Here is a 280440-nt window from a genome sequence, read left to right on the forward strand (position 1 = left end):
GAGATGGGATTTAAGGTCCCTTCCCACCCAAACCATCCCAGGATTCTGTGACTTTTGGAGATTCCCCTTTCTCCATGCAACCAGGAGAAGCAAACTCCAACCTATTCCCAACCTCTGGCTGCTCAAGAAAAGGCTCTCAGAGCCCAGGAGCCCCATCACTGACCCTCCCTCCTTCATCCATGAGGATTCCCATGGCCTGGCAGGGAGGAGGAGGAGGAGATGAGCCACAAACACACCTGGGGGCTGGCAGAGCCAGTGGAGCTGGTCTGGAAACAGGGATCTGTGGAAGAGCTCCTGGTGCTCTCAGGGGCTCCCTGGGGCTGTGCCGAGGGCAGGAGCCCCATCCCAGCTGGGAGAGCCCCAGTTCCCAAAATGTGACCTGCAGGGAGCTGAGGGATGGGACAGGACAGGAGAAAACAGCCTCAGGCTGCAGCAGGGGAGTTTAGATTGGATATTGGGAAATTCCTTCCTGGAAAGGGCTGTGCAGCCCAGGGCAGTGCTGCAGTGCCCATCCCTGCAGGGATTCAGAGCCCTGTGGATGTGGCACTTGGGGACAATGGTCAGAGTGGCCTGGGCAGGGCTGGGGAAAGGTTGGAGTCGATCTCAGAGGGATTTTCCAGCCTAAAGGATTCCATGATTCCATGGTGGGGTACCTGCCAGCCATGCCCAAGGACCCAGGGAAGAAATGCCCAAGCACAGCATGGCTTGGATTCATTGAACCCACAGCAGCAGGAATTCCCCCATGGAAAGGGGGCTCAGGCACTGCCCAGGGAGGGTTGCAGTGCCCATCCCTGCAGGTGTCCCAGGAATTCCTGGAGGTGGCACTGAGAGCTCTGGGCTGGGGACAGGGTGGGCATCACTCACAGCTTGGACTCCATGGGCTGGGAGGGCTTTGCCAGCCCCAGGGATCCTGGGGTTCTGTGAGTGACCCTCGGGCAGGGGTTTGGGGGTGCAGGGGTCACGGGGGCTGGAGCAGCCTGTGCCTGTCCTTGTGCCACCCAACGGTGACATCCAGTGGGATCCATCAGTGCCATCCAGCCTGATCCCACAGTGACATCCATTGGGATCCAGCAGTGACATCCATCAGTGACACCCAGCACGGTCCCACAGTGCCATCCATCAGTGACACCCAGCACGGTCCCACAGTGACATCCAGCGCCCGCCCGGCCCCGCTGCAGCCCCGCCGCCGCCGCCGCTCCGCCCCCAAGGCAATTCCAAGGAAAAAGCGGGTTTTCCTTTTCCTTTTCCTTTTCCTCTTCCTCTTCCTTTTTCTTTCCCTTTCCCTTTCCTTTCCCTTTTTTCCCTTTTCCCGGCACAGCGGCTCCCCGGGAGCGCCGCCGGCTCCGCTCCGCCCGAGCTCCCGGCACTGACGCGGACCAGGCGCGGACGGGCGGCTCGGAGGAGCCTCAGCCCAGCCCGGTGCTGCGGGGCCGGGACACCGGTACCGCCCGGTTCATCCCCGGTACCGCCCGGATCATCCTCGGTACCACCCGGTTCACCCCCGGTACCACCCGGATCATCCTCGGTACCACCCGGTTCACCCCCGGTACCTTCCGGATCATCCCCGGTACCACCCGGTTCATCCCCGGTACCGCCCGGATCATCCTCGGTACCACCCGGATCATCCCCAGTACCACCCGGATCACCCCCGGTACCGCCCGGATCATCCCCGGTACCGGCACCGCCCGCATCCCTCCCGTACGGCCCGGGCCCGGCTCCCGGCCCTGCCCCGTTTTCTTCCCTGGGGACGGAGGGGCTGAAATCCCATCTCTGTTGGGAAAGGCCGGGAGAGCTGGGAATGTTCCCCTGGAGAGGAGAAGGCTCCAGGGAGAGCTCAGAGCCCCTGGCAGGGCCTGAAGGGGCTCCAGGAGAGCTGGAGAGGGACTGGGGACAAGGGATGGAGGGACAGGAGCCAGGGAATGGCTCCCAGTGCCAGAGGGCAGGGATGGGTGGGAGATTGGGAATTGGGAATTCCTGGCTGGGCTGGGATTGCCAGAGCAGCTGTGGCTGCCCCTGGATCCCTGGCAGTGCCCAAGGCCAGGCTGGACACTGGGGCACCCTGGGACAGTGGGAGGTTCCCTCTGAGGTCCTCCTGGAACTTTCTCTTCTCCAAGCTGAGCAATCCCAGTTCCCCCAGCCTTTCCATGGACATGATCCATTCCCCAGAGCAATAATAAGAGTTACAATCCCAGTGCTCTGATCCTGTGTGTGCTGGAGCTTGTCCACGTGCATTAACAATAAATTAAAGCAGTGTGGGGGTAAAAACCAGGATTTGATCCTAAACAACCTGGAAAAGTGGGGGAGCAGGGGCAGCAGCCATGGAACGAGGACATTCCATGAGAATGGGAGCAGCTCCAGAGGCTCCAGCACTGAGCACCAGACAAACCAGGATTTCCCAGGTTTATTTCATTAAACAGCTTGGAATCCAATGGAATCATCACAACGATGCCTGGAGAGCACAAGAACAACACCCCGGGAGCTGCCAGAGAATCCCCACACAGCTCAGCTCTCATCCTGGGGAACTCAAAGGCCATTTCTGCAGACAAAACAAAATCAGGGTGTTGCTGCTAAAAAAAAAGATAAATATTTACAGGTAAAACCAAAAATCTACAGGGATCAGTTTTTACCCCCAACCAAAGCACTCTGGCAAAGCCCAAGTACAAAATTCCCTGTATAATTATTAAATCCTGCTAAAAATCTGAGTTTTCCTTGGGTTTAAAACACAGCATTCCACATAAGGCAAAAAAAAAAGGGGGGGAAAAAGAAGAAAAAATAGGAATTATTATGCAGTTCTTTGTGTTTCAGGTCAATGGAAAGAATTGAAGGCAATTTGGGATGTTTTGCATTGTTTCCTCCAGTGAATTTATGGACGGGAAGTTCAGTGAAGCAATGTTATCTCCCAGAAACAATATTTGTAACATGGACAATAATTCCATCAGTTTCTGGAAGGAGAGCATTGCTAGGAGGAGCTTGTAGATTATTATCTTTTAAAAAGCAGAAATTCTGAGCTGTAAGGACACAAATAAACTCATTTAACCCGTTGTAAAGTGCAATTTGAGAGATAAGGAACTGGAGCTGGATGAAAACTGGGAATTGTCACATGTTAGCTGCAGGTCCTTGGTTTTGCAGCTCCCAGCCAGGCATTGCCATGGGATTGCTGAGTTTCCACTCAGCTTTGCCCTGATTGCTGTGTCCCTCTGCCCAGGCACTGAAGGGCCAGGGCAGAAATGGGGATGGGGTGAATTTAAGGGACACAGTCCCTGAGCTGATCCATCCCCAGGTAAGGAGTTCAGCAATGACAGCAGGAAAAACCTTCAGGCATTTCTGATCCATCCCCAGGTAAGGAGTTCAGCAATAACAGCAGGAAAATTCTTCAGGCATTTCTGATCCATCCCCAGGTAAGGAGTTCAGCAACAACAGCAGGAAAAACCTTCAGGCATTTCTCCTGCAGAATTAAAAACAGTTTCTGCTGCTCCCTCCAGTGAGGCAATGTCATATCCACAGCACTGGGCCAACCTGGGACATCATTGACCTCCTGTGACCTCATTCCAGTGGAAGGATTCCCCATGGAAAGGGGTGGAACAGGGTGGTCTTTAAAGCCCCTTTCACCCCAAACCATTGTGGGGTTAATCATTCCCGCTGCCTGGAGAAAGGGAATGAAACATTTTACAATTTTCAGTGCTTTGACTTCTAAAAATGCTAGATGTTGATATAAATATTCACCATGATGTGGATTTTTTTGTTGTTGTTGTTCTGATTTAAGGGGTTTTTTAATGATGTTTTTGGTGTTTATGGATTTTTTTGTTCTGATCCATCCCAGGTTGGACATTAGGGCTTGGAGCATCCTGGGACAGTGGGAGGTGTCCCTGCCATGGCAGGGCTGGCACTGGGTGGGTTTTAGGTCCCTTCCAACCCAAACCATCCTGGGATTTCACGATTCCCTCTCCTCCCACACACAAACATGCAAATTCAGCCTTGGAGCCCCTCCTGTCCTGCCAAGAAATGCCCTGGAATAATGAAATCAGCTTTTATTGCTGTCACTGGAATCCCTGTGGGCCAAATTAACAATTCCAGCGGTTTCAATGCAGTTTCTCTTTTATTTACATTTGAAGTCTTGCTCAGTTCCACCAAATCTGAAGGAGACCTGCAGGATTTTATGGTCTGTGCAATCACCTGGGACATCTAAATGATGTTTTATGGTGACAACACCCTCCTGGACTGGTGAAATCCCAGTGATTGGAATGGACAAACTGGAGGAGCCTGGCTGCAACCAGCTCTGCAGGAGTTTAGGATAAATCCAGAGCACTCAACCCTCCCCATTTAGCAAAATCATAAAGAAATGGCTTTTAAAGCAGCTATTTCAAATATTATTGCACCTTTCAAAATAACACTGAGTGGGCTTGGAAAACAAAAACCAAACATGTTAAAATAAAGAGAAAGGAAACTCTGGAGGCAAAAAAATCCTTAATACCTGGAAGGCCTGGGAATGGGCAGCCACCACAGAAATGTAAGGTAATTGAGATCAGAAGACAACCCAAAATGTGCTGGATTAGTTGAGTTCCATTTAAATGATGGTTATAGCCCACAGCATCACTTTCCCTCTCTCTGACCCAGTTTTCACCGAGCTCAGGGCTGTGTGATTAAGCCAGTGGCACTGGGGTTAGCCCCAGGAGCTGCCCCTCAGCAGCACACACGTTTGGGGTGAGCCCTGTCTCAACTCCCTGCACTGCTGTGAAGGCAGAACTGCCTGAAGAACCCGAGCTGGGATGTCCCTGTTTGTGAGAATGGGAACAATAAATCTGAAATCCCCCACGAATTCCACAGGGCGTGGGACTGCAGAGCTGCAGGGGCACAGGGGGGATGGAGCAAAGAAGAAACCAAACCAGTGGAACAATCCAAACATGCTTTATGCACCGAAATCAGCAACAGCCTCGGGGGTACCCCTACATTTAGCACCATTGTGAGATGGGAGCACTCAGAGGAAGCAATCATACAGTCCTTGAAGAAAGGGGAACACGGACATGAGCGAGGATGGGAAGGGCTGGGATGGAGGTTTTATTGGGTATCATGCTAGGAATGCTGCTGCTCTGATTTCTCCTCGCATTCCAACGGAAAGCACACAGCAGGATGAAGTCAGTTCATCTAGCACTCGTTTCTCCACGAGCAGAACACAGAAGGGAAAAGTTAAAAATGCAAATTCTCTTCGTCAGATCCAAAAAACGTCCCGAGGAGGCAATAAATTTGCCTTGTAAACGTCTCCAAGGATCATCCCAGCCCTCCTACCAGGAAGCAGGTGACAAAGGAAGAGTACAGGCAACATCCTATGGCATTTATTATGTACAAACCTTGAGATACAGAAACAAGGCAGCCCTTGAGTTACCGGTCGTGAAAAGCCCCGTGAAGCACTGGTGCTTTCCCGGTGTGCAGCCCAGGCGGGGCTCAGCCCCGCTGCGCTCACCCCCCGCGCTCACCCCGCCTCCCCAGCACGGGAATCCGCGTTCCACAGGAGGAAGAGACACAAGCTCTAGAAAGGGTGGGATGGACACGTTCCCAACTGGATGGACACGCTCCCAAAACCGCATGGACACGTTCCCAACTGGATGCCAGCTCTCTCCCGAACCCCCAGCCGCGAGCAGGGTGCCAAAGGCAGCCGGACACGGAGCTCTCACCCTGTGCTCCCGCAGTACCGGAGGATGCCCGGGCCCCAGGAGCGGCTCCCTGGCGGCCCCGGGCCGCGGGCTCAGCTCCGGCCGCCCCCGTGCGAGGGGCAGCGGCCTCAGAGGGCCGTGAGGCCGAAGTTGCAGCGGCAGTACATCATCCCCGCCGAGTCCAGCCACGAGTCCGAGATGGGCTCGTACCTCTGCACCGTGTTCAGGTAGGAGGAGCCCGAGTGCCCGCCCACCACGTACAGGTGGTTATCGATCACCGCCGCGCCCACGCCTGCGGAGAGAGGAGAGCATCAAACCCTGCGGGAAGCACCGGCTGTGTCCGCACCCGGAGCCACCCCCGGAGCCCCCTCTGGCTAAAGAAAAGGGCTGCGAACGAGGGAGCCCTCTCTGTCCGGGTCTGACACCCCTTTTGCGCTGTTCTCATCCCCTTCCCTACAATGAAACAACCTCCCTCTGTGCCAGCGCCCCGTCAGGGACCGTGGGACAGAACCACGCAATGTCCCGAGCTGGAGGGACCCACAGGGATCATCCCAACCCCATCCCTGCCCAGACCCCCAGCAATTCCACCCTGGGCATCCCTGGCAGCCTCGGGGCCGTGCCCATTCCCTGGGGAGCCTGGGCAGTGCCAGCACCCTCTGGAATAGTGGAACCTCTCCCTGATCTCCAGCCTGACCCTCCCTGGCCCAGCTCCAGCTCTCCCTGAGTCCTGTCCCTGTCCCAGGGAGCTGCACCACAACCCTGCACCCCTGAGTCTCCACACCCAACAGTGAGCAGAGAACTGCTGCAACTCATCGCAGCTGAAATCACTGAAAAAACAGGAGGTAGAGTAGAATTACTACTTCCTTACAATTTTTCTAACAGCTCAGCATTAATAAACTGAACTCGGAGAAATTCAGATCCTTTCCCAGAGTGCTGAAGTGACCCTCACCCACAGATGGAGTCCCTGGCACTCTCCCTGCAGGTGTCCCCAGCTCAGAGGTTCATCTCTGCCATGTCCCACCTGTCCTGGGCTCCTTCATGGGCCGGCACACCGTCCACTGGTTCTGGTGGGGGTCGTACCTCTCGATGCTGGACAGGTGGGACACCCCATTGTGTCCCCCCACCACGAAGATGAAGCCCAGCATGACCCCCACCCCAAAGTTTATCCGTTTGTCAGCCATGGAGGCCACGGTCTCCCAGGAGTTCTTGCTCGGATCGTAACGTTCCATGCTGCAAGGCAAACACAGCCATGAGCCAGGGATCTGGGAAATTCACTGCTGGAGTGGCACAGACACAGCTGTGAGCCAGGGATCTGGGGAATTCACTGCTGGAGTGGCACAGACACAGCTGTGAGCCAGGCATCTGGGAAATTCACTGCTGGAGTGGCACAGACACAGCTGTGAGCTTGGGATCTGGGGAATTCACTGCTGGAGTGGCACAGACACAGCTGTGAGCTCAGGATCTGGGAAATTCACTGCTGGAGTGGCACAGACACAGCTGTGAGCCTGGGATCTCAGGAATTCACTGCTGGAGTGGCACAGACACAGCTGTGAGCCAGGGATCTGGGGAATTCACTGCTGGAAGGGCACAGACACAGCTGTGAGACAGGGATCTGGGGAATTCACTGCTGGAAGGGCACAGACACAGCTGTGAGACAGGGATCTGAGGAATTCACTGCTGGAGTGGCACAGACACAGCTGTGAGCCAGGGATCTGGGGATGGGATTCACTCCTGGAGTGACACAGACACAGCTGTGAGCCTGGGATCTGGGGATGGGATTCACTCCTGGAGTGACACAGACACAGCTGTGAGCCTGGGATCTGGGGATGGGATTCACTCCTGGATTGACACAGACACAGCTGTGAGCCAGGGATCTGGGGATGGGATTCACTCCTGGAGTGACACAAGTAGAGCTGGCTCTGCCCAGGATCTGGGGAATTCACTCCTGGAGTGGCACAGACACAGCCATGAACCTGGGATCTCAGGAATTCACTCCTGGAGTGGCACACACACAGCCATGAGCCCGGGATCTCAGGGAGAGGATTCACTCCTGGAGTGGCACAGACACAGCTGGGATCTCAGGAATTCACTCCTGGAGTGGCACAGCTCCAGCTGGCTCTGCCAGAATTACCACACAGGAATAATGGAATACAGAGAAAAGGGCTGGAGCTGATGGAAAATTCAGTGGTGCAGTTGTTTGGTACAACCCAACAGCAGCACCCAGAGGTTGTGTTATCACCTGGGAAGCCTCAATCACACCCCAGGGCACTTCCACAACAAAAGCAGCCCAACAGTGTTGCCAAAATTCAGTTTTAACCTATTTTTATAATATATTTAGTCAAAGTTTGGGCACAATGATCTTAAAAGACTTTTCCATCCCAAACAGCTCTGTGATATTTCCCCCTGGCACAGCAGCTGGTTCAGCCTCTCCCATGTCCTCCCTGTCCCACTGTCCTGGATCTTCAGGTCACACCCTAAAACCAAGAGGTTCCTCAGAGCTGAAAGCTCCTTCAGGATGTCTGGTGTGATTTTTTTTTAAATAAGATTTTAAAATGCATATCTCACAAATAACAATCTATTAAAATAATATCATAATATATTAAAGTAATATAATGATCTAGTAAAATAATCTAATAATCTATTAAAATAATCTAATAATCTATTAAAATAAAAATGCTGTGGGAAAGTGAACACAATGCAGAGCTGAAGTGTATTTCTGTGGCTACACAGCAAATCCAAAATTACCTTGAGGCTGGCCTGAAAATAACAGTCAGAGGGAAAAAGCATGTGGAGAGTGTATTTATATTCCTCAGGAAAAGCTCAAAAGAAGCTGCTGATCAAACCAGTGAGGGCAGGAGAGGTTTCAGGATCAAAGGGAAATGAATTCTCATCGTTATTAACATTTCTGATCACTGTACAGATGGTCAGTCATTAACACACTCATGGCTCAGGGCTGTTCCTGCCCAAGTGCTACTGCAGGAGCACAGAGGGCAGGAAAAAGGGAAGAGGAGATCAGCAGCAGCACAGAGTTTGGAAAGGGGGTTCATTACCCAGTGTGAGCTTGATTTAATGCCAGAGCTTGGAGAAGCCTGGTGCTGCATGGCATGGCTCAGTACTCACCCCTCCAAGCACAAATACAACCAAATTATTCACAGAATATGGAACACCCTGAGTTAAAAGGATCAAGGAGTCCAAGGATCCTTTTTCTAATAGAAAGAAGAACATTTTCCTAAAAGAAGAACCTAAAGGAAGAGCCTTTTCCTAATATCCAACCTAAAACCTCCCTGACTCAGCCTGAAGTATAAAAAGTCAGTGCAATTCATCATTACAACACCTGGTGCCACCCTGCTGAACAATCACTGTGTCCCTCCCTAGGAACAAGAGTTTCATTCTTTATTCAGCTCTTACACTTGCAGTTTATTATTCTGCTTCCTGGAGGGCCATTCAGCTGATTTGTTCCGATTTTAATGATGGAAAATGATTCCTTTGGGTAACTGGATGTCCCTGGACATCCACAGGGAACAGAGGAGTTAAGGAGCATGGTGGGACCAGGAAAACTCCTTGGGAATGCAAGGTCTGAAACAACCCCTGGAGTCAGAGCAGAAATGCCCATCCTCAATCCTGCTTTGAGCAGTAACACTAATTCAAGATCCCATCAGAGTTTTGTATTTATTTTGTTGTACTCAGCATGGGAAAAGTCCAATTCACCTCAAATCAGGGCTTTTGTGGTAAAACTCAGCACCCTCCCTCACATTTTGCAGCCTTGATCTCCAAGGCTCAGTAATGTGCAGGCATGTCTTTGTTTTTACCTTTTAGGTGATCTAAAAAAAGAGTCCAAACAAGGCGGAACACACAAAGTGGAATAAAAATAAAGATTTCCCTTTTGACTGATGGGACTGGTGTGACAGTACAGGGATTAATGAGGCCCAGGATCTATTGGAGATGATTTAATTGGCTGCCCAGGGGTTTGCTGGTGCCCAGGTGGGCACAGTCATCCCAGCATGTAGGGGGGCAGGACAAGGATTAATGAGGCTGCCCATGGGGTTTGGTGGTGCCCTGGTGGGTCCCCCCCAGCACACACCTGTTCATGTGGGCAGGGGAAGCATTAAAAAAGCTGCCCATGGGGTTTGGTGGTGCCCAGGTGGGCACAGGGTCCCCCCCAGCACATCTCTGTTCATGTGGGCAGGACAAGGATTAATGAGCCTGCCTGTGGGGTTTGCTGGTGCTAGGTGGGCACAGAGTCACCCCATCATGTACCTGTTCATGTGGGCAGTGTGGGTCCCCCCAGCCTGTACCTGTTCATGTGGGCAGGACAAAGGTTAAAAGGGCTGCCCAGGGTGTTTGCTGGTGCCCAGGTGCCCCCAGCACCTACCTCTTCATGTGGGCAGGGGAAGGATTAAAAAGGCTGCTCAGGGGGTTTGGTGATGCCCAGGTGGCCACAGGTCACCCCCAGCCTGTACCTGCTCATGTGGGCAGGGGAAGGTTTAAAAAGCCTGCTCAGGGGGTTTGATGGTGCCCAGGTGCCCCCATCATGTACCTGTTCATGTGGGCAGGACAAGGATTAAAAATGCTGTCTAGGGTGTTTGGTGGTGCCCAGGTGCCCCCATCACATATCTGTTCATGTGGGCAGGATAAGGATTAATGAACCTGCCCAACGTGTTTTGGTGGTGCCAGGTGGGCACAGGTGCCCCCAGCCTGTACCTGTTCATGTGGGCAGGGGAAAGATTAATAAACCTGCCCAGGGTATTTTGGTGGTGCCAGGTGGGCACAGGGTCACCCCAGCCCATACCTGTTCATGTGGGCAGGGAAAGAATTAAAAAGGCTCTCTAGGGTGTTTTGGTGGTGCCCAGGTGCCCCCAGCCCGTACCTGTTCATGTGGGCAGGACAAGGATTAATGAACCTGCCCAGGGTGTTCTGGTGGTGCCCAGTGTGCCCAGGTGCCCCCATAGCTGTTCATGTGGGCAGGACAAGGATTAATGAACCTGCCCAGGGTGTTTTGCTGGTGCCCAGGTGGGCAGAGGGTCACCCCAGCCTGTACCTGTTCATGTGGGCAGGACAAGGATTAATGAACCTGCCCAGGGTGTTTGGTGGTGCCCAGGTGCCCCCGTACCTGTTCATGTGGGCAGGCCCGTAGCCCCCGATGGCATAGATCATGCCGTCCAGCACGGCAGCAGCGAAGCAGCTCCGTGTCCTGCTCATGGGTGCCACCAGCTGCCACTCCTTGCCCTTGGGCACGTACTTCTCCACGCTCCGCAGGTAGGACTGGCCGTCGTAGCCGCCCAGGGCGTAGAGCTCGCCGGCCAGCACGGCCACGCCCAGCGTGCTGCGGCTCTCGAACATCCTCTCCAGGGAGCTCCAGGTGTTGGTGTCGGGGTCCCAGCACTCCACGGAGCTCTCGTGCTTCCTGTAGCTGATGCCCTGGCACACGTGCGTGGCGATGCCCCCCACCACGTACATCTTCTGCTCCAGCACGCACACCCCGAACTCGTAGCGGGGGATGCTCAGAGGGGCCAGCCCGATCCACGAGTCGTTCTGGGGGAAATACATCTCCATGCTGCGGGGGAAACACACAGCCAGTCAGCAAAGGAAGAACTGCAAGGCCTGAAAACGTGCCCCAAAGGGAGGGGAAAACGCACCAAAACCAAACCAAACCAGCCACAGAAACGGGAGAGAGAAAAGCAAATTACAGAGAGGGAAGCACACATCTGCATTTACAAGTGTACATTTAGAAACTACAGCTTGCAGTTTATAAATGTGTATTTTATGTGCACTCTGTAATTTAAACAAAGTGTCCACGTAGCACAAACTACCCTGAAAAATACATCTTTAAAACAGCTTATTTCTTTTAAACAGCATTCTAAACCTTAAGTCTAAACCTTAAGTCTAAACCTTAAGTCTAAACCTTAAGTCTAAACCTTAAGTCTAAACCTTAAGTCTAAACCTTAAGTCTAAACCTTAAGTCTAAACCTTAAGTCTAAACCTTAAGTCTAAACCTTAAGTCTAAACTTTAAGTCTAAACCTTAAGTCTAAACCTTAAGTCTAAACCTTAAGTCTAAACCCTAAAATACCATTTTCTTTTAATTATACTCAGTGTGAGAACACGGTGGGTCTAGCTTGCCCCATATAAAGCCTAGCCAATCTACCTGAATAGTTTAATTAATAAAATAGCTAAATAATTAAGAGGTTATCTGGTACAGAGGAAACATGATCTGTTCAAAAACCATACAGGAGAGCATGAGGCCCCTGGAGAGCTGACAGGCACTAAGAGCCAGAAACAGGAGCTGCTGAGACACCAGAGAATAGAGATTAAATAGATCCTAAGTAATTTTGTTATTATGAAGCAACAAAAAATCGAAAATAATCCAAATTATACTGGAAGGCTGCATTTTTATAATCACTGAAGAAGGTGGGAAAGAAGCAGAGCTGAAGAATATCAGAGAATGACTTTATTCACTCAAACCTTTTTTTTAATGAAGCACAAAACTCCCTTTATTTTTTAAGTCTATAAACCCAACAATTCCCAGCCTTGACATCTGATTTAGTATCAGTGACTATCACTGGGAAAATTAACTTGAAATGACTTTGACACCTCTGAAGCCAGGGAAAGGAACACCCAGCTCTGGCCAGGTTTTCACAAGTGTTCCTCTCTGCAAGCACAGAACTGTCCCAGCAAAGGAGATGCCAGAATGTGCTCCAGAATGCAGCTGTGGAACCAGTCCAGGCAGCCTGCCTGGGCACAGGGAACACCAAAGCTCTGTCAGTGGAAGTGCAAATGGATAAATGGATATTTGGATACGAACAGCCCACACACACTTTAACCAGCAGCTCTGGGAATGTTAATCCCATGTTCCCAGCACACCCAGCCACACCAGCTTGGGACATTAAGTTGTTTTTCTCTCTCTTTTGCTCCCTGGAAGGGCCTCAGGGACTCTCCAGGAACTGAGGAGGTTCATTCTGGAAGGCAGTGAGGGAGGAGGGGCACCCACCTGTTCCTGCCTGCACAGACACCTGCCCACAGCTGGGATTAAAGCCAGGATCACAGCATGATCCAGAACCCCTTCATGGAATCCCAGGATCCCTGAGGCTGGAAAAGAGCTCCAGGATCAGAGTCCCAGCTGTGCCCACCCTGAGCCCAGAGCTCTCAGCGCCACCTCCAGGAATTCCTTGGGCACCTCCAGGGCTGGGCACTCCAAACCTCCCTGGGCAGCCACTTCCATTTTCTCCTTGGAACAATTCCTCCTGCAAATATCCTGTAATCCCTCAGTACAGAGAGAGGCAGAGCTCAGATCTACCCCTCTCTTCTGGATGGAAAAATCCAACAATTCATTCCCAAAATTTAGGAATGACAGCCAATAAATAACACAGGACAGCTGCTGGGGAGACAATTCCTGCTTCCAGAGAGGAACTTCTGTCCTAAATCACATCCCAGGATCAACAATGTAACGGAAAACCTGGAGTGAAACCCTACCTGGCATTATTGAAATATATTCAGATTAGATGGGATATTTCATCAAAATCAGCCCAAAAATCTTATCAAAGTCTTATCAAAATGAGCCCCAAGCTGGAACTCCCAGGTACAATTTTCCATGGGGAAATTCCTGCTGTGCCCACCCTGGGGCCGTTCCCTCTGCTCCTGTCCCTGTTCCCTGGAGCAGAGCCTGACACCCCTGGCTGTGCCCTCCTGGCAGGAGCTGTAGGGAAAAGTCCCCCTGAGCCTCCTTTCTTCTCCTTCACTCTGCTCTGATTAAGTCTATTTTAATTCCAAGGAATTTTGAATTATCAGGAAGCACATTTGTCAGACAGCAAGTTAATTTTTACGATTTGTTTGTAATAATAACAAATCAGGGGGAAAATTAAGTAAAATGAAAATACCTGGAAGGAAAAATGAGAACTGTACAGACTTAATTAACCACCTTATTAACTCAATCAACAGAATGAAAATTATTCCAGAGCTTTTTTGTTTGCACAAACAAATGTCTGGCACAAACAAAACCCCCTAACACTGCAAATTATTCATGAAATAAAAGAGGATTTTGAACTTGGGGCTCATCCTGGTTAAAAAAAAGAAAACCTGCTGGAGAGTTTTTATGGAAGAAGTTGGGGCTTATCCTGGTAAAAAAAAAAAAAAGAAATCCTGATGGAGTTTTTATGGAGAAACTTGGGGCTCATCCTGGTTTAAAAAAAAAGAAAACCTGCTGCACAGTTTTTATGGAGAAATTTTGGGTTCATCCTTGTTAAAAAAACCCTGCTGAAGAGTTTTATGGAGAAACTTGGGGCTCATGCTGTTAAAAAACCCTGCTGGAGAGTTTTTATGGAAGAACTTGGGGCTCATCCCTGTTAAAAAAAAAGAAAAACTGCTGGAGAGTTTTTATAGAGAAATTTTGGGTTCATCCTTGTTAAGAAAACCCTGCTGAAGAGTTTTTGTGGAGAAACTTAGGGCTCATCCTTGTTAAAAAAAAACTGATGGAGAGTTTCTATGGAGGAACTTGGGGCTCATCCCTGTTAAAGAAAACCTGCTGAAGAGTTTTTGTGAAGAAACTTAGGGCTCATCCTTGTTAAAAAACACTGCTGAAGAGTTTTATGGAGAAACTTAGGGCTCATCCTTGTTAAAAAGCACTGCTGGAGAGTTTCTATGGAGGAACTTGGGGCTCATCCCTGTTAAAGAAAACCTGCTGAAGAGTTTTCATGGAGGAAAAGAACAACCCCACCCTGCAAACCCTGGTGGGACTCCCAGATCTCGTCCAAGCCCAGAGACCAGGGGGATCCCAGCTCCCGGTGTGCCCTGCCAGGGGTGCCAGGCAGCGCCCAGGCCGCTCCTCACCTCTCCAGGCAGGCGAAGAGCCCGGCCTTGCCCCCCACGGCACAGAGCACCTTGGGCGCGCAGCGGGGCCGCGTCAGCAGCATGGTCTGGTGGGACAGTCTGTGCTCGGGCATGAAGTGGTACTTGAGGGCCTCGTTGAGCAGGTGCTTGCAGGTGTGGTCGTCCCGGATCAGGTGGTTGGCCTCGTAGAGGCGCGTGAGGAACTTGACGCTGAGCAGGGGCAGGCGCACGCAGTGCAGCAGCTGCGCCAGGTACTTCTGGCGCTCCTGCACGTCGTACTTGATCCAGGCCTCCAGGGCGTAGAACACCGTCTCCTCCGTCAGCACGTTCAGGCAGTCGTTGGACACGATCTCGTCCAGCTCCGAGTGCGTCAGCTCCAGGAACTCCTCGGTCTGGCACACGTCCTCGAAGTTCTGGCAGATGAACTTGCTGGCGGCCAGGTAGAGCTCGCGGCAGCCGTAGGTCTCGGCGAAGCGCGAGATGCCGATGCAGTTGCCGGGGTCCAGCTGGCTCTCCAGGAAGGCGCAGCACTCCTTGACCACCAGCTTGACCTGTATTGGAATTAAATACCAATAGTGCCTGATGGAATGTGCCTGGCCTGGCCTTGCAGCTGGACCAAAGGCGGCAGCTGTGGTGGTTTCACCCCAGAGACACCTTTGGCTGGCTGGATGCTGCAGCTGGGCGCTTGGGACAAGTCCAGGCATGCAGGAGCTCAGGTTTACCCCTGGGGGAGAAGCTTTAAGGCAAGCTGAAGGAAAAAGGAGTCGGGTTCAGTTGGAGGGTTTTGATCCAGAGCTTTATTCCTGGCACACAGGAATCCAGCAACTCTGAATCCAGCAACAGCTCCAACAGAACTGCATGGTTGCAGTGTCTTTTAACCCCAGGGAGAGGGAGAGGGAAGGGGTAGGGATCCCACCAACCAGGTAAGGGGTGGGGGGAGAAGTTGTCACCCTGGTTTTTTAAGATTTTCTAAGCCTTCTGATGTTGACATTCTTGTAGTGAACTTTCTCACACACTTTCTGTAAATAACTCATTCTTTTGCATTCCCTTATGGAGGAAGAGAGAGTTGATGGACTGTTGGTTTGACCAGTGGCATTGGAGAAGTGCCACTGTCATCCTCCAATCCACTGTCACTTTTGGAAATCTATAAATGTTAGAGTCAGGAAATAAACTTCCCCTTTTTTCCTTTACCTTGAGAATGGTGGTGAGCTTGTGTTGTGTCCTATAGGGACAGGAAGTCTCAGGGGACAAATGACACCTGGATGGCCCAATGTCCCCAGGGTTGAAAGGCATCTTTTGAACTCTGCCAATCACTCCACAATGCCCTTGCTGGAATGCCAAGATTGACGAACAGCTCTCAGCAAGGGGGAAAGGGAGGGGAAGGGAGAGGCTGCTGGCACGCCTGGGGAAGGAAGTGGGACAGCTGAAGCAGGCTATTCCATGGCACCACACAGACCTGCAGCAGGTTGGCGGCGGGCAGCAGCGACTCCACGGTGTCCTGCGAGATGAAGACGGTGCCGGTGTAGGCGTACTCCACGATGGCCTGCAGCGCCGCCTCGTCCACGCACTGGAACTCCACCTCGGCGTTCTCCTTCTCCGACAGGTTCCCGGTGAACATGGCCTTGAAGTAGGGGCTGATGCTGGCCAGCACGGCCTTGTGCGCGTGGATCTTGGCCTCGCCGGCGCGCAGCACCACGTCACAGAGCTCCTGGTGCTGCCGCAGCAGGTTCAGGCCCTGCAGCAGCTGCTCCGAGTGCAGCGGGGTCAGCTTGGCCAGCAGGAACGGCGGGGACGACCCGTCCATCTGGGACAAACACAGTTCAGAGCTGTCACCTCACGGTTTGGCACAGAGAACGGGTAAAAGGTGGTTTTCTGTCTGATAAGGTTTGTTACTCCCCAGTTCCCTTTTCCATCCTTACCTGCTGCACTTTTTCGTACAAGTTAAATCCAGGACTTCAAATGTTCATTAATAGTCTGTGCTAGATTCAAGTCTGAATTAAAAAAACCACAACCATCACTTTTTTGTTGTTCTGCAGTAAAATAAGATCTGATGGTTGGGGTGCCTGTGCAGGGCCAGGAGCTGGATTGAAGATCCCTGTGGATCCCTTCCCACTCAGGATACTCTGTGACTCTACATCAAGGGTTTGAGAGAACTGAACAGTGGCTGAAATAGAAACAAACACAGATAACTGAAGAATGCAACTGGCTTATTTGAGATGAAGTTTTAAAAGTTCTTAAGCTCCTTTTGTGCAGTTCAGTTCCTGCACTAAACTCCTTTTGTTCAGCTCCCTGCCTGCTTAGTGCTCCTGGGGAGCAGCCCAGTCCTGCTGTGCCTGTCTCTGGCAGGGAGCAGCTCCCCATTCCCATTCCCTCTGCCAGCCACCCCCACAGAGCCAGTGGGGCTGGAGCAGAATCCTGGGCTGTGGATGCACAGAGGAGCACAGGAGAAAGGGGAGATCCTCACCTCACCCTGTGGCTCCCACTGTGCCAGGAGATCCCTGCTGGGACGGGCTCAGCCTCTGGAGAGCTCAGAGCTGCCCAGGTGAGCAGGGGACAGGCTGAGCACCCGGAATGCTCAGCACTTCCCAGCACTGGCAGCTGCCCACGCTCCCCAGGAGCTGCAGGAGAGCAGAATCCTCACTCCCCCACACAGCTCCTCTCCCCCACGTCCCGTGCACATCGTGACACCAGAGCCCCCGGGATCCTGCCCTAATTAGAGGCACCTGCTCTAATTCCAGCTCCCTGAGCACTACCAGGGTGCAGCAGCTCTTTGTTCAGCCCCCAGCCCTGCACTGCTGAGAGGTGGAGGGTAGGGATGTGTCAGGATCCTGGGCCACGGGGAAAGAATCCCATTGTTCTCCAGGGAACAACCCCCCCCACTCCTGAGCAGAGCAGCTTTTGATTTGCTAAATGATCTCTGCAAGATCTCGCTTCTTTTATCTTCATAATAAGTGCATCATTTGCACAGCTCCTTAAATGACACCTCACTTGCAGGTGAGCCCACTTAAAAGTGCTTCATTGGAAATAATCAAATGGGTTGCCAACGTTTAAATGCAAAATACAATAGCAGTGACAGGGAAGGGAAGGGGCTGAAAAAGCTCTTACCCATGAAGAGATAAATAAGCTTTCCTATTATCACTCTTCACTGGAAAAAAATAACTGAAAGAAACTAATTTAAGTGCATCTGCAAAAGGCAAGATCAGAGACAATCTTTTCCTTGTCACAATTTTGCAGCACAAATTATCTATGGAAGAATTGAAAAATTTAAAATAATAAAAAAAAGCTGCCCAGAAGCTAAAACAATGTGTTCCCCTTTTGTGTTTGTGTTCAGTTCCTGGTTTGATCATACAAACACACAAAAATCAGGAAACACAAGGCACCACCACATGGAAAAAGGAGTGGTCCCAGTTCAGCTGCAAAACCTGCCAAAACACCTATAAATAACCACATGTAAGGGATTCTGCACCAACAGAGCTTCGTGTACCACCCTGGTAGAACCTCTCCCCCCCCCTGCAGGGCCAGGCTCACCCATACCAGGGATTTGCTGTTATTTATTTTACTTTTTAGCAAGAAGTCAGCAGCTGGAACATGAAGCAGCCCTGGAATTGCATCCCAGCCCAGCGATCCGTGCTCAGGACACCAAACGGCTCCGGGCTGTCAGATCCTCCCAGCCTGTGGCTAAAGCTTATCTCCAACCGCAGCAGGGACTGGAAACAAGAGGTTATCCTAGGGAACACCTGAGCTGGGGATGTGGGCGTGCACAGGGACTGGAAACAAAGAGGTTAACCCAGGGAACACCTGAGCCTGGGGATGTGGGCGTGCTGGGGAGCAGCACAGGAGCTGCGGGCTCTGCTCTGCCCTGCCCCAAGCGCGGGTTTGGGACCGGCAGGGACGGGGCCGGGCTGGACCTGCGACTGTTGGGGAGCTCCAGCCCCGAGGCGGGCCGAGCGCGGCTCCAACACCCGGGGAAAGAAAGGCAAGCACAGCAGAGGCTGCCCCGCTTCTGGAACTGCTGCTCTGCCCGGGGCTGTGCTCACCCCGTGCCCCGGCTCCGCTCTCGGCCGGGGCTCGGAGCGCGCTGGGCTCCCGGTGTCCCTGCCCAGGGTCCTTCCAGCCCAAAACCACTCCGGGTCCCGGTGTCCCTGCCCAGGGTCCCTCCCAGCCCACACCGCTCCCGGTCCCCGCGGCTCCGCCACTCTCCCCGTGCCGGGCGGGCCCCCCGCGCAGCCGCTCCCGCCACACTCGCACCCCGCCCGGGGACGCGTGGCCCCCCGCACGGCCACCCCGCAGCAGTGTCCCGGCTGTATCACGGCGGGTCCCGGCCCTGCGGCGCCGTCCCCGCTCTCACCTGTGCCGGGGTGCCCCAGGCCCGGCCCGGCCGCGCCGCAGCCTCGTTCCGCCGCTCCGCCACCGCCCGCTCCGTCACTTCCGGCCGCCCCGCCCCGCGCGCCCCGCCAATCAACGGCCGCGCCGCCGCACACACCCACACCCGCCCGTCCCCGGGCGCTACCACAGCGCGCGCCGCGCGGGGGGCACGCCGCGATTTCGCTTCTCGGCCGGTTTTGCTTCACTCCATCCCCGCCTCTCGAGTGACGCTGCTCTCCGCTTCTCCGCCACCGCATCCGCGCCCCGTTCCGCCCATAGCGGCCTGAGGAGAAGGAGCGGAGGTACGCGTGACCCCCCCGCTCGCCGCGGCGTGGTCGGCCCCGCGCCGGCGCGGCACGCGGCGCCCCCTGGCGACGGCGGCGTTGCTGGGCGGGGCCTGAGGGCCGCCCATGGCCGCGGCCTCGGGCCATGGTGGAGCCGCCGCCCGGAGCCGCCGCTCCGCGGGGCCGCGGCCGGGCCTGGGAGCGCGGCGGCTCCGCGCAGCACCGTGAGGACGGCACGGAGCTCTCCGGCCCCGCTCACAACGGTCCGGACACGGAGCCCTCCGGCCCCGCTCACAACGGTTCGGACACGGATCCCCCTGGCCCCGCTTTGAACGGTCCGGGCACGGATGCCCCCGGCCCCATTCAGGACGGTTCGGACACGGAGCCCCCCGGTCCCGGTGAGGACGGGCCGGGCACGGAGCCCCCCAGCCATGCTCACAACGGTTCGGGCACGGAGCCCCCCAGCCTCGCTGAGGACGGGCCGGGCGCGGAGCCCCCCGGCCCGCAGGAGGACGCGGCCGCCCTGCTGGGGCCGGAGCTGCCGCTGGTGCCGCCGGAGCTCCGCGCGCGGCTGCTGGACCGGCGGGACTACCGGGGCCGGGCCCAGGCCGTGGAGCAGCTGCGGCGGGCGGTGGAGGGCTGCAGCCCGGCCGCGCTGGGCGCCGCGCCCGCCGCCGCGCTACTGGGGCTGATCGCGCTGCTGGACGCGCTGCTGCACGACCCCAACTTCGCGGTGGCGCGGGGCGCGCTGGAGGTGACCCGGCTGCTGGCGCTGCGCCTCGGCCGCCGCGTCCCCGCCGTGCTGGCCCCGCTGGTGTGCGCGGCCGCCCGGGCGCTGGGGGACGCGCAGCCGGCCATGCGGCGGGACAGCGCCCGCCTGCTGCTGCGGCTGATGGCGGCGGCCGGGCCGCGGCCCGTGCTGCGGCTGCTGCTGCAGGAGCGGCTGCTGCGGCACCGCAGCGCCCGGCTCCGCGAGGAGCTGCTCCACACGTGCATCGCCGCGCTGCTCGCCTTCCCCGCCGCCGAGCTGGACCTGCCCCAGCTGGCGGCCGCGCTGGCGCCGGCGCTGCTGGACGCCAAGCGCAGGGTCCGGCACGCTGCCATGGAGGCGATCGCCGCGCTGGCCTCGGCGCTGGGCCCCGGCAACGCCGGCGCGCTGCTCCGCGCCCTGGACGCGGTGGAGCTGCGGGCCGGCGGCGCGGGGGTGGCGCTCGCCGTGCGGGCCCGGCTGGCCCGGAACGTGCTGCCCCGGCTGGGCCAGCAGGGACTCGTGGAGTACGGAGTGCCCCTGCCCTGCTCCGGCCGCTGCCGCGGGCCCTGCCCGCCGCCCGGCGCCGACACCGAGTGGCTGCTGATGGGCAGCAGGAGCCGGAGCGCGCACGGGCACTGCGGGCACCCCGCCTGCCGCGATGCCCTGCACGGCCCCGCCTGTGCCCGGCGGGGACTGAGCCCCAGGAGAGTCCTGAGCGCCGGCAGAGGCAAAAACAAGCTGCCCTGGGAGAACGAGCCGGCTGCGGACGGGGAAGGTGGCTCGGGGCTGAGGATGCCCGTCGCGAAGGGCGTGGAGCAGGTATGGAGCTCCCCGGGTGCCTTTATGCTTAAGGCGTTTCCAAAGGGAGGATGAAGAGTTGTCAGGGGTTTGTTAGGTGAGAGGTGTTTGGGAGGTATGGCTGCTGTTTCATGTTTCATGGGTCTCTGCATTCAGATAGCTCTGGGAAGGTAAATTTGGGAATTTGCTTTGGCAGGTTCAACCAAGCAATTTACCAGACTACTTACAAAGAAATAGATGAATCTTATTTTGAGACCTGAGACACTCCTTAGGTCTGACAGTCACTAGACATGACTCTGACATGTCAGCAATGACAGGTGAACCGCTGGGAATGAGCACAAAAGTGGGGAAAACAGCCTTTATTTGTATGTTAGTGTTTGAAGGCGTGGGGCTGACTGCAGAGTTTCCTGTTTGGGGGAAAACAGAGCAACTCCTTCAGCTCAGGCTCTGAAGGCAGAGCTGTGGGATGGGGCTGAGCCAGGGCTCTTTGGGATAAACCTGGTGGCTGCCAAGTGCCTGTGTGGCTCTTGCTCCTTGGGCTGATCCAAGCAGGAAAAATGTAGGTCAGGCTGGAATAAAGGTTCAGGCTGAGTTTGGCTGTAATCACCTCCTGACCACGTCGGCAGCTGGAAAGGGGAGGAACCTCTGGAAAATTGTCCAGGTTCTTTTTCCTTTGCCGGTGGTTCTGTGATGTGTTTTGGATCCCACACATGGGGGGTGTATCTCTGTGTGGTGGTTTTTCTGTTATGTTTTGAGGGTTTATTTTAAAGTGGACACATTTGATTGATCAGAACTTGATGCCCTGTGAGGGAGCTGAAGCAAACAGAGCTCCTCAGGAAATGGGAGGCTGTGTAGAGCAGATTCCTCAGTGCCACATTTACGTACTCAGATTTTCATTCTCAGTTGCCTGGTAACTTGTTGCTGGGCTGGATGATGAGGTCATGGACAGTGAGTGCTCCTCTGCAGCCTGGCTGTGGGGCAGGCCCTTAACCAAATAAACTCAGGTCATGTTTCTGTACTGTCAGACCTTGAAGTTCATGCCTAGACTTGAATGCTCATCTCCTTCCTTGGTGCCTGTGTTACCTCTCCTGAGGCTCCTAAAGACATCTGTGCCTTCCTGAGCTGCTGAATCAGTTCCCTTGGGATATCTGCAAACAGGGTTGGGACAACAAGATGTGTAGGAAACACCTCTGGAGCAAGAAGGGTTTCCTTTCTGGAACAGTTTTTCAGTATTAACTAATACAGCTTGTAAAAACATCAACAAAAAAACAGTGCCAGTGTTCTCCTGGGAGGTTGGGCCGAGCCCTGCTGGTTTTCTGCAGCTGTGAACAAAAAAGCAAGTTAATACAGGCACCAACACCTGGCTGGGGTTTGGAAAGGAGGAGCATTCCCTGTCTGGGACAGCCCCTGTGCAAGGAAGTCAGGGAGGGGCTCTGGGAATGGTCCTTTCCTGAGAGGAATGAGCCCTTTGTACATGTGGTTGTGTTTATCTCTGTCATGTGGGAGGAGTTTTCAGCCCTGCAGAGGGAGAGAAAGCAAGGAGCTTATGGGCTCTGTGTGGTTCCTGTGTAAAGTGCATTTGGAGGTGGGGTAAATCATCAATTCCTGGAATGGTTTGGCTGGGAAGGGACCTTAAATCTCATCCAGTGCCACCCCTGCCATGGCAGGGACACCTCCCACTGTCCCAGGGTGCCCCAGTGTCCAGCCTGGCCTTGGGCACTGCCAGGGATCCAGGGGCAGCCACAGCTGCTCTGGCAATTCCAGCCCAGCCAGGAATTCCCAATTCCCAATCTCCCACCCATCCCTGCCCTCTGGGAACCTGACTGGGCACAGGATGAATTGGAGTCCTGCTGGCCAGACCCCAGTTACTGTAAAGGAAACTTAAAACACGGGGGTGGTTTAATAGTGGAGTATTTACCTGACTGCTGTAGTTGACACCTTTGCTGCTGCTTCTTCACATCCTGATCCTTAAACTCATCACATCTGTCTGAAGCTCTCTGGGGCAGGGACACTGTCCAGCAATGCTGGTGACCCAAGGGCATGGCTGGGGCTGGGCCAGGAGGGATTTAGGTTGGATTTTGGGAAAGGTTCTTCCCCAGAGGTGCTGGCACTGCCCAGGCTGCCCAGGGAATGGGCACGGCCCCGAGGCTGCCAGAGCTCCAGGGGGGTTTGGGCAGCGCTGCCAGGGATGCCCAGGGTGGGATTGTTGGGGTCTGGGCAGGGATGGGGCTGGGATGATCCCTGTGGGTCCCTCCAGCTCGGGACATCCCGTGGATCTGTCTTGGGTGCAGGAAGGTGAATTGTGTTTTCAGTCTGGGAATGTGAACCTGGCTGGTGTTCCCTGGGCTGAGGACATTCCTGGAGCTGTGTGCCAAGCTCCTGTCCCTGGGCCATCCAGGAATCTGCATCTGTGTGGGGAGTTAGCCCTGCATCTGCCCTTAGCTCCCTCAGTAAGGAAAATGCATTTATCATCCATAAATCTCAGGCAGCCGACTGGTTTCTGGACATGTCAAATATTAATTATTAATTCAGACATTCCTTTGAAATGAATTTGCTTAAAAATTAACTTTTGGAGTCATTCTGTAGCTGAAGGGATGCATGGAAGTAGCTTAATGTTTAAAGCTGTTTCCCTGCCAGTGTTTTTAGGGTCATGTTACAGGGTGGTTGTCCAAGGCTGTGTCTAGACTTTCCTGATCAGATAAGGTGTGAGTAAAACATGTGTAAGTTAATGTGTACTAAAAATAAAAGGTAGATAAGGCACATGGACTCAGGGGTTTGCCTGGCAGCCTCTCTGCAGAGCTGTGGGATCTCCATCCCTGGAGGTGTTCAGGGGTTCAAGTGCAGCTTGGGATATGGAATATTGCAGGGTGAACGTTTCCCCTGGCACACACAGACCCTTCCCTGCTGCTGAAGGTACATTTGAGTGCCCAGAGGGTCCTTTTTGGGGAAACAAGAGCAATTGAACATTTCACTGGACATTTAAGGCCTTTCTCAAAGTTCATTTGAACTGTGGGATCTCCCCTCACTCTGTGTGGAAATTTTCTCATTTCCATATTGATCTGATAACTGGAGAAATTGATGGCTGGGCTTTGTGGAGAGTTCAAATGACCTGGGAAATCTCATTTATGGAACAACACCTCTTTGTTTTCCAAGGGTCAGAGGGACACAGAGGGTGAGCAGTGTGTGGGATAAAGGTGTCCCTCCCTTGGGTGTCCCTCTGGGATCTGAGCCCTGCTGTGTCTGGAGCTGGGAGAGGATTTTGGGGAGGTGTTGCTCTGTCTTTGTGTGCTGTTGGTCTCTTTCTGGGAGAACATTGCAATGCTGCTGGTGATAGATCAGGGGCACCTTTGGTGTCTCCCAGTGGCCGAGCTCCACAGGGAAGGGATGCAGGGAGGGAATGTTTGCTGTGATTCCAGCTTGGACTCTGGGGCTTGGAGCAGCCTGGGGCAGTGGGTGGGATGGGATCCATGGGATGGGTTGGGATGGGATGAGATCCATGGGATGGGATGAGATCCATGGGATGGGTTGAGATCCATGGGATGGGATGGGATGGGATGAGATCCATAGGATGGGATGGGATGAGATCCATAGGATGGGATCCGTGGGATGGGATGGGATCCATGGGATGGGTTGAGATGGGATGGGATGGGATGGGATGGGATCCATGGGATTGAATGGGTTGGGATCCATGGGATGGGATCCATGGGATTGAATGGGATGACATCCATGGGATGGGATGGGATCCATGGGATAGGATGGGATGGGATCCATGGGATGGGATGGGATCCATGGGATAGGATGGGATGGGATGGGATCCATGGGATGGGATGGGATCCATGGGATAGGATAGGATGGGATCCATGGGATAGGATAGGATGGGATCCATGGGATAGGATAGGATGGGATCCATGGGATGGGATGGGATGGGATGGGATCCATGGGATGGGATGGGATGGGATCCATGGGATGGGATGGGATGGGATCCATGGGATGAGATGGGATCCATGGGATGGGATGGGATTTAAGGTCCCTTTCCACCCAAACCATTCCAGGATTCCATCATGGGTCACTCTCAAGGGCTGTGCTTTGATAACCAAGTTACCAATTCCTGTGGTGGATGGATTCAGGTGTTTTCCAGCATTTGTGGAATTTAAAGGAATCTGAACCCTTTTGAGGAATCCCTTTTCTAGGATCTGTTATCCCAGGGAAACATCTGTCAGCTTTGGGTTTGCTGTATTTCCCACCTCCAAGGCTGTGTTTAGTGAATTTGCAATGCTGCAATTATAATTTGGGTACAAGGAAGCAGAGTTTTCACTCCTGGAGCTGGGATGGGAACAGCTGAGGGAAGCTGTGCAGTCATGGCAGCGTTGGAATTTACTCCTTCTGCACATGTTGCTTTATCTGTATGGGAAAATGGGAGGGAAGTTTATCCTGTACCAGCTCCTGAGCAGAAAATTCCCTCTCTCCCAGCTGAAACCAGGCTGTGGTGGTTTGTACAAGGAATATTTCATTATGGACTGAAGGATCTGTGGGTGGAATGGTGTTTGGTGATTGCAGGAGTGGGAATGCCAAGGTCTCACAGTTTTTATCCCAACTTGTAATAACTTGGAATAAAGCTGGAATAAACCACCTCACCATTTTCCTGCTCTTCTTTTCCTCTTGTATCTCTCAGAAGGAAGAGCAGCCTGGGAATGACCTAAATCACTGATTTTACTGATTAAATCAGAAATTGACTTAATGCATGACCTTTTCTTTGTTAAATATTGGTATTATTGAGATTTTCTCCTTACCTGTAGCCCATTCTCAGTAAAAGCTGCTGGTGTTGCCAGGCACAGTTTTAGACTGGAGTGTGTGGTTTGCAAGAACCTGGAGTGTGTGGTTGCTCCATTCTGGGATTTTGGGGTTCTCTTGTCTATTTAAACACTTCCCCATCTAAAGCACATCATTCAAAAGGTCGATGTTTAATTTTTAAAATTTAATTTTAAAAAATAGTTCAGTTCTTTACCAGTTTATTTTGTTGGGTTTTTATTCCCCTTTCAGTGTGAGTAGCTTTAACCTGTATTTTAGTAAGACCTGCTAAAAAACAGCTAAAATGCTTTCTAATGCTTAAACTATTTGAATATTGGGTAGGTGGGAAAGTAAAGCTTGTGTGGAAATGCTTGTAGCTGTGCTGTTTGCCCAGAGCAGGGCTGTGCTCCCATTTCCCACAGTTTATTTTGTTTTCCCTGCAGTTGGCTGCAGCCAATGATTCCCTGCACTCCCCGAAGCCCCGGCCCCCGCAGGGGATCCCAGGCAGTGCTGAGCTGCTGTTCAGCAGGAGCAGAACTTCCAGGACTTCACTGACCTCTGAGCACCCTGCCCTTGCTGCTGGTGAGTGGGGGCACAGGGATGTGCTGCAGCTGCCAAGGCAGGGCAGATTTTTGGTGTGGGAAATGAATTTGTAGAGAAGAAGCCCACCAGAGTATGGGGGAGAGATGTGTTGTCCCAGTGGGGAGCGAAGGCAGAAGTGGGTTTTTGGTGGAAGCCACAACTCCTGCCACTCTGAAGTTATCCTAGAAAACCCATTTAGATAGATCAATGGCTTCTTGAACAGAAAAAATGCTGCAGAAAAAATACTAATTTTTTTTTTTAATGCTCTCAAAAAAATAGTAAGTGAACAACTACAAAAAGGCCACATCAAACCTACAAAGAGTCCATAGAATTCCCCAGCTTTTGTCATTCACCAGAAGACTTCTGATTCCTAGAGATTACCCCACGACCTAGAGAAGATCACTGAAATCATAGAGGACATGGGGCATTTGCCACCAGGGCTTGCTTCTCTCTGAGCGGTTCCAAGAGCCTGGCCTCTTGTTGTCCTGCATATTTCAGTAGCCAGAAGGATCTGGAAAGCCTGGGCAAGACCAGACCTGAGGGATTGTGGCCCCATGGCCCTGGGCCCTGTCCTTGTCCCCTCTGGGGAGCCCTGCCCTTGCCAAGTGTGCTCCCTTGGGTTTTGAGGTGTTTGCTGCCTTCATTGTCACACTCTCAAGGAGGGGATTGTTCCAGGGGGTTCCTTTGCCCCCCTGCACTCCCAGCTGGAGCAGTGCCCTGGAAGAGCAGCCAGTCCTTTCCCCTTTTCCCCCTGAGCTGCTTTCTGAGGTTGCTTAGAGACTCTGGAATGAAGTACTTGGAGTGTGAGTTTCCCACTCAGAGCTACACAGAGTCTGCATTCCCCATGAAATATTATTGGATATTCTTGGAATATTATTGGATATTCTGTGTTGGACAGCATGTGTGAGCATTGATTTGGTTCTTTGTGTTCTCTTTTGGAAGGTGCTCTGGGCTCTCATCAGCCCCAGATTTCAGGGAAGTGTGGGACCCTTGGATACTCACGTGGGAAGAGTGGCAGTGTGGGCTCTGATTTGCAGTTTTTGGGACTGAATAACTGCCAGCAGGACAAAGGTAGGTGGCTTCTGCCAGGGCCTAGAGCAGGGCCTGTCACTTTGGAGTTGTCCCTTTGTTCCTTTGCTTCCCCAAGAAATGGGAATTGTTGCTGAGAGGTTGTTCAGGCCCTGTCCAGATGGCTCCTCCTTCCCGTGTGAGTTAATTAGTGGTTGTTAATTCACAGCCCCCCTTTGATCTCTGCCTGTGTCAGGGTGTTAGAGAAAAGGAGCTGCTGGGGAAGGATCACAGCAGTGTTTGATCTGCTTGCATCACTCTGTTTTTTAAATACAGTTCTCCAAAACATGCCTGAGAAATCATTTTAAGTCTTAAACTCACATTTGGAGGGGAATACAATTTGTAGAATGAAATTGGTTGATTTGTCTGCTTGTTTGGCCAAACCTTCAGGCTCTGAGTGCCTAATGGTGCATTATTTCATGGGAAATTATTCTTATGATAGATGATTTCATTGGAAATCATTTTTATGGTGCATTATTTCTCTGGAAATCATTCTTATGGTGTATTATTTCATGATAAATTCTTATTACAAGACCCAGTTACCACAAGCACTGTTCTCTTTTCCTTTGCTCAGTTTGTTCCAGCCTCAGTTTTTCCAGCAAGACCCAGAGAAGTTTCTGCACTCAGGCAGAGCCCACCATGTCCTTCCAAGGTCCCAGTGCCAGCCAGGGCACCTTCATCCTGCCCTCCTTCCCCCTGTCATCCCCCAGGAACAGCCCCAAGCACCTCTCTGCTCCTGCTGCCCTTGCAGGGAAGTCCCAGGAGGATCCCAGGAGCCTCTCCAGCTCCTGGCCTCTCAAAAGCTTCCAGGGGCTGCCTAAGCCTGGTTGCCAGAAGCAGCTGCTCAGCCAAAAGCCAGGAGACAACACAGGTGGGAATGGTCTCAATGTGATAAAAAGGGGTTGGGGGGTTGTATTTTGAGGGATTTTTCAGTGGACAGAAATTCCACAGTGGCAGGTGAGAGGGAATTGGGCAGTGGCTCAGGTGCAGTTAGGAATGGGAGGGATTTATTGATTTATTTACTCATGGCTTCACTGCTCACATCCCTGCAGGCTTCTCTTCAAAAGTGGAGCCTTTGGATTTGTCATAAAGTAAAATATCTACAGATCTGCTTTTTGTAATGTCTCAGGGCAGGCTCTGTCTTCCAACTCAAATAAACCCAAAATGGAGCACTTCAGGGAAAATCAGCACAGAAATACCTGGGACTGTTCAAACCCTGATTAATCCATGTGCAAGAAAAGGGTTACTCAGTGCATTTTGCCTTTTTGTCTCTTCATTTGAATCATGGAATCCCAGGATGGTTTGGGTTGGAAGAGACCTTAAAACTCATCCAGTTCCAACCCCCTGGGTAAAAACACCTTTATTCTCTGTTTAGCTTAAACTGCTTCCTAATCACTCAGGAGGTTTCTGAAACAAAGTAACAATTTCCACACAATTTTGCACTGATTAAAGAAATCTGTTTGAAATTTCTTCTTCACTGAGACCCATATTTTTGTGCATATATAGAAAATTTCCAAATGAATGCTTTGGGAATTTCCTGCCCCTGGAATGGGACTCTGCCTTGTAGATGTATTTATCACTTGCTTTATTATTGCATTTATTATTTGTTATTGTATTTATCACTTACTATATGTATTTTTTCACTTGCCATACGCAGTTTTCCATATGCATTTTGATTTTTTCTGGTTCTTTGGAAAAAGAACCTTTTGTTGTTACAGCATCTTCCATGGAAGTTTGGGGATGAGTGTTTTTCTCTTAATGCAGAAAGTTAATCACTTTTTAAAGGGAAACACTGCTGTGTTTTATATATGATTGCCTTGCTTAATAGCCTGATTTTTCTATGTGAATTATGTTAAAGGGACTGAGGGCACGATCATGGGCTTTGGTGATCCTTGTGTGTCCCTTCCAGCTGAGGATATTTTGATTCTATGTTAGTGTGCACATGCATTAAACACTCATTTCTATTTTCCTAAAGGAAGGAGACACTAAAATTGGAATAAACTGATACCTGAGCCTGCACAAGTGTGTTTTTAACACTCATTCCATGGCAGGAGGAGTTTTGTAGACACAGAAGTGAGAGGTGAAGTTTGTCCTGGCACCATCCCTGACAATCCCTGTGTGTTCCAGGGGACAGCCCACTGGAGAAGCCTTCCCTGCAGCTGGAGAAGCATTCCCTGCAGCTGGAGAAGCCCCCCCTGCAGCTGGAGAAGCATTCCCTGCAGCTGGAGAAGCCCCCCCTGCAGCTGGAGAAGCCCCCCCTGCAGCTGGAGAAGCCCCCCCTGCAGCTGGAGAAGCCTTCCCTGCAGCTGGAGAAGCCTTCCCTGCAGCTGGAGAAGCCCCCCCTGCAGCTGGAGAAGCCTTCCCTGCAGCTGGAGAAGCCCCCCCTGCAGCTGGAGAAGCATTCCCTGCAGCTGGAGAAGCATTCCCTGCAGCTGGAGAAGCCCCCCCTGCAGCTGGAGAAGCATTCCCTGCAGCTGGAGAAGCATTCCCTGCAGCTGGAGAAGCATTCCCTGCAGCTGGAGAAGCCCTCCCTGCAGCTGAGGAGCGCCCTGGGCCGAGGGCAGGCCCTGAGGGGTGCCCGGCCCGTGCCCCCCATCCCGCGGCTGCCCAGCCCCCGGGAGCCCCCTGGCAGCAGGGAGGGCACGGAGCTGGCAGCAGGGCTGGCAGAGCTGCACCTGCAGCCTGAGCAGGTGGACCAAGAGGAGGTGGGTGAAACGGGATAAATGGATTTTTAGCAGTGTTCCACGTCCCTGGAAGCGTTCAGGGCTTTGGAGCAGCCTAGGGTGGTGGAAGGTGTCCCCACCTGTGGGACAAGGTGAGCTTCAAGGTGCCTCCATCCCAAACCAGTCCAGGGTCCTGTGACTTCCTGGCTTTGCCCTTCTGTCTGTACATTCCTTTTCTGTCTTCTTCTGTACCTGCCATCTTCTGGTTCCCACTGAAAGGAGCCTGAGGTGTTAAACAGAGGAGGAATTTCTAACGTGAAAAGTAGTTGGCAAACAGAGGGGGAAATGCTGCAGCATGAAACTCTAATAATTATAGTTAATATAGTAAAATAATAACAGTTATTATTATTATTAATAATTACTATAATAATGATTATATTAATATTATTAATACTTATTATAAGTAATTTTAAAAAATTATTATTATTTATCACTGCTCATTTCAATAGGATCTCTGCTTGCTGGGCACTCATTGTATGATTTAGAGGAGGTTTTGATGAAATATTGGGAAGAAATTCCTGGCTGGGAGGGTCTGGGATGAGTTCCCAGAGCAGCTGTGGCTGCCCCTGGATCCCTGGAAGTGCCCAAGGTTGGACACTGGGGCTGGGACACCCTGGGACAGTGGGAGGTGTCCCTGCCATGGCAGGGGTGAATGGGATGATCCTTAAGGTCCTTTCCAAGCTGTTCCATGGTTCTGTTTTTAGGATGTGCAGATTTGCTGGGAGGAGCCTGAGTCCCACTGTGTTTTGGCAGCCATCAAACCCCTCCTTTAGCCCCCTGAAAAGCACAGAGCAGTTGCTGTGTTCCAGCAGGAGTCTGTCCCTGGACTCTGGAGAGGGGAGCTGGGGTACAGCACTGCTGTGAGGCTGTGTTTGCTCACAGGATGATTGATACTAGCAAAAAGTTCTTTATGGAAAAAGTGATCAAGTTCTGGAATGGCCTGGTTTTAAACCATCTCTGGATGTATTTAAAAACGGCCTGGATGTGGCACTGGGTGCCAGGGTTTAGTTGAGGGGTTGGGGCTGGGTTGGACTGAATGATCTTGTAGGTCTTCCAACCCAGTGATTCTGTGTGAAACCAGGAGGAGGGATCATTATAATCCCCCAAAACCCATTAAAATCCCCCAAAAAAGTGTGTGTGCTGATCACACTGCCCAACGGGGCCTTCAGCACCCCATGGAGTGGGCTGAACTCTCAGAAATAGTCTTTATTTAGCTGAAAACCCTTTTCCCTCTGCAATGAGCACCCCCTGTCCTTTTCCCCCTGTCCAGATGCAGAATTCCCTGAGGTTTTTATTTAGCTGCAAACCCTTTTCCCAGTGCAGTGAGCACCCCCTGTCCTTTCCCCCGTCCAGATGCAGAATTCCCTGAGGTTTTTATTTAGCTGCAAACCCTTTTCCCATTGCAGTGAGCACCCCCTGTCCTTTTCCCCTTTCCCCCTGTCCAGATGCAGAATTCCCTGAGGTTGTTTTTATTTAGCTGCAAACCCTTTTCCCAGTGCAGTGAGCACCCCCTGTCCTTTCCCCCCCTATCCAGATGCAGAATTCCCTGAGGTTGTTTTTATTTAGCTGCAAACCCTTTTCCCATTGCAGTGAGCACCCCCTGTCCTTTCCCCCTGTGCAGATGCAGAATTCCCTGAGGTAGTTTTTATTTAGCTGCAAACCCTTTTCCCAGTGCAGTGAGCACCCCCTGTCCTTTCCCCCTGTGCAGATGCAGAATTCCCTGCGGTCCCTGCGCAGCAGTGCAGCCAAGAAGAGAGCCAAGCTGAGCAGCAGCATGGCCGAGCTGGAGAGCCCCGACTCGGCGGTGAAACTGGAATTTGCCGGGGACTGCCCGTCCCTGGGCTCCTCCCCCGGCACCACCTCCACCGGCGAGAGCGGAATTTCCAGCCAGGAGTCCCTGGGCTCGCCCGTGGCCACGCTGCCCCGCAGGAGGAGAGTGATGTGAGTGTCACTTGGTGTCACCTCAGCCTGGGAGCCCCACACAGCCTTGGTTAATTCATTATATTGACTGCTTCGTGTTTTATATAGCCTTGCCTTGCTAATAGCCTGATTTTTCTTTGTGGATTATGTTCCTCTCTAAAATGACAAGAGCTGCTTAATGACATTATTCTATTTTTTTTCTGGCTTCCAACATGAAGCTGCAGTAGACCAGGGCAGGGGGCAGTGCCAGGGGCAGTAAATATTTGATAAAGACATTCCCTGGCACTGCAGGAACATGGCCAAAGCTGAACAGGGGAGTGAGAAGGACAAGAGTGAAGAGGAAGGGTAAGGTTGGGTTATTATAGCCTGGAAATTGAATTGGGTTTGTTGAAAAGAGGAAAACAATGCAGATGTTTCTTATTGTGGATCAAGAGCTGGTTCCATTTATTCTTGAGAGATCATTGTGAATTTAAAATGCCTTCCCTGAGCTCTTCTAAATAGAAATTGGGTGGTGACAAATGCTGCTCTGATTGTAAAGGACAATAACCCAGTTGGTTATGAGCAGTATAAACTATTGTTTAATGTAATTAAAAGAGTTTTGATGAATTTTGCTAATTTTCCAGTCCAAGAATCTCCTCCCCTGCTCTCAGAGTCCATGATGAAGCTCTTTGTAGCTCTGCTCTGAAGATATTTTTGTGTGTACTAAAAGCATCTTTTATAGACTCACAGACTCCCAGAGTGGTTTGGGTTGGAAGGGACCTGAAAAATCCCCTAATTCCAGCCCTACATGAGCAGGGAACCTCCCATGTAACTGACACTGAACTGCATTAGGGGACCTGAAAAATCCCCTAATTCCAGCCCTGCATGAGCAGGGAACCTCCCATGTAACTGACACTGAAATGCATTAACAACAGAAAGCAAAATGGGGAACATAAAAAGCAAAGGGGTTTGAGGCAGAGGGAGCCTGCAGTGATTCACAAACAGAAGGATTTCAGTTGTGCAGCCCAGAGCTAATTTATATTCACATCCGTTCCCCATGTGCATTACTGCTGAGTCACATTTTTAAAAATAACCTTTAAAATGCCACGTTGAGATGTGTAATCCTTCAGAAGCCAAGGCTGTGGAGGCCTGGCTGTGCTGCTTTGGCCTGAGGCAGGCTCTGTACAGCATGGCCATGGCCACTGTCCAGTGCTTGGTGCTTCCCTGCATCCTCAGCCAGAGGAGTTGTGCAGCAGCCAGGAGGAGAGGGGACACCTGGCAGTGCCCATGAGCTGGGGAAGGGACAGAGTCCATCCCAGGTGACACTGAAAGCCTTGCAGTGCTCAGAAAAAGGCCAGGGAGTTCAGCTCAGCTCAGGGGGTTTGTGAGCACTGGCACAAAGTGGCACTGGCTGTTCCCACAGTCTGTGGCTGGGCACCAGGAGTGGGAGCTTTGGGGGTTTGTTTGGGAAGGGCTTGGTTTCTCTGCTGATAAACTGCCATGGGTGGTGGGACACAGGAACTGGGGACATTCCTGGAGCATGGGCACACCTTGGAGCTTCAAAGAGTCTTTAGTTGTGGGTATTGCACTGGCTCTGGGTTCCATCATCTTTCATTCCAGAGAATCATTTGAAATTTAAAATCATTTCAAATTGTTGCAGTAGATAAGAGCATTTTCCTGGTGAATGTCTCTGCTGGCTGCTGAGCTGGGAACAGCCCATCCCTGTTGAGGCAGGAGGATTTGGTCACTCTCCCTGGCCAGGTTGGAACCAGCATCCTCAATCCCCAGGCCAAACAATCCCTTACTTTATGGGTGTATCCTAAATTTGGTCCTGGTGTAAGGTTTCCTCATAAGGGTTTTCTTTAGGGTGTTCTTCATAATGGACCTGCTCATCCAATAATTCCCACTGAATTCTGTTCCTGCTTAGTGTGAACATTTGTGGGAATACTGGGAATAGTTTTGCCATGGAGAAACTGAAATCTGTTGTTGTTTCTGGCTGAGCTTTGACCATTGTGCAGAATTGCACCTACAAAGTGTGTTTCTCTGCACAGGTCAGACACTTTTCCAGCACCTGGCAGCAAATCCCACCTTGCAGAAGCATCTCCAGCAAGGCCCAGAGCCCCAGAGGGGGCAGAGCACCCCCCCAGCACAGGTATGTTCCTGTCAGTGCTCACCTGAGGGACCAGAGTGTCCCTGGGCACTGAGCCCACATCCCTCAGCTCCTGCCAAAGGGAATTTCCAGCTGCCCTGGGCCAAACTGGGATTTCAGGGTGCTCAGGTGAGCAGTTGCAGCTGCTTTCCTGTGGGAATTGAGGTGAAGTGCTGCTGGTGTGCTTCACCCTCCCAGGTCACTGCAGGTGATTATTAACTGTGGGGGATCATTAGTGTTCAGGAACACATAATTACAGAATGATTCTGTGCTTTTATTGCTTTCATTGAAGAGCTCTGGGTGTTAGGGGTACAGACCCAAAGCTGACTTGGACATGGGTTCAGGATGAACACGTTCTTATACCCTTATCATTATATAACTACATATTAATTATTAAACTTATCTTGTTCTATTGTATACATTGATTTCATCCAAGCATGAATTTTGTAATTTCCATCAAACCCCACAAACATCATTTCTCATGATTCTTATTACAATTAAACAATAATTATATCCAATTACCAAACAATCATCACATTTAATAATCATTTATCATAGTCATTAAATGATTATACAGGTGCAATTTCACATAATCCAGTAAAGCCTAACATTTTCTCAGGGCCTACCAGGCCCAACCTTTCTTGCCACCTCCCCTGAATATCCCTTGATTTTAGAAACATTTTATCTCTATACTATCAGGATGATTTGTGTTTAATCAGTTCTGGTTCTACTGGATGGAGGAAAGGCACTGAGGGAGCTGTGTCCACTGGCTGTCCCTCCATCCTTGTCCCCAGTCCCTCTCCAGCTCTCCTGGAGCCCCTTCAGGCCCTGCCAGGGGCTCTGAGCTCTGCCTGGAGCCTTCTCCTCTCCAGAGGAACATTCCCAGCTCTCCCTGGAGCCTTCTCCTCTCCAGGGGAACATTCCCAGCTCTCCCTGGAGCCTTCTCCTCTCCAGGGGAACATTCCCAGCTCTCCCTGGAGCCTTCTCCCCTCCAGGGGAACATTCCCAGCTCTCCCTGGAGCCTTCTCCTCTCCAGGGGAACATTCCCAGCTCTCCCTGGAGCCTTCTCCTCTCCAGGGGAACATCCCCAGCCTGGCTCCAGGCTGGTGGCAGTGGGATGTGAACATCCCTCATCTGGGTGTTGAACAGATCCTGCTGGCTTCAGTAACCTTGCAATGCCCTGGTTCAGGAAAGGGATCAATCCAGATGTGGGGTGACATTTTAGGAGGATGAAACACATCCCAAAGCATAAGCACCATGCTGGGCAGTGAGTGAGTGCTCTTTGTGCTTTCAGGCCCTGCAGAGTCAGTGCCTGGTTTTGCACCAAAGGATGATCTGGGTTTCACATCTGGAGACGTTGCTGTTGTTGGCAAAGGTACTATAGACCCCAAATCATCCCCTGTGTCTCTTTGAGTTAGGAAATGAGGGCAAATGTGCCTTTGTAGAGTGGGAAAAGAACAAAAAGATCTGTGCAATGTTTTAGGTCACTGACAATCCCCAGTTCCATGGGAGCACAAAGAATGATGTTTGAAAGTGGTGCAGTTCCTGGATAGACAATTCCAGTCTGGAATGAGATGGTTTGATGTCCCTGCCATCCCACAGCAGTCTGTGACCCCGTGTTCTGCCCTCCAGGTGTTTTTGGGAGCCCTCCTGGCCCAGATGCCAGCCTGCCCATGCCCTGTGTGGCCAATGGGGATGCCCAGGGTGCCAGGGAGGGAGCAGAGGCAGCCCCAGGGAGAAGCCTCCAGCAGAACAGCCCTTCCCATTCCTGTTGCCATGCAGGGAAGGAAGGAGAGGTAAGACCTGCCCAGCCTGGTGGGTGTGGGGTGAAGCCAGCCCTGCTCACTCACAGTCTGTGCTGGGGCAGCAGGAGTGGGACTGGAACAGCCAAAGGCTTCAAGCTGCTGCTCCTGATTCTCTTTTGGTGCCACCTGGATGTGCCAGGAGCTTCCCACCATGCTCAGATCCCTGGAGAGAGGCTGCAGGAAGGAGTGGAGCTGGGAAATGCCCTCCCTGACTCCCACAGCACAAGCAGATGTGGAAGGAAGGATTGGCTGGGTGGGATCAGGTCTGGTTTTCCTCAGGATGAACAAATCCAGCTCCAATCAGTTTTTCTTAAAAGCCTTCCTGAATATTTGGCCATAATCTGGTCTCTGAGGAGTGGTGCTGTTTGTTAAAAACTATTTACAAATGTAAATGGAGCAAGATTTATCTGAATGAAATGTGATAGAAAGTCAAAAAACATTGAAATGGAACTCTTTCTGCAAGCCTTTAAAATAACATTTGAAGAATACTGAAACTGGAAGTTAATGATTTACAGTGTCTTAATTTTCTAATTTCCTCTGAATATATAAACCCTTGGCAGGATCAGATTCAAATGAGTAAATGGATTAAATTTATTAAACTGAACTTAAATTTAACTGGATTAAATTTATTTGCTGAGTTTTCCTGAGGCACAAAAAGTGTCATAAACACAGGAGAGAGAAGGATCAGATCAGAGAAGATCCTGATTTTCCATGCTGACCTTGGCCAGCATCAGGAACTGGGGATTCAGTTCTATGGTAATTTATGTTTGATTTTATTTTTTTTTTTTCAGATAAAAATGACCTTGTCAAAATCTGCTCAGGAGAAGCTGAGGAGGAGGAGGAAAGAAGACAAAGAGCACAACCATAAAGAGCAGCAGGAAGGCAAAGACTTGGAAGGGAAGGAAGAATTCCCTTGGGAAAGGATTAGACTGAGCATGAGTGAACCAGAGAAACTCACAGCAGAAAGTGAGGATGAGGGTTTGTCTTAAATGAATATTCCCTGTTCAATGCTGCTGAAATGGAAATTAGGGCTGGTAATGCTCAGTTTTAACTTGCTTCTGATTGGTTTTATTGTATTTTGGCCATTTTCTTCTTTCCTAGGGTTTAGTCTCTGTGGGGATTTACTGACATCACCAAAAAATGGATCTTTGTCCTTAGAAAATGTGGCCTTGAACCCTTCCCTGAAAAGAACATCCAGTTTGAAGAGGTCCAAGTGTTCATCCTTGCTAGATTCTGGTAAGCTGGGGCAGTAAACTCTTAAAATATTTGGGTAGGTGGAGTGGGACAGTTTCAAAATGCAATTTATTTGTGCAGGGGACAGTCCTGAGGTGCTCTGGAAGATCAGTACTGTGGGGCTGGAGGGGATTTAATTCCTCAGGGGGGATTCAGGTGATCACTGTTAGGGAGTTTCATAAAACATCAGAGGCTTTTAGTTGGATCAGGATCTGAAATTCAGGATCTGAAATGATACAGTGCATTACCAGCACACTGACTCCCTCCTGTCCCCAAAACCCTTTTCTGGGTACATTTTGGCACTGAATTGCCTTTAAAATAACCAATAGGAAAATGTTGAGAGTAGAAGCTCCTACTGATGGTGCTCAAAGGTGGCCAGAATTTGTCTAGTGTCTCTTCAAGATTTATGATGATGTTAGCACACTGTGCATCTGTTTTTACATGAAACAACCACTACCTTTGTGTTGGTGACTCTTAAAAGTGAAGGTTGTGTGCAAAATTGAATTTACATGAATGAAAGTGTGATTGGTTGGGACTGCCCCTGGATCCCTGGAAGTGTCCAAGGCCAGGGCTTGGCCTGGCATGGTGGTGATGCCTAGAACAGAGGCTGGGCAGAGTTAAAGGACAAAGCAGGAATTTATTCAAAGGAAATCATTCCCTCACAGGACACACCTTGGGCAGTGCAAGAGCCCAGCCAGGGCTGCACCCCTGATGGGCCCTGGGTCAGGAGTTCTCACACTTTTATCAGTTCTGGTCCATTTCCATGTTGGGTTCAGTGTCCAATCCCAGCTCCAGGTGATGCAGCCCCACCCTCCCAGGCTGCTCTCCTCCATCCCCTGTTTGCCCTTTTGGGGCTGAAGCTGCAGTGGTGCCCTTGGTTCTGGGGCTGGAAAAGGATTGAGAGTGCCTGAGGAGAGGGAAAGGATTGTTCTGAGTGCCTGAGGAGAGGGAAAGGATTGTTCTGAGTGCCTGAGGAGAGGAAAGGATTGTTCTGTGTGAGGAGAGCTGCTGGCACTGTGTGTGGAGTGCAGTCACACCCCAGTGCAGTGCAGAGTCTGGAAAACACAAAAGCTGGAACTGAAGGTGTCAGTGGGAGGTGTCCCTGCCCATGGATGGGGTTTGAGCTCCTCCCAACCCAAACCATTCTGGGGCTGGGTGTCCTTTGCAGTCCCTGTGTCCTGCAGCAGCACTTTGTGCTTCAGTCTGTTCTGTGGCTGCCTGCAGCTGGCACAGCCACTGCTGGCGTGTCCCCTGTCAGTGATGGCGTGTCCCCTGTCAGTGATGGCGTGTCCCCTGTCAGTGATGGCGTGTCCCCTGTCAGTGATGGCATGTCCTGTGCCACTGCTGGTGTGTCCTGTGCCACTGATGGTGTGTCCTGTGCCACTGATGGTGTGTCCCGTGTCAGTGATGGCGTGTCCCCTGTCAGTGATGGCGTGTCCCATGTCACTGCTGGTGTGTCCCATGTCAGTGATGGTGTGTCCCATGTCACTGCTGGTGTGTCCCATGTCAGTGATGGCGTGTCCCATGTCACTGCTGGTGTGTCCTGTGCCACTGATGGCGTGTCCCATGGTGTGTCCCCTGTCCCTGATGATGTCCCCTGTCCCTGATGGTGTGTCCCATGGTGTGTCTCTGTCCCTGATGGCGTGTCCCATGGTGTGTCCCCTCTCCCTGATGGTGTCCCCTGTCCCTGATGGTGTGTCCCATGGTGTGTCCCCTGTCCCTGATGATGTGTCCCATGGTGTGTCCCCTGTCCCTGATGGTGTGTCCCTGTCCCTGATGATGTGTCCCATGGTGTGTCCCTGTCCCTGATGATGTGTCCCATGGTGTGTCCCCGTCCCTGATGGTGTGTCCCTGTCCCTGATGGTGTGTCCCATGGTGTGTCCCTGTCCCTGATGGCGTGTCCCATGGTGTGTCCCTGTCCCTGATGGTGTGTCCCATGGTGTGTCCCCTGTCCCTGATGGTGTGTCCCATGGTGTGTCCCTGTCCCTGATGGTGTGTCCCATGGTGTGTCCCTGTCACTGATGGTGTGTCCCATGGTGTGTCCCTGTCCCTGATGGTGTGTCCCATGGTGTGTCCCTGTCCCTGATGGCGTGTCCCATGGTGTGTCCCTGTCCCTGATGAGGTTCCCTGTCCTCAGAGGAGCCGTGCGCGGGGCGGGGCCGCTGCCGGGAGCCGCCGGTGACGCAGAGCCCCGAGGTGCTGGACCCGGCTGAGCTGCTGCCCTTCCCCCGGCCCGAGCCCGCCCTGGCAGAGGCGCTGGCGCTGCTGGCTGACCACGACTGGTGCGTGCGGGGCTGGGCATGGCGGGCACGGGGCTGGGCACAGGGCTGGGCAGGGAGGGCACGGTGGGCACAGGGCTGGGCACGGGGCTGGGCACGGTGGGCACAGGGCTGGGCACGGGGCTGGGCAGGGAGGGCACGGGGCTGGGCACGGTGGGCACAGGGCTGGGCACGGGGCTGGGCACAGGGCTGGGCAGGGGGCTGGGCACGGGGCTGGGCACGGGGCTGGGCAGGGGGCTGGGCACAGCGGGCACGGGGCTGGGCACAGCGGGCACGGGGCTGGGCACAGGGCTGGGCAGGGGGCTGGGCACAGCGGGCTGGGCAGGTGTGCAACACAGCACAGGGCAGAGACAGCCAGGGCACTGAGTGAGAGAGGAGAGAAACAGGGTGGGAAATGGATTGGTAGGGAATTTTATAGTTTGACAGAAGGTTTACATGGTATGTGTTTGTATGTGAACAAATAGATACTGTGTAAATATAAAAGTTTTTAAAAAAACGAGGTTTTAAAACACCTCTCAGTTACCTCATCTCTGGGTCAGAAAAGGACTGAATCTGACAGGGGGGTTCAGTCAAGTTTGAGATGAAAGGAGCTTTGTAAATTAGGGCTGGGAACTGGGCCTCCAGAGGCTTGGAGAGTTTGAGTAGAAGGGCTGGAGAGGCACCACCAACACCTTCCTGGGGCTCTGTGTGGAACCAGCAGCCCAGCCTTGATTCTCTGTGTAAAATCAGCAGCCCAGCCTTGGGGCTCTGTGTGGAACCAGCAGCCCAGCCTTGATTCTCTGTGTAAAATCAGCAGCCCAACCTTGGAATTCTGTGTAAAATCAGCAAAGCCCAGCCTTGATTCTCTGTGTAAAATCAGCAGCCCAACCTTGGAACTCTGTGTAAAATCAGCAGCCCAGCCTTGGGGCTCTCTGTGAATTACCAGCCTAGCCTTGGGGCTCTATCTGGAATGAGAAGCTCCTTTAGGTGCTCTGTGTGGAATTAGCAGCTCATCCTCGGTGCTTTGTGTGGAATAAAAGCATCTCTTGGGTGCCTCCTGACTTGGGATGTGCTTACAGAGCTGCTCCCTTCAGTCTGGGGAAGGAAACAGATCCTTTAATTGCCACTGGTGCCAGCTGGGAGCAGAGCTGTGGGAGAGGCTGCAGGGCTGGAACAGTCCCATAGGAAAAGGCAGATTTGTTTGGAGAGAGTTTCCTGCTCTATTTCTTGCCTGGCAGGGTGGGCAGGCCCTGGCACAGGTGCCCAGAGCAGCTGGGGCTGCCCCTGGATCCCTGGCAGTGCCCAAGGCCAGGCTGGACACTGGGGTTGGGACACCCTGGGACAGTGGGAGGTGTCCCTGCCATGGCAGGGGTGCCAGTGGGAGGGCTTTGAGGTCCTTTTGAACCCAAACCATTCTGGGATTATTTCTCATTGCTTTATTTTACCATCTGATTTGTTTGCCATTTGATTCCTTAGAATTCCACATTTGAATATTTTAATGAGATTTTTCAAATGGATGGAATTTAAATATTATTTTTTCACACAGGGAGAAGAAAATTGAAGGTCTGAACTTTGTCAGGTGCTTGTCTGCCTACCATGCCCCTATTTTGACTGCAAAGCTCCATGAAACAACTCTGGCTGTGGCTCAAGAGGTTAAATTTTCCTATCAGAATATTCCACTGGCCCTCTGTGTGTATATATGTATTTTACAGCTCTCTGAAATGATTTATGCTCACCTCTGGTGAGTTTTTATCAACTGAGCAGTCTCAAGGATGATTTGAGACTCAGAGGCTGAGAGAATGTAGATTTTAACTTTATAACATTTTTATGAGTGTGCATTTTAATTCTCACACATTGTGAATCAAGTTAGTAATGTGTTTCTCAATTGTTTGTAATGTTACTTAAAAGTTACAAAGGGCAAACATGAATATTTATTTTGAAGTCTCTCTGATCAACATTATTCATTGTTTTTTGGGTTTTTCCTGTGTGCAGGTCAAGAATTTACGCTCAGGTGTTTCTCGAGCTGCTGTGGTCTGTTTAGGGGATTTGTTCACCCACCTGAAAAAGAGCATGGATCAAGAACTAGATAATGCAGTAAAAGTCCTTTTGCACAAAGCTGGGGAATCCAACACTTTTATAAGGGAAGAGGTAGACAAGGCACTGAAGGCCATGGTTAATAATGTGACTCCAGCACGTGCACTTTGTTCTCTTATAAATGGAGGGCAAAGGTAATTCCTATAAAGACTTTATAAAGAATATTGTGAATAGAGTAAATTTATCAAATGTAGGCTTTTTACCATCAAATCAGAGTACAGTAGACAGAAATTTGAAAACCAGTAAATCAGCTGTGCTAAACCTCTACCCAGGGCAATGCTTGTTTGCATAAATTGAATTAAAGCCCCTCTGTTCCTTTCTGTGCATTATGTAAGAGGTTGGCTGTTGATTTTGGTGTATTTTCTGGCTATTTTGCACCACTTCAGTGATTTTATTTGCTGTTACTGTATATTCTTGGGGAGCTGCTGTTTTGCTTTGCCTGGTAAAGCTGACATAATGTTCTTTATTTTCCTCCTTTGCTCTGCAGTCAGTTCCTGCCTTGGCCACTTTTCAGCACCTCTCCTTATTTAGAAAACTGATTTATAACTTCCCTTTCTCTAGCTGCACCTATCTTGCTTGATTCCTCCTCTCTAGGCTGAGCCTTTGTGTCTGCATTTCAATTTCCTTCTCAGTGCCATTCTTCTGTGGAGTTAATTCCCTTCTTTCCCTGTCCCTGATCAGTCTGTTTTCCTTTTCCATCCTCATTCACTGCTCACCACATCCCAGCTGGGTGCACCCCCTGGTGCTTCCTCTCTTCTCTGCCACCCCTTGGTGACATTTCCCAGGCTCCATTTCCCTTCATGACACATTTCAGGTGCTCCATTCAAAATCTCTCCACAGATTTCCTGCACAGCTCCAATCCTCAGAGTTGAAAATGTTCTCTTTTGTTTCCTGGGCAGCTGCCTGCTGGGGGATACATGGATTCTGTCTCCTGACAGCTCTGCTGCAGTTTCCTGCTCTTTAAACTGAAAGACAAAAGTCACCCTTGGGATTTCCATTCTTTCTGAATTATTGGGGTTCAGACTGACCTGGGGTGGATGCCCCACCCCTGGAAGTGTCCAAGGCCAGGCTGGACAGGGCTTGGAGCAGCCTGGGATAGGGGAAGGTGTCCCTGCCCATGGATTTGTGGTCCCTCCCAAGCCAAAGCAGGCTGATTCCATGACTTTGTGGATTCAGGAGCAGCAGGCAGGAGCTGCCCATGGCTTCATTCAGCAGCAAGGGGCAGTGCCCTGTTTGGGTTCTCCCTTCTTGGCCTCAGACCCTTGGCCCTCCTGGGCAGAGCTGTCTCTGCCAGACCTCCTCACCTTCCCTGGGATCCAAACTCACCTGCTCAGGGGTTTTCTGTAGGGATTTGTCCCCTCCCCTTGGTGAGTTTGTACAGGTTTTCTGCTATCTGAGGCATCAGAACTGAGCTAAAGACAGCATTTGGGCACAGATTAATCTGTTCATAGCTCAGACTTTCCTAGTTCATGGAGTACAGGATGTTTTTAATGGATCACACAGCAGGGCATGGCCTAAAGGGGCAGCTTTTCTAGGCCTGGCTTTAGGAAGCTCTGGCCATGTCAGCAGGAAAGCTCCTGGAGCACAGGGCAGCTCCAGCTCCAGAGGCTCTGACAGGAATATGGAATCACCCTTCAGGGGGGAAATCTGTGTCTCAGTAGGAAGTGAAAAGGATCGTTTGAAACAACTGTAATTCCACAAGGGATGTTCTGTCTAAGTTGGGCTGAGTTGCTTAAATTCACCACAACACAATCCTTCAATTATGGTGTCACTTACAATTCATGGCACCTCCTAAAATGCACCTGGTTTCTGCTCAGCTCCTTTCCAGCCCTCTGTGATCATGGCTCTTAGGCTGGCAGCCCTGACTAGACAGAAATGCTGATTCTTCATCAGCTCCAAAGTTGGGTTTGACTTTGCCAACAAGAATAATTCCAGTGGGAGGTGTCCCTGCCCATGGCAGGGCTTGGAACAAGATGAGCTTTAAGGTTCTTTCCCAACCCAGTCTGGGATTCTGTGAGCAGATTCGTGATCCAAGAGCATGATTCCAGGGATAGAGCTGAGAGGGATTTTACTTCAGGAATTTTAAAATCCTGTTTCTTACCTGTATGCACTGTGTTTAACTCTAGGGTGTTGTGTGCACACAAATGTTTTCCAGCTGTTTCCATGAGCAGGGGCTTGTTTGCTTCATGGAGTGAGGTCTCTCAGCCTCTCAATTTTTGTTTTCCCCTTGAAAGTGCAGCAGGAGTTACAAATTGTCCTCAAAGTAGCATTTTTAATCCAAATAGAAAATTGGAGATGTTAGAGTTTGCAGGATTTTGTTCCTGAACACAAGTGGGACCAGCAGGGGCAGCAGGATTTAGATAAAAGGATCATTTGCTGCACGAGTTGGAAAGCTGATTCTGGCTCTTCTCTCCTTTGCATCAGCACAGGTGTTTATTTTGTACAAAGCAGGGTCTACAGGATCTTTAGGAGTCGATTGAACACTGCTTTAGTCAATTTTAAAGTGATCTCAAGTCAATTTGCTTTAGTCAGTTTTAGTCAAGTGCCCAGGATGTGTCTCTGAGCACAGGGGCTGATTTTTGGTAGAGCTCATTGAAAGAACAGCCATATGCTTTGTAAAATGAAATTATCTGAATGAAAACTAGAACTGAAATTCTAAACTCCCCTGGATTAATCCCTGCCTGAGTCCAGGGATTATTGGAAGGTGTCCCTGCCATGGCAGGGCTGGCAGGGGATGGGCCTGGAGGTCCCTTCCAGCCCTTCCCGTGCTCCCGGGGTTTGTTTGGCCGGCAGGGCGGGTGGGGCTGTGAGCAGCCCTGCAGGGCTGTCCCTCAGGCTGTCTCCCTGCCTCCCCAGCCACCTGCACTCGGCCGTGAGGAGATGCACAGCCCAGCACCTGGGGGACATCGTGGAGCGCCTGGGCCCCGAGCGCGTCCTGGCCGGGGGCCGGCCCGTGGCTGAGCGGCTGCTGCCCGCCATGGCCAGGTTTGTGCAGGACAGCTCCCAGCAGACACGGTGAGCAGAGCTGGGGACAGGGAACTGTGCCCTGAGCCCCTGGGGCTGGGGGGTGAGCAGAGCTGGGGACAGGGAACAGCTCCTCTGGCTGGGGGGTGAGCAGAGCTGGGGACAGGGAACTGTGCCCTGAGCCCCTGGGGCTGTGGGCTGAGCAGGGCCTGGGGACGGGGAACAGACTGTGAGGTGTGGGGTGAGCAGGGCCTGAGGCTATGGGGTGAGCAGGGCCTGGGGACAGGGAACAGCCCCTGAGGCTATGGGGTGAGCAGGGCCTGGGGACAGGGAACAGCTCCTCTGGCTGGGGGGTGAGCAGGGCCTGGGGACAGGGAACAGCCCCTGGGGCTGTGGGGTGAGCAGGGCCTGGGGACAGGGAACAGCTCCTCTGGCTGGGGGGTGAGCAGGGCCTGGGGACAGGGAACAGCTCCTCTGGGGCTGTGGGGTGAGCAGGGCCTAGGGACAGGGAACAGCTCCTCTGGGGCTGTGGGGTGAGCACTCCCTGGGGCTGTGGGGTGAGCAGTCCCTGGGGACACAGCCCAGCTGCCTCTGGGGCTGTGCCCTCAGGACAGGATGGGTTAGGAGGGAAAAGACTGAGGGAGCAGTAAGGGTTGGATGGGCCTGGAGCACCCCAGGCTAGTGGGAGGTGTCCCTGCCCATGGGCCCATGGCAGAGGTGGAAGGGGATGGGATTTAAGGTCCCTTCCAAACAAATCTTTGAGTGCAGCTGCTGTGCCAGCACTGGTGGGACTGTTAGGGTGGTGCCTGTGGCAGCAATCACCTGGATACCTCCCACACACCCTGGCTGCAGGAGCAGAGGGGCTCACAGGATGTGCTGTGCTGGGCACAGAGGAGAGGCAGCCACACAGGGAATGCTGGCTCTGGAATCCACACCTGGAGCTGATCCATGTCTCTGGTTGACAAGGCTGGACCACCCTGGTTAAAGCCAGCAGAACTGGAAGGCTGTTCTCATTAATTTGCTCAGTTAATTAAAGTGGTCCTTGAGCACATCCTCTGAGGGAGGATTGGAAAGGGGAGTCAGCAATCTCAGAGTCCTGGAATCACTGAGGTTGGAAAAGAGCTCCAATAACAGTGACTGGGCACTGCAACCCTCCCTGGGCAGTGCCAAGGCCTGAGCCCCCTTTCCATGGGGAAATTCCTGCTGTGCCCACCCTGAGCTGCCCTGCCCCAGCCTGAGGCCGTTCCCTCTGCTCCTGTCCCTGTGCCCTGGAGCAGAGCCCGACCCCCCCGGCTGTGCCCTCCTGGCAGGAGCTGTGCAGAGCCACAAGGGCCCCTGAGCCTCCTTTGCTCCAGGCTGAGCCCCTGCCCAGCTCCCTCAGGGATTCTGCAGCCCCTGCCCGGCTCCCTCAGGGATTCTGCAGCCCCTGCCCAGCTCCCTCAGCCTCTCCTGGGGCCCCATTCCCTTCCCTGGACACAACCTCCCTGCACCTTTCCATTTTGAATCACACACCTGGAATGACAAAGCCAGTCCCTGTTCTGGATGTCCTGGTGCTCTCCTGCAGGTACTATGGGCGGAGGATGCTCTTCAGCATGATGGCTCATCCTGACTTGGATAAAATCCTGGAGAAGTTTGTGCCCCCCAAGGATTTGCCTTACATTAAGGAAACTGTTGGCAGCCTACGAGAGAAGGTGTGTGGGAAAGCTCTTGTGTAGCACCTGGGGCAGCTGGAGGTGTCCTGGGGGCTCTTGGGTGTAGAGAATTGCAGCACTGCAGCCACAGTGATTCCCTGTGGTTCCCCTGCTCCATGAATTCCTGCTGTGCCTTTGTGCAGGGCCTGGGGGAGATGCCCTTGGATACACCCTCAGCCAAAGGAAGGCGTTCCCAGACTGGAAATGTTGGACATTTGAGGTCATCCTCTACTTGCAGAGATGCTCCCATCGTGCCAGACAGGTAATGAGCTCCATTATCCTGTGAGGAACCTGGCTAAGGAGGGAGCACAGAAACAGCCACACAGGGCTGGGAAAGTTAAACATCCCTCAAGGAAAAGCAGAGTACTGATCTGTTCCAGAGAAACTCTTAAACAGAGTGACCAGTTCTATTAAAATGATTATGTGCATTTTGAAGTTAACTTGTGTACTGACCATCTGTGAGATACACAGAGTACACAAACCACCTGGAATGCACAGGATGGAATCACAGAATCATGGAATGGTTGGGGTTAGAAGGACCCTAAACCCCACCCAGCACCACCCCTGCCATGGCAGGGACACCTCCCACTGTCCCAGGCTGCTCCAGGCCCTGTCCAGCCTGGCCTTGGGCACTGCCAGGGACCCAGGGCAGCCCAGCTGCTCTGGCAATGGAGATCCAATGGATCCATGGCAGCATCATCCCAGATGTTGCTGTTCAGACTCATGGAAAAACCATTCCTGGTTGGAGCCACAGCACAAATCACTCATTTCTACACAACTTTGGACACCAAGGACTTACTTAGACCCTGACTGGGAATGCTGGAGGGTTTAGGTCATACTCTGACCATTTTTAGTTTTGTTTTATCTTCTTACAGGTTTTATATTGACCTTTTTTAGGTCTTGGATATACAGTAGCAATTTTTATTCTCAGATAGATATGAACACAGTGACATTATGGATTATCCCAGGACATTCCACCCCTTCTTTCATATCATCTGATTGATGCCCAAACCAGTACATATTTACTTTAAACACACATATCTATACATTATACGTGTATGTGTGTGTATATATATATGTGTGTGTGTGTATATATATGTATATAGATATATATGTGTGTATATATATATGTATATGTGTATTTGTATATATGTATATAGATACATGTATATATATTATATATATGTATATATATATGTATATATATGTATATACATATGTATATGTATATATATATATATATATATATATACACACACAAGTACAATTATTTCAGTGGTCACTGCCCACCCAGCATATCCCAGGTAGTGCTGGTAGGACTGGAGCAGCCCATGGGAGTTAAACCTTGCAGTGGCAGTGACCTAGAGCAGCCAGGGGTGCCCAGGCATTGCAGCATTACAGGCCCTTCTCACCCCCAGTCAATCCCCCTGAGGTACCCAAGACATTTCTGCATCACCCACCAGGTGCAGCCAGGCCCCTGAGCAGAGGCAGCCCCATGGATGGGTTTATCTTTGCTGGAGGCAGAATCCATCCACACAGTATTTCCCACCCTCCTGCATCTGTGTGCACCACAGGGCCTCCCCAGAGTTATCCTGAGACCCCAGACACAGGATTTGTCCCACTTGGTCTTGATGGCAGCTCACATTTCATGGATCCATGTAAGAGCCTGACTGAGGGATGTGGGACTGCAGGGGCTCTCCCAAATGCAGTTCATTGGATCCAAGGTGTCCCAGCAGCCCAGGGCCGTGGGTGACAGAGCTGTGCCCACAGCTGTCAGCTCCAGCTGCAGGCAGCCCTGGGCACCCTTAGTTTAGGGTACAATGCATTGGAGACTTTTCTTTGCTGAGCATCTTCATCCAGTAGAACCAATCTATCCCTTAACTTTTACCTACAGCCCATCATAACTGCTGTAATTCCCATATTCATGGTGCTGTTCTCCAATCACTCAAAGTCAGCACATTACAGTTTCAGCTGGGAGTTGTTTTGCAGTTTTCTTGCACTGGAAAATTCTGAGACCTTTTTTCTCCTTGCCACATTTGCTGCCTTGTTTGCCTGTGCTCTCTTTGTGCTTGGTGAAAACATCTTCTTGTTTGGGGTGGGTTTATCCTTTGCTCTGAGCCATAAAAACCCCTTCTAACTCACAGACCCTTTGCCTCCTTGGTTATCCAGTGAGGCTGGCTCAGCAATTCTTTTCTTCTATATCAAAACTTGCTTCCATCTCTATTCCTTCTTCAGACTCTACATTCAAAAATCTTTCTGCCAAGCACACACACATATCTGTGAGACTTTCTTGTCAAACTTTCATCCTTCCCAACAGATCCAGTCATGGATTACCCAGGATAGTGTCCATGGTAAAGGCCACCCCTTGGTCTCGTGCCCATGTAGAGGTGTCACCTCTTCCCCAGTGACCTGAGGCCCCACCAAGTTGGAAATAACTCTCCCTTGTTTGCAGTCCAGCTCTACCCTTGACACTTCACTCTGCAGCCTGACCCAGCTGTTGCTGTTGTGGTGCTCCTCACCAGCCCAACTCTGAGGCACAGGATGGACTTTCACTGTCAGCCCCTCTACCTGGCCAGGGATGTTCTGCCATTCTCCAGCAGCCAAATCGGTTTCCCTCTGTGCTGCCAATTTTCATTTTTCCACCTTTCCAGCCACTCCCTTAGAGCACCATCCACCAGCCAGTGCAGAGGGAGAGTGTTGGCCCCTTGCCTTGCTCAGGGGTGTCCTGGAGGTTGTCAGCTCTGCAGCCACACAGCTGCTTCCATGTCTTGCTGGTTCCTCCAGTGAGGAGAATGTGTCACCTCCCACCCTCTGCTGGCTGGTGCTGTGCTGGGGCCTCCTCAGCACTGTCACTTTGGCTTGCTTTGAGACAGTTTAGTGAGGTGGACACTGAAATGAGCAATGACCTCCCCTTGATTCCTTGATTCCAATCAATCCATTTCTGCCAATAAGGAATGAGATATGAGTAGATATAAGTGAAAAAAATAGCAGTTTTTTAATGGAATCCCAACAGGCAGGGTGGAAAAATGTAAATAACTGCTGGATAGCAAAGTGCTAAATCTCATTAACTCCCCAGGACAAAGAAGAGACCCAAAATACTGGAAATACACATTGTTATCAGGGATGGCCTTGGGCTTTGGACAAAGGGACAAGCTGGTGTCAGATCCCTCTTGGGAAGCCTGGTGGAGCAGTTCCACAGCAGACAAAGGCCTGGCAGCTCATCCAGCATCAGCTCCTCCCCACAGCAGGGCAGGCAGGGCAGGGGCCACTCAGGGCTGTCTCTCCCTGGTTGGTGCTGCCCACAGTGGTCTGGAGTGGGGCTGCTCTGCTCAGGCTGGGATTCCTCAGCTGTGGACAAGCACTCACAGAATTCATCCTTAAGGCAGCTCAAACATCTGCCTGAGCAAAGAGCAAGGAACTGCAAAGGCAGCACCACACAGAGAAATCCCACAAAGTGCCTGAGTGGGGGGATTTTACAAACCCCCAGGACAGCACCACACACACACACACACACACACAGGGTCCCTGGCTGAGCTGGATCTGGGATACAGGAACACTGAGGAGCACCCCAGGACACATCAGTGTATCCTTTCTGGGAGGGTGAGCAGGCCCTGGCACAGAATTGCCAGAGCAGCTGGGGCTGCCCCTGGATCCCTGAAGTGCCCAAGGCCAGGCTGGACACTGGGGCTGGGACACCCTGGGACAGTGGGAGGTGTCCCTGCCATGGCAGGGGTGGCACTGGGTGGGGTTGAAGGTTCCTTCCAACCCCAGCCATTCCATGGTGTGTGATTCAATGAGTTGAAAAAGAAGCACTCCCAGATTTAAAGGGAGCCAAAAACTGCATCCAAGAACACAGAGTTCAGAGGGCTGTGACTGCAGTGTCTCTTCAGAACCAGAGTTCTTTAACACAACCCTCCACAGTTCAAAACAATAACTGGTTCTTCATTTACTGATCAATTTTGATTGCTATTGCATTCCCCATCCAAGCCTTGTGTTCAGGAATTAGGAGTGAGGTAATGACTGCCTGGATGGTCTGTAAATACCTGGACAGAGAGGTGATTCCACAGGTTTTAGGGTTCTTTCCATGACTCCCTAATGAGATCAGGTGCCACAGGGAATTTGGTTTTAAATATTCTAGGAAGAGCTGTTGGGTTTTCAGCTCAGCATGGAGAGTTGCTGAGGTAACAGCTGCACTGGGGTCAGCCTTTAAAGTACTCTGGAAATAAAGATTTAAACTACAATAAGTTTGGGGCTTTTGGGATAGGGTTGGTTGTGGTAGTGGGGTGGCAATGGGAGGTGTGTTGGGGTTACTAGTGGATGAGGGGACAGTAAATAGTGGGGGTTTGTTGTCAGTCTGATCAGATTTCAGTGGGGTGGCTATGATGTAAGGCAAGTTCCCAGTTGTTCCCAGTCACAAAACCACCTGCATTTGGAGCAGAGTGGACATAAGACTTTGGGAACAATAATTACTATTAGGTGATTTCTTTTAAATTCACCATATTTAAGGTAAAACTTTGTGTTTACTTCTGCTACTGAAGAGAATGTTGCAGCTCGTGGAATGCCATTTCCCTTTCCCACAGGGACAGCACGGAGAGCCAGGAGGCCGCTCGCAGAGCAGCCCCTCGCAGCGCCCTGGAGGGTGAGGAGCACCTCAGGGACCTCGTGGGCTCCCTGAACGCCAGAGATTTCCGGGAGCGCATCCGCGGGGCGCGGCAGCTGCTGCTGGACACGGAGAGCAGCCCCGGCCTGGTGCTGCCCAACATCGTCAGGGTAACTGCCACACCTCCTGGTGCACGCTGACAGGGGGTGACAGTCCCCTCTCGCAGACCCCCAGAATCCCAGCTCCCAGCGGAACAAAAGGGCCACAGCGCAGGCCTGGGGTAGAACTCGGGGTAACTTTGTTAGATGGCAAAACTTCCCCTCGTCCCAGGACCCTGAACTGGGGGCAAACAACAGCTTATAAACTGGGGGAGGTGGGGAATACAAGGTGTATAAACCAATGAAGGATTTCAAGGAAGGACAACAGCTTCAGTGAACTAATGGGGTTTGAAAGAATACAAAACTGACAAGGAAGTTTCTAGGCAAAAGGGCAGGTTCAGGGAGAGACTGGCATTTTGTGAAAGGAGGAGTAAAGAAAGTTCTGGGGCAGGGGTATGGATAGAAAGGGTTTAAAACTTGGCAGAAAATAGATAGGTAACAAACAAAAAACTAACACTTAACTAAACTAAATAACAATAAAGGAACAAGTCTAGTTTTTAAAACATAAAATACAAAATGGGCAACCTGTGCCACTCTAAAGGCAGAGAAAAGGACAGCATAAGGAAATTACAAAATTACAAATTAAACAGCAAGCACATTAATAAAACTAAAAAGCACACTCCAACAGGTAACACTGCCTGCCACAGGCTGGCATTCAGAGGGCTTAGAGCTGGGCTGATGTCTCAGGTTCAGCTTTTGTATTTTCACATTCTGTGCTGCTTTTGTGTGTGGGTCTGAGCTTCATATGAGGAGATGCTGAGCTCTGTGCACAGAGCAGGGAGACAAAACAATTCCTGCTCCAGCTGGGCACCAAGGACAAATGATCCAAACCTCAGGCCCAAGAGTGTCACTCTTGCACCAAGAATAACACAGAAAGAGGCTGGAGGCAGGATTGTAGAAAGAGCAAAGAAGGCTTTATTCAAGAGAACTGTGCAGATTTTATAGAGTGATACGATAGATTCTCTTTGATTGGCTAACTAACAAAAACATCTTCCTCACACACTGTCCTTGAGAAGAACAGAAAGACAAAGTAGAAAAACTTCTAAGTTTTAACTTTCTAGTAGAAAATCACCTGCAGATTGTTTATACTTAACAAGTTCTTACATCCTTCCAACTCCCTAAAAATTCTCACAAGCTACTGTAAGAAATGCTTGCTGTTTCTCTCTTTCTGTCCCATGGCATCCATACAAGAGCACAAACCCCGTGGGCTGGAGAGAGAAAAACAAGCAGGGTGGGACTGCAGGGGCTAAAGCTGGAATGGGACAATGAACTGCAAGGTGCAAATGGAGCAGAACTGATCCCAGGGAGAGACCCCGTGCCCGGCCGTGCATTTTGGGGCCATTTTGGTTGATCTTGGGTGCAGGCCTGGCTGGGCTCTTGTGCTGCCCAAGGTGGATGCATGGAGGAGATGCTTTGAATCAATCCCTGCTTTATTCTGGAACTCCATCCAGCCTCTGCTCCAGGGCAGCCTGCACAAGGCATCAGGGTCACCAAATTTTCTCAGAAAAGTCTTGGATCCTTCTTGGAATAAGGATGATGGACAGAGAGCATTGAGGAGCAGGGGGGTCTGTGTGAGGCACTAAGGGAGGAAAGGAAGGGAACAGGAGGAAAAATGTGGAATTTTTCACTCAGGGCACTTTTGAACCACTGCCCTGAGAAGCTGTGTCTGGCCCATCCCTGGCAGTGTCCAATGCCAGGTTGGATGAGGCTTGGAGCAGCCTGGGATAGTGGAAAGTGTCCCTGATGATGGCAGGGGGTGGAATGGGATGGGCTTTAACATCTCTTCCCATGGAAACCAATCTGTGATTCCATGATTTCTGGAATCTTTGTGGTGTTTTTCACACCACTCTTGGGTAAATATAAAATATGGAATAGTTGTGAAAAAAGCAGAAACGATTAATGAAGAACTGTAAAACTGTCTCTAAGTAGTGTTACAAGTTTTTGTGTGGGAGAAGGTGAGGAAAGTATTATGCCAAATTTACTTTGCTAAAGCTCAGGATGAGGATCCTGTCCAATAGGAAAGGAGGTTCTGTAGGAGAAAGAAACATCCAGCAGCTGTAAATTACAGGCAGATACAATGGAAGGAAACCCAAGCTTGTCCTCCAGCAGTGCCATATCTTTGTGTGGAATGATGGAATTGTGCTGTGGAACCTCCTGGTGTCCAAACTGTGGATGGGTTTGAAACTTTGAGACATTCCCTGTGCTGAACAGAGCCATGTCTCCCTAAAAATACTGGCTGGCAGGAAATGTGGGTCACACTGAGAGTTACTGTGCCTGGAGTCACTGCACTGCAGGGCTTCAGATCAGATCAATGCATGGGGTTAAAATAGCAAATCTGGCTTGACTTGCTTAAAAAATGATCCCAGGTATTTGCATATCCCAGAATCCCAGAATTTGAGTGGTTTGGGTAGGAGGGACCTTACAGAACATCTGTTTCCAACCCCTGGAGATAGCAGAGCCATCACTGGCCAAGGTGGACAATTACAGGGTAGCACTAAAGCAGGTAATGAGCTTTATTGATTCCCAGTTCCACGGGTGCTGCTTGGATGCTTTTCCAGATCTTCGATGCTTTCAAGCCTCGCTTGCACGATTCCAACAGCAAAGTGACCCAGGTGGCTTTGGAGGCCATGCACAAGATGATTCCACTGCTCAAAGACAATTTGTCACCTGTGATCAACATGTTAATTCCTGCCATAGTGGACAACAACCTCAACTCCAAAAACCCAGGGATTTATGCAGCTGCCACAAATGTGATCCAGGCTCTATGTCAACACTTAGGTGAGCAATTTGTTTTCTCTTAATTTGAAGCAGTTTTAATTGTAGTGATTAAGTTGTAAATTGAAAGTGTTACTTTTTCCAAGAGTTGCACAGGGTTGCTACACTATGTAAAAATCATTGGGTTTATTCTCACCACACAAATCACCTTGATATTGCTCAGTAGTGCTTTGGTTATTTTTCCATAGCATTTTCTTATTTACCTTTTCCCATATTGTGTTTATTTCCAGATAATTTAATTTCCATTTAAGAATTTAAGGTGTTTTGCTCTTTGCCTTTAGACTCCTCCCTGCTCCTGCAGCCGTTCTGCACAAAAGCCCAGTTCCTGAGTGGAAAAGCAAAGCAGGACCTGACAGAAAAGCTGGCTGGTAAAGTGCTGCTTTCCTTTGCTTGTTTGGTTGGTTGGGTGCCCTTAATTAGGGAAATTAATTGCAAGGTGAAGGTGGGTCTGTACCTTCCCTTCTGTCTCAGGAGGTTGTACAGCAGTTGTCACATTTCAGCTCTTTAATGGAAATTGGAGCTATTGCTGACAAAACAAAGGATTAGTGTTAGCATTGGTGTTATATAGTCAGATGGAAGATCTATAACTACCTGGAGTTTATAAATATTTATAAATATATTAAGGATTTAATTTAAATGTAAATTCCTCATCTATTTAAATACCTTAGGATTAACATTTATAAATACCTTAGGCATATAATAATTTTAACACAGCATTGTATTCCCTCTGCCAGTGCTCATTCCCTGATGCTCTTGCCAGGAATCCAGACTGGTTTGGGTTGGAAGGGACCTCAAATCCCAGCCAGTGCCACCCCTGCCATGGCAGGAACACCTCCCACTGTCCCAGGGTGCTCCAAGCCCCAGTGTCCATCCTGCAGGGATCCAGGGGCAGCCACAGCTGCTCTGGGAGTTCCAGCCCAGCCCCTCCCCACCCTCCCAGCCAGGAATTCCTCGAGAAAAGCTGAATTTCCATGCTTTAAATGGACAAGGAATGTCTTTATGGGAAATATTCTTGAACCAAACATTTCCTTGGCTCATTTTCAGAGCAGTTCTGTGTGAAATGGAACTCAATAATACAATGGACAGGCTGTTCTTGAAATATCCCTAAATTTGAGGGTGTTAAACAGCCTTTAAACAGTCCCTCTCTTGCTGGGATTTTTGGAGTGTTTGTATTATATATCAGAAGAGGCTGTTCTGGGAGAGAGGGAAACATTTGCTAATGAAACACTGAATTCATTCTTGAGGAAAATATTTCATCCTATAAACATATATATTTATTTTATACATATTTTAAATGTATGTGTGCAGGGCCTGGAGGTGGACTTGTGATCCTTGTGGGTCCCTTCCAGCTCAGTATATTCCATCATTCTATGATTCTATATTTACAGTATAAGGCTGCTTTTTTCTTAAATATCTACTGCTTATTTGTGAGATAGAGGGGGAATTGGAAATACCAGACCTTACACTGTGAAAAATAAAGGTCCTGATGAGAATCCTAACTGAAAAAACCCAATCTAAAATCCCCTTCATTTCTTCGAGGTTTTTTTAGCTTAATGGAAAGTGTAATTATCAGCAGCACTGGTGTTACTGTGTAAACTCCTGGGAGAGGATAATAAAAGGAGTGGTTGTGGGAAAATCTGGTATTTTTTATGGGAGCTGATGATGTTGCAACAGCAAACTTGTGTACAGCAGCAGTTTGAGGAGATGATTTAAGTGCTTTTAAACTCCTCTTAAAGGCAGGGATCCCATCAAAATTGTAATTTAAATGAATATTTTATCCTGACCACTGCTTGCTGCCTTGCAGAGCTGGTGCTGGAGCTGAACCCCTCTCAAAGGCCAGGATCCCATAGAAATTGTAGTTTAAATGAATATTTTATCCTGACTCCTTCTTGCTGCCTTGCAGAGCTGGTGCCGGAGCTGTCCCCTGTCAAAGGCCAGGATCCCATAGAAATTGTAGTTTAAATGAATATTTTCTTGCAGAGCTGGTGCCAGAGCTGTACCCCTCTCACATGTGGGGATAACTGTAACTGAAATGAGTGTTTTCTCCCGGCAGAGCTGGTACCAGATCTGTACCCCTTTCCAAGGCAGGATCCCATTGCAATTGTAACTGAAATGAATGTTTTCTCCCAGCAGAGCTGGTGCCAGAGCTGTACCCCTCTCACACGTGGGGATCCCATTGCAATTGTAACTGAAATGAATGTTTTCTCCCAGCAGAGCTGGTGCCAGAGCTGTACCCCTCTCAGAACTGGGGATCCCATTGCAAGTGTAACTGAAATGAATGTTTTCTCCCGGCAGAGCTGGTGCCAGAGCTGTACCCCTCTCAGAACTGGGGATCCCATTGCAAGTGTAACTGAAATGAATGTTTTCTCCCGGCAGAGCTGGTGCCAGAGCTGTACCCCTCTCACACATGGGGATCCCATTGCAAGTGTAACTGAAATGAGTGTTTTCTCCCGGCAGAGCTGGTGCCAGAGCTGTACCCTCGGAAGCCCTGTGCCGTGGAGCAGAAGGTGCTGCCCGTGCTGTGGCACCTGCTGGGCAGCTCTGCCGGCGGCGGCTCCGTGCCCGGCCCCCGCACAGCCACGGCTGCCTTGGCCCAGGCGCTGTGGGCGCAGATGGGCCCTGGCCTGCTCACCCAGGCCGCGGCCCAGCCCCCGCACATCAGGAAGAACCTGGAGGAGCTTTTGGAGACGGGAACGTAAAATCGTAACATGGCCGTCCCTGCAGGTGAAGCTCCAGCGCCGCCTGAGCCGGGCACACGGACGGACGGCGCTGCCCTGAACTGGGCACGGTGCCTGAGGGAGAGCCCTGGAGCCGGGCTGGGCTGGACTGCACCGGGAGAGACCAAGAGCCAGGCTGGGAGAGCCTGGGAGCTGAACTGGGCTGTGCTGGGAGAGCCTGGGGAGCTGTGCTGGGCTGGCCTGAGGGCCTGGACTGGCTGTGCTGGGCCAGTCTGCAGGCCTGAACTGGGACAGTGTGTGGGGCTGAACTGGGCCATGCTGGGAGAGCTGTGCTGGGCAGTGTGGGGCTGGCTCCCCTCATTGTCACCAGCACGGCCATGGAGGAGCTGCTCCAGCCCATCTGTGCTTCCCTCCAGAGGCTCCAGCCCAGGACCTGTCCCTGGATTGCCCATGAAGAACCACACGGTCACATCATCACTGCACTGTACATGGAGAAGTGGAAGAGAGTCCTGGACACAGTGATGCAGTGCTGTTTGTGAAAAACATGTATTTTTGTACTCCCACAGGCAGTGGTGCAGTATTTGTTGTCTCAGGGCTGGGCAGTGGGGAGAATGAACCCTGACCCTTCTTCAGCTGCAGGCTCTGGACACATTTGACATGGGACACAATGGGATATATAAATAAAGGGATTTATTTCTGTACAGGGATGTATTTCTGCAAAGGGCTGGGGAGGAGGGGCTCAAAGCTGCTCTGCTCGAAGAAACCCGGTGACAGTGGCTGAACGTGAGCGCAGATGTGCTAAGGTGGGCAAGAGGCTAAAGGCACCTGGCCTGGACCAGGAATAGTGTGGCAGCAGGGCCAGGACAGTGGCTGTCCCCCTGTGCTGGCACTGCCGAGGCACCTCCAATCCTGGGATTGGCTCTGGGCCCCTCACTTTAAAAGGGACATGGAGGAGCTGGAGCATGTTTAGGGGAGGGAACGGAGCTGGGCAGGGGCTGCAGAATCCCTGAGGAGCTGGGCAGGGGCTGCAGAATCCCTGAGGGAGCTGGGCAGGGGCTCAGCCTGGAGCAAAGGAGGCTCAGGGGGCCCTTGTGGCTCTGCACAGCTCCTGCCAGGAGGGCACAGCCAGGGGGGTCGGGCTCTGCTCCAGGGCACAGGGACAGGAGCAGAGGGAACGGCCTCAGGCTGGGCCAGGGCAGCTCAGGGTGGGCACAGCAGGAATTTCCCCATGGAAAGGGGGCTCAGGAACTGCCCAGGGAGGGTTGCAGTGCCCATCCCTGCAGGTGTCCCAGGAATTCCTGGCCATGCTGTGGGTGACATGGTTTAGTGGTTTGAGGGCTACAGTGACATTGCTGCGTGGACAGCGGGACTGGGTTATCTTGGAAGTGTCTTCCCATCCAAATGATTTTGGGATGTGTTTCCATTGGGGGCTGTATTTATTCTATTCCCTTTACCGGGTTGTACCTATTCCCGTACCGGGCTCTGTCACAGCCCTGCCCCTCAAGGACCGGCGCCATTTGGCGGGAAGGGGCGGGCGCTGGGGGCGGCCGGTGCGCACGCGCGGGGGCAGGCGGGCTCGCGGGCGGTGCGCGCGCGCGGGGCGCTGTGCGCGTGCGCGGTGCGTGAGGCCCGGGCGAGGCGGCGGCGGCGGCGGCTGTGGCGGCCCCGGCAGGTACCGGCGAGGGGCGAGGGACTGCGGCAGCGAGGGGTCAAGGGGAGGAGAGCGGGGAGCTCCCACAGCGGCCGGGAGCACCCGAGCCGAGGGACAGCCGGGACGGGAGGCCGAGGCGGGCGGAGGCTGGGCCGGGCCGGGCCGGGCCGCGCGCGGGGCGCTCCGAGCGCCGTGTGGGCCCCGCGGCCGCTGCCAGGCCTCGGCTTTGCTCAAGAGGGGAACTCTGCCGTGGGGGTGTATCCCGGTATCCCTGTGGTATCCTTGTATCCCCGTTGTCTGCGTTGAACGGCCGCTGGGCGAGTAACGGGCCCTTGCGAACCGCTCCGCGCCGCGCGGTTTGTGACGTTATTGCTCAGACTGGGCCCCGAGAGGCCCTGATGGAGAGGGAACGGCCTCAGGCTGGGCCGGGCAGGCTCAGGGTGGACATCTTCAGGAATTTCCCCATGGAAAGGGTGCTCGGGCCTTGGCAGGGGCTGCCCAGCGAGGTTTGGAGTGCCCATCCCTGGAGGTGTCCAAGGAATGCCTGGACGTGGCACTCAGAGCTCTGGGCTGGTGGTGAGGTGGGGATCGGGCACAGCTGGGACTCGATGGCCTTGAAGGGCTTTTCCAGTAAATGATTCTGTGATTCAAACCCAATCCCGGCCCGGCCGCGCTGGGCCCGGGCAGCGCCGGCCCTGCCCCGGGTGGATCCAGCAGCGCCTTATCAGGGGTGTGAATGGAGCGTTCTGGGCAGAGCTCAGATAAGGCGCCGCATTCCTGCCCTTCTGCAGTTTCCCTGGTTTTTTCCCATTAGTTCATTCACGTTTATGAGCGGCAGTTTTGTGTACAGCAGTCTTTTGCTGGTAACAGGCTGAGTAATACATGTTGGCATCAATTATTTAATACCAGTGTGTGTAGCTGTCTGATACTCTGATTCAGTTGTTTAGCCTGTGTGATGTCAAATGCTTTGGAATTAACGTGAAAACCCCTGGAGTTAAGGTGGGGGAATAAAGGTTAAGGTGGGAACCCCGGAATGAAGTTTCCCTGGTGTGCCCCACCCCTGGACCTTGGTGACCTGTTGCATTGGCTGGTTTAAGCCATGGATTGCTCTCAGATTTTGGGATATGCCAGGGATCTCAGAGTGGAAGGCGTTTGGCTGGGAGAGCTGTCAGACAGACTTGGTTTCAGTTTGAAGCCGCGTGTGCCAATCCTTGTGAGTTTTCACAAGCCCAGCCCTTGTGTGCCCATCCCTACAGCTTCTCCCTCATCCTTTTTTCCCTCCTCATCTGAATACACCTGGATTTGGAGAGCTGTTTTTTTAAGATGGAATATGTGTTCTGAATCAGCTAGAGAGAGAAAACATCTGTTAAACATCAGAATAAGTTTAGGTTGTGAATTACTGCATTTCTAATGATGACAGAATCCATGGAATTGTTAAGGCTGGTCATTAAGCCCAGCCATTCTCCCGTGCAGCCAAGGCCACCTCGTGTCCCCAAGTGCCACGTGCACAGGGCTTTAAATCCCTCCAGGGATTTAAATAAAATCCTCCCCAGGGATGTGGACTGGGCAGCTGTGCCAGGGCTGGACAGCCTTGTCATGAGGAAATTTCTCCAATATCCAACATGAGCCTCTCCTGGTGCAATTTGAAGCCATTTCCTCTCGTCCCATCACTAGTTACCTCTGTCACTGTTACATTAAATTTTAGAGCTGTAAATAGCCTTGAAACTATTTTTTCTAGTGTTGGGGCTGCGGTTTGTGTCACTCCCTCCCCTTTCCACTCGGTTTTAGAACCTGCATGAGGCACCCTCAGAAGTGCAGCAGCCTTTGAGTGATTCAGATCTCTGCCTGTTGCACTGGGAAAGGCACAGTGATACTCTTTGATACTTAATGTATAACTTCATGTTACAAATGAGGGTTTTTTTCTCAAAATCGAGGGTCACTGAATGGTTTGGGCTGGCAGACACTGCAAAGGCCATGGAGTTCCACCCCCTGCCGTGAGCAGGGACGCCCACCAGTACCCCAGGCTGCTCCCAGCCATGGCTGCCTAACCATGGAGAGCAGAAATACTTTAAAAAGCAGTTATTAGAAAACTTGCAGCGTAGGCCACATGGACTCTTGAACATTGTGCCAAAGTTCCTTGGCTTGGTGAACTCCTGGGAAAACAGGAGCTGTTATCCCAAGAATTGAAGCTGCTGAAGATAAGTGAGAGAAATTTTTCCTTTCTGGCAGGAACTTCACCCCAGTGTGTAGCAGTGTCTTCTCCATGCCCTTGTTGAAGTGAAAGCAGTGCTCTGCGTGTTGTCTCTTCAGGTTTTCAGTGTGAAAGAACTCTGGAGACTTCTGGGCTTGTGCTTTCTTTTTGAAATCCCAACTGTATTTGCCACCTGCTGCAAGGAGAGCACAGGAGGAGCCAGGAGTGCAGTGCAGCATGTGAGGGTGTCAGTCCAGCACTGTCCTTCATGGCAGCTGCACTCAGAGCTGGGAGCTCTTGTGTCCTGCAGGGTGGTGTCCCTGGGGGCACAGAGCCACCCGGGGCACGGAGCAGGCTTGGCTCAGTGTCCCTGCCCCAGCTCTGGGAGGGAAGGCTGGGATCAGCCCAGGCTGGCTGGCACCCAGCCAGGTCAGGCTGGCCTGGTGCTGGCACAGCAGGGCAGGGCCAGGCCGTGGCTCTTGGCAGGGACATCAAAGGAGGAGTGGGAGGAAGCAGGAGTTGTCCCAAGGGCCGGGAGGAAGCACCTGGGACTGAGGGGCTGCAGGTCAGGGGCTGCCAGAGCATTTCTGTGGCTCTCTGGTGCTGCTGGGTGTGTTTGGACATCACTAAATGGGACTGAGTTGGTGCTGACAGGCATTCTTGTCTTTGCTTTAGCCTGGTGTTGTGGGCACCTTTTAACACCTGTTTATTTCACAAAGAATTCACTGACTTGTACTGAGTAGGAAAATTGAATTAATTTAGTGACATGGGTCCGTGGTGGCCCTGGCACTGCTGGAGTGACTTGGACCTGATGGTCTCAGCCAGCTTTTCCAGCCTTAGTGTTTCTATGGAATTTGAACATAATTCTTTATTTAGGATAAACTTCCACTGGACTCTTACAGGAATACTGTAATGTTTCACTTTTATACCTTGTTAGCTCCCGTGATAGGTTTTTAGAAACCCACTGTTGTCATTACATTGCAAGGGTTCCATATTGCCAGAGTTTGGTACCTCCTTGATGTTTCTCATGGGCAGCTCCTCCAGGCACTGACTCTTCCTTGTCCTCACAGCACCCAACTGACTCCAGTTCCCCTCAGCCAACCAATCCACCCTTGTATAACACTCTTCTTACTGGCTACAGCTGTGGCCTGTTAACATCAGGCCTGCTCCTAATCTCTAGTAATTGGTTCAGCTGCAACTCTTTAGGGGGTAAGATTACATTCTATACTTCCTTTATTTACCTATATTCCATCCCCCTACACCCACAATGATTTGTATGTGCAGATGTGAAAATCGATGCCGTTAATATTTTTTCTTGTTGAGCCAGGCTGATGTGTGAGGCAGGTGCCATGGGGGTGGTGGTGACATGCAGGGATGCCTGGATCACCTGAGCTGGGATCTCAGCCCAGCTGTGCCCCAGGAGTACTGAAGGGAGCTGTTCCCCCAGGATCCAGACTCACAGCGGTGCCATGGAGAACACAGAGAGCACGGAGGAGGAGCAGCCAACTGTGGGCAATGAGAGCGCGGAGCCCGAGGCCGAGAGCGCGGCCGAGGAGCAGCACATGGACTTCAGCACCGAGATCATGAGTGTCACCGAGATGGAGCAGTCCCCAGACAGCTCCCCAGACCTCAACGAGGACAACACGCAGGAGAGCGAAATCCCAAACATTGAGAGCTTACAGACCACAGATATCGAGGCTGACTTCCCTCCGGATTTTGACAAGTTTTGGAAAGTAGTAGAGGACAATCCGCAGGATTTCACAGGATGGGTTTATTTACTGCAGTACGTAGAGCAGGAGGTTAGTACCTGCCCCTGTCTTTCAGTTTCCCTGAAATAAATAAACAAAGAAAACTAAAGTTGTGCAATTCCAGTGGCAAATGTAGAATGGGCATCAAGCTGTCACAGACACTGATTTAAGGCAGCCGTCCTTGCCACTGCTGTCATTTAATCATAAAATGCTGGGATGGTTTGGGTTGGAAGTGACCTTAAAAAGCTCATCCAGTTCCACCCCCCTGGCATGTTCAGGGACACCTTCCAGTAGCCTGGGTTGTCAATGTCAAAATAACACCAGGCATTTCTAACACAGTGTTAATAATTGTATTTAAAATAACCTGAAGCTGTTGCTAAGGGAAGCACTGATTGTGCTCACTCTGTTTCCCACAGAACCACTTGCCAGCAGCCAGGAAAGCCTTTGACAGGTTTTTCTCACACTACCCCTACTGCTATGGGTACTGGAAGAAGTACGCGGACCTGGAGAAGCGCCACGACAACGTCAAGCAGTCAGACGAGGTACGTAGGGCCCGGGGCCAGCGCTGCCACCAGTCCCAAAGCCACCAATGACTGTCCCACTGCGAGTCATTGGGCTGCCAGTGCCTGCCCTGCACGGCCAGGGCGCGAGGGACGTGTTTGCACGTGTCACAGCTGTGGCATTTGGAGCTAATGTTCTCTCTCTTTGTTGGCAGGTGCGTTAAACCTCTACAGTTTGTCAAGCTTTGCAGTGCAAGCCTCTGTATTACACTGCAGCTTAACAAGTAGGGCAGGGCTTTTCTGTCACTTCCATTTATTACTCATTTTCAAAACAATAATAGTTGGTTTGCTGGTCACAATTGCTCCATCTTATTGCATTTTTGGTCAGACGCTGTCAATGATGCTCTAATGGGTCTGTGCCCTATGGTCTGTACCCCAAAGCCTGCCCACACAACCTGGTCAGAATGCAGGGACCGCTGCGCTTTGAAGATCAAGACTCCGCACGTGGAGATCAGAACATTGCCATGTTCTATCCAACCTCCACCCGAATGGTAATGGTAGATTATTTAAACAAAATTCCAGTAATTAGTATTTCTAAGGTTCACCGGATAACACAGTGTTGCCTCTCTCTTAGGACCCCATTAAGGATTTGAAGTACAGTTCATGTTCTCTTCATAGGTCTATCGCCGAGGGCTTCAGGCAATTCCTCTTAGTGTTGATCTTTGGATACATTATATTAACTTCCTAAAGGAGACTTTGGACCCTGCTGATCCTGAAACTAACAGTACCATCAGGGGGTGAGTTGGGAGCAGCCTGATACCCATACACACCACTGGGATCAGGTTATTGTGTTTTTAGGACAAGGGGCAGAATTATGACAACCTGGTGTCACTGTAAGGGTTTTTAAATTAAGAGGTGATGGAGCCAATTTCCATAAGAAGGGGGAGACTGTCCAGTGTGGTCAAGGGGAAGAAGCTTGAGAGCTTCAGACTGGATGTCTGAAGACATATTAAGAATTACTTAGTGCAGCATTTGGAATCCTGGAATTTAATTCCTTGGCGTTTCCAGGGTAGGGCTAGCAGTGTGTCTGCTGGCTGTGGCTGGCAGTGGACCCAGTTAAAGGGTTGGGCTAGAGTTTGATCAGAAGAAGGCATAATTGAACTGGAATTGAATCTGAACCAATGTGCAGAATTGCTGCACAGCTTTTGGGTGTCACGCTGCTGCACTCGTGGGTTTGGAGTCTGTACAACACAGAAGTGGTAAAGGTTGTGTATTTTCCTAATATCTTGTGTTCCTGCCAGTGGCTTTTGCTGTTGCCTGTACTTGTTCTGTTGTGGAAGTGCTGGAGGCAAAAAATGAGTGTGAGCTTTTGGAATCTCTAGACACCTTTCTGTAAATATCTGGAAAACACTCTGAAGTATGTAAATAATTAATATAAGTCTAGTTTCAAGGAAATGAGGATGCTCATAACCTTTAATAAGGGCCAGGACTTTCCTTTCCTTCTGGTCCTCGTATCCAGAAACCAGTGTAAAACCTTTCCTTTTCCAGAGCCTATGAACATGCAGTGCTGGCTGCTGGGACAGATTTCCGTTCTGACAGACTCTGGGAAATGTATATAAACTGGGAAAATGACCAGGGAAACCTAAGGGAAGTTACATCCATCTATGACCGCATCCTGGGAATCCCAACGCAGCTCTACAGCCATCACTTCCAGAGGTAAAGGGAGAGCAGGCAGTTCATGCCATGAGCACGAGAACTTGGAACAGGTTCATGTAGTTATTTACTTACATACTCAGGCAGTTGGGGACTGATTGTTTGAAAGTACTGATGCACATTTGAGGAATTTGGTTTTAGGTAAATTCAGAGGTTTTGTTGTGGAATAAGGACAGGCTTTGGAAGTGTGGGGGAGAAGAGAGGATGTCTTTGAGAAATCAGAATGAGCAGTTCTGGACTTTATTGCTTGTGCAATGCCCAAGTGTGGTGAAGCACCAATTTAACTAACTAAAGAGGAATCCTGGTTAAGTTTTAGACAGTGGAATTCTGCATTGGTAGGGAGACTTGAGCAGCAACCTCAGTTAAATTGCACGCAGTCTTTCCCACATCTCTTGGTGTGGGAAATCAATTATTTCCTTTATAACTGATTTTGTCCTTTGCCATCTCTTTTCCATGGCAAGGGTTCTGTCCTTTGGCACACGACACTTGTGAGGGTGATGGGTGCTGGCAGTTGTGGGTGTGAGCTGGCAGCACTCGGTGTCACTCAGGGGCCATGGAGCAAAGCAGAACCCCCTGGGATTCACAGCTGTGCCCTGTTGGGCAGCAGTGCAGCGTGAAACAGCCCCTTTGCAGTGCCTCTTTGTGGCTTTTGCTAGGTTTAAAGAGCACATCCAGAACAACCTGCCCCGAGACTTCCTGACCACAGAGCAGTTTGTGCAGCTGCGCCGGGAGCTGGCGGCCGCCAGCGGCCACAGCGGCGAGGACGGGGACGAGCTGCCCTGCGGCACCGAGGACATCACCGACCCCGCCAAGGTACTGCACACAGCACCACCCTGCCCCTCTGGGCTGGCCAGGCCTTGCACTGCAGCCAGCTCTGTGCCACTGAGGGCACACTGAACCTGCCAAGGTACTGCACACAGCACCACCCTGCCCCTCTGGGCTGGCCAGGCCTTGCACTGCAGCCAGCTCAGTCTGCTGGGGCTGGGCTGTGCCCAGAGAGCTCCTGCACAGCAGTGCCCTGTGGCACTGAGGGCATTACTGACCCACCAAGGTACCTGCACACAGCACCACCCTGCCCTTCTGGGCTGGCCAGGCCTTCCACTGCAGCCAGCTCAGTCTGCTGGGGCTGGGCTGTGCCCAGAGAGCTCCTGCACAGCAGTGCCCTGTGGCACTGAGGGCATCACCTACCCCGCCAAGGCACCTGCACAGGCACCTCTGCCCTTCCCTGGGGCTGGGGCAGGGCTTCCACTGCAGCCACTCAAGCCCAGAGAGCTCCTGCCCAGCAGTGCCCTGTGGCACTGAGGGCATCACTGACCCCATCAAGGCACCTGCATGGGGTGGGCACTGGCACCCTGTCCTTCTCTGGGGCACCTGAGCTGTGCCCAGAGAGCTCCTGCACATCGCTGCCCTGTGGCTTGCATGCTAACTGGACAGCCCCTTCCAGTGCTGAGAAGTGCAGGCGTGTTAAAGAAATGTGTTAGAAAATGAAAGGAGTGGTGTACAAAACCTAAGGAACAAACAGTAATTATTCCAGGTCAGCAGATTGATATCTGTGGTCTAAAAAGCTCCTCATCAGCAGTGGCCTGGGCAGGTTCAGACTGTTACAGGCCTAGGAAAGCCTGGAGCTGTCCAGAGGAATTGCTGCTGGTGAAAACACAGACACACTGAAACCAGGGCTGACTTGGATCCAAATCCATCCTTAATCTCCAGTCAGCTTTAGCACAGGATAAACACCAGTTCAGCTGTGTGTGCTAAGGCCCAGGGCTCCATCAGGCAGAGTGGAGAAGAAGCTCCCAGCCCTCCCCTGGCTGCTCAGGGAGAATCCATGCACGTCCCTGGCACAGGAGGCAGTTACAAAGGTGATAGCATGTCTGCTTGTGTTACATTTTCTGCCATTCTGTTCTAGCTGATCACTGAGATAGAGAACATGAGGCACAGAATCATTGAGATCCATCAGGAGATATTTAACCACAACGAGCATGAAGTCAGTAAGAGGTGGACGTTTGAGGAAGCGGTAAGTGGGGTGGGGTTTGTGTGAGGCAGCACCAGCAGTGGTTTGGGAGCAGGACTGGGAGCTGGGAATTGTGTGAAACAGCCTTAACCTTAACTGCTGGGAGGGGATTGAACAGAGACTCAAAGTTGGAACAGTTTCACTTCTCTGCCGTTTTTCTTGTGAAGAGGCACCTGGTGATGTAAAGATCTCAGAGCAGTGCTTGGAGAGAGGCAAGGTGCTGTAATGTTTGCTAAGCCAGTGAGTCCTGGGAATTAGTGCTGCTCATGCCTTGGGGTGGTGCAAAGGCATGAGGGGATGGAGGGGACTCCCTTTGAAAGGTAAGCCTGGTCTCAGAGGAGAATGAAACTCCTGTGGTTTTGTATTGTAACATTACACACTTAATCAGGTAGCTTTTGTTTTGGACCTCCTCTGTATAATGTATTAAAAGTAATTAATTAAACTAATAATTTGATCACAGCAAATATACAGCTTTTGCTGTAGAGTTAGGTTGGATTCCATTTGAAAAAACAACAGGAGGTTTTCATCTCAGTCTTTATATTTTTCTTCCTGGCAAACATGGTCCTTGTTTTAACTTTACTTCTTATTCTAAAGAGTCCATTGTGTTACCCAGCTGGGACAGATTTTCAGAGACTCTTTACTAGGCTGGGTGTCAGAACTGGTGATTGCCTGCTCTGGGTGGGACTGGCCAGGTGCCTCCACAGCCCAGGAGCTCACAGGCAGAGCCATTGTCTGTAGCTCTGTAGCTGTGACCTGTGGCAGCAGGGAGCAGAGCAGAGTCCCAGATTCCTGCCTTGGGAAGCCTTAAGCTGCCAATCTGTGGGACCTGGGAGAACCCTGGAACTGTGGGCATTGGGCAGGAAAGGTGTGGGAAGCTGAGTGTCCCCTTGCTGCTGGCCACAGAGAGCTCTTGTTAGCAGCACTGTGTGCTCTGGAGCCCCGAGGGGCTGGGGCTGGGGGGAGCTGCACCTGCAGAGCTCAGCCTGTCCATGAAGGACAGCACAGAGCCCACCCAGGGCTGGGGGTTCCCTAGAGCTGTTCCCAGCAGGAATGGGACTGTGAGCTGGGCAAAATGGCCACAGAGTGTTGGGTTCCACACCAGAGATCAGTGAGGAGCATGAAGGGAGGGATTGGCTTTAAATTTCAGGTGGCTTTGAAGAATTGGATTCTCCTTAATTACTCTAAGTTCTTCATCCACTTGTATGGGTTTGGATCTGAGAGGAAATTACAGCACAGGAGAGAGATAATCAAATGCAATAAACATGGTGAGCAAAAGCAGAGGATCTCTGGCAGGATGCCAGACAAAGCAATTGCAATTTAAACAGAGCAATGTTTAATTTTCTGTGCTGAGCTCTGTCCCACCCAGTCCCTCTTGCAGCCACAAGAGGGTTAACATAACAAGACAATGGTGCTGAATTTGTGGTCTCACTATAACCAGATTGATGTAAATATTTGATAGGAAGTCCAGTTCAGTGCTCTGTCTTTCCTTGTCATGATTCTCAACCAAATTCTGAGTTGAATTTGTGGGCTGGGTGTCCCACAGTGAGCACTTCTCCTGTGTGGATGGATGTGGGCAATGTCCAGTGTGTCCATAATGTCACTGCCCCTGGGCTGCCTTGGGTCCTCCTCCAGCATCTCTAAACACTTGCACTCCAAAAGCTCTCTAGGAAAGGAGGTTTCTAGCCTGCAATATCACTGCAGTAAATCCCTTGATCCATACCTGGATAACCCTGGATTGAGTAGATGAGGAGGTGTCCCAGGAGCCCTGGTCACTGAAATGGCAGGAACCGAGTGTTGGTTGTGTGGCTGTTGATTGTTTGACCCCCTTGGTGGTGTGTTTGTAATCACCAGTTGCATCCTGTGACTCTTGCAGATCAAGAGGCCTTACTTTCATGTAAAACCTCTGGAGAAAATTCAGCTGAAAAACTGGAAAGAGTACTTAGAGTTTGAGATAGAGAATGGCACTCACGAGCGAGTCGTGGTCCTCTTTGAGAGATGTGTCATTTCATGTGCCCTCTATGAGGACTTCTGGATCAAGGTAAGGGCGGCAGCTCACGGCTCTGCTGGTGCACACCTTGACCTGGTGACTAACCCTTGTACCCTGTGGAACGTTGTTCATCTATAACTATATCTGTTGCATTAGGAGATGGTCTGCTTGCAACCAGATTTGACTGCTGCATTTGCCAACTGCGTTGCCTCTCTACGTCCTTCCTTACAGAAACTAGTCTAGTGGTTCCATAAAGGTGCTGAATGGGTTTAAACAAAAGAATTTTATCGTTCTGGCATGTTCTTGGAGACAAATACAAGCTTTAACCTGGCTGGTCTCTGCTCTGTTTCCAACCCTAGTATGCCAAATACATGGAGAACCACAGCATCGAGGGCGTGAGGCACGTGTACAGCAGGGCCTGCACCATCCACCTGCCCAAGAAGCCCATGGTGCACATGCTGTGGGCAGCCTTCGAGGAGCAGCAGGGTAAGGGCAGCCCTGCCACAGAGCAGGGGGGCTCTGCTGGGGGAGCTCTGGGGTCTGCCCTGTCCTAAAGCATCTCCCTGCTCTTGCAGGCAACATTGATGAAGCCAGAAGGATCCTGAAGACGTTTGAGGAGTGCATCCTGGGGCTGGCCATGATCCGCCTGCGCAGGGTGAGCCTGGAGCGCCGGCACGGCAACATGGAGGAGGCGGAGCAGCTGCTGGAAGATGCTGTCAGGAATGCCAAGTCCATCAGTGAGGCCTCCTTCTATGCCATCAAACTGGCCCGGCACCTCTTCAAAGTGCAGAAAAACCTGCCAAAGGCAAGAAAAGTGCTGTCAGAAGCCATAGAACTGGACAAAGTATGTGTTCCCTCTCAGCTCTCTTACCAAAACTCAAACCACCCTGGTGTCTTTCTCTGTTTCTGAAGCATTTTGTAAAACGTGGCAACAGTGATGACAGGTGTTGTAACTGGATGTAATGTCCCATTACTGCATGGAGACAACAGTCCCTCTAAACTGATGTTGCCACATCCCACTTTGGGAATCTGGAAGCTTGAACCCTTTTCCCACCAGAAGCACGATGTGCTTTGCACCTTTATTTTAATTTTTAGAATCTTAAACATTCTCAGTGTGTTCAGTGTTATTGGTGTGGGGGCAGTGTTTGGTGGTTTGGTGTCAGTACAGGAATATCTGGCACTGAGATGCTGCCAGCAAAGTGCAGCACCTGGGTTTGTGGTGTTGGTCACTTCTGGTGTGTTTGTGCAACAAACCAGCCCAGGGGGAGGAAAATCCCTTTATTGCCTGTCATTGTGTGTGTTCATGGGGTGAACTGTGGTGTGTAACAGAGTTAAAAACCTGCTGGGAGGGTCAGGTGTGCACCTCCTAATGCCTGTTTTGCACAGGAAAACACCAAACTGTACCTGAACCTGCTGGAGATGGAGTACAGTGGTGACCTCAAGCAGAATGAGGAGAACATCCTGAGCTGCTTTGACAAGGCCATCCATGGGGCCTTGTCCATCAAAATGAGGATCACCTTCTCACAGAGAAAAGTGGAATTCCTGGAAGATTTTGGGTCTGATGTGAACAAGTAAGATGTCCTGTGGGCAATGGCCAAACTGGGGTCACTGGGAGAGTGCTGGGAAAAGGGTGGGGTAGTGGCTTCTGTGAAATTATTTCATTTGTGCCATCAGCTCTTTGTAAGGAGCAGCTGCTTTTCTAAAGCAACCTCCTGGTGTTAAACAGGAATAGATTTGTAAACAGGAATAGATTTTTATACAGGAATTCTTTTCAGACAATTGCCCCTTTTATCTGAAGTGCCCTCACTGAGCAGAGCTCTGCTGCCTGCCAGGTTTTCCTGTGGTTTCCCCTTCCTAAGCCCTATGGAGGGAGGTGCTCCCCAGGGGAATGGGACAGCTCTGTGACACAGGTGTCCTTTGAGACTCTTCCCTGGGAGCTGCTGCTTGTTTCCAAAACTGCACTGGTCAGATTTTTCAGTGTTCAGCACTGTCAACAACTGTGCACTTCTGTGGGAGGATACACCAGAAATGCAAGTTCTAATTCAATGCTACAATGTATTTTTCCTCTTAATTGTCTATTGTTTTTATTTACATTTTTCAGCTAAATAACCCAGAAGGATTAATGACAAGTCAGTTTTTCTGCTTTGTATGTTTTTAACAATAGCTGTCCTTAAATTCTGCTGCCTCTGCATGGCAGCCAGTCAGTGCAAGTTTAGGATCTGAGACAGATCAACACAAAGAATTTTGCAGTTCCCAAATAATCCCAGAGCACAGAATTGAGTACGAGGAATGGTTTTCATCCAGAGCACACTGTCAGAAGCTGCAGGTTTTGTGAGATGCTGCAGATGAGGGGGTGTTTCAATACTTGTGAGAATTATTAGCCAGGGCTCTCCTGTGCTGCATTAACCACACTTGTTCTTCCCTGCTCAATGGGGAAAGGCTGCAATAATTTCCAGTGTTTAAATGCTGGTTCCCACATCTCTGTGCTGCTGTGGGTGGCATCACCAGCAGGCTCTAAAGGAGCAGCTGAATCACAACTCACTTCTAGAAAACTTCTTCATAAAGGAGCTTGATAAAAACTGCATAAAGTGTGAGGGAAGTTGAGCCGGTTGGGAACTGGAGCTGTTGTGAACAGAACCAAGTTGGCTTTCCCTGTTTGTTGGTGGTCACTCATTAGAATGTGTTACATTGCAGTTTGCTGTACTGTTAGAGCTCCCAGTAGGCTTTGCTCAGGTGTTGCAGGTACTGGCAGGGCCTGACTGGCTGTGCTCTCCCCAGGCTCCTGGACGCCTACGACGAGCACCAGGCGCTGCTGAAGGAGCAGGAGACGCTGAAGCGGCGGGCGGAGAACGGGTACGGACTGAGCCCAGCTGCCCTGGGCAGGGCAGGGAGCAGCCTCACCCTGGGGGGTTCCTTAGGCTGTCAGTGGAGGTGTTTGTCAGCTTTGAACCCCCTGATGTGAGAATAGAATCACGTTATTTTAGTCCTTTGAAGTGTGTGCTAAATAGAGCTGTGCTGCCTTAAATATTGACAGAATTGTTTGCATTGGAAGGGACCTTAAAGCCCTAAAACTTGCCATGGACAGGGACACCTTCCATAGGCTGCTCAGAGCTCCATCCGTACTGGTCTTGGACACTTCCAGGGATGGAAATAATTTTGGAAAATAAGTTTTTGAGTTACTGAGTTTTTGAGTTGAGTTGAGCCTAACAGTGCTGGTAAAGTAACTCAATCTCTAAGCATGACCGTGCCTTTGCTGTCTCAGTTTGGGCACCAGCTTTAAAGCCAGCCTGTTCTGCAGCACAGCCCAAAGTGTCCATCCCTCACCCCTGTGGCCCAGGGCACCCAGCTGAGCAGAGTTTAGGCTGCCCAGCTCTGCTCTGAGGTGCCAGAACACGCTGTGTTCGTTCCCTGCAGCTCCGAGGAGCCGGACGAGAAGAAGCTGCTGACGGAGGAGGCGGGGCTGGCGTCGGCACAGCTCATGGACGGGGACATGCAGGTCAACCAGGCTGCCTACAACTACAACGCCTGGTACCAGGTATGGGGCTGCCTGCAAACTTGCAGCTCCTGGGAAACAAAACTCAGCTCCTTGGGGTGCTGGCACCTCCTGGGTGTGCTCCACAAGTGCTCAGTGTTCCTGCGTGGAGCGAGGAGCAGTTTGGTGATTGTCCTGTCACACAGGGAGGGCACAGGGGGAGGTGTGTGGAACTGTTCTGCCCAGACTGACCATGGGGTGCCCCTTTCCTGTGTGCCTGGATAGTGACTGTCTCCAGGCAGTGATTCCTGTAGTGCCTTGGAATGGGTTCTGCTGGTACGTGGCACCAGCAAAATCAGCTTGTCCTCTGGGGCTCTTTCTCCAGGACGTTTTAGCTTGGAATAGAATTGTTGGGGTTGGAAAAGCCCTCTAATACCATCCAGTCCAGCACTGGCAAGGCCCTCACTGACCCATGTCCCTGCTGCCACAGCCATGTGTTTTTTAAATCCGTGGCAGATTTGAGGTGGTGTTGTGAAAAGTGTTGTTCAGACTGCAGAGCTCCCGGAGCTGGGGGAGCAGTGGTACAGCTGGGGCACAAGCCCTGGGTAGCCCTGCTGTGGCATTGTCTGCAGCCAGGTCAGGAATTCGTGCCAAAGTCAGGCAGTGGGAGCAGTCTCATCCAGCACAGACTGTCCAGTGCTAGGCCAGGAAAAATGCCCTGAGCTTCATGCAGAACACTGCAGGAATGGCAGCCTTGAAGCTAGGCCAGGGGAACTCAGGCTGGAGATCAGGGAAGGGCTCTTTCCCCAGAGGGTGGAACAAGCACTGGAAAAGCTCCCCAGGGAATGGGCACGGCCCCGAGGCTGGCAGAGCCCCAGGAGCACAGGGGTGCCAGGCTGGGATTGTTGGGGTGTCTGCAGGGACGGGGCTGCACTGGGTGATCCCTGTGGATCCCTCCCAGCTCGGGACATGTGGATTGTGTTGTGATGGGGATCTGTCCTGAGGGAATGGCACCGCTGTCCTGCATCCCCAGGGCTGCTGTGCTGGCACAGAGGGGCTGGGGGGGCTGTGCTGCCCCAGGGGCTCCCAGCAGGCACTGACGTGGTGGCTGCTGCTGTGTTTGCTTCCAGTACAACTACCAGAACGCCTGGAATTACGGACAGTATTACCACACAACCTGATCCCCGAGGGAGCCGAGTTCACTGTGCTGCAGTTTCAACAAAGATGGAATAAAAAAAATTATATTTTTCTAATTTTGGGCTGTGACGGAACTGTTGTGCCACCTGCTTTTGGTCTTCTGCATGTGAACCGAGCCGCTGCTCACAGGGTATGTGTGAAGCAAGATTCGTGTGCTGGTAACTGATAAATGGTCTCTGTACAATTCTCATTTACCATAAATGATTTTTTTAATTCCCTGCACTAATTTATGGAGTATCAGAAGAATTCTCGTCGGTCTCATGATTCCATAATTGAGTGGGTGAAGCTGTGGGGGTTTGGGTTGGTTTTGCCCCAGAGCTGCCCTGGCCCAGGGCTGGAGCCAAGGCTTGTCCCGCTCCCAGCCCAATGCCAGGGAGCTGTGCCAGGGCCGGGCTGTGCTGGGATTGGGGCCTTGGCAGAGCTGCCAGCACGGGTTCTGTAGCATGGGAGGGGGCAGGGATTAAACCACCTTCATTCTTTTTTAAAAGCACAAACTGTGTTTGGGATGAGTTTTGTATTTAGAGTTTTTCATGTACACGGTGTGAGCAAAACTTTTTTCATTTTGATCAAAGTGATCATTCCCATTTTTGTAATAAAAGCGAGGAATTCAGTAGTGCTCTGAACTTTCTTGGCCTGCCTCATTCGAGCCAGAAGGAAGAACAGAATGCCTGAGTTGGGCTCTGGTGGTGTTCACAGGAGGGCTGTGGCACAGGGACACCTGGGGACACCTGTGGAACACCTGGATCTCTGCCAGCAGAGCTGCTGTCAAATAAATGGAGTGGGATTGTGGGATGGGAATGCTGTGGGGTTGGGCTCCACAGGGGCAAAGGAGCCCTGGCTTGGATGTGGGGCCATGGGATTGTGAAGCAGGAACACTGTGGGACTGTGGGATGTGAATGCTGTGGGAATGTGGAGTGGGAATGCTGTGGGGCGGGAATGCTGTGGGGCTGTGGAGCACCAATGCTGTGGGATCATGGAGTGGCAGTGCTGTGGGATGGGAATGCTGTGGGGCTGTGGAGCACCCATGCTGTGGGATGGGGAATGTTGTGGAGCACCCATGCTGTGGGACTGTGGGATGGGAATGCTGTGGGATGGGAATGCTGTGGGATGGGAATGCTGTGGGGCTGTGGAGCACCAATGCTGTGGGGTGGGAATGCTGTGGGGCTGTGGAGCACCCATGCTGTTGGATGGGGAATGCTGTGGGGTTGTGGAGCACCCATGCTGTGGGACTGTGGGATGGGAATGCTGTGGGATCATGGAGCACCCATGCTGTGGGATGGGAATGCTGTGGGGCTGTGGAGCACCCATGCTGTGGGACTGTGGGATGGGAATGCTGTGGGGCTGTGGAGCACCCATGCTGTGGGATGGGAATGCTGTGGGATCATGGAGCACCCATGCTGTGGGACTGTGGGATGGGAATGCTGTGGGATCATGGAGCACCCATGCTGTGGGATGGGAATGCTGTGGGGCTGTGGAGCACCCATGCTGTGGGATGGGAATGCTGTGGGGCTGGGCTCCCCAGGAGGGAAGGAGCCCTGGCTGGGTGTGGGCCCTGCTGCTCCAGGGGCTCTGCAGTGCCCGGCAGAGGAGCGGGGGAGCACAGACACAAAGAAGGGAGGCACTGGCAGGTACAAACTCTGCTTTAGTGGTGGGGCTGTCACTACAGCAGCGGGGCAGGGACAACACTCAGCACTCATCCCCACAAAGGCACCGCTGTAACCGGAGCCAGGAGTTACAGCAACGCCAGCAGGAAGCTCTCTCTGGCAGAAATGGATTCCCAGCAGCACAGGGAATTCTTCACTCAATATCCACCAGCTCCACTTCAAAGAAGAGTTTTGCATTTGGTGGGATCCTGTTGGCAAACGTTAAGGAAACAGAAAGGAAACAGCCCGTGCAGTGACCCCTCCCTGGGCAGGGAGTGCCCAGCTGCTCCCCAGCCTCTCCCCTGTCCCTGGGATGGCCCTGACCTGGTGGGACACCCCAGATGCAGCCACAGCTGTGCCCAGCAGGAGCTGTCAGGACACAGGGACAGCCCCACAGACACACCTTCATCAGCACACCCTGCTCTGAGCTGCCCCAGCCTTGCCTGCAGCTGTGGGGCAGGGCCTGGGGAGGTCACACTGTCCCACTGTGTCCAGGCAGCCCTTCAGATCACGAGATTCCAGCACAGGAGAACCATCCCTTCTCCTCCAGGAGGGTTGGGAAAAGAAACAGGTCTGCATGAAACACTGTGGGATCACTCCTGCACCCCCTACTGCAGCTGTATCCCAGAACCAAGTGTAACTCTGCCCCTGCCCCTACACTGGTGAGGATCCCCATCAGGCAGAAGCATTTGCAAGCAGCTGGAATAAAAATGCAGGTGGAAAACAGCAGCAGGCTCCCCCTGCATGAGTTTTACTCCAATTGCACCCCCAGGAAGTGCCCAGAACTCCCTGAGTGGGAAGATCCTGAGCCTGCTGTAACAAGTGAACCCCTCTCCTGTATCCCTGTCCATAAAGCACCTCCTTGTCCCCAGCATTCCCAGGCTCCCTGAGGAGTCAGAGGCCATGGAAGGATACTTGGCATCGGGCTGCCCCTTCTTGCCATAGCCCCACTCGGGCTCGATCTCCAGCTGGGCCTTCTCTCCTTTGCTCATGGTCAGCAGGGCCTCGTCCCACTGCAACGACAGAGCAGCTCCAGCCAGGATGGGACAGCGGCCACTGCCCTTCCCAGCTTCTCCTGGGGCTCCAGGAATGCCCCAGGTGCCCTCCCCAGCTCTGTGCAGCACTCCAGGAGGGTGTTCCAGGCCCCCCACCAGCCCACAGAGCAACCTGTGCCCCCGTGCTGGGATGACACTGGGGAGCAATGGGAACACATCCCATTAGCATTCCCAGCTGCAGGATTCCCTTCCCAGGGAGCGCCCAGGGATTGATTGCTGCTGTTCCCACTGAGGGAAGGCTCTGGCACCCACAAACCCAGCATAAACACAGGGATAAACCTGGGCCACTGCTGCTCCTGCAGTGCTGCCCATGGACACAGCCCCTCCCCAGCTCCAGCCCTTCCCACATCAGGACACCTGGAGCAAAGGAGGCTCAGGGGGCCCTTGTGGCTCTGCACAGCTCCTGCCAGGAGGGCACAGCTGGGAGGGCTCCCAGGGACAGGGACAGGAGGAGCAGGAACGGCCTCAGGGTGGCCACAGCAGGAATTTCCCCATGGAAAGGGTGCTCAGGCCTGGCACAGAGTACAGCCCAGGGAATGCACACAGGGGTGGATGGATGGATGGATGATGGATGGATGATGGATGGATGGATGATGGATGATGGATGGATGGATGATGGATGGATGGATGGATGGATGGATGAAGCCCTGGGATGCCATCGGTCTCAGCTGCTGTGAGACACTGACAGGAGACTGACAGGGCTGACCCCAGGGAACAGAGCTCACGTTCCAAGCTCAGCCTGACGAGGGAATGACTGAGGATGAATGTTCCATCCCCCAGTGCAATCCCTTGCAATCTGCCCCCACAAGAAACAGAACCCACAAACTGCACCCCAGTCACAAACCACAGACTGGAACTGCCCAGGGACTGGGAGGGAGCCCTGAATGCTCTACTTACACCTCGGATCACTTTTCCTACACCAACTTTGAAACTCAAGGGCTTGGCTGCTTTTTTCTTCTTGGAACCTGGAAAAGAGTTTTATGTTCATTTGCCTCAACATCACACCAGCACACCCCACACCTCTGTAGAAAACTGCCATTGCAATCATGCTTTATATAAATCGCTGTTCTCCTGATATGATTTTTAGCCCAATATCAGATTTTCAAGGGGAATATTAAAGCTGTGCACTAAAAACATCATTAAATGTTCAAGCTGCACCAAAGCATCTTTCAAACCCCAAAAGCTCATTCCTGACTTACTCAAGTTGACTGTACAAGTTATGGACTTATTAAGGAACCAAGAAAACTCAACAGGGAACATACAAGTATGAGGAATTACAGACAGTATTCCAGTGACTTTGGAATACTGTTCCTGAGTGTGGGACATCCCTGCTGGGAAAGCCCTTCCATTGCACCATTTCATACCCCTAAACCCTCTGATCTGTCACAAAAATTCCATCAGGGAATACTGCACACCAGAGTATTGAAATCCCTCTCATTCTAGTGCCTCCATATGCAAAGATTTACCACAGAATGGCCCCAAGATGTGTTTATTTAGAGAAAGTCAGCACACTGCTGGTGCTGGAGCTCCCTGGGCACCATCTCCCCTGCAGACTGACTCCCTGCATTCCACATTCCCGGGCCTGGAATGCCAGAAGCCAGGGCTGGCAGGATGAAGCCGTGTCACTTGACACCAGCCAGTCCTAAAATACTGCCCTTGCTAGCTCATGGAAAATCAGGGTCGGGAGCTGCAGGGCAGCTCAGCAGCACCATGATAAAGCTGTTTGTCAGGAATGCTCCCAGACACACCTTCCAGGGGCAAACCCTGCCCACATCTGCTGGAGGAGCCCAGGTAATTCCCTCTAGGAGCATTTGCAACCAGCCCCAGGAGTTTATCTGCACATCTGTATGTCCATAACCTTACTTGATTGAATATTGGTATCGAAGACTGTCCCATCCTGCAGCTTTCCTGTGTACCAGCAGTGGACAGTGTCTCCCTTCTTTGGGAAGTTGGTTTTATCTCCCTTCTTTAAAATGGATTTTGTGTACTTTGGTGGCCCCTAAGGTTAGAAAAAGAGAATATGACTGGTGGGTTAAACCATCTCAGATATCCAAGACTGAACAACCACTGAGTTTAAGGCACCAAAGAAGACACTGTTAGTGAATGATGTGTTCATGTTACTGCAGGGCTGCAACATTTGGGGAAAATGCAGCTTAAGGTTAAGGCGGGGTATGAACACCAGATTTCTTATTGTAACCATGTTTTTGAAGACTTAGGATCACACAACCTCCTGAGCTGCAAGTGACCCACAAGGACCATCCTGTCCCTGCCCAGACCCCCAACAATCCCACCCTGGGCATCCCTGGCAGTGCTGTCCAAAGGCTCCTGGGGCTCTGGCAGCCTCGGGGCCGTGCCCATTCCCTGGGCAGCCTGGGCAGTGCCAGCACCCTCTGGGGGAAGATCCTTTCCCCGATATCCCCCTAACCCTCACCCCGAGACAAGCCACCCGCATAATTTGATTTTCCGGGCGAAAAACGCGAGTCGAGGGCATCACACCAACCTCCTCCACAGCCTCCTCAGCCTTCACCGCCTTCCCCTTGGCCTCCTCCGCCTTGGCCGGCTTCGCCTTCTCCGCCGCCTTCTCGGCGCCGTCCGTGCCCTTGAAGCGCTGCGGGGGGAAGGATGAGGAGCCGCACGCCCGGCCCCGGCCCTGCCCGAGCCCAGCTCCATCCCCACGGCCTCACCTGCGTGTGGAAGAGCTGCGTGTAAGCCGCGATCAGCTGCTCCTTGTTCGCCGTCTTCGCCACGTTCTTCACCTGCCCCAGCAGCTTGTGTTCCGCCAGGAACTGCGGGACACGCGCGCCAGGCGTGAGGGGAATCAAACCACCAAAAAAACCCAAACCTCCCCCACATGACTCCAAATTATGGATTATCCCCCGCCATTACCGCCTGCGCCGCGTTCTCCTGCAGGAATTTGATGATCTCCTTCTTGGCCAGCGCCTCGCTCCGCAGCTCCTCGGCGCTCCAGGGCTGCGCCGGGCCCGCGGCCGCCGCCATCTTCCCACCCACCTCCCGCTCCTCCTCCGGAGAGGAGGGCTGGGAGCCGCCCGACAGGGAGAGGGGCGGGCCGGGAGCAGGCCGGGGGAGAAGGGGAGGCTCCGGAGGCGCTTCCCGACCGTCCCCTCAGCCGAGCTCGCAGCGGGAATTCGGGGAGGGGCGCCGAGGGAGGGACAAAATGGCGCCGCCTCGGGGCTGGCGGGGCACGCCCTGAGCGAGGGCAGCGGCGGCAGCAGCGGGACCTGCCCCGGGCTTGGCGGGCGCCTCACGGCGAGGGGAGGGCCGGGAGAGAAGGGAGGAGGGCCGGGAGGCGGCTCCCGTCCCTCTCGGCGGCGGTTTCAAGCGGCGGCGGTGGTGAGGCAGGGCTAAGATGGCGGCAGGATGAGCGGCGGCCGGCAGCGCACTTTGCCGCAGGTGTGGCGGGCGCCTGAGGGCAGAGCGGAGCGGGGGGAGCCGGCCGGGGACAGCGATGACGAGCTGCTGCTGGCGGCCGCGGCCGCGGCCGACCCCGGGCCGCTGCAGGGCTTCAGCGAGGCGGCGGGCTCCATCTGGATCTACCCCACCAACCTGCCCGTGCGCCCCTACCAGGAGCGCATGGCCGGCGCCGCGCTGCTGGCCAACACCCTGGTGTGCCTGCCCACCGGGCTGGGCAAGACCTTCGTGGCCGCCGTGGTCATGTACAACTTCTACCGCTGGTTCCCCTCGGGCAAGGTGCTGTTCCTGGCCCCCACCAAGCCGCTGGTGGCTCAGCAGATGGAGGCGTGTGGCCGCGTCATGGGCATCCCGAGCCGGGACATGGCGGAGATGACAGGTACGGCCGCTGCCCGCGGGCTGCCAGGCGTGAAAAGCCGCAGTGTGAGGGAAAAAATAAAATATGAGAGGTGTTTGAAGGGCTGACTGCTGGTTTGGCCGTAGTTAAAAGCACAGGTCGCCTGTATAAAGGGTGAAGCGCTGCGGTGCAGCCCTGGGGTCACAGCGTGCACGTCTCTGCACACGCAGAGCGCTCTCTGGGATGCTGAAGCCAAAGAATAATGGCTCTTTAAACCCACTTCAGAGCTGGTTCTGCCCCTCCTTCTCATCCCCTTGTCACTTTCCGTGTCACTTTTATTGTCGCTTTCCTTGTCACTTTCCATTCACCTTTTTTTTTTGCAGCCCCCCTGAGCTGCAGTTTATTCCTCACTGCGGTAACAACCTTGATGACTGAACCCATAACCTGGTTTGAGACCCAGACCTTCCCCACAGGTGTCTTAAGTGATGTTCTGAGCAATTGGCATTTTGAGCTTCCCAGACTTGATTTCCATGGTTCTGGATTTAATTTTTTAATGCAAAAAACTCTTCCTAGTCATTGTACTGCATCAAGAGAAATACAGGTTGGATAGTAGGAAAAGGTTTTTCATGGAAAGAGTGATAAAGTTCTGGAATGGCTGCCCATGAGGTGGTGGAATCATCATCCCTGGGTGTGTTTAACAAAGCCTGGATGTGGCACTGGGTGCCAGGGTTGAGTTGAGCTGTTTGGGATGGGTTGGACTCGATGGTCTTGAAGGTCTCTTCCAGCCTGGTCATTCTGTGAATATTCTGTGTCCAGTGAGGGTGGGCAGGCCCTGGCACAGGTGCCCAGAGCAGCTGGGGCTGCCCCTGGATCCCTGGCAGTGCCCAAGGCCAGGTTGGACACTGGGACACCCTGGGACAGTGGGAGGTGTCCCTGCCATGGCAGGAGTGCCACTGGGTGGGATTTAAGGTCCCTTTCCAACCTGACCCATTCCATGATTTTATGTGTCTGCCAGCTCTGTCACTGTCAGATCTTGGGCCATACTTTGTTCTGAGTTCGCTGATGTTGTTTCTTTGATTTGCAGGAGGAACCCAGGCTCTGGGCCGGCAGGAGCTGTGGAACACCAAGAGAGTCTTTTTCCTCACTCCTCAGATAATGGTCAATGACCTCTCTCGTGGGACCTGTCCTGCTACGGAGATCAAATGTCTGGTTATTGATGAAGCCCATAAAGCCCTTGGCAATCATGCCTACTGCCAGGTAGGGCTGGAACCACTTCACTCTTCTCTCCCAGTCGCAAAAACCTTCCCCAGAATTGCTTCCAGCATCTCCATAAAGCATCAGGGTCATTGCTGTGGGGAGATTGTCCTTGAGGTCCTTAACTTTGTTTGAAAGACATCCAACATTCCTGTGTGTTGTCATTGCCTTGTTTATTAATAATACCTGTAAGGTATCTTTTCAGTGCCTCCATTAAATTGTAATTTTGGTTTAAAGATAGTTTTGGCTGGGCAATGTTAAAAAAACCCCAGTGTTTTTATAAGGTTCTTTAGCAGAGATAAATCAGTTCAAGATTTCTTCTTAAATTTGGTGTTTGTGTTGATTAGCTAAGGGTTTGTTGAAAAAATTGTAGTTCCATGTAGTATCATGAGTTAATCTCCTGAGAGCAATAGGTGACCTAAAAGTTACTTTGATACACTGGAGAAATTTATTGGATATTTGTGGATTTCAGATAACATAGGATTAATCATCTGTGAATTACATTTTTTAGAGTTTTTCTTCAGACTCAATTTTTGGCAGCTCACCCAAGTTAGTGGGCTGTCAATACTTTTGTTAAATCAAGTGAGAAATCATTTCATAATTTCTCCAGGTTGTTCTTGGTACGTTTCCAGGATGCCCCTGGATCCCTGGCAGTGCCCAAGGCCAGGCTGGACACTGGGGCACCCTGGGACAGTGGGAGGTGTCCCTGCCATGGCAGGGCTGGCACTGGGTGGGATTTGAGGTCCCTTTAACCCAAACCATTCTGGGATTCAGCATTTTTGGAGTGTTTTGTTAAGCCTTTCCTGCTTAGTGTGCATTTTCACTGCTGTAGTTTGTACAAGGAAATCATCTCCTCTCAGGGCACTAATGAAGCTTTCCTGCTCTCAGGTTGTGAGGGAGCTGAGCAAATTCACAAATCAATTCCGGGTCCTGGCCCTGAGTGCCACCCCAGGCAGTGACACCAAGGTGAGCCACAGCTCCTTGTATGCTTTAAACAATCAAGGGTGAGGGGCAGCTCTGCTCTGTGCCTGAAGCCTCTGCAGGGTCCTGAGGAATTCCACATCAGGACTGAATCCATTTACAGTCCATTGCTTGGTGAGGTTTGGTGTTTCTCATGCTATAAACAACATTTTATTGATTTGTGAGGGTGGGCAGGCCCTGGCACAGGTGCCCAGAGCAGCTGGGGCTGTCCCTGGATCCCTGGCAGTGCCCAAGGCCAGGCTGGACACTGGGGCTGGGAGCACCTGGGACAGTGGGAGGTGTCCCTGCCATGGCAGGGGTGGCACTGGGTGGGATTTAAGGGTCCTTTCCAATCCCCAAGCCTGGAATTCTATTTCCTGTCCTTTCTTTATTCATTGTAGGCAGTGGATGCCTTTTCCTTACAATTTTGTGTAACCCTTGCTAAAATACAGAAATAGTTACTTTGTTTTTGTGGCTTTACCAGGCTGTGCAACAAGTTATCTCCAACTTGCTGATTGCTCAGATAGAGGTGTGTGCTGAAGATTCTCCAGAAATTCAGCCTTATTCTCACGAGAGACAAGTGGAAAAAATTGTAGTTCCACTTGGGGAAGAACTGGTAGAATTTCAGAACATTTACATCAAGGTGAGTGACTGCATTTCCTTTTTGGTCAGTGGCCAGTGACTGGGAATGTTTTATCACCTCTGTCTAGCCTTGCAGTGTTTATAAAGGCAACACTTTCTTGTGTAATTAACTTTGATTATAGGGTAAATTAAGCACCGTGGGTTCAACTCCAGCAGCTGCAGTTTCATTTTGCACCAATGCTTGCAGTAACTTGGAAAGCTTGGGTGGAAAACTTGGAATTGAATTTTCCTCACTCTCTGTCTGCAAAGTTGACACCAGATCTAAACTGAGGTTTCTGCATTTGGCTGAACTCAGTATTAAGATGTTGGGAATGCCTTGAGGAATCTGTGTGTGGGCTGGAACATTTTCTCTGATTAAAAATAATATTCTTTAGCATAAGTTTTAAGTCATCTGTGAGTGTAATTAGTTCTTTTGGAGTTTTTTTAAATTGATTTATCTGGTTTATTAATTTATTTATTGGCCTATTTCTATTATGATGATGACATCTTTTTCTTTTCTACCAATCTTCAATGCTGAAATATGAGATTCTGGGGACCAGAGCTGTTTGTCAGTCAGTTGTAACTTAGTGATCTGTGCCTTCCCCTTGTTGGCAAATGATGTTACATAAAACACCACTCTGGAAAGTGTAAAATATCTGCTCTTTTTTTGTTTAGAGGCATAAAAAGTTAGGATTGAGTTGTGTATCAGACTGTTGGCCTCAGAGCACGTGTGTTTAACAAAGCCTGGGTCTGGCTGGGTTGAGTTGAGCTGTTGGGGCTGGGTTGGACTCCATGATCCCGAAGGTCTCTCCCAGCCTGGTGATTCTGGGAATTCTGGGAATTTGGTTAAAATTGATGGATTTTGGTGTAGCTGTGTGAAGAGAACTGGAAGGCAAACTTGTGAGTGCATCAGGTATTTGCAACCCAGGGACCTGAGAGTGTTTAAATGAGGAACCTCCAGTGATAAAGAGAAACTTTACAGTAGTTTTGCATCACTGCAGGTGCCTCTGAGGCCTCTTTGGAGTGCAGGGCTTTGTTTTGGGGTTTCAGCTGTGGTGAGCACCTTGGTTTGGCACCACCAGCCTTGCCTGTGGCTGCAGGGCTTTGTTTCCTTCCTGTGCTCTGGATTTGCATTTCAAGTGCTGCTGCTTTCCTGGAGAACACAACTTCTAGTAACAGCCAGGGCTGCAGGGAGGGTTTGCCTCACTCCTGGAGGCCTCAGCACTTGGGGAAGTGGGGCTTGAGGTGACCATTTCACATCTGGCTTTTGTAAAATCAGAGCAGCATCCTAAGGCAGGAGAGCAAAAGCACCTCTGTGTGCTGCAAGAATGAGAGCCAGGTGTCTGTGCACAGTAAAATCATTCTTTATTTGTGCCAAACAGTAAACAAGACAACATTTCAGTGTGAGCAAAGGACAGTGTCAGACAGCACAGCACAACAATGCCAGAGGAACTCTGTGGAGATGTCTTTACATACAATAAGCAAGGCCCTGAGTATCACAATAGCTGGAATCAACGTTTTAGGCACTAACTCTGGTTTGGAAAATACACAGTATGCAGGACAACACTTATCTGTTAAGGCTACATCATTTAATCTTCCAAAAATAGGGGTGAATGCTGATTTATTATCTCCTTTCATGAGTGGAAAGCTAATAACTTCACATTAAAACTGAAAATCCAGGGGTGGCTCCCAAAGCAGAGCCACGGATGGATAACAAAATACCTGTTCTAGGCAGTCATGCCTGACCTGGTGTAGTCAGATCTGAGTAGCAGTGATGTTTGCTTGCCATTCAGTGGTGTAACAACTGAATAAACTGCATTTTGTGTCAGCTAAACACTGGAGCTCTTGGTGCCTGTGCTCCTGAGGCCAGTGGCAACTCTTGGTACCAAGCCATAAAGTGTATCTCCAAACTGGAGCTGAAGTAGGGTTTTTTTTTGGGTTTTTTTTGTTTTTTTCTCAGCAGCAGAAGCCATCTAACAGAAGTGAAAATAAATAAATACTATCTTGGGATTCACAGTTTGCCATAAAGAGCAGGCAGTGCTGGGCTGCAGGTGGGATGTCAGCACACTCAGATAGATCTGCTCGTGCTCCAGGGGTGTTTCTGGAACATCACCCACGGGGAGCTGAGCCACAGGAGGGGCTGGCAGGGACATCAGACACAGCAGATGCTTTTGCAGGAGAGGCTTAAAATGTGAATTATGTACAAACTGGTGCTCTGTGGTGAGAGGATTTCACTGCTCCCAGGAGCTATGCAACATCTGTTGTGCCAAAGCATAATGAGAATTTCCCTCGCTGGCAAAAGAATTCAGATGGCAGAAATTTTTTTTAATTTGCCATAAAATCTTGTCGGAGGTGAAAATTACTTTTATGTACTCTTATAAAAATCTGAGGGAGGATATGAGAAAAAAACCTTTTATTTAATGCCTCCCTGGGCCATCTATTCAACTCAGTTTTAAAAATACTTTCACTGTTTTTCTTTAATTAAGAGCTTTTACTTTAATACTGGTTGGCATTTTTAATTTTCCTTCTCCCAGGCTGGGACACTGTATTGCATTTTAGTTTGTTTGGGTTTTCTTCCCCTCTCCATAAAAACTCTTGGGTTTTTTGTGTTAAAACTAAGGCTTTTGTGTCTCTTTATTTTGTGTTTCCTTTTCCCCCTCTCCTTGCTGCTTCCCAAGGAATCTCTGTGCCCAGCAGGCACCAGAGGGCACCTTGGTCCTGCTTAAACCAGGGCCACTCTGATCCTGCTGCTCAGGGAGAGGTTTTGGGCTGAGCACAGAGCCCTCCCTCCCTCCCTGTGGGACCAGGAGGCTTTTTGGGTTCATTCAGAAATCCTCCACAAATCCATTTTTGGAGTTGTTTTTTCACCCTGCTGTGAGTTAGCAGCCCCTGGCTCTGGTTGCTGCTCTGTGTGTTGGAATTCAAGGGCACAGAAGCTCTGCTGGAACCCTAAATCCTGTAACCAATAAATAATGCTGGTGATGTACTCAGTGAATTTTATATAAAAAAATATTTACGTCTATTAGGAATAAACTCTACCATCACATCAGTAAGGGGAGACATTAGGGAGGGATTTTGGAGAGCAGAATTCTTTGCTACCCTGACTCTAAAGTGCAGTAGGTGCTCTTGGGCTGTGTGGAACAGTGGCAATGCTGCTCCCACACCTTCTGGGGGCTCTGGAACGTGGGAGCTCAGCCTCTGCACAGAGCCAGGCTGCCAGCTGAGGGCTTAGGACAGGGCTGAGGGGCAAAACAACCAACAAATTGATACTGGGGAGAAAAAACTCTCACAGTGAGGGTGGTCAGATGCTGGGACAGGCCCAGAGGGGTCCCTGGGGATGCTCAAACCCAGCTGTGCTGCCTGGAGCAGCAGCCCTGCTCTCAGCAGAGGTGTCTGCCCCAGGTCACTCCCAGCTGAGGTGTTCTCTGTGGATATTTGTGTCATTTATGCCATTTACAGCCAGAAGTGCTGAACAATTTACTCCAGCTGCAGTGCTTTAACACCCAGCAAAGCTGTAAGAATGAACTGTTCAGAAAACTGCAGTTCAAAGGAACCAGTGTCTGCTTAGGAATGCCAGAGCCAGTCATGGGATTCCTGGGGGGTGTGATGAGGATAACCTCAGTAATTTTGCTGTCAACACTTGAGTGAGCAATAGGAGTTTTTGGTCTCTCTCCAGACTGGGGGAGCTTTGGTTGGGAGCTTTCTGAGGTAAGCTTTGGGGATGGATCTCTGTGCCACAGCTGTCAGCATTGGCCTGTTCTTACTCCATGCTCCAATCCCACTGGGCTAAGCCTGGTTCTCCTCAGGAACTGAGACCTGGACATTCTTTCTGTGCCTGTGTGAGGTGGGTTTGCTGTGTCACACTGAGAGCCCCAGCGGGGTCTTTGTGCAGCACTGGAGCAGGCCAGGGCTCCAGGATGTCCCCAGGGAGCATCCTGAGCCATAGGCAGGCTAGGGATGCCAAAGGGAAGGGGTTTCTGCCTCCCTTACCTGCTCAATAAGATAGAAAAGCTGAACTAACTTTAAAGTGCCAAAACCCTCCATCCAATCTGTGGGAGAGTTGCCGCGGGGATCTGTGGCTGGGGAGCTGAGCTGGGCTGGCTGCTCCTAACCCAGCTGAGATCCCCAGTGCTGACCTGTGACAGGGGACACCTGGGGTCACCTGTGAGAGGGAGGAGACCCCGTGGGCAGCAGCAGGAGGAGCTCAGGGCCGCTGCAGGAACCAGATCTCGTTGTGGCGGTTGGCGGCGGCGGGGTTGGTGTAGCCGGCGATGATGAACGTGTCCCGCAGGCACAGCTCGGGGCTCTCCAGGATGGCTGCCAGCAGGTTGATCTCTCTCATGATGGAGTCCTCGTTGGTGATCCCTCGGAAGCTCCTGCAGGGGTCACCTCAGGTCAGCTCTGGCTGCTTCCACAGCTCCCTGATGCTGCTGGGAGTGGCTCTGCACCCCAGGAACGGCGACAGGACTAAAGGGGACAGCCCTAAGCTGCGCCTGGGGAGGTTTAGGCTGGACTTGAGGAAAAAGCTCCTCACAGAAAAAGTGATTGGGCATTGCAAAGGGCTGCCCAGGGAGGTGGTGGAGTCACCATCCCTGGAGGTGTTTAAGTAAAGCCTGGATGTGGCACTGGTGCCATGGTCTGGGTGACAAGGTGGTGTTAGGGCATAGCTTGGACTCAGTGATCTCAAAGGTCTTTTCCAGCCTAGTTCATTCTGTGATTCATTTTAAACCCACTGTTCTTCCAGAGCCACTGTTTCATTTTTCCAGAGCCACTGTGTTCATTTTAAACCCACTATTTTTCCAGAAATGCCTTCTGAGTGACTTGGTTGTGTTTCACCAATGGTACTGACTGTGATTAATCCCAAACCATTTTTTCTTAAAGTTTTCTGTGCCACATCAGACACTTTGTTCCCAACTATACAGAATAGTCTGAGTGTGTTTTATCATACAATTACAGATGCATCATTTTACCAAGTAATTGATATAAATATAGAATAACCTGAGCTGGAAGGGATTGTGGAGTCCAATCATGGCCCTGCCCAGACCCCCCAGCAATCCCACCCTGGGCATCCCTGGCAGTGCTGCCCAAACCCTCCTGGAGCTCTGGCAGCCTTGGGAATGTGCCCATTCCCTGGGGAGCCTGGGCAGAGCCCAAAACCATTCCCTGTTATAAATTTGTAACCTTTATTTCCTAACCATCCCATTCATAAACCAGGCAGCTTTTACAACTCTTGAAATTAAGTTTTACAAGGTCTAAAAATCCTAATGTGCCCGGACTGAGAGCTGGGTGTTTTCCCTGTGTTTAGCAGAGCAGTTAGTGCATTTCTCACCTGCTGTAGACAATGGTGGCAGGCCACTCCTCGATGATGATGTCAGAGTCGAAGGGGTGTGGGGGCTCGTCCTGCAGCACCTCGGGCAGGTAATAGGCCACTGTCACCGCCTGTGTCATCGCCGACTGCGCCTCGTTGGTGTGCACGATGGTGACAATGGGCACGGTGATGCCCAGGTACAGCCCTGCCCACACACAGGGGGAGGTGAGAGCATTCAGGAGGCTCAGGAGGAGCTCTGCACACTGTCCCTGCCTGCTGAACTTGGGGGTTGAATCTGCATTCGTGTGGGGATAGTTTTTCTGAGTTGGGGGTTATTTGGGCAAGTCAAAAGTTTAGTGCAGTTAAGAGGATGCTTAGGCTTAGGAATAGGGCCAGGATGAATAGGACTATGTCTATTACTCTTCTCTGGCTTTAAACCAGATTCCAAGGATTGGAAGTGGATCATAATTAGTGTCACAGGCATCTTTCATGAAAAATCCTTTCTCAGGATTTTTCCTTGTGAGAAGCTGCAGTTTCAGCAACTAAAAGTAAGCAATGGTTATCTGCTGCTGTGGAATGCAACAGGTAGACTCATGATTAGTTTCTTGTAAATGTTTAGATTTACTAACTACTCATAGCAGAGCTAGTTCTTGCTCTCTGAAACACAAATCTTTGTTATTCATTCTTTTCTATTCTTAGCTTAGCTAGCTTCTGAAAAAACTTTTTCTTTTCTATTTTTTTTAGTATAGTCTTAATGTAACATATATCATAAAATAATAAATCAAGCTTTCTGATCATAAAGTCAACATTTTCTTCTCTTCTTCATCTTGAAAACCCTTGTGACCAGGGTCACAAATTAGTATAGTAGAAGAGTAAGATGCTCATCAGTAGATAGAAATGTAGAGGAATAATCATACAGCATCTACAAAGTATCAGCATCAGGCAGCTGCTTCAAACCCAAAGTGTTTGAAGGGATTTCACTGGGATGGTTTAGGTAGTGTGGGTGTGCTCCAAGCTGGGAGGGGCAGTGAGTGCCCAGAGCAGCTCTGGCTGCCCCTGCATCCCCAAAAGTGTTCCAGACCAGTTGGACACTGGGGCTTGGAGCAGCCTGGGACAGTGGGAGGTGTCCCTGCCATGGCAGGGGTGGAACAGGAAGATCTTTAAGGTCCCTTCCCAGCCAAACCATCTGTGACTCCATGATTTCCCTGTGCTTTGTAGTTTGTGTGTGTGTGCAAGGTTTGTGCATCTGTGTCCAAAACACAGCATTTGGTGAGCTCTCCCCTTTTCATGCAGGGCAGGGAGTTTGCCTGAAATCTTTTCCCTCTCCTAAAGGAGTTGTGTTTATCTTCAAACTGACCTTGTATCGTGGTTTAAATATTTGGGAACAAAACTGCAGGCAAGAGAATGGGGTGCTCTGTGAATTCATTGAGGGTTTGCTGGTGTTAAAAATGTTGCAATATTTTTTGGTACTGTTGTGTGTTTGGAGTGCAGGAGGCAGAGGGAACTTCCTTTCTGTACAGTTTGATCACAACCCTGCAGTTCTGGAGCTAAAATTACTTTTAAACCACATAAAAGTGTTAAAAGAATGGGGAAGGTACCCTGGGGAAGGAAAAGCTTTTGTGATCAATGTTTGTGTTTTCTTGGAAAGATACTTAAGGGCTGAGTCAATTACAGCACAGAGCACTGAGCATGGCAAAACTTGATAGTAACTGGAGGATGAAGAATATGAGAGCTGATGTCTAGAAGTGAAAACCAGATTCAATTGGATTGCACACCAGGTGCACATTTTACAGGCAGGCACAAGCTCTCAAGGACATGGTGGATTTGCCATTATTTTGAGCTAAAACTGGATTATCTTGCTGGAAAACACGCTTCAACCACAAATTTGCTGTGTCCGTTGGGACAGGGACAATTTAATATCTTAACTAAAGGGAAGGAGGCAGAAAACTCTGCTCCCTTCTGGTATCACACACTGCCAGGTGATTTCAGTGCTGCTGTGAAAATGAAACTCTGTAAATCCTGTAGCAAATGTCAGATTTACAGCAGAGAGCAGCCTGGGACAGTGGGAGGTGTCCCTGCCATGGCAGGGGTGGCACTGGGTGGGATTTTAGCTCCTTCCAACCCAAACCCTTCCAGGATTTCTATGATTTTTCTGGAAAGGCTGTATCATGGAAAAACATCCCTATAGGGTGTGTATTTGGGAAAAACTGTTCAAAGCATCTCCCTAATTAGGAGAGAGGGCAGAAATGCCATTTTCTAACTGCTGTGGGGCTGGGGTGTCATTACCTGAGGAGTTCTGCTCACAGATGTACCTCATGAGCTTCATGAAGCCGAGGCAGATGCTCTGCTCGTACTGCTTCTCTTTCATTTTGATACAAGCCCACTTGGCTTTCCCATACTGCCTTTTCTCATAGAGTAGATCTCCCAGCTGCAAACACACAGGGAACAATTTGGGATTGTCATTTATTCAGCTAAAAACATCAACCAAACAAATACGAGTGAAGCACAAGAACTGCATCTTTACAGCTCTCAGTGTCGTGACCTCGAAAGAAACATGAATTTTAATCCTTCCTCCTATAAACCAAGGAATACACTGCTGATCTTGCATCAAAACTGACTTCAGCAGATTTTTAGGCAGTTCTCCTTTAAATAAGGAGGTGTCATCTTTTGGACTGGCACTATTAAACATTTAGTTGCAATTAACACTGAATAACCTTGTTTTTTAGCTGCAGTTGTTACAGTAATACTGTAACATTAAAAAATGCTTTCAACATAAACAGTCAGGAGTCCCAAACTTCATTTAAACACACTGCAGTGTTTAAGGGCTGAGTCAATCAATCAAATGATAATATTTATAAGTGTGAATTATTTAAATCTATTTAAAAGAAATGTGGCCAAAAAGTCCTCATAGATGGTCAGTAAAGGTTTTTGTGGTTTTTGATTTAAGGTTAAACATTTGTTTGCACATTTCCTGAGCTGGAAGCAATATGCTGTACATTAATTTCAGTATTTTACTAGAGGATAAGATGGGTTTACAAATTGCTGCTTTGTTTGATAATGATTTGTGATACAGAAGTACATTTTGGTTTTAAATTCAGTTGTTCATTTCTTTCAAGTACTCTTTGCTAATGTTTTATCAACATGACTGTAAAGGAGCAAATGCACCAATTTAAGTGAAGAAAATGGGCATTTTATTTCAAATGGCAAAGAGAGGTTTTTGTTAATTTAATTATGTCTCAAAGGGTGGAATTCCTGGCCATCTTCTGACTTACAAAAACGAAAATTACACATGTCCAAGGGCTGAGATGTTCCAAATGAGGGGCAGTGGCACAGTTACAATGTTTGCACTCATGTTCAGAGTCCCACAGAGTTCGAAGCCCTTTGTGAGGAGCCCCATGCCATTTGTGGAGCCCTGTGTGCAGAGGGGGGGCAGCAGTACCTTCTCCTTGCGCTGGATCAGCGTGAAGGGGATGCTCTGCCTCTCCTGGGGGTTGTTGTTCCTGGTCAGCTGCTGGATGGGCTCTGCCATGTCTGCAACAGAACCACAGTTCCCAGTGAGACTGCAGGAACAGGACTGAAATGTGCTTCATTCCCTTGGGGGTCTTTGTCACTGCTGTTGTTTGCTCGTTTCTAGGCAAGGAAAAAGCTTTTCCTAGGCGAGGTTTGTCACAGACATCTCTTATGAAAAATCCTTTCATTAGGATCTTTTCTCCTGAGAAACTGAGAGGCCTCAGAAATGAAATGTACCCAATGGTTATCTGCTGCTGTGGAATGCAACAGGTGCATCTGGGATTGGGCTCATGTGGTTGTTTCTAATTAATGGCCAATCACAGCCCAGCTGGCTCAGACTGTCTGGTCACTCACAAGATTTTATTGTTTTTTCTTTCCTTTCAAGCCTTCTGATGAAATCCTTTCTTCTATTCTTTAGTATAGTTTTAGCATATAATTTTCTTTTAATATAATTTATATCATAAAATAATAAATCAGCCTTCTGAAACATGGAGTCAAGATTCTCATCTCTTCCATGTTGGGGTTGCCTGCAAATTCAACAGAGGTTACCTGAGTTCTGCCCCTGTGCTCTTAGGAGTGGGTTTCCCTCTCCCATTCCCTACATTTCCTACCCAAGTGTCCATGGAAAGTTCTTGGCTGGGCCCCATTTCTGGCCCTGTGCAGGGGCCATTCCCAGCTCAGCACCTCTTGTGCTGCTAGATTCAGGTGTATCCACACAAAGGACATTAGGGTGGCTGCTCTTGTGGGCAGGTTCAAGGAAATACTGCTGTGGGAATGAATTTCCAAAGGGTGGTTAATGCCTAAAGGTGCAGTTGTAACTGTGGTTATCCTGACATCAATTCTAGCTCAAGGTCGTGAATGAATTCTGCTCAGGAGGTGATCCCTGCCAGACAGGCTTGGAAACTGTGGGTACAAGGTCAGTCTTGGGCATGGAACACCTCTCTGCCACAAGGGTTGGTCCCCTGCCTCCCAGAGCTGGGCTGATTGAGGGCATTTGTGCACTTAGAGGATTAGAAACTCGATTTTATGTGCAGTGCTTGACAGTCTGGATGTGAACCCCTGCCCTGCTGCCCCACAGTGTGTGCTGCACATGCAGGAAAAAGAGGAGTTTCAGCTCCCAGAGCCCTTTTTTGGGGAGCTGGAGGTGCCTCAGGTGGAAGAGGCAGGATAATGGGGGAAGAGAGTATTTATTATCCATGTTTGAGAGGAGGGGAGAGTTAAGATGCAGGAGAATTAACTTGGCCGAGGTCACTCAGTAAATCTGTAGCTGAGCTGGGAATCAAACCTCCATCTCCTGGCATCCAGTCCAGGGCTTTAGCCTTAAGACTGTTTGGAATAGTAAAGATCCTTAAACAAAGGGGAGGGGAAAAAATAAAGGTAAAAAAGCTACATTGTAGTTAAGTGTAAACATTTTCTCTTTGCAATATGTCACTGGGAAACATTTAAAATGTAACTAATAACTGACATGTGAATGGATCTCTTTGAAGGCTGAGGGAAAAATAAAAGTAGAGTTCACCACTGTATTTTCCAAGAATTAGGAAAGCTTTCAGGACTCTAGAATTAACTCTATTTTTAGATTACTTTATCAATTAGTGGGGATGGGTTATGTTTTTTGCATTCCATATTAATGCAGAGGGTAGGGATTACAACTGATTAAAGTCCTTTGGGGGGTTTTATCCTTCAGTTTATGAATCTGTGCTTTGCATTGTCCCAGTCTGCAGAGCTCCACCTGTGCAGGGCCAGGCAGGCAGCAGCAGGACAAGGACAGTTGTGTTTTCTGCAGTCATGGCTCCAGTGATGCACAGGGATCATCCCAGACCCCCAGCAATCCCACCCTGGCCATCCCTGAGGGTGTTCACCAAACCCTCCTGGGGCTCTGGCAGCCTCAGGCCGTGCCCATTCCCTGGGGGGCTGTTCCAGTGCTGATTCCACCCTCTGAGGAAGAACCTTTCCCAAAATCCACCCTAAACATTCCCTGGGTCCTCTCCCTGGCCCAGACAGGCAGGGACATGGGCTGCTCCTTGTCACAGGGGGATTCCTCCTTCTGGAAAATCCCCTCCTCCTCCAGCCCTGGACAGGACCTTGTATTTACTCTGTCTTGACTTTAGTAACATGTGCTGAGTGCCACAGAGCAGACCTGTAATACTGTGTAACTAAAGAATATGTATAACTGTAACTAAATGATATGTATAACTGTAACTAAAACATGCCCACACCCTGCTTTTGACATATTCCTTGGACTTTGTATTCTTCCTGATGGAATTTAGGAATTCCAGGCACCAGAACAGCAGGTAATTCTGTGGGAAGCGCTCTGGTTTTCTGCTGCACTCAGGGGTGTTAAATAGAGACCCTCTGAGCCCTGGGGATCCTGGAAATGTCAGATTGCAGCATTCCAGACACAGAGCCATGGCTGCTGGAGTGACTGCTGGCACTCTGGGGTGGCCCTGGGCATCCAGAGACCCTCCAGGGGCAGGGAGAGCAAGGCAAGGCAGGGAGTCCTGCTCAGGCTGATCTTACCCTTCTTTTAGCATGTTAATTGTCATTAAAGCTTTCCAGAGTTAAGATGAGAGACTTCAAACTTGAGACTTCGAACACTTGCTGTGTTGGAATATAGAAAGAGTTTTTAAAGAGCAGTAATTTAACACAGGTAGTGTCCAGTGCAGCCTGGGCCAGGTTTGGCTCTCCCCACCTCAGGAAGGTGAGTTACCTGCCCAGCAGAGATGCTGCAGATCTCTGCTCCTCTGGCCAGGACAGGGCAGAGTTAAATCTGACCGAGCTGAGCCTGTGGTGACTCTCTGCTGCTTGTTAGGAGTTCTCTGACTCATCACTCTTTCAGATTCTCCAGACTTTCTTAAAATTGAAAACAACCGATTCTGACCAAGATGAGCCCGGGAGCCTTGCTGTGGAAAGCAAATCAATCCTTTACTTGTTTACTCTGGGCCGTTTTTAAACACAGCCCTCTTTCCTTAAAGAGCTGTACTGGGGTGGAGGGGATACTTTTAGGAAGAACGCTTTTGCAGGTCATCAGTTTAATATTTAATTAGCTCTGAAAACTCACATTGGCTGGTTTTAGGTCTGAAAACTCGCAGTGGTTGTTTTCAGTGCCAATAGATCACTGAATTAGGTCTGAAAACTCGCAGTGGTTGTTTTCAGTGCTAATCGGTCACTGAATTAGATCTGAAAACTCGCACTGATTGTTTTTAGTGCGAATGGGTCACTGAATTAGATCTGAAAACTCGCACTGCTTGTTTTCAGTGCGAATAGATCACTCCAGCGCCGCTGCAGCCGCCTCCCTGCCTTACGGGAAGCTTTGCATCGCCCCGGGTGCAGCTTTAGCCGCTCCAGAGCCAGACTCCGGTGGCTCAGACTCGCGCAGGGCTTTGCTGGCTGTTCATTGCCGTGTCCCGCAGCCCCAGTCCCGCGTCCCGGCCTTACCTCGGGGCACGTCCACCTGGTGCCCCCGTCCCACGCTCTGCCAGTAGCTCAGCAGCCGCTCCTGCTCCTCGTCGTCCATGCGCTCGGCCGCCTCCTCCTCCAGGCTGCTGCCGTGGCTGTGGTACGCCGAGTCGGGGCTCTCCTCGGCCAGCCCGTCCAGATCCTCCAGCGTGATCGCGGCGGGGCCGCCGGGCCCCGCGCCGCCCATGCGGCACCCGCCCGTCTCCATCCCCGCTCCGCGCCCCCAACGCCGCCGCCGCCGGCCTTATCTAGGGACCGGCACCGGGGCGGGGGCACCGCGGGCACCGCCTCTGCCCGCCCAGCGCCGGAGGGATGGAGAGAGCCGGGCACGGAGGGATGGGGCACCGCGGGCACCGCCTCTGCCCGCCCAGCGCCCGAGGGATGGAGAGAGCCGGGCACGGAGGGATGGGGCACCGCGGGCACCGCCTCTGCCCGCCCAGCGCCCGAGGGATGGAGAGAGCCGGGGATGCAGGGATGGGGCACCGCGGGCACCGCCTCTGCCCGCCCAGCGCCGGGCAGGGATGGAGAGAGCCGGGCATGGAGGGATGGGGCACCGCGGGCACCGCCTCTGCCCGCCCAGCGCCGGGCAGGGATGGAGAGAGCCGGGCACGGAGGGATGGAGAGAGCCGGGCATGGAGGGATGGGGCACCGCAGGCACCGCCTCTGCCCGCCCAGCGCCCGAGGGATGGAGAGAGCCGGGGATGCAGGGATGGGGCACCGCGGGCACCACCTCTGCCCGCCCAGTGCCGGCAGGGCACCCGGGCATGCAGGGATGCATGGATGGATGAATGGATGGAGCTGGGGATGGAGGGATGGGGGACCATGGGCACCACCTCTGCCCATCCAGCACCAGGCAGGGCACCTGGGGATGGATGGATGGATGATGGATGGATGGATGGATGGATGGATGGATGGATGGATGGAGCTGGGGATGGAGGGATGAGGACCCAGGCAGGGATGGGTAGAGCTGGGGATGGATGGATCCAGGGATGGATGGATCCAGGGATGGGTAGAGTCAGGGATGGATGGCTCCAGGGATGGGTAGAGCTGGGGATGGATGGATCCAGGGATGGGTAGAGCTGGGGATGGATGGATCCAGGGATGGGTAGAGCTGGGGATGGATGGATCCAGGGATGGATGGCTCCAGGGATGGGTAGAGCTGGGGATGGATGGCTCCAGGGATGGATGGCTCCAGGGATGGGTAGAGCTGGGGATGGATGGATCCAGGGATGGATGGCTCCAGGGATGGGTAGAGCTGGGGATGGATGGATCCAGGGATGGATGCCTGCTCCTGGTACCTTCACCCTGTGCTGCAGAGACTGAGCAGAGCAGAATTTACACAAGTTTGTGTTCTGGCTGTTTTCCCACTCATTCCCTCTCTCCCAGCTGTTCTCTTTGTGGTGTTTTCCCCACTGCTTTTCATGTCCTGTTAGTCATTCTTTATTGGGATTTTATTTTACTGCTTTAACCACACTTTAAAGACAAACCTTCCATTTTGTTTAGGAGATCTCTGAGGTCTTTCCAAAATATTAGGAGTGCAGAAACTCTGGGATGTTTTGTTACTGAAGTCCAGCTTTGGAAGTTCTCAGCTGTGTAATTTTGCAGTTGCTGAGACAAGCCTTTGAATGAGGGAGATGAGCAGCCCCGTTATGGGGTGGATATGGCAAATTAAAGCAGGAGCTGGATTTGAATCAGGAGTCTGTGTGGACTCTGTTGTTTTTTATTCCAAATTTAACATGGAATGGCTGTTGTGGCCCTTTTTGTGCAGGCAGGAAAGGGAATCCTCGGGCATTTAGGGGTTTAGAATAATAGGAAAAAAGTCCTTTCCTGTGCACTGTTGATGCTTCCAGGGAAAGCTGGAGCTTGGGGATGTGGCTGTTGTGATGCTTAATCTGCCCCCTCGTTTTTCCCTTTTTCTGGGCTGTCCCTTCTCCAGGCTCAGCTTTGGCTCCCCAGCCCCAGGGGCTGAGCTGGCTGTGCAAATGAACCCTGAATTGCCCCAGAAGCTGAGATGTGCCTGTCCTGATGTGCTCCTGGCAGGGCAGACCCAATTCCTGCTGTCCTTGGAAGTGCTCCTGGGGGAATTCATAACCAGAGGCACAGCTGGGAATATCCTGAGAGGGATTTTGGGCTGCAGGGAGTGAAGCACAGGTCACTGAGGGGGTCTGGGCTCTGCCTGCAGGCAGTGAAGCAGCACCAGAGGCTCTGGAATTCACTGGGAAGGCAAATCCTGGAGCAGGGCTGGAGCTGGTGCTTGTTTAATGTCTGGGTGGGTGCTGATCTGATTTCACAGGCAGCTGCCCCAGAGCAGCACCAGGGGCTCCCTCCCTGCAGGGAGAGACCTGGCAGTGGCCAGAGACCTGGCTGAACCTCAGCCCTAAGGGGAGGCACAGTGGGAACCCATCCCTGCCCAGGTAAATCCCACACCCCACACTCCAGGGCTGGGGCTGAGGAATTTTCCACTGAACATTCCTGGTTATCAGTACCAAGGGGGGGCATCCTGGCTCTTGGAGATTTCTCCCAGGAACTGGCATTCCTGTTTGAGGCAGCATGTGGATGTTCTTTTTCTGCCCATCCTGCATAAATAATTCATGGAAAACAATCCCAACTCTTTTGCCTACACGTTAATTATGAGAATTAATAGTTGCTTAAATGAAATTATTTCTAAGTATGAAGTGTCTTTGCTGGAGGTGAGAGGAAAGACAAAGAAAAACCAACCAGCAGAAAAAGAGTTTAAAATCACAGCTAAATTTCTCTATATGTGCCAAATGCCACAGAATATTGACCAAGAGAAAGAGGCTGGGAGGAGTTTAAAATGCTGTTTTAAAAATCCATCTGTACAAATGACTTTGTGTGTATTTGGTTTGTCCTTGATTCCTGATGAGCTTGGTAATTAGTGCATTTGATGGAGTACTGGAGATGTGATGGGCTGTGTCTGGATGGATAACAGAGGAGCTCCTTGTTACTGCAGGTGAAAAAAGCTGATTTTTTGTTGTATTTGTTGTGGTTTTGTCCCCAAACTTGCTATTTTTGTGTATCACTGCTGGCTAATAAACAGCCACTCTTTGAAAAAACACAGTTTTGGTAGTGCTGTGTTCTCTGTGCATTCCTGGCAGGTTCTGTCTCTGAATAGAACAGAAAAACTGATATTCAGCCTTAAAAATTTCAGATCCAAACCATCCTTAGTGGATGCTCCTTTCTGTCTGACAGTCACTTACTGAGTGGTGAGTTGATACAGAAAAGCCACTTCTTTTTTAACATCTCTCAGTAAAAAGGAAAATTGTTCTTGGTGAAATTAGTTGAAAAGTGAAAACTGGAGGTCTTGTTTTATAACCTCTATGAAAGGAAAAATGCTGTAACAGGAGAAAACTCAGCTGGTAGGAAAAGACAAAGTATTGGATTTTTTTTGCTTCCAGGGAAGAACAGTGAATTTTCAGTGTGTCTCATGTCCCTGGAAGATTGGGAAGGGTGTGAATGAGTTAATAGAAACTTAAACAAAATTTTGGTGCCAAGATCATTACTGGGCTGAGCAGTATTGGGTTTGGAGAGGGACAGGATCAGCTAAAATCCACCCTGCCCTGCTGTGTCCCTGCTGCTCTCCTTCCTTTATTGGCCAGGTGAGAAAACATCAGGAAGGAATTGCACAAAATTCATTTTTCTGCCTGGTTCAGAGTTTGTTTGTCACAACTCTGAAGTTTTACAGGAGAATAACTAAAGCTCAGTGCCAGTCAGAGCTCCAGAGCCTCCCCAGCAGGCAGACACTGGACAGGGTTTGCTCCTGGAAGTTACTTTTGGGAATATTGGCTGTTCCATGGACTCTCCTCAAGTTATCACCCTGGGGGAACCCAAAGCTCCCTGGTTTCAGTGCTGGAACAGAGCAGGGAATGCTCTGGATGCTCCTGTGCCCTTCCCTGGAGCAGGGGGAGGCTCTGGCTGTGTTCACACTCCCTGCAGGGTCTCTGCCCTGGCACAGCCCCGCTGTGGGTCTGAGGGGTGAAGCCCCTCCTGAGCCCCTGTGCAGCAGGGCCTGGTGGGCACAGCCTCCTCTTGCCCTGCCCTGCCTTCCTTGGCTCTGTTCTTGGAGAATGGGAGGATCTGGAGCAGCTCAGGGCCAGCACAGCTCTGGGTTTCTCCTGGAGCTCGTGGGTGCTCCCTGCTCCTGGTTTGGGGGATCCCCTTAGGGCAGAGCAGGGGGTTGGGTTGGGTGCTGCCTCACTGGCACTACCTGGGCTCATTTCCTTCACCAGCTCAGCCCCAGAATGTTGGGAAGGGATCCCTGGATAGCCAAGGCCAGGCTGGACACTGGGGCTTGGAGCAGCCTGGGACAGGGGAAGGTGGCCCTGCCATGGCAGGGCTGGGATGGATGGGATTGAAGCTCCTTCCAACCCAAGCCAGTGTGGGATTCTGACAGTGCTGGAGCCAGGGGGTTTGGAGGAAGGTGCAGCTCTCTTTCAGCCCAGTGTGGCTCTGTAAAACCCAGCCTAAAACCCCTCCCAGGAGAGGCTGGGAGCTCCTGTGGAGGGGATGCACCTTTGGAGTCCCTGTTTGTGGAGGCCCTGTCTGCTTGGCAGCACGTTTCTGCCACCCCTCCTTCTCCCCTGGGAAAGAAAAGGCACTCTAACAGTTATTTATGGGTGTTTTATTTGCTAAAGAACCCCTGCAAATCTGCACTAAAATAATTAGGTCAGGGTGTTAGTTTAGAGCCTTTGTTTTTTATTGTGCCAACAGAAAACAGATTAGGAGCAGTTTTTGGTGAGGTGTAGCTGGCACAGGAACACAAGTCCTTTGCCCTGTGCACAAGTCCTCAGCTCCTGTCAGAGCTCCAAAACCAGGTTCTAAGCTCATCCTGGGCTCCAAGAACTCCTTGTGCTTTGCTGTGGGAGATCCCTCGGAACAGAGCAAGTCTTTGTGCTCCTGGCAGCTCCAGTGCAGGATGGGATAACTCTGCCAATTGTCTTTTATCTGCTGGCTGTAAATCTGTCAGCTCTGAGCTCCAGCCACTGAGCTGCAGAAAGCCACGAGTGCTCCTGAGCAATTAATTGGAATTAATTCCATGGCTGTGTTTGGGTAACACGACACTGAAGTGTTTTGGAAAGGCTGAGGGGACTTTTCCAGAAGTATTATCTTTTTAATTAAAAATGAAGCTATGGAGGCAAGATAAATGTAACCAGGGAGCAGTGCCTGCTGCTGAGGCTCTCCTAAGTAGGTTGTGTTTACTGTTCCCTGGGAGTTTGAAGCTCCAGGTGACTGCATCCTGCTGCCTTTCATAACAGCACCAGGTTGTTTTGCAGAAGGTGATTAAATCAGACAGGGGTGTACATTGAGCAAACAGGGACAATATCATTTTCTTATATGTTAGAAACTAGGTCAAAGGATGAAACAGAAAAGTACAGGTAATGGAAATTGCTTTTTAGATAAAAACGCTCTGCAGCAGCTGTAGGAAATCATAAACAAGTGCTGAAATATCAGATTTAATGGCCATTACTTTTTAATGAAAATATTAATTTCTTTTCAAGAGGAACATTTGTGAAAAGCCTGAATCTGTTTCCACTACTTGAGACATAGTTTAAGCTTCATCTTCAGCATTTCAAGTGTGCTCATGTCCAACTGTTTGGGGTTTGATGGGAGATATACCAGTGTATCCATTCAAATGAAAAGCACTGGGTTCTTCCTTCATGGTCAGCATTTTGGTTTATTTGGAAAATGCCTTTTCCTGTAAGCTGGCACAGAGACATCTCTGTCCTTTTAAAGGGACTCATCAGATACAGCCTGGATTGAAGAACAACAGAACAGTAACAAACTCTGTGACAAAACATCAAGTTCTGAATTTTAAACCCTTGAAACTAAACTGCATTTTTAATTTTGTTCTCACTTATATGAGAAATGAACTCCTTGTGCATTCAGCCTTCTCAGTGGCTTGGTGAATGGTTTTGGCTGTATTTTAAGAAAACAACATTTGATTTCTTCATTTATTTCCTCCCTTTCCTCCTGAAATTCCTGGCACTACTGCAGCCTCCAGTTGGTGTTTGCTTGTTGGTGGTGTTAGAGGTGTTAGTGGTTTATTTGGCTTAATTAATCCCTGAGCCTTAATTAGAAGGAATGCCTGGGGATGGAGTGTCCTGCCTTGCTTTCCCTGGGAGCTGTGAGGCCGTGACCCAGCTCCCCTGGGGATAAAGGAGACCTGGAAGGGCTTGGGAAGGCCTTGGAGTGTCCCAGGTGACACCTTTGGGTGTCCCAGGTGCCCCAGGGGACACAGAGCAGGCAGGGAGGGGCTGCCCCAGCCTGGCTCCCATCCCATGGCCCAGGGTAAAGTCAGGGAATGGTTTGCTTGGAAGGGAATTAAATCCCATCCCTGCCATGGCAGGGACACCTCCCACTGTCCCAGGCTGTGCCCAGTGTCCAGCCTGGCCTTGGGCACTGCCAGGGATCCAGGGGCAGCCACAGCTGCTCTGGCAATTCCAGCCCAGCCCCTCCCAGGGAAGAGGAGCAGCCCAAGATGCCCAGAGCACTGAAAATCCTGGCTCCATGTGTGTGAGTTCCCTTTATCAGCTGGGAGCTGCTTACCCTGCTGCTGCTGCTGCAGCTGCTGCAGTGTGAGTGACCTGGGGCCCTGGGTGGGCAGCGTGGAGATTGCCCAGCACAGCTGAGCTGGGGCTGCCCAACCTTCCCCGAGCCCTTCCAGATTTCCCCTTGCATTTTTGATTCTTTGTGGGATTAATGCTGCTGTCATTGATGGTTACTCCCACTCCATTCCTTAGGACTTTAGATTTGATTTAGATGAGATATTGGGAAGGAATTCCTGGCTGGGAGAGTGGGGAGGGGCTGGGCTGGAATTGCCAGAATTGCCATTCAATAAATATTTATTTATTGAATAAATAGGAATAATCCATTGTTACAATATTTCCGGAGACATTTTAAGTAGATTTCTGGTTTTAGCCATGGAATAAAATAGAATCACAGCACAGTTTGGGATGGAAGGGATCTTTAAGATCATTTATGAAATCCATAAAATATTCCTAATTGTTCAAACTCCAGTGTCCAACCTGGCAGTGCCCAAGGCCAGGTTGGACACTGGAGTTTGAAGCTACCTGGGACAGTGGGAGGTGTCCCTGCCATGGCAGGGCTGGGATGGGATTTAAGGTCCCTTCCAGCCCAAAGCATTCTGTGATTCTGTTTGCACTTTAATGCCACACAGGTTCTACACACAGAAGATAAAAGGAGACCTATAAATAAACAATATCATAAACTAATTTTTAGACTAAACTATAGGAATAATCAAAGCAAGCAGACAGAAGTTGAACTGAGCTGCCCCTGTATGAGCATCAGCAGCATGTGCATGTTGAGGATATTTGTGCATCCTAACAGCATCTGGGAACCCAGATGGAGGAGTGTCTAGAGTAACAGATGAGTGTTGTTACTCAGGGATAAACACACACTGGGCTCTGCACGTGCCTTTCTGTACCTGTCAGGACATTTTCTCCCCACCAACTCCACTGCTGGGATCAGTGTTGGAAGCCTGACTTAGGCCTGGCTTTATTGGTTTAGTTGGATGCTTTTCAGTGGGCTAAAGGGACACTAAAGGGATTAAGCATTTGTTACACTATAGCCCTCTTAGGGCAGGGCAGCTGTGCTGCTGCTGGTGTGCCTGAACACTTGGGAAACACGGGGTGCATGGAAGCAGCACTGGAAAACTGTGAGCTTTGGAGAAGCCTGCTCTTGTGCACTGGGCTTTTCGGGGCCTTTGGCCAAGGAGGCCAACAGGTTGTAAACAGGGTTTGTGGGACAAATCTGATTACTGCAATTATGGCAGAGTTAGTGCTCAGGCCAAACTAAGTCTGTGGAAAAATCCTGACCACCTAAGGCTGGGAAGCAAAGAGGAAAAACAGGATTAAGATGCATTAGTGCAGGTCATTGTCCTTGCTGCAGCGAGGTGGAAAGCAGGTACATGTGATGTTGGAATACAAGCTGTGTTTTGGGGTGGTTCTGCAGGAAATGGGACATGCTGCTGTGCCTGTGCCCGGCCCTCTCTGCTCCTGTCTCCCAGTTCCCATCCCTTCCACACAGATCCTGGACATGCTGGCCAGTCCTTCACCCAGTTTGGTCCCCTCAGAGGTGAATCCAAGTGTTCTGGGATCCAAGTGCCATTGGAGTGAGAGCAGTGAGAGAGACTGCAGCCCCTGTTCCACACCTGGGGGTCCATCCCATTCCTGTCCCTCTCTGCTGGCTCAGCCCTTGTTCCATTCCAGATCCCAGGGGATTTTCCACTCCTCAGTTCCTGGGTGGATCCAGGGTTATCCTGGGGCAGGAGGGTGTGGGAAAGGACCCCCAAGGATCATGGAGTCCAACTCCTGACCCTGCACAGGACACCCCAACAGTCCCACCTGTGCCTGAGAGCCTTGTCCAAGTGCTCTGGCAGGAATTTGAGGAATTAACCTAAAAACATCCTGATTATGGAGAACCTTGCACTGAGGCACAGCACTGGCACAGTAACACAGCACTCAGAATTCAGCACAGCTCCCTTTGGAAAATCCTGTGTCTCAAATAAAACCAATGAGGTGCTCATGTTCTGTTGTGTAGGATCTATAAAAATGAAATCATTTCAAAGGGCTCACCCCCCTTCACCTGTGCTGGGTTTTGGTTGCAGGTGCTGGAAGCATTTGCTGGGCGCCTGATTAAGGTGGGAATTTTATCCAGGAGGGATATTCCCAGCCTGACCAAGTACCAGATCATCCTGGCAAGGGATCAGTACAGGAAGAACCCCTCTGCACAACATGCAGTAAGTTCTTTATTTATTTCATGCTATTAAGTGGGGAATAAATAGGAATAATCCATTGTTACAATATTTCCGGAGACATTTTAAGTAGATTTCTGGTTTTAGCCATGGAATAAAATAGAATCACAGCACAGTTTGGGATGGAAGGGCTCTTTAAGATCATTTATGAAATCTATAAAATATTCCTAATTGTTCCACATTTCTGGATGCCAATATAGAAGAGTTAAGGAAAAGATCAGGCACTCTATTTAAGTGAAATTGCTCTGAGAACTTACATTGTAATCACTGATAGCCAAGTTTTCATTTTCCCCTCAAAGGTATATTCCTGTTCCTGTTTTTTGGTAAATCCTCATGGAATGGTCAAATTTTGTAAACTTAAATTGCCAAAAAAAGGACTGTGTGCCTCAAAAAGAGCAATGGGAAATCTCCTTCAGTGTAAGCAAGGCAATTTTCCTGACTTAACTCCATAGCCTGGGTGGATGTGCCAGAAATCCCTGGCTGCTGATGGTTCAGCTGTCAGAGTCTGAGGGTTGATGAGCTAATTTTGGGAGATAATGGAGGTATTTTGCAGAGCATTTTGGAGGTGGAAGAGGATTGCCTTCACTGAGCATTGTGCAGTCTGTCCCCTGAGGGCTCTGATGGACAGACTGCTCCCTGGGCATCACTTTGGTGTTTGCTCTGCTCCTCAGGTGTCACTCTGGTTTTGGGCAGGAATTGCAGTGGGATTCCTGCTCCTCAGCCACTTCCTAACTCCATCAGAATCTGCTTTTCTCCCCCAGGGAATCCATCAAGGCATCATTGAAGGAGACTTTGCCCTTTGTATCAGTCTGTACCACGGGTACGAGCTGCTGCTGCAGATGGGAATCCGCTCCTTATTCATCTACCTGTGGGGAATCATGGATGGATCCAAAGGTGAGATCTCCTCAGGAGCATCATTCCAGTCAGCTCCCCTTCATTTGCCTTGCTGTATGGCTGGTTTGGCACAAAACACCTTAAGGAATGAGGGGCTGCAGATGGATTTGGTGTTTTATTCCCAATATTCACAGAATCCCTGGGTTGGGAGAGACCTTCAAGATCATGGAGTCCAACCCAGCCCCAACAGCTCAACTGAACCCTGGCACCCAGTGCCACATCCAGGCTGCCATCCATGGTGACTCCACCACCTCCCTGGGCAGCCATTCCAGAACTTTCTCACCCTTTCTGTAAAAGCTTTTCCCTGCTATCCAGCCTGTATTTCCCTTGAGGCTGTGTGCTCTGGTTGTGTCAGTGCTGCTGGAGACAGAGCCCAGCCCCAGCTGAGCACAGGCACCTTTCAGGAGCTGTGAGAGTGATGAGGGCAGCCCTGAGTCTCCTTTTCTCCAGGCTGAGCACCCCCAGCTCCCTCAGGGCTTCCTCACAGGGTTTGTGCTCCCAGCCCCTCTCCAGCCTCGTTGTCTCCTCTGGACATGCTCAAGCCTCTCAAAGGTTGAGAGGCTGGGCACAGTGAGGTTTGCTAAAGGCAGAGTTTGGGAAAGGAAATGGGATCCTGAGATGTTCCAACTCTCTCCAAAGGGTTGTCCCGCACCAAGAGTGAGCTGGGGCGCAACCAGGACTTCATGGAGCTCTACCAGCAGCTTCAGGACATGTTCTCAGACACTGCTGTGACTCCTGAGAGTGGAAGTGCTGGCAAGAGCACAACAGGTGAGGATTCCCCCCTCAGGGACAGAATATTCCTGTTTAAAAGTTGTGCTGCCCTGGCTGCTGCTCTTTATTCCAGATTGAATTCCCAATGTTTTGTCTCTCCCTCCCTCTCACTCTTCCCTCTGTGGTTTTAGCTACTTTCAAGGAAGTTTTCTGTGTTTGAAGTTTTTAATTTGCTCTAAAATGAAGGTTAAAATACAATTGTTTCACTGTAAGTCTTTTCCAGTGTGACTCCAACAAAAGTAACAGCACTTTCTCAAAAATTGGGTTTAACAAATGTTCTTCTGCCAGCATTTTATTGTTTTGTTTAGAACCAATATTTAAATATCAATGTCAGGATTTGGGTCTGACTCAGATAATTACAGTGGGAGGGAATGAATTTTACTGAACCTTCCTGTTTGTTGCAGGCTTATTTACATCTTTCATTACTTTATTTCCTTTCCAGCACTGGAAAAGAAAAAGGAATTTGTCTACAGCCATCCAAAATTGAAGAAATTGGAGGAGATTGTAATAGAACACTTCAGATCGTGGAAACAGGGAGGTTCTGGTGAGTACCAACAGCTCAGGAAAATCTGGGAATGGAAACAAGGAATATCCCTCTGATTGATTTCCTCCCTTGTGCTGCCTTATTGCTTTGATTGTTTGTGCATCTTCCCCTCCAGAAGAACTTCACCACAAGATTTCGTAAGATAAAACTTCCTATAAATTCTCCTTATTGATTTGATATAAACTGCTCTAACAGCTGAGTAAAACAGGGATAGGGAACTTATTTCTACCACCTTTCCTGCTGGTCCTGTCCCAGTCTGTCCTGGCAGCCCCTCTCAGTCCCTGCTGCAGAGTTCCATGAGCTCATTTAAGGACCTCAAGCATGAAAATTCTGATATCCAGCCTGAGGATAAGAATTAACAACTCTGAGCATCAATTTGAAGTTCAGACCCTTCAGTTACATTCACCTCTCTCTCTCTCTCTCTCTTTTCTTTTTTGTCTTGATGAAGACATCACCCGGATCTCCTTGGTTTTGGGATGTTTCAGATTCTTGATTCCAGCCTTTGGAATATTACATGAGTAATAACATTTGTTTTGCATCTTGTTCACTTTTTATCTTGCCTGTTTGGGTCTTTGTGCTCTGTGAAGTTCTGATAATTTCTGACCTGCCCTTCCTCTTTTTTTGTGTGTTTTTTTTTCTCTCTTGGATGCAGTGTTCTGAGCATACCTTTGAAACTACTGATGTTTTCTACCAGGAACTTTGTTTCCCAGTTCTGTGTTTGTAACTTTAGGATATGTCCCAATGTATTTCATGGAGTTCACTCCTTTTGTCCCTTTCCCATTCAGAGTTCTTTCTGTCCTCTCAGCCTCCCTCCTTTTGTTTCCACTATAAAAACCCTACATTTGAGATGAAGAGGGAAGGAATGCATGCCCAAAGTCATCAGCCATACCTGGAACAGCACCAGCCCTTTCTGTTCCATTCATTGTCCCTGGCTCCCTGGCAGTGCCCAAGGCCAGGTTGGACACTGGGGCTTGGAGCAGCCTGGGACAGTGGGAGGTGTCCCTGCCATGGCAGGGGTGGGAATGGGATGGGATTTAAGGTCACTTCCAAACCAAACCAGTCTGGGATTCTGGGATTATGGTTCTGCTGTCCTGAGGGTCCTAAACCAGAGAAATTGAGATAACAGCATCGTGAACTTCATTCCAAAACACTTCCCATCCAACCCCAGCTTTTCAAAGTGACTTTAGTAAGGGTGCCTCAGATAAAGACATTCTCATTCTCCATGAGCATGAGAGCCTGCTTTGATCCAAAGACGAATTTTAAGGACGTGGATCTTGGAGCATTTTCTGCCCATTTGCTCTTCCCATTAAGTGAGACGAGAGCTGTGAAGGTGTAACTTGTGGAGGGTGCCCCATCCTTTTTTACTGATGATTCTATTAAAACCTGCCATTTTCCAATCCAGCAGGTGAGGACAGGAGTGAGGGCTGCCCTGGGGACACGAGGGTGATGATCTTCTCCTCGTTCCGGGACAGCGTGCAGGAGATCGCCGAGATGCTGGCACGGCTCAGCCCGGCCGTGCGCGCCATGACCTTCGTGGGACACTCCTCGGGCAAGAGCACCAAGGGCTTCACCCAGAAGGAGCAGCTGGAGGTGAGGAAAGAGGAGGCTGGGACTAGGAATTAGTGATGATTAGTAATAGACATTAATTGTGTGAATAACTCCAGGAGTATGGGCTGTGTGGCAGTGGCTGGGCTGCAAGTGCCGTTGGTAAATCCCTGTGGAGTCCAGTGGTTTCCAGAGGATCCAAAATTATACTCACTGAGCAAAATAAACCAATAATTTATATATTTATATTATATATAAATAGAATTATTATAATTTATATTACTTATATTATATTAACAACTGCTGAATTAAAATGTCAAAAATCTGGGGAAATACGCGAATATGTGCTGTGGGAATTTTATTTTTCTTTTAGGTATGACAGATAAGATCTAGCATTAAATTCTGACCTAGCAAAGCTAAAAAAAAGACAACACCTAAAATATTTAACTGCTAAGTTGGGAGGATCAGTCTTACAAGAATACCATGGTTGGAGACAGAATAAGGTGTGCTTTTTTTCCCTTTATTTTAAAGAGTTGAAATGCTGATGCTGGTCACACTGGGGTGGTATTTGATCACTAGGTATCAGCTGGAAAATTTAAAAAGACAAAATATGTCCTTTTAGAATTGTCTTGGTTTGAAAAGCCAGGTGTCTGCTAAGGAAGGCAGGAGCCTCCCCTGAAATGGAAAATGTAAACCCTCTCCTTATGAATTAATTATAATTTTGAAATTAAGGGTCTCTCAGGCAAAGATGTGGGAGTAGGAATAACAGTTCTTTACTAGGGAAATTAAAAATACAAATGCAATAGTACAAACCACAAAAAAACACCATTGAAAGAGTCAGAAGAGGAGCTGCCCCCTGTGTGTCAGGGGGTGGCACAGCCCCATCCCATGGGGGCTCAGCCCTCCTGCAGTGCCAGCTGTGGCTCTGCTGGAGCAGGGATCCTGCACAAGGGGGGAGTTTTCCTCTGCAGCTCCAGGGCTGCTGCAGATGGGCCTGGGCTCCCTCTGGCCATGCAGGGCAGCAGAAGCTGCTCCTCTGGCAATGCACTGGGCAAAGGCTGCTGGGCTGTCCCAAAGCTCAGATTGGATCCAGGTAGGAATGCTTGGCTCCTCCCCTGGGCAATGCAGCATCTCCCCATGGGATGCTGGGATTGGATCAGCCCTGCAGGGACACTCAGTGGCCATGGACAGCAGAGATCTCCTGCAGGGAGGATTGGCTGTGGGAGAGATCAAGAACAAACTGCCCCATGAACAGAGGAGAACTGCCCTGTCCCTCACAGATCTTCCAGGCCAGGACAAGGATACAGCTCAGTTTTCCTGGCTGAGCTGCTGCTGCCATTCCCCCTGTCCCTGCAGGTGGTGAGGCGATTCCGGGAGGGCGGCTACAACACCCTGGTGTCCACGTGCGTGGGCGAGGAGGGGCTGGACATCGGCGAGGTGGATCTGATCGTGTGCTTCGACGCGCAGCGCAGCCCCGTGCGCCTGGTGCAGCGCATGGGCCGCACCGGCCGCCGCCGCCACGGCCGCATCGTCGTCATCCTGGCCCAGGGCCGCGAGGAGAGGGTGAGCCAGGGACAGCAGGGACAAAACACCTGGCTGGCCATGTGCACTGCACAGGGTTAGGGAGGGGAGGCATGGGGTGGTGTGACCGTGTTCACAGGGGTCTGAGGATGAGGGAAGAGATGAGGATCTGACTCCATGTTTCAGAAGGCTGATTTATTATTTTATGATATATATTATATTAAAACTATACTAAAAGAATAGAAGAAAGGAGTTCATCCGAAGGCTTTCTAAGAATTGCAAAAGAATGAATGATAACAAAGGCTTGTGGCTCGGACTCTCTGTCCGAGCCAGCTGGGCTGTGATTGGCCATTAATTAGAAACAACCACATGAGCCCAATCCCAGATGCACCTGTTGCATTCCACAGCAGCAGATAACCATTGGTTACATTTTGTTCCTGAGGCCTCTCAGCTTCTCAGGAAGAAAAATCCTAAGGAAAGGATTTTTCATAAAAGATGTCTGTGACAGGGTGGCACAAGGGGCAGGCAAAGGGCACTGCCCTACAGGGAAGATGGGGTCAGCCGCTGGGGATTGCACAACCCATGAGGGAACAGGGAAAGGAGAAACCATGAGAATTTGGGATATAAGGGGAAAGGAACTGGGATGGATCATGGTGTTGTGCAAGATTACATGGGGAAGTTCTTTCTGTCTGCCCAGCTGGGGAAAACTCTCTGGTAGGTCTGTCCAAGGCAGTGCCCTGGGGATTTGCCTGAGGGGGGAAGGATTCAGAGGATTCCACACTCAGGGAGCATCCCAGCACAGACACCCCAAAAACCCCACCCTGAGCATCCCTGGCAGCGCTGTCCAAACCCCCCTGGAGCAGCCTTGGGGCTGTGCCCATTCCCTGGGGAGCCTGGGCAGTGCCAGCACCCTCTGGGGAAGAACCTTTCCCTGAAATCCAGCCTGAGCCTGCCTTGGCACAGCTCCAGCCCTTCCCTGGGTCCTGTCCCTGTCCCAGGGAGCAGAGCTCAGAGCTGTCCCTTGGGACAAAGCTGCAGCCCCCAGGGAGTCTCTGCTCAGTCTCCTCACTCACTGTTACAGGAATCTCCAGCACAGAACCCCCGAGTGGTTTGGGTTGGATGGGACCTGAAAGATCCTCCAGCTCTGCCTCCTGCCATGCCAGGGACACCTCCCACTGTCCCAGGGTGCCCCAGTGTCCAACCTGGCCTTGGGCACTGCCAGGGATCCAGGGCAGCCACAGCTGCTCTGGCAATCCCAGCCCAGCCAGGAATTCCCAGTTCCCAATCTCCCACCCATCCCTGCCCTCTGGCACTGGGAGCCATTCCCTGGCTCCTGTCCCTCCATGCCTTGTCCCCAGTCCCTCTCCAGCTCTCCTGGAGCCCCTTCAGGCCCTGCCAGGGGCTCTGAGCTCTGCCTGGAGCCTTCTCCTCTCCAGGGGAGCATTCCCAGCTCTCCCAGCCTGCCATGTCACCAAGCATTAAACTGCAACTCCGAGATTCCAGGGCTTTCCAAGGGTGCAGAGGAGGGTGTGGGGTGGGGGCTGGAGTTGGGGGGGACACTGGGGGTGCTGCTGGTGACAGTGGCTGTTCAGGCTGGCGCTTACCGGGCTGGTGACGCCACTGGCACCCAGAGCTGGCTTTAGTGGCCGCGCTCTTGCGTGTGAGGATGAGGAGATCGGCTTAGGTGCAAATCCACTTTGGCTGGGCTCCTGCAGCCCAGCACTCAGGCAGAGAGCATAATTAATCATCTGTGAGTACAGACTGTCCCTTGGGACATCCATGTCCTACTGGAGATGTGCTGGGAGCTGGGGGATCCCACCACAGCTGGGGCCTGGATGGGACAAGGCAGGATTGGGGCAGGACAGGCTGGGCACTCCCTGCTGCCATCCCCAGTGAAAGGGAGTGCACACCAATACATCCAACATCTGTGTGAATCAATTCTAAACCCAAAATTTCAGATTCTTGGTATTATTTAATTTATTCCAGTCAGTGCTGTAGCTCTGGTTGGGATTTGTGGATGGCAGGGATTTAATTCTGATTGAGACTGCAAAGAATCCTCCCTGGGGGGAAAAAAGTTTCCCCTTTGAAGGGATGGGAGTTAAAAATGATAAACCAGAGTGGAGCTTGTAAATAGATATTTTCTGGTGCTGCTTACGGAGGCTGGTTGCTATTGAAAGCTCTGCTCTGTAATGGGATATAAAACAGTCCCTTAAATTCCTTGGAGCTTCACTTAAGTACTTGGATTACTGTGCTGTCCAGATTTTCTCAGATATATTTGAAGCAGAATCTCCCCTCAGGTAGAACAGTCATTGTATACTTTTTTTTTTTTTTAATTATTTTGAGGTCAGGAAATAAGTTTAATTGCAAACCAATATTGTCTTGGTGGGTTTGTTTGGTTTTCCTTGAGGGTGTCTTTTGGGGTTGTTGTTGGGATTTTAAATTCAGCAGAACTGGAAGGTGACTTAGTGTGGAGGTTTTTCCCCATCTCTTAATTTGCAGCTAAATCATTCATGTCCATGTATTAATTCATGGGAATTTGTTTGGGGGTTTTTGTGTGGTTTTTTTCCCTTTGTTTTAGTTTTGGGATTTTGCTTGCTTTAATTTTGGAGTTGTTTTTAATCAAACCACTTTAGGTCAATCACAAAGCTTTTGAAAATGTTTTACTGGGTGAAAGGAGTCAGTGCAGGTCTGGCAGCATGATATTGGCAGGAATTTCTGTCAGCTCAGTGTTTATTCCCTGGCTCCCACGTGTTCCCAGGGCAGCCTCTCCACGTGGCAGCTCCCGTGAGCCCCAGGCCCCAGGCTTGGGATGTCCCTGGAGCTGCTGGGATGGCTCTGGGATGTCCCCTGGAGCTGCTGGGATGGCTCTGGGATGTCCCCGGAGTACTGGGATGGCTCTGGGATGTCCCCTGTAACTGCTGGGATGGGTCTGGGATATCCCCTGGAGTACTGGGATGGGTCTGGGATGTCCCCTGGGGCTGCTGGGATGGCTCTGGGATGTCCCCTGGAGTACTGGGATGGCTCTGGGATGTCCCCTGGGGCTGCTGGGATGGCTCTGGGATGTCCCCTGGGGCTGCTGGGATGGGTCTGGGATGTCCTCTGGAGTACTGGGATGGGTCTGGGATGTCCCCTGGAGCTGCTGGGATGGCTCTGGGATGTCCCCTGAGACTGCTGGGATGGCTCTGGGATATCCCCTGGGGCTGCTGGGATGGGTCTGGGATGTCCCCTGGAGCTGCTGGGATGGCTCTGGGATGTCCCCTGAGACTGCTGGGATGGCTCTGGGATGTCCCCTGGAGCTGCTGGGATGGCTCTGGGATGTCCCCTGAGACTGCTGGGATGGCTCTGGGATATCCCCTGGAGCTGTTGGGATGGCTCTGGGATGTCCCCTGAGACTGCTGGGATGGCTCTGGGATGTCCCCTGGGGCTGCTGGGATGGCTCTGGGATGTCCCCTGAGACTGCTGGGATGGCTCTGGGATATCCCCTGGAGTACTGGGATGGGTCTGGGATGTCCCCTGGAGTACTGGGATGGCTCTGGGATGTCCCCTGGAGTACTGGGATGGCTCTGGGATGTCCCCTGAGACTGCTGGGATGGCTCTGGGATATCCCCTGGAGTACTGGGATGGGTCTGGGATGTCCCCTGGGGCTGCTGGGATGGGTCTGGGATGTCCCCTGGGGCTGCTGGGATGGCTCTGGGATGTCCCCTGGGGCTGCTGGGATGGGTCTGGGATGTCCCCTGGAGCTGCTGGGATGGGTCTGGGATGTCCCCTGGGGCTGCTGGGATGGCTCTGGGATGTCCCCTGGGGCTGCTGGGATGGGTCTGGGATGTCCCCTGGAGCTGCTCAGCCCAGGGAAGCACAGGGGAGGGAAAAGCCAGTGAAGTCACAACTCTGTGATGCTGCTAATTTGGGAACATCATGTTTTTCTGCCATAAGAACACTGGGGTTTGACTGTTCTAGGATTAAAAAGTTATTTTTTGGAATGCTTGAGGGGTTTATCAGAGCTGGCTGTGGGCCTCTTCCAGTTTTATCCAGGGAAATTATTTATTTAATGATTTATTTTATTTATTTTTGCTCCCTGAAATGCTCTCTGTCAGGTGGCAGCTGCCCCCTGGGACACTCAGGGTCTCACAGGGGCCCAGGGAGGAGCAGAGCCCAAAACCTCCTTGGGGAGGCACTTCCAGAGGGAGGCCCCAGTTTCTCTCCTCACATTCCCCAGCTTTGCCATGGTTTCTCCATTGCACAATAAAAATGGGGTGTAATTAAAAGGACTCAGAGCACTCATGACATCAACAAATCATCTTAGGCTTTTTTTATTTTTTTTTGCTTGAGCTCCTTTCCCTGTTTCTGATGTAATCTAATTTACATCATCCCTGTATCAGTGACAGCTTGTAACTTCCCCCAGGCAAGGGCTGTGCTCCTTTCTCACTCTCCAGTGCTGTGCCTGCTTCTGGTCCATTAAAAAACCCCAAACCAAACAACTCCTTGCTGAGGGAACAGGAAATAATGAGAACCCCCACAGACACTGAGGTGTTCTTTTAGTTTTGATCAAATGCTGTGAAAAAACCAATCAATCAGCAGATGATTTATCCATTTACCTTCTCTTTCAGACCTACAACCAAAGCCAGTGTAACAAAAGGAGCATCCACAAAGCCATCTCAGGGAACAAAACCCTTCGTTTCTACCAGCACAGCCCACGGATGGTTCCAGAAGGCATCAATCCCAAAGTGCACAAAATGTTTATCACTGCTGAAAAACAGGAGCAGAGCACCTCCAGGGTGCTTTCCAAAGAGAGGAAATCTGCTCTCTCTGCCTGTGTCACTGGTAAGAGGATTATGGTGTTCCCAGCACTTCCAGCCCTCCCTCCTGGGAGCTTGGGGCTCTCAGGGTCACTCTGTGAGCTCAGGCACTGCCCAGGGCTTCTCCTGGGCACCCTCACAGCTCTGCCCTTGCACCTCCACATCCTGAGCCAGGCCTTGGTTCATCCCCCTCCATGGAGTCACTCACACAGGAGGCAAATGTTCATCCCAAAATCCCAGAATCCCAAACTGGATTGGGTTGTGGGGACTTGAAAATCCCATTTAGGGCAGGGACACCTTCCCCTACCCCCAGGCTGCTCCAACCCTGTCCAACCTGGCCTGGGATGCTCCCAGGGATGGGGCAGCCACAGCTGCTCTGGGCATTGTGGCTTTGTAAATGACAATAAACCAGAAATGCTTGAAAACCGAAGGATTTTGCTGTGAGGAAAAGGAGAAATCAAGGGTAGGATATTTATGAATTGTGCAGACTTGCTTGGAGGGAAATTAGGAATATTCTCTTGGAGGCTTTCTAGCTGATGCAGTCCAATGGCATGGGAATGCTCAGGAAACTCAACACAATCCTAAGAGAGGAAAAAAGCTCCTTTTATAAATACTTGTGAATTTTTCTGCTCTATCTCTTTGTTAGTGCTTTCTGTAAAGACCAACAGCAACTCCTTGAAAGAAGGAACTGGAAGCCTTGGGAAAGTTCCTATTTCTGATTGAACAGACACAGCTGCTGGAAAACAATCAGAGCCCAACATGGGATGAAAATAATCATTTTGGAGCATTTGTTGGTCTGTCCTAGAAAAGAGAAACGAGCAGGGAGGGCATAAAGGAAACGCTAATGCTGAGAATGTTCCTGCTATGGGAGCAGCACAGGGGCTGGAATTGCCCTTCTGGGTGAGCCATGTGGGCAGGGCTGGGGCTCTGGGTCCCCACAGGGACCAGGGCTGAGCAGCCTGAGGTAGCCAGGGCTGGGTAGCCAAAGGTGGCCAGGGCAGAATCCCCAAAGGTGGCCAGGGCTGAGTAGGCAAAGGTGGGCAGGGTTGAGTCCCCAGAGTGACCAGGGCTGAATTGCCAGAAGGTGGCCAGGGTGAGTCCCCAGAGTGACCAGGATAGAATCCCCAAAGCTGGCCAGGGTTGAGTCCCCAAAGTGACCAGGATTTGAGTCCCCATAGGTGGCCCGGGTTGATTTGATGAAGGTGGCCAGAGCTCAGTGCCCATGGTGGCCAGGGCTGAGTCCCCAAGGTGGCCAGGGCTCAGTGCCCATGGTGGCCAGGGCTCAGTCCTCTGGGTGGCCAGGGCTCTGTGCCCAAGGTGTCCAGGGCTCTGTGCCCATGGTGGCCAGGGCTGAGTCCTCAGGGTGGCCAGGGCTGAGTCCCCATGGTGTCCAGGGCTCTGTGCCCATGGTGGCCAGGGCTGAGTCCCTAAGGTGTCCAGGGCTGAGTCCCCATGGTGGCCAGGGCTGAGTCCCCATGGTGGCCAGGGCTCAGTGCCCAGGGTGTCCAGGGCTCAGTGCCCAGGGTGTCCAGGGCTCTGTGCCCATGGTGGCCAGGGCTCAGTCCCTAAGGTGTCCAGGGCTCTGTGCCCATGGTGGCCAGGGCTCAGTCCCTAAGGTGTCCAGGGCTTAGTGCCCACGGTGACCAGGGCTCGGTGACCAGGGCTCAGTGCCCATGGTGGCCAGGGCTCAGTCCCTAAGGTGTCCAGGGCTCAGTGCCCATGGTGACCAGGGCTCTGTACCCATGGTGGCCAGGGCTCAGTCCCTAAGGTGTCCAGGGCTTAGTGCCCATGGTGACCAGGGCTCAGTGCCCATGGTGGCCAGGGCTCAGTCCCTAAGGTGTCCAGGGCTTAGTGCCCATGGTGTCCAGGGCTCTGTGCCCATGGTGACCAGGGCTCTGTACCCATGGTGGCCAGGGCTCAGTCCCTAAGGTGTCCAGGGCTCTGTGCCCATGGTGGCCAGGGCTCAGTCCCTAAGGTGACCAGGGCTCAGTCCCTAAGGTGTCCAGGGCTTAGTGCCCACGGTGACCAGGGCTCAGTCCCTAAGGTGACCAGGGCTCAGTCCCTAAGGTGTCCAGGGCTTAGTGCCCACGGTGACCAGGGCTCTGTGCCCATGGTGGCCAGGGCTCAGTGCCCCTCCTGCCAGCCAGGGCTGCCCTGTGCAGGTCACTGAGCACCACCCTTGTGTGGAATCCTCCCCCTTGTTGGGTCAACCAGGGGCTGCTCCTGGTTTTAGTGACCCTCAGGATAAAGCTCCAAAAGGGGACAAAGAAAAGAATGACTTTTTTGCATTTTCTTTTCATTTTAGTGCCTGTTTCCACGATAAAAATGGGTAAAGCTGGCAGCAGTGGGTGAGCTGGGTGTGTTCTTATCTCTGCTCTCACTTTGTTGTTGAGGTCCAGTTCATCCTCAGGTTTCTCCATGGCAGAAACTGAGCTGTCAAGGGCTGAGTTATCACAGGAATGTCAAGCATTCTCCTTGTTTTCTTGTCAAAATAAATACAATCATGGAATCATTTAGGTTGGAAAGCTCTGAGTCCCTTGAGTCTAACCATTCCCCAGCAGTGCCCAGGCCATCACTGCCCCATGTCTCCAAGTGCCACATGCACAGGGCTTTGAATCCCTCCAGGGATGGGGACTCCAGCCCTGTCCTGGCCAGTTCCAAGGCCTGACCACTCTCTCCATGAAGAAATTCTGTCCATGTCCAACCTGGACCTTCCCTGGCACAGCTTCTGGCTGTTTCCTCTTGTCCTGGCACTCATTACCTGAAAAAATAGACATTTCCTGTTCTTCTTAATTTGATCCAGTTTCTATTCATTTCACACCCCTCTTTCACTTCAAAAGCTCTTCCATAACTTTCATCTGTCAGCCCCAGAAGGATCCAATATCTTGTGCTGCCCCATTGTTGACCAAGTGTGTCCTGCAGTTTTCAGAGCTCTCCTTCAAAAAGTGCAGCAAAAAATCCCTTTACTTCATAAGCCTCTTATATAACTTCTTGTATTTTAATATTCTTTTTTCTCTCTGATTTTTGGGTTTTGTTTGTTTGAGGTTTTTTTTAAGAGTTTGCTAAAGTGAGGAGCATTTTAATATTGTTGTTCCTGGGAGCTGAATCTCATTTCAAGCTACCAGTAATTCCTTTTTCTTTTTGCTTTTGTCCAGATGAAACCTCATTTTCTTTATTCTTCTGCTGCTTCTCCACAATTCTTCTACTCCCTCATTTCAGATGGATCAGTTTTGAGTGGTCAATAACCGTGAGCTTTTTTGATTTTACAGTTTCACACTATTTCTATAATTGCTGGTTTTATCCTAATGATAATTGGTTTGGACTCACTTTTTGAGATTACCAACGCCTGCTTTAGGGTTTAAACACCTGCTCTGTGGGGTTTTCATGCCTTTCCAGTTGCCTGTGGCTAATTCTTGCTCTCTTCCCACTTCAAGAACAATGAAAATGCATTAGTTCTGGAGAAAAACAAGGAAAGTAACGTGGATGATTTGAGTGCTGTGTTTGTGTCTGGTAGGGCCTGGCATCCCTAACTCAGAATGTTCTGGAGGATAATTTCCCATGGGACAGCACCAGCTGCTTCCCATGGAGGGGAGAGGCTGTGCTGATTCCCAGCCCTGATCCCTGAGCCTTATCAGCCTCCCTGAGGATGGGAATGTTCTCCCTGTGCTCCCATTCTCTGATGGCAGCACTCGTGTTTGTCCAGGTCCCTTTCTCTGTGTTTGGGAAATGTTCTGGGCAGCCACAATCCTCCCCAGATCTCTGGGAATGCTCTGTTCCCAGGTCCTGGCAGCTGCTGCAGGCTCCTTGCCTGCCAGGGTTGCAGCATGGCTCACCTGGGCTGGTATCAGGGGATCATCTTGTCCCTGTCCCAGGGAGCTGCAACAGCACTGAAGTCATTGCTGTTCCCACGTGCCCTGGTGGGGCTGGGTGGAACAGATCCTCAGGAACAGGGAATGGGCACAGTCTGAGGCTGCCACAGCTCCAGGGGCCTGTGGCCAGCACTGCCAGGGGTGCCCAGGGTGGGATTGTTGGGGGGTCTGGGACAGGGGTTGGGCTGGGTGATCCCTGTGGCTCCCTTCCCACTCAGGATATTCCTGATTCTGTGATCCCTGTGAGTCCCTTCCCACTCAGGATATTCCTGATTCTGTGATCCCTGTGGGTCCCTTGTGCAGGCTGCCCTAGAGCAGAGGCTGGATGGAGTTCCAGAATAAAGCAGGGATTGATTCAAAGCATCTTCTCCGTGCATCCACCTTGGGCAGCACCAGAGCCCAGCCAGGCCTGCACCCAAGATGAACCAAAATGGCCCCAAAATGCACGGCCGGGCACGGGGTCTGTCCCTGGGATCAGTTCTGCTCCATTTGCACCTTGCAGTTCATTGTCCCATTCCAGCTTTAGCCCCTGCAGTCCCACCCTGCTTGTTTTTCTCTCTCCAGCCCACGGGGTTTGTGCTCCTGGGCTGAGGTTTGGATCATTTGTCCTTGGTGCCCAGCTGGAGCAGGAATTGTTTTGTCTCCCTGCTCTGTGCACAGAGCTCAGCATCCCCTGATGTGGAGCCCAGACCCACACACTAAAGCAGCACAGAATGTGAAAATAGAAAAGCTGAACCTGAGGCATCACCTTCCCACTCAACATTCCATGATTCTGTGATCCCTATGGGTCCCTTCCCACTCAACATTCCCTGATTCCAAATTTTTCTTTGAGGATTGTTCTTCATTTCCTTTTCCTTCAGGTCTCTTTTTTCCTCCCCTGCCAGCTCCTTGGACTGGGTGTTATCTCTTCAGGAAAGTGACCTCCACACCTGAGTCAGAAATACTCCACAGCAGTGTTGATCTTCTGGGATGTTTCAGTGATGGCCTTAGGAGCATCAGTGTTGGTTCATTTTTCCAGGTTCTCCTGAACAGGACCTGAGCAGGACTCTGGGTTTGCTCTGTGCAGACACAGCCCTGGCAGCTGGACCTTGACAGGACTGAGAGATCCTGATTCCTCCTCTGTGGCATTAATTCCCAAAAGAGCCTGGGCTGCAGATCCACCCCTGAATCTGGCAAATTACCTTCATTGTTTTTCTCCCAGCTTCACACATCTGGCCTGAACACAATCATTCAACACATTCTCAACTCTGATTCTTTGGAATCACTTCCCAGCCAGGGCTGTTGAAAGGATTTGGCATTATTTGGGATAGTGATTTATATCTGTCTGTATTTTTATGTGATGCCCTGCCCCAAACCAGCTGTTTAATGATATTTATTCATAAAAAACATTAACACTCTTTGGATGCTTGTCCCTGGATTCAGATTCTCTGCATCTGCTCTTGGTTGTGGCTCAGAGAGATTTTATTTTTTGTGCCTGGTACCACAGCAAGTTCTTTTATTCTGTGCATCCCTTTTCCTACAGCAGGTAACATTTTCCTGTTGTTGTTTTTCCCCCCACAGGCCAAAAGAAAACAAACTCCCATGAGAGCTGGTCCTTGTCACCTGAGGAGTTTGAAATATGGGACAGGCTCTACAGGATTAAGGAAAGTGATGAGATAAAGGAACCAGTATTGCCTCGAGTTCAGTTTGAAACCTTGGAAAAGCTGGAGGAAGCACCAGTGAGTTCCATGCAATGCTGCCTTGGACACGAGGCCTGAAGGATGCTGGAAATGCCAGACTTAACTCTGGATTTGAAGGAAGTCTGTTATAAAAATGCCTTTTTGAGTTTTACATGTGGGTTTTTGAGGTCAAGAATTTAAAAATTGGATGTTTGAAATGGGTCTTTGAGGTTGGGTCTGTAAGTAAAAAGTTAGGTCTGTAAATTAAAAGTTGGGTCGATAAATTAAAATTATATTAGGAAGTCTCAGTATCCATTAAGTTCTGCTCCTGTTTTTAAGAATTCCATGCAGGATGCTGTGTTCACAGAGTGCCAGGATGGTTTGGGTTTAGAGGGATCTTCAACCCATCTCATTCCACCCTCTGCCCTGGGCAGAGACACCTGGGCACCTTCCCCTCGCCCAGGTTGCTCCTGATGGTTTTACTTCAGACCAGATGTTTAAATCCTTCTCTGCATTTCTGTATTGTGATGGTGTTCTCAGGGGTTCTTGGATTGGGGAAGAGATGAGGATCTGACTCCATGTTTCACAAGGCTGATTTATTATTTTATGATATATATTACATTAAAACTATACTAAAGGAATAGAAGAAAAGGTTTCATCAGAAGGCTGGCTAAAAATAGAATCTGAAAGAATGATAACAAAGGTTTGTGGCTCGGACTCTCTGTCCGAGCCAGCTGGGCTGTGATTGGCCATTAATTAGAAACAACCACATGGGCCAATCCCAGATGCACCTGTTGCATTCCACAGCAGCAGATAACCATTGGTTACATTTTGTGCCTGAGGCCTCTCAGCTTCTCAGGAGGAAAAATCTTAAGGAAAATATTTTTAATAAAAGTTGTCTGTGACAATTGTCCCTGATGGCAAAGTTTAGCCAAAAAATTCCCTGCTGAAAATCTCCTTTGCCATGCCAGTTTCCCCTGCAGAAGGCCGAGGAGGGGGCAGCTCGGGAGCTCTCCCTGTCTGAGTGGAGCGTTTGGCAGAATCAGCCTCTGCCCACATCCCTGGTGGATCACTCGGATCGTTGTCACCTCTTCATCGGGGCCATGGAGATGATGGAGCTGATGAGGCACCAGCAGGTAAGAAACCTGCCCAAGGGCTGAATGCACAGTTAGAATAGTTCAAAAAGAATGAAATTTTTAAAAAACAGTAATTGTGAAACGAATTATGTGTATTTAATCTTGTTTTAAAATGTCTCTCACTGCTGTGCTGTGATTCCTAATCTTTTCCACAGAAACTGTTTAAAAAAAGGGGAAAAAAACCCCACCCTTAAATCAGTCTTTTCTTAATGGATTCCAGTATCACTTTGTGACAGAATGACATGAAATACAGGAGCTCCAAATGCCAAGGAGCAAGGCCACCACGAGGGATATCAGAGCTATTCCAGGATTTGGGAAGAGTTTGATATCGTGTGTACATCAAAAGCTGACAGAAAAGTCATGCAGGAGCCCATGGCATGTTTATGGGGATTTATTTTAGGCTTTTTGAGCTTGTTTTTATGAACTGAAAAGCCAATTGTTCCTAAGAATTAAGGGATAAGAGGAACTAAGCCAAACAAACATGGATGGGAACAGTTTGGGAGATGGGAATTTTGTTTTCTGGCAGGGATGGATACAGAAATCCTTCTGCAAGGCACAAGGAAGGGGGTGCAGAGGTGGATGGAGGCTTCAGTGGTTCACCACCTTATTTTTCCCTCCAGCTGAGCTCCCCAAACGTTGCCTTTCAGCACGTGGAGGTTTTTTAGGTCATCAGAAGCTGTTGCTAAGCTGCCAGAGTTTCCTGAATAATACCAGGGCTAATCAAGGAGGAGAATGGAGACATTGTGGTTGTGCTCCTGGGGTGTGAAAGGGAGGCTGTGATCAAACCTGGCCAAAGCTTCTCCATCCCACCAGAGACATTCCTGACTCCTCTGATGTTGGATTAGGCCTTTTTCTGGCCCAGAGATGGGGCAACTGAGAGGTGTTTTAAAAACTTTTATTTTATTTTCAGTCTCATGAGAAGGGTGAGACAATACAGATGTTCTAATTCATGCTATCACAATCAGAAGCTAACTATTTCTTAACTACAATACACTATAGGTGTTTCTTGGCCTATCAGCTTTAGCTACACTATGTTGTAAATGCCTTAAAGCTAATTATCTAAAATAACTCTTTGTGTGTCCTATTACAATGCATCTTTCATAGTTCTATTTCTCTAAAGTATTTAGTCCTATTTGTAAGGCCATCCTTTGAAACTTGTTTCTAGTTTAATTTTTTTCAGCAGTTTCTGTCTTATTCTATGGTATTTTTAAGTCAGCATTTCTTATTTCAAGGTTTGTATACAGCTGTACACTGTGTGAGCCTTCTGTCAGGCTTGGAGAATTTTTTACAAATTTGTTTCCCACTCTAACAGTCCCTGTCCCCAGCTGGGCTCAAGGACACACTGCAGGGGAGAGGGCAGGGATGGGACAGAACTCACAGAATCCCTGGGTTGGGAGAGACCTTCAAGATCATGGAGTCCAACCCAGCCCCAACAGCTCAACTCAACCCTGGCACCCAGTGCCACATCCAGGCTTTGTTAAACACACCCAGGGATGGGGACTCCACCACCTCCCTGGGCAGAACATTCCAGAACTTTATCACTCTTTCTGTAAAACACTTTTTCCTGATATCCAACCTGAATTTCCCTTGGTGCAGCTTGAGATGTCAGGAACAGGGAAATAAATAGTTCAAGAATCAGCAGGTGCCCCCTGAGCCTCCTTTTGTGCAGGGTGAGCTCCAGCTGGGTTGGCCTCCAGCCTGCTCCATTTGTGCCAGCAGGCAGAGGTGCAGGTGTGGAGCTTCCTCATTCCTTACCTTCCTCCCAGGGTGTCTCTGGTGTGCCCAGGGTGCCCCAGGAGCACAGGAGGTGACACAAGGTGACACAAGGTGACACTCACCCCTTGGGGAGTCCCAGGGAGAAACAAAGCACTGGCAGGGCTGGACTCAGCACTGACACCAGGGTTTTAAATTAACTCCAGAGCTTCCTGGGCTCTTTCTTACACTGAGCCAGCTGGTGCCAGTCCAGGGACACCAAAAGTGTCCCACAAAAAGGGAAGAGGCAGCATTGTCCTATGGGATCTGATCTGACAGCTCTGACACTGAGCTCTTGTCTGAGGTTCAGTGACATTCCCTGAAGTCATCCTTGCCTTCCTGGGAGGCACTGACAGTGCTCCCAAGGCTGGGGGTTTCCCACTGGAATTCAAAATGCTCCCCTGGAGTAGAGAAAGGTCCTGGGAGAGCTCAGGGCCCCTGGCAGGGCCTGGAGGGGCTCCAGGAGAGCTGGAGAAGGACTGGGGACAAGGGATGGAGGGACAGGAGCCAGGGAATGGCTGCCAGTGCCAGAGGGCAGGGATGGGTGGGAGATTGGGAATTGGGAATTCCTGGCTGGGCTGGAATTGCCAGAGCAGCTGTGGCTGCCCCTGGATCCCTGGCAGTGCCCAAGGCCAGGCTGGACACTGGGACACCCTGGGACAGTGGGAGGTGTCCCTGCCATGGCAGGGGTGGCTCTGGGTGGGGTTTCAGGTCCTTTCCAACCCTTCCATGATCCTCTGGTGGAAGGGTTTGCATGGATGTGCTGTGCATCCAGGTTCCTGCTATAAATATTCCATGGCTAATTACACCCAGCTCATCTGTGACGTTCATTTACGGTGCTTAATTACCAGAGGGGTTTAACACCAACACAGGTCACAGCTCTTTCCTTAAATACCTGAGAGAGGGGACCTCAAACCACAGTTTTATTGATCATTTTCTTACTGGGGGATGAAACGTAAAATCAGGCCAATCATTATTTTACAGTGAATAACCAAATGATCTGGAAATTTCTGCTCAGTTATTTCTTGGGCAGAATTTCATTCAGAGATTTGTCATGACCTAATAGAAACCAGCACAAAAGGCATTTGTGTGGTTTTTTGGGTGTTTTCTGTTAGAGAAGAAATTCACAGATGTGTGGCTTTCCTTTTCTTGTATTCATTCAGTGATTCAAGAAATTTGCATTTTATATTATTATTTATATTTTGTATAATAGCTTAAAAAAGTCAATTTAAAGGCTTTTTTTTTTAATAGATGAAGTGAAAAGGATTGGCAAAAAAAAAAAAAAAAAAACTGGTTTTATATGCTCTTAAAATCTTAGAGAAGAAGTTGGCCCAGTCAAAAGAAAATAAAAAAGTGAAAGAAGGCCCAGATATGACCCCTGTAAAAGGCACATCCAGAAAAGCCTTTAATGCCCCAAGGGCTTTATTGCTACAGCAACGCCTGTGGGGCAGATGGGGGATTTACTCCCAGGGGCATTTTTGGTGCAGGATGGGAACAAATCAAGTTGTCCTTCTGCAAAACTATTCCATCTCTTTTAAGCATTTTTTTGCAAATTCAAGTGTGCTGTTGGACATAAGGCCGGGCAGAGTGATCCTTGGAGGGGGATGATATTTGTCCAGGTTTCTCAGGGAAAAGGGCAAGTGCCAGCGCTTTGTTTTTCCTTAGGAGAGCAGGAATGCTTCATTTTAGTGTCCAGACTGGGAGGGTCACTCTGGAGCTTTCTCATTTCCAAGCTGGCAGTGGGAACTCACAGCTTTTCACAAGAAAAACAAAATAAATCCCAAAATGTTTGGGATTGTCTGGGTTTTTCACCCTCTGACTCCACACACCTTGGGAGGGACACATCTCCTAACCCTGGGATGAGCCTGGAGCTGCTGGCTCTGGAATCAGCTGTCATTCATCATCTGGCTGGGGCTGCCTCAGGGGATCCTCTGCCAGCAGGGAAAAGCTTCCCAGGACACTCTGCAATCCCAGTGAACCTGAAATGCTTCCCAAGCCTTTGGAGTTTTAAGTCAGATGTGTTTTGGGGGAAAATTTGGTGTTTTCAGCCAGCTGGACCTTTTTGCTCAGGAGACCCTGAATGAAAAGTTAAAAATGGTTCAAATAAGGGCAATGAAATGGTTTTATCTGGGTTTTTTAGGCCCTCATTGCCCATAAATTCTCTCTGATTAAAATCCTCTTCTGAGATGTGTCAAAACTTCTGCTTCCAGAGAAGGTGGAAGGCTTTGGGCTGGTTTTGGAGGGTGAGGTGTGCCAGGGAGCCCCAAAATCTCAGCTCTCCAATTCAAGTAGTTCCTTTGAGTTGCCTCTTCTGACCTTGTTGCCAAATTTTCTGAATTCAAGCATTAATTGAGACCAGGGCTGGGTTGTTTATAGAGCTGGAATTGCAGGTGCTTGGTGCTTTTCCTGGGGCTGGGGGTGTGCTTCCAGTGAGAACAGAGGAGTCACAGTGATTTGGGATGGTCCAAGCCCAACCATTCCATGGATCCCTGCCCTCAGCTTCCAGCTCTGCCATGCCAAAGACACAAAGAGAGCAGGGCCAGGGCATGTTCTCACTAAATGGGAATGTTCTTATGGAATCCTGGAATGGTTGGGGTTGGAGGGACCCTAAATCCCATCCAGTGCCATGGCAGGGACACCTTCCACTGTCCCAGGCTGCTCCAACCCTGTCCAGCCTGGCCCTGGACACTTCCACAGCTTTTCTGGGCATCCTCATTTATTTCCTGATGTTCTTGAACATTCATTTCTTCAGCCTCTTTATTGCTCCTGCTCCCATATTTGCCAGGGCACATATCCTGGGGTTTGTAACCATCCTTCTTTTTAGGGATCTTAGGCTGTTTTTATTGGGTAGCAGAAAGCAAAACCCCACAGGATGAGCAGATCCATCACTAATGTGACACCATTAGGGAGGGAATTATCTCAGTTTGGTAGAAGGAAATTGGGGTTTCTGTGTCCCTCAGGCTTCTTCCATGACCCAACTAAATAAATTGTTAAAGATCATCTCATGTAATCCACTTAAACCTCCAAAACCAAGTTTTTGACAGTGCTTCTTGCCCTGAAGTGTGTTCTGGAAAGGGAGCAGTGAGGGAGCAGGGATTGATTCCAGTTCCTGGAAGGGCTGATGAGTAAAGGCAGGTCTGAGCTCAGGGCACCAGAACTTTGGGCAGGGAGCATCAGTGCAGCAAAGCAGCAGTTCTGGGAAAAGATGGGAAGGGTGACCAGAACAAACTCCTGCAATCACAGGGAGTTTGGGCTGGAAAGGGGCCTGAAGCTGTTCCAGGAGGGGATGGGGAGGGCTGGGAGGGTCTGAGTGAGGAGCAGCTTCTGCTTGGCCAGAGCACACAAAGGGGGAATTCTGCAGGGTTTCACTCAGGCTTTAATTGTTAAAAACCCACGTTGTAGCTGTCTATGGGTTTATCCTGAATTTTCAAACAGCAGCAGCACCAGGGTTTCATCAGGCAGAGAAATCTTGTCAGAAAATGTGCATCCAAAGCAGAGCATGAGGAGAGAGGGGGTAATTTCAATTTTGGTACTTGATGCATTAAATTTAAATACTGGGAACCAGAATGGGTATTATTACACATCTATTTACATATCAAAAAAGAATTTTAAAATATATAATATTAATATAATCACATAATATTATAATCTATACTATTATAATTCAATAAATAAATAATTTGATAACTTATATAATATTATAACTATAATATAAAATAATATGATTATTATAATAACTATATAGTTATATAGCTATATAACTATAGTTATAGTTATTATAATAATATTATAGTTAGTTATAATAATATAATGTAATATATATTACATAATACATAAGATATAATATAGATTATATTATATTATATTATATTATATTATATTATATTAATAATATAGTCTATAATATCTCTATAATAATATAATATACTCTATAATAATATAGTATATAATATATACAGTGTTATTATATTAATATATTATCATTTTACATTTAATATTAAAATTTTCATTTTCTCTTCCTATTCTCAATGCTAAGGCATATTTTGTTTTTTAAAGTGAATCAGTTACTCCGGGCAGGCTCATTGATTGAGCACAATAATCCCAGAGCTGTTTTCCTGCTCCTGACCTATTTTCTGAGGAGCTGGTACACCCTGGAGCTCTGGGTTAGAGGGGAGCTGGGCAGGTAATTTAAGGTTCCCCATTTGTGCACGTTCAGGCCAACCCGTGCTAATCCCAAAAGTGCCCTTTCGGTGTCCCAGCACGGGGTGGCCTGGCTGGGACAGGGTGTTTTGTGCAGGTGAAAGTGTTAGGGTGGAAGTGGAGCAGTTACACAAGCCCTGAGCCCAAAGCAGGTCACCCAGCTCTGCCCTCAGTGCTAAATTTGGCTCTGGGCTGTCCCTGGCCCCAGCAGCACTGCCAGGCTCCAGAGGGGCTGAGCTCCTCTCTCAGCACTCAGGGGCTGTGGGGGGACATTCCTGGGAAATTCCCCACTGATCCTGCTGGATCCCACAGCCCCACACAGCTCTGGGTGGGAAGGGACCTTCAATCCCACCCAGAGCCACCTCTGCCATGGCAGGGACACCTCCCACTGTCCCAGGGTGCCCCAAAGTCCAGGGATCCAGGGGCAGCCACAGCTGCTCTGGGAAACTCCATTAGTTTGGGGGTTGTGGGTTTTAGGGGTTGTATTTGAATGGTTTTGAATTTGTAGCTTTTAGGGGTTGTATTTGAGTGGGTTTGAATTTGTAAGTTTTGGGGGTTGTATTTGAGTGGGTTTGAATTTGTAGGGTTTGGGGGTTGTATTTGAGTGGGTTTGAATTTGTAGGGTTTGGAGGCTGTATTTGAGTGGGTTTGAATTTGTAGGGTTTGGAGGCTGTATTTGAGTGGGTTTGAATTTGTAGCTTTTAGGGGTTGTATTTGAGTGGGTTTCAATTTGTAGGCTTTAGGGCTTATATTTTAGTGGGTTTGAATTTATAGCTTTTAGGGCTTATATTTTAGTGGGTTTAAATTTGTAGCTTTTAGGGCTTATATTTTAGTGGGTTTGAATTTGTAGCTTTTAGGGGTTGTATTGGAGTGGGTTTGAATTTGTATGTGTTGGAAGTTCTATTTGAGTGGGTTTGAATTTGTAGGTTTTGGGGGCTGTATTTGAGTGATTTTGAATTTGTAGCTTTTAGCGGTTGCATTTGAGTGATTTTGAATTTGTAGGGTTTGGAGGCTGTATTTGAGTGGGTTTGAATTTGTAGGGTTTGGAGGCTGTATTTGAGAGGGTTTGGGTTTGTAGGTTTTGGAGGTTGTACTTGGATGGGGCTTAGGGGCTGTAGTTTGCGTTTGGGGTTTGGAGGTTTTGGGGGTTGTAGTTTGATTTGGTTTGGGCTTGTAGGGTTTAGGGGTTGTATTTTGATTAGGTTTAGGGGTATGACTTGGAGTTTGGAGGTTTTGAGGCTTGTACTTTGAGTTTTAGGTATGTAAGTTTTGGAGGTTGTAGTTTGGGTTTGTAAGTTTTGAGTGTTGGAGATTGGCTCTGAGTTTGTAGGTTTTGGGGTTGTATTTTGATTGAGTTTGGGGTTGTACTTTGCTTAATTTTGAGTTTATAGGTTTTGGTCGTTATAGTTTGATTGGGTTTGGGTTTGTAGGTTTTGGGGTTGTCTGAGTTTGAGCTTTGTAGGTTTTAGGGTTGTACTTTGATTAATTTTGGGTTTGTAGGTTTTGGGGTTGTTTGAGTTTGACGTTTGTAGGTTTTGGGGTTGTACTTTGGTTGATTTTGGGTTTGTAGGCTTTGGGGTTGCACTTTGGTTGATTTTGGGTTGCAGGGCAGTATTGGACCAAGCCTGATCAGCGCTGCACTCTCAGAACCGTGTGGGGTGAGCAGGGACAGCACCTCCTCCTGTTTCACTCGTGTTCAGTGGTTTGGCAGCTAATTAATCCTTAATCCATTTAATTTCTGTCTTGTTTGTGTAACGAACGCTGAAATGCTTGAATTGAGCCCTTGTGCAGGGGGAGCTGCTCCTGAGATAAACCCAAACAGGCCCTTATCAGACCCTTTATTGTCACTCCATGCTGCTCTGCTCAGGTGACACCTGGGCACTGAACTGGAACCAGGGCTGCTGTTCCTCTTGCATTTCAGACAAAGAATTCCAGGTCTTGAGTCTGTGTTCTGACCAGGCTTGAGGTAAACAAATTATTTACAACCTGCCAGATCAAAATCATCCCAAAGCCCTCTTGTGACAATTCTTTTCCTCACTGTTTTTATTAAGCCTTCTCCTAAGGCAGCTTTAGTTAAAAAATCCAGACTTGGAATTTCTTTGGATATCTTTATGAATGGATGGTTTAAGCATCAGCATCTGTGTGAAATTGGTGTTGAAATGATGGTGATGATGATTAATGACAAAATCTGTTAATAGTGCACAGTTTGCTTTGCCTGCTGCAACCAGAGAGGATCCCCAACCCTGTCAGGGATCAGTCTTCAAATTCCTGGAAGGTGGCTTTGGATCTTGCTTCCAGAAATATCTTCAGACAAGCCAATCTCTAATTATAAAGTCATTTTCCTCACCCTCTATAAAAGCACCTCATGTAATTTCAGTGATGAAGGAATCCAGGGATTCATCTGCCTGAGCTGCCCAAAAATAATTGTTCTGTTCAGATCCTCCATGTCCAGGTCCACTGTGCATGTTTAACAGAGCTGGTTGCCTTTTGAGCAGCAGATTTATATCATGAAAAATTGATCAGAGTCTGTGGGAAGTTCTGCAGGAGAACAAAACCTTCATCCCTGTTTGGAGCAGGCTGTGAGCAGCCCTGGCTGTGCCTCTGGTAACCTGTGCCCTGTGTCCCCAGGGAGACTGCAGCTATGAGCAGGAGCTCCAGCCTCACCTACGGATGGAAGATGTGAACATTGCAGGGGACAAAAGGAATCCCTCCATGGCCAACGCCCCCTGGCATCAGAGAGCTCGCTGCTCCAGGAAAGACCTGGCAAAATCCAAACCAAAACCATTCCCTCCTGATGCAGGTGATGACAGGAGTGAGTTCTTTGCCACCTTTAAAACAACCAAAGCCAAGGCTCCCAGAAGAGCCCCTGGACTCAGTGAGGAGGTGCCTGTGCTGCCTCAGGCTCCCCCTGCCCCTCCCTCAGGAACAAGGCTTGCTGTGCCTGGACCCTCTCACCCAGGCAGCGATAAGGACGAGGGGATGGAGGTGACATTTGACTTAAATGCATTTATTGACCTGTGTGACAACAGTGACAGCTCTGAAAGCCCTGCCAGTCCAGCAGCACAGGAGAACAGCCCTGCAGGTGAAGCCTGTGGAGCCCTGGGGAGGATCCAGGGGGACTCAGGGTATGAGACCTCCCCCGTGGCCTCGGACCTGTTTTATCTCCCCGAATCCTGCAGGGACTCCTTCACACTCCCAGGACCACCCCAGGAGCCCCCAGGGCTGGAACAAACATCTTCCCAGGTGCAAAGGCTTTTGTCACAGTCCCCTCCCTCTGGGGATGAACTGGAGGGTTTGGAGAGCCTGATGAGAGAGGAAGGAACAAGATCTCCTTCCCCAAAAGTTCTCCCCGATGGTCACTCAGAGGCACTGCAGGACAGCGTCTCCCCCATGTCCCCAAAAACTGATCCTTCCCTGGAGAATCCCAAAGTGACAGTGCCCAGGGAACTCTGTGCCTCAAGAAGTCCCCATTTGTCCAAAACTGTGTCATCTCCCACGGCTGCTGCTGTTGAAGAGGAGCAGCTCTGGAATGACAGCTTTGATGGCCTGTTTGACAGTGAGGAATTCCCTGAAATCCCAAACAACGCTCCCAGCAGGGACCAGCCCCTGACAAACGGCCCTTCAAAGGAGCCTTTCCTTCCCAAGGACACAGCAGAGGCTGCCCTTGACGTTCCTGGTGAGGAGCAGAGTCTGCATTTGTTTGAGGATGAGGCTGGTGAGGACACAGGCGAGGGCAGCCCCATGAGCGCTGAGCCTCCAGCCAGGGCAGGTCCAGCTGGGACCATCCCTGGGACACAGGGAGAGCCAGGCAGGGAATTGCCCTGTGTGAGCCCCACCCAGCCCTGCAGGGAACCCATGGGGACATCAGCAATGGCCCTGGAGAAGGACGATCCCTACGACTGCTCCCAGGACCTGTTCTCTGTCACCTTCGACCTGGGCTTCTCCATCGAGGACAGCGGGGATGAGACCCCTGAGGAGAGCAGGAATGCTGGGAACCCCCCACTGAACAGAGCCCTGGGGAGTGCCAAGACATCCCTGAGTGATGGCTCCAGGCTGGAAACCTCCCCAGGGTGGGACTGCAGGGGGCTTGAGAGCAGGAACGTGTCCACACCACTGTCACATCAGAGCAGGGGCAGGAATGGCAGGGAAGGGGCCGAGGGTGCTCCTGCTGCAGGGCCTGTCCTCGAGTCAGGAGGCAGCAGGAGGGGAAGGGAACCCCCTGAACCTCTGCCTTCAGCACTTCTGACCCCAACAAGCAGGAAGGGTGTGAATATCAAAGCTGTCAAAAGAATTTCTATGAAAGTCTTCACAAATGCCAGGGAGCAAATTCCAGAGGAGCCTCCTGTAGATCAAGTCAAAGAGAGCCCATGGAGGCAGAACTTGGGGAGATCAGCCTTGGATTCCCCTCCAGGAAGGACAGAAAGCCTGGAAAACACCAAACTCCATGGATCCCATGCTGCAGGTAGGGAATTTGGTGGGACAGGAGTCAGACCTTTGTGGTTAGGAAACAGGATCCAGGATCTTTTGGATCCTCACTTTGGTTTTATGGCTGAGGTGGGAAGGTTGAAAGGAAGAGGAGTAATGGCTGAGATGCTGGAAGTTGGGGCCATGAGGGGACATTCCCTGGCTCCTGTCCCTCCATCCCTCATCCCCAGTCCCTCTCCAGCTCTCCTGGAGCCTTCTCCTCTCCAGGGGAACATTCCCAGCTCTCCCAGCCTGGCTCCAGCCCTGGGACAGCTCCATGGCCTCTCTGGCAGTGACATTTGCAGCCCCAGTCGCTGCTGTCACAGGGATTTGTGTCACAAAGTGCTGCCACAACTCTGGCTCTTGCTCAACTTTTAATGGCTTCTTCTCTTGGTGTCCTGCTTCTCTTCCCCTTTTCTGCCTCTGCTGCCTGGGGAAATCACTTCCCCCCAGGACTCTCCAGGGAAGCAGGATTTATTGTCCATCCCAGCTGGAGATTATCTCTTTTGATTAACAAGGCTGAAGAGAACAATATTTGCCCTGTAGATCAATAAATAATCTCCTTTGGAGGTGCTTTTCTGAGAGAGGCACGGTTTGATTGCTCAGCTCTAACAAAATTGTGTTGGGAACTGTGCAATTCTGGTGAATGTTGTTTATTCTGTTTTCTGCAGGACCCAGCAGTGACAGCGAGGAAGAGATCGTTTTCCAGAGAAAAAACAGGATAAAAAATAATGTTTTGATGTCTCCTGATGTGAGTCTTAGAGGGGAAAAAATAGACAAGAGAGGCAAAATGGCAATTTAAGCAGCAAAACACAAACTTCTGTGTGTGCTGATGTTCATGTTGTTCCCACAGGGGATGGATGAGAGTGACCTGGAGTCTCCAGCTCGGGTCACCAGGAAGCGCCGGCGCCCTCCCAACGTGGTCAGCAAAGAAATGGGGAGAAATAATCAATAATTGATGGGAACTCACTCCTGCCTCCCTTCTGTTCCCTCCCAGGGTCTCCACACTTCACAGGACCCCACGATGGTTGGGGTTGGAGGGACCTCAAAGTCCCCCCAGTGCCAGCCCTGCCATGGCAGGGACACCTCCCACTGTCCCCGTGTCCAGCCTGGCCTGGGACACTGCCAGGGATCCAGGGCCTTTGGTGACTTTGCAGTTGTTGTTTGGCAGCCAGGAAGGGTGAAATAACCTGCCTGCCACAAAGCTTTCAACCAAAAAAAAAAGCAAATTCATGGCACCTTTGAGCTGATTTTTCATCCAAATCCCATTTTCCTGCCCTGTTATTTGGAGGTGTCCCTGCCCATGGCAGGGTGGCACTGGAGCAGCTTTAAGGTCCCTTCCCACCCACCCAGGCTGGGGTTCTGTGACTTGCTGGGAGGGGCCCTTGCTGCAGCCCTGCTCACTCTGTGTGTTCCCATTGCAGTCAGACACATCCAGTGAGGACAGTGGGGATTTCCAGAGGGGCAGCAGCAGCTCCAGGGCCAGGCCCCGGCCAGGAGGAGCCAAACGTGCCAGGAGCTGCGTGACAGCCAAGGTGGGTGGCACTGTGTCCCCCAGGGACACTGAGCTCAGCTTTGGAGCAGCTGGAATTGCAGCTGGAATTTGGGAATGCTGGGGAAAGGGCCAGGGGGGCAGAGGGGACTGCAGGGCTGGGTGACAGCTGTGACACCAGAGAACAGCTCAGAGGGCAGCTCCAGGGATACCCTAAGAGGAGTCAGGCCCCTGTCCAGAAGGGAAACAAAAAAAGGAATACTATAACAAATTATAGTAAAAATATTATATTATTATATTTATTATATCAATTATATTTATTAAATTTATTACATATTATATATTATATTATAATTCTATTCTATTATATATAATGAATTATAATTTAGCATAGTATATTTATTATAGTAAATTATAATATCCTATATTTATTATGGTATATTCATTATATATATTATTTTTATTCATATTATATTTTATTCTATTTCCTGTGAACCCCTTCCAGGTCAGGGTATTCTGGGATTGTATGTTATATTATAAAAATATATCAAATTTATATATTTTGTTTATATATTTTTAACACAATAAAATAATGAATTATTATTATAGCAATAACTACAATAAAAATTTATTATTATCATCATCATCATGAGGATTGGGCTGCTTGCTCATATGAGCGATCCCCACTGATGGGCTCAGCCCTGATTTAAGGCGGTGCTGGTTAATTAGAGGCAGTGCTAATTGCCCTAATGGTGTGCAGGCTGCAGGCAGGCAGTTCCTGGAGGAGGAGGCCGAGCTGTCCCTGCTGGATGCTGAGGGGATCTCGTCGGACGAGAGCGACAGCGCCGGGGAGGAGCCGAGCCCGTCTCTGGCCCAGTTCCTTGATGATGAAGGGGAACCCACACAGGCCCTCAATGGTGAGTGGGGAACTCCCAGAGCATCCCAGAGCCAGGAGAGCCCTGGGGTGGGAGCCAGGGTCTGTGACCTCCTCACCCAGGCTCAGGAGCTGCTCCTGCCACAGCATCCGGGGCTCTGCCAGCCTGGAAACCTCCTGCATCCTGAGGGAGCAGCTGGGGCTGGGCCAGGCTGGGGATCAGGGAAAGGTTCCATGATCCCAGAGGGTGCTGGCACTGCCCAGGGAATGGGCACGGCCCCAAGGCTGCCAGAGCTGCAGGAGGGTTTGGACAGCACTGCCAGGGATGCCCAGGGTGGGATTGTTGGGGGTCTGGGCAGGGATGGGGCTGGGATGATCCCTGTAGGACCCTACAGCTCAGGATATTCTGGGATAGAATGGCAGCTTTCATGACACAGGCTGGGTACACTTGGAATCCCAAGGTGGTTTGGGTGGAAAAGGACCTTAAATCCCACCCAGTGCCACCCCTGCCATGGCAGGGACACCTCCCACTGTCCCAGGGTGTCCCAGTGTCCAGCCTGGCCTTGGGCACTGCCAGGGATCCAGGGGCAGCCCCAGCTGCTCTGGCAATTCCAGCACAGCCAGGAATTCCCAATATCCCACCCATCCCTGCCCTCCTTCATTCTAAATCCTTAGGCCTGGGCTTTGGGATTTCTGGAGAACTGCAGATTTTTGCTTTGGGAAATGCAGGCCTTTGGGAAACCATGAAGGGACACGGAGAGCACGGTGTAGCAGGTGTGAATTAAAGATTCTCTCTGTACTCAGCCTGAATTCCTTTTCCTCCTGTGCCCTGCAGACAGTGAGATGAGGGCCGTGTACCTGAGCTCCGTGCGCAGCCCCGCCCTCGGCAGCCGCTACAAGATGGTCCACAGGGAGTTCAACCCCTCAGCCATCTTCTCCCAGGTGGGAAGGTCTTGTCTTATATATTACAACAGCTCTAGTATCATTCTATGGTGTCCTGTATGTCAAGAGTTCTCTTATCGTTGCAGTACAAGGATTCCATAGCCTCAGAGTTTCTTACCTCCTCAATGTTTTCTCATAGGCAGCTCCTCTAAGCACTGTCTGTTCTTGGTCCTTGCAGCAGCCATTTAACTTCTCCAACTCCAGTTCCCACCAATCCACTCTTTTATACCACTTGTTCTTATTGCTTACAGGTGTTGCCTGTTATCATCTGACCTGCTCCTAATCTTTAGTAATAGGGTCCAGCTGCAACTCCTCGGGGGATAAGATTACATTCTGCTTTACCCATCCTGTGTCCCCCTGCAGGAAGGCAGGGGCTCCCTCCTTGGGGACTTCCCCTGTGGGACCACAGTGAGGTTCTTGGCCTGCTTTGCAGAGCAGTTGCAGCCTTTTTTTGGTAAATTACAAGTTCTAACACAAGACTTCAGCCTGGAGAAGGGAAGGATCCAAGAAAACCTCAGAGCCCCTGGCAGGGCCTGAAGGGGCTCCAGGAGAGCTGGAGAGGGACTGGGGACAAGGGATGGAGGGACGGGAGCCAGGGAATGGCTCCCAGTGCCAGAGGGCAGGGATGGGTGGGAGATTGGGAATTCCTGGCTGGGCTGGAATTGCCAGAGCAGCTGGGGCTGCCCCTGGATCCCTGGCAGTGCCCAAGGCCAGGCTGGACACTGGGGCACCCGGGGACAGTGGGAGGTGTCCCTGCCATGGCAGGGGTGGTTCTGGGTGGGATTGAAGCCCCTCAGCCCCAGAATTTGCGTGTGGGGAGGGCTGGATAAGCCAAGGGCCCTCCTGCTGAGGAGCAGCAGAACCACTGCAGCTTTCCTGGCTCTGTTTCCCCCCAGATCCCCAAGCAAGACGTGGCCTATGCTGAGGACAGTTTCTGCGTGGGGGATGAGGAGGAGGAGGAGGAGGCTCCCAGTGGCTGCAGTGAGGAGGAAGAGTGTGTGGATTTTGAGCTGCTCACCAGGGAGGGCAGCAGGCAGTGGTACCTGACCCGCAGGAGGAGGAGGCTGAGCCAGGCCCGGCGGGCAGGGAACACTCCTGCCCCCCTGCAGAAGAAGAAACCTTCCAGAATCATTGTCCTGAGTGACTCCAGCGAGGGGGAGATGGGAGCCAGCAGGGAGAGGCCTCTGGAAGCAGGGCAGGGCAAGGGGCAGCTCCCCAAGGCTCTGCCCTCAGCCCCCTCTGCACAGCCCAGGAGCGGGGCTGGGGAAGCCACAGCTCCTCAGGCTGGGGGGCAGGACACAGAGAGGCTGCTGGGCCTGGAAGCTTCCATGGCTGGGATGCTGGATCCACCCCCAGAGCAGCCAGGCAGGAGCACATCCATCCCCCCAGCTGGATCTGGCTGCAGGAACCCGGCTCTGCAGGCTGCTGCTGAGGTCAGTGCTCAGGGAAAGCAGGGAGCTTCCTTGTGGGAGAGAATTCCTGTGCCAGGGCTCTTCTGAGGGCTGGCAGCAGCAGGAGTCAGGAATCATGGAATGCTTTGGGTTGGAAGGGACCTTAAAGCCCATCCCATTGCACCCCTGCCACGGGCAGGGGCACCTTCCATAGACCAGGTTGTTCCAGCCTGGCCTTGGACATTCCCAGGACCATCTCCCTTTCCTTGCTTCTAGAGGCTTTCTACTCCCAGGGTAACCTGGAGTATTTCAGGAGTGAACAAATTAAAACTGGGGTTAGATTCTCCCTTGGTCATGGAGGATGGTGGAACAGCAGTGTGCACTGATTCTTTGGGTTTGTATAGAAAATCCTGGTTTGAATTCAGGGCTTTCAGCACCTCCCTGAGGTTGGGTTCCTGATCTCTCACACTTCCCAGCCTGATCTCTGTCCTTTACAGGATCCAGGTTTTGTTGAACTTCTCAGTGAAAGCTGCTGCTTTTGTCATCCAAACTTTGGGATAATCAGCTCAGCTCAGTGGGGATTTGATACAGGGATTAAAGTGTCAATCTGAAAGTGTTGATACTGCAAAACATCCTTTTATTGATTTGATGTAAAACTCCCACAATCTGTGATTTTCAACATTCACAGGTGTCCACCTTTTTGAAGACCCACGGGAGCAGCTCAGGCTCGGTGTGTCCCACTTTCCCAAACCCTTCCTCAGCCACGGCTCGGATTTCCAGCGTTCCCAGTGAGCACAGCCCCTCCCCGGCTGGGATATCCCGTGTTCCCAGTGAGCACAGCCCCTCCCTGGCTGGGATATCCCGTGTTCCTGGGGAGCACAGCCAGGGAGGGGCTGGGATATCCCGTGTTCCCAGTGAGCACAGCCCCTCCCCGGCTGGGATATCCCGTGTTCCAGGGGAGCACAGCCCCTCCCCGGCTGGGATATCCCGTGTTCCCAGTGAGCACAGCCCCTCCCTGGCTGGGATATCCCGTGTTCCAGGGGAGCACAGCCCCTCCCTGTGCATCCTGGCCGACAGCCGGGAGATCTGCTCGGGGCCGGAGGTGCTGTCGTGCCTGCGGGCGGGGCACGGGCTCCGGGTGCAGGTTTGCTCCCTGGGCAGCAGCGATTACATCGTCAGCAACCGCCTGGCCGTGGACAGGGTGCTCCAGTCGGAGCTGCAGAGCCCCGCGAACAGGAATAAACTCAGCCAGAGGCTGCAGCGCCTGCAGAGCATCTTCGAGAGGATCTGTGTGATTGTGGAGACAGACAGGGTCAGGCCAGGTGGGTGCTGCGGGACAGGGGGAATGGCTTCCACTGCCAGGGGGCAGGGATGGATGGGACATTGGGAATTGGGAATTTCTGGCTGGGAGGCTGGGGAGGGGCTGGCATGCAATTCCCAGAGCAGCTGTGGCTGCCCCTGGATCCCTGGCCAGGTTGGACACTGGGGCTGGGAGCAGCCTGGGACAGTGGAAGGTGTCCCTGCCATGGCAGTGCTGGGATGGGATGGGATGGGATTTAAGGTCCCTCCCAACCCAAACCATTGTGGGATTCCATGTCAGGAGCAAGCACAACTTCATCCACGCACAGACATTTGTTTTAATCCAGAAATCCAAACCCTGCAATGAAATGATTCCACTGGACAATATCAGATCTTGCTTTCCTGTGCTTCCACTCCTCAGGAGAAACATCCCGGTGTTTCCAGAGGACTCAGCACTACGATGGAATGCTCTCAGCCTTGGTCCAGGCTGGAATAAGGATCCTCTTCAGCTCCTGCCAGGAGGAAACTGCAGCTTTGCTGAAGGAGCTGGCTCTGCTGGAGCACAGGAAGGACGCTGCCATCCAGGTGCCAACGGAGCCGGAGGGGCACCGCCGGGACATCCTCAACTTCTACCTGAGCATTCCCAACCTCAGCTATGGAGCTGCCCTCAACCTCTGCCACTCCTTCAGCTCCATCACAGCCGTGGCCAACAGGTAAGGCCAGCACAGGGCCTGGCAGGGGCTCCAGGGCCCAGCCTTGCACTCCTTCTCCTCCCCTGGAGCCAGGGAGAGCCTTCCTGCACCTCCCCTGCCGGGATAGCTGCTCAGGGAATCCCTTCCTGTACCTTTCCTGCCGGGATCACTGCTCAGGGAATCCCTTCCTGCTGGGATCACTGCTCAGGGAATCCCTTCCTGCCGGGATAGCTGCTCAGGAAGAGCCCTTCCCACCCTCTCCCAGGAGCTGTCCTGTCCCATCTCAGCTCTTCACACATTCCTGTCTCTGATGCTGAGCAGCCCGGGGTACGACACGGGCTCTGCTTCCACCCTCCCTCCTGCTGCCCCTCGCTGTGTTTCCCTCTGGCATGCCCTGTTTTCACTGCTCAAGTGTGCTGCCCACGCTGGGCACCTGTGCCGAGGTGATTGCAGCAGCTCCCGGTGCTGCCCCAGCCCGGGCAGTGCATCCCGGGCTCCCGGTGCTGCCCCATCCCGGCCCCGGGGCTCCCGGGGCTGCCCCATCCTGGCTCCGGGGGCTCCCGGTGCTGCCCCATCCCGGCCCCGGGGCTCCTCCCGTTCCCTCTCTTGCAGCTCGGTGCCGGCGCTGGCGGCGGGGGCGCGGCTGAGCCGGCCCCAGGCCGAGGAGCTCCATCGCTTCCTGCGCCACGACTTCGACCCGCAGCTGCTGCCGCAGCCCCTGCCCGCCAAGGGGAAGGGCTGAGCTCGGCACTCCGGGCCCTGCACTGCACTTTACCCAGTCGGGATTGGATGTAAATGATGTAAATAAACACTTGTCAAACCTCAGGGCGTGGGAGCTGCTCTGCCCCGGCTGGCACTGCCCCGTGTGTCCCCAGGGTCCCTGGGCCGGGGGAGAGCACAGCTCTGGGGGTGACCATCCCCAATTCCTGTAAAAACCACAGTAGAGCTTTGGGGAGTGATGCTGAGGAGCCCAGCAGCAGCTCCTCCCAACACTGAGCCCCGCGTTTCCAGGTTAAAACGGGAATTGCCGGTGTTCCATGTTCCCAGGACAGGGGTGGGGTTCTGGGGGGCCCCGGGGCAGCGCCGCCCCCGTCCTTTGGTGCCTCTGCCCGGCCTCAGGTGCCCGATCCTTCCCCAGCCTCTGCTGCCACCGGCTGGAACAGCACGGGATCGATCGCTGTCCCCGGAGCGCCGGGCAGAGGCTGAGCTGGGAGAAATCCAGGCCTGGAGCGGGAGCTGTCCTGGGCAGCCGGGTCAGCCCCTGCTGAGACCCCGCCTGCAGAGCTGCGCAGCCCTGGACAGGGTCCAGAGGAACCCATGGGGCTGCTCCAGGGCTGGAGCCCCTCTGGAGCCAGGCTGGGAGAGCTGGGAATGTTCCCCTGGAGAGGAGAAGGCTCCAGGCAGAGCTCAGAGCCCCTGGCAGGGCCTGAAGGGGCTCCAGGAGAGCTGGAGAGGGACTGGGGACAAGGATGGAGGGACAGGAGCCAGGGAATGGCTCCCAGTGCCAGAGGGCAGGGATGGGTGGGAGATTGGGAATTGGGAATTCCTGGCTGGGCTGGAATTGCCAGAGCAGCTGGGGCTGCCCCTGGATCCCTGGCAGTGCCCAAGGCCAGGTTGGACACTGGGACACCCTGGGACAGTGGGAGGTGTCCCTGCCATGGCAGGGGTGGCACTGGGTGGGATTTAAAAGTTCCCACCCAATGCATTCTGTGATTCCAAACCAAGAGGGTGAGGCCTTGCAGGCACCATTCCAAGCTGGACAGCTCCTGGATTCTGCTGCCCCACAACAACTCTGAGTAATCTCTGAGTAAAAAAAAGCTTCTCTTTATTTATTACATTAAGGAAATGTAAAAATTCAAGCTGGCCCTAGAGTAAATTAAAAAGCAATTTCAGTTCCTTCTGGACTGCTGCTAAATTTATTATACAACCATATCCCAGAAGATATTTTAGCTTAAAATGAATCAAAACTTGGCAGTCATTAGTATCTATGTACATTTCTCCTTCCCAGGAGAAGCAGGACATGGAGGGGAGGAGCCTGGACAAGGAAATGCCACTTGGTACACATGGAAAAGCCAAGCATTGGCAGGAGGGTGGGAATGGAATAAAAACACATAAAACCATAGCAGGGCAGCTTTTCCAAACTAAAATCATTCCAGTATTCCCTCCAGAGGGGCAGCAGAACCCCCATGCTCTGAACAGCAAGTGCTGAACAAGACATCCACAGAGTCCATCACATGGAAAAGTGGGAAATACTGAACAAGACATCCAGAGTCCATCACATGGAAAAGTAGGAATCCTGCTCCTCACTGGATGAGTTTGGAGTCTCAGCCGTGAAGAGCTTCCCCACCACTGGGGCCGGGGTCACTCCTGCAATAAAAACAGGGATCAGCAGGGGATGTGCCAGAGGGAAACGGGGCAGAAAAGGTTCAGAGAGCAAAAGGCTGATGGGACACAGCTCATGGTGATGGAGAAGGAAGGGAAGGAGCTGGAAATGAGGAGGAGGAGCCAGGAATACTCACTCTTGGTTCTGCAGGAAGCCGGTGTCTCGTGCACAGCTCCAGCCTGAGGGAGGGAGGGAAGGGAAGAGGCTCAGCCAGGGCTGACAGCAGCTCAGGGTCCCCATTTCCCAGAATTTCCACAGCTGCTTTCCCTGAACCACAGGCACAAAGTACTCCCAGGATCACAAGGTTTTATGGAAAAGCCAAAGGAGCTGCAGAGCATGGGAGTGGAAGAACTGATAGCTAAATTCAGGGATACAAGGCTGACTTATGGTCACTGTCAGGAGTTGGACTGGTGATCCTTGTGGGGCCCTTATGGGTACCTCAGGATATCCTATGGTTATTGTTCCTTTTCCCACTGTTCAGAGGAATTTAACAAGAACCTAACGACCACAGAATTCCAAACCAATTCCAAATCCTGACTAAAAGCAATGGAGTTAATCCTGACAATGAAGAGCTCCCCTCTGACAAAGGAACTTCCCTCCACAGCAGCAGATACCAAACCCAGGGAGGGTTCCCATTTTCCATCCAGAGCATACAGGGGGCTGTGATCCCAGGATTGTGTCTCCTGTGGCCAAGCTGTGCCTGGCTCAGGTGGCAGTGGCAGAGTCCAAGGAAAGCAGCATTACCGACTTCTTCTTGACCTTGTCCCAGGTGCCTCGGCTGCCCTGGGTGTTCTTCTGCATGCGGAACACGTGCCGGTCGTAGTCATTCCTGGCCACAAGGGAGAGGGCTCAGCAGGGCTGGACCCCTGCCCTGGAACCTCTGCAGGCAGCCAGGGAGCCCCAGAGCTCCAGCTCCCACAGGGAACGAGCAGGGCTGGGTCACAGCCTGCACATCCCAGGGCAGGGATCACAGCGAGCCTCATCCCCTCCCCTGGCTGCACATCCCAGTGCAGGGATCACCCTGAGCCTCATCCCCTCCCAGGGACTGCACATCCCAGTGCAGGCATCACACTGAGCCTCATCCCCTCCTAGGGACTGCACATCCCAGGGCAGGGATCACCCTGAGCCTCATCCCCTGCCATGGCTGCACATCCCAGTGCAGGGATCACACTGAGCCTCATCCCCTCCCCTGGCTGCACATCCCAGGGCAGGGATCACAGAGAGCCTCATCCCCTCCCAGGGACTGCACATCCCAGTGCAGGGATCACAGCGAGCCTCATCCCCTCCCCTGGCTGCACATCCCAGTGCAGGGATCACACTGAGCCTCATCCCCTGCCCTGGCTGCACATCCCAGTGCAGGCATCACACTGAGCCTCATCCCCTCCCCTGGCTGCACATCCCAGTGCAGGGATCACCCTGAGGCCTCATCCCCTCCCCTGGCTGCACATCCCAGTGCAGGGATCACAGAGAGCCTCATCCCCTCCCATGGCTGCACATCCGAGTGCAGGGATCACACTGAGCCTCATCCCCTGCCCTGGCTGCACATCCCAGTACAGGGATCACAGAGAGCCTCATCCCCGCCCCTGGCTGCACATCCCAGTGCAGGGATCACACTGAGCCTCATCCCCTGCCCTGGCTGCACATCCCAGGGCAGGGATCACCCTGAGCCTCATCCCCTCCCCTGGCTGCACATCCCAGTGCAGGGATCACACTGAGCCTCATCCCTTCCCCAGGCCCAGCCCATGTGACAAAACCCCAGTGGCTCCAGGTTCCCAGGTGGTTCTGGTTATCTGAGCAGAGCCTGAAGCCCTGGGTGAACAGGGCAGGACTGAAGGCTCTGCTGAGGCTGAAGGCAAAGCCAGGGCCATTCCCAGGGCTGGGAGCAGGAGCTGCCCACAGGGAGCTGAGCAGCTCCAGCAGCACACAGGGCTGCAGGGAAGAGCTTTTCCCAGGCACAGCAAGGCTGCAGGAGTGGTGGAAGTGAGCTGCTGTCCCAGCCCCAAAGCCACCTTCTCAGGGACAAAAAGGGATCTTGGGCAATGCCCACAGAGAGCTGGTGGAAGAGCTCCTACCTGTTGATGGGGACCAGCATTCCCGGGCTGATGTGCTCACACTGTGGGGTTTTCACAGGGGGAAAGAAGCCTGAGGAGGGCGTGAGCGGGAGCTCGGAGAGGGCGAAATCCTCGGTGTCCCCGTCCTGGCTCCCTCGCAGTGCTGGCAGCTGTGGAGCCACCCCAGAGCTGTCACTCACCTGAGCCTGGAGCGCCTCTCCCCCCTCCCAGCACTCCCTCCATTCCTCCCTGTCCCTGCTGAGGCACAGCCCCAGCCCTGTGCCCAGAACTGGACACGACCCTGCACCTCCACCTTGGTCCGAGTGCCCCTCCAGATCCTGCCCAGCACTTGGCCGAGGGGTTTTGGTGCTGCCACACCCTCAAAAAGTCATTTCTGGTTACAATCCCAATCTCCAAGCTGCCCAGGCCTGCTCAGAAGGACGATGGCTCAGGTGGTGCTGTCACCATGCAGAGGCTCCTCGCAGCCTGTCCAATCTTCTCACTGCTACCAGCCAAGGGCTGCTACAGCACGTGAAGGAAAGCAGCCTCTTCCCACAGATCCCCAGGGCTGTGCTGGTGGAACTGGAGCAGCCCCTTGGCACAGCCAGCAGGAGAGCAGTCCCACAGGAGCTGCTGTCCCACGTTTACCTGGACCCTCCTCTTCTGGAGGGGTGTTGCAGTGAAGACGTCGTCGTGGTTGTCCTTGGGCAGGTGCTCCAGGAACTCCCTCATCTGCTGCTTCCGTTTGAGGGTGCCCACCTTGGCAGTGATCACTGGCTCCCTCTTATCTGCAGGACCTGAACAGGAATTGTCTCAGACAGCAGCCATGGGGTTAAAATCCACTGCCACAGGCAGTGCCACGGCCCAGCCCATGCTCTGGTGAAATCTCTTACAGCTTCTTTAGGATCCTTTTGAGTTCTCACACAGTTTTTGCTTTCCAAAGCAGCTTCCCCACTCCATCTTCAGGGGAGGGTGACTGCAGAGCCTCCCAGAGCTGCTGCAGGGTCACACATCAGGTTCATTGTGACACAAGTGTGCTCACATGTGCCTTGCAGAGAGCACACCCACAGCTGTGTCCCTGTGCCAGGAGGCAGCAAGGCTCAAAGCTCTGCTGCTCAGGGACACTTGCACTGAAGCCAGGCTCAGGAATGCTCAGCTCAGCTTGTGTCCATGGCAAACCTTAATCCAACCCAGCCCCAAATGAAGCTGCAGTGTGGGAATGGCAAACACCCAGAGAAGGGGACCAGACTGCCCTTGGGCATCCAAGGACCCAAATCCCACCAGGACAGAGCTCTACAAGGAGCTCGTGACCTGCTGGGCCTCCAGGAGCCTCTCAGGATGTCGAGAGCTCTTTCTCCAGAGGGGTGAAGGCCAGAGAAAGTCTTCCTCTCATGCCAACAACTGGAAAACTCTACAACAGCAAGGTTCTTTCATTTCTCTTCTTGTCTCCTCAGTCATTCATGATATCCTCCAACCTCCACAGCAAAAGGTGACCCAGCTCACTGCCACACCCTGACGTGCTCTTCTGGATTTATCCCATGGGAGCAGAATTGGTGAGGCTGGAAAAGCCGTCCCAGCCCATCCAGTCCAACCCTTCCTCAGCACTGCCCCATGTCCCCAAGTGCCACATGCACAGGGCCTTGAAATCCCCCCAGGTATGGAATATTAATCCAAATATTTCCGGGCATCACACTGCAACACCCAGGGATGGGCACTGCAACCCTCCCTGGGCAGTGCCAAGGCCTGAGCCCCCTTTCCATGGGGAAATTCCTGCTGTGCCCACCCTGAGCTGCCCTGGCCCAGCCTGAGGCCGTTCCCTCTGCTCCTGTCCCTGTGCCCTGGAGCAGAGCCCGACCCCCCCGGCTGTGCCCTCCTGGCAGGAGCTGTGCAGAGCCACAAGGGCCCCCTGAGCCTCCTTTGCTCCAGGCTGAGCCCCTGCCCAGCTCCCTCAGGGATTCTGCAGCCCCTGCCCGGCTCCCTCAGGGATTCTGCAGCCCCTGCCCAGCTCCCTCAGGGATTCTGCAGCCCCTGCCCGGCTCCCTCAGGGATTCTGCAGCCCCTGCCCAGCTCTGTTCCCTTCCCTGGACACGCTCCAGCCCTCAGTGTCTGGATGAGAATCATTTCCCACCCACCCACCAGGCAGACAGAAGATGCTGGTACCTTTCTTCTCAGGTTTTCCTGACGTGGTTTTCCTGGGCTGCTGTTTGTTTGCTTTCCCCTGCTGCTCCTCCAGGTACTTCCCCTGGCACTCCTGGGCCGAGCGGGACCCCACGGCCATGGCCACCTCCTGCCAGAAGCCGCTCCTGTGCTTGGGGAACGCTGTGATGGCCCTGCGGGGACAGCAGGGACACGGTGTCACCTGTGGGCACAGCCCTGGCACCTGCCTGGGAACCACCTGGGCCACGCCCTGAGGCAAGCTGCCTCTGGCCTCTTGCTGCCCCCCCCCGGATCCCTGGCAGTGCCCAAGGCCAGGTTGGACACTGGGGCACCCTGGGACAGTGGGAGGTGTCCCTGCCATGGCAGGGGTGGCACTGGGTGGGATTTAAGGTTCCTGCAACCCAAACCATTCTGTGATCCTGTGCTGTCTTTTATTCAGAACAGGCAAATTTATTTAAACACCTTCAACTGACAGATGTGTCACAAGATAAATTTCCTGCTCGCTTGTGCAGGTCCCCTCAGGCCTGAGCTCCTGCTCATCTAAAAAAGCTAAACCCAAACTTGGCCATTTTACACTCAGTGTCTATTAAATATTGCCCAGTAGTTTAAGTAATTGGATGATGGATTAATTAAACACTCTTGCAGTTAACCTGCTAACAAACCACATCATGTTTAACCTGTTACTGCAGTCTGGGGAGGGAACCTGCTCCTTCTCCCCTATGGCCTTCACCATATTATACTGATGCTTCACTTGGGAAGAAAAGTAATAGGGAATAATAATTCTAATTACTATTAACAAATAATAGGGAATAAAAACAGGGAATTGAATGGGAATATTTCTAATAGGGAATTAAAACACAAAGGAAACTTGGGAAATCATGAATCTGATGCCCCCCAGTCCAGAACATCCAACCCCTCCTGATGCCTGAGGTAATTTTTCCTCTGAACACAGAATGAGCCCTTACTTGTGAAGCTTCTGTAATTCCTTCTCAGACCAGCCATCTCCCGCCCTTGGAAAGAGTTCCAGAGATTTCTGCCCCCTCGTGTCTCTGGGTTTTGCTGCTGCAGGCCTGGCACTGCTGGGGACTGCATGGTTTGTTTTTATCTGGGGTGCTCTGGCATCGCTGTCCTCGCTGTGCATTTCCTCGGGCTCGGTGTCAGAACGGAGCCTGTACCTGGCAGGGTTGGCTCTGCCCCGAGCCCTCCTGGCCCGGGCAGGCACAAGGGAAGCACTGGACTCAGAGGATGTTTTCCCTTCAGGAGGGGGCTCGGACTCCTCACTGGACTCGGGCCCACTCAGCCTCACCAGCACATTCCGGGAGGGCTTTGCTGTTCTTTGGCCACAGGACTTGTTTGCATCATCCCAGGAAGCTCTGGAGCCAGAGCAAGGTTTCCGGTTTTGAGACTCTGGCTTCAATATAGATTTCTTCTTCCTCCTGATCAGCAGTGGGGTGTCCTCACTGGACTGCTCCTCCTCATCCTCTGAGGGCTGCTGGGTGAGGAGAACCCTCTCCTTTCCGGGGAGGCGCTGCTTGGCTGACCTGAGGGAGTTCCTGTAGCCCTGCTCGTACATGCTCAGCTCTGCAGACCCTGCTGCTCTCTCTGCTGCCCCCGGGGCTCTGCTGCCCTGTCTGTCCGGCACCTTGGGCTTGGAGGAAGCCCCCCTGGCAGGGAGCTGGGATGGTTTGGTTTTTGTGCCCCTGCTTCCAGGATCATTCTCCTCCTCCTCCGAAAGGAGCTGCCTGCCCTTGCTGCTGCTGGCAGACCTGGGCTCCCCTCTGCAAGTGGCTCCTCTCTCGCTGCTCTTCCCTGGAAAAGAGGGAGCCAGAGCCCGTCAGGGGTGCAGGGTGGGTCCTGCTGTGCTGGCAGCACAGGCATCTGCACCCCCTCCAGAGCTTTACCTGCCAAACTACAAACTCAGAGCTGCTCTCAAGGGCTCTCCGAAACTCTACTGACTGAGCAGGCACATCCCCAGAGCTCTGCTCTGCTCCAGAGAGCTTTTCTGCAGGAAACATTGCAGCTGCTTTAAGAGAGAAACTTCTGCTTTATATTGCACATTCTTCTCAGGCTTCTATCACCACCCAGATTCTACTAAACCCAAATTTTTATGAAAAACTCTGTTAATAGATTTTTTTTGCCAACATTTCATTTTTTCCATCCATTAAAAAGCAAAGCCAGGCCTCCAGGTCACTGGATTGGTGAACTCCAAAAAGTCCAAATCCCTTCATTTCAATTTCCAGAACGAAATCCCTGTGTTCCCATTATGTACTTTAAAAAACTGATTTACAAACATAGTTCTTGTTTGGAGCTGTGAAACTCCACATGAATGCTACTCTGATGATTCTTCAGAGAAAAAGCAGTTGATCATTAAAATATTTGAATCCTTTCTTTGCAATAACAGACCCAACCCTACTTCTCCAGCATCCACTCACAAGTCCACTGATTCCATCAGTAACTTGAAAATAGAAAAAAAATTTAGTTTTTACCTTTACTTTGGCTTTTTGGCATTTCCTCTGTTGTCTTCATGCCTTCCTTTGGTTTATTCTTGGAGATGAACCTGGTCTTTCTTTTGGGTTTTTCACTACTAGGCATCTTCAAAATAAAACAATTGACTCTAAAATTAAATTAATCTCCTTTTCTCTAGGCTGAGCCCCTTTCCCAGCTCTGTTCTCTTCCCTGGAAATGCTCCAAACCCTCAGAGTCTCTCTTGCAGTGAAAGGCCCAGAATGGACCCCAGGATTCGAGGTGGGACCTCACCAAATTCCCATCTGATACAATCATCTTTCAAAACACCCCCAATTTTTTCCCTAGAAAGAATTCCCCATTATGTCAGATTTAGAGACCACAATTACCTGATAATGTGGACATAAGACTAGTTTTTGGTGTGTTTTCTAATATTTTGATCGTATTTCCAAGATTTCCTTTCTCTTCAGGTGTGTCTAAGAGCTGCCCCTGTTCTGTTCCCCACCTGGCCAAGTTTAATAATTCTGTTTAAGTCACACTCAAGAGGATCTTACCAGGTTCAGATAATCCACCCATCCATCTTGTATGGTGACATTCAGCTCCTGATCCACAAACTCCCTCTGCCCACACCAGAAGTTCATGGGGGGTTTGACGAGGCGCCCGCTGCGGGTGTAGACCATGCTGGAGTCATTCCTGGAGGTGTGACTTGGTGTTATGACTGCAAGGCAAAAAAAGCCCAAAGAAACAAGAGTTTTGTCCCAAATATTGCATGGACAATTCAGTTTAGCAGATTTCACAAGCAGAGGAACAATGTTGTGTTTAAACTGGACTGCAAGGGAAATATAAAATGTACCCAAAGTTGTTCTTTTCAAAGCATTGTGATAGAAATAACAGGACTGAAGTAAGAAGCTTCCCAAATGATCAAATTTACTGTGGTGAACTTTTTATTTTTACTTTGTTTAGAAGGTTATAAGTACTGTGAAAGTTGTTTGACAAGGGAGAACGACAAAGAAAAGTTGTCACGTGGAACAGCTGCTCATTGAGACAAATGAGAGTGAAAAATAAATGGGAGTGATGAGACAAAAGCATAAAAGCTTTTGCAGTGCTAGCAAGAAAACCTGATTCCAGCAATAACAAACAGCACAGTGGGGTTTGGGAAAGGCCCATTGGACAAAGACCCCAGAAAAAGTTAAAAGTTAAATCTGGGTTAAACCCCAGAGCTGTCAGTGCCTGTGGCAAGGCAGGGACTGCACTCAAAGGCTGAGCCAAACCAGAGGGCTTTTACAGCTTTACAGCCATTTCCTGGAAACACAGCCAGCACAAGGAACCTTTCCACAGCCCACTCCAGCCACCCCCAGGTGTCTTTTCCAAAGGAAAGGATTGTAAAATACTCACAGATGTTCTCATGGTTCTCTGGTGATGCCTCATAGGTGGAGTTCCTCAGTGCAGGTTTCTTGGCTTTGCTCACTGAGCCTCCTGCAGGTTCCAACACATCAGTTCCCCCCACAGAGTCGTTCTCCTCCCCTCCACTCTCTTGAACTCGCTCTTTCCTGATGGTTTGGAGTTTGAGACAAGAAATAACAGCCACTGAGGAAGCTGTTCTTTAACAAACAGGGAAGACCTGAAGCCCTGGTGGGCAGGAGCCTGGTGGGCCAGCCCAGCAGAGTGGCCTCATGCCCACATCTAAAACATTTCACACTCCTCTGGTGTAATACCCTCAAAAAGAAAAGTCTCAATGAGCACTTAGAACACTGCAGGGATAGAGAATCTCCAAAGAAGTTACCTCCTCCTTTCCTCAAGAAACTCCTCCACATACTCCTTCCACCTTCTGGAGAAGCCGAACGTGAATTTCTTGATGAAGCGGTAGGGGAACCCTGGAGGGAGCACAGGGGACATGAAGAGCAGCTCAGCAGGGCTGGCATCCCTCAGGGGACACAAGGACCCCCAGAGAGCAGGGCTGGCATCCCTCAGGGGACACAAGGACCCCCAGAGAGCAGGGCTGGCACCCCTCAGGGGACACAAGGACCCCCAGAGCCTGTTAAACCCAAACAGCAGAGGAACTGACCCACACAGTCCCACCCAGCACACTCCAGTCAGTCACTCAGCTCTAGGAAACCTCTGCAGCACTAGAGCCACTCTGCTCACAAGCCTTATGCTGCTACTTTTCCTTCTCAGAATATTAAAATAGAAATAAATATAAGTTCTTAGCAAAGAAAGTAATAAAATCTTCAAGTCAGAGAGCAGCCAGAACAAGTATTTATCAGCAGGGACCCCAGTGCAGCAAGTGAGAAGGAAACACTGAAGTCACAGACACTTCTTTGGGCCTGAAAGAGCCAACAGTGAAGGTGTGTTGGGTAAAAAATGGTGCAACACACCTGGGGCACACCTGTGCTAGGGGAAATAATGCTGAGGGAATGGCTGGGGCTGGAAGTGGGGTGGGGCTCAGGCTGGAGATCAGGAAAGGTTCTTCCCCAGAGGGTGCTGGCACTGCCCAGGCTCCCCAGGGAATGGGCACAGCCCCGAGGCTGCCAGAGCTCCAGGAGGGTTTGGGCAGCGGTCTCTGGGCAGGGACAGGGGTTGGGATGATGATCCTGGGGGTCCCCCCCAGCTCAGGATATTCCATGATTCCTTCCAGCCATGCCACAGAGTATCTCTGTGTCCTCAGAGCTGCCTGTGAGCACTGACAAGCAGCTCATTCCCAGCCAATGTGCCAGAGGAGCACACAGAGCAAGCAGAGGAGAACAAATCCTATATTTGAATCTGCACGAAAACCCCATTTCCTTACAAAGCCCCCATGCTCCAAACCAAGCTGAGGCAGTTTGTCATTTGTAAGGCATTCAGAACCAGCAGCTCACCTTCCTTCCTCATGGCAGCTGAGTCAATCTTGCCCTGCAGCAGGTACACAGCTCCCGAGGAGGTCTGCACCTGGTTGTGAGTGACGCGCTCCGTGACGGCGCTGCTGTGCCACAGCAGCTGCCTCATGTCCCTGCCGAAAGACACAAGAGAAATCACTCCCAGGAAGGATTCCAGCCTGGAATGCTGGCACTGCATGCAGGGGTGGGGATCCCTGTTTCCTGAGGGATTCAGGTGCTGGCAGGATGTGCTCTGGGCTCAGGTTTCCTCTCTGACACAGCTCTGACACTGGGGCAGGGGACAAACTGAACGTGTCACTGCTGCAGGTGTCACTCATGGGACAGCAGCACAGCTCAGATGGGGCTTGGAGCAGCCTGGGACTGTGGGAGGTGTCCCTGCCCTTGGCAGGGGTGGGGCTGGATGGGCTTTAGGGTCCCTCCCAACCCAAACTGTCCAGAGCTATTTGATATTTGATTGATTTCCCTGAACCTTTCTGATTATCTCAGCACAGGACTCTGACATGAGCTCCCCAGTAGTTCCCTGGATGCTCTCCCTCTCTTGCCCACACAAAGGAATTGTGTCTTCCTTGATAAAGCAGTCTAAGCTCTGCACCATTACCTCATGTTTGGTGTCCATGGTTTACCTTACAGTTAAATAAAAAACTGGTTCTTACTTCCTTTTCCCTTCCACACAGATTGCCGTGTTTCCAGCCAGCACTTTAATCCTCCAGCTGCTCAGGCAGATGGTTTTCTTTTCCAGAAAAAAAAAAGAACATAAATAATTTTGAAGTATTTATTATCCAGCACTCCTGTGTGATCAGATCCAATAACAAAAACAACTCTTTCAACATCTCCTAAGCTACAGATCTGATCTATTAGAGGATATCTGATCCTCAGCTCAATCCTGAAGGTGACTTAGTTTAATTCAGGAAAAACATCAAACACTCTTGGCCACGGTGAGGGAGAACAGAACAAGTCCCCTGCAATCCCAGATTTCCCCAGGGAACAAGGGAAGCCTTGGGCAGGAGTGCTTGTGCCAGGCTCCCAGGGAAGCCCAAGGACTTTCCCAGGATGTCCTCAGAAAGGGAGGGATGCTGCAGGCTGCACACTGCTCTCCTAGGAAAAGATTCTGCTCCAGTTAAATTGCACAGGAGTCTGGGTGTTCCATAGCAAAGCCAAGCCCTTCCCCTCTCCATCAGCAGGGCATGTTCCTGGATGGATTCATGCCCAGCTGGGAAAGGTCTCTCCTCCCTGGAGCTGAGCAGGCAGCCAGGAGCTGGCAGGGCCCATGATCCCACCATGGCTTGTACACACTAAACCAAACATGCTTCTTTTACACAACAAACCCCAAACCCTGAACATCTGTCATCTTGGGGTATGGAAAAAAAGGAACCCTTTGCATGGGAAAATATACTGCTAAAATCTAAAGGAGTAACAGCTTATCCTCCTCTCAGTGTTTCTGGCTTTTGACAAGAAAAAGAATAACTTCAAGCCATCAGCCCAGAGGAATTGCTCATTTGCCCTCAAGGATTATTTTCTCCCACCTCTTTGTGTGCTTTGCCAGCAGGTTGATCAGCAGGAGCTTTATCCAAAGGGACCTTGGGGTCTTCTGCCCGCTTTGGCTTCCTTGGAATGTGGATTGGAGAGGAGAGCAAGATGCTACAGAAGGGCTGGGAGGGGTTTGCAGGATTGGTCTCTGGTGCCTTTTCCACTGCTGGAGCAGCTGGTTTCTTGCTGGGCTGCAGCTCTCTCCTGTCCTCAGGAAGCTCTGGACGTTTTGCTTCTGCCTTTCCCCACCTTCCCTCTGCCTGATCCCCGTTTTCCCAAGGGCTGGATTTCACTTGCAGAGGAGAAGCCACTGTTCTTTGAGACATTTCTCCATCAGCATCGACCTCGACAGACTCCACCAGGAAAACATCCACATCATCCTTATCAGAGTCCAGCTCCCCTGCAGGCCCAGTCCCTGGCTGCTCAGCACAGGCAGCCTGGACTGAAGGATTCTCTGCACTTCTGGAAGGAGGAACATTCTGCTGGCTTTGGGTTGAAGGTGGCGTAGCTGCCCATTTAAAGGGAAAAAAAAAGGAATAACAAAGAAATTAGGGATATTTAAGCATGGCAACAGGCTGCCCAGGGGGTGGGGGAGACCCATGCCAGGAGGGATTTAAAGCCCTGTGGATGTGGCACTTGGGGACAGGGGACAGTGCTGGGGGAACAGCTGGACTTGATGGCCTCAGAGGGTTTCCCAGGCTCAGCAATGCCAAGGTTCTCTGCCTGGAGGGAGTTTGTGCTTCCCAGTACCTTGGTGCTGCTGCTGCAGCTGCCACTTGACCCGCAGGAAGAACTTCTGGGGGGATTCCAGCACTGCAGGCTCTGCTGGGGGCACTTCCAGGGGCTCCATCCTGGGAGCCTGAGGCAAAACTGGCTCTGGAAAATAACCAGACAAACAAACCCCAAACCCCTCTTTTGATTTGGGGAAGAAAAACATTCTCATGGGGGTGGGAAATATGATTTTTAAATAGGCTTTTTATTTAAAAAACCACACAGAATCCCAGAAAGGTTTGGATGGGAAGGGACCTTAAATCCCATCCCATCCCACCCCTGCCATGGCAGGGACACCTCCCACTGTCCCAGGGTGTCCCAATGTCCAACCTGGGCACTGCCAGGGATCCAGGGGCAGCCCCAGCTGCTCTGGGCACCTGTGCCAGGGCCTCACCTCCCTCATTGTAAAAAAAGGGTCACATCCAGCTTGGTGCCAGCTGCAAACCTGCTGAGGCTGCACTGGATCTCACCATGGCATCGATAAAAATACTAAAGATAAAAGCCAGCAGAAAGAGCCCAGGAAAATGCCCCAGTGGGATTTCAAACCCCAAGCAAGGTCCCACGAACCTTTCCCTTCCCTGCACAGACTGTAAGGAATAGTTACAGCAATTTGTTTTGATTTTTTTAGTTACAAGGTGGTTTTGAAGGTGTTGCACGGGTCAAGCCCACTCATGAACACAGCAGAGGGAACAATTAGTGCCAGAGTGAGGCAGAGGAGGAGGAAACCAAAAGGCAGGGAATCCTCTATGATACAGAGCAGGGAAGAGACATCAGCACTGCTACAGACACATTTCAGCACTAAAAACCCCTCACCACCCAACTGTTTTTAATCCCAGCATCTGGAGTGCAACCACTGATGGTGCCAGTGGTTTTTACACCCATCAGTGTTTTTTACATCCACTAAGGGGCTCTGGCTGCTTTTCCCAGATCTTGAAAGAGCCAGGAGTGGGAAACACACAGAGGGAAAATGTTCACACCTGAGACAGCTCTCCTGGAGAAGCTGTGGAACAAGCGTTGCTTCCCAAGAGTGCCCAGGCTCGGGTCTGATGGGTGTTGGTGTCAAGGGGCTTTGTCTCTCCATGGGCCTTCCAAGGAGAAAGGATTATAAAGCAATGAGCAGCAGCATTGAGAGCTTTCCTTTCAAGAGGTGACTCTAGTGTGCTCCAAAATAATAAAAACCATTTGGGAAAAGGAACTATTAATGATTCCTGTCATTTGAGATTGTGGACGGGTGTAAAGAATTAAAAGGTTTAGCCGAATGTGAAAATCAGGGATGCCACTTACTGCAGCACAAGATGCCTGCAAGTTCTATGAACTAAACTCAGGTTTACACCCTTGTGCTTTTTATTCCAGGTGTTCCGAAGGCAAACACACCATTCTCACGGAGTCACCGAGGGCTCGTGGAACTCACCTGGTGCCGGCTGGGCGCTGCCCGCCCCCCGGGCCGTGCCGGGCCACTGCTGCCGGGCCGCGGGGCTCAGGATCACATCGGTGAGGATCCTGCGCCGCTGCTCCGCCCGCGCCTTCATCCGCTGGAAGATCTTGGCCGGCGACTCCTGCCCGGGCGGCTCCGGAGCGCGGCGCTTCGGCGGCCGCTCGGCGACGGGGCCGGCCCGGCAGTCGGGGCCAGCCCGGCAGTCGGGGCCAGCCCGGCGCTCCGTCCCCGCCACCTGCGGGCCTGACACGCGGCTGTCCGCGGCCGCGCCGCTGCCCGGGCCTGGCAGGAGCTGCTTCAGCGGGGTGAGCGTCCCCGCGGGGATGCTGCTGAGGGACACCGAGCGGAGCGGCGGCTCTCCCCGGGCGGAGCGGCGGTTGGGGGTCGCGATGATGTCGCAGACTCGCCCGCGGCGCTCCCGGGCGGGTCCCCGTCCCCTCATGGCTGCGGATCGGCCCCGCCGCTCCCGCAGGGCTCCCGGGCCGGCCCCGCTCCCCTCACGGAACCCCGCGCGCAGATTCGAGCGCAGCCGCCGCGCCCGCCCATTGGCGGAACGGAGCGCAACTGCGGGCCGAGACCATCTCGCGCGGGTGAGGGGGGTGTTGAGAAATAGAGGCATTGCCGGACGGCCTTGAGGCAGGCGGCAGCAGGCCCGGAACTCCCCTCTCCTCGGCGCGGTGGTTCGGTCCGCCCGTGGGCGGGCTCCGCGGCCGTTGGCGCTGACGCGGAGCGGGGCCGGGGCGGGGCTGAGGCGGGGCCAGGCTCCATGGGAATGGCCGGAACTCACGAAAAGCCCCGGGAGCCCCGTGGGCTGTAGCCGAGGTTTGCCGGAGCCTTTCCGGCGTGCGGGAGCTGCCTGAGCCGCAGGAAGGGCGGAGCAGGGCCGGGCGGAGGCACAGCCCGGCTGCCCCAGCCCCGAGCGCGCCCGGACGGGCTCCACGGTGAATAACGAGAGGTGCAAGGGGCCGGAGCGGTGTCCTGGCCCCAGTGAGTGTGCAGGGCTGTCAAAAAAGCCATCAATGCACGCTATTAATTGATAAATACTAGGTATAATTAGCGCACTGGAGGCCTGGCAGGCTCTGGTGTGTCCCGACTGGAAGATTCTGTAGTAGGGGTTCATAGTTCAAGTGGAAAACAGGGGAAGTTACTTGAATAATGCACAAAAAATAGAGGATAAATCATAATCCCAGGTGCACCCAGCAGCCTGGTTCTCCCTGCTAACAAGCAGCCGCAGTGGGATCAGGTGTGTCTGATCCTAAATTAGTCCCAGCAGGTGGGGTAGAAACTCAGCTCTGGGTAAGAAATTGCTTCAGTGTGCGCCTGTTAATAATAAACAGCTCAAAAAACAAGGTGTTATTCTGGGATCTTATTTGCTACTGTGGAGCTTGTTACAGTAATGAAAGACTCGGGTTCGTTACAGGAGGTGCCTGTGCTAATTAGCAGGCTGGGTAATCAAGCGGGCAGGGAGCTCGGAAGGAGCCCCAGGGCTGCAGTGTCGGGACCTGAGGCAGTGATGCCAGGGGAGGGGACCATGGAAACACAGAAGGCATCTCTGATTTCCTCTCCTGCCATTTGCCACTGTGCTGCTCCTGCTGGAGCCTCCCAGGGAAAAACGGGGCTGGGCACATCTGTGCGTGGAATAGGCAAGGAGACCGTGGAAAAGTTACAGCAGGGATAACAAGCTGTGTTTAGGTGTTACATCAGTTAAATGTCTGATTTGGGTTTCTGATGCACTGACTTCATACAGGTGGCATGGCCTCATTTGGTTCATTTGTCCTTAAAAAGCCTAAAAAATCCATTCAATCTATCATTTACTCCTTATATTTAATTATCTCTTAGTTCTCCCATAGTTTCTTAACTCCTTATCTACTCAGCTTTTGCCTAAATGATCAAAAGCAAAGAAAATTCGTTTTGCCCCAGTTACTTGCAGAAGCCACCATTGTGCTTCCTTCCAGGAACAAAAAAGAATCCACAGAAAGTCAAGTGAGGAGAATTTCCTTCTTTCCAGGAGCAAATGTGTGTGTGAGATCTGTGGGTGTAATTTGGGTAGCTGTGCAATTCCTACGAGTTTTGTTAGAATTCCTAAGCTTGGTCAGCATGGCTGAGCAGGTCCCCTCTTGTTTGTGTTACCAGAAGCCAGTGGAGCTTCCCAAATGGAATCTCGGATTGGTTGGGGCTGGAAGGGTCCTTAAATCCCAGCCAGTGCCACCCCTGCCATGGCAGGGACACCTCCCACTGTCCCAGGGTGCCCCAGTGTCCAGCCTGGCCTTGGGCACTGCCAGGGATCCAGGGGCAGCCACAGCTGCTCTGGCAATCCCAGCCCAGCCAGGAATTCCCAATTCCCAACATCCCATCTAAATTTCCTCTCTGGCAGAAATACTCTTTTTTTTTTCCATAAATGACATTTCTTGAATAATTTTTAAGCTTGTTTGCTGTTTGTTCCACAGAGGAAGAGAATCAGTTCCATTATTCAGAGAAGACAGACTAATCCAGACTAAGCAGGAAAAGCTGTTGAGGATAAAAGAGTTCACCTGATTTTTGTTGAGTGTGTGTGGTTCTGGGGCAGAGCAGGTGCACCTGGAGACAATAAATGCAAATTTAGCTCAAGGCCTCTGAGTGACTTCTCAGCCTCATCAGCTGCTTGTGCTGTGGGCTTAAAAGGAGAAAAGTGGATTTTACTGGGGTTTATCCACGTGGAGCTCAGCAGTTCCCAGAAAGGACCTAAAACTGGGAGTGAGTCCTGCTGCTTCTCTTTGGGAAGGTGGCTGATGCCAATCAGAGCCTTCATGGAAAAAAAAAAAAAAAAAGAAAAAAGAATTAATCATGGGGCAAGGATGATGATTGCATTGTGAAGAGTTTTCCAAGCCCCCCTTCCACACTTGTGCCTCTTTAGTTTCCAGTGGAGGTGCAACCTGTGCAGCTGCAGAAATTCAACCCCAAAGGCTGTGGTGAGCATTGTACAGCCCAGGCACCTCAGTGAGATCTGTGGTGTGGGGTTCAACTGGGGAAAAACACCAAACCCCCCTTGCATGCTGTTTTTCTCTATTTTTTCATGGAAATATTTAAGGTTTTTCCCTTTTTTTTGGGAGGTTCCTTTGATAAGTCTTGTCAATTAATCAATCCTGTAAATTATAGATATTAAGTATAGAGGTATAAAAGTTTATTCAGTGTTTTGGGATCTTAAATCAATTAATTGCATGTCTGGAAGCAAAAGCCAAATGTTTCTTTTGTTTGGAGCAGCTGGAAGAAAATACTTATATTTCTTTTTTTTATACATATATAGGTTTGGTTTATTAGTGACTTTAAAATGCAGAAATACAGAATAATCTTCATTAAACCTAAGGAAACCTTGTCCTGCTGGATTTATTGTATCTCAGACTGACAGAGCACCCCACACTGTGCTTAGGGTGTTTTATTTCTTCTTTTCCTCCTCTGGGTTAGGATTATTCATGTTCCCAGCCAGCAGCTCAGGGGGTGGAAGGAGAGAGTGGGAAGGGAGGTTGTGCTTTAGGGATAGCAGAAAAATAATGAATTAAAAAAAAATGAATTATTACGAGCAGCTGTGCCTGGGCTGGGGTTCCCTTTGTGAGGTGTGAAAAACACCAATCACTTGTTTTTGAAACTTTAGGAGTTTAATAGTAATAAAATGGTTTGTCCTGATAATGGAGCAATAAATTCTCTTTCTCTGAAAGATTCAGGTGTCCTGTGGCTGCTGTCTGGTGTGAGTCCTTTCTTTAAAAAAAGTACCTTACACAGCACAGTTTCTATTTTAACATTTTGTTATAGCCTAAAACTATATTTAACACACCACTTAAGAGAATACACAATATCTTTCTAACATAACACATATAATGTTCATTTGCATATTTGTGAAAAGCCAATCATAAAATCTGCATTTTTCACAAGGTGGAATTTGCTGCCTGCAGGAGGTGGGTGCTGGACTGGAGCTCTGCAGGTGTGTGAAAAACACCAATCGCTTGTTTTTTAAAATTTAAAAGTTTAATAGTAATAAAATGGTTATAAAAATAGTAATATAATTAAAGTAATAAGAATTTGGACAATTTGGATTAGGACAATATGAGACAATAAAAACAAAGAGTTATGGACAGTCCAGGTACCTCTTTCTGGGCAAAATAAGCCCGAAAAAGGCCCCACGTTACCAGAGGATTAACCCTTAAAAGCAACAGCCTGTTGCATATTCATACAGCTCATCCATGGTGCATAAATTCCATTCCAACACAGGATTCTGTCTGGGCAGTGCCAGCTGCTTCCTCTGAACCCTGACGGTGTTTCCAGGGCTGAGCAGGCAGGAAGAAGTTCGTTTGTGCTGATAATGGAGCAATGAATTCTCTTTCTCTGAGAGATTCAGGTGTCCTGTGGCTGCTGTCTGGTGTGAGTCCTTTCTTTAGAAAAAGTACCTTACATAGCACAGTTTCTATTTTAACATTTTGTTATAACCTAAAACTATTTAACACGCCACTTAAGAGAATTAACACAGCATCACTTTCTAACACAACACGTATAATATTCATCTGAATATTTGCCAAAAGCCAACCATAAAATCCGCGTTTTTCACATGAGGGAACATTTCTGCATCCCGGGGGAAGCTGGGGCTGCCCGGCTGATCCAGAGGGAGGGAGCAGCGCCGAGGTGCGGTGGGAGAGGAGCGCTGTCCCCACGAGGTGGCAGGAGCTGCCTTCCACATCCCTCCATCCGTTCCATCCGTCTGTCCGTCCGTCCCTGGCGCTGTCCCGCTCCGCCTGGGCTGCTCGGGAGCAGAGCTGGAGCGGCTGCAGGCAAGTGTCGCTATAGGACCCTGTGAAAAACGCACATTACGTGGCTCTGTGCAGATATTTACTGTGTGTACTTTGTTGCATTGATTAGTAGTGCTGTATAAACATTTTAATAGTGTGGTAAATGTAGTTTTGTAGTTAAGTGTCACTGATATATTTTCTGAAAAATCCTTTCGTTAGGATCTTTTCTCCTGAGAAGCTGGGAAACTTCAGCTTCTCCATGTTTTGCTGCTTTGGAATGTGATTTGGAGAATTGTTTACCCAGCATGTGAAATTGTTTTTACTCAATGACAGCCACCTGTGTTGAGGCTGTGAGCACTCACAAGATTTTATCTTTCCTTTCCTTTCCTTTCCTTTCCTTTCCTTTCCTTTCCTTTCCTTTCCTTTCCTTTCCTTTCCTTTCCTTTCCTTTCCTCTCCTCTCCTCTCCTCTCCTCTCCTCTCCTCTCCTCTCCTCTCCTCTCCTTCCCTTCCCTCCCTTTCCCTCTGATGAAATCCTTTCTTCTATTCTTTTAGTGTAGTTTTAATATCTCATTTTCATTTAATATATCATAAAATAATAAATCAGCCTTCTGAAACATGGAATCAAGATTCTCATCTCTCCCCTCACCCTGGGACCCTGTGAACACCACCACAGACCCAGCAGGCCACAAGGCTGGGCAGGCAGAACCCTGGGGAGGATCAAGGTGTGTTTGTATGCAGAAAATGCAAAACCTGTGTGGCTTTGTGCAGAGCTGAGATGAAGCAATGTTACCAAGGAACGTCAGTGTTGTGGGCAGTGCTATTTTCAGCTGTGCTGAGAAGGGATAAATGCTGAGCTTTTGGAATCTCTGAACAGCTTGGTGTGTGCCAGCCATGGAGACCCCATCTCTGCTATCAATTGCTGTCAGCATTCAGGTATGGTTTTTCTGAAATCCAGTCACCATCCTGGTAATTAATCTGCCACCCCAAGCTCCCTCACTGTCATGGTGTTGCCTGGCTGGTCAGTCCCATTAAACATTCTGGAGCTCTTGGGGGCTGCTCACAAGTTCTGTGAAAATTGTCTGTGATAAGCTCAGGTTGTGGTCACTTAAGAATCTTATTTAAACAGTGATTGAATAGAAAATATTTAGTTGCTATCATCAAAAAATGAATATTTCCCTTAGAACCACAAAAGATAAGTATTTGTTTTATGTATTCTCTAAGAGTTACTGTATTGATTCCCAATAACAGATCCAAGCTATTACAATTATTTTACCTGTTAATTCTTTTAAAACATCCTTGTTGTCTTTCCCCTTATTGATAAAGTTTTATTTTTGCTTGTCTCTGTAACTTCCCTTATCTTTTGAACGTTTCTGTTAAGTGATCTCTTTGAGTAATCCCCATTGGTTGCAAGGCTGATTTTTATTTAAAGACAGATGTGTTGTGCCCGTTGTTAATACACAGCACACTGTGGTGATGGAGTGTCCTGGATTGGGCTGGGATAGAGTTCAGTTCCCTCCCAGGAGCTGGGAGTGATTGGAATTCAGAATGAGGATAATGAGCTGGGGTTAAACCACCAGAGGCTGACATTATCTCCCTGCAAGGTGAGATGTTCTCCCAGGGCCATAACCTGCCCCAAGATTTGCCAAGAAGTTATGCAGAAGTAATAAAGGAAATAAAAAATTCTTGTGGCTCATAATTAGGGCTGTTTTGAAGAGGATTTTTCTCTAGTGGTCATTTGGCAGCAGTGAAATTGCAGTGTTTCCGTTCATGGAAGAGAAATCACCTCAGAAATAACAAAAAGATCAAACTTGTGCATCTGAGCAAGCCCTGAGCTGAAATGGTGTAAAATAGGACAGTGCTTAAGGCAGAGCCCTCTGCTTTTCTTGTTTTGTTTTTCTTCACCAAGGTCTAAGCCACTGCTGGCAAGACTCCCTGTGTAATTCCCTGCTAGCTGGAAATGGGGAAAAAAATGTTCCCCTCAGCTCTTTAAACCGAGAGCAGTTGGTAATTTCATTCTCTCCTGGAGTGTTACTCCAGTGGTGATGAGATTTAGCCTAATCTGCATTAATGCTGCCTTTTAGCACTGGTTTAGGAAGGAGCCCAAAACCCCACCTGGAGCTCCACAGGGCTGTTCTGGCACAGGCACAGAGCTGGAGATCCATCCTTTATAGGGAATAAGAAATGTTAATGCACTCCTTAGCATTTCAATGGCACGATTAAAAATTCCAGAGCCTTATTAATTGAATATTTTATATTCCTGCAAATGGCCTGGATCCTCACAATGGCATACTAATTCCAAGGGAAGGGAGAGGGAACATGTTCAGATTCCTGCAAGGAGTCCCTGCAAACAAGGTTTTAAACTGACTGCATTGATGGGTTCTTGGGCAAGGTACTGGGCGTGAACAGGGACGTGGAGGCAGTGTGGGTGTGTTTGCATTTTGGATTTATGGGGTTCCAGAGTCACATTGGTGGGGTTTGCTCTTGGTGCTGCAAGGAGAAGCTCAGTAATGGATTATCCCAGGGGATTAAAACTCTGTAGGTTTCAGTCTCCAACCCATCAAGGACACCAAGGTGGTGATTCTGGGCTGGAGAGCTGACCCTTTCCCCTCTTGTTAGAATTTAAGGAAATTCCAGGCTTCTCCTCCCTTTAAGTCACAAAGAGTGGGAAGGTTGAACAAAAGGGAATTCATGACCCTGTTCAGGAGATGAGGAGGGGCAGATGAGGGAGCTGGGCAGGGGCTGCAGAATCCCTGAGGGAGCCGGGCAGGGGCTGCAGAATCCCTGAGGGAGCTGGGCAGGGGCTGCAGAATCCCTGAGGGAGCTGGGCAGGGGCTGCAGAATCCCTGAGGGAGCCGGGCAGGGGCTGCAGAATCCCTGAGGGAGCTGGGCAGGGGCTGCAGAATCCCTGAGGAGCTGGGCAGGGGCTGCAGAATCCCTGAGGAGCTGGGCAGGGGCTCAGCCTGGAGCAAAGGAGGCTCAGGGGGCCCTTGTGGCTCTGCACAGCTCCTGCCAGGAGGGCACAGCCGGGGGGGTCGGGCTCTGCTCCAGGGCACAGGGACAGGAGCAGAGGGAACGGCCTCAGGCTGGGCCAGGGCAGCTCAGGGTGGGCACAGCAGGAATTTCCCCATGGAAAGGGGGCTCAGGAACTGCCCAGGGAGGGTTGCAGTGCCCATCCCTGCAGGTGTCCCCTGGAGGTGGCACTGAGAGTTCTGGGCTGGGGACAGGGTGGGCATTGGGCACAGCTGGGACTCTGATCTTGGAGCTCTTTTCCAGCCTCAGGGATTCCAATATTCCCAATTCAGTTTTCCCCTGGCAGAACTTCCATGCAGGGTTACAGGGAGTACATGTTGTTATAGATTTCAAACACATTTCTTGCTTTTCTTTCTCATGTTCTGCAAAAATAGTGATTAACAAATAAACAAGCCATTAAAACTGTGGGAGGCAGCCAAATCTGCCCCTTCTTTTGTGGGGCTGAAGTTCATCAGTCCATTTCTGGTGAAATTTAGTGTCAGGTGTGGAGCTTTTACTCCACACTTTTATGGCTATCCCAGCTTTCCATCCACTGAGACTCAGCACTGGTGACATCTTTTTCCTTCCCCTCTCTCCTATTTTGATAAAATCTGATTTTACTGCAGCACTTTCAAGACGAAAAACCTGTGAGAATTATTTTCCAAGAGCATTGGTGTCCCAGCTGGGCCTGGGAATTATCCAGGAGGCTGGAGAGGCAGCAGCTGAGAGGGGAGCGGTGATGCAATGGGAAGGGAAGCAGGGAGCCACTCTGGGTTGCCATGGCTACTCCATCCTGTGGCTCCCGTGTCCCTTTGGATGGCTTCATTCCAGAGCTGGCAGGGCTGGCACTGAGCCCACCAGGTCCAGGCACACTCAGGGGGGGCTGGAGGGAGCAGCCAGGGCACTGGGGGGGTCCAGGAGGGCAGGGTGGGGTTGGAGATGCTCGTGAGGATGAGGAGCAGCTCAGTGGGACGTGGGATGGGTCCCTGAGTCAGGGCTGCTGCCCAGCTCTGGCACATTGCCCTGGGCAAGGAGCAGGGACACCTGGAGCCCTCAGTTTCCAGGGAATGAGGTTCCCTTGAGGCATTCCTGTGCAGGATTTGTACCATCTGTGAGTGCAGTGGTGCTGGCTCTGATCCCCCTTCCCTGGCAGGGCTGGATCCCTGTGCTCCAGAAGAGAATCCTGAGGCCTCCATGAGGGCCTGGTGCTAGAGAAGTTTGGGAAGAGATGCTCCCAGGAGCTGGAGTGATTGGACAAAACAGGAGTTTAGAAATTGGGATATTAGGAATAAATTCCTGGCAGGGAGGGTGATGAGGGGCTGGGCTGGAATTGCCAGAGCAGCTGGGGCTGCCCCTGGATCCCTGGCAGTGCCCAGGGCCAGGCTGGACACTGGGGCTTGTGTGAGAGATGGGGGACATCAGGCAGCTCTTCAACATGCTGTTCATGGTACAGAAGGTGTTACAGCAGCCATGGGTGCTATTGTCAGGGTCCCCCGTGGCAGGAATGAAAATGATGAGTCTGACCCCATGTTCTCAGAAGGATAAGATTTATTATTATATGAATCTATATTTTATTAAAGAATGCTATACTAAACTACACTAAAGAATAGAGAAAGGATACGGCCAGAAGATACTAATTAAACAATTAATTAATTAATTAACAAGATACTAATTAAAAACTTGTGACCTCTTCCAGAGTCCCGACACAACCTGCCCATGATTGGCCATTAAGTAATTCACCTGTTGGATAAACAATGTCCAACCACATTCCAAAGCAGCAAAACACAGGAGAGGCAAATGAGACACTTACTGTTTTCATTTTTCTCTGAGGCTTCTCAGCTTCCCAGGAGAAGAAATCCTGGGCAAGGGATTTTTCAGGAAATGTGATGGTGGCAGCCATGGCTCGTGGGTGACAGAGCTGTGCCTAAAGCTGTAGGCAAACCTGGAGCCCCTTAGTTCTGGTTACAACCATTATATATTTTTCTTTGCTGAGCATCTTAATACATAACAACCAATCAGCCTCATGCACGACACCTTTACTGTTCCCCACAGCCACTGTCATTGCCATCTTATGGTCACTGCTGTCCAGCCACGTGAGTTAATGTGTTACAGTTCAAGCTTAAAGTTGCTTTTCTGTTTTCTTGCAGTGGAAAATTCTTAAACCTTTTTCCTGCTTGCCACATTGGCATGTTCGTTTTCCCGTGGTGTCTTCTGCTTTTCCTAAGACCTATTTCTGCTTGGTAAAAACATCTTTTTTGTCTGTGGTCAACATATCCTTTGCTCTAGTCATAAAACCTCCTTCCAGCTCAACTTAACCTTTGCTTTTTTAGTTGTCCAGTAATGACTGGTGCAGCAATTCTCAATTCATACCTCTGTTATTCTTCTGTATCAAAACTTGCTTCCACCTCTGTTCTGCTCTCAGGTCCTACATTCTGAGAGCTTTCTGCCAAGCACACATATCTGGGAAACTTTCTTGTCAAATTTTCATCTTCCCCAACAGGCTTGGAGCAGCCTGGGACAGGGGAAGGTGTCCCTGTCCATCCAGGGGTGGCACTGGATGGGCTTTACCATCCTTTCCAACCCAAAAGTGGACGGTTGATTGATAATTTGTGATCATATTTATATATAAATATAAATTTGGGGTTGGGTTTTTTTTGGAGGGGGGGCGGGAAAGAAAAGAAAAGAAAGAGGTTGGGTTTAGGGTTAGTTCTGTTAGTAGTTAGTTAGCATTTGTTTTGGGGTGATTGAGGAATGATGATGATTAATTGTTTAGTTTTTAATTCTAGAGAATATAGAGGAAGGTTGAAAAATGGATCAATGATAAATGGTTTGGACAATGTAGGGAGATATGGTTTAATTGTTTAACAAAAAAAGTAAAAAATATCAAAATAAAAATAAAACAAGTGCGTAAAACAAGATTTAAATGTTAGTTCCTAGCAAATATTAAAATACTTAATATGTCTGCTGACCATTACTCTATCTGTTGTGCAGTCTGGGATTTGATGAAAATCAGCTTTGCCAATGAGCAGATAATCAAGAAAAGGGAAGGAGCAGAATTTGGATTTTAGTCTAACTGCAGAGAATTACTGGAATATTGTGTCTCCTTTTTGAAGCATCAGCAACAGGTCTGAAAAGCCACTCTGGCATTTGAGCCTTCCAGAGGCTGCAGAGGGGGAGGTTTCTGTTTAGGAGGTGATGGATGATGCCCCTTGCTAAGAGCTTTTATTCTCTCCAGGTGTCAGGTGCAATGAAGCCAGGCCCTTCCTCCTCACAGACACTTGGACTCCACCTGGTGCTGCCCTCTGAGCTCCTCCTGTGATCTCTGCTGGCCACGAGCTCCTGATGGATACAGATCTGCCAGACCAAACCTCTGCTGCCCTTGCCAGGTCTCTTTCCTCGGGGCTCATGGGTTAAATTGGGCACACAGCTCCTTTCCTCTGGAGCTGTGAAGGATTTCAGAGCATTACAGCTTCATGGTCTGTGCTTTCCACTGGAATTATTGCTCTGTAACCCCCTGGAATGTATTTACCTCAGGTCTGCCTGGCAGTGTTCCTCTGGAGCACAAAGAGCAGCAGGAGCAGAGCTGAGGAAGCAGAAATGTGCCATTTTTTCCACTGCCAGCCCCAAAATGTGGGGTTTGGGCAGTGCTTCACCTGGGCAGTGCTGGCCAGGTGAATTTCTATTTTTATTTCCTGTCACAGGTTTGACACTGGGTGGGTGTTGCTGATGCTCCTGAGGGTAACTTCCATTCCTTACAGTCCTGGAATGCTTTGGGCTGGGAAGGGACCTTAAATCCCACCCAGTGCCATCCCTGCCATGGCAGGGACACCTCCCACTGTCCCAGGCTGCTCCCAGCCCTGGCCTTGGGCACTTCCCTTCCAATCCAAACCATCCCTGTGGTTCTGTGACTGCTCCCAGGGCAGTTGTGGGATCTTGGAGCCCATTCCCCCTTTCTGTGGGAGCGGGCATCTCTTGGGATATGCTCCATGCATCCTGTGAGGCAGGAGCAGGAGCCTGAATCATGAACCCAGGTGGCTTTGGGATGATTCCTGCCTTTCTGTGTCAGTCCTCTCTGGAAAGCAAAGCCAAGAATCCCATTTTTTATTTTAATGTTTTGAGCCTGGCTTTGTTTATGTGTTCCCAGTGCCCCCAGAGCCATCACTGTGTGACAGGAAATGTGCCTTGGGGTGGGATAATGATGCTGGGACAAATCCCTGCCTTTTTGTGTCTCCACTTGGGCTCTGGAGTGGTGCCTTGCTGACCTGTCTGAGCCAGGCCAGCCCTGCACTGCTCCTGAGGGAACTGAGCCTTCTCCAGACCAAACAGACTGGGAATTTCCACAGGATCTCCTGTCAGTCCTTCCAACAGCAGGGAAAACCAACCTTGCCCATGGTGTGTCCCCACTCCTGGCACAGCTGCCCACACCTGGGCTGCATTAATGGCACTTCCAAGCTCCTTGTTCAGGGTGACACCTGGCAGGATAAGGAGCTTGTTTCATCCTTGTGTTCCACTCATCTCAGGGTATTTTCCCTTCCAAAATCATTTGGGATGCCTGGAGGAGATCATTGGAGTGTCACAAGCTGAGTTTAGCACACAGGACTGGGAAGCAGCTGGAAAAGAGTGCTCAGGAAAGAGGAGGCTGTGGTATTGTCAGGGTCCCCTGTGGCAGGAAGGAAATTATGAATATGACTGCATGTTCTTAGAAGGCTAATTTATTGTTTTATATTAAATTACATTACATTATTTTTTTATTTTATTTTTATTTTATTTTTTATTTTATATATTTTGATTTTTATTTAATTTTTATTTATTTTTTATTTTTTATTTTATATTATTTTATATTTTATTTTATGTTTAATTTTATATTATATTTTATATTTGTATTTTATTTTATATTTTATATATTTTATTTTTATTTTATTTTTATTTTACTTTTTATTTTATATTTTTTAATTTTTATTTTATTTTTATTTTATATTATTTTATATTTTATTTTATGTTTAATTTTATATTATATTTTATATTTGTATTTTATTTTATATTTTATATATTTTATTTTCTATTTTTTTATTTTATTTTATATTACTATACTAAAACTATATTAAAGAACAGAGAAAGAATACTTACAGAATGCTTAACAAGATACTAATTAAAAATTAGTGACTCTCCAGAGTCCAACACAGCTGATGGTGATTGGTCATTAAGTAAAAACAATTCACATAAAACCAATCAAAGAATCACCTGTTGGATAAACAATGTCCAAAGCACATTCCATAGCAGCAAAACACAGGAGAAGCAGATGAGATAATTATTGTTTTCCTTTTTCTCTGAGGCTTCTCAGCTTCCCAGGAGAAGAAATCCTGGGCAAGGGGATTTTTCAGAAAATGTGATGGTGACAGAAGGCACAGGTTGGTTTGTGGTGTGGGGAGAGGGAATGGGGAGCTTCACTCAGCTGGAGCCTTTCACAACCTTGGGAAAATATGATAAAAACAAAAGGAAGAAAGAGTGCAGCACTCCCTGTTTGTGATAAGTTACATTATTGAGGGATTTTTCACCACCCCATGCTGTGTATCATGAAATTACAGTGAGATAAGCAAAGTTTTATTTGCCCACTGTCTGGGAGACAAAGTCTTTTACTTGAGATTCAATTTCTACCACCCATGTTTCTGGAATTATAAATGTAATTAACTGACTGTGGTGTGACAATGACAGCTTGGAAGTGCTAAACTGCTGAAGTTTTGTATGGAAAAAAATCCATCCTTGTGCAAGCTGGAGGGGGGCCTTTGCTGGCTGCTCTCCCTGGGAAAATGAAAGCAAAAAGCCGTTTTTTTTGCCATAAAGGAAAAACACTTTTGTTGTTTAAAGGCTCTGGGATGTTTCCAAATTGTTCTGTTAAGAAGCTGGGGAATAAATACATATTGTAAAATGAATTTAATTTGGGCTGGCACTAAAATTCATGATGAAACAAGGATCATAAAAAGCCTGTGAGAGCTCCAGGCTGTGAATGGACATTCCCAGGCATCTCAGTGAGCTCCATATTGCCTGGAAAACAGGAGGGTTTTTGGGAATGGCACAAGGAAATGCCCAGTTTACTGCTGGAAGGGCCCTGGATGCAGGCCCTGGGTGTGTGCAGCACCCAGCACCTGCAGTTCCCACACCTACCCTGCCTTCACCTTCCCTTGATTTCTTCTCTGCAATTGCTTTTAGAAAGAGAATCCCAGAATCCCAGACTGGTTTGGGTTGGAAGGGACATTAAAAACCTTCCAGTGCCACCCCTGCCATGGCAGGGACACCTCCCAGTGTCCCAGGCTGCTCCCAGCCCTGTCCAGCCTGGCCTTGGGCACTGCCAGGGATGGGAATCCTGCAGTAGCCTGCTGATTGTGGGGAGAATGTTCCAGAAGGATCAGCTTGGGACTGACCTGGCACAGAAAATGTAAACCTTCTCCATTTTATAAACATTGAAAACATCCTAGAGTGGGGAACACCAGTTAACTTCCCTAAATCTGATGGAATCCTCCTTTTTTCAGTCATTCTCCCTGCCAGGGAGCCAGGGAGCAGGGGCAGGCCCTGTGTGGGAATGCCCAGGCAGGGATCCCAAATTCCCATTCAAACTCTCTCCCAGGATCCAGCCCTGAGCCCAGGGGTGTGGGGACAGCACTGGAGCACCCCAGGGATGAGCCTGGTGTGAGCCAGACCCGGCTGCTCCTGGCCTCAGCAGGAATCCATCCCACAGGGAAACCTGGGAGACGTGGAATGGAAAATGGTGGAAGTTGATGTGGGAGTGGGTGCCCAGTGAGTTCAGCTGCTGTTTGCACGGGGCCTGGTTTTGTGTTTCGCTCTGAGAACCCAAACCCCACTGATCCAGCAGCACTTCCATTTTCTATAGAAAGAAATATAAACAGTGATTTGTGTGAAACTCAGCTCCCTTCTGCCTTCCCAGAGCTCCCCTCAGGGCTCAGCTGGGCTGGGGTTTGACCTCTCCTATTCCACCCCAGGGGAGCACAACCACCCCTGGGTATTCCCTCCACATCCTCCAGGTCGCTGCCCGCCCCAGAAAATCCAGGATGCAATTTCCCACCATTAAGCACAGGAGCAGCAAATCAGCCCTGGGAGTTTATTTATAGATCCTGGAGATGCACAGTCCTTGCATTCCATTAAGCAGGGCAGGAATGGGGTGAATCCTTGGTCCAGTGCTGTGGATTTCTGCTGGAGTCTCCACTGGTTTAACCTGTGCCGGGTGATATTAATGATTAATGATTAATTGTTCAGCTACCAGAGGGTCTCTGAGGGCTGCTGTAGGGTATGGGGGGAACAGCAAAAAATTCTGCAGAGGTAATAAATGATGTGGACATCCTGACCTCGGTGGGCCAAAAGCCCTGGGAAAAGCAGAGAAAGAAAGGAAGAGAGAGGAAGAGAGAGGAAGAGGAAGGAAGGAAGGAAGGAAGGAAGGAAGGAAGGAAGGAAGGAAGGAAGGAAGGAAGGAAGGAAGGAAGGAAGGAAGGAAGGAAGGAACTTTTTGCTTTGTTTTAAGGAAATCATTCAAGGCTGTGGCTAAGCAATGCTGCTAAGAAACATAAGCAGTGAGAGGATATAAGGTGAGCTGTGGAAATAATAAATTGGCTTCTTGCTTGCACCAGGAGTCCCATCTCTCAATTGTTGTCAGTGGGGCCTGTGTGGAACATGTGTGCTCCACCACCTCCTGCCCCTTCAGTACATTAATTAGGTCTTGTTTATGATAATTAGCCCAAATGTTCAGCATGCCCACATTTGCCAAGAGCTGTGAAGCCAGCCTTGTTCATCTGGAGAACATGTCTGCAGCAGCAGGTCCTGCAAGGGCACGAGGCCAAGGCTTCCTTCTTCTCCTGTGCTCCTCCCATCTCTATTTTGGGCACAGATTTAGGGTGCAGGGCTGGAAGGATCTGCCTGGGCTTCCCTCAGGAGCATCCCTGAGTGATGATCCCTGAGGGTGGGATGGGTTTGGTTCTTACCCCCATGGGCAGCAGGGTTCTGCTGACTGTTCAGCAGAGATTTGAGAACTTTTGGGATGTTCTTCCCACAGTTTGTTCTGCTGTGTCACAGAATCCCAGGATGCCTGGGGTTGGAAAAGCCCATCCCAGCTGTGCCCAATGCCCACCTTGTCCCCAGCCCAGAGCTCTCAGTGCCACCTCCAGGGGACACCTGCAGGGATGGGCACTGCAACCCTCCCTGGGCAGTTCCTGAGCCCCCTTTCCATGGGGAAATTCCTGCTGTGCCCACCCTGAGCTGCCCTGGCCCAGCCTGAGGCCGTTCCCTCTGCTCCTGTCCCTGTGCCCTGGAGCAGAGCCCGACCCCCCCGGCTGTGCCCTCCTGGCAGGAGCTGTGCAGAGCCACAAGGGCCCCCTGAGCCTCCTTTGCTCCAGGCTGAGCCCCTGCCCAGCTCCCTCAGGGATTCTGCAGCCCCTGCCCAGCTCCTCAGGGATTCTGCAGCCCCTGCCCAGCTCCCTCAGGGATTCTGCAGCCCCTGCCCAGCTCCCTCAGGGATTCTGCAGCCCCTGCCCAGCTCCCTCAGGGATTCTGCAGCCCCTGCCCAGCTCCCTCAGGGATTCTGCAGCCCCTGCCCAGCTCTATTCCCCTCCCTGCTCCAGCTCCTCCAGGTCTCTCTTGCCATGAGGAGCCCAGAACTGACAGGGGACTCCGGGTGCCCCAGCAGTGCCAGCTCAGGGGAGCCACTGCAAAGGGCCCAAGGCTCCTTTGTGGTTCTGAGGAGCACCAGGGGCAGGGTGGCAGCAGAGCAGTGACAGTCCCCTGCCAGCGCTGCTGAGGGACACAGGGACATGGAAACACAGCCATGCTCTGAGCAGCGTGCCCACACCCTGCACTCATTCCTGGGGGAGAACAGAGGGAATGGGAATGGCAGAGACAGGGAATGTGGCTCTGGAGCAGAAGGGCAATGGCAGAGCCAGGGAATGTGGCTCTGGAGCAGAAGGAAGGAAAATGGCAGACAGGGAATGTGGCTCTGGAGCAGGACAATGACAGAGACAGGGAAGTGGCTCTGGAGCAGAAGGACAGTGACAGAAACAAGGAATTGGCTCTGGAGCAGAAGGACAATGGCAGAGACAGGGAAGTGGCTCTGGAGCAGAAGGACAATGACAGAGCCAGGGAAGTGGCTCTGGAGCAGCTGCAGGAGCTTTGGGAAGGAGCCTCTCCAGTCACAGCACGTGCAGGGAGACTCGGCCTCCCAAGATCTGAGAGCCATTAATCATGTGGAATTAAGGCAGTTAATCAAGTCTCAGGGACTGACAAAAGATTGTCCCTGAGGCTTTTTTACCTGCAGTCTCTTTGGAAAATGATGGTTCCAGCTTTCCACTCGGCTGCCCCGCGGGCAGAGCCCAAGGTCAGCCCTGATCCAGCTGAGCCAGAGCCCTGCTGGGACTGGCACTGCCATGCTGGGGTCACCCGGGGCCAGAGGGACCCCAGCAGGGGCTGCAGACACCAATTCCCTCTCTGGAAGCTGAAGTATTTCCCAGTGCCCCGAGATGTGCAGGGTGTCTCTGCTTTGGCCCACGCAACTGAAGAGCGAGTCTGGATTCTTCACTGTTCGGTCTTGAGGTTGTTTATTAATTCTTATCTATAGAATTTTCTTTCTGCTCAGCATGGCAGCCACAGGCACTCTGACTGCCCCTGAGGCGGTTTTGTCTTTTTATACTACAAACTACATAGAACATATTGACACTTAATTCCCAATACCCATCACCTGTGTTAGACAGTGCACTTCTACTCTAAACCAATCCCAAAGTGCCAACATCACAGCAGAAAATGGAGAACAAGAAGAAGAAGAAGAAAGGCTGGACACGCCCAAGTTCCTCCATCTTGTCCCCATAACCCCCATACCAAGAATCCTAAAATCTACATTTTTACCCTGTGAATATTTTATTATTACACTATTCAAACCTCTGTGTCTTTCACGTCCTCATACAAAGTTGGCAACTTGCTCCAAGAGTCAAAATCAAATCCCCAGGTGCTCTGGGCTGTGTGCCAGGATCTCTGAGCCCCCCGGCGGGGTCCTGGCAACTCTGGACACCCAGAGGGATGTGCTGAGTTCTGACACCAGTGGATCCACCATGAGCTGTGGGCAGGGATGTGCAGCTCGAGGCTCAGGCTCTGCTCTCGCTCTCCCAGGTCGTGCTGGAGCACTAACTCAGCTCATCTTTCCTCATTACATAATTTATGTAATCAATTTCAAATTGAATTGCTCCAGATGCTGATCCTGCCCTCCTGGCTGGCACCTGCTTTCTTCCTGTCAAAGCCGAGCAGGGGTCGATGGCCCAGCCCAGGGCTGCTCCCTGCGGGGTGAGTGCTCCAGGGGTAGATCCCACATGGACAGAGAGGGACCTGAGGCCACACTGGGCACAGCATTCCCAGCTCCCAGCCCTCTGGGATGTGTGGGACAGGAGCCTGGGGCCGTGTCTCAGCTGTGCAGTCACAGCACATGAAGACATTCCTGGAAAGAGGGACCTGGTGAGCTCCTCGGGATGTCACTGTCAGCCCAGTGCACACAGGGCTGGTGTGGAGAGCTCCCCGTGCAGATCCCTGGGGTTTGTGGGCCCTGTGGGCACTGCAGCTTGGGGACAGGGACACGGGGAAAGGGACATGGGACTCAGGTGGGCATTGGAGACTTGGAGAGGCCATGGACACAGGGAATGGCTCCCAGTGCCAGAGGGCAGGGATGGGTGGGAGATTGGGAACTGGGAATTCCTGGCTGGGCTGGAATTGCCAGAGCAGCTGTGGCTGCCCCTGGATCCCTGCAGTGCCCAAGGCCAGGCTGGACACTGGGGCACCCTGGGACAGTGGGAGGTGTCCCTGCCATTCCCCCCTTCCCAAAGGAGCCAAGAGCAGCTGTTCTGTGTCCTGTCCCAGGATCGGGGTTATTCCCTCCTCATTCCAGTGTGGATCAGGGCTCAGGACCATTTTCCCCGTGCAGCTCTGCTGTGGCAGTGCCAGCAGCCCCGTTCCAGGTGCAGATGCAGGGAGGGCTGATCCCAGGTGAGGCACAGCGGGACATCCCATCCTTGTCTCCTGCCATTGCCAGCAGCAGCAGCAGGTGGCGAGCCCAGCCTGGGTTTCATTGCTGCTCGCAGCCGCAGGAATTCCCCGGGAGCAGCAGCACAGCACGGCAGCCCTGGCGCTGCTCTTGGCATGGTGCGTCTGTCCCTGGCCCGATGGGACAGGAGGGACAGCTCCTCCTGTGCTCCCCATCCAAATCTTCCCTCGGGCTTGTCCCTCTGAACAGGCTGCCCAGCCTTTTCCACCTCGGCAGGGAACATTCCAGAGCTGGTCCTGCCGGGGGCTGGCATTGAAGTCCAATGGAGTCAGCACGGGCAGTGAATGCTCTCACTGAGTGGGGAGGGCCGGGTGGATGCTCTGCTCCAGCTGTTTCTCCTCATGCCCCAGAGTCTGGGGCAGGGCTTGGAATTCACAGAATCCAAGAGTTTGGGTTCAAAGGGACCTCAAATCCCACCCAGTGCCAGCCCTGCCATGGCAGGGACACCTCCCACTGTCCCAGGGTGTCCCAGTGTCCAGCCTGGCCTTGGGCACTGCCAGGGATCCAGGGGCAGCCACAGCTGCTCTGGGAATTCTGTGCCAGGCCTGCCCACCCTGCCAGGGAACAATTCCTTCCCCATATCCCACCTCAGTTTCCCCTGTGTCTGTCTGAACCCATCCCCCCTTGTCCTGTCCCTCCATCCCTTGTCCAAAATCCCTCTCCAGGTTCTCTGCAGGCCCCTTCAGACACTGGAAGGATGAATTGCCAGGGAGCCCTTGGAGTTTGCAGCTGCATTAAACCTCTCCAAGATATGAATTGCTGTTTTTCATATTTCTTTATCAGTCTGTGGAGAATAAATTAGCTCAGGTAGGAGATGTGGCTACAGGAAGATAAAGAGGTCAGGGTCTGTCCCTTCAGGTCTCTGGGACCTGCTCACAGCCCTCCTTGACCTCAGGGAAGAAACAAGTTGGTTAAAATTGGAGTTACTCAGTTTAACTGAGATAAATAACCACACACAGCACAAGGAGCCTCTCTTGGACAAATTAACTTGAATTAAGTTGCAGGAGTAACTTGTATTTTTCTGTGGTTACTTCAGGGGAGAAATTGAAAACATTTTTTTTGCAGAATGTGGCAAGGGATGAGCTCAACGCTTCCTGGGAAAACCTGAACAATGGGGACATTTGGATAAGGCTAGAAGTGCTGCCAGGGAATTAGGTCATGTTTGGCCAACACTCCCAGGGATGCACAGGGGGGTTTGTGGGGTGTCTGTGCAGGACCAGGACTGGGCTGCAGGATCCCTGGGGGTCCCTTCCCCCTCAGGATATTCCAGGGCTAAGAGCAGGATTTGGGTTGGAATTCTCTCCCCTGGTGTTCTGTGCATTGCCCTCGTTGGGATTCCATGGGATCCCTTCCTGTGGGAGGCACTGGCGTGGGCTGGGGATGGAGCACAGGAGGGACGACCTTGGCAGAGATTTGGGAGGCTGTGCCAAGACACCAGAGTGAGATCCATGATGGAATGTGTTCTGGAGGGCTGGATCCGGGCCTTTCCAAGGAGTGCTGTCCCTGACCAGCACTGGGAATGCTTCCCCTGCTCCCAGCAGAACTCTGGAATTCCTGCTCCATGCACCAAACACCCGAGGCCCTCTGGGAGAGCAACTGGTGCTTCCCAAGAGAAACAGAGATGCCCTGACTTTTGTCCAGAGAATCATCCTGAGAGGAGCACAGATCCTGGGAGGAACAGCTGAGGGAGCTGGGCAGGGGCTGCAGAATCCCTGAGGGAGCTGGGCAGGGGCTGCAGAATCCCTGAGGGAGCCGGGCAGGGGCTGCAGAATCCCTGAGGGAGCTGGGCAGGGGCTGCAGAATCCCTGAGGGAGCTGGGCAGGGGCTCAGCCTGGGGCAAAGGAGGCTCAGGGGGCCCTTGTGGCTCTGCACAGCTCCTGCCAGGAGGGACAGGCTCTGCTCCAGGGAACAGGGACAGGACAAAGGAGGTTTAGTTTGGATTTTGGGCAGATTTCTTCCCTGAAAGGTGGTTAAGCAGGGGCAGTGCTGGAGTGCTCATCCCTGTGGGGATTTAAGGCCCTCTGGATGTGGCACTTTGGGGACATGGGGCAGTGCTGGGGAATGGTCAGACTCGATCTCAGAGGGCTTTCCCAGCCTCCAGGATTCTGTGGTGGCAGGAGCAGAGCTCTGATCCCCTGGCAGTGCCCCCCTGAGCACAGCCAGGATGGTGAGAGCCCCCCTGCCCCTCTGAGCACAGCCTGGGCAGTCCCTGGGCCTCCTGGTGGGATGTCCCTGCTGTGGGGACACACAAGGCACTGGGACAAGGGGACAACACCATGGCCCTGCTGCTCTGGGACCCTCTGGGGGTGCTGAGGGGAGCAGGGGGTGCCCACAGAGCAGCAGGGCACATGAGAGCACATGGCTGGTGTGGCTCCACCTGCGTGAAATGCATTTTCTGGCTGCTTGGTACCTCTGAGGGCAGCCTGAGTGAGCCCAGGGTTGGTGGTGGAGTTAAACCTCCCCTTGTTTCCAGCACACAGCGCTGCTTCTCCCTGCTGGGGCTCCGTGGGGAAGGGAGGCGAGGCTGCCCAGCTCCTCAGTGCCACACCTCCCTCTGCCAGCCCAGAGAACGGAGCAGCAGGAGTAATGGGCTGAGGAGCCATTTGGAGGGATTTGAAAGCCCTGTTGCACATCAGTCTGCAGCGTCCCCACTCCATTAATATTCCAGGGAGAGGAATGTAACAGAGCCATCTCGTGATTACTCTGCTGATTACGGGGCATCATTACCCGTCCCTCTCGCAGCTCTCAGCCAGCTCTGGGCTTTGAAGCTGCAGACAAATAATGAAGGTGCAGAGCAGAGAGCACCCTCTCTCTCTCTCCCTCTCCCCAGGTGAAACACCCTCTGTGATTTATTACCTCCCCTTAAGAAGAGCAGGACATAAATTACCAAGCGTTGCCAAATCTTTCAGCTCCCATGGACAAGGCTGTTTGCTAAATAGTCTGTTGGAAGGTCCTTTTTGATGCTGCCAAACATCCTAACAGAATTTACCTGGAAACAGCAGTTCTTGACGAGTTTCATTATTAATCTATAGAAAGGAGTTGCTTTTCTTGCTCAGAGGATGTGTCTGAAATGGAAAACACAGTTCAGAGCTCCCGGCTGCAGCCACCATCCCACCTTCAGTGGGCTGAGAGGGTTCTGCTACAGCCCTGGTTCTTCCTGCCTTGATTTAGGGATCTGAGCACGGGATTTATGGACAGATCTGTGCCTGGGTTCGGTGCCATTCTGCAGGGCAGGCATAGAAAAAGTGAGATAACTGAAAATAAACCTGGGGCAGTGCTGGCAGGGACATCCTCATCCCTCATGTGCACAGAGCCCAGAGATGGACACGGCACTCCAGGAGCTTCCTTGGCATCTCCCAGCTCTCCTGGGCCCCTTCACCCCCCAGGGACATATTGTCATCAGTTAAGCCACAAAAATGCTAAAATTATTTCCTTCTGGAGCCTACAGTTTTATTTCCACTGCTTATCTTGCTCTCTCCTCTAAGGTCTTGAACTCCACGTTTTCCCAGGGTCCTGTATCCAAGGCTGCATCATCCATGAGTTTTCTTCCTGCTCTGAGTACAGGTCGCAGCATCTCCCCTGCTCATTTCAGCAGTCACCTGATCAAGAAATCATCTTCATACACCCTGGAGATCCCCTGGATCACCTGCACCCAGCCTGGCACAGTGTGCCCGGAGTGGCTGCCATCCCTGGCAGTGCCCAAGGCCAGGCTGGACACTGGGACACCCTGGGACAGTGGGAGGTGTCCCTGCCATGGCAGGGTGGCACTGGGTGGGATTTGAGGTCCTTTCAACCCAAACCATCCTGGGATTCTGTTCTATGATGGAGCCCATCTGGCAGGCACCAGGACAGTTAAAGCCACCCAGGGGCACCAGGGCCCATCTGTGGGAGGCATTCCAGGCAGGAATTAACCCCTGGATCCATGGGCACCTGGCTGGGGCTCAGGTGGAACTGATGACCTCCCTTGTTCACCTTCCCCAGAGTGCTGCCTGAACAGCACATCCATATCCACATACACAGGGAGCAGGAGCCGTGCCAGATCCAGCTGATACAGGGAAAGCTCCCCCAGCCTGGTCCCATCCATCATCCATCCATCCATCATCCATCCATCCATCATCCATCCATCATCCATCCATCCATCATCCATCCATCCATCCATCCATCCATCCATCCATCCATCCTCCATCCATCATCCATCCATCCATCCATCCATCATCCATCCATCCATCCATCCATCCATCCATCCATCATCCATCCATCCATCCATCCATCATCCATCCATCCATCCATCCATCCATCATCCATCCATCCATCATCCATCCATCATCCATCCATCATCCATCCATCCATCCATCCATCATCCATCCATCCATCCATCCATCCATCCATCCATCCATCCATCCATCATCCATCCATCATCCATCATCCATCCATCCATCCATCCATCATCCATCCATCCATCCATCATCCATCATCCATCCATCCATCATCCATCCATCCATCATCCATCCATCATCCATCATCCATCCATCATCCATCATCCATCCATCCATCATCCATCCATCCATCATCCATCCATCCATCATCCATCCATCCATCCATCATCCATCCATCATCCATCATCCATCCATCCATCATCCATCCATCATCCATCCATCCATCCATCATCCATCCATCCATCCATCATCCATCCATCATCCATCCATCATCCATCCATCATCCATCCATCCATCCATCCATCCATCCATCATCCATCATCCATCCATCCATCATCCATCCATCCATCATCCATCCATCATCCATCCATCCATCCATCCATCATCCATCCATCCATCCATCATCCATCCATCCATCCATCCATCCATCCATCATCCATCCATCCATCCATCCATCCATCCATCCGTCCATCCGTCCATCCCATCTCCCCCAGCCCACCCCCAGCAGTTTAAGTTGGGCCGAGCTTTGCCAAGCCAGGCCTGGACAATCCCTGAAGCAGGAGGGATGGCAGAGGATGGAGAGGGAGAAGCCCATGATGCCGAGGGGGAGATGAGATGAGCTGAGAGGAGTTGTCAGCTGGGGTTCGGGGGTCACAGCAGTGATTTATTTTTAATTTGGGTGCCTGACAGCTGGGATTTCATTTGTGGCTCCGCAGGCCACACCAAGCAGAAGGTGTCAGCTGATGTGTCACATCCCATCAGAGCAGAGCTGCCTGTGCTGCACTCACAGACACCTTGCAGTGACTCCCTGCAAGCTCCAGCTGGGAGGAGGGAGCCTGGAGCTGCCTGTCCTGCTCTGGGAATGCAGCAGGATGGATCTGCTACCGGGACACACACAGGGCACAGCAGAGCCTGCCAGGCCTCAGCACCTGAGAGAGCCCAAACCCAGCCTGGCTGCAGAGCAGGGACCAGTTACACCCAACCCATGGTCCAGAGGAGCCACTAAATCCATCCAGCAGCCATGGCCTGGATTATCGATGGAATTAATGGCACAGAATGAAATTAATGCTGGAGCTGGGCCAGGGGAGGTTTGGGATGGATTTCAGGAAAGGTTCCTCCCCCAGAGGGTGCTGGCACTGCCCAGGCTGCCCAGGGAATGGGCACAGCCCCGAGGCTGCCAGAGCTCCAGGAGCTGCCAGGGATGCCCAGGGTGGGATTGCTGGGGGTCTGGGCAGGGCCAGGGGTGGCACTGGGTGATCCCTGGGGGTCCCTCCCAGCTCAGAATATTCCATGTTTTTATGACAGCTGCTCTAACCCTGTCCTGCTGCCAGCTGGGGGTGGATCACTCTGGTCACTTGTGGAAGCTCAGTGGGAAGGAGAAGCTCAATTCCTCTGCATGTGTCTTTTCCTGCTGGGCTGCTGTGATGCCTTCAGACCTGTTTGCATCAGTTTTAATCACAGACTCCCAGATGGATTTGGATTGGAAGGACCTTAAATCCCATCCATCCCAGCCCTGCCATGGACAGGGACACCTCCCACTGTCCCAGGCTGCTCCAAGCCCCAGTGTCCAACCTGGCCTTGCACATTCCAGGAATCCAGGGGCAGCCACAACCCCTTTTTGCCTCCTCCATCTCCCCAGGCTGTGCTTGTGCAGCAGGTCCTGCTCTGTGCATTACTTGGCTCTTCCCACTATAAACTGCAATCATTTTTTCCCATCTTTTTTCCACTTGTCAGAAACCCTTTGAATTCTCAGCCTGGCTGCCCCAGCTGCTCAGAGACCAGCCTGGGTCAGTCTGGGCTGTGCCCGTGGTGCTTTTCCTCGCCCAGGCTGCTCAGGGAAAAGCCAGACAGTCCCAGGGCCAGGGAGATGCAGGGGCACACTCAGCTGTCCCCTGGTCATGGGCAGCTGCTCTCTCCCTGGGATGTTCTGGCTTCCTACCTCTGCTTTGTTTTATCCCTGTTGCCCTGGCTCGCTCGGAAATGTCACGCCAAAGAGCCTCAGAAGCATTATTAAAGTCAAAATAAATGACATTTACTGTCTCCTGCTTTCCAAAAGCCTGTTAGGCAGTCACAGGAGGAAATGAGGGGTTTTTAAACCCTGCCTGCCTGATCCTTTCCCTTTTATTACCATGTCTCTTCCAAGGATAAATCCCCTCTGAGTTTTGCTGGGATAAATAACTGCTAAGTCAATGTAATTGTTGTCTGCAGCGCTGGGCACGGGGCCCTGCAGGCAGGGGCTGCTGGGCCCAGGGTGAGCTCTGCTCTCTGACACAAACCCTCCTCACCAAGGGGGACCAGGGCAGCGCTGGTGGGCACTGGGAGCCTCCCCCTGAGTCCTGGAGGGGATCCCTGAGGGCTCAGGGCCAGGCAGAGCCCTGTCCTCATCACCAGCGCCAGCCCCACGAGCCTCTGTGCTCCTGAGGGTCACGGAATCGTTTGGGTTGGAAAAGGCCTGCAAGAATGAGTCCAGCTGCTCCCCAAGGCCACTCTGACCCTGTCCCCAAGTGCCACATCCACAGGGCTTTGAAATCCCTGCAGGGATGGGCACTGCAGCACTGCCCTGGGCAGCTGTGCCAGGGCTGGACAGCCCTTTCCAGGAAGGAATTTTCTCAATATCCAACCTGAGCCTCCCCTGGCACAGCCTGAGGCCATTTCCCCTTGTCCTGTCCCACACCCTGACACCCCTGCAGCTGTCCCCTCCTGGCAGGAGCTGTGCAGAGCCACAAGGTCCCCCCTGAGCCTCCTTTGCTCCAGGCTCAGCCCCTTCCCAACTCCCTCAGCCTCTCCAGACCCTTCCCAGCTCTGTTCTCTTCCCTGGAAAATGGGAATTTCCCCAGGACACACAGGTGACCTGGCCACTGGGTTCTGCCCTTCCAGTGCCACTTCCCACCTGAGCACACAGAATAAATAAAGAGGTTTGGGGTTCCATCACCACCTCCCTTCTGAGCACACAAGAAATAAAGAGGTTTGGGGTTCCAGCACCATTTCCCACCTGAGCAGACACAATAAATAGAGAGGTTTGGGTTTGAAATTCCATCACCACTTCCCACCTGAGCAGACACAAGGAATAAAGAGGTTTGGGGTTCCAGCTCCAGTTCCCACCTGAGCACACACAAGGAATAAAGAGGTTTGGGGTTCCAGCACCATTTCCCACCTGAGCAGACACAATAAATAGAGAGGTTTGGGTTTGAAATTCCAGCTCCAGTTCCCACCTGAGCACACACAAGGAATAAAGAGGTTTGGGTTTGGGGTTCCAGCTCCTTCCCAGCAGTTGCTGCATGTGCTAAGAGCAGCCCAAGGATTGCAGTCCTGGCAGAGTTTCCTTGGATGTGATTTCCCAAAAGCTTTTAGCTCTACCCTGGGAGTTTGTCTCTAATTGCAGAAATAACAAAATGCCTTTGAGCATATTTATTCACTGGAGTTTGATTTTAGTTACTCATTATAACAGTGTTAATAGCAGCCTGAAGGGAAGGAGCAGGATTGCATTTGAGCAAGAGAGAGCCAAAGATGAGTTGGTTTAAATTTTTGCTTAATGGACCGTTCTGTCCTCAGAACAGTTTGTCTTTCCTGCCATTTTTATTTCCCCTTTTGCCACTTGATGTCTCAAACCCAGAAATAAAAGGCAACAGAGTTATCTAATACCACAAGTGTCAGATCTCATAACTTGGTGAAAATCAGTCCTTCAGGGAAATTGAATTTATTGCCAGTTGAAATATGAATGCTTTTATTTGCTCTGGAATGTGAGCCTGCCTTTGTTAGCAAGACTGAACCTGTTCTCACTGAAGCCAAAGGTTGATTTTGGCAGCTCACAAGTTGTTCAGGGATGGAAGGGAGAGAAGAGACTGGTGGGAGACTCAGATTAAGGAAACTGATGCTGGAATTGCTGGTTTTGCCAGAAACAACTCTTGGATCCCCCAGCCCCTGACTCCTGCATGATATTGAGGTTTCAGTTCTGCAGCTCCTGGTCCCAGCCCTCATTCCTGGTCCATGCAGGATGGGGATAAAACCCAGGAGCGTTGCAGTAGGTGCCCTGCTTTTCTTCTTGGGCAAGAAAAACCCAAATCCTTTAGAGCAATTTGTCCTTTCCCACAGCCAAGGGAGGCTGGAGCTGGGGATGGAGGTGTTTGGAGGGGAGGCCGGGGAGCAAAGGCTTTGGCCACTGGTTTTGGGGTGTTTCCAGGAGACAGGAGCAGTTTGCCAACCCCAGAACCCCAGACTCACAGGGATGGTTCAGTCCTTCCTGAACCATCCTGAACCACCATTTTTGGGGTGTTTCCAGGAGACAGGAGCAGTTTCCCAGCTCCAGAACCCCAGACTCACAGGGATGGTTCAGCCCAGGCTGAGCCCTCCCTGGTGGGGCTCTGTCCCTTGAGCTGGGATGCAAACAAAGCTTTGGCATGAGGGGAGCTGCCTGAGGATGTTCCTTCGGGAATTTTTAATGGATCCAGACCTTTCAGAGTCCTGCTGCACCCCCTGCACCCAGCTGAGCCCGGCTTGCTTAGGACAGCACCAACCCAATGCTTCTCCCATTCCTCTGGGCTGGGATTTAAACCCGGGCACCGTTTGCTTGGTGAGTTATGATGGATAGAACAGGGCCATTCATCTTCCTGCAAGGCTTCAGGGGTTATTTATGCCTTCAGAATTTGTCAGAGGGAAATTTCCGAGTCAAACAAACATGTAATTTATTCGTGGCAGCGCAATAGAGAGTCTGAAGAGTTTAATTTCTGTGGAGATGGAAGATGCGAGGAGCCCCATTTGTCAGGGCAGACAGCAGAAGTGATGCCAGGCTGGACTGGAGATCCTTGGAGCATCATCCTCAGCTGGTTCAGGGCTTGTGGCTCCCAGGGAACTGCTGCTGGCTCCTTGTCTCGGTTTGGAGAGCCAGGTGTCTGCTAAGGAAGGCAGGAGCCTCCCCTGAAATGGAGAATGTGAACCCTCCCCACCCCTCCCAATTGCTATAAATTTTAAATTAAGGGGCTCGTAGGCAGCAAAAAACATGGGAGCATGAAATAACAGTTCTTTATTAGGGAAGAAAATCAAAGGATGAAATGAACAATGCAGTGACCAAACCAACAGTGCCAGAGTCAGAGCCCAGCCTGACACCCTGTGGGTCAGGGTGCTGGCAGCAGCCCCATTGGAATTGTGGCTCAGCCCTCCTGCAGTGCCAGGGGTGGCTCTGCTGGAGCAGGGATCCTGGAGAAGGGTGGAGGCTTCCTCTGCAGATCCAGGGGAAGGAGAGGCAGCTGCTGCTCCTCTGGGCAATCCAGTGCAGAAGCCGTGCTGCTGTTCCAGAATCTCCAGATTCTATCCAGATAGGAATGCTTGGCTCCTCCCTCTGGGCTCACATCTCCCAATGGGATGCTGTAGTTCTTATCAGCCATGCAGGGACATTCCATGGCTGTTATCAGCAGGTGTCCCCTCCCCAGGGAGGAGTGGGTGTGGAGGAGATAAGGAAAAACTGCCCAATGAACAGAAGACAGCTGCCATGCAGATGGTGATAGAGCACATCCTGCCCGGCAGTCTGGGACACTCCTGCTGTCCCCAGGCACTCAGAAGGGAATGGTTTTTCCATGGACTGAACTTGGAGCTGCCTTTGGGAATGGACAGCTGGATAAAGATCCTCATTTGGAAGTGTCTCCAGCCCCAAGTGCCTTTCTGCAGTGTATTGCTTTTCCATCTGTGAGGCTGATAAAGCTCCTCCTGCAGTTTAATGCTGGGTTTCGTCCCGGCTGATCAATAATAATTCCCTGCAGGACAAGCATGGAGGGGTGATGGGAATTAATGAGCTGTGCCTCAGCCCACACTGTGTTTACAGACTCTGCAGATCCCTGGCCCTTGGGTGTCTCTTGGCACAGCATCCTCATCAGAATTATTCCCTTTTCAGCTCTCCCTCCACCCAAAAATGCAGCTGCAAGTCCAGCCCTGAGCTGAGAAACCTCCTCCTACTGCTCCAAGAGGCTCTTGGAGCATCACAGCCACAAGAGCTGAACTCAGCACAGCAATCTCCAGCTTTTCATTTTAGCTCTGGGCTTCTTTGAGTTTAAATCTTCAAATTTCGGCTGTAAAACTCAACTTTCTCGGGTGGGAGACCCCACCAGTGTGCTCCTCCACAGGGGTGGGTGACACACCAAAGCTCCTGGTACATAAAAACAGGAATTTCCTCCCAATTCCTGGGAGCTCATCACCCTTGTGTCCTGCTGAGAAGGGCTGGAAGCAGCTCCACTTGATGCCATCACTGCTGCTCCAGGAATGATCCCAAGGAACCTCTGGAGATGGGGATGGGATTGTATTTAACCAAATAATCAACTCCTGTGATCACATCTTGGTGCTTTCTTGATGCTTGAAGCTTTTCTGTGCCCTTCAAAAACAGTCCTGAAGTTGTTCTGGGAGTGGGTGAGTCTTGGCAAAAGTTCTGTGGATCTTCAGGGACCTGACATCGCTCCTAAGAGACTCTGGGACCTCCTCCTCCTCCTCCTCCTCCTCTGCAGGGTCAGGCTGGGATAAATCCTCCTTGCATGGATAAATCATCGAGCCTGAGGATGGCTTCAGACATCATTCCTTGGTTACATGGAGACATGGGGTTCTTACAAAGCAGGGGAACAGACAGCAGGGCAGGATAAAGATGAAGAGCCTGATGATTTTTTGTCTCTCAAGTGGTCATTTTTCACATCAGGTGAGGCAAAGCTCGGCTTGAGTGACATTTCTCTAATGCAATTAATTATTTATGGTTTTCTGCGAGCAGCAATCAAGAGGAGCAGCACTGAAATGGGATTTATATCTCAACTGATTTTTAAAGAGAGGCCTGAAGTGAGTGCAGGGTCTGTGCCAACCCCAGCTGGCTCTAAACAGGGACACACCTGGCCAGGAGCTCCAGCACAGGTGGGAGCTGCTCCTTCCCTGCCTCTGAAGGAAAAAGGCAAAAATTGTCATAAAATCAGACTGGTTTGGGTGGGAAGGGATTCAGAGTTCATCCCATCCCACCCCTGCCATGGCAGGGACACCTCCCACTGTCCCAGGGTGCCCCAGTGTCCAACCTGGCCTTGGGCACTGCCAGGGATCCAGGGGCAGCCACAGCTGCTCTGGCAATTCCAGCCCAGCCAGGAATTCCCAATTCCCAATCTCCCACCCATCCCTGCCCTCTGGCACTGGGAGCCATTCCCTGGCTCCTGTCCCTCCAGCCCTTGGGAATTGTCTCTCTCCCTCTTTCCTGCAGCTCCTTCAGGCCACACTGAGCTCACCCCAAAGCTTCTCCTCTCCAGGGGAACATCCCCAGCTCTCCCAGCAGAGCTGCTCCATCCCTTGGATCACCCTGGTCAGATCCCACCTGGAATTCTGCATCCATCCAGCCTCTTATACCCTTAAGTGTCCCTGGTTTTTGGCCTTCTTGCCCTTGGGAATTGTCTCTCTCCATGTTTCCTGTGGGATCCTTCAGGCGCTGTCACCCCAAAGCTTCTCCTCTCCAGGTGAACATTCCCAGCTCTCCCAGCAGAGCTGTTCCATCCCTTGGATCATCCTGGAGCCTCCTCTGGGCTCTCCCCAGCAGCTCCACATCCTTCCTGTGCTGGGGAACCACAAATTAATTCCAACATAATCAAGGCCTTGCCAGGGTAAAACTTCTATGTCCATAGTTAAGATTGGATGGAGCATTTGTCCTCTTGCATATCTGGAGCTGGGAATAATGAAATTCCTCCTTACAGGTAACATTTGCTGCTCCCTTGGTGGTGTTTTCACCCTGCACTGACTGCAAGGACTGCTCTGCTTGAGGAGCTGCTGCCCGGATTGCAGGAGAACAAAAGGGAGAAAAAACAACTTTTTTTTTTTTTTTTTTTGCCATCTTTTTATTCTTCATGTTCTCCGTTTCTATTTTAATTACAGAGTTTCCAGACACAGGAGGGAATTTGCATTTGATGGTTTGGATGTTAATGATGGTGCTGTGTCTGGTGTAATGAAATGTTTCCCATATGCTGGCTCCAGTGGAAGCGCTCTCCCTGGAGATCCCCAGATGAGCTCAGCTTCCAGGTGCCACAAGGAGTTTGTGTGCTCAGGCTTCACAGGACAAACACAGACTTTTAATTTCATATCCATGCTTGGCAATGCCTCTGATTTCCATGGGATAAAGCCAAGCACAGGGATCTGAATGGATGGAGCAGGTTCTGCTCAGGGGGGACTGAGCCCAGGAATTCCAGGAGGCAGAACTCCTGCCCTGGGCAGTGCCCAGCCCTGAGCAGAGCCCAGACAGGGGCTGGAGTCTCCTCCCTGGGATATTCCAGAGCCAAAGTTCTGGGCCCCTCCGTTTGGGAATTTTTATTGTCATAAAATCCAGACTGGTTTGGGTGGGAAGGGATTCAGAGTTCATCCCATGCACGTCAAGCACGTCCAGAGGAGGCAACGAGGCTGGAGAAGAGGAGGAACACAAACCCCTGCGAGGAACGTTTGAAGGATCTGGGGGTGCCCAGCCTGGAGCAGAGGAGGCTCAGGGGTGCCCCCATTGCTCTCCACACCTTCCTGAAGGGAGGCTGCAGACAGGTGGGGTCGGTCTCTGGCAGAACCAGAGGACGCAGCCTCCAGCTATGGCAGGGAAGGGACAGGTTGGATAGCAGGAAGAAATTGTTCACCAAAAGAATAATAAAGCACTGGAATGCTCTTCCCAGGGAGGAGGTGGAATCACCATCTCTGGGTGTGTTTAAAAAAGCCTGGGCATGGCACTGGGTGCTATAGTCTGGGTGAGGTGTGAGGGCACAGGAGGGACTCGATGGTCTCAGAGGTCTCTTCCAGCCTCATCACTCTGGGATTCTGGGATTCTGTGAGTCTGGGATTCTGGGATTCTGGGATTCTGGGATTTTGGGATTCTGTAAGTCTGGGATTCTGGGATTTTGTGATTCTGGGATTCTGGGATTCTGTGAGTCTGTGATTCTGGGATTCTGTGATTCTGGGATTCTGGGATTCTGTGAAGTTGTGCCAGGGGAGGTTTGGACTGGGTATTAGGGAAAAATCTATTCACTGAAGGGTTTGTGAAGCACTGCCCAGGACAGTGGTGCAGTCACCATCCAGTCCTTGGAGGGATTTCGGAAATGTGGCACGTGGGGACATGGGTCAGTGGTGGCCTTGGCAGTGCTGGCAGAAGGGTTGGACTTGATGATCTTGGAGGCCTTTTCCAACCTCAATATTTCTGTGATTCACACTGCTGTGCCCTGGGCAGGGACTGGCACCAGTGACCCTCTGTGGTTCCTTCCAGCCTGATCCATCCTGGCATTCTGGGATTCTGTGGCAGCTTTGGGGTTGTGCTGGAGGACAGGGAAGGCTTTGGGGAGCGAGGGGACAAATCCTGGCTCTGGGCTCTGCAGTGCCACAGGTGCTGCAGGGGGATTCAGTTTCAAACAAGGAGTCACTAAGGGAAACTTGAGAAATGTGAAAATCTAAAAGCACAGCAAAAAAGTTCAATTATTTTGGAAACAAAAGCCACAGAGGAGGTTGGGTAAAATTATTATAAAATACCTGTAAAATTCCTTTATTTCTCGTGCTTTCCAGTGCCTTGCACTCCTTTGGCTTCTTTATTCTCAGCTGTGAGCAGGTTTAGGTCTGATTCCCCCCCATTCTCTGCTGCCTCCAGGATTTTAGGGATGCAGGAAGAGCCTCCTGCCTGCCAGCCATTCCTGGGAGCAGGAATTCTGCAGTGGAGCCCTTCTGAGCCTTGCTGGCTGCATTGCTGTAAATCAGGGTGAGCTCCTTGTTTAATTGTTGCCTGGAACAGGCCCAGCTTTTCCTGTTCTCCCTGCACACAGTCCCAGCCTCTGCTGCATCAAACCCCACCTGGAGAGCTGTGGATGGGATAATTCCCTTTATTCCCAGAAAACCCCGTGAGTCACAGTCCCAGCACAGATCCCTCTGCTCCCACTGTGCCCTGGGGTTTGGGCTTTTCTTTCCCCTCCGTGCTGCCAGTCACCAAATCCATTCCAATAGAAGATGCTGGGGTTGAGGTTTTTATCTGGAATTGCTGTTGGCAGGATTAGGAGCAGGAGGAATTGCTTCCCTGAATGTCTCTTCTTTACCCACAGCTCGATGCTGGCTGGATGAAACCTGGGGAGGTGCCCATGATCCATGATCCAGGGAATCTCTCTCATTTTGGAAGCCAGCACGTGGCCTTTGGATTCTCTTCTGCTTGTGAGGGCCCAGTTTCTGTGATATTATTTGTAAAAAATAAGGATTTCTTAGGGCCAAGATATTGAGAGGCTGGAGCATGTCCAGGGAAGGAAACAGAGCTGGGAAGGGGCTGCAGAATCCCTGAGGGAGCTGGGCAGGGGCTGCAGAATCCCTGAGGGAGCTGGGCAGGGGCTGCAGAATCCCTGAGGGAGCTGGGCAGGGGCTGCAGAATCCCTGAGGGAGCCGGGCAGGGGCTGCAGAATCCCTGAGGGAGCTGGGCAGGGGCTGCAGAATCCCTGAGGGAGCTGGGCAGGGGCTGCAGAATCCCTGAGGGAGCTGGGCAGGGGCTGCAGAATCCCTGAGGGAGCCGGGCAGGGGCTGCAGAATCCCTGAGGGAGCTGGGCAGGGGCTGCAGAATCCCTGAGGGAGCTGGGCAGGGGCTGCAGAATCCCTGAGGGAGCTGGGCAGGGGCTGCAGAATCCCTGAGGGAGCTGGGCAGGGGCTCAGCCTGGAGCAAAGGAGGCTCAGGGGGCCCTTGTGGCTCTGCACAGCTCCTGCCAGGAGGGCACAGCCGGGGGGGTCGGGCTCTGCTCCAGGGCACAGGGACAGGAGCAGAGGGAACGGCCTCAGGCTGGGCCAGGGCAGCTCAGGGTGGGCACAGCAGGAATTTCCCCATGGAAAGGGGGCTCAGGAACTGCCCAGGGAGGGTTGCAGTGCCCATCCCTGCAGGTGTCCCCTGGAGGTGGCACTGAGAGCTCTGGGCTGGGGACAAGGTGGGCATTGGGCACAGCTGGGACTCTGATCTTGGAGCTCTTTTCCAGCCTCAGGGATTCTGTGAGGTTCAGATTGGATATTTGGGGAAATTTCTTCCCTCAAAGGGTTCCCCAGCCCTGGCACAGGTACAGGTTGGAGTCCCCGTGCCTGGAGGGATTTCAAATCCATGTGGATGTGGCACTTGGGGACATGGGGCAGTGGTGGCCTTGGCAGGGCTGGGGAATGGTTGGATGGGCTTTGAGGTCTTTTCCAGCCTTCATATTCCATGATTCCATGGATATCTGTCCTCTGGTTTGCAGTGCCCATCCCTGGAGGTGTCCCAGCAATTCCTGGATGTGGCACTCAGAGCTCTGGGCTGGGGACAAGGTGGGCATTGGGCACAGTTTGATCCTGGGGCTCTTTTCCAACCTGAATGTTCCTGGGATTCTGGGATTCAGTGAACTTTGGAATACCCAACTCATTCTCCAGTCTGGAGCCTGTTGAAGTTAATGAGAGATGTTCTGCTTGCTTTTATTTATTTTTTTTCCCCTGATTGCTCATTAATTGTGTGTAAACAGCTTGGGGTCAGCACAAGTTTGTTTATTGGGATTTATTTAAAGATTCATTTTGGTGATTCATTTCTCCTTGAGCATTTGGAGGAGATGATTTCAGCCACTCCCATTCGTGTTCCTGGATCCTGACAGGAATGGAGCTGGGAGCTCTCTCATCCCTGGAGGAGTCCCAGGAATTCCTGGAGGTGACACTCAGAGCTCTGGGCTGGGGACAGGGTGGGGATGGGGCACAGACTGAGCTTGGTGACCTTGGAGGGTTTTGTCCCCCCTGGCCTCTCTCTTGGCCAGGAACATGATCCAGTTGTTTTTCCCTCTCCTCCTTCCCTGAGTTTTCCCTTCCCCAGCCACAAGACTCGTGTGCCTCCTTCTGCCTTTAGAGCCCCCCAAAGAGCCCCCCAAAGAGGGTGTGAAATTGGCCAAGGAGAGCTGGTCTCTCCTGGATTTTGGTGCTCAGTGTGCCCCACTGTGGATCACTCTGGAGTGCTGCCTTTGCAGGGTGCAAGGCTCTCTCTGCAGTTTCTCTCATCTGCCCCACGATCCTTGTGAAAGGACAGAAACTGGGACCACCGGAAAGACCCTGGCTGGAATCCTGGCCTTGCTGGAGATGGCTGCTCACCAGTGTCCTGAGAGCCCTGCTGGTGTGCCAAGCTCTTGTCTGCAGCTGTGTTTGCTGCCATGGAACACTGAGCCTGGTAAAGCAGGGGGGGCTTTTTGCTTGCCTGAATGCTTGCCCCTGCTTCATGGCTCCTGCCCCAATAGCCCTGGAATTCCACCACCTCTCGGCCTGGATGGACCTTTCTGGGGTAACCTTTGGTGGTACCCCCATGGGAGACCCCTCATCTGCTTTACAGCCACCGTGACAGACGGACTGAGATGGACAAAGCCCCTCCCAAGGACTGAGACTGAAACCCAGGGAGGTGTGTGGGGGAGCCAACCTGACCAAAATGAGATATTTGCCTGCAGGTGTGGCCATTGGACCAGGAAGACAATGGTTCTCACCCACGGCTGAGAACTTGGCCTGTCTGTTACATCTGTTCTTTACTGGGTCTGGTCCCCTGTCACAGACATCTTTTATGGAAAATCCTTTCCTTAGGGTTTTTCCTCCTGAGAAGCTGAGAGGCCTCAGGAACAAAATGTAACCAATGGTTATCTGCTGCTGTGGAATGCAACAGGTGCACCTGGGATTGGGCTCATGTGGTTGTTTCTAATTAATGGCCAATCACAGTCAGCTGTCTGGACTGTCTCAGTCAGTCACAAGCCTTTGTTATCATTCTTTCTTTTGCTATTCTTAGCCAGCCTTCTGATGAACTCCTTTCTTCTATTCTTTTAGTATAGTTTTAATGTAATATATATCATAAAATAATAAATCAGCCTTCTGAAACATGGAGTCAGATCCTCATCTCTTCCCTCATCCTTGGACCCCTGTGAACACCATCACATTCCCCCTCAATGATTTCAAGATCCGTCCCCCCCCTCAGCAATGGACTAAATTCTTTCTTTTCTTTTCTTTTCTTTTCTTTTCTTTTCTTTTCTTTTCTTTTCTTTTCTTTTCTTTTCTTTTCTTTTCTTTTCTTTCTCTCTTTCTTTCTTTCTCTCTCTCTTTTTTCCCTTTCTTTCCTTCTTTCTTTTTCTTTTTTCCCTTTCTTTCCTTCTTTCTCTCTCTCTCTTTCTCTCTCTTTCTCTTCTTTCTTTCCCTTCCTTCCTTCCTTCCTTCCTTCCTTCCTTCCTTCCTTCCTTCCTTCCTTCCTTCCTTCCTTCCTTCCTTCCTTCCTTCCTTCCTTCCTTCCTTCCTTCCTTCCTTCCTTCCTTTCTCTCTCTCCCTCTCTCTCTCCTTTAACCCCTCTATCACATTTGCTGTGGCCATTCAGTAAATGGCATTTGTTCTGATCGATGCCACAATCCCCTTTGTGTGTTGTGTTTTGCACTCTGAGATCAGCTAATCAACCATCACATTCCATGGATTGTGACACAGGTCCCTGTGCTGATAATCGCTGTTATCACTGCCACAGCCCCCGGAGGATCCCAACAACTGAACTGGGCAATTACTGCATTTTAAACTGAATTAAAAAAGGATCCACACAGGGAGAAAAGTTATGAATGTGATCACAGGATTCATTTCAGGAAAAGCTCCTGGCGCTGTGCTCTGAGGAGGGATTGATGCCTCCAACAGGAGCCAGAGCTGAATTGGTGGGAAGTCAGGGGGGATTCCATGACCTGGAATTCAGGAGGAAAGGCTGGGAGAGCTGGGAATGCTCACCTGGAGAGGAGAAGGCTCCGGGCAGAGCTCAGAGCCTTTTCCAGGATCTGAAAGGGGCTCCAGGAGAGCTGGAGAGGGACTGGGGACAAGGGATGGAGGGACAGGAGCCAGGGAATGGCTTCAAATTAACAGAAAGGAGGTTGAAATTGGATATTGGGAAGGATTCCTGGCCAGGAGGGAGGTGAGGCCCTGGCCCAGGTTCCCAGAGAAGCTGGATCCCTGTGGATGCCACCTGAGGGATCAGCACAGAGTGGCTGTGGCACTGACAAAACCCATCTCAGGCTTTTACAATTATTTTCTTTAAAAGAAATTCTGCTCTCAGGATTTATCCCGTGTCACATGGAGCCACCTAATGCCATGAGACTGGGTTTAATTATCACCCTGCTAAATTGCAGCAAAGCTGGAGTGTCTGCTCCCATGTCCTCTCAGCACTGGCTCTGCCATGGATTTGTGCGAGAGCAGGAGAGGAAAGCTGGGAATTGCTGCTTTTATGTGCACGTAGCTTAAGTGAACCCAAAATTAAGATGATGAGCATATCATGGCTTCCGATTAATGGCCTTAGCAGCTGAAATGACACTTTTGTAAGTGAGTTAAATATCATCTGGGTTCCTTCCTTCTGCCTCTGCCCTCGGCAGCCTGGTATTTTCCATCGTCTCACAGACAGTGATTCCTGCAGCGTTTAATGGGGCTGGAAGCAAAAGCACAATAAAATTCCAGACAGGAGGGAGCTGAGAAGTGAGGAGGGGGATAATGGCAGGGGATAATGGGTGCTTAATGCTGTTAAATACCTCCTGCTTCACGCCGGCAGCTCCCTCGCTTTTGCCAAGGAAAAGTTTCGAGTGGTTGCAGGTCCTGGGTGCTGGAAGCTCTCCCTGGAGATGATCCCCTTGCTGTGCTGGGGTGGGAATCTGGGAGCAGCTGGGAGGGGGTTTAGGGTCCCTTCCCAGCTGCTTTTTTTGTTTAAAATGGGCAAGCGTGGTCTCAGTTTGCTCTGTTCTGCTGGGGCTGCCTTGGGAAGGGGAAAAGGGAGGAGAGTGCTGGACCTTGGGTGTCCCAGGCTGCTGGCAGGGGACAGCCTGGCCTGGGAGAGCCTCACACCTGGCTCTGGGGAGCCTGGACCAGCCCATCCCCAGCATTATTCTCCTCCTTTATGGGATCCCAGGCTGGTTGGGGCTGGAAAGGACCTTCAATCCCATCTTGTTCCAGCCTCCTGCCATGGCCAGGGATTCTCCAGTTCTCAAGGTTATCAGAAGAAGCACCTTGGGCCACAAATTGCCCAAATCCAGCATTTCTCCAATTCTGTGTTCTCAAAAGAAACACCTTGGGCCCAAAGAGTCCAAATCCAGCATTTCTTCAGTTCTCAATGTGATCCAAAGAAACCCCTTGGGCCCAAATTGCCCAAATCCAGCATTTCTCCAACTCTCAATGTGATGAGAAGAAACGCACTGAGCCCAAATTGCCCCAATCCAGCATTTCTCCAGCTCTCAATGTGATCCAAAGAAACATCTTGAGCCCAAATTGCCCCAATCCAGCATTTCTCCAGCTCTCAGTGTGATCCAAAGAAACGCACTGAGTCCAAATTGCCCAAATCGCCCAAATCCAGAATTACTCCAGTTCTCAGAGTGATCAGAAGAAACGCACTGAGCCCAAATTGTCCCAGTCCAGCATTTCTCCACTTCTCAAGGTTATCAGAAGAAACCCCTTGGGCCCAATGTGTCCCAGTCCAGCATTTCTCCAACTCTCAATGGGATCAGAAGAAACCCCTGGATCCCAAACTGCCCCAGCCCAGCCCCAGGCTGTGTTTGCCCCGTGCCACCCGGCCGTGCCCCCCTCCCTGCCATGCCCTGGGACAGGGCACCCAGCTGGGAGGAGCACAAGGACTTTGCCAGCCCAGGGGCATTCTCCAGGTCAGGAACTTTGTCCAGAGCCAGGGGCTGGGGTTGGTCACCACTTCAGAGAGCCAGGGAGCGACTGATCATGGAACACACCCAACCTGGGTGCCCAAAGCTTTCCTGGCTCTCCTGCCCTGGGGAGAGGCAGGAGCTGAGTCCATGCAGGGCTCCAGAGCTCCAGGAGTGGCCCCTGACTGGGATCCCAGCCCTGGGATAAGGAAATTGGGATCCTGCCTGGGGTGGGAAGCACCTGGTTGGTGTCTTTGGCCTCTTCTGGGGCTGCCAAGGGATTTCCAAGGGATGGAGGGACAGGGAATGGCTCCCAGAGCCAGAGGGCAGGGATGGGTGGGAGATTGGGAATTGGGAATTCCTGGCTGGGCTGGAATTGCCAGAGCAGCTGTGGCTGCCCCTGGATCCCTGGCAGTGCCCAAGGCCAGGCTGGACACTGGGACACCCTGGGACAGTGGGAGGTGTCCCTGCCATGGCAGGGGCTGGGAAGGAGGAAAGTTTGACAAGAAAGTCTCACAGATGTGTGTGTGTGCTTGGCAGAAAGATTTTTGAATGTCGAGTCTGAAGAAGGAATAGAGATGGAAGCAAGTTTTGATAGAGAAGAAAAGAATTGCTGAGCCAGCCTCACTGGATAACCAAGGAGGCAAAGGGTCTGTGAGTTAGAAGGGGTTTTTATGGCTTAGAGCAAAGGATAAACCCACCCCAAACAAGAAGATGTTTTTACCAAGCAGAAAGAGAGCACAGGCAAACAAGGCAGCAAATGTGGCAAGGAGAAAAAAGGTCTCAGAATTTTCCAGTGCAAGAAAACTGAGAAACAACTCCCAGCTGAAACTGTAATGTGCTGACTTTGAGTGATTGGAGAACAGCACCATGAATATGGGAATTACAGCAGTTATGATGGGCTGTAGGTAAAAGTTAAGGGATAGATTGGTTCTACTGGATGAAGATGCTCAGCAAAGAAAAGTCTCCAATGCATTGTACCCTAAACTAAGGGTGCCCAGGGCTGCCTGCAGCTGGAGCTGACAGCTGTGGGCACAGCTCTGTCACCCACGGCCCTGGGCTGCTGGGACACCTTGGATCCAATGAACTGCATTTGGGAGAGCCCCTGCAGTCCCACATCCCTCACTCAGGCTCTTACAGCAGGGGTGGCACTGGGTGGTTTTTTAGGGCCTTTCCCACCCAAACCTGTCTGTGATTCTGGGATTAAACCCACTGCAATTCCCGAGGGTACAAATCAGGGAAGCTGGGATTCAGCAGAGCTCCTGGAGCAGTTTGAGCTGGGCTGAGCAGCTGAAGCTTTGCTGAGCTGGGTCTCACAGACCCAGGCTTGTGCAGAATTGCACTGCTCTAATGCTGATTGATAAACACTTAAAATATTTTAGGATCTTTCAGCCGTTGCCATCGGCTCCATATTGTGAAAAATGTGAAGAAATCTGCCAAAGCCTTCTGTGGTTTGGTCAGGTGCTTGCAAGGCAAAGTTAAATAAAAGGGAAAGCAAGGAGCCTTATTTGCAGCTCGTTTGCAAGGAGCAGGATCTAATTAAGCACTTTAAGGGGCGGGACACTGAGGTGTGAATTTTATTGAGTGCTTGGTTAACTATTCAATTAGTCTGGGTGTTTTGTGAGCTCGTATAATTCTAATTCATGGCAGGATCAATGGCTTGATTTAGAAGAAAATATAACATAAAACTCTAATTCCGAGAGCAGTGGAAGGTAAGTAATTACCACAAATTGATTTTGTTACCATAATCATTACCAATATTCTTCTAATCAGGTAAATACTGCTGGAAAGCTCTGAGGAGACTTCAGGATTTGCCATTAAAATCAGCTTTGCTGCCTTAGATTATTGTATTAAGTGGTAACAGATAAGGTTAGTTAAAATTGGCTTAAATATCAAAGGTTGATTCCTTCAGAAACACCAACCTGGGGGCAGCTCCCACCGTCCCAGGGTGCTCCAGCCTGGCCCTGGGCACTTCCAGGGATCAGCAGCTGCTCAGGGCATGGATGAGGAAAAATGTACCTGGGATAAGAGCAGGAAACTCCTTCCTGGGAGTCAGGAATCATTCCCAGGTGCTGGGAGAGCTCATCCGTGTGTTTCCAGCTGGGGAAACTGAGGCACAAGGGATGCCAAGGCCTTGGACCAGGGCTCTGGCCAGGCTGGGATCCAGTGCCTGCTCCCTTTTTCCAGCTGCTCCTCCCTGGCTCTGCCAGACCCCTGTCACCTTCCTGCCCTGCCAGGCAGGAGCCAACCATGCCAGCCTAGAGAGGGGCCTGGGGAAGGAACTGCCAGAGCTGAGGGGTTTCTTTAAGGAAAAAGCCTGAATGATTTTGATGAGGTTTTTTTTTTGGGGGGTTTTTGTGTTGTGGTTTTTTTTTTTTTTTTTTTTCCTCCAGGAGAAGATCGAAATGAAGGGCAGGAGAGATTTGGGAAATAATCCCCTTCTCCACGGCAGCTGCTCTGATGCTTCCCGTGCCGTAACAAATCAGTGAGGATTACAAACCCTGTCGCCTGTGTAAAACATCCTGCCAGCATTGGATTCACCCCTGCAGCTTAGCTGGGCCAGGGGATGAGCCTGATGGACACCCCTGGGCTGCCTGTGCCCTCCCTCAGGCAGGGGTGTCCCCTGGAGCCACCAGCCCTCCCTGGGCACCACGCAGAGCTGGGGCTGTCTGCAGGTGGAGCTCAGCGGGCTCCCAGCCCTGAGTGGCACAAAAAGCTTTGTCCTGGCACAGGGAGCACCAAGGAATAAATGTGGATGCAGGAGATGGGAGATGAGGGAAGGTTCCTCCCTCAGAGGGTGGAATCAGCACTGGAACAGCTCCCAGGGAGTGGGAATGAGCCCTGCCAGAGCTCCAGGGGGGTTTGGGCAGCGCTGCCAGGGATGCCCAGGGTGGAATTGCTGGGGGTCTGGGCAGGGATGGGGCTGGGCTGATCCCTGGGGGTCCCAGCTCAGGACATTCTGGGACTCTGTGATTGCCTCACTCAGGGGAGGAAATCCGAGTGGATTTCCAAAGCATCCGTTGCTGTTGGTTTCTGGAGTTGTAAAATGGTTCCATCAGCTCTGAATCGTCCTTGTTCAACTCCACAAAACCAGAATAATTTATAATTTTCTTTTAGATATCGGGAGCTTCTTAAGAAAATTACCTGCACTGCTGGAGGAGATACTTTCTGGTGCTGTTGAGATGACTTTACTTAAATCAAATCCAAAGCATTTAATAGAGGAGCACACTCGGTGAACTCTGCCTTCTCCAATTCTCTTGGAATTCCTCTGCCAGGCAAATACATTGGGATAAAAAGAAGAAAGGAGTCCTGGATCAGATCCCAAGGAAACATAGTGCATTGTTAAGTAAAAAGTATAAGTATATAAGTACAGTTCAGGCTTCAGCAGCTGATTTTATTTTATTTATTTTATTTGTTGATTTTTTATTTTATTTTCATTTTAATTTTAATTGATTTTTAATTTTTATTTTTTATTTTATATTTAAATTTTATTCATTTTTAAATTTTAATTTTTCCTAGCAGCAGGTGGTCTGGTAGTTCATTTACTGCATCCAAAACCTTTTAGCAAGGCAGGGTCTGTCAGGAAGGTGCAAATCCCAAGGAATGACTCCCAAGGTGGCCGGACACCTCCTGCTTCAGTGGTTTCATGGAATCCAGACTAGTTTGGGTTGGAAGGGACCCTAAATCCCACCCAGTGCCACCCCTGCCATGGCAGGGACACCTCCCACTGTCCCAGGGTGCCCCAAGCCCCAGTGTCCAACCCAGCCTTGGGCACTGCCAGGGATCCAGGGACAGCCTGCCCTGTACATTTCATTTATTTCTGAATAATTTCCCCAAATCGAGGGGAAGTTGTACAAATATGAGCACAACTTTATTAAGGATCAAGAGATCAAGGATCAAAACCCTCTCAGGACCACAGTAGTCTTCCCAAAAAGCTGCATTTTCCACCCCTGGAAAATTTTGACCTCAAGTCCTGCCCTCCCCTCTCATGGAGAATGAACCTGGCTGGAGAGGGCAGAGTGGGAATGACCCCTCAGGAGCCGATTTCCATTCCATGGAGCTCAGCCATGTCTGGAATAGAGGATTTGGTGCTCTGGCAGTGGGATTGGGAATGCTGGGACATGAAGGGAGGCTGTGCTGGTCCTTGGCTTCTCTGTTGAGGTTGGGATAGAAAGTGCCAGAGATGGTATTTTGTGTTCAGACTTAGATTGTGTTTGCAGGGACCCTCGTGGCAGGCAGGAATGATGAATCTGACTCCATGTTCTCAGAAGGATAATTTATTATTTTATAATACTATATTGGATTAAAAAATACTATACTATGCTAAAGAATACAGAAAGGATACTTACACAATGCTAAAAAGATAACAATGAAAACTCCTGACTCTCTCCAGAGCCTTGACACAGCTGGGCCCTGATTGGCCAAAGAGTGAAAATAACTCCCAGCAGAATCCAATGGAACAATCACCTGTGGGTAACCAATCTCCAAACACATTCCACATGAGCACAACGCAGGAGAAGCAAATGAGATCAGAATTGTTTTCCTTTTCTCTGAGGCCTCTCAGCTTCCCAGGAGAAAAACCCTGGGCCAAGGGATTTTTCAGAGAATGTGAATGGCACAGACTTAAATGTTTATGTTTTCTTATCTCTGTTACAGTCTCACAAGTCGTGAGTTCCGCAGTATTTCACGAACAAGTTATAAAATGTTGAACTATTCTGGATATTTGCCAGTAGCAGCTCCTGATTTGTCTCTCTGGTGCCTCCAAATGGGATCTCTCTGGCTGAAACAGGGAAATCCTCATCCCTCAGCCAGGGTGTGTGCAGTGCTCCCCAAGGGAAGCACCCAGGAGCTTCCTGCGACTCCCTCATCCTGTGGCTTCTGGGAATCATGGATCTGGGCACCCTTTCTGTGTCTCACATGGAATTTCACCAATTTACAGAATAGCTGGGGTGGGAATGTGTGGTAATTCACTTGTGTGGAACTTTGGAAGGACTTTGAGACAGGACCCCTGAGTTGTTTTTGATGATGTGGTTTATTTTTGGTTTATTTTCTTATTTTCTACACAGGCAGGCAGGGTGAGTTCAGCTCACATCTTCACTGCATGGCCCAGAAGGTCACAGGACCCTCAGTCACAAGACCTTTTAAGGAGTTATTGACCAATACAACACTGCCAACAAGGATATTTATGGTTTTGACCTAATCCTTAAATATTTCATCTTATGGACCCCTGCTACAGTGTGAGCTTTCTTAGCCACTCACGTTATGGCACACAAACCCACAGTGCTGCATTCTAAACTCCTTGTTCACCTTAAACTCTAAAACTCTAAACTTTCCTTTCCTTAGCTTAACATGTCTCTGCTTTAAACTATAAATCCACATTCTCACTTCTGGCACCGCAGTTTGGGAGCCTTTTCCAAGGTCTCAGATCAAATCCTGGGTTTAATTCTGAGCTTTGGCTCACAGGCCCAAGCTCTGAGTGTTCCCTGCATTTCAGATTCCAGCAGGAAGGAGCCTGGAGCCCTGCTGGAGCAGCTCTGGGTCTCTGGCGTGTGCCCCCTCAGCCCAGGGCAATTCCTGTTATTGCAGCCCACACATCATGCCAGCACTGGTAATTGAGCTAATTTAGCCAGCACTCCTCATTATTGCTCTTTGTCTCTCTGAAGATATTGCCTCACCTTTTCTTAGTGCTGGTCAGCTCAGGGAGGGGCTGGGCTTTGGGGAAGTGAAGATGTGCAGGTTGTGGAACATTTACTTTGTGTGGGTGGCTTTTTGATTTGTTCTATCAGAGAGCAATAAAACTGATCCGTGCTGGCCCAGCCTGGGAAATGTGGAGTTTATTGGGGTTGCTCTGGGTGCAAACTGACCTGGATGTGTCCATCCTTGCAGGTGCTGCTGCAGGAATTGTGTGCCAGAGAAATGCCCTGGACTGAGCTTCCCGATCCCTCACATCCAACAGGTGAGGGGTGCTCCTCTCTAACCAGAACTCAAATACTTTTTCTTCAATTCAATTCAAATCTCAAGAGACTGAAGGTACCTTCTGTGGCATCCTTGGAACTGCAAGGCCCTTCTGGCACCCTTGGCCTGCTGGGTTTGGGGTGGAGGAATCCCAAAGGGTTGTGGAATATCCTAAAACCTGCACAAGGCTCTCCTTCCTCTGGGGGTTTCTCCTTTGTCCAGGAATTTCTAGGGGGGGCACAGGAGTTCAGCTCTTGTGCTCAGTATCTTTATCTGGTTTTTGGTGTCCAAAAATGTTTCCAAAGCCTGAGTAACTTTTCAACTGCTCTTCAGAAGCTTCAAATCATTTAAACGAATCTCCCAAAAGCATTTGGTAGCCCAGACTGTTGGTGCTGATGGATCAAAGTGTGGGATTTGAATGTTTGAGCTCCACAGCTGCTCCTGCAGCAGGCCCTGATGCTCACACCATCCCAAACACGAACAGAGCCACAAGGTTTATTTCCATAATCCAAATGTTAGTGAAATGACCCTCTCCAGCCCCAATTTCCCTATTTTATTAGGGGATTTCTGGGTGGGAAGTTCATTTGTTCCCCATTTCTGTGCCATCCCTCCTTGGGGCAGCGCCTCTGCCCTCCCCAGTTCTTCCTGGCATTTTTGGCTGCATTTTCCTTCTGCAGCAAATCCCTGCCATGGCTTGGTTTGTTCCACCAGCTTTACACTCCTGAGAGCTCTGGGAATGCTCATGAAATCCCACTGGGGGCCAGAGCAGCCTCCAGAGCTGGTGCTGAGGGTGGGCGGCTCTGGGCAGAGCTTCACCCACAGCTCTGGGCTCCTCTTCCTTCCATGGGCCTTCAAAAGCCTTGGAAATAAATCTTTGTGTTTTGGGAGAGGGGAAGGGTTCCCTCCTCCCTGCCCCGTGCTGGGGTGGCTGCCCCTGCTTTCTGCCCCTGCTTTCTGCCCCTGCTTTCTGCCCCCGCTTTCTGCCCCTGGACCCCCTTGGGCTCATCCATGGGAACCTCTCCCTGCTTGGCAGCTCCATGGTGAGATTGGCCCCATGGGACCAGCTGGGCACAAATAATTGGGAATTCCTGGCTGGGCTGGGATTGCCAGAGCAGCTGTGGCTGCCCCTGGATCCCTGGCAGTGCCCAAGGCCAGGTTGGACACTGGGGCACCCTGGGACAGTGGGAGGTGTCCCTGCCATGGCAGGGCTGGCACTGGCTGGGATTTAAGGTCCTTCCAACCCAAACCATTCCAGGATTCTGGGATTTTTGGATCCAGCTTTAGCTCTGTCAGGTGTTTCAGGATGTGGGGCCATCAGGTTCCTTTGGCTGATGAGATGAGGAGCAGCTGGACTCCAAAGAGCAAATCCATGAATCTCTGTGCTGCTGGAAGGAAATATTTTAAAGGGAGGGCAATAACCTGTGAGGGGAAAATCAACCTCCTCTGATCCTGAAAATGCCTCTCTTGTTTTCCTTTGAGCTCCACAAAACCAGAGCAACTGTCACTGCTGCACTTGGCACTCCTTTTTTTGATCTGTGACATGAATTAATGCTGACACATGTGGCTTTGGAATTTTGCTTTTTCCAGTCACAGAACATGTAAACAGTGAGTTGTGGCTTCTGCCTGTGATTTCAATGAGTGATTAAAAAATTCCTTGCAAAGGATTGCCTGGGAAGATGCAGTCCTGACTTCAGAGACATCAAATAGGAAACATTGTTCTCTTTAGTGGAGGAACACTTTATTCTGACCCTTGTGGCTTTGTCACTGTTTTAGGGCTTTTTAATTGAAAAATAAATATATTCTCTCTGCACTCAAAACGTTTCCCTCACTTTCCTGGGAAGTTTTTCTTCTTCCCACATCTTTCTGAGGAATCTGACAGCTGAAGATTTTTTGGAAGCAAATCCAAACCCTTGTGCTCTCTTGCTGGCAATAACCTCCTGAAGTGCTGGGAACAGTAGGAGGTGGAATTAATAATTCCCTTCCATCCTGCCCTCCCGAGGGGAGGCGAGGGAGCTGGGCCACATTGTTTTAGTCCTCGCATTCAGGGCTTCACCATCAAAGCAGAACCTGGGAGAACTTTCCCCACACTGTTCAGCATTAATTGGTTTCTGGTCTGCCATGGGGAGTGGAGGGAGCAGATGAAATCCTGGGAAATGGCTGGCAATGAATCCTGCTCCTCAGAGGGCTGGAGAGCAGGGCTGGTGTGTTCCTCTCCTGTGAGCTCGGTGTTCCTTCCCTCCCCAGGATGGGGATACAATTTCCAGCCTTCTTGGCTTGCCCAGGAGCCCCTCAGCCCATCTAGGTGGTGGCTTCTTGTTTTTGGGAGCTTGGATTCATCTGGGTCAAGGCAAAGTTCCTGGAATGGGCATTCCAGTGTTTCTGTGTTGTTCAGCAGCAGCACTGAGGAGCTGAAGATGTTGGAGTAGCTCAGGCAATGTTGCAGCTTCTCAGATGTTTCCTCCTCCAGCAAGGGGCAGATTCCATGTTTCTTCCAGAGGGTGAGTCCATGAGCCCTTCATCCCAGAAAATCAAGGTTGGAAAAGAGCTCCAGGATCATTTGGTCCAACCATTAAACCAGCACCACCAGAGCCACCCCTGAGCCACGTCCACAGGTGCCACATCCAGGTACCCCTTGAACACTTCTGGAGTTGAACAAGATGGGCTTTAGGGTCCCTTCCCACACCATTCCATGATTTCATGGGGAAATTCCTGCAGTGCCCACCCTGAGCTGCCCTGGCCCAGCCTGAGGCCGTTCCCTCTGCTCCTGTCCCTGTGCCCTGGAGCAGAGCCCGACCCCCCTGGCTGTGCCCTCCTGGCAGGAGCTGTGCAGAGCCACAGGATCTTCATTGGTGGGATGATGGCAACAGTGAGGGACCCCAGCCCCATGCTATAACAAATGCAGGTGGCCCCACCTCTGGGGAGAATCATGGAATCAGTCATGGAATCAATCATGGAATCAGTCATGGAATCACAGACCAGCTTGGGCTGGAGCACCGTGGGACAATGGGAGGTGTCCCTGCCCCTGGCAGGGGGTGGCACTGGATGGGCTGTAAGGTCCCTTCCCACCCCAAACCACTCCAGGATTCTGGGATTCTCTGGGATGGTCCTGCTGTTGAAGGGGCTGCCCAGGGAGGTTTGGAGTGCCCATCCCTGGAGGTGTCCAGGGAATTCCTGGAGGTGGCACTCAGAGCTCTGGGCTGGGAGCAAGGTGGGCTGTCACAGTCATATTTTCTGAAAAATCCCTTGGCCCAGCATTGGTTCTCCTGGGAAGCTGAGAAGCCTCAGAGAAAAGGAAAACAATTCTGATCCCATTTGCTTCTCCTGTGTTGTGCTCATGTGGAATGTGTTTGGAGATTGTTTACCCACAGGTGATTGTTCCATTGGATTCTGCTGGGAGTTGGTTTCACTCTTTGGCCAATCAGGGCCCAGCTGTGTCAGGGCTCTGGAGAGAGTCAGGAGTTTTCATTATTATCTTTTTAGCCTTCTGTAAGTATCCTTTCTGTATTCTTTAGTATAGCTTAGTTTAGCATTCTTTAATATAATATGGTATCATTAAATAATAAATTATCCTTCTGAGAACATGGAGTCAGATTCATCATTCCTGCCTTCATTGGGGCATTCCCTGTGAATGCAATGCTGAGGGCTCCTGTGCACAGCAGCTCCATCAGATCCATGGATGGCTCTCCCTCGGTTTCTATTTCCCACTTTTCTATTGTCTCCAAGTTTCATCTTGTCTGAAGTTTCATCTTGTGTTAATTTTCTGCCCATCTCCACTGCCATGAAATGAACGAGGCAGATTTTGGGAATCATTGCTTCAGCTGCTGTGATTTTTAGGCTCCCAGTTTTGTCCACTGAACAAATTTTCATTATCTCAGGACGATGGAAATGCTCTGCAAACCCTGGTGCTGCAGGGGTTATTCCTGGGCATAATGCACAGCCCTGTCTCATGGGAGGATGTTGAGATTCCCAAAGGTGGCTAAGGCCTCATCTTTCCCACTAAAATCTGAAGATTTATGATTTTTGGAAGCCTTTCAGGATTGGATTCTGGAGCACCAGGAAAGTGCTGCTGCCAAGGAATTGGCTCCTGGCTTCCCTCATGCCCTGCCCTGTGGCTGTGCGAGGGAAAATCATCCAGGTGTGTTGGGAAAATCATGGGACAGATTTCTGTTCCCAGAATTAAACATTGAAGTGCCCAAGGCCAGGTTGGATGGAGCTTGGAGCACCCTGGGACAGTGGGAGGTGTCCCTGTCCATGGCAGGGGTGGCACTGGGTGGGATTTGAGGTCCCTTCCAACCCTGCTGGAATCTGAAATGCAGGGAACTCCCAGAACTTTGGGCCTGTGAGCCAAAGCTCAGAATTAAACCCAGGATTTGGTCTGAGACCTTGGAAAAGGCTCCCAAACTGAGGGGCCAGAAGTGAGAATGTGGATTTATAGTTTAAAGCACAGACACTTTTGGTTAAGAAGAGGAAAGTTTAGATTTTTAGAGTTTAAGATATAGAAAAAATAAAAGTAGTTCCAGAGGCAAAGAAGGAGTTTAGAATGCAGCACTGTGGGTTTGTGTGCCATCACATGACTGGCTAAGGAAGCTCACACTGTAGCAGGGGTCCATAAGAGAAAATATTTAAGATTTGGGTCAGAAACACAAATATCCTTGTTGGCAGTGTTTTATTGGTCAATAAATCCTTAAAAGTTCTGGTAACTGGGGGTCTTGTGACCTTCTGGGCCATGCAGTGAAGATGTGAGCTGAACTCACCCTTGTAGAAGATAAGAGAATAAACCAAAAATAAATCACATAATCTAAAACAGCTCAGAGGTCCCATGTCTAACCCATTCAAAACTCCTTCAAAAACCCCCACCCCCCCCAAACCATTCCAGGATTCCCTCAGAGGTGACTCTTGGGGAATCATGGAATCCTCCCACAATCCCAGTGTGGTTTGGATTAAAGCCCATCCATTCCCAAGCCTTTGCCCAGGCCAGGGCCGCCTCCCTCTGTCCCAGAGCTCCTCAGACATTCCCTGCTCCAGTCCCTGTCTGTCACCGAAGCTGGGATCCCTCAGGCTGCATCCCTGCCTCCCCTGCAGCTTCCACAGAGCAACTCTTTTGTTATTCATTAAACGTCTAAATAAATAATGCACTGCTGTGCTGCTCCACAGCCTTTCTCTCCTGTTAATTTGGCCATGAAAAGTTGGAAAATTAAAAAGTTTTGCACTCTCACTGGATATTTAATCCTCTTCCCAAGCCTGTGTACAGGTTTCATACCTTAAGGCTCTGGTGCATAATTACCATGCCCTGTTCCCATCCTGGGCTTTTGTTGGAGAAGGTTCTGGATTTTATCAGAAAACACCTTCTCTAATTTTAGCATGCAAAATTCTAATTACAGTATGAATTTTTTATTTCTTAATTCTTTACAGTTTTTTTCCCCCCTCTGGGTACCGAAACATAATTAATTCTCCTTTACTTTTTTTTTTCCTAATAGATTTATGTGTATTATCATATATATTAAATTTTCACTCCTGTAACTTCTTTTTTTTTTCTCCATTTTTATTGCTTCTCACACTGACAATGTTCACTTCATTAAAAACGTGTAATCCCTGAGCTGTGATCAAGACATAATTGCACTTTTTTGGGGTATTATAGTAACAGACATATTTTTCTTCTTTTATTACTGAAACTCTTCTTATGCTTCCATGATTTTGAGTAACTCCCTCCAACCTGCAATGGGATCCCGGCTGGAATTCTGACACCAGGGCTCAGTTTCCATGGACTGAAAGGGTTGTACTCCCAGTAAACAATAAAAAATTGCTTTTTGCCCCCTCAGTTCCCTTCCAGCATGCACAGAAGCCCGGAATGGTTTGGGTTGGGTGGGATTTTAGAGATTATCCAGAGGCAGGGACACCTCCCACTGTCCCAGGCTGCTCCAGCTCCATCCTGGCCTTGGGCACTGCCAGGGGTCCAGGGCAGCCACAGCTGCTCTGGGCAAAGAGCAAATCGTGGATGTGAGGATGAGTTTGTTTTAATTTCACATAAATAGATTTAATTGTTGCCTTTTGAGCATCCAGAGTGAGGATGAAATTTACTCCATGGGAATTTTGATACAAAATTAAGAAATCCTACAGTAATCCTACAGAGCTGCTGTCAGCCCCAGTACTAATAACTTGTGGTAGAATTGAAGAAACATGGAAAATGAGTGTGCAGGTAAATTAATTCTTGTTTTTGATCTATAAAACCAACTTCATCATTACCTTGACTTCCAGTGGAGTTCCTGCAGGAAGAGGTGGCCCAGCCAAACATTCCCAGCCATTTTCTTCTGAAACTGAACTGTTGTCTCAAATTAAATCTAATGAAACTATCTGAAATTAATTCTAATTACACTTTGGATGGTGGGGTGGGAGATTCTGCAGCAGCAAACCTTCCCAAATAATTGTTGAGGAGACATCCAGAAGTTTCCAGAGTGCCAGAAGTGCCCACTCCTTTTTCTCCCTCCTTTCCACAGGGATGCTATCCTATTTTGCTGAGTCTTTAAATAAGACCAGAATGTGTCTGGAGAACAATAAAAAAAAAACAAGGAAAAAGAGATGCTGTTCCTGCAGCACGAAGGGGGAGTGATTCCAAGCAGAAACCGTTTCTATTTTGAGGTTTTCCTCTCTTCCCCTTCCCAGTGGTGCCTGTTTGGGGTTGTTGGAGCATGGAAACAATGAAATGGGAGCGTGTTTTGTCCTTGACCTCTCAATCCTGATCCCCGGGGGATCCTGCAGCTCCAGGAGAGGCTGAAACAGCTTTGAGCTGGGCTGGGGAGGGAAACTGAGACCAGAGCTGCAGCTCTCCCTGCTGCTCCAGGGGTGTCACCCCTCTGAACAGGCTCATTAGCTGCTGCAATTAACTGCCCTGGAGGCTGCTCCCCCTGTTTCCCACCTGGAGAAGGACTGGAGAGCCTGTGGCACTGCCCAGTGCACAGCTGGGTTCTGTCTGTGCGTGGCAGGGACACCTCCCACTGTCCCAGGTGGCTCCAACCTGGCCTCGGACACTCCCAGGGACCGAGCAGATTCAGCTCCTTTGGGAATTCCCTCCCAGCCCCTCCCCACCCTCCCAGCCAGGAATTCCTTCCCAATCTCCCACCCAAATCTCCTTTTTTCCAATGTGAAGCCATTCCCTGGCTCCTGTCCCTCTATGCCTTGTCCCCAGTCCCTCTGCAGCTCTCCTGGAGCCCCTTCAGGCCCTGCCAGGGGCTCTGAGCTCTCCCTGGAGCCTTCTCCTCTCCAGGGGAACATTCCCAGCTCTCCCAGCCTGGCTCCAGAGCAGAGACATCTCACCTAAAACATGTCACCTTTGTATTCCAATGTGTCCCTCAGGGTCCCATCCTCTTAAAATCCAACTTTGACCCTCCATGACCTGTCCCCCCCTGTTCCTCCAAACACATCTGGGTTATGAAATTCCCGTTGAGCATCAGCTCAGCAGAAGGTTCAGCCTGACTGGGAGCAGACAGGGATGACAGAGTTGTTCTGTACTTCTGTCGTTTCTCTGTTTGACTGGAATATTCCTGATTATTTCCACTGGCTCTCACCCCTCCCCCTTCTCAGTAAAATGACAGGCAAAAAAAAAAAAAAAAATTCCAACAAACTCTGGCACTTTTCACCCTTCTGGCTGTGCTGAAGTTTCCAGCAGCCTGGCTGGTGTTCTGATCTCATTTCTGTGAAATTCCCATTGTTCCCAGAGCCGCTGCTCCTGTCGGGCTGTGCCCCTTTCGGGAGCCGTCGTCTTCATCTCTCTGTGCCCGTGTTCTGCCTCCTTTCAAAGGAATCTTCCTCTTGAAGTGCAGTTTCCTTCTTCTCCTCAGCTGGGCAAGGAAGTGATAGCTGTGATGGGGAGGGGGAGCCTTTGCAGGCTTTGCAGATTTTCATATTTTCATATTTTCCACGCCGGGCTCTGCCGTGTGCTGCAGCCGCTCCTTGCAAGGCTCAGTCCCTGCAGAGCCCACCCTGCTGCTCCTCCCGGGGCTGGGGAGCCCTTCAAACACTCCTGGAAAGGAGGAGGGGATGGCTGAGGAAGCAGTTCTGTGGTTTTTCTGCTCTCCATTGCTGGGGAAGATGAAACAGGAGAGCCTTATGAATATGATTGCCTGGCAAAAGATGTTGAGGATATGGAAACTATAAGTGAGATTGAAATGAAAGCAAGCTCTGAGATCCCTCAGTCACTGAACAACTGGAAAACAATGGTGTGGCCAGCTGAAGGTGATCCCCTTTTGATGGAACAACACCCTCTGCTTGCAGACAGGCCCAAGGCTCAGAGCAAACCCTGCAGCTTGGCAGAGGGGCCCACAGAGGAGTTTTTAGGGTTTAAAATGTAACACAGTATGGGAATGTAATGATTCTTATAGGCTGTATGCAAATGCTGTAGGCTTTGTATCTTAGGATTTGTACTAGATTGGTGAGTGAGAATGAGAATATTCAGCACAGAAGAAGATTTAGGGTATTGTAATGGGAACCTCGCTCTCTTACTCTCTCACCCTCTCATCCTCTCTCCCCCTCTCTTCTCTCAGGCCTGCTCTGAGCTGTGGCTGGCAGCTCCCAGCAGGGCCCTGCACCCCAGGCCCTTTGCAATGAACCCCAAGCTCCCAGCCCTTCCAGGCTTCAGGGATCTCTGGTCTCTGTCCCAACCATCCTACCCCTGTCACTCCTACATCCATACCAGGATTTAGCAGGGATGAGCATTGCACAGAGGTAACCTGCTAAGCAGGGCCCTTTCTGTGACCCCCCCACCTGCTGCTCCTCCAGGAGCTGTTGGAGTCTTGATTTCATGGAATCCCAGACTGGTTTGGGTGGGAAGAGACATTAAAAATCTTCCAGTGCCAGCCCTTTTCCATGCCAGGGACACCTCCCACTGTCCCAGGGTGCCCCAATGTCCAACCTGGCCTTGGGCACTGCCAGGGATCCAGGGGCAGCCACAGCTGCTCTGGCAATTCCAGCCCAGCCAGGAATTCCCAGTTCCCAATCTCCCACCCATCCCTGCCCTCTGGCACTGGGAGCCATTCCCTGGCTCCTGTCCCTCCATCCCTTGTCCCCAGTCCCTCTCCAGCTCTCCTGGAGCCCCTTCAGGCCCTGCCAGGGGCTCTGAGCTCTGCCTGGAGCCTTCTCCTCTCCAGGGGAGCATTCCCAGCTCTGAGCCTACAGGAAAGATGGACAGAGATGGAAAGAGAGGATTTCCAAGGGCTGGAGGGACAGGACACAGGGAATGGTTCCACTGCCAGAGGCAGGGATGGGTGGGAGATTGGGAATTCCTGGCTGGGAGGGTGGGGATGCACCCCACAGGGGCCCAGAGAAGCTGTGGCTGCAGAAATGGGTGGTGTTGAAGATCAGAGGGATCCAGCCCGAGCTGGTTCTGTAGAGGATAAAGGAATTTTTCCCAGCTGCTGGGGTTGCTGGAGTTGCCAGCAGGTGACAGCAGGGACAGGCTCTGCTGGGAGCTCCTGTGAGCCGTGGATTTCCTGGGCCAGGCAGGCTCTGAGGAACAAACATTAACGGGGAAGGGCTGGAGCTCAGTGTCCTCTCTCCTAAGCTCAGGGCCATAATTCCCATTTCTGAGGGGGGTTTGCTCCTCCTCCCTCGAGGTTTGACCCCAGGGAGCAGAGGGGTGGCAGGAGCCTGCACACACCCAGAGCTTCTGCCAGCCCGGTTCCATCCCAAAGGAAGGTGCTGCTTGTCCCTGTGCCAGGCCACATTTGTCTCTCTGCCCACATCCAACCCCTGAACTGAGCTCTCCCCTGCACCAAAGCACTGAGAAACCTCAGCCTGAAACCTTCAGGAGGGTCTCCCATCTCCTGAAGCTGCTGCTCCTGGTGGAGGCTGCTCTGAAGAACAGAGAGGGGAGTGCAGGAGAAGATAAAAGAGAAAAATTAAACTGTTTATGAAAGTTTCATCAAAGCCCTGTTTGTGATGCTGAAGGGAATCTTGGCTTACCTTGACACAAACTTCATTCATAAACTCAGCTTCATTATTTCTGAAAGACTTTGTCAGCAGCTTGGCAGCTCGGAGAGACAAGCTCATGATTTGCTTTCTTCTGTGACTAATCCAGACACTAAATACTGGCATTTATGTGCCTCTCATCAGCCCAGATCTCTGTGCATGTCATTCCACTTGGCTTGAGTAGGGGGAAAAAAGCAATAAATAGGAATATTAGTGCTGTAATTCCTTCCCTCTTCAGGACCTGGAGCTTCTCAGGCTTTACAGACTCTCTAAAATAGTGCTGAGAAGTTGAACAAGAAGCTTGAGATCAAACAGCTCCAGGAGAAGCTCTTGGAATGACTTGGAAAGCTGAATATGACTGGTAACAAAATGAAACTGAGCCTGGCTTTGATTGATGTCCTGGGAACAGGGATCCACTCTCCAGCCTTCCACACAATCTGAAAACTCTGGGGTTATCTTTGGAATTTTTAAGAAGAAGTGATTTTGTTTACTCACAGGGAATAAAATTGCAGGATCTGATTCCAGTGGGAATAAATTCTGTTTGTCCCTCAGGAATGTCAGTGGGCACAGCAGCACCTTTGATGCCACAGATCCAGGTAAAACTCATCCATTGGATCACAGAATCCTGGAATGGTTTGGGTTGGAGGGACCTCAAATCCCACCCATTGCCATGGACACTTTCCACTGTCCTGGGTGCTCCCAGCCCTTTCCTGAAGAGCCTGACTGAGGGATGTGGGACTGCAGGGGCTCTCCCAAATGCAGTTCATTGGATCCAAGGTGTCCCAGCAGCCCAGGGCCGTGGGTGACAGAGCTGTGCCCACAGCTGTCAGCTCCAGCTGCAGACAGCCCTGGGCACCCTTAGTTTAGGGTACAATGCATCAGAGACTTTTCTTTGCTGAGCATCTTCATCCAGTAGAACCAATCTATCCCTTAACTTTTACCTACAGCCCATCATAACTGCTGTAATTCCCATATTCATGGTGCTGTTCTCCAATCACTCAAAGTCAGCACATTACAGTTTCAGCTGGAAGTTGTTTCTCAGTTTTCTTGCACTGGAAAATTCTGAGACCTTTTTTCTCCTTGCCACATTTGCTGCCTTGTTTGCCTGTGCTCTCTCCTGCTTGGTAAAAACATCTTCTTGTTTGGGGTGGGTTTATCCTTTGCTCTAAGCCATAAAAACCCCTTCTAACTCACAGACCCTTTGCCTCCTTGGTTATCCAGTGAGGCTGGCTCAGCAATTCTTTTCTTCTGTATCAAAACTTGCTTCCATCTCTATTCCTTCATCAGACTCTACATTCAAAAATCTTTCTGCCAAGCACACACACATCTGTGAGACTTTCTTGTCAAACTTTCATCCTTCCCAACACTTTCCAACCTGGCCCAGGACCCTTCCAGGGACGGGAAGCCTCATTATCCTTCATGGAAGATCCCTGGGGGTTTGTCAGGAGCTCTTGGCATGATCTGGTCCCCCCTTCCTGGCTGGAGGGGCTGCCCAGGGCCATATCAGGTTTTACCTGGATTTGCTGCCTGTAATTCTTGCTGCCAGTCCAAGCCTGGATTGGGTAGTGATTCCCAAACTGTGTGCTCTGAACATTTCTTCTTCCCCAAACTTTTTATTTTCTTGCTAAAAAAACCAAACAAAAAAAAACCACCAACAACAAAAAAAGGAGTTGTCAGGCCAGGCTTGTTTTGCTTTCCCAAAGCTGAAGCAAGAAGAACTCTCTCATTCTGTTTGATTAGAGTGATAAATATGGATGTGTTCCAGCCTAAATATTTTATGGGAAAAGAAGTTCTGTTCCCTTAATGCTCCCATTAGTGGCACAGCAGATCCCCAGCCCAGGTGGGGTTTGTGCTCCTGGAATTCCTGACAGCCTTTGCTGGACCCCTGCTCCCATGGGATGGGGAAAACCAATTCCCACAGAGAAACTGGGAGAACTGGAGAGGGATTGTCAGGATGGATCTTTTAGGATCCAAGTAGGTCCCTGAATTGTCATAAGCCAGGAAAGTCTCTCTTTTTCCCAAATAACGAGGGATGTAGAGTGCTCCTGGTGAAAAGCAGGGATGAAACCTCCATTTGCTGTGTTCATTCTACTGGGCAGGGCCTTGGATCAGCTCAGGTGGTTGGCACTGGGTTCCAGGAGAGAGCCAGGTGTCCCAGGGGAGCTCTCTGTGTTATCCCTGAGTGAAGAACAGGGAAATCCTGGATTTCCAGTGAAATCCTGGACCTTGGAAGTGGGAGATGCCCAGGGAAGCCCCTGGGAGCTGGGCTGATCCCTCTGGGCTGGTGGGGAGCAGTGGGCATCTCGGGGGTGCTGTGGTGGCTTTGGGGGTTTTGCTGCTGCCTGGTGTCCTTGGAGAGCCTCCCAAAGCTGCCTGAGAAGATCCCAGGCCTGGGAATTCCCATCTTGTCCTACCCAGCTGTTGGAATTCAGGACATCCCTCTGGCTGTCCTGAGCAGCCCAGACCCTGCCAGGGGGCTCAGAGACCCTGGCACAGAGCCCAGGATACCCCTGTGGGTTTGATTGTGACCCATGGGGCAAGTTACCAACCTTAGATGAGGGTCAGCAAGCCACAACAGTTTAAGTAGAATGAGAGTGAATTTATCACGGGGTGAAAAATAGATTTTTGGGGTTTTTAGAATGGGGGCTCAGGGGGCAAGATGGAGGAATCTGGGCATGTCCTGTCCTTCTCCTTCTTCTTCTTGGCCTCCATCTCCTGCTGTGATGGTGGCACTGCTGGATTGGTTTAGAGTAGAAGCTCACTGTCTAACATAGGTGATAGGGATTGGGAAGTTATTGTAAATATTGTACATGTGGTTTTTAGTATAAAAAGATAACACAGCCCAGGGGCAGGCAGAGTGCCTCTGTCTGTCCTGCTGAGCAGAACTTGGCTGGACAGGAGAAAGAATTTTATAGAAAAGGAACAATAAACAACCTTGAGAATGAGAACTGAAGAGCTCTGACTCCTTCTGTGACTGCCAGGCTGGGAAAAGAGACTTTCTGACACATCTGGGGTCACTGTGAGCAGCAGAGACCCTGAGACCCAGCCTGTGGCTGTGCCCTGGTTTCTGTGTCTGGAGAAGATCCTGGAATTGGGAAGGGCTGGATCCCCCTTTTCCCTGTGGAACTTGGCCTGGTGGCCTGGCTTGCTCCTCGTGGATCAATGGTGTCCCTGGGCTGCTCCCAGGGCAAAACCCACCCTGGGGAGGAGCCATGTGTGTGCTCTGGATGCTGCTGCTCCTGCAGGATGCAGGGACTAGGATCCACATCTTCCCACCACAAAGCGGGAGCGTGGTGGATTCTGTGGACGCTTCCTACTGGAGAAAATGTCTCCACTTCCCTTGGGGACAGAGCCGTGTTTTACTTCCCTCAGAAGCATCTCCAGCAGCTCCACAGGTGGAATTTGCAGCTCCAGGTGCTTCCCATAGAGAGGCCTGACCCCTCCACAGGCTTGGGAGAGCCCTGGTGTCATTCCAAGCTGCAATTCTCAACAATCCAGGGAGGCCTGTGAGGCTCAGAGCTGTGGGAAGCCCACAGAGGTCTCTGCCAGCCCCCTGCTCTCAGCTCCACACACTCTGATCCTTTGTCCCTGCAGATTTCTGCCAAAAAGGCTCATCCCAGCACAAGGAATAACAAAAAGTTGCTCCCTAAAGAAGAGATGATGAAACAAGGTAAAGAGCCTCAAAGAAGCTGCCAGCACTGGGTGTCTGGAAAGGAGCGAGAAACTACGAGGCAGAATCTGCTATTCAAATCTCCAAAGGTTTTCCAGGCAGAACACATTGATCTCCTGGACAATGAGGCTCCATAATTTCCTACTTTGTGCCAGGGAAATATCCAACAAAAGCCCCAGGATTTAACAGCTGGACTTGTTGCTTGATGGTTTCAGATCTCGCTGTGGGTTCAGCAGAAAAAGAGGGCTCATTTTAAAGGATCTAAAACTGAAAGTTTCCTGTCGCCTTAGGAAACTTTTAAAAATACTTTTCACCTTCAAAGGGAACCTGGAAGTTCAATGGAAGGTTTGGGGATGACACATTAAGGATTGGCCTCAAAGTCTTTGCTTCGTCAGTGGTTTTGAAGATTAACACAAAACCTGTAATGAATTAATCTGCGTACATCAGGGCTGGAGTGAATCAGGAAATTAATCTAGGAATGAATCAAAGGCCCCGTGGGTCTCTGCAAGGACACGGATACAAAGGGGTTTGTGTCTCTCTCATCACTCCTTGGGTTCCCCAGAGCAGCTGTGGCTGCCCTGGATCCCTGGCAGTGTCCAAGGACATTGGGGCTGGAGCAGCCTGGAACACTGGGAGGTGTCCCTGCCATGGCAAGGCCGGAATGGATGGGATTTAAGGTCCTTTCCCACCCAAACCAGTCTGGAATTCTGCAATTCTTTCCCTGCCTGCTCAGTTTGCTTCCTGTCACCGACACCAATGCAAATCACGTTAATACTGAGCTGGGGCCGTGAAGGAAAATGAGATTTCCCAAATCTGACCTTGTTTGGATTCAATAAATTGGTGTCTCTTTGGCTGATCCAGCTCCTCAGAACCAGCTCGTGCAGCCAACAGGTGCCCCTGGCCAGAGGCATGGAGCTGAGGGAGCAGCTGGAAAATGGGATGTTGGAATCACCCCTGTGGATACTCCAGGGGAAGCTGCTCTGCTCTGTGCCAGTGGTATCCAACCAGTTCTACCCTTCCTGTAACTGTGAACCTGCTGCTCCTTGCTGGCAGATTTACCCCTCTCCAGAATCACAGTAAAATCCACAATCTTATTATAAAATGCAACGTTTGGAGCACACTAAACAGGTGTCAGGTGCTGGCTGCAGGAGCGAATTTAACAAGCATTTAATAAACCAGCTGGATTTAGAACCAGCAAAACTCGAGGTTTTGATCATAATCAGTCCCACATTTTGTGAGCAGAGCACACAGAGCTGCTCCCAAAACACAATTAACCTGCAGCCTGTGTTGATATCTCAGGGTTTTCATGGAATGGGGGTGGATGGGAATTTGATCAGTGGCCCCAGGTTTCTCAGGAGGGCAGCTCCTTTATTGTGCAGCATTCCTGGGGTTTGCAGGGACAACAGGTGGGAAGTTTGCAGTGATTCAGGAGCAGCCCTGAGTGACCTCTCATTTAAAGCAAGTCCTGGCTGACAGGGATTTGAAATGTCAGGAATGTTGTGCTGAAATGAAGGGAAAAACCGTGGCATTTGGGATGTTTGAGGCCATCAGCAGGTTTCTGCCTGGGGCAAGGCAGGGTGAACTTTCCAGCAGTGGGGCTGGGTCAGGATGAGCCCTGCTGGGAGACCCTGGGGATGTGGGAAGGGCCAGGCTTGGATCCTGGGAAAGCTGGAGCAGATGTGGAGCAGGACAGGGCTTTGGGGCATCCTGCTCCAGGGGGAGGTGGCCTTGGAATGACCCAGGAATTGGGTGGTGGTGGCTGAGATGGACATATGAACATCAGGAGGAGACTCAGCTCCTGCTGCCTCAGCTCCCTCTGGGATTCCATGGTGGGAATCTGCTTTCAGGAAGAGAAGAATTCTAATGGAATCTGAAGGGCAGAGGGAAAGGAGTTTGTTTAATGTTCAAAGCAAACAGCTCCCAGTCCTGCTGGCAGCTCTGCCTGGGGAGCAGGGACATCCCACCCCAGCCATCCCACGGGGTCCTGGTGCTCTCCTGGGAGTTCAGCCTTTGTGAGATGGGATGGAAAGGGAATTGCAAGGGAAGGGTTTCCCACCCCTTCAGTCTTCCCATCCCTGCTGGGGTGGGGGACAGGTCCTGGGGGCTGATGGCTCCACTCCCTGCCTTCCCAGCTGCTCCTGGGGAGAGTTTGGGGCCGGAGCATCCCAAAATCTGGGAATGTCACCCTCCACTGGTGGAGCTGCAAGCTCACCAGGAAGTGGGAATTCTGTCTTTATAAAAGAAGCTTAATTAATCATCCGTCTCCTCCGTTAATGAGAGGTGCTGTTGCCATGGTCTGGACTGCTCCTGGCTATGCCTGAGGAATCATCCAGGTGGACATTCCTGCCTTTCAACCGTAATTAATGGCAGGATTTTTACAGCTGTATCAATAACCCAGCACTTCTCCATTCTTGAGTGGACTTTGAAGCTCTGGCTCTGCTGAGCAACCGAATAAAGGGGCACAGGGAGCTGGAATTCATTAATTAATAATTAGTGATGAGCTCTGCTCAGGGGTTGAAGATCAAGGTCTACAGAAAAGTTGGGAGAAAGAATCCAGGCTGTCGTTTGATTTTAATCAGGAGCTGAGAACAAACCCCACACCATTCCTGTGTGAATGTTCCTGTGGAAAATACATCCTGAGAGAACTGAGGGCTCACCCTCGGGATCCTCCTTGGCATCAAAGCCTGGGTGAGAAGCAGCACAAGAGTCACCAAAACAGCAGGAAAAAAAATCACTCTCCAGCATTTTTCATGTTAGAGAATCAAGGCATTGCTTTATTCTGGCCAGGATGTGCAACAGAAATAATTTCATCCACACATAGCCCGGGTGTGCTATGAGAGAGAAAACCATTCCATGACACTGGAGTTTCACTGGATTTTCCCTAAACTTTTCCAAACCCATAGGAATCCCTTGGTTTAATGTTCATTTGTCCCAAGCTGGGGAGTTCTTAATATTTGGTTTCCTATTGGGTACAGATCTCTTTGCTTCCCATGATAATTAGGTCCTCACTCCTGGATTTCCTTGTCAGCCTTTTCTGGTGTCTCAGGTTGGGAGATTTACCTGGGGGTGTGAATCCTATTTCCCACCTGTCAGAGCTGGGGCAGTTCTCTGCTGTCCATGGGGCAGTTTGTTCTTTATCTCTCCCACAGCCAATCCCCCCTGCAGGAGATCTCTGCTGTCCATGGCCACTGAGTGTCCCTGCAGGGCTGATCCAATCCCAGCATCCCATGGGGAGATGCTGCATTGCCCAGGGGAGGAGCCAAGCATTCCTACCTGGATCCAATCTGAGCTTTGGGACAGCCCAGCAGCCTTTGCCCAGTGCATTGCCAGAGGAGCAGCTTCTGCTGCCCTGCATGGCCAGAGGGAGCCCAGGCCCATCTGCAGCAGCCCTGGAGCTGCAGAGGAAAACTCCCCCCTTGTGCAGGATCCCTGCTCCAGCAGAGCCACAGCTGGCACTGCAGGAGGGCTGAGCCCCCATGGGATGGGGCTGTGCCACCCCCTGACACACAGGGGACAGGGACTGCTCTGACCCTGGCAGGGGTTTTATAGATAGATGGATAGATTATATATATATATAAATAGATAGATAAGATATATATCTATAGATATAGATAAATAAATATAGATATATGTAGATATAAATAAAAAATATATTTTTGTATAAATATACATTTATTTATTTTCATAGTATTAAAATACTACTGCATTTGTATTTTTAATTTTCCTAATAAAGAGCTGTTATTTCTACTCCCATATCTTTGCCTGAGAGCCCCTTAATTTCAGAATTATAACAATTCAGAGGGAGAGGGTTTACATTTTCCATTTCAAGAGAGGTTCCTGCCTTGCATAGCACACACCTGGCTTTTCAAACCAAGCCTGCCAGTGTCTCCAACTGTGCCAGGGGCAGTGTCTGGGGTTGTTGGTTGCTGTTTGCTGATGATCATTGATGTTTTGCTGATAGTTGTTATTGTTTGGGTATCTCTTGGTTGTTATTTTTTGGGTATCTATTCCCAGTCAGCTCATCTCCGTTGAGTGCTAAAACATCCCTTAAAATAAAAACCCTTTAAAATTCCTTTCCCCAGGGCAAAGGCAAACCCAGCTTGACTGGAGAAAATAAAATTTCAGAAAAAATTGAACTTGAACTTGGTGTATTTTCCAACACAGGGAGCTGGGCAGGGGCTGCAGAATCCCTGAGGGAGCTGGGCAGGGGCTGCAGAATCCCTGAGGGAGCCGGGCAGGGGCTGCAGAATCCCTGAGGGAGCCGGGCAGGGGCTGCAGAATCCCTGAGGGAGCTGGGCAGGGGCTGGAGAATCCCTGAGGGAGCTGGGCAGGGGCTCAGCCTGGAGCAAAGGAGGCTCAGGGGGCCCTTGTGGCTCTGCACAGCTCCTGCCAGGAGGGCACAGCTGGGGGGTCAGGACGGGATGAGAGGGAACATTTGGTGTTTTCAGATTATAAACCTGGGTGGAAATGAGGTGAGAGGTGCTGAAAGGAGGGGCAGAAGGTGTGTGCTGGACACTGGGGATGCACTGAGGGTGCTGCTGTGCAGCTCCCAGACTTGGCTTTATCTTTCAGGAGGTTGTTAAAGCCCCACAAAAGCCAAACCAGAATCACACCAGTCCTTGTGTTTCTGATAAGAGAAATCCTTTGAGCAAATTCAATTAGGGAGCTGCAAACTTTGTTTAAATTTAAATTAGCTCCTTGACAGGCAAACTAGAAATTATAAGCAAGTAGATTGCAGCTTATTTTCAAGTAATAATAATTGTTTTCCTCATCACAGGATGGGATGGATGACTTTGTGTGGTCTGGCTAAAATACCTGTGCTGGGTTCCAGGGCTTGGGATCCAGGCACCCAGGGAGAGGGGATTGGGAAGGGATTGAGGGGAGTTTGGGGGGCTTTGAGAGGATCTGGGGGGGCTTTGAGAGGCCATGGATGAGGGAATGGCTTTGAACTAGGTTAAGAGGAGTACTGGGAATTGGGAATTCCTGGCTGGGCTGGAATTACCAGAGCAGCTGTGGCTGCCCCTGGATCCCTGGCAGTGCCCAAGGCCAGGTTGGACACTGGGGCTGGAAGCACCTGGGACAGTGGGAGGTGTCCCTGCCATGGCAGGGGTGGCACTGGGTGGGATTTAGGGTCCCTTTGAACCCAAACCATTCTGGAATTCAATGAAAGCCGGTTTTGACCTCTCTGTGCAGCAGCTGAAAGTTTTGCATTCTTGTAAGCGGTGCCTTAAATTTATGTTTGGACGTTCACCACTGAAGAGCTCACTTTAAAAAGCGTTTGCCTCCCGAATTTGCTCTCCAGTGCCAGCTCTGGCTGGCTCCTGAGTTCAGCAGCCAGATAATGACCTCCAAATTACCAACCCTCCGTGCTTTGCAGTCCATCCACTCACTCCAAGGCAATTATTCCCTGCTCTGGATTGAGGAGGTGAAGAATTCTAATGGAATCTGTGACCTGAGGGCAGAGGGAAAGGAGTTTGTTTATTTTCAAAGCAAAAAGCTCCCAGTCCTGCTGGCAGCTCTGCCTGGGGAGGAGGAACATTCGCCCTAGCCACTCCATGAGCTCCTGGTGTCTCTTTCCCCCACTCCTGCTCCATCTTTTCCTTGTAAATGGAAAAAACCCTGGCACAGGTGCCCAGAGCAGCCTCTGGATCCCTGGCAGTGCCCAAGGCCAGGCTGGACACTGGGGCTTGGAGCAGCCTGGGACAGTGGGAGGTGTCCCTGTCCATCCAGGAGGGGATGAGGTGACCTTTAATGTCCCTTCCAACCCAAACCCTTCTGGAATCCTGTGTCTGCACACAAAGCAAGCTTTACACTCCAAGGGTAAGTCATTACAGTAAAAATCTAAGGTTTCATTGTGTTCATTCAACATTCAGAGAACAGGCTGCTCCCAGCCCCAGCATCCAGCCTGACCTTGGACATTGCAGAGATCCAGGGGCAGCCAGAGTTTCTCTGGTCATTCTGTGCTCATTTCCCCCCATCCTCACAGCACAAATGTGCTTTATTGTGCTCACACTGAATTTTGTGTCATTTAATTTGTGCCTCTGACCTGGCAGTGGGCAGCACTGAGAGGAGTCTGGCTCTGCCACCTCCACTCCCTCCCATCAGGAACTTATCCCCATGGGTGATAAATTTATCCCCATGGGTGAGATCCCTCTGCATTAAAATCCAATCCAGGCTTGCAAAGTCCCACAGCCCTGGGACAGAGAGATCCATGATGAACTCCAGAGCCCCAGAACAGCTCCTTGAGCTCCCACACCTCCCACAGACAACATTTGGGGGGATTTTCTCTTTCTGCCACAAATATTTTTGATGCTGAGCCTGAGCCGGGAAAGGTTCATCTGCTGGGGCAACAGGGTGAGGGAGAAGTGGATGAATGGTGACTAAATCATGAGCAAATCTGAGAAATCACTTTCCTAATTGTCAGACTCAAGGTAAATCCTTTTTACTGGATGTGGTGAAGGGAAAATGAGCATTTAAATTCTGCACTTTGTGCTTTGGGCACATTAGGGGAATTTTTTCTGGTCACTGAAGGTCATCAGTACAATTCCATGTTTAATCCCCCTCCTGCTGGAGAGGTCGGGGAGGTGTCCAGGCTGGGATAAACTTGGTTTATTACAGCAACCTCCAGCACAAGGAAGGAAAATTTCAGTTATCCAAGAATAAAAATTGGTGGGTAACTGGGGAGAGCTGATCTTTAACTGGTGGCCTGAGAAAAAACCAGGAATTTTGCCTTGTGGAAAGGACTCATTTGTTGAGCTGTGCAAGGGGAAGAGATGTCAGGTTACCTGCAGGTGATAAACAAAGGGAACAGGAATCCTGTGATGCTGCAGCATGGATCTGCCACTGCCTGGGATTATTAGGGAGCTTGGAGAGGTAAAATAGGGATATTGTCCCAGCTGAGCACACAAGGAAGGATGGAAAGGTTCAAACCCCTGAGTGTGTCAGGGCTCATTCCCTGGCTCCTGTCCCTCCATCCCTTGTCCCCAGTCCCTCTCCAGCTCTCCTGGAGCCCCTTCAGGCCCTGCCAGGGGCTCTGAGCTCTCCCTGGATCCTTCCCTTTTCCAGGGGAGCATTCCCAGCTCTCCCTGGAGCCTTCTCCTCTCCAGGGGAGCATTCCCAGCTCTCCAGCCTGGCTCCAGAGCAGCTCCAACCCTGGGAGCATCCATGGCCTCCTCTGGCCTGGCTCCAGCAGCTCCAATATTCCACCCTGCAGGGTTTGAAGCACTGATTGAGCTGATGAGGGGAGCAGGTGGAGCGGAGCAGGGCACAGATACTGTGGTTAGGCTGATCTCTTTGGGATGATTGTCCCCGTGTCCCTGGGTTTGTCTGCAGGGTGTCAGAGCAGGGTTTAATCAAGGAAGGAGGTGCTGGGGAAGGACTCCAGAGTTCCCTGAGTGCTGGCAGGGATTTTGTCCCTTAACCTCAGGGAGCAGTGGGGTTTGGACCCTGGGGATCTGTGGTATTTGCTGGGTCCCCAGGATGAAGGAGGAACTGATGAATCTGACTCCGTATTCTTAGAAAGATAATTTATTTTTTTATTGTACCTATATTATATTAAAGAATGCTATGCTAAATACTATATATAATAATACTAAATATACTATACATATAATACTAAATTATATATAATATATATAATACTAAATATATAAAAATATATATAATATATAAATATGTTATGTAAAAATAAATATATATTATAAATATATATTATATATTAATAATATATATGTATTCTATGTTACATATGTATTATGTTATATATGTATATATGTAATATATAACATGTAAATTATATATATTATACTAATTATTTTATTGTACTTATATTATATTAAAGAATGATATACTAAGGACTATATATACTAATACTAAATATATTCTATATAGTAAATATACTAATACTAAAGATACTATAGATAATACTAAATTATAATAATATAATACTAAATTATATATATTATATATTATATATAAAAATATACAATATAAAATATAATATATAAATTATATTGTTTATTAATAATATAATATATTATATATGTTATATAAAGTATTATATTATATAATATGTAATATATAAAAGGTATATTACGTATAAAAAGAAATATAAAATATATAAATTATATATATAATACTAATTATTTTATTGTACTTATATGAAAGAATGCTTCACTAAATACTATATATACTAAGACTAAATATGCTATATACTAAATATACTAATACTAAATATACTATATATGTAATACTAAATACTATACAATACTTACATTATATTAAAGAATGCTATACCAAACTATACTAAAGAATAGAGAAAGGATACAGACAGAAGGTTACAAAGAATGGCAATCATAATTCGTGATTGCTTCCAGAGCCCCAACACAGCTGGCTGTGATTGGTCATTGAGTCAAAACAATTCACATGAAACCAACCCAACAATCACCTGTTGGATAAACAATCTCCAACCACATTCCAAAGCAGCAAAACACAGGAGAAGCAATCAGATAATTATTGTTTTCCTTTTCCTTGGAGGCTTCTGACCTTCCCAGGAGAAGAATCCTGGGCGAAGAGGGTTTTTCAGAAAATGTGACAGTGGTCCATTACTCATTGAGAAGGACAAGGACTGATCCTGCTGGGGCTCAGTGCTGGGCAGTGCTCTGGAATGGCTGAATCCAGGTTTCTGTGGTGCTCAGGAGCCTTCCCAGGGGAATTCTGTGTCCAAGCAGGGCCCTGGGCAGCTCTGGCTGCTGCAGCTGCTCCAGCCCAGGTCCCACTGATCTGGAGGGACCCTGAGCTCAGGCTCTGACCCAGGTCCTTGGCCCTGCACCCAGGGAGGGTTTTGGGGACAAACCCCAGCCTCCCTCCCAGTTTAGCCCCAGTGCCACTCTTGATCCCAGGCACTTGGGGAGCCCCTCTGGATGCTGCTCTCCATCAGCCCTGCTCCTTCCTCTGCTTGGCCACAAAGGAAAACCATTCTGGTTTTAGGAGTGGCATTTTTATTGCTTCAAAAATGTGGAAGGAGCTGACCCAGAGATGCTCTCAGGGTTCATCATCTCCTGCTCTGCACTGGTTGAGGCCCTTGCTGTGCAGGCAGCTTTTAGTGGATCATCCCACCACTGTCTCCAGGTTTTCCAGGACTTTCCACTCCCCAGGAGCACACAGATGTGCTGGGCTGGGATTGGTGCAGATTAAGGGCAGCATTGCCTGAAATAATGAATCTCTGTGCGACAGAAGGGAGGAATAAAAGCTGTTTGTGTGCTCTGCTCTGTGTCCAGGGAGCAGAGGAGGGTTGGGTTCCTTTGCCACCCCGCTCAGGTCAGAAGAGTTTTCTCAGTTGTGCTCCCAGCCAGAAGGACAGAAGGTGTTGTCTGCTGCCACCACCAAAGGCTTGGAGCTGGAGGAGGGCAGGGATGGGTGGGAGATTGGGAATTGGGAATTCCTGGCTGGGCTGGGATTGCCAGAGCAGCTGTGGCTGCCCCTGGATCCCTGGCAGTGCCCAAGGCCAGGCTGGACATTGGGGCTTGGAGCAGCCTGGGACAGTGGGAGGTGTCCCTGCCATGGAAAAGGGGTGGGAATGGGATGGGATTTAAGCTCCTACCAACCCAAACCATTCCAGGATTCTGCAATTCCATGAAAGAAGAGGGTTCTGGGCTCCCTGAGGAGATTTGTGCTCAATCTGATAAACACCAGCAGTGCTGCTGTCAGTGGCACCCCTGCCAGGCACAGGGAAGTGCAGATAAGGAACTGGAACCCAGTTGTTGGATTCCAGCCTGATAATTTGGGATAAAACATCCTGAGCTGTTTTATCCCAAGTTGCTGATGTTGTTCTGCCCTGTGAGGTCCTGGGACTGGCTGTAACTGACACACAAATCAGCAGATCTGATTTGTGCGCCTCAGATTGCAGATAAAGAAATAGCTTTGATTAATGGGCATGGCTGAGGCTCAGCAGCTCAGGGCTCTGGGAGAAGGGCTCAGAAGTTATAAAATAAGAATATTTTCAGGCTCTGAATTGATTTAGATTTGGGTTGTATTAGAAGGGACCTTAAATCCCACCCAGTCCCTGGCATGGGCAGGGACACCTCCCACTGCCCCAGGCTGCTCCAAGCCCCAGTGTCCAACCTGGCCTTGAAAAGTTTTTGGAAGTTTTCAGTGAGTCATGGACATTACCAGCAGCATCCCTCAATCAGTGCAGGGTTGCAAAGGAACCTAAAAATTATCTGTCCCAATCCTTTGACACGGCAAAAAACCAGGGAATGGTTCCCTGTCCTCCTGGAACAGCCCCAGCCTCACCAAATTCCTGTTGGGACTCACCACAGTCTGTTTATGTCCTTAAGAAAAGCTGTGGAAATGAATTGTAAATAAATACCTGGAGCTCCTCTGATCAGGAGGAACCAAATCCATGGATCCCCCGAATCACAGCAAATCGATTTGCTGCTGTAATTCTCAGGGACTAAGAGATATGGCTTGGAAAATTTAAAATCCACTGCAATCCCTGTAGTCCTGGCAAATCATTTTTTCTCTGATTAATGAGCATTGTTTACACTGTTGGTATCTGAGTTCCAAAGAAACAAAACCCTTCCAAAGAGTAGTGAAATGATGGATTTAAATCCTGATGTTTCTGAGGTCATGGATACCTTGTCCAAACTCAGGAAATAAAAATATTGTCTCCCTTGGTCCCTTCAAGCTTGGGATCAGCCCCAGTGGTGTGGGGGGGTTAATTCCCAATTAACAGGTGTTCATTTATGGCTCCTGCTGTTCCATGGGATTTATTGTGGCATTGCATGGAAGCTGCAATCATTTCTATTGTAATCAATGAATTAGTCAGGCAGTTCTTGGTTCTGCAGGTCCAGAATGAATTCTGTGTCTGGTAGCATCCTTATCAAAGTGCTGCTCAGTTTTTGTTTCCACACTTTGCTGTAATTGTGCTTTATTTCCCTCCTCATCACAGCCGAGAGTGTGAAGGGAGTCGGGAAAGAGTGAGGAATACTGGATGGTTTGGGTGGGAAACCCCAATGTGACCATGGTCACAAGGGTTTTCAGGATGAAGAAGAGACGAGAATGTTGACTCCATGATCAGAAGGCTTGATTTATTATTTTATGATATATGTTACATTAGACTATACTAAAAAGAAATAGAAAGGAAAAGGTTTCTTCAGAAGCTAGCTAAGCTAAGAATAGACAAGAATGAATAACAAAGATCTCTGTCTCAGACAGAGAGCAAGAGCCAGCTCTGCCATGAGTGGTCAGTAAATCCAAACATCCACAGGAGACCAATCACAGGTCTACCTGTTGCATTCCACAGCAGCAGATAACCATTGGTTACTTTTGGTTGCTGAAACTGCAGCTTCTCACAAGGAAAAATCCTAAGAAAGGATTTTTCATGAAAGATGTCTGCGACACCCCAATCCCTTAAATCCCATCCCATCCCACCCCTGGCATGGGCAGGGACACCTCCCACCATCCCAGGCTGCTCCAAGCCCCAGTGTCCAACCTGGCCTTGGGCACTGCCAGGGATCCAGGGGCAGCCACAGCTGCTCTGGCAATCCCATCCCAGCCCCTCCCCACCCTCCCAGCCAGGAATTCCTTCCCAATATCCCACCCAAATCTCCTCTTTTCCAATGTGAAGCCATTCCCTGGCTCCTGTCCCTCCATCCCTTGTCCCCAGTCCCTCTCCAGCTCTCCTGGAGCCCCTTCAGGCCCTGCCAGGGGCTCTGAGCTCTCCCTGGAGCCTTCTCCTCTCCAGGGGAACATTCCCAGCTCTCCCAGCCCCTCAGGCACAGGGATTGAGGCAGACTGAGGCAATATCAATCCATGGACTGATCTGTGCCAGGCTTTAAGGGTGTTTTTAATCTCCTGTAAAGAAGACAAGAGGCCCATGAGGAGCAGAAGGGAGCTCAATGGGATAATTGGATCAGGAATCCGGGGCCAGCCCGGCTCCAGCTCACAGGGATGGCACACAAAGGATTCACACTGAGCCAAGACAAAAGCTCAGCCTCGCACAGTTAATGAGGAAGGAGACACAAAGGGGTGAATTTTTAAGTGCATCCATTAAAAATTTCAAAGGAGAGCGGCACAGTCGGGTGGAAGAGTTGGAGCCTTGTGGAGCCTTTGTGATGCACACACGGAGAGTTCAGATCTTTGGGAAAAGTTTGGAAGGGTCTCCTGTCAGTAAGGGCAGTGCCTGGGAATGGAAACTCCTCTGAGAGCTCTCCAAGACTGCCAAAGGATCCCTCTTCACTCCCAAAGTGTTGGAATGGTTTGGGTTTGGAGCTGGCACGGGAAGGGTGACATCACTGTTTGCCTCCATCCCAAATTTGAGAGAATTCCTCAGGCTCTGGGAGCACTGGAGTTCTCTGGGTTTCCGGGAGGTTGGAGCAAATGAGGTGGTGGAGTCTCCGTCCCTGGAAATGCTCAAAAAATGTAGGGATATGGCACTGGAGAACACACGGGACTGGGACAATGCTGGACTTGATTCGAGATGTCTTTCCCAACCTTGAGGATTTTGTGGTTCCCTGAAATGGCAAATCAGCCCAAAAAGCAGAATTTTCATCCTTTCTAGCACTCACTGTTAATCACATCCACCCCACCAGCTCTGCCTGGATCCACCCCTTTCCCTCACAGGGAGCTCAGGCAGGGAAAGCAGGAATTTCCTGGATCCCCCTGCTCCCAATCCAAGGATTCCTTAAGTTGCCTTTATCAGCTTTGTGCTCCAGATCCCTGTTTGCTGTCCAGGATTCCACTCTGAGTCACATCCCTGTGATCCCAGGGATCCCACAGGAGCACAGCCTGGCTGGGAAGACCCTGCCCATGCTTGGGAAGCACCAGGGATTGCCCAGTTGATTTATTAAAAAAATATGGATATTGATCTAGTACTGATATCCAACTGTGAGGGACAAAGACTCTCTAACAGTTTAGAGTTAGAAAGTGTGTGTTTATTGTGGGATAGCTCCCAAATACACACCACAATTTACAGGTGATCACAGAGCCCTTTCATCTATACAATTGAATACCCAAAATACAAATCCATATTCATAACTTTGGTACATCCCATTCCAATGGTAATTAGTTCAAAAGCCATTAAGCATGAGTAGTTTGTCCCTTGAAATGGGTCCATGGTCCCTTTCATGGGGAGGGGTCCCAAAATGAGGAAGTAAATGAAGTCTTCCCCATTCTTACCTTTCTACCTTTTCAATGAAATATGACAAATGAACCCCAGGTCCCATTCCTGTCTTCAACTGGTTTCAGAACAGAGGAGGCCACAATTGTCTTATGTTCCTAAAAGCCATTTATCAGTTTCTATATTCTATATTCTATAAAAACCATTTATCAGTTTCTATATTCTATATTCCATATTCTATAAAAGCCATTTATCAGTTTCTATATTCTATATTCTATAAAAACCATTTATCAGTTTCTATATTCTATATTCTATAAAAGCTATTTATCAGTTTCTATATTCTATATTCTATAAAAGCCATTTATCAGTTTCTATATTCTACATTCTATAAAAGCCATTTGTCAGTTTCTATATTCTATATTCTATAAAAGCTATTTATCAGTTTCTATATTCTATATTCTATATTCTATATTCTATAAAGGCCATTTATCAGTTTCTATATTCTTCATTATAAACCCAGCTCACCAAACATTGTGTTGACAAGCAATCAATTATTAGTTAACTACGAACTCTTAACCTCATCAAGGCCCCTACCTATTAATTTTAATTAACTCCAATAAAGCTATCTCTAACTAAAATCTTAGCTCCTCTAAAATCTCTAAATTCCTTAAAGTTTATGTCTCGAAGTGCCGCTCATTTATCGCCCCATTCCAGGCAGGGAACACAAAGGTCAGGGAAATGACAAGTGCTCCGTCTGGTTTTGTTATTCTGGGCTCTGTCACGTTTAATGAGGGGCAGCAAAGCCCTGGCAAAGGAGATAAAACAATTCCTCTGCCTTGTAAAACAATTCCTCTGCCCTGGCAAAGGAAATAAAACAATTCAGAGGTCGAGTGCTCCGGCTGTAAACACTTTGATGGGCTCCCACTGATGGCTTCCCACATTTCAATCCTACAGCCACCCCGAGGTTTCCTCACCAGCACTCGGCTGCTGAGCTGGAATTTTAACCAGGGTCCATTGATGTGAAGCTCCAAAATGTCAACTTGTCCCATGGGAGGGTTTGAAAGACGGGGAAGGTGGGAGCAGAGATGCTTCCTGAGCCACTCCCTGTTGGAGACCCTCTGGAGACAGGAGCTGCCCCCCAAGCCCTGGCCCCTGTGGGACCCATCTCCTCCTCCTCCTCCTCCTCCCCACAGTTGGTCTTTTACTCCAAGGGAATAAAGCACAACAGGAAAGAATGGGAGACATCCTTCGCCGAGCTTCTCCAGACTTTGCTACTTAAATAAGCAAATGTTGATAAATTTCTGTCCCAAAATCTCTGTGCCAAATCCCCACCTTGCCCAGAGCTCTGAATGCCACCTCCAGGAATTCCTGGGACACCTCCAGGGATGGGCACTGCAAACCAGAGGACAGATATTCATGGAATCATGGAATCATGAAGGCTGGAAAAGACCTCTAAACTCATCCAACCATTCCCCAGCCCTGCCAAGGCCACCACTGCCCCATGTCCCAGGTGCCACATCCACATGGGTTTGAAACCCCTCCAGGCATGGGGACTCCAACCTGTACCTGTGCCAGGGCTGGGGAACCCTTTGAGGGAAGAAATTTTCCCAAATATCCAATCTAAACCTCACAGAATCCCTGAGGCTGGAAAAGAGCTCCAAGATCAGAGTCCCAGCTGTGCCCAATGCCCACCCTGTCCCCAGCCCAGAGCTCTCAGTGCCACCTCCAGGGGACACCTGCAGGGATGGGCACTGCAACCCTCCCTGGGCAGTTCCTGAGCCCCCTTTCCATGGGGAAATTCCTGCTGTGCCCACCCTGAGCTGCCCTGGCCCAGCCTGAGGCCGTTCCCTCTGCTCCTGTCCCTGTGCCCTGGAGCAGAGCCCGACCCCCCGGCTGTGCCCTCCTGGCAGGAGCTGTGCAGAGCCACAAGGGCCCCCTGAGCCTCCTTTGCTCCAGGCTGAGCCCCTGCCCAGCTCCCTCAGGGATTCTGCAGCCCCTGCCCAGCTCCCTCAGGGATTCTGCAGCCCCTGCCCAGCTCCCTCAGGGATTCTGCAGCCCCTGCCCAGCTCCCTCAGGGATTCTGCAGCCCCTGCCCAGCTCTGTTCCCCTCCCTGCTCCAGCCCCTCCCTGAACTGAGGGGCCAGGAGTGGGCACAGCCCTCGAGGGGCTCAGCAGTGCCAGCCCAGGGGACAGTCACTGTCCTGGTCCTGCTGTCACATTGATACAAACATTTTCCTGTCCTTCCTTCCTTGCTTTCAGTTGCAATTCCCTCCACTTTCCCCACGCAGCCATTTCCTCCCTGAGTTTAGCGAGGCAATCTCGGAGCTGATGGATTTTCCCATTCTGTATCCTCAGAGGCCCCCAGGTAGCAGAGCAGCACCTGTGGAGTCTCCCAGTGGGCGATTCTCATCTCAAATTATTGGACAATTTGCTTTAAAGGTGTCTTGGATTGATTTGAAAGGGTTTAAATTGAGTTCTTGAATAAGCAGTGAGCATCCCACTGGATCCTGCATGGAGAGGACTCCCAGCATCTCCTTTCCCACAGTTAAAGCTTCACAAAGCCTGGAGCCTTTTGGCTCTGTCCCACTTCTGCAGTTCCAGGCTATTTCCATTTTGATCCAGAGAGAGAACAAATGGTCTCAAATCGAATTTCCAGATACTGGGATGAGTAAGAAAGCCCTGGAGTGGGGATGTGGGCTGTGAATACACAGGTGCCTCTTTGTCATTGAGGATGTTGGGAGGTGAAAATAAATATTATCACTTCCTATGAGGCAGTTTTTGCTTCCCCAGATGAATCCCAGAGATAAAGCAGGTGTATTATATATACTAAAAATTGTCAGGTCGTTTATTTCCCTTCCCAGTGGCAGAAATCCATTTGGAGTAAACAAATCCCTTCTCTTATCAGAGTGCTTGGTGTTGGCTGTGTTTGGAGATAAAGCCACACTGATTTATCACCACGGGGAGAGGGTGCAGCCTCAGGCAGCTCCAGGTGCCCGCTGGAGCTGGGATTCAGCTGGAACACCTGAGCTCTGTGGCTCCTTTCACACTTCACACCTCTGTAAAATCAAATCATGGAACCGTTTAGGTTCTATTAGCTGTGAGTCCATCAGCCCAGAACCACTTGGCCCTCATGCCACATCCACACATTTTTTGGACATTTCCAAGGATGGGGACTCCACCACTGCATTTACCATTTTGCTTTATAACCCTTTCCATGATTTCTTTCCCCAATGTCCAATGTGAACCTCCACTATGGTGGCAATAACAAGTTTGTGGCTTCAGTCCCCATTTATTTAAGAGCTGGATCCAATCTTTGTGGGGCCCTTCCAACCTGGAATATTCTGTAAATCTGAATCTTGGAGTTGTCCCTGGAGCAGAGCCCGACCCCCCCGGCTGTGCCCTCCTGGCAGGAGCTGTGCAGAGCCACAAGGGCCCCCTGAGCCTCCTTTGCTCCAGGCTGAGCCCCTGCCCAGCTCCCTCAGGGATTCTGCAGCCCCTGCCCAGCTCCCTCAGGGATTCTGCAGCCCCTGCCCAGCTCCCTCAGGGATTCTGCAGCCCCTGCCCAGCTCCCTCAGGGATTCTGCAGCCCCTGCCCAGCTCCCTCAGGGATTCTGCAGCCCCTGCCCAGCTCCCTCAGGGATTCTGCAGCCCCTGCCCGGCTCCCTCAGGGATTCTCCAGCCCCTGCCCAGCTCCCTCAGGGATTCTGCAGCCCCTGCCCAGCTCCCTCAGGGATTCTGCAGCCCCTGCCCAGCTCCCTCAGCTTCTCTGGGGCTCCATTCCCTTCCCAGCTTTCAGGTTTCTGGGGTTTGAGCTGTGGCTTTGTCACTGTCCCAGCGAGCTCAGAGGGGTCCCACAGGGATTGGGAATGCTCTGGGCTCCAGGCACGGCTGCTGCAGCCCCTTGGAGCTGCTCCAGGTGGATTTGGGGATAAACCCAGCAGAATTCCAGCACTCAGAGCCTCCCCCCTAGCCCTGCAGTCCCTTTTCTCCCTATTTCATGTGACATTCCCTTTATTTCTTTCAAATCTGCTGGGAGAGGCTTCCCTCTGTTGAATTGCTTCCCTTGGTGTCCCCATGGTTCAGGTGTGACACAGGAACAATGGAAAGACTTAAAGGAAAAATATTTCTGCACAGGCAGGACCTAGTGGTCACCAGAGAGCAGGAGAGGGGACATTTGTAGAGCACCTCGAGGTGCTCAGGTGTGGGGTTTAAAATATAAATTAATTCATTTTTCCCCAAATTACAGGGATCTGATGGTGATTCCTTAAATCTGAATGCCCAGTTTGTGACAGACAGCAGAATTCTCCTCCTTTAGCCTCAAAATCTCACTCATTCCTGTCAAATTCTTCATCCCAGTGGCAGGGGATGGAATTCAGCTGCCCCCAAAGAAATCCTGAATTGTCTGAGTCCTTAATGAGTAATTTAATAACAAACAGAGAATTTGGTTGGCAGGGGACGGTTCTGCCACTGAGAAAGGCAAAACCAGAGCACGGTGAGGATTTCCCTCCTGGCATCCCCTGGATCTGCAAATTTATTCTGAGGGCTCACAAAAGGATGGTTTGCTCCAAACAGGGGTTGGGGTTTGTTCCTGTTGAGCTCTGGTCAGAGAATTCACCTCCCTCAGTCTGGGCTTGGATTGGAAGAGGAGCTGAGCTCTAAAACAATTCCTCAAAAAAAGAGAAACCCAAACCCCAACTCACTGGGAGCAAAGTCCGAGAGCGTGGGAGTGCCAGTCCCAGAATTCCAGAAGGGTTTGGGTTGGGAGGGACCTTCAATCCCACCCAGAGCCACCCCTGCCATGGCAGGGACACCTCCCACTGTCCCAGGGTGCCCCAGTGTCCAACCTGGCCTTGGGCACTGCCAGGGATCCAGGGGCAGCCACAGCTGCTCTGGCAATCCCAGCCCAGCCCTCCCCACCCTTCAACTGCCTGCCCTGGACTGCAGAATGATCCAAGATCCCTTTTTTTCCCTTTGCCTTTTTAAATTTCCAGATAATTTGTTGATTATGGCTGACATGGCCGAGTTATTTCCAACTCGGCCTAAATGAGCTAATTTGGGAGTTATTAACAGTTAACAAATTTCATTCTGGAGTTGCAAAACCCCCAGAAGCCCTTCAGGAAATAAATCCCTCACAGAGCCTGAACTGCAGACAGACTGAGAGAGATAATTACACACTCAGCTAATTACTGGCTCTGGCCTGGCTTGGAATAATTATGTCCAGGCCATGAGATGAAGCCAGGGGTGAGTGTGGGGACTCAGAGTGGGAATTCTGGGTGTTGTGGGATCCATCCCAATCTGGAGCCTGGTTTGGGGGTGTAGCAGGGCAATTCCACAATCCACAGCTGCTCAAATTCCACATTCCACAATTCCAAATTCCACAAGTGCTGTTTGGATCAGCACTGGCTGCTTTGCCTTAGGCCACTTCTGTGGTTTTCCCTCTCAGAGTGGTTTTTGCTCAGCTACCACAACTTCCCAGAATTCCCAAACCACTCTGAGCAGTAATTTGGGATGCAAATACAGAAGCAGCTCAAACCTGGATAGTCTGGGATCTGCCTCTCCAGGGAATGGCCAAAATGGGACATTCCTGTTATCCCAGCACATCCCAGCTCTTGGGGACACCTGCAGTGCTCCTCAGGGAGCTTTGTGCTCCCACCCCGTGTCCTGCCAGCTCCTGAACTGCTGGAATTCCAGGGGAATGTCATCCACCTTCCATGGAATCCCAGGATTGCTCTGATTCCCACCTCTGCCATCCCTTCCCTGCCCTCCTGGACTGGGGACAAGGGATGGAGGGACAGGAGCCAGGGAATGGATGGGAGATTGGGAACTGGGAATTCCTGGCTGGGAGGGTGGGGAGAGGCTGGGATGGAACTCCCAGAGCAGCTGGGGCGCCTGAGGTGAGGGAGCTGGAACGTGGCTGGAACTGAGGAACATGGAATGTTTCATGGAAGGGCATTCAGAGGAGGAACAGAACAGCTCACCTTGTACCCAGGGCTCAAGGGAGACAATGGATCCTTGGAAAAGTCAGTCTGGTGAGACGAAAAAAATTGGAGCTGTCCCTTTGGAATTTGGATATCTGGTCACTTTATCTCAGGTGGGCTTCTCCCGGAGCATTTAATCATCCACTGCCACAGGAATTATTGTGTGTAATTAAACCTCCTCAAGCTCTTGGGCAGCAGGGGGAGGAAAGTTCAGCAGAGTCAAACGGGTCTGGGAGAGGCGATGTTGGACAAGCACCAGGAACAGCAGCTGGGCTGCTCCATGGAATAAATCCCTTCCAGTGTTTCCAAACAGGAGAGAGCCTCCCCAGGCAGGTGTCTGTGCTGAATGTGTCCCATCAGGAATGCAGGAATTCCTGTTAGTCTGGGAAAATAATGTGCAGGAATTCCCATTACTCTGGGAAAAGCATTTGTAGGAATTCCTGTTAGTCTGGGAAAAGCAATTGTAGGAATTCCCATTAGTCTGGGAAAAAGCATTTGTAGGAATTCCCATTAGTGTTGGAAGAGCATTTAAGGAATTCTTATCAGTGTTGGAAGAGAATTTGCAGGAATTCCCATCAGTGTTGGAAAAGCATTTGCAGGAATTCCTATCAGTGTTGGAAGAGCATTTAAGGAATTCCCATCAGTGTTGGAAAAGCATTTGTAGGAATTCCTGTTGGTGTTGGAAGAGCATTTGTAGGAATTCCCATTAGTGTTGGAAGAGCATTTGTAGGAATTCCTGTTAGTGTTGGAAGAGCATTTGTAGGGATTCCCATTAGTGTTGGAAAAGCATTTAAGGAATTCCCATCAGTGTTGGAAAAGCATTTAAGGAATTCCCATCAGTGCTGGAAGAGCATTTGCAGGAATTCCCGTCAGTGTTGGAAGAGCATTTGCAGGAATTCCCGTCAGTGTTGGAAGAGCCTTTAAGGAATTCCCATCAGTGTTGGAAGAGCATTTGCAGGAATTCCCGTCAGTGTTGGAAGAGCATTTCCAGCCCAGCGCGAGGCCATTACTGCCAGGCTCTGAGTTGGGATGGCGTTAATTGGACTGGAAACCACATCAGGCTCGTTAAGCTCAGCCTAAAGGGGCACAGGGAGGATGGAGCTCTCTGAACAGGGCTGGGGCTGGTTCCCAAAGTGCCCTTTGGAGCTCAATCCGTGTCCCACGGCAGATGACAGCAGCAGGAGGAAGCAGCAAGGCCAGGCAGGAATTCTGCTGACGCTCGTCTGCACTGCCAGGGTGACTCCTGTCCCCAGCACCTCAGCCAAACTCTGCCAGCCTTCGGTCTGAGGCTTCCTGGGGTTCCCTGGGAGGCTGAACTCTCTCAGGACAGTTCCTGTCTCAGAATCTCTGCTGGTCACAGCGACTCTGAGATATGTACAAGTCTCTTTTTCCCAGCCCAGCAGTTGAAGAAGGAGTCAGGATTCTTTTGTTCTTGTTCTCAAGGTTGTTTATTGTTTCTTGTCTGTAATATTCTTTCTCTGACCTGCTGAGGTCTGTCTGGCAGGTCAGCTTGAGGCACAGTCCCTGCCCTCAGGGTGGTGTTAACTTTTTATAATACAAACTACGTGTACAATATTTACAATAACTTCCCAATGCCTATCACCCATGTTAGACAGTGAGCTTCTACCTTAAACCAATCCAGAAGTGCCACCATCACCCAGAAGATGGAGGCCAAGAAGAAGAAGGAAGAAGGACAGGGCACACCCAAATTCTTCCATCTTGGGACCCTGAGCCCCAATTCTAAAAACCCCCAAAATCTATTTTTCACCCCGTGACAAACTAACCATTATTCTACTTAAACTCTCTTGACTTGTAATTCTTCATGTAAAGGTGGTGATTTGCTCCATGGGTCAGAATCAAAGGCACAGGGGTCCTGGGCTCTGTGCCAGGGTCTCTGAGCCCCCCGGGCAGGGGCTGGAGCCATCCAGGGCACCCAGAGGAATGTCCTGGGTTCCAACATTCCTGCTGCTCTGTTCCTGCACAGCTCCTCTGGGCTGTGGTGGTTGTGCTGCAGGAGGACAATGAAACCTCAGGAACGTTTCCACAGGGACGTCTTGGGAGAGATTCCAGGACTGCAAGGACCAAATGGAATTCAGGCCGTGGAAGTCCAGGATGCTCAGGTCAATATCCAGGTGTTGTCTTTGAGAGATGGGAGAATGGTTTGGAATATATTATTTCAAAACCCCAGCTTTGTTCCTAAATCCCTTATTTTTTGGGTATTTTCTGGAGGAAGAGCCTCCTGCTTCTGGAGGTTGGGCTGGAGGAACTCGAGAAGGTCGCTTCCAACCCAGACCATGCTGGGATTTTGTGACAGGTTTTATAAAGGGGCTGCAGCATCTTTCCTACAGCCTGGAGGATAAGGGAGGTGTCATCCCTGTGGAGAAAGAGGGAAGGAATTCCCTGTGGGAGGGAAGGCTGAGGATGGAGCCGGCCTTCTCTCAGCACTGATATTCCAAAAAACCCTGTTTTCCCACTCAAACACCAGCATGGGTTGCCCAGGGAGGCTGTGGAAGCTCCATCCTCGGAGACAGCCCAAACCCAACCACACCTGGCCCTGGGCAGTGTGCTCTGGGTGACCCTCCTGGAACAGGGAGGATGGAGCAAATCCCCCTGGGGGTTCCTCCAGTCCCAAGAATTCCCTGAGGGCCCAAACTGCTCCATCCTGCCAGCACATCCCCCTCTCCTGCTGGCCTTGAGAGTGACCATTCTTGTGCCAAAACAATGAAGAATTCATTTTCCACCTAAAAAAAAAAATAAAAATAAAAGAAATCTGGATCTGCTTTTATGTGAAGCTAAAAAAAGATTTATGGCTTGAAGCCTCCCAAGAAAATCTCCCAGCCACACAAACCATACCCACAGCTAAATTTCTTGTTGTAACTTTTTAATTTTCCTTCTGCCATATGGCTCCAATTGTGTGTGAGTTAATATTATTCATAAATGCAGGACAAATAGGAATAAGACCAGTTGGAGCAAAATATTCCCCATCTTTTAAATCTCCAAGGTTCTGGGGAAAGCTGTTCTCTTGCAAATTTAATATCTTAACCAAAACCACGTGGCCTGCAATGTTTGACTCCTGCCCTGTGCTTCCTGTCAAGTTGGCAATGTTTTGCCAACAAATTAACAAGGGGAGGGTTCTGGTGAATTTTGATGAGCCAGAGGGAATCTGCCACTCTACAGGAGTGATTTGGGTGTGGAAAGCTCCAGCTCAGCATTTGTGCTCTCCCAGCTGTTGATTTTTTGTTTCTTTTCTGTTAAGGTTGGGATTAAATGTACGAAATGTTATTTTTGTTTGGATTTAGATATTTATTAGTTCTTATCTCTGTTACAGTCTCACAAACTGTGAGTTTTACAGTACTTCATTTTAACAAGTTAAAAATGGAGCTGTATCTTTCTCTCTACGAAGCCTTTTAAGGATAAACTGTCCAATTAAGAAATGACACATCAATTATTTTTATTTTTAGCCTAAAAACCAACCACCCATGACCTGCAATGTGGACTTTTTTATCCAATTACACAAAACCACCCAAGCCCATAGAGAAGAAGGTGAAGAAGAAGGTGAAGAAGAAGAAGGTGAAGAAGAAGAAGGTGAAGAAGAAGAAAAGAAGAAGAAGAAGAAGAAGAAGAAGAAGAAGAAGAAGAAGAAGAAGAAGAAGAAGAAGAAGAAGTTTGCTTTACCCTAAAACCTCCATCTTGCTTTATATCTATTACTGTATTCTAAACCCTTAAACTCTGTTTCCCACTCTGTGATATCACACACTTTTATTCAAACTCCACACCCACAATCCCAGTTCTGTCATTCCATTTTGGAAGCTTCTCCATGGCCTCAGGTCAGTGCAATGTTCTCTTGGGGATCAGAGTCTGGCAGCACAGAAAATCTGAAACTCTCAGTGCCCAGGGTTGCAAGATCCAGCACAGGCCTTCTCTGCTCTCCCAGGAATCTGGGAATTGCTCCAGGCCTTCCCTGCTCTTCCAGGAATCTGGGAATTGCTCCATTCACTCTCCACCCATGGGGGTTCTCCTCTAAATTCACGATTCTGCTGCATTTCCAAGGCCTGCTCAAAAATGGATCCCTCTGGGGTGATTCCATCCTGGTAAATCTCCTGTGTTGGCCACCTGGAATTGCAGCTCACATCCCAGCTCCATCTCTCCCAGCAGCCTCATTCCCAGGAGAAAAATCCTGGGTGAAGGGATTTTTTCAGAGAATGTGAATGCCACAGGCCTGTGACAGGAGAGCAATATGAGCTGTGGACTAAAATTGATATTCAGACTTTGAGTTAGATACCACTGCTGATTGCTTGATTTTATACCAGAACGGAATTATGGAATGGTTTGGGTTAAAAGGACCCCAAATCCCACCCAGTGCCACCCCTGCCATGGCAGGGACACCTCCCACTGTCCCAGGGTGTCCCAATGTCCAGCCTGGCCTTGGGCACTGCCAGGGATCCAGGGGCAGCCACAGCTGCTCTGGCAATTCCAGCCCAGCCCTCCCCACCCTCCCAGGGCCGGTGAAGTGGCCTCCCCCTGTCCCTGTGGCCCTGCTCACATCCCGCTGGATCCATGGCTCCCTGCTCCTCTCTGATATTTATTTTCCTTCTCTTTTGAAACTCTGTCCTCTCTGCTCTCTTTTCTCATCTGGGCTGGATTAGAAATGCTCTGTTTGCTGCTCAATTCAAGCAGCCTCTCAGACACTGCAAAGTTCAAACAGTTTTAGCTTTTGCCTAAAATATCTCTGTCTGCATTTAATGGGCTTTGCAGGCTGCCGTTTCCAAGGGGTTATTAATGGGATTTGGACAAGGAACTCTTGCTTTGTGCTGTTCAAATGATCTAAGAAATCCCTACACTGCCTTTTAATTCCATCCATGCCGGCCTGTCAGGCAGCAGCTGCTGGGTGTCGCAGGGAGGCCTGGCCTGTCTGTGAGGGGCTGCAAATCCAGCAGCCCCATAATTAACTCCAATCAGTCCCTTTTCCTTCCTTTAATGCCATTCCTGTTGTTACCAGCCCCTGCAGGACGTGTCCCTGGAAAGATGAGAGGGATGGAAGATGAGGAGGGAATTGGCAGCTTGGAAGGGAGGGAGGTGGGACATGGACCCTCACCTGTGAGCCAGGGAATTCCTGCAGCTCCACAGAGACCTCAGGGAACAGGGCAGAGACTCATCAGGATGGGACAGGAAACCTTGGGAAGCCTTTTCTAGAGGAGAGATTTGCAATTATGGGTCTCTAAAATAACATGAAAAGTTATAAACATTTAAAGGGAACCAATGGGGTTGTCCCAGGTGGGACATCAGCAGGAATTTCCCCATGGAAATACGTAGAGCTAAACCAGGGCTGGGCTTGGCTTAGTTAGGAGTTACTGGGAGCTAAACCAGGGCTGGGCTTGGCTTAGTTAGGAGTTACTGGGAGCTTAAACAGGGCTGGGCTTGGCTTAGTTAGGAGTTACTGGGAGCTTAAACAGGGCTGGGCTTGGCTTAGTTAGGAGCTGGCCTTGGTGATCTTGAGGGCCTTTTCCAGCCTAAAGGATCCTGGAATTCGGATCCTGGTGGAACCTGGAGTGGAGTTGCCATGACAACATCCCCATGCCCTCCATCATCAGGGCAATGCTTAATTAGGTAATTCCCTCGTTAGGTGCCCGGGTCAGTCCTGCCTTCCCTGCAGATAATGATGATTGTTATTATTATTGTTATTATTTTTATTTTTGTTATTATTGTTATTATTATTTACCAATTATCTATAATTTGTGATCAGCTGCAAGAGACTGGCCTGGACATGCAGCTCTTCAACCTCAGCCATTCCTGTTGTTTTATCATCCTTGGGAAAAATGAATCAAAATCTCCAAATTCCTGCACTAATTCCCAAGGATGGCAGTGCTGGTGGACCTTGGCAGCCTGCCTGGAATTCTGAGGGCATTCAGGAAAGAGTTCCAGGCCATGGATGGGGCGTGGAGCACTGAAAATGGCTATTTTTCCCCAAAATCCATTATTTTCACAGTCCCTGCGGACAGAGCACTGAGGATAGAGCAGAAACCCTTGGAAGCAGTGGGGAGGAGCATCCCAAGGCCCTGGGCACTCCAAACTCTTCCCAGCTTCCCCTCCCTGCTGCAAGACGAGAACTCCAGGCTCTCACCACAACTTTTTATCCTTTTTCCATGCAGGAATGCAGCCAAAGTGTAAATGAGTCAATAGTGGAGTCACAAAGGCAGTTAGCAGAGGGTGATTAGCTAATAGCAGTTAATTACTCTGACAACAGAGCAGCCAGGCCCGACAGAGCCTGGAAAAGGAATGGTTTTGTCACTGGGTGTCTAAGAGGGCCCAGGATTCCCCTCCAACCGATTCTTTGTTTGCTTTACAGGCTGATACCTGCTGATAAGACGCTTTCTTTTCAAGTGATAAATTATCTTAATTAACTTTAATTGTTTGCCGACAAATTTATGCAAATGGGGCCATTCCAGGAGCTGCAGCAGCTGGAATTTGGGAGGTGGCAAAGGGAGGCTGAGCTTTGCTCCTGTCAGGGGGGGAATGGAATCATGGAATGTTTTCCCAGCCTTTCCCCAGAGAATCCTGGAATGGTTTGGGTTGGAAGGGACCTTAAATCCCACCCAGTGCCACCCCTGGGCTGGAAAGGGCTCCAGGAGAGCTGGAGAGGGACTGGGGACAAGGGATGGGGGGACAGGAGCCAGGGAATGGCTCCCAGTGCCAGAGGGCAGGGATGGGTGGGAGATTGGGAATTGGGAATTCCTGGCTGGGCTGGAATTGCCAGAGCAGCTGTGGCTGCCCCTGGATCCCTGGCAGTGCCCAAGGCCAGGCTGGACACTGGGGCACCCTGGGACAGTGGAGGTGTCCCTGCCATGGATGATCCTCAAGCTCCTTTGGTCCAACTCAAACCATTCCAGGATTTGAGGGTTCAGAGTCATCTCCAAGTACCCACCAACAACTGGAGGACCTCACATGGGGAAAATGAGGCAGGCTGTGGGTCCCTCCCCTCTCACTTTGGTGCTTTCCAATTAATCTTGGTTCAGCTCTGTTAATTAAACCCATGAGGGGCAGGTTTGGTGCCCAGCTGGGATGTGGAATTCCCTCAGGAGATGCCTGTGGAGCCAGCAGGGCCTCAGCCAAATCCAGTTTGGGTTAAAGGGACCTCAAATCCCTTTTCCATGGCAGGGACACCTCCCACTGTCCCAGGGTGCCCCAGTGTCCAGCCTGGCCTTGGGCACTGCCAGGGATCCAGGGGCAGCCACAGCTGCTCTGGCAATCCCAGCCCAGCCAGGAATTCCCAGTTCCCAATCTCCCACCCATCCCTGCCCTCTGGCACTGGCAGCCATTCCCTGGCTCCTGTCCCTCCATCCCTTGTCCCCAGTCCCTCTCCAGCTCTCCTGGAGCCCCCTCAGGCCCTGTCAGGGGCTCTGAGCTCTGCCTGGAGCCTTCTCCTCTCCAGGGGAGCATTCCCAGCTCTCCCAGCCTGGACACTCTGCAGTCCTGTTCCAGCCCCTCCTCAGAGTGTGCAATATTCCTTGGACCTTTGTCTCCCCACCTCCTAAATTTGTTTTTATTGCTGATTTTCCCTTTGTTTTTCTTCTCCCTCAGGCCCTGCCTTATGCTGGGAATGTTGGGATCTGTCCAGGATTTTCACCCTGTCAGGGTGTTATTTACCCTTGCTAGAGTTGTGCTCACCTGCTTTTGTTTCATAATCTCAGCCTCTCTTGATTTCTTCCATTCTCCACCTTTTTGGGTACAAAATTTGATTGCCATGGAACTAAATTGCAGCCCATTATAAGTAAAAAATAAAAATGCAATGGATCCATTAAAACCAATGTTCCTGTTTCAGGCAGCCCCTGGACCCTGAGCAGTCACTTTTTTCCTCACCAGTTTCCATTTGTTGTGAGCTCTGGCTTTGGCCCTGCTGGCACATCCACAGGGATATCTTAAATGTCTCTTAAGTTTCTTAAATGTCTTTGCTCCTGTCAGTGGGGGAATGGAATCATGGAATGTTTTCCCTGATTCTTAAATGTCTTTTATGAGGAACCACAGAACTGGATTGGTTTGGGTTGGAAGGGACCTTAAAGAAAATCTCCTTCACCCCAGGTCAGTTCAAACCTGCTCAGCAGCTGAGTTTCACTGGCAGCCCTGGGGAGTTTCCAGCTTGAAACCCTCTTGCTGCACTCAGGTTCTGTTTCCCTGTGTTTGGGTTAAGGAAAGGAAAAAAGGAAAAGAAGGAAAAGGAAAAGAAGGAAAAAAGGAAAAGGAAAAGCTGTGCCTGGGCATCTCCTCCAACACTGATTTTCCCACCACACTTTCTGCTCCTCCATGAATGAGACCCAGAAAGGTTGGCAGGTGCTTTTCACAGCCAGAATTTCCATCTCTGTAATATTTTCTGCGAATCAGAGACAGAATTAAACACCTTGTTTAATTCCTCCCATTGCAAGCTCTTTTTCTGGCACCCTGATTATATCAAGCACAAAAATAAAAAAAAAATAAAATTCTCCCGACCTGTGATCTTTTCTTGCAGCAATTACCTCGCTGACCTTTTCCTGGGGTTTAAAGATTGAAAACAATCAGAGTTTCCCTGCCTTTGCAGTTTGTAATCTCTGTTTAGGATTCAGGAGGCAGAGCTGAGCTTTATTCACTGAGCCAGGGATGGCTGAGCCTCTGCTCTCCCCTTTGCTGACCCCGAGCTCGTCAGAGCCTGCCCAGCCCCAGCTCTGCCTCTCCAAATGAGCTCATTGGGATGTTGAGCAGCTCCCCTGGCTGGGAGGAGGCATTGACAGACCCAATTTGAGTCAAAGGGGATGTGAGTTGTAAAAAAATGAAATATTAGTGAAGACTGGAATTGAGAGAAGTCGATTCTCATCCAGCTCTGTTTGGGAGGAATCAAAAGCATTAATTGCAGAGGGAGATGGGCAGTGGGAGCAGGGCATGCTCCAGGGCTTTGTTTGTCACTGGGGCTTTGTAGGATTGAAAAATGATTTGCATCAGGTCAGGAAGCAGCTTCTGATTTCTGGAGGAAGCTGTACAATTATTTTATCTCCTTTCCCTCAGTCAGAGTTGTTACAAAAGGCACAGTTGGAAGCCAGTTATTTTATTTCCTTTTTCTCACTCAGAATTCTTGCATTGCCTGAGGTTTTATCTTGAGCCCTTGGCTGTGATTAAAAATCATTTGGGTGTTGATTGGGAACAGTGAGAGGAAGAGATGGAAGGGGTAAAAGCAGAGAGATGTTGTGTGTGGTCACAGTTTGGTGCTACAGAGCAGGGAGAGGACCCAAAGGATGGATGGAGATGATCCCAGGGATGGATGGAGATGATCCCAGTAATGGATGGAGATGATCCTAGGGATGGATGGAGATGATCCTAGGGATGGATGGAGATGATCCCAGCGATGGAGCAGCTCTGCTGTGGGAAAGGCTGGGAGAGCTGGGATTGTCCAGCTGGAGAGGAGAAAATTGGGGTGACCTCACTGTGGCCTGGAGAAGCTCCAGGAGAGCTGGAGAGGGACTGGGGACAAGGGCTGGAGGGACAGGAGCCAGGGAATGGCTCCCAGTGCCAGAGGGCAGGGATGGGTGGGAGATTGGGAATTGGGAATTCCTGGCTGGGCTGGGATTGCCAGAGCAGCTGTGGCTGCCCCTGGATCCCTGGCAGTGCCCAAGGCCAGGCTGGACATTGGGGCACCCTGGGACAGTGGGAGGTGTCCCTGCCATGGCAGGGGTGGGATGAGGTGGGATTTAAGGTCCCTTTAACCCATCCCATGGTTCTGTGGTCCCCAACCATCCCTCACTGCTGCCTGTGTGGCTCCATCACCTGGATGGGGCTGGGGAGTCTGGAATTTTTGGGGAATCCCTGAGGTGCTGCCTGGGCTGTCCCAGCATCTCCCAGCAGTGAGGAACAACCAAGAGGAACCAATAAAAAAAAAAAGAGATTTTTAACAGCTGTGTTGTTTAGAGAGGACTCATTTCCCTCAGGAAACTGAGGGGCTGGGGATGGATTTGTTGGGGGTGCTGGGACAGAGCTCTGGGAACAGCAGTGACAGCTCCAGGGTGCCTGGAGGGGCCTCATGCTGGGGAAGATGAAACAGGAAAGCCTTATGAATATGATTGCCTGGCAAAAGATGTTGAGAATATGGAAACTATAAGTGAGATTGAAATGAAAGCAAGCTTTGAGATCCCTCAGTTACTGAACAACTGGAAAACAATGGTGTGGCCAGCTGAAGGTGATCCCCTTTGGATGGAACAACACCCTCTGCCTGCAGACAGGCCCAAGGGTCAGAGCAGACCCTGCAGCTTGGCAGAGGGGCCCAAAGAGGAGTTTGTAGGGTTTGAAATGTAACACAGTATGGGAATGTAATGATTCTTATAGGCTGTATGCAAATGCTGTAGGATTTGTATCTTGGACTGGATTGGTGAGTGAGAATCAGAATATTCAGCACAGAAGAAATTTATGGTATTGGAATGGGAACCTCGCTCTCTTACCCTTTTACTCTCTCATCCTCTTTACCTCTCTCCCTCTTTGGGGCCTGCTCTGGGCTGTGCCTGGCAGCTCCAGCAGGGCCCTGCACTTGGCCCTGTGCAATAAACCCCAAGTTCCTGACCTGGCTGCAGAGATCTCTGCTCTCCGTCTGTCCCAACCACCCTACCCACAACACTCCTACAGTCCCACTTCTCCCACTCCCATCTTCCCCTTTTATCCCCTAGAAATGTCCCAAACCAGCCTGGGATCCCGTTTTCCAGTCTCTGTTCCCCTGGTGAGTCTCTCACCCAAGTTCTCTCTCGGGTGGGTTTCTTTTATTGTGGTTTTTATTTAAAATCAGCGTCCGGTGGGAGTTTCTCCCCGAGGTGCTGCAGCCCTGCTCAGGCAGGGGGTTCCATCCAGGTGGATTTTTTTCCCAGAGCCTTTGAGGAAAGGGAACATTTCTACTGGGAACATGCACTGGGGGTTTGGAAAGTTCTCCACCTACTTTATGAATTCCATCCCACGGCTGCGCTCCCGTTCTGCACATCCAGAGTTTGTATCCAAACAAACACTTCAGGAACAATTTCTCCGTGCCAGGATGGTTTTTTGTGCTAATTTGGAATCAAAGGACTTTAGGATAATTGCTTATTCAAATAAGAACCCAGTTGCATACCAAATGTTTTGATTAATTGGGGAATTAATTGCTTTTCTCACAATGCTGAAATCACCGTTTCCTGAATCTCTGAGAGGAGAAGGAGCTCTCTGAGGACTCCTGAAATGGAGAAACTGGGTGGACTTGAAGGCTTGCTTAAGTTTAAAGGCTCTATTTAAGAATTGTTTAAGGAAAAACCAACTATTGCAGCACAAAAAGCCTTTAATGCAGGAAATGGGAGTGTTTGAAGAGAAATTCTGCTGTTAAAATGTGGCAATGTTCCTCTGGGGGGCTCACCAAATGTAGAATTTTTCTTCACTTGGGTCACCAAATGTGGTGGTGTTCACAGGGGTCCCTGGACGAGGGAAGAGATGAGAATCTTGACTCCATGTTTCACAGAAGGCTGATTTATTATTTTATGATATATATGATATTAAAAGAAAATGATATATTAAAACTACACTAAAAGAATAGAAGAAAGGATTTCATCAGAAGGCTGGCAAGGAATAGAAAGGAATGATAACAAAAGCTCCTGACTCTCAGAGAGTCCAAGCCAGCTGGACTGCGATTGGCCATTAATTAAAAACAACCACATGAAACCAATCAAAGCTGCATCTGTTGCATTCCACACCAGCGGATAATTATTGTTTTTCTTTTCCTCTGAGGCTTCTCAGGAGAAAAAATCCCAGCAAAAGGATTTTTCATAAAATATGTCTGTGACAGTTAAAACCTCCTGGAACTCAAGGAGAACCTGAGGAGAATGCATGTGCTGGGGCCAAACTCTGAATTTCAGAGTTTATTCCTTCATTCTCCTATTGGGGATGGAGAGAGAGATGAGGACTCAGTGAGATGGTCAAAGAATCTGAATTTATTGTGAAGTACAGATGCTTACATACTAATTGAGGAAGACTGGTAATGTTTTACTACAAGGATTGGGTTAATCATCACATAAACACACTTATGCATTTGAAACCTCTCTTGCTTGCAGAAGTCTGCTGTAATTTTCTTTTTTCCAGTAAACCCCTCTGATTGAATCTTCTTGCAATCTTGATTTAATCCTCAAAGTTCTGTTTGCTCTTGCCAAGGCATCCTTGTTATCAAATCTCTCATGCTCACCAGGTCCAAAGTCCATCACCTGTCTTGTGTCTCAATATCCCAATATTGTCCCCTTTCCAGCCCATTCCTGCAATGAGGAGCTTGGTAAATTTATTTACTTAGTTATTTAGTTATTGTATTTATATTTATATTTAATTTTATTTTTCTATTTTAATGTTTATTTATTTTTTTATTTATTATTTAAATTATATTTAATTTATTTCTTTTTCTGAGTGATGTCTCCCCTGGAAATGCCTTTTTTAAAAGCAATATTTACCTGAGCTCCTTGGATTTTATTGCTGGAGGTGACTTCAGCCTCCCCATCTCTGCCCTGCAGGATGAGCACAGCAAAACCTGGCAGGGTCAGGGGGGAGCTGGGAGAGGAACTGCTGCTCTCAGGGGGATATTGGCACCAAAAGGAACATCCAGGAATTCTGGGGCCCTCCCTGGAGGGTTTGGTCATCTCCAGATTTCAGGTTTGCACATCTGTGATAAGCTCAGTAGTTTTTGTGGGTTATTTGGGTATTTCCACGTGGATGTGGGGATGGAGGTGAGACTGGGAGCTGTAAATAGGACAGGAAGGGAGATTTGGTTTGGATATTGGAAAGAAATTGCTGATTTTTAGGGTGGTGAGGCCCTGGCAGATGTTCAAACTGCCAGAGGGCGGGGATGGGTGGGATGCTGGGAATTGGGAATTCCTGGCTGGGCTGGATGGAATTCCCGGAGCTGCCCCTGGATCCCTGCCCCTGCTCCCAGCCCCAGTGTCCAACCTGGCCTTGGGCACTGCCAGGGATCCAGGGGCAGCCCCAGCTGCTCTGGCAATTCCAGCCCAGCCAGGAATTCCCAATTCCCAATCTCCCACCCATCCCTGCCCTCTGGCACTGGGAGCCATTCCCTGGCTCCTGTCCCTCCATCCCTTGTCCCCAGTCCCTCTCCAGCTCTCCTGGAGCCCCTTTAGGCCCTGAGAGGCCACAATGAGGCGACTCCTGGTCTCTTTTCCAGGCTGGACAACCCCAGCTCTCCCAGCCTTTCCCACAGCAGAGTTCTCCATCCCTTGGATCATCTGGATTTGCTCCAGCAGCTCCATGGAATTCCTTGGAGGTTTTGGTGGCTCTGTTCTGGCTGAGGTTTGAGCTGGTTGAGGCCCCTCCATACCCAGCTCCTCCAGGGTGCCACCTTCCTGATTTCCTCCTGCTCCAGCTCCTTTGGATCCTCCTCTACAAATAGATCTGGTGGATCCAGCCAAATTTGGGCTGGAAGAGATCTTAAAGCTCATCCAGTTCCATCCAGCTGCCAAAACTGGACAATCCCAACTCTCCCAGCCTTTTCCACAGCAGAGTGCTCCATCCCTTGGATCATCCTCTGGATTTGCTCCATGTAATTATTATAAATATTCATGTTTTATTTAATAAAATTTTATCTTTAATAAAAATTATATTTTATGTAATAAAAATTACATTTTATTTCATTAAAATCATACTCTATTTAATAAAACTGTTTATTTTGGGCATGGAATGAGCAGAACCAACAGCAGCTCCAGGGAAACTGCAGCTTTTTCCCACCCTAGCAGCAAACAATTCCTGAACAACTGGTGCAGGGTTGTTATCAAGGAGAAGGAAAATGCTCTTTGTTATGGCTGGGAGCCTCTGGAATTCGAAGAGGTGGGAAAAGCTTTGTAAACAAGCAGGAAATCAAAGTCAAAACGAATTCCAGCCAAGAATTCTTCAAAAGGAAGAGTCATGAAGTCACTGGTGCGTTTTAATAACTGCTAAAAGCAAAGGGATAAATACAATATTCAGTTTATGACTTCTTTCTTCACACTCCAGTGAACATAAATTTGGGTAATTGTATTTCCTGGGCTCGGCTGTCTTGGAAGATAAGGAAAAATTACATCCCTGCCTGATGGGAAGGAGCCTCCAGAATGATCCTTTTTTAATGCTAACAATCCTGTAATACTGGAGTTCAGGCTGGTGTCAAATGGTGACAAGAGAAAACATCAGCCAGGAGTGACTTGTACCAGCTTGGTGTGATCTGAATACATTGGATTTCCACATTTTCATTGTAATTATAATTTTACCCAGACCTGAGGTCCCCCAGCCCTCTTTCCCTGGGTTTTTCTGTGTTTCCACGGGCTGCACTGAGTTTTCCCTGCCTTTCCCCGTTTTCATTTGCTTTCCCAACAGTTCCATTGCCTTTCCCCCACCTTGGGGATTTCTGTCCACCAGCAGGAGATGCTGGGAAGTTCTCTCAGGGAACTTGGATTGGGAAATTGTGTGGAAATCCTAAAGCTGATGGTTCTGTGGTGTAGAATTCCATGGAATTCTACATACATTGCCTGGAAATGATCCCACATCACCCAAACCTGTTGTGCCTCCAGGCAGCAGGAGGGAGGTGTGGGGTCACCTCTTCTTATTCTGGGAATGTTTTGGGACTGAGCGCCCACAGGAGCATCCTGGATTCCCTGTCCCTTATCCCAGCAACAACCTGAGGTTGGATGTGCCAAAATTCTCTTTATTTTCCCCATTTCTCCTGCCTTGGGCCATTTCACCCCCCCAGGAACCTCCAGGTGTTCTTCACACCTTCCTGGAAATGGTTTTTTCCTGGTGCTGCAGGGAACCCAGAGTGTCCAAGGCAGCTGGAATTCCTGTAGGGATTTAATAACCTACACCCAAACCAGCTCCTGTGGCCCTCTGTTGGGACTTCTCATAAATCCTAAATTTATCTCCATGATTTCAGCAGGAATTGGACCCAGATTTGCCAATTCTTAGGAGTTTTTCTTCAGTTTTGAACATTGCAGTGTTCTTCACCCCATAAATTCATTTTGCTGCTTGTAAGAGTTTAAGAAGAGCAGTTTTAGGAATATTTTTAGTGGTTTTGTTATAATTACTTATAATTACTTAATTTTGTTATAATCTATTGTTATAAAAACTCATGTGCTGCTTGTGAGAGTGTAGGAAGAGCAGTTTTAGGAATTTTTTTGTGCTTTTGTTATAATTACTTATAATTACTTAATTTTGTTATAATCTATTGTTATAAAAACTCGTGCTGCTTGTAAGAGTTTAAGAAGAACAGTTTTAGGAATATTTTTAGTGGTTTTGTTATAATTAATTACTTATAATTACTTAATTTTGTTATAATTTATTGTTAAAACTATAGTTTTTATAACTATTGTTATAAAAACTCATGTGCTGCTTGTAAGAGTTTAGGAAGAGCAGTTTTAGGAATATTTTTAGTGGTTTTGTAATAATTAATGCCAGTGCTGTAATTGCCATGAGGAGTGACTCATTTAAATACTTTGGTTACTAAAATCTATTTATCTGCTCTTTGAAAATAGACCAGGTGATGAAAGAAATGCTGCACTCAGGGAGGTTCAGGTTGGATATTGGGAATATTCCTTCATGGCAGGGGTTGTTCACTGCCCACAGCTGCCCTGGGCAGGGCTGCAGTCCCATTCCTGAGGGATTTAAAGCCCTGTGGATGTGGCACCTGGGGACCTTGCTGAGCTTAGAGAGCTTTTCCAGAGGGTGACTCCACCGGCCCTGGGTGGTTCTGAAAGCTGCCCACTTCTCTGTGTGCAAAATAATCCTGATTTTTTTTTCCCTAAAATCCCCTTTTCCAGGCTGGGCCACAGCCCTGCTTTGCCAGGGGAGCCTTTTGCAGGGAGGAGGAGGAGAAGATGAAGGTTTGCTGTGCTTTGGTGGCACCCAGAAGGCAGAGAGAGGGGGATGGAATGCCTGGAAATCCCTGCTGCCATTCCCAAAGCCAGAAGGCAGAGAGAGGGCGATGGAATGCCTGGAAATCCCTGCTGCCATTCCCAAAGCCTTCCCTGGGCTGGCAGGGAGCTGATAATGAAGGACAAAGAGCAGGAGGCTTCAGCAAACTCCTGCCTCCTCTTGCTCTTTAGAAAAGGGGCTGAACTTTATTCAACTCTGTTCGGAAGGTGCTGAGGATCCTCCAGCCCTCACTGCCTGAGCAGCAGCTCGTGATGTCTTGGCCAAAAATCAACAACCTCTCAAGGCCTGACCTTTGAAAAGCTGAGCTTTATTTTCCACTTACTCCAATTTTTTAGCAGTGAAAGAGCACCAGGAGTGAATTCCTGATTTCCCTGGGTGGGTTTGGGGCTGGGGATGGAGGGTGCAGAGGTGATCAGTGATCAATGGTGCCAGGAGAGCTGGGACAGGGACAGGGAGGGGAGGGACAGGGACTGTCCTGGTTTAGGGCAAATTTGGGAGAAAACCTCCCAAAGGGGGCCCTCCAGAAAGCAAACCCACACGGCCCCTCCCCACAACCGGTTCGGGAAGGACTCCTTGGAGAGAAGTGGAAAGAACCTGTTTGTTTACCAGGCACAGCACCCCCAGCACACAGAATGAACAATACCAGGTGACACCACTCTGTCACCGCTCTGAAATGATGACAAAGTCAGAAAGTCTCTCTGGGGTGGTCGCTCTGTTCTCAGTCCCTCCTGTGCTGGGGCAGCTGCTGCAGCCACAAGGGGCAAACTCTCGGTGTTTGCCAGGCCCCAGCCCGGAGCAGGCTCGAGTAGGCCCAAAAAAGGGAAAGGAGAAACAGCCCAGGGAAAATTTGGGCTGCTTAGCTAAACTAACTAATGGGCAGGAGCAAGAGCAAGAGCAAAGCAGGAGCAAAGCAGAAGCAAGAGCAAAGGGAAAAGCCAAGCAAAAAGCAAAAGCAGCACCAGGCCCTGCCCTGTCTGTGTGTCCCACCAGCCGTGGGGAGCGGCTGAGAGCAAAACCAAACCAAAACATTGGCTCTGCAGAGCCAGTGTGGGAGGCACAGAACATGATATCCAGCATGGACAGAGCACAGGAATGGGGATACAGCATCACAACGTCACCCTGGGACACAGGGACCCTGCAGGATCCCCATGGGCAGAGGGATAACGAGGGGCAGGACACAGGGAATGGCTCAAACTGCCAGGGTGGGTTTAGGGGGGGAGATTGGGAAGGAATTCCTGGCTGGGCTGGAATTGCCAGAGCAGCTGGGGCTGCCCCTGGATCCCTGGCAGTGCCCAAGGCCAGGCTGGACACTGGGGCACCCTGGGGCAGTGGGAGGTGTCCCTGCCATGGATGATCCTCAAGCTCCTTTGGTCCAACTCAAACCATTCCAGGATTTGAGGGTTCAGAGTCATCTCCAAGTACCCACCAACAACTGCAAGACCTCACATGGGGAAACTGAGGCAGGCTGTGGGTCCTTCCTCTCTCACTTCGGTGTTCTTTCCAGGTAATCTTGGTTCAGCTCTGTTAATTAAACCCATGAGGGGCAGGTTTGGTGCCCAGCTGGGATGTGGAATTCCCTCAGGAGACGCCTGTGGAGCCAGCAGGGCCTCAGCCAAATCCAGTTTGGGTTCAAAGGGACCTCAAATCACACCCAGTGCCACCCCTGCCATGGCAGGGACACCTCCCCCTGTCCCAGGGTGCCCCAGTGTCCAACCTGGCCTTGGGCACTGCCAGAGAATCCCAGTGCTGATGGGAGAATGCAAATTATGGAAAGAGCCTCTGGGACAGCACAGGGAGCTTTTCCTCCCTCTGGACTGGGGGGGAGTGGGAACAGAGGGGATTTCCAAGGATTCCAGACCCCAGACGGGCAGGAGATGCTCTGAGGGGAGCACAGATCCAAGCAGAGCCTTGGGAGTGCCCAGGGCTTGGGGTGGAAATGGGAGATGCAGGTTGGGACAGGCAAATCTTGAATTTTCCATCTATAGTTCTCATTTCCTAAAAGTGAAAGACTTGGTTAATAATAAAAAGCCTGGAGTTGTAGTGATGCCTTTTCTCAATCCTTCTTAAATCCCAGGATTTGGCTTAGGAAGGGAACTTAAATCCCATTCCCACCCCTTTTCCATGGCAGGGACACCTCCCACTGTCCCAGGGTGCCCCAGTGTCCAGCCTGGCCTTGGGCACTGCCAGGGATCCAGGGGCAGCCACAGCTGCTCTGGCAATCCCAGCCCAGCCAGGAATTCCCAATTCCCAATCTCCCACCCATCCCTGCCCTCTGGCACTGGCAGCCATTCCCTGGCTCCTGTCCCTCCAGCCCTTGTCCCCAGTCCCTCTCCAGCTCTCCTGGAGTCCTTTCCAGCCCCAGGCAGGCTGGGAATGTTCCTGCAGCCCCGGGAATGGGACACCCCAGGCAGGAGCCCCAAACCCACCTGGAAATGGTTCCTTAGGGGCTCCATCAACCTGGGCACCCCCAGTTTCATTTTGTACCAGGTGTGTTGTGGGGAAATCCTCCTAAAGCACTTCCTCCCTCCCAAAAAGTAACAATTTTATCCTTTAAAAAGTCTATTTTACGAATATCCAGGCTTAGCTGGGAGTGAAACCTTTTCATCTTGAAGAACTTCGAGGAATATCAAACTTTTTATCACTTTAATGCTTTTTAAATGACATTTTTTATGCATTTGCAGTGCAGAATAAGAGAGATCAGTCAGGGAGATTGGGTAGGAGCAGATACAGAATTCAGCAGTTGTTAAATGGTGGTGGTCTGCAAGACAGCAAATCTTCAGGTCATGTGTGTTTTTATAGAATTTATTCTATATTTATCACTCTTTTCATGGCCTGCTGTAATAAATCATCCTCACATATCAGGATGAATTCAAAATAACATTATGGGTTCTATAAAAAAATAATTTGGAGATTTTAGTCCAGTTCTGCCTGTCTCTGATCAAAAATACTCGAGTTTTTCATGTAAAATGAAGTGAGTTTAAGGCCCTTTATTTCTGTGAATCTCAATCTCTGGTTCCATCTTTCATCTGGAAAGGTTTTTCTTTTTAAGGGGGGGAATTATTTCTTTCAGGGTGAGAAGTAACAGACTGGGCTTTAAAAATATTTCTCTTTTAATCTCCCAAAGCTCTGTTCCTAATGAACCTGAAAGTTCAGTGCAAACACTAAGCATGAATTTAATTCACATTTGTAGATGGATTTGCTTTGCTTAGCACTTGATGTATTAAATATTTTTGGTTGCTGCTTCTTGTAGTCCATAATTTAACGGAGAACTAAAATTTTAGGAGTATTTTACATTTAAAAGGCTTTGAGATTGAAGGTCCTTGATGTGGAAAGTTGTCGAGCAGGTGGGGAAATGCAGTTTACAGCTTAAAGAACTGAATTTAAGGTTGGAAATAGAAAGGAACTGTAAATTAATTTACTTTTAGCTGCTGTGGGGCTGTGCTTTGAATCTGTGCTGGGTTGGGCTGGGATGGAGTTAATTAATTTGATTTTTTTTTGATGGTGTGGGGCTCTGCTTTGGATTTGTGCTGGAAACTGTTGATAATTCAGGAATATTTGTAATTTCTGGATTTCCATAGCCCCAGGGGCTGCTCTGCTCCTCTCCCACCCCACCAGTGATCCCAAAGCATCCAAGGAATATCCCAGATTTTTAACACTGATTCATGTGAAGGAACTTCACAGTTATCCCAGTTTTCTGGGATAAATCCATCACAGGAGAGATTTATTTGGCATCAAACCCAACCTTCCTTCTCCAGCCTGATTCATTCTTTAAGATGAGATTTCCAAACGTGGTAGCCCAGCCCTCACAACCATCCCTTCCTGCTTCCCTAATCCCAACAGGATCATCTGGTGCCGATGGAAAATTCCCAATTCAGCTTTGCTGGTGAACATCTTCCTGTCTCTGGAAAAATCACTGCTGGGAATATCCAGCAAAAAACTGGCACCAGCTGGTGGGTGCTTGTGGGAAATGGGTTTGTAGGGAATTCTCAAAGCCTGACAGAAAGATCACACAGTGTGTGCATCGGTGTGCAAACCTTGAGGCGAGGTCTGGAGATATTCACCTACAGGAATTCGGGAATAGGACACAAATGTGGAAATATTCACCTACAGGAATTCGGGAACAAGACGCAAATGTGGAAATATTCACCTACAGGAATTCAGGAAATAGGACACAAATATGGAAATACTCATCTACAGGAATTCAGGAATAAGACACAAATATGGAAGAATTTTCCCAGTTCCTAAGGGGGAAATGAGACAAGAAATGAGACAACTGAGACAAATGGGAAAATTGAGACAAGAAATGCTGACTTAGAAATGCCATGGAATAGGACAGACATTGAGAGAAAATTTTTGTTTTTGTTGAGAGAGAAATACAACTAGAAACAAGTTTCAAAGGATGGCCTCACAAATAAGACTGGATACTTTGGAGAAATAGAACTGTGAAAGATGCATTGTTGTGAGACCCACGAGGGGTAATTTTAGATAATTAGCTTTAAGGCATTTACAGCATTGTGTGGCAAAAGCTGATAGACCAAGAAACACTTACAGTGTAATTAAGAAATAGCTTCTGATTGTGATAGCACGAATTATAACACCTGTATTGTCCCACCTTTCTCATGAGAGTGAAAATGGAATAAAAGTTTTTAAAATGCCTCTCAGTTGCCCCATCTCTGGCTCAGAAAAAGGTATTGTCCAACAGGTGCTGAACCCTGTTCCTGCCTGCTGGGGGTTGTTGGAACTGAAATGCGGGGAACTCCCAGAACTTTGGGCCTGTGAGCCAAAGCTCAGAATTAAACACAAGATTTGGTCTTGGAAAAGGCTCCCAAACTGAGGTGCTGGAAGTGGGAATGTGGATTTATACTTTAAAGCAGAGACACGTTGAGAGTTTATTCTCTGGAACTAGAATTTATTCTAAACAAGGAGTTTAGAATGCAGCACTGTGGGTTTGTGTGCCATAACACGAGTGGCTAAGGAAGCTCACACTGTAGCATGGATCCATATGACAAAATATTTAAGGATTGGTCAAAACCATAAATATCCTTGTTGGCAGTGTTGTATTGGTCAATAAATCCTTAAAAAGTTTTGTAACTGAGGGTCTTGTGACCTTCTGGGCCATGCAGTGAAGATGTGAGCTGAACTCACCCTGCCTGCCTGTGTAGAAGATAAGAGAATAAACCAAAAATAAACCACATCATCAAAACCAGCTCAGAGGCCCCACCTCTAACTCATTCAAAACTCCCCACAAGTAAAATATCACAGAGCTGATGGCACATCCTGGATCCCAGAGCCACGCTGGAATTTGTCTCCATCATTAATTGCAGGGATTTCATCACCCAGCCTCAAGTTCCTCTCTCATTTCCCCTCATGTTGCCCCACTCTAAACCCATTCATTTCTCATTTCCATCTTTTTTTAACAGCACAATGATTTGCAAAATTGAATTCATTCCAAGTTTTTACCGCCCTCATTCCCACATCTTTTCCTGGGATTATTGCCATGACTGGGCTGATATTCCACCAGGAAGTGTTTCACAGGATCCCAGGGACTCTCTTCTTGTTCATTCCTTGTTTTTCCTTTTCCTCCTCATTAACAGATCCATAATCACCACACAGGAGTGGCCCAAACTCTTTGGTTTTTATAACTCTGCATTAAAAAATAAACTTTTTTTTTTTTTTTTTGGCAAATCCCTAATGCTGTGTCTCCTGAGGGCTGGGTGATCTTGGCAAGATCAGAAGATGCCTCAGACCATCTGTCTTGTGCTTCCTTTTCCTCTCCACGTTTCAGACTGAACAGCTGAGCTCCAAATTTCCCCCAGCCCAAATTATTCCTTCCTCACTCGTTATTTCACAAAGGTAAAAACAGAGTTCAGCACAGAAAGAGCTTCGGTGCTTCCATAGAAATAGAGAAATGAAATGATGAAAAGTAGGATATCAAAATCCAACCAATATCCTCAGTAAAGCTGAGCTAGAAACATGAGTGTCACAAATATCAACATTTTTTTTCTGTGTAAAGACATAAAATTGGTGCAAAACCAACCCAAAACGGGGCTGAAAATCAAAAGTCAATCTTGTAGGAACTCAATTTGAAGGTCAAACCAAGTCCCATAAATACAGGACAATTTGGATTGGGATTTAAGGGAATAGACTGGCAACCACAGGGAGAAACAGGTTGGAAGTTTTAAGAATGGGTACTGAAAGAAAGAACTCAAAATAACAATCTTGTAAAAACCACCTTAATTAACCCTAAGCAGATAAAAAATACACACAAACCACCCTCCTACCTCATCCCAGAATCAGAACAAGATATTCAGGAGCATCCAAGCCACCAAGTCCTAGTGGAAGTCTGGAAATTTAAATAAAAACTAAACTTGCCTAAAAAAATTGAGAATAAAACCGGTTTCCCCAAACCCTGCAATATTTTTCCTCCATTTTCTGCATTTTTTTGTGGCTTAGTTTTCACAATAATTGGAAACTAAAAGCTGAACTTTAGGTTGGATATTCAGAAGGAATTCTTGGCTGTGAAGGTGGGGATGCCCCATCCCTGGAAGTGTTGGTTGCTCCCAGTCCAGTTTTAACTGGGCTCCCTGCCTCAGTTTCCCCTCAGGAACTGGGAAAATGTTTCCATATTTGTGTCTTATTCCTGAATTCCTGTAGGTTAATATTTCCATATTTGTGTCTTATTCCTGAATTTCTGTAGGTAAATATCTCTAATTTTTGTTTTGTTCCTGAATTCTTGAAAGTGAATGTTTCCATACTTGTGTCTTATTCCTGAATTTTTGTTGGTGAATGTTTCCATATTTGTGTCTTATTCCTGATTTTTTTTTAGGTCAATATCTCTAATTTTTGTTTTGTTCCTAAATTCTTGTAGATGCATGTGTCCATGTTGGGTTTGTTCCTAAATTCCTCTGGTAAATGTTTCCATATTTGTGTCCTGTTCCTGAATTCAGGTAAATGTCTCTGTATTTGTTTTGTTCCTAAATTCCCCATGGTAAACGTTTCCATATTTGTGTCTTATTCCTGAATTCCCCCTTTATGTATAAACCCCACACCAACCCAAAAAGTTCCTTAAGGGTGGATTAAGGGGATGTGGCCCAGAATGTTCCGAAATTCAACTTCCAACCCTCTTCCTAATCAGGCACTGGAGCCACTAATCCAATTTTAGCCGGTGACTGAGCCCATTCCTGGCGGAATAAAATGCGCTTTAAATCTCATTTAAAAGCCACTGAGATGCTCCTGACAAATTAAAATCTGAAATTAAAAATCAATTTTGGCTGTTTCTGCCTCATTAAGGCGCTCCTTGGTGTGGCTGAGCCCAGCCCTGCGTCCCTGCCTGGCTTTTGGAGGGGTTTTGCTGCAGAGATGAGGAGTGGAGCCCTGATGGCTTTGGGAAGCAGCTGCTGGATTTGGGATAAGGAGAGGAAGAGGAGAAGTTGAAGGAGTGGAGTTACAGGGATGATGCAGAAACCCAGAGCACTGGGAATATTTCTCTGTCTGCTCTGGGGTGCCCTGACCCTCAGGGGAGCACTGACTTTGACCCTCATTCATGGGGGAATTTTCCCAGACTTCAGGAAAGACTAGAATCCACAAAAATGTGAAATAGGTGTGTCTTGGTGTGGAAAGGCAGGTGCCTGCTAAGGAAGGCAGGAGCCTCCCCTGAAATGGAGAAAATTAACCCCCCCACCCCTCCCAATTGCTATAAATTTTAAATTAAGGGGCTCTTAGGCAGCAAAAATCATGGCAGCAGGAAATAACAGTTCTTTAATAGGGAAGAAAATCAAAGGATAAAATGAACAATGCAGTGACCAAACCAACAGTGCCAGAGTCAGAACCCAGCCTGACACCCTGTGGGTCAGGGTGCTGGCAGCAGCCCCATTGGAATTGTGGCTCAGCCCTCCTGCAGTGCCAGGGGTGGCTCTGCTGGAGCAGGGATCCTGGAGAAGGGTGGAGGCTTCCTCTGCAGATCCAGGGGAAGGAGAGGCAGCTGCTGCTCCTCTGGGCAATCCAGTGCAGAAGCCGTGCTGGTGTTCCAGAATCTCCAGATTATATCCAGGGAGGAATGCTTGGCTCCTCCCTCTGGGCTCACATCTCCCAATGGGATGCTGTAGTTCTTATCAGCCATGCAGGGACATTCCATGGCTGTTATCAGCAGGTGTCCCCTCCCAGGGAGGAGTGGGTGTGGAAGAGATAAGGAAAAACTGCCCACTGGACAAAAGACAATCTGCCATGCAGATGGTGATAGAACACATCTTGCCTGGCAATCTGGGACAAGACTATAGAGAGCAGTGCAGGTGTGTCACTTGGTGAGAAATTGAGGGTTTTGGGATTTTTAGGATGTTGTGGATGGAAGCAAGATGGAGGGCACAGGGTGTGGTCCTGGGTTTCTTCTTCATGCTTCTTCTTCCTTCCTCTCCATGGGTTTGGGTGGCATTTTGTAATTGGGCAGAGAACTCCCCATTGCAGCTCTTTGGGATCAGTTATTGGGTTAAAAGGGAAAATAACCCAGGTGTCAGCTCTTAATTGGATGGTTTAGTCTGAAAAGACCTTGTACCAAGAGATTGTTGGCCATTTTGTGCCTTCTAATGAAAAGCTGCCCAACTCACAGCAGTGAGACTGTTTTAGTGATAAGGAATAATAAACACCTGAGGCTGAACATGAACCACTGTCTCAGGTGCCTTCAATCCAGACCCAGAGAAACCCACAACTGGAACCACCACAGGATGAGGAAGGGACTGGAACAAGACAGGGATGAGGAAAGGGAGCCCAGGGGTTCCCTGGAACCAGTGCAGAACCAGCCTGGATGGGAACCAAGCTTGGAGGAGAAGAAATAAACGAAGAAAAGGGAAATTAATATTCCTGACAACTCTTTTGGACACTTAAATGATCAAAAAATGAGATGTGGCACTTTGGGGTATGGATTAGGTGGGATTGGTCAAAGGTTGGGCTTGATCATCTTGGAGGTCTTCCAACATTAATAATTTTATATATTTATACAATGATCTTTAAAATATTTTATATGGTATACATTACATATACATATATCAATACATATAACATCTCATTATTACTATATATAATCTATTCTATATAATAGATTATATAAAATTATATGTATCATTATATACAATATAAATAATATATAAAAATATATTAGCACAAATATATATTTATACAAATTCATATTATTACAAATTTATCTTATACAGATATATGTGACTATGTATATTTCTATATTATATTGATATTTAATATATTTTATATGGTATATATTATATATAAACAACATATATTGATGCAAATATATATTTATACAAATTCATATTAACACAGATTTATATTATACAGATATATGTGACTATATATTAATGATTATTTATATTTATATATTGTATTGATCTTTAATATAATTTAGATAGTATATATTATATATACACAACATATATTAGTGCAAATATATATTAATATTAATACAAATTTATGTTTTATACAGATATGTGACTATTTATCAATGATTATATATTTCTATTTTTTTTATTTTTAATATATTTTATATGGTGTATATTATATATACAAAACCTATGTTAATGCAAATATATATTCATACAAATTCATATTAATACAAATATATATTATACAGATATATGTGACTATATATAAATGATTTTTTATATTTATATATTGTATTGATCTTTAATATATTTTTATATTGTGTACATTATATATAAACAACATACATTAATGCAAATATAAATTAATACAAATTCATTTGAATACAAATTTATGTTATGCAGATATATATGACTATTTATAAAATATTATATATATATTTATTGTATTTATCTTTGATATATTTTATATGGTGTATATTATATATACACAACATATATTGATGCAAATATATATTCATACAAATTCATATTAATACTAATTTATATTACACAGATATATGTATAATATTAATTATAATTTTGTATAATATTGGTGGATCCTGTTGGTTTTTCCCTTCTGTTGGAGAAGAGGGGTGGCAGTTGAGTGTTCCCTCTCCAGCATGGTCACTCTGCTCCTGAAAAAAAAAAAAAAATCAGAGAAACTTTCTCCAAGAATTCTTAAATATTTTGCTTTGCCCCAGTACTGCAGGAGCAGCAACTTGGCTTTTCATGGGTAAATCAAAGTGCAAAATAGAACTAAAAATGTTGGTTTATGTCTACTTAAGGAAATTATATATAATATATATCAAAGAAGGGGACTCTAAGGTATTTTTCCTGGGAAGTAGTTTTCTTGGGAAGAGGGTAATTTACTTAAAACTGGCCTGGGGGATAAATATTTTAAATTTTATATTTAATATATATGAAACAAGGGGACTATAAGGTATTTTTCTTGGGAAGCAGGTTTCTTGGGAAGAGGGTTATTTATTCAAAATTGGCCTGCGGGGAATTTTTCTTTCCCTGGGGGAAAGACATTTTTTTCAAAGTCTGCTAAAATTCAGCTTCATTTAAATTTATGTTAGATCTCCTATGAAAAGTTTGTGATTCATGCATATAAAAATATATATTTGGAAGCTGGGCACCAGTGAAATCAGGAATGTTTTCTGGGAAAAAAAAGTGGAAAAAAGTCTTTGAAGGGTCACTGTTGTCCCTGGGATATAGAGGAGGAGGTGGAGCAGGGAGAGGGTGGATCTGAGGAGGGTTTTGTTGGAGAAAGCCCAGATTTGGGCCTCAAATCCAAAATGTTGGGACATTCTGAGGTGTTGGAGGTTGGGATCAGGGCCAGGATTGGGATAGGGCTGGAAAAGCCCTGTGGAACACCCATGGGGCTGCACATGCTCCCTAATTCCAGCTCCACTGCTCTCATGGGATGCCTGGAAAAGCTTCCCCAGCCCAGCTCATCTCTCCCAAACCCAACCTCATTATTCTCTCTGCTAATTAACATTTCGTGGAAGGGATCAAACCCCTGGGAACAGTGAGCTGGAATTCCAGCCTGGATATGTTCCTGTGGCCCTAACTGCTAACCCTGATTTTTATTTGACCTTGCTGAGCTGTTTGCAGCACATGGGGAATAATCCACGTGCCATGAAATGGAGAAACCTCCTAAAATCACTGGGGCTTGCAGCACCCTTGTCCTTTGGAGTGTTGTGTGTGCTGCTCTTCCCATAAAATCCAAAATGCCCAAAAAAAGCATCATTGTCCTTTTGAAGTGTTTTGTGTGCTGCTCTTCCCATAAAATCCAGAATTCCTTCCCGAGTGGAGCAGGAAAAGCTTCCATGGTTGCAAGCAGAGGGTAAATGTGTAATTGTTTAAGAGCTGCCTCTGAATTTGGGTAAATTATGGGGCAAAATGGGCATTTCTTGGTGCTCCAAAGGGTTTGGAGGGCTTGGATTTCCTTAGCATTGATTTCTCCATGGTGCTGTTTGCAGCATATTGGGAATAATCCACGTGCCATCAAAAGGAGAAACATGGCAGCATCCTTGTCCTTTGGAGTGTTGTGTGTGTTGCTCTTCCCATAACATCCAAAATCCCCCAAAAAAGCATCATTGTCCTTTTGGAGTGTTTTGTGTGCTGTTGTTCCCATAAAATCCAGAATTCATTCCTGAGTGGAGCAAGAAAAGCTTCTATGGATGCAAGCAGAGAGTAAATGTGTAATTGTTTAAGAGCTGCCTCTGAATTTGGGTAAATTATGGGGCAAAATGGGCATTTCTTGGTGCTCCAAAGGGTTTGGAGGGCTTGGATTTCCTTAGCATTGATTTCTCCATGGTGCTGTTTGCAGCATATTGGGAATAATCCATGTGCCATCAAAAGGAGAAACATGGCAGCATCCTTGTCCTTTGGAGTGTTGTGTGTGCTGCTCTTCCCATAAAATCCAGAATTCATTCCTGAGTGGAGCAAGAAAAGCTTCCATGGATGCAAGCAGAGGGTAAATGTGTAATTGTTTAAGAGCTGCCTCTGAATTTGGATAAATCACAGAGCAAAATGGGCATTTCTTGGTGCTCCAAAGGATTTGGAGGGCTTGGATTTCCTTAGCATTGATTTCTCCATGGTGCTGGCACAGCCAGTTCCACGCATGGAAAAGCTCCTGAGTCAGAGCTAAAAATCCATGGAACTGCTTGAAGCCGGGGAATACTAATGATGGGAAGTTCTGGGTTTATTTCCTTCCTGAGTTCCCCTTTCCTGGTGGGATTGGGTTCTGTTGGGAAGGTTTGGGTTGGGCTGGGTGGGGACAGGGCTGGGTTTGCTCCAGCTCTGAGATTTCCCATCCTGTTGGGACACCTGGACTGTCTGTGCCACCTGCCTGCGCCCTGGGAATGGGATAATCCTGATGGGATAGAGCCCTGGGAATGGGATAATCCTGATGGGATAGAGCCCTGGGAATGGGATAGAGCTCTGGGAATGGGTTAATCCTGATGGGACAGAGCCCTGGGAATGGGATAGAGCCCTGGGAATGGGATAATCCTGATAGGATAGAGCCCTGGGAATGGGCCAAACCCTGATGAGATAGAGCCCTGGGAATGGGATAGAGCCCTGGGAATGGGTTAATTCTGATAGGATAGAGCCCTGGGAATGGGACAGAGCCCTGGGAATGGGTTAATCCTGATGGGACAGAGCCCTGAGAATGGGATAAATCCTGATGAGATAGAGCCCTGGGAATGGGATAATCCTGATGGGATAGAGCCCTGGGAATGGGATCATTCTGATGGGATAGACCCTAGGAATGGGATAAACCCTGATGGGATAGAGCCCTGGGAATGGGATAGAGCCCGGGGAACGGGATAAACCCTGATGGGATGGAGCTCTGGGAATGGGTTAATCCTGATGGGATAGAGCCCTGGGAATGAGCTGAGGCCGGGGCTCTTCCCATCTTGGCTGTGCTGTGCCCTTGGGGGCACCTGGGAATGTTTGATGGCCTTTGCGGTGGGATTCCAGAGGGAATTCTGGAAAATGTCCCCACTGGTGCCTTGGGGGAATAATCTGGGCATCATTCACTGGCACAGGGTGCCCAGAGCAGCTGTGGCTGCCCCTGGATCCCTGGAATGTCCAAGGCCAGGCTGGAGCTGCCTGGGACAGTGGGAGCTGTCCCTGCCCATGGCACTGGGTGGGATTTAAGGTCCCTTCCAACCCAAACCATCCTGGGATTGAGATCCCAGGTGTGGTTCAGACCTCAAGGACTCAGGGAGGGATATCTGTGTGCTTTTGTCCATGTTCATTCTGATTTGAGATGTTGTTGAGATAATTTCATATTCTAACAGCTGTGGGAGCAGAAGACTGGAAAATTGGGAATCTTCCCTGTTGGAGATCTCAGCATGGACAATTTAATGGATTTATCAACCATGAGAGTGAAGCCCCTAAACAGCCTCAGTGGGACCCCCAGGGTGAGGAGATGAAGCACAAGGAGTTTGTAAATGGGATTTAATGGCAATGTCCTTCATCAGCCAGGCTGGGATTTAATTACCTTAATGGCCCCTGTACTCCTAGAAACAACTAATTAAGGCATTTTTAATGAAATGTGATGGGCACAGGGTAGGAATTGCACATTTATTGGTTGGGATGGCCCAGGTGTGGAGAAGATTCCATGTTCTGTGGGTGGGCAGCCCAGTGTTGTGTCCAGGTGTTCCTGTAGGATTGTTATGCTTGGGAGGAGGATAAAGGAGCAGCTTTATCCCTGCAGAGGCAGTCCCAGGAAGCTGAGTATCCTTTCTGCAGGCTGGGCTGGGATTTTGGGATACCTGGGCTGGAATTTTGGGATACCTGGGCTGGCAGGAGCACTCTGGCTTCAGCTGCCAACAGGGAATGATCCCAATCCCAACCAGGCACTGCCCAAAGAAGAGTTTTTAAAATCCATTCAGATTCCAGTGTGGATTCCTGGCCATTGTGCTGCTCCTGCAGTGCTCCAGGGGCTCCCTCTGGATCCAGCACAGGGATCCTGGGCTCTGGGCACTGCAGACCTGGATTAATTGTGATAAAACTCCTTCATTGATGATTGCCTTGGTTTGAAAAGCCAGGTGTGTGCTAAGGAAGGCAGGAGCCTCTCTTGAAATGGAAAATGTAAATCCCTCCCTCTGAATTGTTATAATTTTGAAATTAAGGGGCTCTCAGGCAAAGATATGGGAGTAGGAATAACAGTTCTTTATTAGGAAAATTAAAAATACAAATGCAATATTACAAAAAAAACCCCCACAAAACAAACCCCTTCCAGGGTCAGAGCAGTCCCTGTCCCCTGTGTGTCAGGGGGTGGCACAGCCCCATCCCATGGGGGCTCAGCCCTCCTGCAGTGCCAGCTGTGGCTCTGCTGGAGCAGGGATCCTGCACAAGGGGGGAGTTTTCCTCTGCAGCTCCAGGGCTGCTGCAGATGGGCCTGGGCTCCCTCTGGCCATGCAGGGCAGCAGAAGCTGCTCCTCTGGCAATGCACTGGGCAAAGGCTGCTGGGCTGTCCCAAAGCTCAGATTGGATCCAGGTAGGAATGCTTGGCTCCTCCCCTGGGCAATGCAGCATCTCCCCATGGGATGCTGGGATTGGATCAGCCCTGCAGGGACACTCAGTGGCCATGGACAGCAGAGATCTCCTGGAGGGAGGATTTGTCACTTTCATATTTCTTGGGAAAATCCCCTTGCCCAGGATTCTTCTCCTGGGAAGCTGAGAAGCCTCAGAGAAAAAGGAAAACAATAATTATCTGATTTGCCTCTCCTGTGTTTTGCTGCTTTGGAATGTGGTTGGAGATTGTTTATCCAACATGTGAATTGTTTTTACTTAATGACCAATCACAGTCCAGCTGTGTTGGGACTCTGGCAAGTCAGGAGTTTTTAATTAGTATTTTGTTAAGCCTTCTGTTCTCTACTCTTCAGTATGGTTTTAGTATAGTATTCTTTAATATAATAAAATATCATAAAAGAATAAATTAGCCTTCTAAGAACATGGAGTCAGATTCATCTTTCCTCCCCATGACGGAGGACCCCAGAAAATTCCACAAGGATTGGTTGTGGGATAGATAAAGAAAACTGCCCCATGAACAGCAGAGAACTGCCCCAGCTCTGACAGATGGGGATGGAACACAAACCCCCAAGCCATATCTTGCAACCTGAGACAAGGATTCATCTGCTCCCAAACCTCTGGAGAGATGTCCCAGCTGTCCCCTGGCCGGGGGTGACACCAGGCAGCCGAGCCTGCCCTGGGAGCCCTTGGCTTGGCATTTTTGGTGGCATTTCCTGCTGCCCCCAGGATGCTGGGGAGAGCAGAGCCCTCCCAGTGCTCTCTGAGACAGCTGTGCCTGGGATTGATTCCCCGGGAATGGGAATATTCCTGGAAAGCCACCCCAGCTCCTCCTGGTGCTATGCACTGCCGATGCTCCCGCTGTGCTGTGCATCCCTCCCAGTCCCTGTTTTCAGCCTGGATGGGGCTGGCAATGCATGGAATTCTCTCTCAGTGTGGATTTCGTGCTGCTGCCAGGCACACAGGGGTGACTATCCTGGAAAAAATGGACAAATCCCTTTCCAAGGCATTGCTTCCCTTCTCCTGATTCCTGTTTCTCTGTGTTGTCACATGTGGGACTTTTGGGAGGGGTTGACTCCCTTTGGCTGAGAGGTTTTAATGCATCCTAAAAGGCAAGGAGAGAACAGCTCTGTGCTTTTCCATTTGTGAAGGAATTCCTGAGGGCTTTGCTCCTGCTCTTTCTTTAGGAACAGGAGCCAGATTGCTCCAAAAAGTGCTTGGCCAAGGATTCTCCATCAGGAACTGAAGGGCAGGAGCCAGGGAATGGCTCCCACTGCCAGAGGGCAGGGATGGGTGGGACATTGGGAATTGGGAATTCCTGGCTGGGCTGGAATTGCCAGAGCAGCTGTGGCTGCCCCTGGATCCCTGGCAGTGCCCAAGGCCAGGCTGGACACTGGGGCACCCTGGGACAGTGGGAGGTGTCCCTGCCATGGCAGGGGTGGCACTGGGTGGGGTTTGAGGCCCCTTCCCACCCAAACAATTCCATTATTTTGTTGATATATAATTTATTGCATATATAATTGCATTATAATATATTGCATTATATTATATATGCATATATAATTGCATATATAATATAATTTATTGCAAATTATGATCCCAGATCTTGACAACCTCAGGTTCTCCTGGACCTGCTCTCCTTGATCTCCATTCTCACTCTCCTTGATCTCTGTCCTGCTCTCCTTGATCACTCCCTCAGAGCCATACTTTGGTGTTTTTCCCATGTACCCTCAATTCCCCACTCACAGTTCTCTCAGACCTGTGTGGATAACCTGAGCAGCCTTTCCATGAGCTGGAAAGTCACTGCAGGAAATTCCCACTCCTTCCAGAGGAGCCAAGGGAGGATCCAAAAGTTGCTTTTCCTCCCTGGCATTTTAAAAGCTGCACTTTGGGGCTGCCAAGGAGATTTTTTTTTCACCTTCCCCTGAACAGAAGAGCATCGCTGAATATGGGAAACTGGGAATTCTCATTTTCCATGGTGAGGGAACACTTTTATTCCTCTCTCCTTCCTCAGGGATGCCCAGATTTCTTCAGGAACCACCTTTTCATCCACACTCCAAGTGAATGAAAGGCACCACCAAGTCACACTTGAGCATGTTCTGCTCTCATTTTCCCAGCTTTTCCTTTAAATTAGGAATGAGGACATCAGGCTGAACAATTCCAGTGAATTCCTCCCCAGCTCTGCTCCTGAAGTCACAGCCCCTCCAGAAGGGACAGCAAATGCTGAATATTTTGATTTATTCCTTTGAATTCTGCACAGGAACTCACTTGAAAGGAGCTGCTCCACCTGTTGGAGGTCTTGTGGTTACTGGAGGCAGTTTGGCCGCTGATGGATCCTGCAGAAAATGGGAATTTGGCTGGAAAAAGGAAAATTGCCATAAATATGCATAAAGAACATTAAAAAAAAAAAAGCAGTTACTTTGTCCTTAAAAGCTGGGAAATGTTTAGCAGAACAGATGGGTTGTACAAATCTGGCAAAAATGAGGGCAGGAGGGATTTGTGTGTGGAGTGCAGCAGGGGATCAGGGTTAGAGTGAAAAAGAATTTGCTGGGGCTTGGAATGGGGCTTTGTTTTCCTGCATTTCTGGGGGAAAAGCAGTGCCTGGGATCCTGGCACGAGGCTCCTCAGGAGTGCCTGGGATGAGCTGCACATCTCCCATCAGGAACAGCTGCATCCAGGGCCTGGAACATCTCCAGCTTGGGCAGCTCCTGCTCTTTGCTGCTTCCAGCCTCTCCCAATCATGGAGAATCCCAGACTGGGTTGGGATCCCAACTTTGGGTGGGAAGGGATCCTAAATCCCATCCCATGCCACGCCTGCCATAGCAGGGACACCTCCCACTGTCCCAGGGTGCCCCAGTGTCCAGCCTGGCCTTGGGCACTGCCAGGGATCCAGGGGCAGCCCCAGCTGCTCTGGCAATTCCAGCCCAGCCAGGAATTCCCAATTCCCAATCTCCCACCCATCCCTGTTTTCTGAAAAATCTTTATTTAATATATTTTAAATCTTCTTTTATGCAGAGAGGGGAAAACCTTTTGCTGTTTTACTGCTTGAGATGAGGATCAGTCTCCCAGAAATTGATGTTCATTTTGTGGCCTGTGTCTGATTTATCCCCCTGGGACAAGGGCAGGACTCATTTGGGAAACTTGGGGCTCAGGGAGGTGCAGTTGGAAATATTTTTATTATTTTTTATGAACATTGAGTATTTTTCCTTTATAATTCCTCAACAGGTAAAATTTGAGGTGTCTCCCTAGAAAAGGAGGGTTGGATGTGTGTGATTTTGAGGGGATTTGAGACAGAAATGTGGCAGTGGTGGGTCAGATAAATCATCACATGGTCATTATAGAATGGGCTGGGCTGGGTTAAATCCCACCCAGTGCCACCCCTGCCATGGCAGGGACACCTCCCACTGTCCCAGGGTGCCCCAGTGTCCAGCCTGGCCTTGGGCACTGCCAGGGATCCAGGGGCAGCCACAGCTGCTCTGGCAATTCCAGCCCAGCCAGGAATTCCCAATTCCCAATCTCCCACCCATCCCTGCCCTCTGGCACTGGGAGCCATTCCCTGGCTCCTGTCCCTCCATCCCTTGTCTCCCTCATGGACCAGGTTTTACAAACTGAGTCTGTTCCAGACTCTAATTGTGCTGCTAACAAGCACAAATAGGTGGATTTTGTGTCCTATTGATCTTGGAATTACCTGAGTGATCCAAAAATCAATCAGAAACCTCTCCTGGGCAGCTCCAGACAGGATCCTTTTTATTAAGCCTGGCCATGATTTATGGTTTTATCATTAGTGTTAATGTGGAGTTCATACCCATCCTTCCTCCCTCCCTCCTCTGAACTCTTCCTTTTCCATGGACTCTTCCAAAGCAGTGCTGAACTTCAGGAATTTGGTCATTCTTCAGGAATTTGGTTATTATTAACTTTGGTTATTCTCTAAAACGTGGGAGGAATAACCCAGCATCACCTTCCCAACCTCCTCTTCCCCGTGAGGGCGGGGAGGCCCTCAGAATTCCCAGGGAAGTTGTGGTGATAAAAGGTTTAATATTCCTCAAGTTCTCCAAGATGAAAAGGGAAATCCCAGATAAGCCTGGATAGTCTTAAAATAACTTTTAAAATGATAAAATTGCTACTTTTTGGGAGGGGGGAAGCGCTTTGGGAGGATTTGCCCACAACAAAAAAAATGAAACCGGGAGTGCCCAGGTCGATGGAGCCCCTCAGGAAGCATTTCCAGGTGGGTTTGGGGCTGGAAAGAGCTCCAGGAGAGCTGGAGAGGGACTGGGGACAAGGCACGGAGGGACAGGAGCCAGGGAATGGCTGCCACAGCTTCTCAGCCTGCCCAGAGCTCCCAGTGCCACCTCCAGGAATCCCTTGGGCACCTCCAGGGATGGGCATTCCAACCTTCCCCGGGCAGCTCCAAGGCCTGAGCCCCCTTTCCATGGGGAAATTCCTGCTGATGTCCCACCTGGGCTTCCCCTTGGGAATCTTCTCACTTCCCTGGAGCCCCTTTTCTTCTGCCAAACTTGAGGTGGTTGTTGGGCCTGGGGGTTGTTCCTCTCTCCTTTCATTAAATGCTGGAACTCAACCAACAAAAGGCCCTCGAATCTCTCAGGGTTTTGGATCCTGAGGTTCTCTGGCACTGAGTGGGAGAGGGAATTCTCATCTCAGAGCCATTAATTAGAATATATATTATATATATATCGTAAGAGCTAACATTGGTGTTGTTTAATGATGCACACGAGGCTTAAAACCCTTAGAATCCATTCAGTAAAAATAAAATCAGATTATTTTTGTGCCCATGCAATTTTGCATCGAGTGTTCCAGGCATTAAAAAGTATTTCATGCATCATTTGCTCACAATAAATTAAAAATCTCCAAGTATTAAAACACTGGAAAAATCCTGTTTGGAATAAAATGATTTTTATTGCTCCTTTGCTGGGCGACTTTCTGCTGCAAATGTTGCTTGGGCACAAAGTGATGAAGATCAAAAATGATTTGTGGGATTCAAATATTTTCTTTTTGAGGTGTTTATGATGAGTTGAAATAAACTCTGCTAATTAGTGAACATCTCTGTTGTGCCATGGCACTTTAAATTCATGGCTGGGCAGCAGGAAGCGGTGTTTATTTATTTTAATGTTTATTATTTATGTTGAAAATGGATTTATTCTTCATTTGGTGCAGGGTTTAATAAAGATAAAAGTGGCTCTAGAGGATGAGAGCAGGAGGGAAGAGGGAAATAAGAGGTATCCAGGTTTGTTGCTCTCTTGGAAATGCAGATCAATTATTTTGTGGATGGAAATGAGAGCTAAAAATGATAATTATGGCTCTGAGTGCTCCAGCCTTGTTTGTGGTCGTGGGGAGGACAGAGCTCATCAGAATCATTGCTGGAGCTCAGATCTGGGGCAAAACCAGCTCTGAACATGGGGAAATCCCAAATTTCCAGACTTTTCCACTTCCCAGGGCAATGTGGAGTCGCCGTCGCTGGGGGATTTAAAAGCTCTGGGTGTGGCACTTGGGGACACGGGGCAGAGCTGGGATTCCTCTGGGAATGATCTTTGGCAGAGGAGAAAATCCCTAAATTCCAATTGATCTTCATCAAAACTCTTCCCTGTCCAGTCCCAGGAGGCAGTGCTGGGATTTTCCCCTGGTGCTCTGGAAAAATCCTAAGGAATGAGGGACTGGGGTGGGATCTGCCAGGCCCCACCTTGGCAGGGTGGGTTTGGTGGCAGCTGGGGACACCTGAGAGTGGCACCTGCCCAGGGCTGGAGCCAGGCTGGGAGAGCTGGGAATGCTCCCCTGGAGAGGAGAAGGCTCCAGGGAGAACTCAGAGCCCCTGGCAGGGCCTGAAGAGGCTCCAGGAGAGCTGGAGAGGGACTGGGGACAAGGGCTGGAGGGACAGGAGCCAGGGAATAGCTCCCAGTGCCAGAGGGCAGGGATGGGTGGGAGATTGGGAATTGGGAATTCCTGGCTGGGCTGGGATTGCCAGAGCAGCTGGGGCTGCCCCTGGATCCCTGGCAGTGCCCAAGGCCAGGCTGGATGGGATTGGAGCTGGGACAGTGGGAGGTGTTCCTGGACTGGAATGGGATGAGCCTTTCCGGGCTTATTGGATGTCCTCAAAGTCCTGATCCAAAGAAATTCCAATGGAATTTGGGTGTTTTCTCATCCTGGAAAGTCCTCACTGGATTCACACTGGGAGGCTTGAGGATGATTTGGTGATCCCTGAGCTGTGCTGATGGGTTGGGAATGGTTGGGAATTTCCTCTGCTCCAGATCCTCACGTTGATCTTTTATTATTATGGAAAATATTACAAAAATCCTTTGAGAAAAGTGGGAATGAGGTGGCGTGTTGGACTTGCAGAATGGGGGAAATTTGAGAGGACTTTGGGATTCATTTCAGCTGGAATGGGAAGGGGAGCTGGGAGATGGAGATTTGTGGAGCTGGGAATGGAAATGATTCCATGGAGAGGGACTGGGGACAAGGGATGGAGGGACAGGAGCCAGGGAATGGCTGCCAGTGCCAGAGGGCAGGGATGGGTGGGAGATTGGGAATTGGGAATTCCTGGCTGGGCTGGAATTGCCAGAGCAGCTGTGGCTGCCCCTGGATCCCTGGCAGTGCCCAAGGCCAGGCTGGACACTGGGGCACCCTGGGACAGTGGGAGGTGTCCCTGCCATGGCAGGGGTGAGATAAGATGGGATTTAGGATCCCTTCCAACCCAAACCAGTCTGGAATTCTGGGATTTTGGATCCCCTGATCCCTACAGAGGTGGGAGAGCAGGCAGGGAACCCCAAACCAACACAAATGGTGTTTGTTACCAACGTGTGGGACCAGAGCAGAGCTGAGCTCCTATTAAAACTGTTATTTTGGGATTTTCCAGCTTTAGCCTTGCATTTAACCTGCCCTGTGTTCCTTTATTCACCTACACTGAAAGGATTCCATCTTTTTTTAAATTCTGACTTTCATGGTGTGAATGTTCCATCTTATTCATGAACCTCTGTGATCCCTCAAAAATCCCTCCTGATCTGTTTAATCCCAGTTTTAAACCTGCCTGCTAAGGTCAGTGCCCAAACTCAGGAAAGGTTCTGTGTTTGGAAAAGCCAATTTAATAATTGTGCCCTATTCAATCTCTGCACATCTTTTAGGATTAAAATGCTCTTTGCCCCTGTAATCATTTCCGCTGGATTTTTCCTCAGGCCAAGGAATCTCCACGATTTCTCATCCCGAGGCTCTTTTATCTCCTTTCTCCTGTTTTAGTGCATTGTCTGTTCCAACAGGTTGGCTTAGGATGTCAAAACATCTGTACTTCATTTTAATTTAGGTTTTATTGGTTGCTCCCTGCTCTTTCCTTTGATATTCATGTTGTCTCTTTGTCTGCTGCTGGTTTCAGCAAATCTCTCCAAAGCCTCTGCTCTCTTTCCTGGAGAAAAAAAAAACCTGATTTAATTCCTGTTCTTGTGTACAGAAGGTGCAGACTTTTATTTCTCTGAGCATTCTCTGGTAATGACAGATTCTGAATTTCATCCACCCTTTTATTGCCCTTCAAAACTTCCCTCAAAGCAGGAGTAATTGGATTATTTGGAATAAATTCCCTGCAACCCCGGCAGCTCCCTGCCTGCCCCCTCTTGCAGATCTGATCTCTGATATCCTCTCCAGTCCCTCAGTTAAGGGCTGGAACATGCCAGTATTCCAGGCTGGAATTTCCAAGGGAAATGTGGGCTCTTTTTTTTTTTTTTTTTGGCACAAATAATTTGGTTTTTTTGTTTCTTTATAGTCACAGATCCACTCACCGTGGAGTGGAGCACATCAAGGTCTTGACATAAACAGAAGGAAAAACCCAAAACAGCAACAAAAAACAAATAATAATAATAATAATAATAATAATAATAATAATAATAATAATAATAATAATTTGGGGGTTTTGTCTCTTTATAGTCACAGAACCGCTCACTGTGGGGTGGAGCACATCAAGGTCTTGACATAAACAGAAGGAAAAAACGCAAAACAGCAACAAAAACCAAATAATAATAATAATAACTTGGGGGTTTTGTCTCTTCATAGTCACAGGTCCACTCACTGTGGAGTGGAGCACATCAAGCTCTTGGCATAAACAGAACAAAAAAACCCAAAACAGCAATAAAAAACAAATAATAATAATAATTTGGGGGTTTTGTCTCTTTATAGTCCCAGATCCACTCACTGTGGGGTGGAGCACATCAAGGTCTCGGCATAAAAAGAAGGAAAAAACCCAAAACAGCAACAAAAAACACCATGAAGATGGAAAAAATGGAAAGACTGTGGGAAACAAGGAATGAATATGAAGGGGAAATGCTGGATTAGGGAAAAGAAAGCTGTTTTAAGGTGGAGAGGTGTGACTGCCTCAAGGGGCACTGGAGCAGTTTGGAATAACTCGGGAATTTGGGAGAGTGGTGCAGAGGGGTGGAATTTGAAAAATTTTTTTAGAAGTCTGTGAGGGTGGAGCTCCGTGGTTTATTTTCACTTTAAAGGTGATTCCTGGGATTATTTTGCTGGATTAAAGCAGCTGCTGACAGAGGCCATGGAAAACAATCTGGGAATGGAAAAGGCCCTTCCAGGGCTGCAGTGAGCACAAACTGCTTTATTCCTGCTTTATTCCTGTTTTATTCCTGATTTATTCCTGTTTTATTCCAGCTTGATTCCTGCTCCATTCCCACTTTATTCCTGCTTTATTCCTGCTTCATTCCTGCTTTATTCCAGCTTAATTCCAACTTTATTCTGCTTTATTCCTGCTTCATTCCCACTCCATTCCCACTCCATTCCCACTTCATTCCCCTTTTATTCCTGCTTTATTCTCACTTTATTCCTGCTTTATTCCCACTCTATTTCTGCTTTATTCCCGCTCTACTCCCACTTTATTCCAGCTTCATTCCTGCTCCATTCCCTCTTTATTCCCGCTTTATTCCTGCTCCATTCCTGCTCCATCCCACCTGTCCTGGGTTTTTCTGGGAATGTTTTTGCTCCTCTCCTCGATGGTAGCACTGCCCCAGGAGTCTCCCAAGCGGCTCCTCGAGGATCCCTTTTTTATTCCCTTTTTTAATCCCTTTTTTATTCCCTTTGTTGGGGAATTTGCAGGAAAACCCAGGCGGGAAATGCCAGGTGCCTTCTCTGAGCCCCCCATGGCTCCGTGTTCCAGAGATTGGGGGAAATAATTCCCATTTTCCATGGAATTATTGCCAGTAATTCTCCCTGAGGGAGAGAGGGAAGTTCAGGAGGGGCATTCCCAAATCTCCTCCCTGCCATGATCCAATCTGGGAATGGCTTTTGGAGCAGCCTGGTTGGATAATTCTGGCTCATTATGAGCTCCCAAATGAAATCCTGGCTCTTTATGGGCTTCAACATTTGGAGACATCTTGAGTTCTGTCTCTAAATTACTTTCTTCCTGTCTAGCACCATTTAATTTTTTTTTTATTTCAGATAGATTTAATCCAATTTCTGTGGTGTGAAAACAAAGAAATCTGTTTGAAAGACACTTCTTGCCTTGAAAGCACCGAAATTCTCTATTTCAGGGCTTTTAAAGCAAAGCTTTTGTGTTATTTTTGATCTGTGCATAATGAATCATCCCAAAGTGCGTTTTCATTTTGTTTCAAGATAATCTGAGCTCAAATAAAACATTAAAAGCTATTAGAAATACTAATAATGATGATAATAATAATAAAAATGATGATTATTATTAATAATAATAAAACCTGTATTCATCATTGATTTCTTTATTGTCACGGCTTTGTGAGCCCTGCTTAAACCTGGCAATTTTTATTCACTTTAAAACCTTTTGTAACAATTCAAATTTAAAACTTCTCAGCTGTAGCCACTGACAGACTGCAGGATTCATTCGGATGCTCGAAAATCCTTTCCCATCTTTGGTTTGGGGTTTGTTTTCCTTGACATCCCTCATTTGCTGCCCTGAGCTCCAGGAATTTTGGCTGCAGGGGGTGCCAGAAATGAGCTGTGAAGGCAGAAGGGCTGAGTGGATCCTTTAAAGTGACTCTGAAAAATATCCTGGTGTGGCATTTCCCGTGCTGAGCCCTGGGACATGCCAGCAGCTTGGGGTTTTTGGGAGGTTTCCCCATAAAAAAGGGGCTCCTTGACTCCCTTTCCCAACAATTTCATTGTATTCTTTTATTTTGGTGCCAAGCCGGGCTGGTTTCAGCAGCACTTTTAGCAATAATGATATTTTCTGAGTTCCTCATCTCCTAAGAATCTTCTGTGCCTGGATTGTAAAACCCTTTAGAACCCAATATTTTTAGTTCCTCTGAAGGTATTTACCCACTTAACCAAATATATTCATTTTTTTCCCCCAACACCACATTGCAAATCCTTTATTTAATGGCACCCATTGCAGAGATATTGGCTGGAATAAATATCTCATTTCCTCTCTGTGCCTGACAATAACGGGCTTGTATTAGAAGCTTTATTATCCCATCCAGGACCTATCAGCAAATAAAAATTACACTAAACCTGACAAGAGAATTATATTCATTATGTTTGGGTACAGTCTATTTGCAGCACCTACAGAAATGAATCTTCAGAAGTGCCCCTCGAAGATTTTTATTTTATTCTTGCACAAGAAATTCTCTTGGAATTATGGTGAGCTAAGTGGGACTCTCTTCTTTTTTCAGTCCAAAGGAATGAAGCAGGCAAGAATTTGGGAAAATGTTTCCATGTGGAGCCATCCTGTTTAGATTGAATGGAATTATTCAAATTATTTGAATATATGAAATTATTTGTATTTTAATATGAGAAACAGGAGGGAGGTTTTAGTCCTGAAGGTGCTGAAAACTGAGGGAGGTTTTAGTCCTGTTTGCTTGGTGGTGTTTGAGGGACAAAGTGAAATTTGCTGCTGAAAACACTGAAAATTGAGGGGGAAAATCCCCTGAGGGCAGTGTGGGAGTGGTGGAACTGTGGGACAGAATATCCTGAGTGGGAAGGGACCTCAAGGATCATCCCAACACCCCAGCAATCCCATCCTGGGCATCCCTGGGAGTGTTTCCCAAAGGCTCCTGGAGCTCTGGCAGCCTCTGGGCCGTGCCCATTCCCTGGGGAGCTGTTCCTGTCCTCATTCCCCACTCTGGGAAGGGAAGAACCTTTTCCTAAAATCCATCCTGTCACTGACACATTTTGTGAAAAATCCTTTTGCTAGGAGTTTTCCTCCTGAGAAGCTGAGAGGCCTCAGGAACAAAATGTAACCGATGGTTATCTGCTGCTGTGGAATGCAACAGGGGCATCTGGGATTGGGCTCGTGTGGTTGTTTCTAATTAATGGCCAATCACAGTCCAGCTGTCCAGACTGTGTGGTCAATCACAAGATTTTATTATCTTTCCTTTCCTTTCCTTTCCTTTCCTTTCCTTTCCTTTCCTTTCCTTTCCTTTCCTTTCCTTTCCTTTCCTTTCCTTTCCTTTCCTTTCCTTTCCTTTCCTTTCCTTCCCTTCCCTTCCCTTCCCTTCCCTTCCCTTTCCCCTTCCCTTTCCTTTCCCCTTCCCTTTCCTTTCCCCTTCCCTTTCCTTTCCCCTTCCCTTTCCCTTCCCTTCCCTTCCCTTCCCTTCCCTTCCCTTCCCTTCCCTTCCCTTCCCTTCCCTTCCCTTCCCTTCCCTTCCCTTCCCTTCCCTTCCCTTCCCTTCCCTTCCCTTCCCTTCCCTTCCCTTCCCTTCCCTTCCCTCCTGATGAAATCCTTTCTTCTATTTTCGCATAGTTTTAGTACATCATTTTCTTTCAATATAATATAAATCACAAAATAATAAATCAGCCTTCTGAAACGTGGAGTCAAGATTCTCATCTCTTCCCATGTCGGGGTTGCCAGCAAATTCAACATTTGGTGACCCCGAGTGAGGAACAATTCAACCCCGTCCCAAACCCTTGGCACAGCTCAGCCATTCCCCATTCTGACCAAGGGCAGATTTGGAAATGGCAACATTTGGGAAGAGGAAAGCTGGGGAATCTCTGGGGAAGCTTCCCTGGTTTCCATTCGGAGCAGGTCCATGGTGTGGCTGCTCCTTTGGGAGAAAATGCAGTGGAATTGGATTAAAAGGGAAAAACTTCCCATGAAGGAAACAGCCCTTCGTGCTTCCTGAAAAATTTCAGGAAAAATTTGTCAGATTTCAGCACTTTCAGCTGGGAAGTGCTGCTGTCCCTGTTAGGTTGAAAATGGGGGCGGGTATTCTGCTCCTACCTGGCTCTGGATTACAGGAAATTCCTTGGGAACAGCTCCAGTGCCTTCAAGCAGGACCCTCCATCCTTAATCCTGGATATTCTTGGGAAAACCAAGGGAATTGTGCAGAAATCAGCTGGTATTTGCTCTGCTGGTGCGGCACTGGGAGAATTTGGATAAATATCCAACGTTGTTGCATCCCAAAGGGCACACCCAACATTCCCACTGGGAAAATGGGATTTCCTGAGGAGATTTTGTTGGGTTGAAAGGCTCTACAAAGGCTGGAAGAGTTCTCCAGGTGTATCCAGAGAATTCTGTCTTTGCTGTGGTGCAAAAATCCCTAAAATCCCACAGAAAAAGGGGATTTTTCATTTCCTTCTCCTCTCTGATCCAGCTGGTTGTGAAAGGATGGAGTTCCCACCTGAGAATTTTAACTGGTAACAAGGGAGAAGTTGTCTCCTGCAGAAGGTTCAGATTCCACTTTCACCAGGACCCTGGGATGGGGCAAAAGTCCCTAAAATCCCAAAGAAAAAGGGGATTTTTCATTTCCTTCTCCCCTCTGATCCTGCTGGCTGTAAAAGGATGGAGTTCCATCCTGGGAATTTTAGCTGGGGAAAAAAGGGGAGAAGTTTTCTCCTGCAGAAAGTGGAGATTCCACCTTCACCAGGACCCTGGGATGGTGCAAAAGTCCCTAAAATCCCAAAGAAAAAGGGAATTTTTCCTTCCCTTCTTGTCTCTGATCCTGCTGGCTGTAAAAGCAGCCCATGGAGTTCCATCCTGGGAATTTTAACTGGAAAAAAGGGGACAAGTTTTCTCCTGCAGAAAGTGGAGATTCCACCTTCACAAGGACCCCGGGATGATGCAAAAGTCCCTAAAATCCCAAAGAAAAAGGGAAATTTTCCTTCCCTTCTCATCTCTGATCCTGCTGGCTGTAAAAGCAGCCCATGGAGTTCCCACCTGGGAATTCTAGCTGGAAAAAAGGGAGAAGTTGTCTCCTGCAGAAAGTGAAGATTCCAGCTGCACGAGCGCCCTGGGAAGCCTTTCTGGGGACGGGAATGAGGCATTTTGCTGCCAAGCTGGAGTGGGCTGAGGGTAATTTTGTGGAATAATTTGGATCAGAGTGTTCTCTCCCTTTCCCATCTCTCCTGGATTGGCTGCAATCCATCACTCTGATTGCCTCTCCCTGGTCAGTGGAATTTATATCCTTGTCTCCCTCATATTTAAAAGATTGTAGGCACAACCTTTCCTTGTTATTTAGATTAGGAGTCTTCTTTCCCTGCTCCTGGAAAGGTCACAGTGTCCCTTTTCCCAAAGCTGAGAGTACATTTTAATTTGGGAGCATTCGAGCAGGAATGGGAGGCAGTTTTCCTGAATTTCAGTGACTTTTCCCTGAATTTATTATTCCTGTGCCCAGGCTCAGCTGACATTGAAGGTTTTGTGGGTGGACAGAGCTGATTCTCTAAAATCCAAACCAGATCCCACAGTTTGGACCTGTTATCCAATGACATGGATTCAACATGGAAAAGAAGGAAAATGTGCAGGAGGACTCATTGCTTCTCCTGGAGTTGCTCCAGGAGATGTTTCCCAGATTTCTGTGAGTGGCTGCAGCTCTCCCAGGGTAGTTCTGGAGGGGATTTATTGATATTTATTGGGAGCAGCTGAATTTGCCCATCAGAGTGATAAGAGTTGAGCATTGATCCGACCACTGGAGGTTGGATTGTTGGGAAAAAAATAAATTTAAAAAATGATCTTCCTGATTTAACAAATCAAATTAAAACAGACAATAGATCCTAGTTGGACTATCTGTTTGAAGAATAGAACGTTACACCTTAAGTAAAAGGGCTTTACAAAGTAAATTTTTAGGTATTAATTAATATAGTAGTAATATTAGTAATAGTGCCTTGTGCACGCCACTGCGCCCAGCAGATGATAAATAAGACCAACAAAGAAGTTTCAACAGACCAAAAAAAGAGGGAGAGATACGAGAAATGATTTTACAGGATTTCAAAAGCTGACAGAAAGCTCACACAGCCTTGTCCATCTGTGTGCAAACTCTGAGATGAGCTGTGCTGGCTTAGGAAGGCCATGGAATGGAGATGACGTTGTTGAGAGATTGAACCAGAAACAAGTTTCAACAGGTTTCAAAAGATGGCCTTGCAAAAAGACCAGATATTTTAGAGAAATAGAACTATAAAAGGTGCATTGCAACAGGACCATGTAGGGAAAAAATGTAAGTGATTAGTGTTAGAGGTATTAGCAGCACTGTGTGGCATAATAGGCTGAAAAACATTTATAAATGTAACCAGGAAATTTATAAATTTATAATTATAAATTTACAATTATAAATTTACAATTATAAATTGCAATTATAATTGTGATTACGATTGTATTGTGATTGTAATTGTAATTGTGATTATAAATTCACAATTTATAATTGTAACCAAGAAATAGGTTGGCTTCTGATGGAATGGCAGTGAGTTTTTCACCTCTGGTGTCTCACTATTCATTGAGACTGATAATGGAATAAAATCTTTTAAAACGTCTCTCAGTTTCCCCACCTCTGTAAAAAAACTGGGAGAACCAACAAGCTGGCAACGAGGTCTGAACAGGAGAGGAACAAGTGGACAGGGAAATGATTTGGGGAGCGAAATCAAGTGACCAAATTCCCTTTGGTTGTCATTTGGCAGCACCCTCAGCCTCTTGGAGTGGGGATGGGGATGAGCTCCCACCGCTCTGGGTGCAGGAGCGATCCTGTCCCTGCTGTGACAGACACAGAGCAGTGACACAGGCTCCCTGCTGCATTTTGCTTGATTTTGATGTATTTTAAATAACAGATATCAGAGCCACTGGAGCTTTGCCTTTTGCTCCTTCCTGTGTTTCTGTGGAGTGTTTGTTTTTTTTTTTCAGCTGTGAAAAATCACAGATTGTGTTTCACCAACCACACAAACAATTAACTCTTCAGCCTGGGCTGACTTAATGTGCAACTCATTTATTTTGTACCTACAGCAGTGGAATCAATAATACAAACGCGGTGGAATTTTAATCTATTGCTTCCAGAAGAGCAAAGCAAACAAAACCTCATCAAAGTTTAATATTTCACTGTTAGTTTTTTAAATAATAGATGCACTCTGGAAAGGCCATTGGTTTTCCATGAGTTCAGGGAAGATGTTTCACATCTATAAATTTGAGCAGCTAAACCCAAACAAAGCCAACGCCCTCGTCTTAGTCTTGGTCTTGCTTCAGAACTTCATTCATCAGAAATTTTCTTGGAATTTTTTTTTCCCAGAATTGTTGATGTTTTGGACACTGAGATTTTCAGGTTTTCAAGGCAAAAACTCTTCCAGCTTTCCTGTTGATTTTCCCTGGAAGAGGTGGGATCCCACTGGTTGTAAATAAATCAATCCATATTTGGGAGCACTTATCACTGCTGACCCTCACAATGTCAATCCCCCGGATTCATGGAAAAATACAATTGAATGATCCCCTCTGGGATTTTCAGGGAGATTTCAGGCGGGGGCTGGATCAAAGCTGGGGCAGCTGGGATTAAAAAAGAGGGGAATTCCCAGTTTTCCTGCCCCCCTGAGTGGGTGAGCTCCAGCAGTGGAGGCGTGCAGAGGAACTGCTGGGGGAGCTCAGCCCTCTGGGAGATGATAAATGTCAGTAAAATCTGTAATGCAGAGCAAGGGTGTCACTCCAAGGTGGCTGTTCCAGCATTTTATCACCTTTGAGCTGGAAACTTCTTCTATTTTCATTGTTGCCTTGAAATCCTGTATCTTTTCCCAATTCCTCTCACCCTGTGAGCACCAGCTCAGGGAGATTATCCTGATTTATCCAGGGTTTTTTACATGCTGGGGTTATTTCCCTTCCCCTCCTGTGTGACTTTTCCAGTTTTCCCTTGGAAGTCACATCCTCTGAATTTGTCCCCTCTCCTTTTAATTAATCAATTTGGATTTTATAGGACTGAGAGCTCCAGTTAATAAAGCTTGACCCGGTGTCTCCTGTTCCTTCATGAACCTTCTCCCCATGGTGTAACCACCTGAAGGTTCTCAATCCCCTTTTTAAATATTCTCCTGAATGTTTAATTTTATTCAAATATTGAGCAATGTTTTGTGCTTATTAAATTTCACAGCTTCCTTTTTGGATGCTCTTTCTCCAGCGCTGACACAACTGAGGTTTTATTGCTGGTCTCCAAAGCTGTCCTGGTTTTTTGTCTTCCAGTTTTTGTAGTTGTCCTTTTTTATTTTTGTTTAGTTCATTTAGGAAAACAGGGAATGAAAGCACAAAAATCAGGGAATTTTACCTCTCCTTCCCCTGCTCTGTCAGTTTAACAATGTAGTTAACTTTTCATGGAGTTTTCCCTCAAAATATTTTGGGGAATGAGAATGTAGCTGATGTCACTAGAAGCAATGTCAAAATTGTGAAATAATGAAATATTTTCTACTTTTCTGGCCACGAGACTCATGGCCAGAAGCAAAGGGACTTAAATCCCTTAAAATCCAAACATTTGGGTTGGAAAAGAGCTCCAGGATTGAGTCTGACCTGGAACTGTCCCCACTGTGTCACCCAGCCCTGAGTGTCACAGCCAGTCATTAATGCCACATCCAGTCATCAAAACCTGTTCCTGAGTGATGGTGTGAAGATTATAAAGAGGTCAAGGTTTTCTTTTAATACAGAGAAAAAAAAACAATTCTGGGCATATAATCTGCATTTAATTTGCATTTAATTTGAAACTGTAGTTTATGGTGCAGGATAAGCAAAATGTTGGAGTCATGAAATGAAGCAGTGATGGGAAGGACAGGGATTAATGTGGGGATTTTGTGGGTTCATCCCTGCTGGAGCGACCTCCAGGGATGGGAGCTGCAGGGACAGGGCTGCTCCTCCACCCTGGAGCCCAAAGCCAGAGTGGTGTTAATGATTGGGATATAAAAATGTGGATGGGATGGGAGCAGGATCCGTGCCGGGCATTGCCTGAGGGCTGAAGGATCATGGTGGGACAGGGAGAGAGGTGAGGGAAGAAAAAGAATTCCTGAGGGGAGGATGTGGAACAGGAGCAGTCTGAGCTGCTGTGGGGCCCAGCTCTGAGACAGGAGGGCAGGAATCCCACAGGAATATCCCATGAGCTTGAACAGGAATCCCACAGGAATATCCCATGAGCTTGGACAGGAATCCCACAGGAATATCCCATGAGCTTGGACAGGAATTCCACAGGAATATCCCATGGCTCCAGGCAGAAATCCCACAGGAATATCCCATGAACTTGGACAGGAATCCCACAGGAATATCCCATGGCTCCGGGCAGGAATCCTACAGGAATATCCCATAAACCTGGGCAGGAATCCCACAGGAATATCCCATGGCTCTGGGCAGGAATCCTACAGGAATATCCCATGAACCTGGACAAGAATTCCATAGGAATATCCCATGAACCTGGACAAAAATTCCACAGGAATATCCCATGAGCTTGGACAGGAATCCCACAGGAATATCCCATGAACCTGGGCAGGAATCCCACAGGAATATCCCATGTCTCTGGGCAGGAATCCCATAGGGAATATCCCATGGCTCTGGGCAGAAATTCCACAGAAATATCCCATGAACTTGGACAGGAATCCCACAGGAATATCCCATGAACCTGGGCAGGAATCCCACAGGAATATCCTTCTCTTTATCAGAAGTCCCAGAAAATGGCTGAAGAGCTTCAAACTGGAACACAACTTGTTGGGAGCAGATTGTTTCATGGAATCTCAGAGTGGTTTGCGTTGGAAGGACTTTAAATCCCACCCAGTGCCAGCCCTGCCACACATCCCACAGCTGCTCTGGACAAAGCTGTGCATGACTGTGATTGTACCTTCCAGGACCTGAAGGATCCAACAGAAAAGATGGAGAGATTATTTCCAAGGTTGGAGGGACAGGAGCCAGGGAATGGCTCCCAGTGCCAGAGGGCAGGGATGGGTGGGAGATTGGGAACTGGGAATTCCTGGCTGGGCTGGAATTGCCAGAGCAGCTGTGGCTGCCCCTGGATCCCTGGCAGTGCCCAAGGCCAGGCTGGACACTGGGGCACCCTGGGACAGTGGGAGGTGTCCCTGCCATGGCAGGGGTGGCACTGGATGATCCCTAAAATACCTTCCAAGCCAAACCATTCCATGATTCTGTTGTAGGAAATATTGGAAATCCAGAATTTCTGAAGTGAAGCCTCAGAGCTGCCTCTGAGCAGGGACATGAGGGGAAAAATGGGCTGCCAGGAACCCCTGGAGATTAATCACAAATTAAATGGGAATTCTTGCCCTGGGGAGGGACAACCCCAGGCACCAGCATTTGCAGGGGGAGCTCTGCAGAGAGGGACCTGCAGGAAAAGTCGTTGGAGCTGAACAGTTTTTGGATGAGATGCAGGAGAAACGAGTTTGTATGAGGGAAGTGCTAATCAGGGACTGGGAGAATAAAACCAGCCCTGGCAGTGCAGAGGCTCAGACAGGGGCAGAGCTGGGGTTTGATCCCAGCCTCAGATCAAACCTCAGCTGCACCAGGGTCTGAGCAGCCTGACCTGGTTTCCAAATTAGTCCTGACTTCAAAGCTGGCCTGGCTTTGAGTGAGGGCTGAACCTGAGACCTCTGGAGGTCCCCTCTGGCCTGTGTTTGCTGATTCTGGGGGAAGCACAGGGAAAACCTGCCCTGCTGAGAGCTGAGGGGCCATGAGCTGGGTAAAATTAACTGTGAAAGGGTTGGGATTTCCTCCCTGTCACTGAATGTCAGGGATCACAGTGCCAGCAGCTTCCAGAGCCCAGGACATTTCTGTGACCAAGGTAGGGAGGGCAGGATGGGCGCTGTGACACTGGGCAGGCGTCAGCTGAGCTCTTTGGGGAGGGAGATGATGGATTCAGATCAAACAGGGCTGGAGTCAGTGCTGGGAGGAGGCTGAGGGAGCTGGGAGGGCCTGGAGAATCCCTGAGGGAGCTGGGAGGGCCTGGAGAATCCCTGAGGGAGCTGGGCAGGGGCTGCAGAATCCCTGAGGGAGCTGGGCAGGGGCTGCAGAATCCCTGAGGGAGCTGGGCAGGGGCTGCAGAATCCCTGAGGGAGCCGGGCAGGGGCTGCAGAATCCCTGAGGGAGCTGGGCAGGGGCTGCAGAATCCCTGAGGGAGCTGGGCAGGGGCTCAGCCTGGAGCAAAGGAGGCTCAGGGGCCCTTGTGGCTCTGCACAGCTCCTGCCAGGAGGGCACAGCCGGGGGGGCCGGGCTCTGCTCCAGGGAACAGGGACAGGAGCAGAGGGAACGGCCTCAGGCTGGGCCAGGGCAGCTCAGGGTGGGCACAGCAGGAATTTCCCCATGGAAAGGGGGCTCAGGAACTGCCCAGGGAGGGTTGCAGTGCCCATCCCTGCAGGTGTCCCCTGGAGGTGGCACTGAGAGCTCTGGGCTGGGGACAAGGTGGGCATTGGGCACAGCTGGGACTCTGATCTTGGAGCTCTTTTCCAGCCTCAGGGATTCTGTGAGGTTTACATTGGATATTGGGGAAAATTTCTTCCCCTCAAAGGGTTCCCCAGCCCTGGCACAGGTACAGGGTGGAGTCCCCATGCCTGGAGGGATTTCAAATCCCTGTGGATGTGGCACCTGGGGACACGGGGCAGTGGTGGCCTTGGCCCTCAGAGCTCTGGGCTGGGCACAGCTTGGGTTTGGTGACCTTGGAGGTCCCTTCCGACCTGAATGATTCCAGAATTCCATCCATGCCTGCAGACCTGAGCCTGGATGTTCTCCTTTCCCACAGGGAAGGATTCTGAGTTCCTCAGGTTCCTCAGGAAGCCCTGTGGGGATCTCAGTCCTGCTGAAGCTCCTGCTGCCCTCCT

The 280440-nt window shown here is 50.0% G+C and overlaps 7 protein-coding genes, 1 long non-coding RNA gene and 1 other non-coding gene across 20 annotated transcripts; 5 read left to right on the forward strand and 4 right to left on the reverse strand.

Moving 5' to 3' along the window:
* Nucleotides 1-4889: 4889 nt before the first annotated feature.
* KLHL28 (kelch like family member 28) lies at nucleotides 4890-18921 on the reverse strand. Of its 3 annotated transcripts, XM_071426024.1 has the most exons (7): nucleotides 18818-18919; nucleotides 16389-16633; nucleotides 15926-16273; nucleotides 14470-15020; nucleotides 10759-11202; nucleotides 6670-6878; nucleotides 4890-5940 (listed from the first exon to the last, which is right to left on the reverse strand). In XM_071426024.1, the coding sequence occupies exons 3-7, from the start codon at nucleotides 16271-16273 to the stop codon at nucleotides 5777-5779; spliced, it is 1716 nt and encodes a 571-aa protein (XP_071282125.1). In that variant the 5' UTR covers nucleotides 16389-16633; nucleotides 18818-18919; the 3' UTR covers nucleotides 4890-5776. The 3 variants fall into 3 exon arrangements, with proteins under 3 accessions (XP_071282125.1, XP_071282126.1, XP_071282127.1); XM_071426025.1 differs by lacking the exon at nucleotides 16389-16633 and having other exon boundaries at nucleotides 18818-18836; XM_071426026.1 differs by lacking the exons at nucleotides 4890-5940; nucleotides 6670-6878 and adding an exon at nucleotides 10525-10597 and having other exon boundaries at nucleotides 10687-11202; nucleotides 18818-18921.
* A 231-nt stretch (nucleotides 18922-19152) lies between these two features.
* Nucleotides 19153-56833, forward strand: TOGARAM1 (TOG array regulator of axonemal microtubules 1). 7 transcript variants are annotated; one of them, XM_071426018.1, is made up of 21 exons: nucleotides 19153-20688; nucleotides 25899-26037; nucleotides 26980-27108; nucleotides 27680-27993; nucleotides 29292-29810; nucleotides 31537-31769; nucleotides 33779-33879; nucleotides 35171-35251; nucleotides 35509-35672; nucleotides 36473-36647; nucleotides 36783-36917; nucleotides 39052-39196; nucleotides 40719-40824; nucleotides 41165-41400; nucleotides 44123-44281; nucleotides 45795-45921; nucleotides 46065-46183; nucleotides 50502-50691; nucleotides 53238-53457; nucleotides 53736-53822; nucleotides 55912-56833. In XM_071426018.1, exons 1-21 carry the CDS (start codon nucleotides 19264-19266, stop codon nucleotides 56151-56153), a joined length of 5046 nt encoding a protein of 1681 aa, XP_071282119.1. In that variant the 5' UTR covers nucleotides 19153-19263; the 3' UTR covers nucleotides 56154-56833. The 7 variants fall into 7 exon arrangements, with proteins under 7 accessions (XP_071282119.1, XP_071282121.1, XP_071282122.1 ...); XM_071426020.1 differs by having other exon boundaries at nucleotides 29334-29810; XM_071426021.1 differs by having other exon boundaries at nucleotides 29397-29810.
* Nucleotides 56834-57677: 844 nt separating this feature from the next.
* Nucleotides 57678-73225, forward strand: PRPF39 (pre-mRNA processing factor 39). 3 transcript variants are annotated; one of them, XM_071426030.1, is made up of 14 exons: nucleotides 57678-57804; nucleotides 61422-61773; nucleotides 62139-62264; nucleotides 62901-63019; nucleotides 63771-63938; nucleotides 64592-64748; nucleotides 65842-65949; nucleotides 67820-67984; nucleotides 68293-68419; nucleotides 68509-68777; nucleotides 69320-69504; nucleotides 70712-70786; nucleotides 71348-71468; nucleotides 72536-73225. In XM_071426030.1, exons 2-14 carry the CDS (start codon nucleotides 61444-61446, stop codon nucleotides 72584-72586), a joined length of 2001 nt encoding a protein of 666 aa, XP_071282131.1. In that variant the 5' UTR covers nucleotides 57678-57804; nucleotides 61422-61443; the 3' UTR covers nucleotides 72587-73225. The 3 variants fall into 3 exon arrangements, with proteins under 3 accessions (XP_071282131.1, XP_071282133.1, XP_071282132.1); XM_071426032.1 differs by lacking the exons at nucleotides 57678-57804; nucleotides 61422-61773 and adding an exon at nucleotides 62664-62773; XM_071426031.1 differs by lacking the exons at nucleotides 57678-57804; nucleotides 61422-61773; nucleotides 62139-62264 and adding an exon at nucleotides 62335-62773.
* Nucleotides 68860-68945, forward strand: LOC139590742 (small nucleolar RNA SNORD127). Its single transcript, XR_011679422.1, has one exon. It is a non-coding gene; the product is annotated as a small nucleolar RNA SNORD127 (small nucleolar RNA).
* A 1001-nt stretch (nucleotides 73226-74226) lies between the features above and the next one.
* FKBP3 (FKBP prolyl isomerase 3) lies at nucleotides 74227-78420 on the reverse strand. The gene is made up of 7 exons (XM_071426033.1): nucleotides 78187-78420; nucleotides 77985-78086; nucleotides 77801-77908; nucleotides 77164-77299; nucleotides 76198-76265; nucleotides 75161-75258; nucleotides 74227-74454 (listed from the first exon to the last, which is right to left on the reverse strand). The coding sequence occupies exons 1-7, from the start codon at nucleotides 78295-78297 to the stop codon at nucleotides 74400-74402; spliced, it is 678 nt and encodes a 225-aa protein (XP_071282134.1). The 5' UTR covers nucleotides 78298-78420; the 3' UTR covers nucleotides 74227-74399.
* Nucleotides 78421-78678: 258 nt separating this feature from the next.
* Nucleotides 78679-137631, forward strand: FANCM (FA complementation group M). 2 transcript variants are annotated; one of them, XM_071426028.1, is made up of 23 exons: nucleotides 78679-79108; nucleotides 80151-80323; nucleotides 81209-81286; nucleotides 81765-81923; nucleotides 102820-102951; nucleotides 103728-103860; nucleotides 104500-104628; nucleotides 105074-105175; nucleotides 106578-106765; nucleotides 108077-108283; nucleotides 112849-113062; nucleotides 118467-118624; nucleotides 119536-119700; nucleotides 128281-130114; nucleotides 130788-130867; nucleotides 130970-131038; nucleotides 131541-131651; nucleotides 132369-132525; nucleotides 133318-133424; nucleotides 134321-134857; nucleotides 135504-136137; nucleotides 136536-136827; nucleotides 137419-137631. In XM_071426028.1, the coding sequence occupies exons 1-23, from the start codon at nucleotides 78679-78681 to the stop codon at nucleotides 137546-137548; spliced, it is 6219 nt and encodes a 2072-aa protein (XP_071282129.1). In that variant the 3' UTR covers nucleotides 137549-137631. The 2 variants fall into 2 exon arrangements, with proteins under 2 accessions (XP_071282129.1, XP_071282130.1); XM_071426029.1 differs by having other exon boundaries at nucleotides 106581-106765.
* Nucleotides 83244-94478, reverse strand: LOC139589578 (heme-binding protein 2-like). The gene is made up of 5 exons (XM_071426027.1): nucleotides 94155-94478; nucleotides 90649-90740; nucleotides 89496-89637; nucleotides 87231-87414; nucleotides 83244-86277 (listed from the first exon to the last, which is right to left on the reverse strand). Exons 1-5 carry the CDS (start codon nucleotides 94381-94383, stop codon nucleotides 86106-86108), a joined length of 819 nt encoding a protein of 272 aa, XP_071282128.1. The 5' UTR covers nucleotides 94384-94478; the 3' UTR covers nucleotides 83244-86105.
* Nucleotides 137632-138610: 979 nt separating the features above from the next.
* Nucleotides 138611-153271, reverse strand: MIS18BP1 (MIS18 binding protein 1). Its single transcript, XM_071426034.1, has 16 exons — nucleotides 152443-153271; nucleotides 151011-151136; nucleotides 150257-150768; nucleotides 149387-149463; nucleotides 148716-148846; nucleotides 147644-147734; nucleotides 147256-147410; nucleotides 146415-146578; nucleotides 145884-145989; nucleotides 144363-145206; nucleotides 143401-143570; nucleotides 141889-142037; nucleotides 141262-141410; nucleotides 139934-140018; nucleotides 139326-139368; nucleotides 138611-139173 (listed from the first exon to the last, which is right to left on the reverse strand). The coding sequence occupies exons 1-16, from the start codon at nucleotides 153083-153085 to the stop codon at nucleotides 139082-139084; spliced, it is 3537 nt and encodes a 1178-aa protein (XP_071282135.1). The 5' UTR covers nucleotides 153086-153271; the 3' UTR covers nucleotides 138611-139081.
* A 4784-nt stretch (nucleotides 153272-158055) lies between these two features.
* On the forward strand, nucleotides 158056-186098 carry LOC139590648 (uncharacterized). Its single transcript, XR_011679385.1, has 4 exons — nucleotides 158056-158155; nucleotides 163467-163617; nucleotides 185358-185465; nucleotides 185803-186098. It is a non-coding gene; the product is annotated as an uncharacterized lncRNA (long non-coding RNA).
* Nucleotides 186099-280440: the final 94342 nt, after the last annotated feature.

The sequence above is a fragment of the Agelaius tricolor genome, unplaced genomic scaffold (assembly GCF_023055355.1).
Source record: "Agelaius tricolor isolate 1412-34295 unplaced genomic scaffold, bAgeTri1.0.p SCAF_5, whole genome shotgun sequence".
Classification (NCBI taxonomy): domain Eukaryota; kingdom Metazoa; phylum Chordata; class Aves; order Passeriformes; family Icteridae; genus Agelaius; species Agelaius tricolor.

Coding starts and splice junctions, on each gene's coding strand:
- KLHL28 (XM_071426024.1), bottom strand. CDS start 16,273: ATGGACGGGTCGTCCCCGCCGTTCCTGCTGGCCAAGCTGACCCCGCTG. Junction 15,021..15,925: donor CCGCCGCCAACCTGCTGCAG/GTCTGTGTGGTG, acceptor ATTCCAATACAG/GTCAAGCTGGTGGTCAAGGA. Junction 6,879..10,758: donor GGGCCTGCCCACATGAACAG/GTACGGGGGCAC, acceptor TTTGCCTTGCAG/CATGGAACGTTACGATCCGA.
- TOGARAM1 (XM_071426016.1), top strand. CDS start 19,264: ATGGTGGAGCCGCCGCCCGGAGCCGCCGCTCCGCGGGGCCGCGGCCGG. Junction 27,977..29,232: donor AAAGCCAGGAGACAACACAG/GTGGGAATGGTC, acceptor TGTGTGTTCCAG/GGGACAGCCCACTGGAGAAG. Junction 36,648..36,782: donor AGAGAAACTCACAGCAGAAA/GTGAGGATGAGG, acceptor CTTCTTTCCTAG/GGTTTAGTCTCTGTGGGGAT.
- PRPF39 (XM_071426030.1), top strand. CDS start 61,444: ATGGAGAACACAGAGAGCACGGAGGAGGAGCAGCCAACTGTGGGCAAT. Junction 62,265..62,900: donor ACGTCAAGCAGTCAGACGAG/GTACGTAGGGCC, acceptor TTCTCTTCATAG/GTCTATCGCCGAGGGCTTCA. Junction 63,939..64,591: donor TACAGCCATCACTTCCAGAG/GTAAAGGGAGAG, acceptor GGCTTTTGCTAG/GTTTAAAGAGCACATCCAGA.
- FKBP3 (XM_071426033.1), bottom strand. CDS start 78,297: ATGGCGGCGGCCGCGGGCCCGGCGCAGCCCTGGAGCGCCGAGGAGCTG. Junction 78,087..78,186: donor AGGAGAACGCGGCGCAGGCG/GTAATGGCGGGG, acceptor CGTGTCCCGCAG/TTCCTGGCGGAACACAAGCT. Junction 75,259..76,197: donor TAGGAAAAGTGATCCGAGGT/GTAAGTAGAGCA, acceptor CTGTCGTTGCAG/TGGGACGAGGCCCTGCTGAC.
- FANCM (XM_071426028.1), top strand. CDS start 78,679: ATGAGCGGCGGCCGGCAGCGCACTTTGCCGCAGGTGTGGCGGGCGCCT. Junction 119,701..128,280: donor AGCTGATGAGGCACCAGCAG/GTAAGAAACCTG, acceptor CTGTGTCCCCAG/GGAGACTGCAGCTATGAGCA. Junction 134,858..135,503: donor CTCTGCAGGCTGCTGCTGAG/GTCAGTGCTCAG, acceptor CAACATTCACAG/GTGTCCACCTTTTTGAAGAC.
- LOC139589578 (XM_071426027.1), bottom strand. CDS start 94,383: ATGGAGACGGGCGGGTGCCGCATGGGCGGCGCGGGGCCCGGCGGCCCC. Junction 87,415..89,495: donor CTGTGAGCAGAACTCCTCAG/GTAATGACACCC, acceptor GTGTGTGGGCAG/GGCTGTACCTGGGCATCACC. Junction 86,278..87,230: donor GCCACCATTGTCTACAGCAG/GTGAGAAATGCA, acceptor TGACCCCTGCAG/GAGCTTCCGAGGGATCACCA.
- MIS18BP1 (XM_071426034.1), bottom strand. CDS start 153,085: ATGCCTCTATTTCTCAACACCCCCCTCACCCGCGCGAGATGGTCTCGG. Junction 141,411..141,888: donor TCCAGAAGAGGAGGGTCCAG/GTAAACGTGGGA, acceptor GTGGCTCCACAG/CTGCCAGCACTGCGAGGGAG. Junction 139,369..139,933: donor ACAAGGTCAAGAAGAAGTCG/GTAATGCTGCTT, acceptor TCCCTCCCTCAG/GCTGGAGCTGTGCACGAGAC.